This window comes from Oncorhynchus kisutch, linkage group LG27 (genome assembly GCF_002021735.2).
Source record: "Oncorhynchus kisutch isolate 150728-3 linkage group LG27, Okis_V2, whole genome shotgun sequence".
Classification (NCBI taxonomy): domain Eukaryota; kingdom Metazoa; phylum Chordata; class Actinopteri; order Salmoniformes; family Salmonidae; genus Oncorhynchus; species Oncorhynchus kisutch.
Window position 1 is genome coordinate 18,991,041 of NC_034200.2, and position 258,939 is coordinate 19,249,979.

The 258,939-nt window shown below is 43.2% G+C and overlaps 2 protein-coding genes and 1 long non-coding RNA gene across 7 annotated transcripts; 2 read left to right on the forward strand and 1 right to left on the reverse strand.

Moving 5' to 3' along the window:
• Nucleotides 1-34,060: 34,060 nt before the first annotated feature.
• LOC109871532 (dipeptidyl aminopeptidase-like protein 6) lies at nucleotides 34,061-148,753 on the forward strand. The gene is made up of 26 exons (XM_020462421.2): nucleotides 34,061-34,799; nucleotides 104,629-104,743; nucleotides 106,633-106,731; nucleotides 117,617-117,711; nucleotides 117,843-117,917; nucleotides 118,021-118,073; nucleotides 122,268-122,349; nucleotides 126,666-126,786; nucleotides 135,230-135,384; nucleotides 135,639-135,736; nucleotides 135,895-136,021; nucleotides 136,241-136,279; nucleotides 136,468-136,575; nucleotides 136,865-136,956; nucleotides 137,141-137,188; nucleotides 137,316-137,428; nucleotides 139,796-139,843; nucleotides 140,032-140,130; nucleotides 142,074-142,143; nucleotides 142,340-142,534; nucleotides 143,447-143,501; nucleotides 144,527-144,626; nucleotides 144,761-144,819; nucleotides 144,910-144,982; nucleotides 145,181-145,254; nucleotides 145,367-148,753. The coding sequence occupies exons 1-26, from the start codon at nucleotides 34,605-34,607 to the stop codon at nucleotides 145,514-145,516; spliced, it is 2,538 nt and encodes an 845-aa protein (XP_020318010.1). The 5' UTR covers nucleotides 34,061-34,604; the 3' UTR covers nucleotides 145,517-148,753.
• Nucleotides 51,213-52,988, forward strand: LOC116357809 (uncharacterized). Its single transcript, XR_004205799.1, has 2 exons — nucleotides 51,213-51,267; nucleotides 51,749-52,988. It is a non-coding gene; the product is annotated as an uncharacterized LOC116357809 (long non-coding RNA).
• A 1,485-nt stretch (nucleotides 148,754-150,238) lies between the features above and the next one.
• On the reverse strand, nucleotides 150,239-236,398 carry LOC109871732 (rho GTPase-activating protein 21). 5 transcript variants are annotated; one of them, XM_020462713.2, is made up of 24 exons: nucleotides 236,180-236,398; nucleotides 235,164-235,389; nucleotides 212,362-212,547; nucleotides 212,004-212,025; nucleotides 198,594-198,686; nucleotides 196,877-196,955; nucleotides 196,722-196,776; nucleotides 187,845-189,513; nucleotides 172,446-172,595; nucleotides 171,773-171,875; nucleotides 171,602-171,647; nucleotides 170,985-171,110; nucleotides 170,440-170,739; nucleotides 169,291-169,355; nucleotides 169,018-169,148; nucleotides 168,457-168,599; nucleotides 165,161-165,322; nucleotides 156,597-156,675; nucleotides 156,363-156,436; nucleotides 156,178-156,267; nucleotides 155,902-156,066; nucleotides 155,568-155,679; nucleotides 152,900-152,931; nucleotides 150,239-152,640 (listed from the first exon to the last, which is right to left on the reverse strand). In XM_020462713.2, the coding sequence occupies exons 2-24, from the start codon at nucleotides 235,230-235,232 to the stop codon at nucleotides 151,006-151,008; spliced, it is 5,586 nt and encodes a 1,861-aa protein (XP_020318302.1). In that variant the 5' UTR covers nucleotides 235,233-235,389; nucleotides 236,180-236,398; the 3' UTR covers nucleotides 150,239-151,005. The 5 variants fall into 5 exon arrangements, with proteins under 5 accessions (XP_020318302.1, XP_020318303.1, XP_031662439.1 ...); XM_020462714.2 differs by lacking the exon at nucleotides 236,180-236,398 and adding an exon at nucleotides 235,549-236,143; XM_020462715.2 differs by having other exon boundaries at nucleotides 151,006-152,637.
• Between the last annotated feature and the right edge of the window lie 22,541 nt (nucleotides 236,399-258,939).

The following is a 258,939-nucleotide window of genomic DNA, read 5'->3' on the forward strand; positions in this document are numbered from 1 at the left end:
GCTTTTGATGATCCTTCATTGGGGTCTGAGCAGATTATGTGTTGGGATTGCAAACGTAATGAAATGGTGGTCCGATAGTCTAGGATTATGAGGAAAACAGTAAGATCCACAACATTTATTCCACGGGACAAAACTAGGTCCAGAGTATGATTGTGGCAGTGAGTAGGTCTGGAGACATGTTGGACAACACCCACTGAGTCGATGATGACTCTGAAAGCCTTTTGTAGTGGGTCTGTGGACTTTTCCATGAGAATATTAAAGTCAACAAAAATGTGAATATTATCTGCCATGACTACAAGGTCTGATAGGAACTCAGGGAACTCAATGAGGTACACTGTATATGGCCCAGGAGGCCTGTAAACAGTAGCTATAAAAAGTGATTGAGTAGGCTGCATGGATTTCATGACTAGAAGCTCAAAAGACAAAAACTTTTTTTGTTGTTGTAAATTGACATTTGCTATCGTAAATGTTAGCAACACCTCCGCCTTTGCGGGATGCGTGGGGGATATGGTCACTAGTGTAACCAGGAGGTGAGGCCTCATTTAACACACTCAATTAATCAGGCTTAAGCCATGTTTCAGTCAAGATTATGATCAGTGATTAGTTCATTGACTATAACTGCCTTGGAAGTGAGGGATCTAACATTAAGTAGCCCTATTTTGAGAAGTGATATATCACAATCTCTTTCAATAATGTCAGGAATGGAGGAGGTCTTTATTCCAGTGAGATTGCTAAGGCGAACACAGCCATGTTTAGTTTTGCCCAACCTAGATCGAGGCACAGACACGGTCTCAATGGGGATAGCTGAGCTGAGCTAAAAAAATATTAACAAGGCCATCAATGACATCACCCCATTGTTTCCTATGTGAAGTCTCAGTGGCGCATTTGAAGATCAAGAAGGGTTTTAGCGTGTCACCATATTGCTACATGGAGGAGTTTTTGAAACATTGCATGCGCAGTTTGAGCTACTCTAGGAAGTTACGTTGCAGGCTAGCTCAGTGTTGATCTCCCTCTCGCTGAGTATCTTAAGTTAAAGTCCAACCAGGGTAATACAGGCTTCCATTAGCAACTAAATTATCCTTATCGTCTGTGTGTGATTTTAAAGTAATCGGTTCAAGGACATACATCTGGTGAAAGAGAAGCACGTATTGGTACCATGATTGTCTTCATAATTATTTTTTATATCCACGAATATTGATAGCGAAGATCAACATACTCCCATTGACTATAATGGCGGATCTTGCTTTCTGAAAACATGCCTGCAGATCATGGTGGAGAGTGCAGGCTGAAATCAGGGCTGAAAATATGTAAGTCCCTTTTAACCATAATCAGTTGCATATTCAGTACTAAAACCCATGAAGTGACACACAACACAGATGCCTCGACTGGCCACAAGAGTTAGAAAGAGTTTGAAATTTTGAAAGAGTCTACTTTCAAACTTGACTGCACTATTATATATGACAATATGAGTATTAAACATGTTCACAGATGCCTGTCAGCTCACCCTAGACCCAAACACCACAAACCCAAACCTGTTGATGTCTGAGGGGAACAGGAAGGTGACATGGGTGGCAGAATAGGGGCATTATGAAGACCATCAAGACAGATTTGACTATCATCCCCAAGTTCTCTGCAGAGAAAGCTTATCTAGGTCACGCTTTTACCAGGAGGTAGAGTGGCATAGTGGTAACTCTCATTGGTGTAGCGTACAATGGCATGAGTAGGAAGAGTGAGGGGTGGGACAGTAGGATTGAGTTAATAGGATGTCCTGCAGTTTGTCCTGCTCTGATAATGGTTATTACTTTTACCATGCTGAACTCCCTCGGAGCCCCATCCCTGGCTGTAACTGACAATTAACCTGTCAGTCTATGTTGTTCATTTTGTTTGAATTGTTTACGTGTTCGCTATGCGGGGGAAATGGTCAAACAAGCGGAACTACGTGGCTAAGAGCTGTTGTAATAGGGATTATTATCATAGGAACACACTTTTGGAGTGAAGGCAATCCCACGCTGTGTTAGCTAGGTTTTTCGTGTCTTCAGGTGTAGTTCGTAACAGATGAAGCGTGTATGTTAGGATGGTAACGTTATAATAATTAAGGATGAAGCATGAATTCATGCCAGGAATTAGAAGTGTGAAGTTTTGGATTTCCTCGCTTCTGTAATAATCAGCCAATGAGGTATTTTTCCTTTATTCATGTGTTTAATCTGATACTGTTATATCTCCGGCTAAACTGTTTTTATGTATGTAAGCACTTCAGAGTTATATCAAGCTAACAAGTCACTCAAAAGACAAGAAAGTTGTAAGAGTGTGCTTATCTGTATTTTCATTTACTTTATAGTGCTCACAGAAGGTGATAATTCTAACTAAAACTACAGAATAAAACTGTCAGTTAAAATCAAGTAATAGTTGTGCTCGTGGTTACTGGAGGGAGCTACACTGGCTGTGTTTCCCACAGAGTTGGTTTGTATCTGGACTGGCCAGCTGATACTTTGTCCTTTTATAGTGTGTCCTTTTATAGTGGTGAACTAACTCACATAAAAACATACTACACCACATTCACTGAACCCCTCTATCCTGGGTTTAGGATTTATAAAGACTCTTATTTTTCATTGTGTCATCTGGAGTAAGTCATGAGGCCTCACCTGCAAACAATATGTTGTTTATATACTATATACATACTGTCTAGCGAACATACTCTTCTATGTCATGTGAATGCACAACTCTATGTGCGTTGCGCATAGAGAATATCCCCTCACACAGGACTGATTTCCTCCAAGTTGACTCTCTCCCTGCAACCACAATGGTAACATTTTCACTATATTCTACTGCACTACGTTAGACCAGAGTCCTACGGACCCTGATCAAAAGTAGTGAACTACATAGAGAATAGGGTGTCATTTTGGACACGTACTCTCTCCGTTTGACCACAAGGTGTCCTCAGTCCCTCGCAGAAACAGATTTACAGTTGAATTTGAATGGCGTTGGTGCAAAGTATGTGGTACATTTTCACAACGCTTTGTACAGAACTCAAAACCAATCATCAAAAAGGAAGTTGTTTCCAAACTCTAAGCATATTTTCGATTGACTAAGATTATGTAAATCAACTTCTAGAAATGTCTATTTTAACTTTTGGAAAATACTCATATTAGTGGATCAAAATTGTAGAAATATACAGTGGGGCAAAAAAGTATTTAGTCAGCCACCAATTGTGCAAGTTCTCCCACTTAAAAAGATGAGAGAGGCCTGTAATTTTCATCATAGGTACACTTTATCTCTGACAGACAAAATAAGAAAAAAAAATCCAGATAAATCACATTGTAGTATTTTTTATGAATTTATTTGCAAATTATGGTGGAAAATAAGTATTTGGTCACCTACAAACAAGCACGATTTCTGGCTCTCACAGACCTCTGTCCTCCACTCGTTACCTGTATTAATGGCACCCGTTTGAACTTGTTATCAGTATAAAAGACACCTGTCCACAACCTCAAATAGTCACACTCCAAACTCCACTATGGCCAAGACCAAAGAGCTGTCAAAGGTCACCAGAAACAAAATTGTAAACCTGTACCAGGCTGGGAAGACTGAATCTGCAATAGGTAAGCAGCTTGGTTTGAAGAAATCAACTGTGGGAGCAATTATTAGGAAATGGAAGACATACAAGACCACTGATAATCTCCCTCGATCTGGGGCTCCGGTGAGCAAAAATCCCAGAACCACACGGGTGGACCTAGTGAATGACCTGCAGAGAGCTGGGACCAAAGTAACAAAGCCTACCATCAGTAACACACTATGCCGCCAGGGACTCAAATCCTGCAGTGCCAGACGTGTCCCCCTGCTTAAGCCAGTACATGTCCAGGCCCGTCTGAAGTTTGCTAGAGAGCATTTGGATGATCCAGAAGAAGATTGGGAAAATGTTATATGGTCAGATGAAACCAAAATAGAACTTTTTGGTAAAAACTCAACTCGTTGTGTTTGGAGGACAAAGAATGCTGAGTTGCATCCAAAGAACACCATACCTACTGTGAAGCATGGGGGTGGAAACATCATGCTTTGGGGCTGTTTTCTGCAAAGGGACCAGGACGACTGATCCGTCTAAAGGAAAGAATGAATGGGGCCATGTATCGTGAGATTTTGAGTGAAAACCTCCTTCCATCCGCAAGGGCATTGAAGATGAAACGTGGCTGGGTCTTTCAGCATGACAATGATCCCAAACACACCGTCCGGGCAACGAAGGAGTGGCTTCGTAAGAAGCATTTCAAGGTCCTGGAGTGGCTTAGCCAGTCTCCAGATCTCAACCCCATAGAAAATATTTGGAGGGAGTTGAAAGTCCGTGTTGCCCAGCAACAGCCCCAAAACATCACTGCTCTATAGGAGATCTGCATGGAGGACTGGGCCAAAATACCAGCAACAGTGTGTGAAAACCTTGTGAAGACTTACAGAAAACGTTTGACCTCTGTCATTGCCAACAAAGGGTATATAACAAAGTATTGAGATAAACTTTTCTTATTGACCAAATACTTATTTTCCACCATAATTTGCAAATAAATTCATTAAAAATCCTACAATGTAGGATAGTACAATGTCTGTCATAGTTGAAGTGTATCTATGATGAAAATTACAGGCCTCTCATCTTTTTAAGTGGGAGAACTTGCACAATTGGTGGCTGACTAAATACTTTTTTGCCCCACTGTATCAAAATTGATAAGTAGATGCAAAAATGTAATTTGGACCTGTGGTGCCAGGCCTTTATCCGAAAGCTCTTAATTGATAATAACTTAATCTCATAGATTTTAAACTGGCTTGTCTGCTACAGATTTTTATAACTGCGTGATGAACATTTGTTTGTAAAGTATAATCATATAAGGTGTGATATATGTTGTATTATAGCAATCTTGTGACTAGCAATCCCGGATCCGGGAGCATAATCATAGCCTCAAACGAATTAGCATAACGCAGCGGACATAAATACCCCTAGAAAATGTTCCTATTCATGAAAATCAAATGAAATATATTGAGACACAGCTTAGCCTTTTGTTAATCACGCTGTCATCTCAGATTTTCAAAATATGCGTTACAGCCAACGCTAGACAAGCATTTGTGTACGTTTATCATGGCATAATGCTATGCTAGGCTCTGCTGGCAGCAGGCAACATTTTCACGAAAATGAGAAAAGCAATCAAAATAAATCATTTACCTTTGAAGAACTTCGGATGTTTTCACTCAGGAGACTCCCAGTTAGATAGCAAATGTTCCTTTTTTCCAAAAATATTATTTTTGTAGGCGAAATAGCTTTGTTCATCATGCTTGGCTAAGAAATCGACCGGAAAATGCTATCACTACAACGCCAAACTTTTTTCCAAATTAGCTCCATAATATCGACAGAAACATGGCAAACGTTGTTTAGAATCAATCCTCAAGGTGTTTTTTAACATATATATTCGATAATATATCCGTCGAGGCAATTGGTTTCTCATAAGAAGCGATTGGAAAACTGGCTACCTCAGTATTTTACGCAAGATTTTCCGCGGGAGACATCATGTGACCACTTGCTAAATGTGGTCCCTTATGGCTATTCTTCAACAGAAATGTGTAAAAAGACGTCACAATGCTGTAGACACCTTGGGGAATCCGTAGAAAATGTAAGCTCATTCGTAGCTCATTCACAGTCATATAAGGAGTCATTGGCATGAGGTGGTTTTAAAAAATGCGGCACTTCCTGATTGAATTTTTATCTGGGTTTCGCCTGTAACATCAGTTCTGTTGCACTCACAGACAATATCTTTGCAGTTTTAGAAACGTCAGTGTTTTCTATCCAAAGCTGGCAATTATATGCATAGTCGAGCATCTTTTCGTGACAAAATATCTTGTTTAAAACGGAAACGTTTTTTATCCAAAAATTTAAATATCGCCCCCTAGTCGTAAAAGGATTTATGCTGTGTGTCCTCCCACTCGGGAAACCATCCAGTTTGTTAGGCTAAAGATTCAATAACTTCACAGGGTGGATGAAGTGCACATGGTTGATGCTCCTTTCCAGTAAATATGGAGGGTGTAACAGGATTCGTCCTCCTCTGATGAGGAGTATGAGAGATCGGACCAATATGCAGCGTGGTACGTGTTTGTAATGTTTTAATGAACAGAAGGCTACCCAAGTATGATTCTCAATCAGAGACAACTAACGACACCTGCCTCTGATTGAGAACCATACCAGGCCAAACGCAAAAATACAACACAGAAAAACAAACATAGACTGCCCACCCCAACTCACGCCCTGACCATACTAAAACAAAGACAAAACAAAGGAACTAAGGTCAGAACGTGACAGAGGGTCTTATTCTTGTCACATGATGATCGATGCTTGGCTGCCGTTTCACAAAGAAAAAAATATTGCTCTTATCCATAATAATCTGACAATGTAGCTGTTGGCTAGAGCTCACGTGCCAAGGCCAGAGTGGACACATTTGCTAATAATGAGGCAGTTATGAATCCATGAGTAGAGTTGAAAATACGAAGGAAAACCATTTGACTTGTATTTTTCATTCAGTACATTTCCTTCCGTATATGGGTATTTAACCTCACACGTTATTTTATGTACAAGACATCATCACACTCATACTTTTTTCTGCAATAAGTCAGTTTGATGGAAACAGCTCTGGTGGGAAAGAATTTAGAATATTCTCCTGAAAATCTTTGCAAATTGGATGGAAACATAGCTAGTGATCTAAACACAATACTCCACAATGTCAACGTGGAATTATTATTTCAGTAATGGGTACAAATTAATTAAAATCTGAACTGTCTTGAGTCAGTGGTAGCCTAGTGGTTAGAGCGTTGGACTAGTAACTGGAAGGTTGCAAGTTCAAATCCCCGAGCTGACAAGGTACAAATCTGTTGTTCTGCCCCTCAACTGACTTGCCTAGTTAAATAAAGGTAAAATAAAAAAGTATTCAACCTGTTATGTAAAGCATAAATAAATTCAGGAATTAATGTGCTTTGCGTCACAACTTCTACCGAAGTCAGTTCCTCTCTTTGTTTGGTTGACGCCATCGCTGATTCATTTTGTCTTGTTTTCCCACACACCTGGTTTTCATTCCCTCATTACGTGTTGTGTATTTAACCCTCTGTTCCCCCCATGTCTTTGTGCGGAATTGTTTGTTGTAAGTGCTTCTGCACATTGTTGTCTGGTGCGCGACGGATTTTGTAGCCATACGTTGTTATTCTGGATGCCAGTGTTTTTGGTATATTAAACTGCTCCGGTTATTACCCAGTTTTGCTCTCCTGCGTCTGACTTCTCTGCCACCAGTTACGCACCCCTTACACTTAGTCACATAATAAGTTGCATTGACTCACTCTTGTGTGCAATAATAATGTTTAACATGATTTTTAAATGACTACCTCATCTCAGTACCCCACACATACAAATATCTGTAAGGTCCCGCAGTCGAGCAGTGAATTTAACACAGATTCAACCACAAAGACCAAGGAGGTTTTCCAATGCCTAGCAAAGAAGAGCACCTATTTGTAGATGGTAAAACCAAAAAGGAGCAGACACCTAATTGAGCATGATGAAGATAATAATTGCTTTTTGGATGGTGTATCAATACACCCAGTCACTACAAAGATACAGGCATCCTTCCTAACTCTGATGCCGAAGTGGAAGGAAACTGCTCAAATCAAATCAAATGTTATTGGTCACATACACATATTTAGCAGATGTTATTGCAGGTGTAGCGAAATGCTTGTGTTCCTAGCTCCAACAATGCAATAGTATCTAACAATTCACAACAATACACACAAATCTAAAAGTAAAAGAATGTAATTAAGAAATATATAAATATTTGGACAAGCAATGGTGGAGTGGCATTGACTAAAATACAGTAGAATACACTACATACGGTGCCTTCGGAAAGTATTCAGACCCCTTGACATTTTTCACATTTTGTTACGTTACAGCTTTATTCTAAAATGATTCAATTGTTTTCCCCCCTCATCAATCTACACAAAACACCCCATAATGATAATGCAAAAACATATTTGTTTTCTTCTAATTTATAAAAACATAAAACAAAACGGATATATCACATTTACATAAATTCAGATCTGTTTCTCAGTACTTTTTTCAAGCACCTTTGTCAGCGATTACATCATCGAGTCTTCTTGGGTATGACGCTACAAGCTTGGCACACCTGTATTTGGGGAGTTTCTCTCATTCTTCTCTGCATATCCTCTCAAGCTCTATCAGGTTGGATGTTGTCTGTAGACCCTGCCACATACGTCTCGTGTCTGAGTCGTTGAATTGCGACTCCACTTTGTCTCTGTACTGACATTTTGCCTGTTTGATTGTCTTATGGAGAGAATAACTACACTTTTTGTATTCAACCATATTCCCACTCCCCTTGCCGTGGTTAAATGCGGTGGTTTGCGCTTTCAGTTTTGCGCGAATACTGCCATCTATCCACAGTTTTTGGTTTGGTTTGGTTTTAATAGTCACAGTGGGAACAACATCTCATATTCACTTCCTGATGAACTCAGTCACCGTGTCCATGTATACATCAGTGTTATTCTCAGAGGCAACCTGGAACATATCCCAGTCTGCGTGATCAAAACAATCTTGAAGAATGGATTCCGATTGGTCAGATCAGCGTTGAATAGACCTTAGCACGGATACTTCCTGTTTGAGTTTCTGCCTATAGGAAGGGAGGAGCAGAATGGAGTCATGATCTGATTTGCTGAAGGCCTTTTTGAAGTACGTGTACTACAGGCAATGTGTTGATAGAACTTCGGAAGCATTTTCCTCAAATTTGCTTTGTTAAAAACCACAGCTACAATAAATTCAACATCAGGATATGTGGTTTCCAGTTTGCACAAAGTCCAGTATAGTTCCTTGAGGGAAGTCGTGGTATCAGCTTGAGGGGGAATGTACATGGCTTTTACTATAACCAAAGATAATCTTGAAAGAGTTCCCACATGTGGTGAGCACTTGTTGGCTCTGTGGTCCGACTCATACCAAACCATCTCAATTTGGTTGAGGTCGGGGGATTTTGGAGGCCAGTTCATCTGATGCAGCACTCCATCACTCTCCTTCTTGGTAAAATAACGTGTTGGGTGTGTTGGGTCATTGTCTTGTTGAAAAACAAATGGTAGTCCCACTAAGCACAAACCAGGTGGGATGGCGTATCACTTCAGAATGCTGTGGAAATCATGCTGGTTAAGTGAATTCTAAATAAATCAGAGACAGTGTCACCAGCAAAGCACCCCTCCTCCATGCTTTATGGTGGGGAATACACATGCAGAGATCATCCGTTCACCCACAAAAATCTCAAATTTGGACTCCAGACCTAATGTCTGTAATGTCCATTGCTCATGTTTCTTGGCCCATGCAAGTCTCTTCTTATTAATGGTGTCCTTTAATAGTGGTTTCTTTGCAGCAATTCAATGTAATTTCTGATGCTGGTAACTCTAAGGAACTTATCCTCTTCAGCAGAGGTAACTCTGGGTCTTCCATTCCTGTGGCGGTCCTCATGAGAGCCAGTTTAATTATAGCTCTTGTTTTTGCGACTGCACTTGAAGAAATGTTCAAAGTTCTTAAAATGTTCCGTATTGACTGACCTTCATGTCTTAAAGTAATGATGGACTGTCGTTTCTCTTAGCTTATTTGAGCTGTTCTTGCCATAATATGGACTTGGTCTTTTACCAAATAGGGCTATCTTTTGTGTTATTTCATAGTTTTGATGTCTTCACTATTATTCTACCATGTAGAAAATAGCAAAAATAAAGAAAAACCCTTGAATGAGTAGGTGTTCTAAAACGTTTGACCGGTAGTGTATGTTCCCATAATCACACCATAAGTAGTTAATCATGAAACATACACCTCTGCCTTTCTTTTTCCCCGAGAGTTCCTTACTCCTATTCACACAATGTGTGGAAAACCCAGCTGGCTGTATGGATGGGGACAGTATATCCGGAGAGAGACATGATTCTGTGAAACATGAGTATGTTACAGTCCCTGATTTCTCTCTGGAAGGAGTTCCTCGGCCTGAGATCGTCTACTTCATTGTCCAGGGACTGAATATTACCGAGTAATATCCTCGGAAGCGGTGGATGGTGTCCACGCCTCCTGAGTGGGACTAGATGTCCATTCCGACTACCTCTTCTCCGGTGGCGGCGTCTTGGAGCACGGTCTGGGATAAGTTCAATTGCCCTGGGGGGTACGAACAAAGGATCCAATTTGGGAAAGTTGTATTTCTGGTCGTAATGCTGGTGAGTTACCGCTGCTCTGATATCCAAAAGTTATTTCCGGCTGTATGTAACAACACAAAAACAAAATACTGCGAAGTTGCTCAGGAACTAGAAGCAGAGCTGCCATGTCTGTCGGCTCCATCTTATGTTACAGAGTTTAATGGCTGTGAGAAAACTGAGGATGGATCAGCAACGTTGTAGTTACTGCGCAATACTAACCTAAATGACAGAGTGAAAAGAAGGAAGCCTGTACAGAATAAAAAATAGTCCAAAACATGCATCCTGTTTGCAATAAGGCACTAAAATAAAACTGGAAAAAAATGTGCCAAAGAAATTAACTTTATATCCTAAATACAATGCGTTATGTTTGGGGGAAATTCACCACAACAAATCTCTGAGTACCATTCTTAATATTTTCAAGTATGGTGGTGACTGCATCATGTTATGGGTATGCCTGTCATTGGCAAGGACTATGGAGTTTTGGGCGGGGGATAAAAAATAAATGGAATAGAGCTAAGCACGGGCAAAATCCTAGAGGAAAACCTGGTTGTCTTGCTTTCCAACAGACACTGGAATACAAGTTCAACTTTCAGCAGGACAATAAGCCAGAACACAAGGCCAAATATACTCTGGAATTGCTTACCAAGAAGACATGGAATGTTCCTGGGTGGCCTAGTTACAGTTTTGACTTAAATCAGCTTGAAAATCTATGGCAAGACTTTAAAATGACTGTCTAGCAACAACCAACTTAACAGAGCTTGAAGAATGTGCAAGTATTTTACAATCCAGGTGTACAAAGCACTTAGAGACCTACTCAGAATGACTCACATCTGTAATCGCTGCCAAAGGGGGTTCTAACATGTATTGATGTAACCGATGTGAAATGGCTAGCTAGTTAGCGGGGTGTGCGATAATAGCGTTTCAATCGGTGACGTCACTCGCTCTGAGACCTTGAAGTAGTTGTTCCAAATGCTCTGCAAGGGCCGTGGCTTTTGTGGAGCGATGGGTAACGATGCTTCGAGGGTGGCTGTTGTCTATGTGTGCAGAGAGTCCCTGGTTCGAGCCCAGGTAGGGGCGAGGAGAGGGACAGAAGCTATACTGTTACATTGACAAAAGCTTCATGTCACGACTTCATGTCACCTCTCCCTGTTCGGGCGGCGCTTGGCGGTTGTCGTTGCCGGTCTACTAGCTGCCACCGATTCTTTTTCCTTTTCTTTTGGTTATGTCTGTTTTTTGTTTCACCTGTGTTCTATTTGGTTTATTAGGGGGGTATTTAAATCTTGCTATTTCCTCTGGGTTTTGTGCGGGATTGTTTCGTTTGCTGTTAGTTAGTTTTGGGTTGCGTTTTCTTGGGTTCTGTTTAACAGGTGGGTTTCCCCTGGACTGTGTTTGAGTGGGTTTTGAGGCTACGGTTGTAGTCCGGTTTCCTGTTATTTGGACTTAAATAAACGCCCCTTTCGGAACTTGCTTTCTCCTGCGTCTGACTCCACACCCACATCTCATTGGGGAGAATCTGACAGAATCCCATACAGAAAATATGGAGTCAGTAGGAGCGGACGCGCACACCTCGTCCATGGAAGAGCGTGTTCTACAGCATTTAGCGGTACTAAACCTTTTGGGGACCGCCATGGATCAGGTATTGGCGAGAATGGAGAGATGGGATAGGAGCGGCCTCCCTACCCCTTCTTCAGCCACTCTCCAGCTTGCACCACCACCTTCTTTGGTGGTGTCCGGCCCCAGCGGGATTCGGCTCGCGCTCCCGAGGCAGTACGATGGGACAGGTGCCGGGTGCAAGGGGTTCCTGCTCCAGCTGGAGCTTAACCTGGCGACCATTCACCCGACTCCCTTGGGAGAGGAGAGTGTCAACGTCCTCGTTTCCTGCCTTTCGGGTAAAGCCCTGGAGTGGGCAAACGCGGTCTGGGAGGGCCCACACTTGGCGAGGGACCATTACCCAGAGTTCACCAACATTTCCGGGCTGTGTTGGATCACCCACCGGAGGGCAGAGTGGCGGGTGAACGGCTGTTTCATTTAAGGCAGGAGACGAGGAGCGCACACGATTTCGCACTGGAGTTCCGGACTCTGGCCGCCGGCACGGGCTAGTCTGTCGAGACACCACCCTCACGCTGGACCAGCTAATCGACATTTCCATCAAGCTGGACAACTTGCTGGCGGATCGCGGGCGTCCAGATCGGGTCCTGTTCGCTGCACCCCCCAGCACTCCTGCTCCGACACCCATGGAGTTAGGGGGTGCTGCAGCTAGGGCAACCGGAGGAGGAGCCTCCTCCTGCACCAGTTGTGGTCGGAGAGGACACACTGCTGACCGGTGCTGGAGGAGCTCATCTGGGAGTTGAGAGGGCAGGCAGAGCACTACTCGAACACCTCAGGTGAGTCAGCACCCTGCTCACCCAGAGCCCCCTGTTGGTCATATGTATGTGTTGATTTCCTTTCCTGAGTTTTCCCCTCATTCCCAGCATAAGGCGCTAGTCGATTCAGGCGCAGCAAGGAGTTTTATGGACCGCGGGTTCACGCTTAAGTTAGGGATTCCCTTGGTCCAGATGGACCAACCCTTCCCCGTGCACACCCTAGATAGTCGACCGTTAGGGTCAGGGCTGATCAGGGGGGTCATGAGGAAGAGATTCGATTTTAGATTAGATTAGTCTCTTCCTCATTGATTCTCCTGCGTTTACAGTGGTGCTGGGTATTCCCTGGTTGGCTTATCACAATCCTAAAATTTTGTGGAAACAGGGGGCTCTTAAGGGGTGGTCAGAGGAGTGCTCAGGAAGGTGTGTGGGAGTTTCCATCGGTGCGACAATGTTGGAGAGTCCAGACCAAGTCTCCACCGTGCGCATTCCCCCCGAATATGCCGATTTGGCAATCGCCTTCTGTAAAAAGAGAGCAACCCAATTACCACCTCATCGACAAGGGGATTGTGCGGTAATCCTCCAGGTAAACGCCGCACTTCTTGGAGTCACATATATCCCCTGTCGCAGGAGGAGACGGTGGCTATGGAAACATATGTCACCGAATCTCTGGGACAGGGGTACATTCGGCCCTCCACGTCACCTGCCTCCTCAAGTTTCTTTTTTTTTGAAGAAGGAGGGAGGTCTGCGTCTGTGCATTGACTATAGAGGTCTAAATTCCATCACAGTGGGGTTCAGTTACCCGCTACTTCTCATCGCCACGGCGGTGAGGTCATTCCACGGCGCACACTTCTTCACAAAACTGGATCTCAGTAGCGCGTATAACTTAGTGCAAATCCGGGAGGGAGATGAGTGGAAGACCGCGTTTAGTACCAGATCTGGCCATTATGAGTACCTCGTCATGCCGTATGGGTTGAAAAATGCTCCAGACGTTTTCCAATCCTTTGTTGAAGAGATTGTCAGGGACATGCATTCATAGTGGAGGTGGACGCGTCCGAGGCTGGTGTTGGAGCCGTGCTATCACAGCGCTCGGGCACGCCCCCGAACCTTCGCCCCTGCGCTTTCTTTTCGAGGAAGCTCAGTCCGGTGGAGCGAAACTATGATGTGGGGGACCGGGAGTTGCAGGCTGTGGTAAAAGCTCTGAAGGTGTGGAAACATTGGCTTATGGGGGCGAAACACTCTTTTCTCATCTGAACTGACCACCGTAATCTGGAGTACATCCGAGCAGCGAGGAGACTGAATCCTCATCAGGCAAGGTGTTTTTCACCAGATTTCGTTTCACCCTCCCTTACTGACCAGGTTCCCGTAACGCTAAGGCCAACGCACTGTCCCGTTTCTATCTAGCGGTCCATCGATCCCACCCCCATACTTCCGGCCTCTTGTCTGGTGGCACCTGTGGTATGGGAGGTGGACACAGACATCGAGCGGGTGTCTCGTTTAGAACCTCCTCCACCACAGTGTCCAGCTGGTCGGAGGTACGTCCCACTTGGTGTTCGTGATAGATTGATCAGGTGGGCCCACACGCTACCCTCCTCTGGTCATCCGGGGATCGAGAGGACAGTGCGGGCTCTTAGGGGGAAGTACTGGTGGTCCACCTTGGCTAAGGATGTGAGGGTTTATGTTTCCTCCTGTTCGGTGTGCGCCCAGTGTAAGGCTCCTAGACACCTGCCTAGAGGGAAGTTACAGCCCCTCCCCGTTCCACAGCGGCCTTGGTCACATCTGTCTGTGGACTTTCTTACCAATCTTCCCCCGTCACAGGGGAACACTACGATCCTGGTCGTTGTGGATCGGTTCTCTAAGTCCTGCCGTCTCCTCCCTTTGCCCGGTCTCCCTTCGGCCCTACAGACTTTTTTACATAAGCCTCAAGGGGTTGACTCATATTTTTCCATTGACTGCAATGTCTTGACATTAGTGTCAATTGGTTGACACAATTTTTCCCATTGACTGCAGATTAATTGACATAAGCATCAATCTTATGATAATTTTCTTTTCGCATTGCAATGTATTGACATGAGTCATATTTTTCCATTGAATGCAATGAATTGACATTAACTTCAACCATGTGACACTTTTGTTTTCCAATGGAATTCAATGTATTGGCATACTGTAAGCATCAATTGTTGACACTCATCTTTTTCCATTGGCACCGCAAAGCTTATGGCTTATGACTTTTAGCAAAATCATGACAGGATGACGTTTTTCTATGATATTATATTGCAGACTCTTCAGAATATCTCTCAACAGGTAATCAGCATTGTTTATCACAAGTGTGAGAGATTCCACCTTTAGATCCTCTGTGTTCTGATTGTTCTATCCTTGTCTTGAGTTCTTATTGTTCTATCCTTGTCTTGAGTTTTGTGAGAATTGCCTCACACATCTTCTCATTGTCAGCCTTTGACCACCTCACTGTCTTATCAATCATTTTGTCCTCATGAGCTTGTCAGTAGGAGCTTGTCAGTGTGTAAATGAAATGCAGGTGGTTTGGCCCTGATAGGCAGGACAGGAGCAATAACCTTCTTCTTCTCTTTGGCGGAGAACGGCCTCTTTAAACACATCATGTATCACAGTGGAAAATAACTTTAGCTGACATTACAGTATGTATCAGTATTTATGAGAGGCTGTGAAAACCCAAACAAGTTACTGCCTTTCCAGGGACAAAATAAAAACCCCATCCATGAAATCAGAACTTGAGCTTCTCTCACTTTTCATTTTTAATTCGACTGACTATTTGGTCAGTTTTTTAAATGATTGTAATGGCTCTCGTCAAAAGGAGTGGACCAAGTGCAGCGTGGAAAGTGTTCATGATTTTTATTTTCAAAAAAACACTCAAACAAAATAACAGAAGTGAAAACGAAAGCGCACAGTTCTGTCAGGAAAAAACACTAAACAGAAAACAAGATCCCACAAAACCCAAAAGGAAAATGACAACTTATATATGATCCCCAATCAGAGACAATGATAGACAGCTGCCTCTGATTGGGAACCACACATGACCAAAAACAAGAAAAAATATAGACTTTCCCACCCGAGTCACACCCTGACCTAACCAAACATAGAGAATAATAAGGACCTCTAAGGTCAGGGCGTGACAATGATGGTTTGAATGAATGTTGTTGTGTATTTAGATTAGGACCCAAACTCCATAAGACGTCTAAAGACACACGTGTAACTGGAAAGCTAGCTGCGATGACCACACATATCCATTGTTGACATTTGATGTTCACGTGCACTGACTGTTAACAACTCAGCAACTTGATCTGATATGCAAGTAAAGCGCAGCAATCAGTCAAGTTCTGACTGATTCATACATAAACTAGCATTGTTTTATCACGCCACGCTTCTGTCCTCTTAGGCTGGGTGGATGGGAGGAGGGCAGGGAAGTGGAGAGCAGGGATGCCATATTCTATGATGCAGAAGTCAGGCAGCATACATATTGCGTGTGCTTAATCACAACTTAACCAGGGAGTTGATTGAATTGATCAATTTCTTGGTAATGTATACACCAGTGGAGACTCTTCAGAGGAGGAAGGTGAGGACCATCCTCCTCAGTGAATTTCATAAAAATGATAATGTTTTAACATTTAAAAGTTATAATTTAAAAGGACAGCTAGCTTCCGTCTTCCTCTAGGTACATTGACTTCAATACAAAACCTAGGAGGCTCATGGTTCTCACCCCCTTCCATAGACTTACACAGTAATTATGACAACTTCCGGAGGACGTCCTCCAGCCTTGCAGCATGAACTGACATGTTGTCCACCCAATCAAAGGATCAGATAATTAAACTAGTACTGAAACTACAGCTAGCTAGCACTGCAGTGTGTAACATGTGGTAAGTAGTTAAAGACAATAGCTGAACAGTTTTGAACAAATTAATTTCTTCCAAAATAAAAGAGAAGCAAGAGAGAAATATGGTGACAACGATGTAGGCTGTGTGTGGTGGCTTGGCTTGGAAAGTTTTTTTTGCCCGGTCACATACAGCGAAGGGAAGACAAGGAATACAACGTTGCAGTTATGAGAGTGAACTCTGTTTTACGTGTGATCAGGGGTGTATTCATTCCCCCGATTCTGTTGAAAAACGTTTCTTAAACAGAAGCAAACGCAACAAAATGGGGATAAACATACCTGAATTTGTCCAATAGAAACTCTCGTTTGCAACTGTTGGACTACTCAAATCAAATCAAATCAAATTTATTTCAAATCAAATTTATTTATATAGCCCTTCGTACATCAGGTGATATCTCAAAGTGCTGTACAGAAACCCAGCCTAAAACCCCAAACAGCAAGCAATGCAGGTGTAGAAGCACGGTGGCTAGGAAAAACTCCCTAGAAAGGCCAATACCTAGGAAGAAACCTAGAGAGGAACCAGGCTATGTGGGGTGGCCAGTCCTCTTCTGGCTGTGCCGGGTGGAGATTATAACAGAACATGGCCAAGATGTTCAAATGTTCATAAATGACCAGCATGGTCTAATAATAATAAGGCAGAACAGTTGAAACTAGAGCAGCAGCACAGTCAGGTGGAAGTTGAAACTGGAGCAGCAGCATGGCCAGGTGGACTGGGGACAGCAAGGAGTCATCATGTCAGGTAGTCCTGGGGCATGGTCCTAGGGCTCAGGTCCTCCGAGAGAGAGAAAGAAAGAGAGAAGGAGAGAATTAGAGAACGCACACTTAGATTCACACAGGACACCGAATAGGACAGGAGAAGTACTCCAGATATAACAAACTGACCCCAGCCCCCCGACACATAAACTACTGCAGCATAAATACTGGAGGCTGAGACAGGACTAATGATTACACCCTATATCAGCTAGATGCAGGCAAGACTGTACAAGGTGTTGTTACACCTCAAATTTGTCTCTCGACCTGTGTGCACCTATGTTGTAAACTTTCATCATAGGCTAGGCTGTAGAAACCTCATGATGGGTACAGGAAAAATGTGAGTATCATGTAGTAGCCTAAATCTATCAATGTTACATTGAACTGGGTGAATAGAATATGAATGAGAGTCATCCAATATGCTGTAAAGAAATAAGGCCATGGTCATGAAAAACAAATTGGCACTGACCGCCAATGGTACACACTCATGCAACTTGTTGCACGTAGAGTATGTGCGTCCACATGCATGTCCACACAGGACTCACACATTCTCGCACTGCTAAAGCCACATACCCATTCATGCACACAAATGCATGGCATGTCTTACTGATGTGTAATCAGCGTAATGCATATCAACTTGTGAACATGTGTGCCCATTTCCATTTTATTTTAACCCCTCTCCTACTTTTCTGGGAAAGTCCTTAGAGTAAGGGGTGGCTTGTAAGGGGACAGACTGGAGTGACGGAGCGTTTGAGTGTGTGGGTGAGACTGTGAGTAAGTGAGAGAGGAGGAGAGAGATGAGAAGCGTTTGGAGCAGCAGTCTGTGCGGAGGAATTCCAGCCACCCCTCCTTGTAGAAGAGACGATGGAATGTATGTGAGAGTAGGTGTGTGTGACTGATTCCCCCTGCAAGGGGAGAGTCTTTCTAGCCAGGCTGCAGTACCCCAGGTCTCACTCTCCCCTCCTGAAGTGGACTTCTAAAACACCCCTGCCTTCTCCCCAACTTCAGAGGAGAAGGTGTGACTGGGACTGTGAAGCCAGACGTCGTGTGTGTCGAAGTCGTGTTTGTCTGTGTTAGTGAGACTTTGTGTGAGATTGAAAGACACAACGCTCCACTGTCACCATGTCTGTTCTCATAGCCACTGGCCAGATGAAGATAGACACCACTAGCTCCTCCAGAAAGGTAAGCATGGCCTTGTTAGTATGCATGTTGTGGTGCTGTCTGGGACATGTCTGTCTGTCTTATCAGGGACTGAAATGACTGACTGCCACATTTCTATAAGAGCAACAGGACAGCAAGGGACAGAGGGTATTTACGACTCTCTTTCTGGTGCTTTTGGTGAACATGTACTGCTGTTTCATTTAATGTATAATTTCTGTTTTGCCTTTATAAGAGCAAGTACAATCTCAGTGATGTTCTGGTTTCTACAAATGCATCTGGCCACATTATAAAAAGTTGCGTGGATTGAGCTAAGCATTGGTATGTGAATCATGCGCTGAGGAAAGGAACAAAAGAGCAACATCTTGACTCGTACGTGAATAGAATAGATACAGCATTTTTTTTTATTTATCTGAGGGCTCTTTTGGATTTTTTACTAGATAACTACAGTAGAGTTACAGTAGAGCAGGTGCCAAATCTATCTTGGCGTATACAGTTATACATTAGTTGTGGGATAACTCTGGAATAATTGATTGAATTCTGCACTATGATTAGACACACAGATTTCAGAAATCTATAGTGCCTTTAGAAAGTATTCACACCCCTTCACACCCCGGCCAAACCCGGACGACGCTGGGCCAATTGTGCGCCGCCGATGGGATACCTAATCACGGCCGGATGTGATTCAGGGACTTTAGTGACGCCTCTTGCGCTAAGATGCAGTGCCTTAGATCGCTGCGCTACTCGGGTGTCACGCCCTGGCCATAGAGAGGCTTTTTATTCTCTATTTTGGTTAGGCCAGGGTGTGACTAGGGTGGGCATTCTATGTCCTTTTTTCTATGTTTTGTATTTCTTGGCCTGGTATGGTTCTCAATCAGGGACAGCTGTCTATCGTTGTGTCTGATTGAGAACCATACTTAGGTACCATTTCCCCCCACCTGTTTTGTGGGAAGTTAACCTTCAGCCAGCCGTGACAGAACTTCCCACCACCAACGGACCAAGCAGCATGGTAAGGTCAACTCCTGGATATGGGAGGACGTTCTGGACGGCAAGGTAGTCTACACATGGGAGAAGATCCTGGCGGGAAGGGATCGCCTTCCATGGGAACAGGTGGAGGCAGCTAGGAGAGCAGAGGCAGCCGGAGAGAGGAACCAGCGGTATGTGGGAACACGGCTTGCAAGGAAGTCCAACTTTTTTTGGGGGGGGGGCACACGGGGAGTGTGGCAGAGTCAGGAAGCAGACCTGAGCCAACTCCCTGTGCTTACCGTGGTGAGCATGGGACTGGTCAGGCCTCGTGCTATGGGGTGATGCGCACGGTACCGAGGCGAAGTATTCACAGGCCGGTAGGCTCGGGGCCAGCGTCCCGCATTTGCCGGGGGGAAGCTGGCATCCAGCAAGAATGGGTGGGGCCAGCTCTGCGCTCGAGACCGCCAGTGCGCCTCCACGGCCCTGTGTATCCGGTGCCTCCACTACGCACCAGGCCTCCGGTGGCAGCCCCATGCACCAGGCTGTCTCTCCGTCTCCTCCTTCCAGGTGCTCCCGCCTGTCCGGAGCTGCCAGAGCCTCCCGCCTGTCCGGAGCTGCCAGAGCCTCCCGCCTGTCCGGAGCTGCCAGGGCCTCCCGCCAGTCCGGAGCTGCCAGAGCCGCCCGCCTGTCCGGAGCTGCCAGAGCTGCAGCCCCTCAGTCCAGAGGCGCCCCTCAGTCCAGTGGTGCCCTCTACGAGGGTCCCCGCTCCACCCGAGCCGCTGCCGTAAGAAGGCCCACCCGGACCCTCCCCTTTAGAGTCAGGTTTTACGGTGGTCCAGTCCTTCAGCCAGCCGTGACATCGGGAGCCCATCAACACATGCCATAATGTCAAAGTGGAATTATGTTTTTAGACATTATTACAAATGAATTAAAAATGAATAGCTGAAATGTCTTGAGTCAATAAGTATTCAACCCTTGTATTATGGCAAGCCTAAATATGTTCAGGAGTAAAAATGTGCCTAACAGTCACATACTGTAAGTTGCATGGACTAAAAGACTACCCCATCTCTGTACTCCACACGTACAATTATATCTAAGGTCCCTCAGTCGAGCAATAAATATTCCAAGACAAGCTTTGCAATAAGGCACTAAAGTACTGCAACTGTTGCAAAGAAATTAACTTTTTGTCCTGAATACAAAGTGTTATGTTTGGGGCAAATGTTACGCGCATCCTTGTCATCTGCAATGACTAGGGAGTTTTTGAGGATAAAAAGAAACAGTATAGAGCTAAGCACAGGCCAAATCCTAGAGGAAAACATGGTTCAGTCTGCTTTCCAACAGACACTGGGAGACAAAATTCACCTTTCAGCAATAACCTAAAACGCAAGGCCAAATATACACTAGAGTTGCTTACCAAGACAACATTGAATGTTACTGAGTGGCCTAGTTACAGTTTTTACTTAAATCGGATTGAAAATCTATGGCAACACTAGAAAATGGCTGTCTAGTAATGATCAACAACCAACTTGACAGAGCTTGAATACTTGTGCAAATATTGTACAATCCAGGTGTGCAAAACTCTTAGAGACTACTACTCGGAATGACTCACATCTGTAATCGCTGCCAAATGCGATTCTAACATGTATTGACTAAGGGGGTTGAATACTTATCTAATCAAGATATTTTCCCTTATTTCTTCTACTTTGACATTACAGTACATTTTTTGTACATCGTTGACAACAAATTACAATTAAATCAATTTTAATCCAACTTTGTAACACTACAAAATGTGGAAAAAGTCCGTGTGTGAATACTTTCTGAAGACACTGTATGTATTCAACAGAGGATAAGGTTGAACATCACCAACATATCCTATTTGACATGGGGAAACATTGAGCAAGGCACTTAACTCCAATTTGGTCCAGGGGAACTGTACTACTATGACTGACCCTGTAAAACAACACATTTCAATACACCTAAACTGTGTATGTGACAATAAAACAATTTTTAAAATTATTTATTTTCTTTTTTTGGGTCTTAGACCAATAACACCTGATCTGACTTTTCCCCCATGTGGGAGAAGAAGAATTTATGGTACTGTAACTAAATGTTATAGGCATTTCCATAGGAATAGAATCTAGGATGTTTTTTGGGGGGTTGCACCAGGGGTCTTCAAACTGTTTTTGCCCAGGGACCCCCTCCCAGGCAAACATCATATGTTTGGAAAAACGTTTTTTTCTCACACGTGTTGTCTTATCAGGTGAATGATAATGACAAGGAGAAATAATCAACATTTTTAGTTGAATAGATTTGGTTTATAGTTTTTTATTATTTTGACCTTCCTACGTTATAATTGGAAGAGGAAGTGTAAACTCTAATATAGCCTATTACCTACAAAGGTAATTCCAATGTCCAAGTCAAGAAAACTTACCAGCAGCCAGCGGCACTTGCCGCACTGGCAACCTATTCGCGGGTGCTTTTTAAAACCCTCATTCAGATACCCCAGTGAGTGTCATTGGCTCCAATGAGTGTTATTGGCTCAATATTAGGAGTTGAGAAATAAAGTTGACATTCTCTAGGGGGCTGCAGACCCCTGGTTGAATACCCCTGGGTTACAGCATTAAATGCATTACATGGCGAGAAGCATCCAATCTATTTCACCCTAAACTCATTTCTATTACACAATGACATGCATGACTCCTTAACCAACACCAGTTCATAACCACCACACTCCATGGCAAAGTTAACACCAGAGAGTCTGACAACTTTGTGTCTGTGACGTTGAGCTGATCCATGCTGCTTCCCAGCCTCTCAGGCTTTGTCAGAACATACAGATGCAGAGACATATGGAGGTGTAAATTATACAGGGGAGTTTGTGTGGCTGACTGTACCGCAGGCAGATACACGCTACCAAAACCAAGCAGTAAAGAAATGCACAACCACAGCTGAAGTGTGAGGTGCAGAACGGGAGGTGCTGTGCTGACAGTGTCACTCACAGGAGAGAAGCTCAGCATATGACATGGGTGCGCTTGTATTCTCTGTTACAAGAGTACACTTCAATTTGTTCCTCAATTCTCAGAGTACTTTTACCATTTTCTATCATGGGGTAGGATTTCTTGGAGTTAGGGTGTGACCATTGTGTACTTATTCTTGTTTGGTAACAGCAAACTGTCTAACAAGTTTACATGTGGTCTTTTATCATCTTCCTCATCATCATCATCATCTGGTGCAGTCAAACCTAGTAGCTGCAGGCATTTCAGTGTGTGTAGTCTGCTCCACATCATCCTGCATTAAAACTCCATTTCCTCAGCCTCTTATCTTCTGTCATTTCAATTTTGACTGCGAGTCTGTGTGGCTTCCCATCTCCTGGAATGTACTGGATATTAACAGTTATTTGGCATCCAAAAGTAGAGTTTATATGGCAGATATTTCAGGACTGGTGTCAACCCTTTCAGAGAGCAATAGCCTATGCATTTCTGCATGAATATTGATTTTCACATCCTATATGAACTTAAAACAGGTTCATGTTTACTGACATGCTAGCATGGACATGAACTGTAGAAACATCCACAGGTGTGGACAGTCTCACTTGCAATATACTACATGGATCAGTCTCACTTGAAATGTACTGCATGTATTAGTCTCACTTGACATGTACTGCTTGTATTAGTCTCACTTGACATGTACTGCATGTATTAGGTTTCAGTTGGTTTTAAATACATGAATAAGAATGGAATTAGCATTGCAAGTTCAACTAACTGAACCAGCATCTGTGATCTGTGGGGCAGTTTGCTTTGATACAACATGCCACAGCAATAATAAAGAGCATTAACTTGCAACACATTGTAATTGCATTCACCAACATTACATCAGGCTGAAATGAGCCAAGTGTTGTAATGGGGAGTTGAAGTATAATTGAATGATAAGGAACGGATTCCACTTTCAGAATCCTATTAAGTTTAGCTTCAGTGAGGTATAATTGTATTTTGATACACAGTGAGGAAGACATAATTATGTTGCCAACCTTCAAACAGGCGACAGTTCTGGTCTCTAACCGACTATATCGTCTTTATAGCTGTAATGCTGATGGAAAAGAGGAAATGCATTACGAACATGTTGCAACTCGCAAGTCTTTGCTGTTCTAAGATGTTGTAGTTTCTTTTTGTCTGCAGTAAAAATCAATTGGAACTGTATATTTTCGTGAAATATTTTTTTAAATTTTGAAATGAAAGTAAGACTGTGTTGTGTGGCATTGTTACAATCCAATAGCATTATCTATGGTCATTTAGGATATGGGTTTATAGCGATTTGAATTAATCAAACAGTAATAGCTGCTAGGATAGGAGAAGTCTTGGGGGGAGGTATTGTTTCATGAAGTCACGCCTCACCCTATCTTGAGATAGTGTAGTCCCATCACGACCCTGGTTGTGTGATAAGTATACTCATTGACTTCCTCAGCATCAGGGGAAATTATTAGTGCCCTTGCCAATGCCGGAGAAAATGGCCCCACATTTTGATTAGCATGACATTAACTAAAGCCATCTTATTACATGCGTGTAGAAGAGTAAAGGCTTTCAACATCCTCCGCCGGAGGGAAGAAATTAGATATTACTATCGACTCAGCATTGATTGATCCGTTTACTCTGCCTGCCAATTAATGTGTATGTCATTTTTTTTTACTGCAGCCCATAAGGCTGTAAACTGAAGAATATCTATTACTAACACAAGATAATCTTGTAAAATGAGAAGCACCCTACAGTAACTAATGTAGTTGTAAGGGAAATATGTTCACTGACATCCTGTCCATTTCATTTGACTCGCTTTCTTTTCCCCTGATCTGACACCCATCCATAGATGTTTATTCGAGATAAGATGGTAAACCCTCAGTCAATACAGGTATGTGTGTCAAATGATCTAGGGACTGAGCCCCCCAAGCTCCAGTAACACAGTTCCTCCTGGGGCCCTGATGGTATAACTCTACATTCAGTCAGTATGGCTATATGTGAACGGATGACAATGGGGCCCCAGAGCTGAGTAAGGTAGAAGCTGAGGTAGGAGCTGAGCCCTCTGGCAATGAGTCCTCTGGGAAGCCCAAAGCAGCCAGGCAGGCAGTTCAGAACAAGGCCTGACACAAGGTGATGGAGATTACAGAACATCCATCAGAAAGGTTGGAAAACATGTCAAGTGAGCAGAACCTATCGCCCAGGGGTATACAGGAAGAGGCCTAGTAAAAGCATTATGAACAAGAGAGAGTAACAAATGATGACAGGCAGGCAAAACAAGACCTGGAAAAGGAGATGTGTGTTTCAAGAGCTGAATTCCAAGTACCAGTATGTTCAATCTGCCACTGTGAAAACAACTGAAAAGTAAGGTCTATCTCAATTCAACCCATTGTTAGTGTGTGAGTTTTAGAGAGTAGAAACCTTGACTATCAAAATGTAAGTAATAATATTGTAGCCACATTTGGATTTTTACCAACCAAAGTATTTTTTATATTTTTTATCTATGACATTTATAAACATTTATGGTTGAAAATGACCCTTGCCATCCAATTACCTTCATTACCTTCAACTCTTTGAAGCATTGAAATCAATTTAATATAGATACATTTGTAGTAAAGGGGGAGGGATGCATTTTTATGAAATCCATGAATCACGGAGCCTACAGCAGCTCTGTAGGGAATGATATGAAAAGGACTCAATGAAAAAGGAAAATGTATTGTAACCCCCTCATTGTTCAGTTAGAATCTACAATATTTTTCAACTACAATTTGTAATAAGGATGGAGCATGTCATTACTCTTGTCTCTCTGCATAAACAAGATGCAAAAAGAATCAGGAGGATAGTTTTTAATCCACTGCAATTGATTTCTGTTGTAGCCTATTGTCAAAGGACAGTAACGCTTGATGGCGTCGGCGGCATGGTCTATTTAGCGTCATAGTAGTGCTGCTTTGAAGTTACTTGTGTGTTCAGCAGATGACCCATTTCTCAGAAATCCACCGTAGCATCAGTTTGGAGGTCTGAGCTGTCACAGTGAGGGGGGCCAGCCAGGGTACTCTCATTTGGGAATTCAAATCAAATCAAATTTATTTATATAGCCCTTCGTACATCAGCTGATATCTCAAAGTGCTGTACAGAAACCCAGCCTAAAACCCCAAACAGCAAGCAATGCAGGTGTAGAAGCACGGTGGCTAGGAAAAACTCCCTAGAAAGGCCAAAACCTAGGAAGAAACCTAGAGAGGAACCAGGCTATGTGGGGTGGCCAGTCCTCTTCTGGCTGTGCCGGGTGGAGATTATAACAGAACATGGCCAAGATGTTCAAATGTTCATAAATGACCAGCATGGTCGTATAATAATAAGGCAGAACAGTTGAAACTGGAGCAGCAGCACAGTCAGATGGACTGGGGACAGCAAGGAGTCATCATGTCAGGTAGTCCTCGGGCATGGTCCTAGGGCTCAGGTCCTCCGAGAGAGAGAAAAAAAAGAGAGAATTAGAGAGAGCATATGTGGGGTGGCCAGTCCTCTTCTGGCTGTGCCGGGTGGAGATTAAAACAGAACATGGCCAAGATGTTCAAATGTTCATAAATGATCAGCATGTTTGAATAATAAGAAGGCAGAACAGTTGAAACTGGAGCAGCAGCACGGCCAGGTGGACTGGGGACAGCAAGGAGTCATCATGTCAGGTAATCCTGGGGCATGGTCCTAGGGCTCAGGTCCTCCGAGAGAGAGAAGGAGAGAATTAGAGAACGCACACTTAGATTCACATAGGACACCGAATAGGACAGGAGAAGTACTCCAGATATAACACACTGACCCTAGCCCCCCGACACATAAACTACTGCAGCATAAATACTGGAGGCTGAGACAGGAGGGGTCAGGAGACACTGTGGACCCATCCGAGGACACCCCCGGACAGGGCCAAACAGGAAGGATATAACCCCACCCACTTTGCCAAAGCACAGCCCCCACACCACTAGAGGGATATTTTCAACCACCAACTTACCATCCTGAGACAGGGCCGAGTATAGCCCACAAAGATCTCCGCCATGGCACAACCCAAGGGGGGGCGCCAACCCAGACAGGATGACCACATCAGTGAATCAACCCACTCAGGTGACGCACCCCTTCCAGGGACGAATTGAATCTGTGACACTCAGACAGTGACTGTGGAGGCTCTCAACTTTCCACAAGTGCCTGTCCCAACTGACCACTGTCACATACATGCAAAAACTTCACACATTTAACAGCACAGACATGCCTGAGTATTATTTAAATCTCCATCTTCTCAGGTTACACTGCTGACTAGTAAAAGGCCATTGGGGCAGGTGGGGAAAGGTATATGATGGTGAAGATTATCTGGTCTAGCTGTGCTTTTGGGTCACAATAATTACTCAAAGCCATTTATGCAATGTAAACTGACAGAGCACTTTCGCAGTTGGTGTCTATAGCTAGGTTTCCATCCAATTGGCACAGATTTTCAACTAAATATTCTAAAATCTGCATAAAAACAATATGTGCATTTTCCCACCAGATCCATCAAATTGACTTTTTGAAATAAAATGCTGTGCATGATGACGTAGTGCACATAAAAATCACTTTTGTAGTTAAATTCCCACATACAGAATAAAAATACAATTTAAATAGGTTTCCATTGCATTTTCAATTCTTCTGATGGTTTTGTCACAAAATATTTTTGCGTTATATAGAGATTGGCTAGAGTGCATATGCACTCTAGCCAACAGCTCATGATAGAGTGCAGATATAGCCTACTACATGATGAGATTATTATGGACAAAAGAGCAAGATTATTTTTCTTTGTCAAATGGCAGTGAAGCATCGATCATAAGACCTTAGATAATTACATCAAGCTCATCACCATGCACTTTCACCATCCTGTGAAGTTCATCATAATTTATTTAATCTGTAGCCTAATAAACTGCATGCTTTCTTGAGTCATAGTGCGAGGACCAGCCAACAGATCATCCTGTGACTCCAAGTGTACTTCCATATTGCCTTGGGAAAGTATTCAGAATTTTTCCATTTTTTGTTATGTTACAGCCTTATTCTAAAATGGATTAAATTAAAAGAATGCACAGCAATCTACACACAATACCCCATTATGACAAAATTAAAATGTTTTTTTAGACATTTTTGCAAATGTATTAAAAATTCCAAACAGAAATACATGATTTACATAAGTATTCAGAACCTTTGCTATGAGACTAGAAATTTGAGTTTTCCAAAAGGCACCTAAAGACTCTCAGACCATGAGAAACAAGATTCTCTGGTCTAATGAAACCAAGATTTAACTCTTTGGCCAAAATGACAAGCGTCAAGTCTGGAAGAAACCTGGCACCATCGCTATGGTGAAGCAAGGTGGTGGAAGCATCATGCTGTGGTGATGTTTTTCAGCGGCAGGGAGTGGGAGACTAGTCAGGATCGAGGCAAAGATGAATGGAGCAAAGTATAGAGAGATCCTTGATGAAAACCTGCTCCAGAGTACTCAGGACCTCAGACTGGGGAGAAGGTTCACCTTCCAACAGGACAACGACCCTAAGCACATAGCCAAGACAACGCCGGAATGGCTTCGGGACAAGTCTCTGAATGTCGGGCCTCCCGAGTGGCGCAGCGGTCAAAGGCACTGATCAGTGCTAGAGGCGTCACTATGGATCCAGGTTCAATCCCAGGCCGTGAACGGGAGACCCGTGAGAAGGCACACAATTGGCCCAGCTTCGTCCAGGTTAGAGGAGGGTTTGGCCTGCTGGGATGTCCTTGTCCCATCGTGTTCTAGTGACTCCTTTTGGTGGCCGGGCACATGCACACTGGCTTTGGTCGTCAGCTGTACGGTGTTTCCTCAGACACACTGTTGCGGCTGGCTTTAGGGTTAAGCGAGCAGTGAGTCAAAAAGCAGTGTGGCTTGGCGTGTTTCGGGGGACACATGGCTCTCGACCTTTGCCTCTCCCGAGCACACGGGTGTTGCAGCGATGGGACAAGACTGTAACTACCAATTGGATATCACGAAAAGGGGTAAAAGGTGAAGCATGGTATCTGAATGTCCTTGAGTGGCCCAGCCAGAGCCCGAATTTGAACCCGATCGAACATCTCTGGAGAGACCTGAAAATAGCTGTGCAGCAACGCTCCCCATCCAACCTGCAGAGAAGAATGGGAGAAACTCCCCAGATACAGGTGTGTCAAGCTTGTAGCGTCATACCCAAGAAGACTCAATGCTGTAATTGCTGCCAAAGGTGCTTCAACAAAGTACTGCGTAAAGGGTCTGAATACTTATGTAAATGTGATAGTTCAGTTTTTTATTCGTAAGAAATTTGCAAACCTTTCTAAAAACCTATTTTTGCTTTGTTATTATGGGGTATTGTGTGTAGATTGATGAGGGGGGAAATCAATTTAACCAATTTTAGAATAAGGCTGTAAAGTAACAAAATGTGGAAAAAGTCCAGGGTTCTGAATACTTTCCGAAGGCACTGTATATCAATATTTGCTCATAAAGGTGTTTCCACCGTCATTTCGCACATAATTAATTTGACAAAAACACAAAAAGACCCCACCTTGTCCAGCATATTTGGTTTTGTCTACATTTGGAAAGTTTACTAACAAATATGCAGTTTCAATCAGGCCTGTTGTGACATTTTTATCCAACATGTACTTTATTAACATAAAATTATGTTATTGTTTTCTCACAAAAATGTTGCGTTATATAGCAAGTGTGCCTGCCCACTCTAGTATTGGCACGTGCGCTCTAGCCAACAGCGCTATCTGCCTACATTTGATTATTATGGACATACTATTATTTAAAAACGTCAAATGGCAGCCTAGCATCGATTATCATGTCACCAGAATAAGACCCTCAATATTTATTTGAAAGGACCATCAAAATCAAATTAAATCAAATTATATTGGTCACATACAGTACACATATTTAGCAGATGTTATTTTGGGTGTAGCGAAATGCTTGTGTTCCTAGCTCTAACAGTGCAGTAGTATCTAACAGTGCAGTAGTATCTAAAAACATTTCACAACAATGAACATAAATATACAAGTAAAAGAATGCAATATGAGATGAGAAACGCAGTATGTAAACATTATTTAAATATTATTAAAGAGACTAGTGTTCCATTATTAAAGTGGCCAGAGATTCAAAGTCTATATATATCGTGTAGCAGCCTCTAAGGGCAGGGTATCGTAACCCGGTGGAAGCCCGGTTAGTGGTGGCTATTTAACAGTCTGATGGCCTTGAGATAGAAGCTGTTTTTCAGTCTCTCTGTCCCAGCTTTGATGCAGCTGTACTGACCTCGCCTTTTAGATGATAGTGGGGTGAACAGGTCGTGGCTAGGGTGGTTGATGTCCTTAATAATCTTGTAGTCCTTCCTGTGACATCGGGTGCTACAGGTGTCCTGGAGGGACACCTATATTTATATAGCCATTCTTACATCAGCTGATATATCAAAGTGCTGTACAGAAACCCAGCCTAAAACCCCAAACAGCAAGCAATGCAGGTGTAGAAGCATGGTGGCTAGGAAAAACTCCCTAGAAAGGCCAAAACCTAGGAAGAAACCTAGATAGGAACCAGGATATGAGGGGTGGCCAGTACCTCTTCTGGCTGTGCCGGGTGGAGATTATACAGTGCCTTGCGAAAGTATTCGGCCCCCTTGAACTTTGCGACCTTTTGCCACATTTCAGGCTTCAAACATAAAGATATAAAACTGTATTTTTTTGTGAAGAATCAACAACAAGTGGGACACAATCATGAAGTGGAACGACATTTATTGGATATTTCAAACTTTTTTAACAAATCAAAAACTGAAAAATTGGCCGTGCAAAATTATTCAGCCCCCTTAAGTTAATACTTTGTAGCGCCACCTTTTGCTGCGATTACAGCTGTAAGTCGCTTGGGGTATGTCTCTATCAGTTTTGCACATCGAGAGACTCACATTTTTTCCCATTCTTCCTTGCAAAACAGCTCGAGCTCAGTGAGGTTGGATGAAGAGCATTTGTGAACAGCAGTTTTCAGTTCTTTCCACAGATTCTCGATTGGATTCAGGTCTGGACTTTGACTTGGCCATTCTAACACCTGGATATGTTTATTTTTGAACCATTCCATTGTAGATTTTGCTTTATGTTTTGGATCATTGTCTTGTTGGAAGACAAATCTCCGTCCCAGTCTCAGGTGTTTTGCAGACTCCATCAGGTTTTCTTCCAGAATGGTCCTGTATCTGGCTCCATCCATCTTCCCATCAATTTTAACCATCTTCCCTGTCCCTGCTGAAGAAAAGCAGGCCCAAACCATGATGCTGCCACCACCATGTTTGACAGTGGGGATGGTGTATTCAGGGTGATGAGCTGTGTTGCTTTTACACCAAACATAACGTTTTGCATTGTTGCCAAAAAGTTCAATTTTGGTTTCATCTGACCAGAGCACCTTCTTCCACATGTTTGGTGTGTCTCCCAGGTGGCTTGTGGCAAACTTTAAACGACACTTTTTATGGATATCTTTAAGAAATGGCTTTCTTCTTGCCACTCTTCCATAAAGGCCAGATTTGTGCAATATACGACTGATTGTTGTTCTATGGACAGAGTCTCCCACCTCAGCTGTAGATCTCTGCAGTTCATCCAGAGTGATCATGGGCCTCTTGGCTGCATCTCTGATCAGTCTTCTCCTTGTATGAGCTGAAAGTTTAGAGGGACGGCCAGGTCTTGGTAGATTTGCAGCGGTCTGATACTCCCTCCATTTCAATATTATCGCTTGCACAGTGCTCCTTGGGATGTTTAAAGCTTGGGAAATCTTTTTGTATCCAAATCCGGCTTTAAACTTCTTCACAACAGTATCTCGGACCTGCCTGGTGTGTTCCTTGTTCTTCATGATGCTCTCTGCGCTTTTAACGGACCTCTGAGACTATCACAGTGCAGGTGCATTTATACGGAGACTTGATTACACACAGGTGGATTGTATTTATCATCATTAGTCATTTAGGTCAACATTGGATCATTCAGAGATCCTCACTGAACTTCTGGAGAGAGTTTGCTGCACTGAAAGTAAAGGGGCTGAATAATTTTGCACGCCCAATTTTTCAGTTTTTGATTTGTTAAAAAAGTTTGAAATATCCAATAAATGTCGTTCCACTTCATGATTGTGTCCCACTTGTTGTTGATTCTTCACAAAAAAATACAGTTTTATATCTTTATGTTTGAAGCCTGAAATGTGGCAAAAGGTCGCAAAGTTCAAGGGGGCCGAATACTTTCGCAAGGCACTGTAACAGAACATGGCCAAGATGTTCAAATGTTCATAAATTACCAGCATGGTCAAATAACAGTAATCACAGTGAACAGGTCAGGGTTCCATAGCCGCAGGCAGAACAGTTGAAACTGGAGCAGCAGCACGGCCAGGTGGACTGGAGACAACAAGGAGTCATCATGCCAGGTAGTCCTGAGGCATGGTCCCAGGGCCATGTATGCTCTCTCTGAGAGAGAGAGAAAGAAAGAAAGAGAGAATTAGAGAGAGCATACTTAAATTCAAACAGGACACTGGATAAGACAGGAGAAATACTCCAGATATAACAGACTGACCCTAGCTCCCCGACACATAAACTACTGCAGCATAAATACTGGAGGCTGAGACAGGAGGGGTCAGGAGACACTGTGGCCCTGATACCCCTGGACAGGGCAAAACAGGCAGGATATAGCCCCACTCACTTTGCCAAAGCACAGCCCCCACACCACTACAGGGATATCTTCAAACACCAACTTACCATCCTGAGACAAGGCCGAGTATAGCCCACAAAGATCACCGCCACGGCACAACCCAAGGGAGGACGCCAACCCAGACAGGAAGAACACATCAATGACTCAACCCACTCAAGTGACGCACCCATCCTAGGGACGGCATGGAAGAGCACCAGTAAGCCAGTGACTGATAATCGGGTTAGAGGCAGAGAATCCCCGTGGAGAGAGGGGAACTGGCCAGGCAGCAGAGACAGCAAGGGCGGTTCGTTGCTCCAGTGCCTTTCCGTTCACCTTCACACTCCTGGGCCAGACTACACTCAATCATAGGACCTACTGAAGAGATGAGTCTTCAATAAAGACTTAAAGGTTGAAAGTCGTATTCCTGGTCATAATGCTGGTGAGTAACCACTGCTCTGATATCCAAAAGTTATTTCCGGCTGTATGTAAAAACACCCCAAACAATTCTGGGATGATAATGTAAGAAATAAAAAAATACAAATACAAATACTACAAAGTTGCTCAGGAGCTAGAAGCAGAGTTGCCATGACTCAAAGTTTATTTTGATGTGATGGTTATTAGGTGATACCAATATTTGTTTCCATCACCATTTATCACATAATTAATTTTACCAACACAAAAAGATCCCACCATGTCAAACAAACAAATGATCTGCTGCCATTTATACAATTGTACTGAAACGTCCTGTTTTCTTCACAGCTGTCATGTTTTTATGTATATATCAGTGGCTGGTGGGAGGAGCTATAGGAGGATGGCTCATTGTAATGGCTGGAATGGAATAGAACACATCAAACATATTGAAACCACATGTTTGACTCCGTTCCACTTAAGTGATTACAATGGGCTCGTCCCCCTTTAGCTCCTCCCACCAGCCTTCTCTGATATGTACACTACATGACCAGAAGTATGCGGACATCTGCTCGTCGAACATCTCATTCCAAAATCATTGGTATTAATATGGAGTTGGTCCCCCATTTGCTGCTATAACAGCCTCCACTCTTCTGGGAAGGCTTTCCATTAGATGTTAGAACATAGCTGCAGGGACTTCCTTTCAGACACAAGAGCATTAGTGAGGTCGGACACTGATATTGGCGATTAGGCCTTGCTCGCAGTCGGCATTCCAATTCATCCCAAAGGTGTTCGCTAGGTTCCTGTGCTGAGGTTGCTTCCAGAGGCAGTTTGGAACTCGGTAGTGAGTGTTGAAACCGAGGACAGATGATTTTATACACCTGTCAGCAAAGGGTGTGGCTGGAATAGCCAAATCCACTAATTTGAAGGGGTGTCCACATACTTTTGTATATATAGTGTCTATATGCAATATAAATCTATCCTACTGTATGGCTTTACTCGCATAAAAACTGTGGATGGAAACGTGGTTTACGGTGCTGTCCATGCATGGAGCTGAAATCCCGCACAGTGCATTCCCAGGGGACATAAGGTTCAAAGGATGAATAAATGCTTTTTGTATCTCGATTCAAGAGGAATGTGTTGAATTTGTGTTTGAGGTTGGCTGCCAAGGTCTTCTAGATACAAATATGGAAAAGAAGCTCAAAAGACTTGAAGAAAAGACTGAATGTAGTAAAGGGGGTCGGTAAACTATAACTGTCATAAAAAAGTCGTCATTCTTCTGAATACAAGTGTCTTTTCTCATTGAGCCGCAGAGAGGCACTCGAACTCCGTCCTGGACTAACAGGGACTGGAACGACCAGAATAACGACCAGAATAATCACATACTGCTTGTTTTTTGCACTTTTTTGAGACCGGACAATTAAAAAAAAACTTTAATGCAATATTGGATTAAATTAAATCTGCTCTGCCCCTCCATGAATGTGTATTATATGCAGTAGGCTATCGTGTGCAGTGTGTTTTTGAGATTGTGCACAGCCTTACCTCACTTCTCATGCAGAACGCGTCCTCGGACGCGCCACGTCCTTCACACACACACCAGGTCTGTCTAACCACCAAAGCTGTTAGCTGTTGAGGCTATCAGCCTATTTAGTAACTTTGATTGGGTACAATTTCTGAATCTGTATTTAAAATCAGATAGGATACCCATAGGGACGGGCTACTACGTCGCTGTGAGGACGCATCAACAAACCGAAGAGGGGAACCAACGTGCTCTGAATACAGACACCCAACTATTGACACCTAATGTAGCCTTGCTCACCGCTCCTTTAGGACAAAGCCAACAGCTAATCGATCAGAGGACTTGCTGTTTAGCCTATAGGCCTCTCTGTTTTCTAATTAAAACAGGAAAAGGTTTTCAGTTTTAACACGTTATTTTATCGGGATTATTCACCTGTTGTCTTTGAACAATCTCCGCTTTATTCCAGAGGGAGACATTGGCCATCCGCCATCGGCTCTCTCCGAAGCGCACAGAAAAGAAGCAGTAGCCTACACATACAAGCAAGTCCCCAAAGACGAGAGCTGTCTCTTGCTTTGACATGCTGTAGTGGTTTTGTCTGGACTGGACTTATGGCTTCGCTGTATCAGAGATTCACCGGTAAGATTAATACAAATAACTCTTTCCCGCACCCACCTGAGGCCAGCCACCTACTCGGCGGACAGGTCGCGGATGAGGAGAACAACACAGGGAAGACCTCTCAGCCCGTCGCCGACGGCAGAGCCCATGTTCCCTACCGAAAGAAAAATGCGAGCGAGGACGAGCATGTAAGACCTTGTTCTACTAACCCTCTACTTTAAACTATTGGTGTATTGATTTTCTAATTGAAAGCACCACCTGATTAATTGTTGACAACTTCAACTGATTGCATAGCCCCTGTCTGCTTTATATTTTTCGCCCCATCATTTGAGTGTACACTATCATGCTGCTGCAATTATGTTCTTGGTTCACTCTTGCCTAAATGGTTTTGCAACTGAAACAGGGTGTGCTACCCCCGTGATTTTCAGATCAGCAGGCTATGAATTGCAGTATGATTTCAGAGCGTCAGATGCTCCCTCAGTCGAGGCGTGGTTTCTATTGAAGAAACTTATTGTATCTGGATGGTTGGCCTTGTGTAGTGTCTGAATAGGCCGTCGCTCTCTGTGTTGTGGTACTTGCCCACTGTAACTGGTTAAAGTTGTATGTAACGGCATTTGAATACTCCCACTGTAACTGGTTAAAGTTGTATGTAACGGCATTTGAATACTCCTTCACAGCTCCCTGGTCTGTTGGTTGACAACTTGAAATTAATTCAAATTCAACGTTTGATATGTAGGTTATATGCTAATTAAACCCGATGTAGTAATAACGATTTGTCCCTCTTTTGCAATCTAAGTATCTCATCGAAGTCGGCAAGCTTTCCCGGGTTCTCGTTTTGCGAGGATTTTAATGTTAAATGTGGAGATCCAACAGATGAGTGTATTCTGTAGCCCATGTTGATGATAATTAGGCATAGGTCTACGCCTGATGTAGTCTGGTTTTACATTTGAATCATAATTAGTCTTCATTTTTGCGACGAGGCTCAAGGCACTGTTACTTTCTATGGCCCTGTCCATGGTGCTGAAATTGGACATGAAGGCATTCCCTGCTTTTGTTAAAGAATTGGCCTTCTATTATAAATACAAATATTTAGTTCTTAATCGTCACGGTCGTTTTTGAACACTTCATGTTTTGTGTTGCTGTTAAAAAAAACACTCAGCACAGGCGAGTCTAGTTTTGGTTGAAATTTAGTTTGAGTTGTCAACTAACATAAATTCAACGTGAAAACAACAAGAAATGTCACCATGTCATTGGATTTAGGTTTTAAAAAATATGAAATTCCCTTACATTGATGAGTTTTGAGTGTTAACCTCTCATATATTTTCTCTCGGTAGAGATAGCGACCGCAACAAGGCTATATAGAGCCTGTCAATGTGAGGATGTCCCCGCTGCATTATTGATGTTTGTTGTGATGACAATCAGGCGATAAAGGGAGGAACGACCGACACGTTCTCTGTCACTGATACTGTTCTGTCGCGCTCAACACAGCACAACACAACGGCACTGTCATAGTGTGTCATGTTCCCCAATTCCCGACCACAATTGCCACATGTATTGTATATCACATTACAGTATTAGTATCTTTCAATTTCATGATTTAACATGGTGGTGTATATTCGTTTTTTATTCTCTAGGGTTATTTCCAATACTTTCAAAAACAGATGGCTATGTTTCCTGTATCACCTTCAGCACACCTTCAGTCCTGATATTCTCCAAGCAGAAGTGGAGTATGAAATTAGCATTTGCCTAATGAGTTGAGGAGTTCACAGTTTTTGGGGTGACATCTTGTTTTCTTGAACTCAGTGGGAATTAATAGGCATGTGTGTGTGAGTGCAATTCTTTTATTATTAATAAATAATAAAGGGGTCAATGTAAATAGTCCAGGTGGCCATTTGATTAACTGTTCAGCAGTCTTATGACTTGGGGGTAGAAGCTGTTCAGAAGCCTTTTGGTCCCAGATTTGGCGCTCCAGTATCGCTTGCCGCGCGGAAGCCGAGCAAATAGTCTATGCCTTGGTGGTCTCTGACAATTTTTTGGGCCTTCCTCTGATACAGCCTCTGAGGTCCTGGATGGCAGGTGAGTTCAGCCCCAGTGATATACTGTGCCGTAAGCACTACCCTCTGTAGCGCCTTGCGGTCGGAATCCAAGCAGTTGCCATAACGGGCAGTGAAGATGCTCTCAATGGTGCAGCCGTAGACCTTTTTGAGGATGTGAGGGCTCATGCCAAATATTTCCAGCCTCCTGGGGGGGGAAGAGGCGTTGTCGTGCCCTCTTCTCTACTATGTTGGTGTGTTTGGACCATGATAGGTCATTAGAGATGTGGACTCCGAGGAACTTGATGCTCTCGACCTGCTCCACTACAGCCCTGTCGATGTTAATGGGGGCCTGTTCGGCCCTCCGATTCCTGTAGTCCACAATAAGCCCCTTTGCCTTGCCCACATTGAGGGAGAGGTTGTTGTCCTGGCACCGCACTGCCAGGTCTCGGACCGCCTCCCAGTAGGCTGTCTCATCGTTGTCGGTGATCAGGCCTACCACTGTCGTGTCATTGACAAACTTAATGATGGTGTTGGAATCGTGCACGTTGTTGCAGAGAGAGATGTTCAGTACCAGGGTCCTTAGCTTAGTGATGAGCTTGGAGGGCAGTATGGTGTTGAACGCTGAGCTGTAGTCAATGAACAGCATTCTAACGTAGGTGTCCAGGTGGGAAATGGCAGTGTGGAGTTTGATAGAGATTGCATCATCTGTGGATCTGTTGGGGTGGTTTGCGAATTGGAGTGAGTCTCAGGGGTCTGGAGTGCTGGAGTTGATGTGAGCCATGACTAGCCTTTTCAAAGCATTTCACGGCTACAAATGTGAGTGCTACGGGGCGGCAATCATTTAGACAGGTTACCTTGGCATTCTTGGGCACATGGACTATGGTGGTTTGCTTGAAACATGTAGATATTACAGACTGGATCAGGGAGAGGTTAAAAATTTCAATGAAGACACTTGCCAGCTAGTTATCGCATGCTCACCATGTAGCCTATATATGTTAACCCGATTATGTGGCATAGTACTATGGTATTATAGAGTCACCGGAGGGGATATCAGCCAGACTTCTTTCTCTTTCTCATTACCCTCTACTGCTAATGGCAGTCGGGGCTGAAATACAATAAAATGACTGTCATTAATCATCGCATGGCTGCTGCAGCCTAAAATAGGGCGACATTTAAAGGATAGTGACCTGTGGAGCAGGCTCCCTTTGTGAGCAGTAGCCATATTGACTTTCCCGGGGTGCCCAGCCAGCCAACAGAGGAGAACTCAAGCACATCCTATTGTTAAGTCCCTCCATCCCCTGACAAAGAAAGGTGACACACGAGTGTGCACTGTGCAGGAGAACTTGGTATCTAATGACTGAGCAGGAGATCGATTCATACATGTTTACTTACCTTTGAGTTCCTTATATTTTCATTGAATTTAATTACCTTTATAGGCTACCTAGGACATCAGTAAGCTTGGATTTTCATTGCTGTGGGGCACTGGGGAGTGGTGAGCTATGTGAATTGCTGTGTGAATGTTTATACACTTTTGTTTACTGACAATAAAGCTAACATTCAATGAGACACATTTCTGCCACTTTTCTACAGAATTCATTAAAGCTCACAAATTCCATGTGGCAATTAGGTCTGTAATTACTATTGTGTACTGAAACACTTACATCCCTGCTGAACTATAATGGGCAATTCATCACAATAGACTCAAGGGATAATTTCCTGAAAGTGTGATCTGATCCGCTTTGCTATTCAGCAACAGCCTTAGGAAGTTTATCACCTTGTATTCTTCACATTTCAATTGAAGGCTGAACATAATGTTGAAATGTAAAACCGGGTTTTTATATAGCACAGCAGTTTTATTTTCAACCAATTATCAAAAGAGTTCGTCTCTCCCTTGGTCGATGACGATAACCACTCAAGTGTGTCCTGAAACAGAGAAGAAAGACAGAAGTATCATACTCTCTGTCTGGGGAGCCTGCTGGGTAAGATTAGGTGTGAAACAGCATGGGTAGATGGCTACAAAGATTGTCTCCAGGGACTAACATGTTATCTTATTCTCCCTGACTATTCTCTCTCTCTCTCTCGTTGATATGAGTGTTGTTTTTTTGCTTATTTCTCAGTGTACAACATTTCAGATAAATATTGCAAGTTATTTATCCCAAAACAAAGCTCATTTCAACTCTGCTGTTTTTCCCAAAACATTACATAAGAATGACTCATAAAGATTCAATTTAGAACAATATCATACATTATTTTATTTGATCAAAAGAATAGCCAGTGAAATCTGATCAAACATGAAGCCCCCTTCCTAGTAGGCACATTATTCTGTTATCATGTACTCACTTTATCTGGTACTGATTTGGCATGGGAGTTCAAAGGGCATGATTGAAGTGGGAGATGTTTCATTGAGATGGGTACTGTTACTCTGGTTGGTAGACAAGGGCAGCCTCATCTAGCACCATCTGTCTGTTAGTCCGAGAATAGAATAAACTCCTGCTAGTCTGTTCTGTTCTGGACCCACTCCTGCCCGTCCAGACAATTTTGGTCTGGAGAGTAGCTACTATAAGCACACACTCTAGATTTGTGCAGTTAGCCCTGAGTCAAGCTTGGCCTAAATCACTGGCATCACTCCAGTGTTGGGGGGGGGGGGGGGGGGACAAAGTTTGGAAGAAAAACCAAATAGGAGTGAGATTCTCTTAAAAGGATGGCATTTGTCAAATAATGCTTTTCTCGGAGTGGCTTGAGTCTGGGTCAAGGAGAGCTGCCACAGAGCTTACTAAGAGCAGTCAAATGGAGGAAAAAAGAACAGTGATAGCAAATATTCTCTTTCCTCCCATAGTCCATATTAATAGCTGTGGCAATGCAATTAACAACATCCTGCTATTATGCCCCGGGATATGGCTGCATCATTAGGCCTTCCACGTGCTTTACTGCTGTTCGGGACGCTTTGCCACTTACATGTAGATGCTAGTCTGATAGCAGACAATGAGTCAGATAGTGGATGGTTTGTGTAGCCCAGAGCCATCTTTATACAGTATGTCTCTGGTGTATCCATCCATCCAGGCCATGCCCATTCTCCCTGTTGTAAAGAACAGAGAGTGTACTTAGCAGCCTGCCACCCATAGAAATAGAATGAGTAATTCTCTTTTATGCTAATATAATTTCATGTCTATGCGGCCACCGAGGCCATCTTCTCCTCACCACACCACAGACTCCTCAGCTAGGACCTCCTGCTCTGTGTTGCCATGGTTTCAAAGATGAAGAGGGTGAGGCATAATCTCTCCTCACTCACTCTTGCTTCCTGGGTGCCATTTGTTTGCCATCTGGAGATGACGCAGCATACACATGATGCCCCTACCAACGACATGCCACTCACTCAAACCATGGCGACTGACATGATGCATTTGCCTAGAATGGCAGTTGGATTGCTTCCCCTAAACAAACAGGTTTAGATTAAAGCCCAAAACGGGGCCTATTATGTATTATCTGGAGGCGGCGTATGAATATGATCCTTTTCACCTCTCCTAAGTGCTCTGTCTGTTAACGTGGACGCTCTTTCTGTCACTGGGTATCTATCGACCTGTTTCCTGAACCTGCTGCCCCGCCCCCAGGGGCCTCTCAACAGGCCTTACATCCCCTCTGCTCTGCCGTGCCTCCGCCCCTCCGAGGTCTGTCTGTCTGTCGCACCGTGCCATCTATCATCCCCCGTCACGCTGCCACGCCCCTCTACATTCTTGTCTGTCAATAGCACATCAACGTGGCCCTACTGTAGCACAGTTGCGCTGCCTTATCCCAGATCTGTCTGTGCTGTCTTGCCAACACCTATGTCATTGTCCAAAATATGTTCCATTATCGTGACAAAGGTAGAGCTGCCTACCTCCCAGCAATCACATTTGTCTCCTTGAAAGTTGTGGGAACGTATGTTTTTGGTTTCACATTGGTTATGGGAATGAAACTATACGTTTCCTGACTGGTAAATCTGAACCCTTTTCAAACGTTCTGAGAACAGAAGTGAACATTTTGCCTGTTCTGGGAATGTTTATTTTTTAGGTTGCAGGGAGGTTTTAAGAACGTTTTACTCTGGTTCCTTGAAAGTTTTTCTGGGAGGTTTTATTAACGCTCTGAGAACAGAAATTCTAGGTTATTTAGAGTTTTTTTTATAGCTTCATTAAAACTTTCACAATACGATTTTTAATAACACTGCTAGCTTATTTTGGGGTAACCTTTTTGAGCCCCAAGCACAGATAGGACATATGGAAATTCATTCCCTTAGACATTAATCATGTAAACACATTTATTTTTTATTGTGTCATGGCAGCAGTGAGATCTGAATCTATGAGCTTGTGTTTTCTATCCATGGAAATAATCCACTGCAGCACCAGGATGGAGGTAGAATACCATGTTTGTTTTTTTACGGATACAAAGCTGTTCATTTTAGTCTATTCAAACAGGCCCCATTTCAAATGAAACAAGCAGTCATTAAGATCAGGTCAGGCTGAATAATGCCAGAGTAGTATCCTTCATAGGAAGTGCCTACATTATTACGTATATTATTTGTCAATTGTGGGAATTAATTCATGTACAGTATATACTGTGTATATAATGTATCGGCCAGTCACTCCAATCTTAATTCTATTATATATTATATATATATATACTGTATAACACAGCATTGTTGAATACCTGTTTCTGGTTGGCTAGAAAGGCATTCTAGAATGGACAGTTGGAAAAGATATCGGGACAGGTGGAAAAGATATCGGGGCACCTTGCAATCATGATGCAACAAAAATAATGCTCAATATATGGCGCATTGAACAGTCAGCCCTGTGCAGAAATGTTTTTCAACAGAATTGGCGCAATGAATACACCCCTGATCACACACGTACATAGTTCACTTTTATAGCAGCCACATACAAACAGCTTGTTGAATATATAATTCCTTCTCGCATCTATTTACGAGCTCTCTTCCTCTCACCTTTTCCCTTTCGCTTGTGGACTTCAGTGCACAACACCTTAGCTGTCTGTGACCAGGCCAAACCTTCATATCATGACCACTAACCACTACACACAGCCACACAACCTACATCGTTGTCAGGTAAAAGTCAACATAGCCACTAGAACTGACACGTTAAACCCGGTACAATCATGAACTACAGTGTACAGTCAGCAGCAAGCAGAATAGCAGTCACACCAGTGGGCCCCGGTGGCAATAAGTGAATAAAACCAAAAGCTTACCATGACTTGGAAGAGTTCCAGTGTTAGATAGCCATAGCCAGCTACCTCCCCTTCCTTCCCCTTCCTCTCTGTTTGAGCAGTGTTTGAATAGTCTTGACTAGCTAGCTGCATTTGATGCTAGCTAAACAAAATATCTCTCTCTCTCTCTCTCTCTCTCTGTCTTCTCTTTAATTTTGGAAGAAATTAATTCGTTCAAAACTGTTCAACTATTGTCTTTCTCTTTGAGTAAACTACTCACCACCTTTTATGCACTGCAGCACTAGCTAGCTGTAGCTTATGCTTTCAGGATTAGGTTCATTCTCTGATCCTTTGATTGGGTGGACAACATGTCAAGAGCTCTGATAGGTTGGAGGACGTCCTCTGGAAGTTGTCATAATGACTGTGTAAGTCTATGGAAGGGGATGAGAACCATCAGGATACACAATGGTACTACCCTACATAGTGCTGCTGAGGTTACTGTAGACCTTCATTGCAAAACAGTGTGTTTTAATTAATTATTTGGTGACGTGAATATATTTAGTATAGTTTTAACCTCTTCCTCCTCTTGAGGAGCCTCCACTGGCCTGCACATGCAGACCGTACAAAGTTACAGAAAGCTAAACCAACAACCACACAAACCAAAGTAGGATATATTGTAAATGCTAACATTTATTTGTTTTTGCAATGACATATTTATTTTGGAGCATCTCATGACCCAACGTGGTGAGTGAGGAACATTAATTTCTCTGGTCCCTACTGTTGCAGTCATGAGGCAAGGGGTGCTATGCTGTCAAATCCTCCCACATGTATCTAGTCTGACCTGCAGTTTTCAGCAACTGGTATTTTGAATTTAGTTGTCATATTGGCAGCTTTGCTAGCAACAAACTATTTAGATAGCTTCTCGGCTAGTGTTTGACCAGTGTGGACTGTCCTGATGAGAAGGCTAACTTTTCTAGCTATGCCACGCAAAATCGGGCATTATCAGCTCATTGTTATGGATGTTACTAAATTAATGTCAATGGAAAGCAGCTACTTTGCTGTTATTCTGTCTGCAGAGGTTGTGACTGTGTTAGCCGTAGCTACTGTAGCTGGTTAGCTAGCAAGCGAGGGATAAGAACGTTACCAACGAGCATGGCAAGGGAACACAAAGAAAGAACGACTGGGTCAATAACAAATATTGAACTAATCGAATGAACGGCTGGGTTGTGTCTCTAACAAACAAAAGATGAGAAAGTATGAATTTGCTTTTAAAAATTAAATAAATTAATCAATTTATTTCTACTGGTAAATGTGTGCTTTAGTACGCAAAAGTGGTATAAACGCCTCCGTTTCAACTCAGTTTTTCACAATTCCTGACATTTAATCCAAATAAAATTCCCTGTCTTAGGTCAGTTACGATCACCACTTTATTTTAAGAATGTGAAATATCAGAATAATAGTAGAGAGAATGATTTATTTCAGCTTTTATTTCTTTCATCACATTCCCAGTGGGTCAGAAGTTTACATACACTCAATTTGTATTTGGCAGCATTGCCTTCAAACGTTTCAGGTAGCCTTCCACAAGCTTCCCACAATAAGTTGGGTGAATTTTGGTCCATTCCTCCTGACAGAGCCGGTGTAACTGAGTCAGGTTTGTAAGGCCTTCTTGCTCGCACACGCTTTTTCAGTATTGCTCACACATTTTCTATAGGATTGAGGTCAGGGCGATGTGATGGCCACTCCAATACCTTGACTTTGTTGTCCTTTTGCCAGAACTTTGGAAGTATGCTTGGGGTCATTGTCCATTTGGACGATCCATTTGCCAACAAGCTTTAACTTCCTGACTGATGTCTTGAGATGTTGCTTCAATATATCCACATAATTTCCCTTTCTCATGATGCCATCTAGTTTGTGAAGTGCACCAGTCCCTCCTGCAGCAAAGCACCCCCACAACATGATGCTGCCATCCCTGTGCTTCACGGTTGGGATGGTGTTCTTCGGCTTGCAAGCCTTCCCTTTTCCCTCCAAACTTAACGATGGCCATTATGGCCAAACAGTTCTATTTTTGTTTCATCAGACCAGAGGACATTTCCTCAAAAAGTATGATCTTTGTCCCTATGTGCAGTTGCAAAATGTAGTCTGGCTTTTTTATGGCGATTTTGGAGCAATGGCTTCTTCCTTGCTGAGCGGCCTTTTAGATTATGTTGATTTAGGACTCGTTTTACTCTGGATATAGATACTTTTGTACCTGTTTCCTCCAGCATCTTCACAAGGTCCTTTGCTGTTGTTCTGGGATTGATTTGCACTTTTCGCACCAAAGTACGTTCATCTCTAGGAGACAGAACGCGTCTCCTTCTTGAGCAGCATGACGGCTGCATGGTGTTTATACTTGTGTACTATTGTTTGTACAGATGAACGTGGTACCTTCAGGCGTTTGGAAATTGCTCCCAAGGACGAACCAAACTTGTGGAGGTCTACAATTTTTTTCTGATTTCTTTTGATTTTCCCATTATGTCAAGCAAAGAGGCTCTGAGTTTGAAGGTAGGCCTTGAAATACATCCACCTCCAATTTACTCAAATTATGTCAATTAGCCCATCAGAAGCTTCTAAAGCCATGACATAATTTTCTGGAATTTTCCACGCTGTTTAAAGGCACAGTCAACTTAGTGTATGTAAACTTCTGACCCACTGGAATTGTGATACAGGGAATTATAAGTGAAATAATCTGTCTGTAACCAATTGTTGGAAAATTACTTGTGTCATGCACAAAGTAGATGTCCTAACCAACTTGTCCGACATATGCTGAGCACTTGTTGTCTGCTTTTCCTTCACTCTGCGGTCCTTCTCATTCAACACCATCTCATTTGGGTTGAGATCGGGTGATTGTGGAGGCCAGGTCATCTGATGCAATACTCCATCATTCTCCTTGCTCAAATAACCCTTACACAGCCTGGAAGTGTGTTTTGGGTCATTGTCCTGTTGAAAAACACATTTTAGTTCCATTAACCACAAACCAGATGGAATGGGGTATCGCTACAGAATGCTGTGGTAGCCATGCTGGTTACTTGTGCCTTAAAGTCAAAATAAATCTCAGACAGTGTCAAAAGCAAAGCACCCCCACACCATCACACCTCATCCTCCATGCTTCACGGTGGGAACCACTCATGTGAAGATCATCTGTTTATCTACTCTGCGTCTCACAAAGACACGGCGGCTGGAACCAAAAATCTCAAATTTGGACTCATCAGACCAAAGGACAGATTTCCACCGGTCTAATGTCCATTGCTTGTGTTTCTTGGCCCAATAAAGTCTCTCCTTACTGGTGTCCTTTAGTAGTGGTTTCTTTGCAGCAATTCAACCATGAAGGCTTGATTCACGCAGTCTCCTCTGAACAATGTTGAGATGTGTTCTGTGAAGCATTTATTTGGGCTGCAATCTGAGGTGCAGTTAACTCTAATGAACCTATCCTCTGAAGCAGTGGTAACTCTGGGTCTTCCTTTCCTGTGGCGGTCCTCATGAGAGCCAGTTTCATCATTGTGTTTGATGGTTTTTGCGACTGCAGAAGAATCTAAAATATAATATATATTTTGATTTGTTTAATACTTCTTTGGTTATTACATGATTCCATATGTGTTATTGAATAGTTTTGATGTCGTCACTATTATTCTACATCGTAGAAAATAGTATAAATAAAGAAACCCCTAGAATGAGTAGGTGTGTCCAACCTTTACTGGTACTGTATATTCAGTCTACACCTTTTATCCAAAAGCTCACATAATGGGACCGCAGAATGCTGAAGAGCGTAGAGTGTAAAAATCGCCTGTCCTCGTTTGCAACACGCACTACCAAGTTCCAAACTGCCTCTGGAAGCAACCTCAGCAGAGAACTAGGCCCCTTAGTTCCAGTGAAGGGAAATCTTAACGCTACAGCATACAATGACATTCTAGACAATTCTGTGCTTCCAACTTTGTGGCAACAGTTTGGGGAAGGCCCTTTCCTGTTTCAGCATGACAATGCACATGTGCACAAAGCAGTAAGAAAATCAGCTGAACTTCATTCTTCCATTGACGGCCTGAAATCCTCCCTGAATGATCTCCTTTTGAGAAGAACTGAGGGATGCATTAGCACCGTTGAAGATACCGTCACCCGACATGAGCAGGTGAACAAACAGCTGCAGAAGGACAATGCCTATCTCAAAAACAAGGTGGACCGGAACCAGAGCAGTACCTCAGTATCTCTACTTGCACATTCATCTTCTGCACATCTATCACTCCCGTGTTTAATTGCTATTTTGTAATTACTTCGCCACCATGGCCTATTTATTGCCTTACCTCCCTTATCTTACCTCATTTGCACACACATTATATAGACCTACTTTTCTACTGTATTATTGATTGTATGTTTGTTTTACTCCATGTGTAGCTCGGTGTTGTTGTATGTGTCGAACTGCTTTGCTTTATCTTGGCCAGGTTGCAGTTGTAAATGAGAAAGTGTTCTCATCTATCCTACCTGGTTAAATAAAGGTGAAATACATGTTTTAAAATGTAGCAATATTCGTGTGGTAGGATTGAAGGAGGACAGTGAAAGGGCCGAGATCACGTCTGTTTTTTCACTGAGTGGATCACTGATGACCTGGGCATAATCAACTTCATCAAGCAGCTGGAAATCGAATGCACCCACAGAACCTTAACACCAAAACCCACACCAGATGAGCCCCCACTGGCCGTCCTGATCAGGTTCCTCCGGTTTCCAGGACAGGGAGAAGATACTGTGACTTGCAAGAGCTAAATGGGATGGCACCATCGATGGCAAGAGGGTCAGCCTTATCCCGGAAGTGAGCGCAGATCTCGCCAGACGTCGCAAGTAGTTCAAGCCAGCCACCAAAGCCCCAAAGAAGAACATCACCTGGCTACCTCATTCAGCCTGCGCGGATGAAAGTTCAGTACAAAGGCCAAAGTTATCTCTTCCACACACCTGGAGAAGTGTTCACTTTTCTCAAAGAACTGAGCGTTTGATTCACGAAGGTCTATCCATGGGATTTGACACAGCTTATTGCATTTTTTTTGTTTGTTTGTGCCTACCTGGGACTGAACTGCTGAATTTGGAATTTGGATCTGTTTACCCCGCAATTCGGCCGCTACAGGTGATTGAGACATTTTCAACAAACAGTTATTTTTCCCGTGGTGAGTTCTATTATATTTACAGGAGTATATATTTAGGTTTTGACAATATCCACTGGGCGAAGCAAATTAGCAGGCTTAGGCCCATTGCTTTTTCCCTCATTTATGTTTCTTCTCTTCTCCTGAAAAGAGACTCAAGCAGCCCTGGTTGTTGAGAGTACATTTTTCAGCCATAAATGTCTATTCACAGCATTTGTTTTCTATGTAGAGAGCTTGTAGGCTTTGGTTTTAGTTTATGCCAAAGTTTAGCTAGTAAGAGTAAGATGGAAAGCGAGCAACAACGTATCTCTACAAGTGTTCTCGTGTTTGATTGTTGGGATTGTGGTTTTAGTCCAACAATCAGTTTGAGAGGTGTTTATCTTTTTTTCCATGTTAAATGCCATTTCTTTCTTATGAGACACATAGGTCACTTCAAGCTTATGTTGAAAGGTTACCTGATTATTTAAATATGAGTGATTACCATTCAGTTATATATTTGAAACCCAACTCATGCTCACAAAATGCCCAACCCACGAAAATACGTCACATTCAACATAGAATGTCTTAACAGGCCGGTTAAGAGGAGTCTATACATACCTTAAGAAATTAAAGGCTGACATTGTGTTCTTGCAAGAAACACATCTTACTGTCAGTGAACACATGAAATTAAAGAGGGAACGGGTAGGACAAGTTTTTGTGTCCTCTTTAATCTCTAAAGCAAAAGGAACTGACATTTTGATAAGTAGACACATCCCATTTTGTATCAGCAACACCATCTCTGATCCCTTAGGCAGGTTTGTTTTGTTGCAGGGGCATGCATTCGGAGTCTTGGAGCCTATTGAATATTTAAGCTCCTAACCTCGATGACCATATGTTTGTTCAGAATGTCTTCCTTCAGTAGCTCAAGCACCACCAGGATGGCTACTGGTGGGAGGAGATTTAAATATTTGTTTAGTTCCAGTTCTTGATTGGTCCTCTGATAAACCCTCCCCTCTTACCAGAGCCGTCAAGCTCACCATGTCATTCATGAAGGATCTCAATTTACTAGACGTCTGGAGACAGATGCACCCACAGGATAGGGACTACTCTTTTTATTCACATCCACCCAACACTCACACATGCATAGATAACTTTTTACTATCAACCCAACTGTTTCATAGAGTGTTATAAACTGCTTTGAGCCCTGAATGTTGACAGCCATGGTATATCAGACCGTATACCACGGGAATGACAAATCACATATGTTTACTTCTTTAATTACTTTGTTTAACAGTTTATAATTGCAATAAGGCACCTTGGGGATTTGTGATATATGGCCAATATACGACGGCTAAGGGCTGTGTCCAGGCACTCCGCAATGCATCATTCATAAGAACAGCCCTTATCTGTCGTATATTGGCCATCTACCACATCCCCTCGGGCCTTATTGCTTAATTGGATTCCAATTATCTCCCCAGAAGTGCCTACTGACCATTCTCCTCTGTTATTGTCAATCTCCATTCCTACCAAGGTAAATGGAGCATAAAGATGGAGACTAAATTCTGCATTTCTGAAGAAACCTGAATTTTTGCATTCATCAAAGAGCAGATCAATATTTTTACTTTGACAAACAAACCCTTTGCTCTTGACAGTTTCCTTCTTTGAGACACATTGAAAGCCTATACAAATCATTGCCTATACTTAAGGGTTGAAGAAAAAACACAGTGCTGAACTGAATGTCCTTGAATCTGAAACCTCTGAGCTAGAGAAAACCTACCAAAAAGACAGACTAAAGACCTATACGGGCATTTGGTAAATAAAAAACGCAAATATAATACTCTGAACACATATCAAGCTAAGAGGGCCATTACTAAATCAAAATAGCATTACTACGAACTTGGAGGGAAAGCACACAAAGTATTGGCATGGCAACTGAAAGCAGAGGAAAGTAAGAGGACAATTAATGCTATAGAAACTCTTACTAATGAGATATCTTTCAACCCTACTGAAATTAATGATGCTTTTAAGAAATACTACGAGGACCTCTATACTTCCGAATCAAGAGTTGATCTATCAGAGATGGACTCTTTTCTCTCCTTCTCAACCTCCCATGCCTGTCAGAGGAAGCCAGAGAGCGCCTGAGTGAACAAGTTTCAGTTCCTGAATTGTTGGAAGCCATTAAATCTTTACCTTCTAATAAATCTCCTGGGGAGGATGGCTTCCCCCCAGAGTTCTATAATGAATTTAAAACTTCTTAGGGCTAGGCGTCCCGCTAGTGCAATTCAAATAAATAATCATAAATAATATTGATTTTAAAAATGTATGTACATATAAGTGTCTTATATCGGCTGAAAGCTTAAATTCTTGTTTATCTAACTGCACTGTCCGATTTATAGTAGCTATTACAGCGAAAACATGCCATGCGATATTTTGAGGACGGCGCCCCACCTCAAAATATTTTTCCACTGGCACAGGTTTCAAACGTTCACAAATAACAATGAAATATTCACTTACTTTTTGAAAATCTTCCTCTGATTTGTCATCCAAAGGGTCCCAGCTATAACATGTAGAGTCGTTTTGTTAGATAAAATCTTTCTTTATATCCCAAAAAGTCAGTTAACTTGCCGCCATCGATTTGAGTAATCCACTCATACAACGTGTTTCAACAAGTCGAAATATGTTTTTATTTACTCCTCAGATACCCTAAAATGTAATCAAACTATAACATTTCTTACGGAAATAATATTTCTTACGTAATAATATTTCTTACGTATGTTCAATAGGAAACCGATTTTAGCAGGTGTGTCCTGTCTTCATGTAGTGCGCAAACATGAATTTCCAAGACTGTGTCCCTGTACTAAAATGGATATTTCTTATTCGTTTCTGAAGTTACAAGCCCGACACCTTGAACATATACTGCTCACACCCTTTGGAAGCCATAGGAATTGCATCCAGGGAGCTCATTTTCAATATGACCTTTTACTTGCTTTTCTAAGATGATGGTCTCTCTCTCTCTCCCCAAAAAATCTGGTTGGTTTTTCTTTGGATTTTTCCTACCATATCTATTGTGTTAAATTCTCCTACATTATTTAAAAATGTCTACAAACTTCAAAGTGTTTTCTTTCCAAATGTACCAATTATATGCATATCCTGGATTCAGGGCATGAGCAACAGGCAGTTTACTTTGGGCACGTCATTCAGGCGGAAATTGAGAAAACAGCCCCGAGAAGCGGGGAGAACAACTGCTTTCCAGAGTCTTTCTCTCAAACAGTGATTACAGTAATTCACAACAAAGGTTAAAAATTCACCAAAGTGCGCCTCCTATAGACCAATCTCTCTCCTTAATACAAATTCTAAACTTGTCACCAAGATGCTATCTAAGAGACTGGAGGCATGCCTCCCCCTGCTGGTCAACCCAGATCAGACTGGCTTCATGATTAATAGATTGTCCTCCAATAATCTCAGAAGGTTCTTTGATATAATTCACCTTGCTAACAAAAACAAAATACCTAGTGTCGCAGTCTCTCAATGCCAAAAAGGCCTTTGATAGGGTCAAATGGCCATATCTCTTTCGCGTTTTGGAAAAGTTCAGTTTAGGCACCGTGTTTGTAAACTTGATACGATTACTCTACAAATCTCCTAAAGCTAGGATTGCTACCAATGGGCTTACTGTCCCCTCTTTCCCTCTCTATAGGGGGAACAGACAAAGGTTGCCCTTTTAGCCCCCACCTCTTTGCCTTCGCCATCAAACCGTTAGCTGAGGCCATTAGAACATGCCCTGACACACTGTAAGTGTATTTCACAAAATTCTAAATCCCATAAAATGCATCATTGTGGACCTCATTGTGGACCTCCCTGAAGCAAATTTGTTCCTTGTGAGGAGAGGGACCTATGTACCGAATGTCATGCTTTTAGATTAAACGGAGTGAGGGGCTTGACCTTTCAAATATATCAATATCTGGCCAATCAGTGTAATTTTATAAATGCCAGAATATCTATGGCAAGACACATCATTCACCCAAGTTTCGTTATAATCGGGCTAGTGTTAACGTACAGAGACAGATCCACAGTCCCCTCCCCGATTTCATTGTGGGGGTTCAAAAATGTTTTGTGATAGATTCTGTAAATGTCCATATTCTGGAATCAAAGTATGTTTGTTCACAACATTATATGCATGTATACTTAGCGCTACCACTAGGGGGAGACATTCGAACTGTTAGCTGCAGGCACACGCCTCATACGTTGGAAGAAGAGAAGCAGGAAGAGAAGCCCAATATTCATTGTGTTTTCAGGTTTGTAACATTTACAATCTTTCTTTCGTTTTTGAAATCTAGAGATAATATGTTTATCTAAGCTGTGATGGGTTTTCTCGTTATTTTGATCATTTAAGTGTTTTGATTGAGTGAAAACCTTTTTTTAGTAAAGATTTGTATATCTAACCCAAGATAGACCACAGTCTGTCGTATGCAATGGGAACAAATGAATCATAGTGGGCAGAACAAGGAAGGAGATCCTAGTTAGCTAAAGTTAACTAAACAAACACTAACTAGATGGTAACTACCAGATAGCTAGGTAGCTACATATATAGTTGAGCTAGCTTTAGCTATGTTATGAAAACATTGAGAAAATTGGAATTGAATGTACTTGAGAATGTGTGAAAGTGTTTACCATAATATATTTGGTATGACGTTTTAATTTTCAGCTTTCTTTAGCAATGTCACTGCATTGTAGAATACTTTATTCTTATTTCTGTTCTATACTTATATTTTTCAGAGGAAGTAATGTATCTGCTGCATCCAGGGATGGAGGTGAAGATCTTGAGGGAGGCTGCAGAAACAAACTTTTAAACGAAAGGTAACTTCTAGGCATAGGAAAAAACATATGGATGTTTTTGTTTTCCATTGTATTTTTAATAACATGTAGAAAATACACTTTATGGCACTGTCAAGAAGCATTATGACCATCATAATCATATAAGCCAGATAGGCCTATCACACACAGCACATGCCCTTGTGTCAGTCATCAGTCACAAAGAGGGTGTCTTATCCTGCTCCTAAAATCTGCTCCTGCATTCATCCCAGTCATCAGCAATAGAGGTAGGTACATGTCTGACAGCAATGGGTGTGCAATTTCAATGATAATTTAATATGGTAGATTTTAGAAAATGTTATATAACATAAGCATAACGTTTACAAGTAGGCTAGGGTGTAATGGAATAGTTTGCCTTGTTTTGTGGGTTTTGACACTCTTATGTAGGTGTCATAACCAGCCATAAAAATATCACAATATGTCACAACTAAATATGTGTCAATGCCAGTGTTATGACCATATTATGGCAGGATATGACATTATGACATGGTTATGACTGTTTCATAAGTATTACCGAAACGTTATGCTGAAGTACTGAAACTCCCACATGTTGTTTCTTAACGTTTCATTAAGTTTTTGAGGACATTCCCAATGTCAAACCAGTTGCACAACTTTCATAGAACATTACCAACATTTGAATGAAATGTAACCGTGTTTGAACTTTTAGGAAACGTTCTGTTAAAGTAATGATATACCAAGAAAATAAATATTGTATTTTTGTCAAGTTCCATAAATGTGCTGAGAATGTTCCAAAGCCAAGCAGCTGTCCTGCACCATTCCCAGAAAGTTATGGGAAGGTTGTTTGCTAAATAACCTTAGGACAACCACGATCTCACCAAGCTCTAAGAAACACATGGTTCTCAAAGGGTTATGTGCTAGCTGGGATGTGTCTGTCCTCACTCTACTAAGCAGACTGGTCTTCAGCAGACTGGTCTTCAGCAGACTGGTCTTCAGCAGACTGGTCTTCAGCAGACTGGTCTTCAGCAGACTGGTCTTCAGCAGACTGGTCTTCAGCAGACTGCTGTTACACAGTGTTTGCATAAGAACATGGCCAATAATTGCCTTTTGAGGAAAGCATGCTGGTAACTGATAATAACATCTGCTAACCATGTGTATGTGACCAATAAAGTTGGATTTGATTTGATTTTCGTCATTCATTTTTGTTGTTGTTGTATTGCACATTTAGCATGCCTTTCTACACAACATGTCCTTAGCATGGCCTTATTCTCCTCTCCTCATATTCTTATTGACTCAAACACAGATGACTGTTAGCAGAAGTTACAGTCAGAGAGTTATATGATGATATATTCAGTGTCATCAGTGTTATTAAACCTTTGTCGCTTTAGAACTTTCTCTCTCTCTCATTCTCTCTCTCGGTCAGACAGTGCAGGTTTCTGGATAAATAGAACTATCTTTATTTACTTCTCCTGCCTGTTCCCATTTCTTGTGCTCTTGAACTCAAATCTCAGGAAGAGTTTCAGGAAGTTTAGACAACATGGCTAACAGTTCAGTTGTCTGGAAGATGTCTCCCTTTAGAGTAGTATTAGTGCAAGTATTATTTGTAAAGGTTTTGCTAGCTGATGATCAAAGATGTCAGAAGAATGAAACCATAGGGGCCTGAAACTATGCAGGAAGAAACTACAGGGGCCTGATGTTTTGTACTAAACATTGTTTGCTTTGTACCAATGCAAAGTCTTTCCCAATGTTTACTGTGCCTCTTGTTCTAACGCTTACGTGTTAAACTCTCTATAACATTTCAGATGCAAACTTTTCAGTACAGTACTATGCAAAGCTTTGTTCATAGATGTTTTTATTGTCTTACTTTGAAAGTAGTAAGGTGTGAAATGCTTTAACCTAATGTAATCATTTCTTCAGGATGAGCGAAACAAAGGCATGGCAGGTCATGCAGTTGCCTCTCCATTCCATGCAATACATAGACTTGGCCACTAGAGGCTCTCATGTTCCAGCCAATATCAGCAGCTAGACAGACTGGCAAGACGGGTAAGGAAGGAGGCATGAGATCAATATGGATGGGAGCACACAAGCCAATAAATATGCAGAATGGAGGAGGTAGTCATGGCTAACAATGCAGTTAGGGGTAAGGCAAAGACTGACAACCAATCAATCACCTATAAATAATGTGCTTATATTCATGAGATCCAAAACGCCTGCTGGTGTGATGCTCATTTCTACTGCCGCGGGGGAGAGACAGACCCGTCTGACACAGCCAGCCAGAGCCAAAACGAGATTCACAATGTCATATCACAGTAGGGGAAAGCAGAACAGGCTTTATACAGTCACAGAGCCCAAACACTCACAGACTGACAGCTGCATTAAGAAAACTGATGGATGACATTGACCACCAGTCTCAGTTGTGTGTGTGTGTGTGTGTGTGTGTGTGTGTGTGTGTGCCTGCAGAGAGAATGATTTAACATTTAATTAGAGGACCAGTAGGGAGGAAATGGTGACATTCTAGAATCTATTTTCTCTCTAATGAGTTCTCTGAGACAGATTCACAGTTATTTGACTTGTATAAATAAAGATCAGACACAAATTTGCCAACTGCCAAGTTCAAAGTACTGCAAATTAATTAAATGTGGGAGAGTACAGTTTTTATACAGCAGGGGCCAAAATGTTACTTACTGCTTCTCTCTTCCAAGATATATGGGTCTCAAACGTGTCATTTATTCCATCTGTAGTAATTTTGGCTAGGGCCCCTGGGGATCTGGTCGAAAGTAATGTACTATGAAGGGAGTCGGGTAACATTTGAGACACACTCAGGGAGACAGACAGGAGAGCTAGTTAGTTGAACAGTAGTAGTTAGTCTCAGCAAGCAGCATTAGAATCCAGAGTCCAGCCATGGGGATTTGTCCCTAATGGCACCCTATTCCCTGTATAGTACACTACTTTTGACCAGATCCCTATGGTTCCTAGTCAAAAGTAAGGCACTGAATAGGGAATAGCCTGTTTTTTTCTGGGATGTGACCAGGCAGGCAGCAGTAATCTCTTGTGTCACACTGGCAAGTTCTCTTATCGACCCTGCCATGATAGTGCCACAGCTCTGGGACTACACACACACAGAGGGCAGAGATGCTAAAGGAATACTGCCACATAGAAGCAACAGGTCACCATTCAAAAGTTTTGGGTCACCTAGAAATGTCCTTGTTCTTGAAAGAAAAGCACATTTTTTGTCCATTAAAATATCGAAAAATGTATCAGAAATACAGTGTAGACGTTGTTAATGTTGTAAATGTATATTGTAGCTGGAAACGGCAGATTTTTTATGGAATATCTACAACCGTTGTACAGAGGCCCGTTATCACTCCTGTGTTCCAATAGCATGTTGTGTTAGCTAATCCAAGTTTATCATTTTAAAAGGATAGTTGATCATTAGAAAACACTTTTGCAATTATGTTAGCACAGCTGAAAACTGTCTTCCTGATTAAAGAAGCAATAAAACTGGCTTTCTTTAGACTAGTTGAGTATCTGGAGCATCAGCATTTGTGGGTTTGATTACAGGCTCAAAATGGCTAGAATGTCAGGCTATTCTTGTTCTGAGGAATTAATGAAATTAAGGCTATTCCATGCGAGAAATTGCCAAGAAAATGAAGATCTCGTCCAACGCTGTGTTCTACCCCCTTCACAGAACAGCACAAACTGGCTCTAACCAGAATAGAAAGAGGAGTGGGAGGCCCCGGTACAGAACTGAGCAAGAGGACAAGTACATTAGAGTGTCTAGGTTGAGAAACAGACACCTCACAAGTCCTCAACTGGCAGGTTCATTAAATAGTACCTGCAAAACACCAGTCTCAACGTCAACAATGAAGAGGCGACTCCTGGATACTGGCCTTCTAGGCAGCGTTACAAAAAATATATCTCAGACTGGCCAGTAAAAAATAAAAGATTAAGACGGACAAAAGAACACAGACACTGGACAGAGGAACTCTGCCTAGAAGGCCAGCATCCTGGAGTTGCCTCTTCACTGTTGACGTTGAGACTGGGGTTTTGTTGTTTCTATTTAATGAAGCTGCCAGTTAAGGACTTGTGAGGCATCTGTTCCAGAGCCCATTCCAGACCCCGATGCAGACACAGGAGGCAGATGGTTGGAGTCTTACAATAGTTATTCATCCACAATGAGTAGGCAAGAGAATGGTTGTCGACAGGCAAAAGGTCAAAACCAGATCAGAGTACAGGAGGTACAGAGTGGCAGACAGACTCGTGGTCAAGGCAGGCAGAATGATCAGGCAGGAGGGTACAAAGTCCATAAACAGACAAGGGTCAAAACTGGGAGGACTAGAAAAAAGAGAATTGCAAAATGCAGGAGAACGGGAAAACCGCTGGTTGACTTGGAACATACAAGACGTACTGGCACAGAGAGACAGGAAACACAGCGATAAATACACTGGCACAGAGAGACAGAAAACACATGGATAAATACACTGGGGAAAACAAATTGAACTGGCACAAAGAGACAGGAAACACAGGGATAAATACACTGCGGAAAACAAATTGAACTGGCACAGAGAGACAGGAAACACTGGGATAAATACACTGGCACAGAGAGACAGGAAACACAGGGATAAATACACTGGCACAGAGAGACAGGAAACACAGGGATAAATACACTGCGGAAAACAAGCGACACCTGTAGGGGGTGGAGACAATAACGAGGACAGGTGAAACAGATCGGGGTGTGACAGGTAGTGTATGTGAATTGTAAATTATTTTGATTGTAATGTCGTTTTTGTTATTTGTCGGACCCCATTAAGAGTAGCTGTCGCCATTGATCCTAATTAATCAAATCAAAATCTAACTTTCAATGCTCATGTAGAAAATACAGTTCCTGATTATATTTTGTGCACTGTATTTAAAGCACAATGGTATATAATCCAACACAATACACTGCACACATTCTCTGTATTTTCGGGCCAGATTTACAAATTTAACTGCATTTCACTTTGTTTCCCTCGTAAGTAACTGTGTATAGAAACAGTGGCACTGCATGTTACTCATAGTTGGATAAAATACTAATATTTCTGAGTCTACTGGGTGGAATGAAGAGCTCTCTCTCTCTCTCCGCTCCTGTCTCCTCTCCTCTCCTCTCACCACATACGCTCTTCTCTGTCTCCTTTGTACCTTGCTGGGTCATGAAGTAGACTTTCAGGTTGCATCCCCACAGTTTTGTGTCTGCATTAAAGCCTTACAGGGAGGACAAACTAGAACTACAAGTAGTATCAATACTGCCATATAAGGGGGAAATGGTTGTGCTGCATACCTGAACAAGATAAGTCAGATTTGACTCTGTCTCCATCTGTTGGTAAAACTCAGAAATGGATAGACCTTTCTCCTTTTTCTGTCTCTCTCTCTCTCATGGTGCTGGAGAGTGAGCTCTTTCTATGCGTAACCATACATAAGCATGTTTTGTCAGGGCTCTTTTGTATGTGGGCCATTTAGCTGCATGTAGCCTACATGTACAGTTGAAGTCGGAAGTTTACATACACCTTAGCCAAATACATTTAAACACAGTTTCTCAATTCCTGACATTTAATCCTAGTAAAGATTCCCTGTCTTAGGTCAGTAAGGATCACCACTTTATTTTAAGAATGTGAAATGTCAGAATAATAGTAGAGAGAATGATTTATTTCAGCTTTTATTTATTTTATCACATTCCCAGTGGGTCAGAAGTTTACATACAATCAATTCAGTTTTATTAGCATTGTTTAACTTCGGACAAACGTTTTGGGTAGCCTTCCACAAGCTTCCCACAATAAGTTGGGTGAATTTTGGCCCATTCCTCCTGACAGAGCAGGTGTAACCGAGTCAGGTTTGTAGGCCTCCTTGCTCGCACATGCTTTTTCAGTTCTGCCCACACATTTTATATAGGATTGAGGTCAGGGCTTTGTGATGGCCACTCCAATACCTTGCCTTTGTTGTCCTTTTGCCAGAACTTTGGAAGTATGCTTGGGATCATTTTCCATTTGGACGACCCATTTGCGACCAAGCTTTAACTTCCTGACTGATGTCTTGAGATGTTGCTTCAATATATCCACATAATTTCCCATCCTCATGATGCCATCTAGTTTGTGAAGTGCATCAGTCCCTCCTGCAGCAAAGCACCCCCACAACATGATGCTGCCACATCCGTGCTTCATGGTTGGGATGGTGTTCTTCGGCTTGCAAGCTTCCCCCTTTTTCCTCCAAACATAAAGATGGTCATTATGGCCAAACAGTTCTATTTTTGTTTCATCAGACCAGAGGACATTTCTCCAAAAAGTATGATCTTTGTCCCCATGTGCAGTTGCAAACCGTAGTCTGGCTTTTATATGGCGGTTTTGGAGCAGTGGCGTCTTTCTTGCTGAGTGGCCTTTTAGGTTATGTCGATATAGGACTCGTTTTACTGTGGATATATATACTTTTGTACCTGTTTCCTCCAGCATCTTCACAAGGTCCTTTGCTGTTGTTCTGGGATTGATTTGCACATTTCGCACCAAAGTACGTTCATCTCTAGGAGACAGAACGCATCTCCTTCCTGAGCGGTATGACGGCTGCATGGTGTTTATACTTGCGTACTATTGTTTGTACAGATGAATGTGGTACCTTCCGGCATTTGGAAATTGCTCCCAAGGATGAACCAGACTTGTGGAGGTCTACAATTTTTTTTCTGATGTCTTGGCTGATTTCTTTGGATTTTCCCATCATGTAAAGCAAAGAGACACTGAGTTTGAAGGTAGGCCTTGAAATACATCCGCTGGTATACCTCCAATTGACTTAAATGATGTCAATTAGCCTATCAGAAGCTTCTAAAGCCATGACATCATTTTCTGGAATTTTCCAAGCTGTTTAAAGGCACTTAGTGTATGTAAAACGTCTGACCCACTGGAATTGTGATAAGTGAACAATTGTTGGAAAAATGGCTTGTGTCTTGCACAAAGTAGATATCCTAACCGACTTGACAAAACTATAGTTTGTTAACAAGAAATTTGTGGAGTGGTTGAAAAACGAGTTTTAATTACTCCCACGTAAGTGTATGTAAACTTCCGACTTCAACTGTACATCCTCCTTGTGGTTGCTCTGTTTTATCTTCAGCCCCTGTTCTCCCTCTCAGGCAGCAGCAGAGCTTCATGTAGTCATAGACCCCACAACTCGTAGGACAGCAGAGCAGATTGCTTTTCCCTGCACATTGAAAGTGGTGAGAGAGATATAGAGTAGATAATGAATGCCCCGTGTTAGGGCAGGGTTGGTGGGGAGAGATGGAACTCGGAACTAAGAACTGTGATTTCCTATTCTGGAATCCACAGAGTGAGGCCCACTGAGACACGAAACAGATCTGAAATGATTGATGTTCATCCTGCGCTCCAGATTGGATGTCAAATCATGGGAATGCAGTAACTCTATTGCCGGATGTGTCAATCTGAATCTCCCCAGCTCGCACTCATACTGAATGGCACTATGGTCAATTTCCATACAAAAATAAGTCTGTGTTGATAGCATGGGACCAGATTACATTTTTTTAACCTATTTGGTTCCAATGATGTGTCGAACTGGCTTGTGACCAAGGCACAACTCCAACACCATTAAGTTTGCAGACGACACAACAGTGGTAGGCCTGATCACCGACAACGTCAAGACAGCCTATAGGGAGGAGGTCAGAGACCTGGCCCGGTGGTGCCAGAATAACAACCTATCCCTCAATGTAACCAAGACTAAGGAGATGATTGTGGACTACAGGAAAAGGAGGACCGAGCACACCCCCATTCTCATCGACGGGCCTGTAGTGGAGCAGGTTGAGAGTTTCAAGTTCCTTGGTGTCCACATCAACAACAAACTAACATGGTCCAAGCACACCAAGACAGTGGTAAAGAGGGCACGACAAAGCCTATTCCCCCTCAGGAATCTAAAAAGATTTGTCATGGGTCCTGAGATCCTCAAAAGGTTCTACAGCTGCAACATCGAGAGCATGGTTGCATCACTGCCTGATACGGCAATTGCTCGGCCTCCGACCGCAAGGCACTACAGAGGGTAGTGTGTACGGCCCAGTACATCACTGGGGCTAAGCTGCCTGTCATCCAGGACCTCTACACCAGGCGGTGTCAGATGAAGGCCCTAAAACTTGTCAAAGACCCCAGCCACTCCAGTCATAGATTGTTGCATGGCAAGTGGTACCAGAGTGCCAAGTCTAGGACAAAAAGGCTTCTCAACAGTTTTTACCCTCAAGCCATAAGACTCCCGAACAGGTAATCAAATGGCTACCCTGACTATTTGCATTGTGTCCCCCCCCACCCCTCTTTTATGCAATTGGGCCGACCAACCAGTGCTCCTGCACATTGGCTAACCAGGCTATCTGCATTGTGCCATCACCCAACACCCGCCAACCCCTTTTTACGCTACTTGCTACTCTCTGTTCATCATATATGGATAGTCACTTTAACCATATCTACATGTACATACTACCTCAATCAGCCTGACTAACCAGTGTCTGTATGTAGCCTTGCTACTCTTATAGCCTCACTACTTTGCTCACTATTTGCTCGGGTGCACAGGTGTGCAGCTCCCCGCCAGAAGAAATATCAGGCTGAGACGCACGAAATTGAACTCCACTCAACTTTCTAGAGTTTTCCCCATTAACACTATCAATGTTTCCCTTTACCGTGGGGATTGTGATCAAATCAATGCAATATTAGCCACTTTCAATGCATCATACCAAAACAAAACAAACTATGCAAGACATGTTGTTGTAGTCAGAGAGCATCAGAGTAGGATTCTATTGGATTGACAGGCACAACTCAGGCCCGGACTCCACAGACCTGTGCACCATAACCAATCAGAGCTGCAGTAGGCCTATATGCAAATAGTCCATTGCCATATATTGATTTGTGCCGTTCACTTTGAACTGGACTGTATTTACAATGTGAATGGTGGGGATTATTGTCACGATATTCGTTGGAAGCATACTCGGACCAACGTGCAGCGTGATCTGGGTTCCACATTTTGTATTTTAAAATAAGTGAACCACACAACAAAACAATAAGGAATATCGTGATTGGGAATCATACAAAATCACCAACATAGAAAAACAAAACTAGAACCTCACATAGAAATAATAAACTAGACTAAACCCCAGTCACGCCCTGACCTACTCTACAAAAGAAAATAAGGGCTCTCTATGGTCAGGACATGACTGTAAACCCCCCGCTCAGCTCGCAGATCCACCATCTTTGGTGGCGGTTCTGGTGCGGGCCGAAGAACCTGCTCATGGTCCCAGGCTGAACACTGTGCCTGGACTGGACCTCGATGCCTTGGAAGGCTCCTGCCATGGAGCTGGACTGGACACCGGCCCTGGCCTGGACATCGGTGCAGAGGAGGGCTCCTGCCATGGAGCTGGATTGGACGCCGTGTCTGGACTGGGCATCGGCGCAGAGGAGGGCTCCTGCCATGGAGCTGGACTGCTGCACCGATGTCCAGGCATCTGCACCGATGTCCAGGCCAGGGCCTGTGTCCAGTCCCGCTCCATGACAGTCCCGCTCCACGTCACGTTTCGCCTTCCTTGGCATCTAGGTCCAGTCCAGGCACAGTGTTCAGCCTGGGTCCTTGGCTGGATACGAGGGATGAGTGGGTTCTTCGTCCCGCACCAGAGCCGCCCCCGATGCTGGCGGATCCGCGGGATGAGCGGGTACTTCGCCCCGCACCAGAGCCGCCACCGACACTCCCCCTAACCCTCCCTTTTGGTTTCAGGTTTTGCGGCCGGAGTCCGCACCTTTGGGGGAGGGTGTACTGTCACGTCCTGACCATAGAGAGCCCATATTTTCTATGGTGGAGCAGGTCAGGGCGTGACTGGGGGGGTTAGTCTAGTTTATTATTTCTATGTGGGGTTCTAGATTTGTTTTTCTATGTTGGTGATTTTGTATGATTCCCAATTAGAGGCAGCTGGTAATCGTTGTCTCTAATTGGGGATCATATTTAGATAGCCTTTTTTCCACCTGTGTTTTGTGGGATATTGTTTATGTGTAGTTGCATGTTAGCACTCCGTTGTCGTCACGTTTTGTTTATTGTTTTGTTGTGTGGTTCACTTTCTTTAAATAAATAAAATGTGGATCCCAGATCATGCTGCACGTTGGTTTGAGTATGCTTCCAACGATTGTGGCAACTATATCCCTTGTTTTGAGATCAAAGCACAAGCTGCATGTATTCACGTGTGCACATTTGTTCATATTCTTGGCTATTTAGTGAGTTATTAGCCCAGTTATAGCTAATGGCGTCCCTCAAGAGCACAAAACGTCTACATTTCTAGGCATCTTTGAAAGTCCGGTAAAGAGCTTTTTTTATGTCTTAAAAAAGTGGCGGTGTTGCATTTGGAGGCAGGCTTGAGTAAGCTAAGCAGCCAATAGGCAGAGGCGCCGACAGAGATGGCTGCCTCACTTCGCGTTCCTAGGAAACTATGCAGTATTTAGTTTTTTTTATGTGTTATTTCTTACATTGTTACCCCAGGTAATCTTAGGTTTTATTACATACAGTCGGGAGGAACTTTTGGATATAAGAGCAACATCAACTCACCATCATTACGACCGGGAATATGACTTTCCCGAAGCGGATCCTCTGTTTTGCCCACCACCCAGGACAATGAATCGGATCCCAGCCGACGAACCAAAACAACGACGCCGTAGAAGGGGTAGACGGAGCGGTCTTCGGGTCAGGCTCAGTAGACAGGCACATTGCGCACTGCTCCCGAGCATACTACTCACCAATGTCCAGTCTCTTGACAACAAGGTAGACGAAATCCGTGCCAGGGTAGCCTTCCAGAAAGACATCAGAGACTGCAACGTTCTTTTTTTCATGGAAACATGGCTCACTCGAGACATGCTATCGGAGTCGGTACAGCCAGCTGGTTTCTTCACGCATCGCGCCGACAGAAACAAGCATCTCTCTGATAAGAAGAAGGGCGGTGTGATTTAACAAGATGTGGTGAGATCATAATAACATACAGGAACTCAAGTCCTTCTGTTCACCTGACTTAGAATTCCTCACAATCAAATACCGACCGCAATATCTACCTAGAGAATTCTCTTCGAGTATAATCACAGCCGCATATATCCCCCCCCAAGCAGGCACATCGATGGCCCTGTACGAACTTCATTTGACTCTATGTAAACTGGAAACCACATATCCTGAGGCTGCATTTATTGTAGCTGGAGATTTTAACAAGGCTAATCTGAAAACAAGGCTCACCATATCGATTGTGCAACCAGGGCTGGAAAAACCCTAGATCATTGTTATTCTAACTTCCGCGACGCATATAAGGCCCTCCCCCGCCCTCCTATCGGAAAAGCTGACCACGACTCCATTTTGTTGCTCCCTGCCTATAGACAGAAACTAAAACAGGAAGCTCCCGCGCTCAGGTCTATTCAACGCTGGTCCGACCAATTGGATTCCACGCTTCAAGATTGCTTCGATCACGTGGACTGGGATATGTTCCACATTGCGGCGAACAACAACATGTATACGCTGATTCAGATAGCGGGTTTATTAGCAAGTGTATCGGCGATGTCGTACCCACAGCGTCTATTAAAACATTCCCAAACCAGAAACCGTGGATTGATGGCAGCATTCGGGCAAAACTGAAAGCGTGAACCACTGCTTTTAATCAGGGCAAGGTGACAGGAAACATGACCGAATACAAACAGTGTAGCTATTCCCTCTGCAAGGCAATCAAATAAGCTAGAGTCGCAATTCAACGGCTCAGACACGAGAGGTATGTGGGCTACAGGGTCTACAGTCAATCACAGACTATAAAAGGAAAACCAGCCCCATCGCGGACCAGGATGTTTTGCTCCCAGATAGACTAAACAACTTCTTTGCTCACTTTGAGGACACTACAGTGCCACTGACACGGCCCGCTACCAAAACCTGCGGGCTCTCCTTCATTGCAGCCGACGTGAGCAAAACATTTAAACGTGTTAACCCTCGCAAGGCTGCAGGCCCAGACGGCATCCCCAGCCCAGCTGGCTGGTGTGTTTACGGACATATTCAATCAATCCTTATCCCAGTCTGCTGTCCCCACATGCTTCAAGAGGGCCACCATTGTTCCTGTTCCCAAGAAAGCTAAGGTAACTGAGCTAAACGACTACCGCCCCGTAGCACTCACTTCCTTCATCATGAAGTGCTTTGAGAGACTATATCACCTCCATCCTACCTGACACCCTAGACCCACTCCAATTTGCTTACCGCCCCAACAGGTCCACAGATGATGCAATCGCAATCACACTCCACACTGCCCTAACCCATCTGGACAAGAGGAATACCTATGTGAGAATGCTGCTCATCGACTACAGCTCAGTATTTAACACCATAGTACCCTCCAAACTCGTCATCAAGCTCGAGACCCTGGGTCTCGACCCCGCCTTGTGCAACTGGGTCCTGGACTTCCAGACAGGCCGCCCCCAGGTGGTGAGGGTAGGTAACAACATCTCCACCCCGCTGATCCTCAACACTGGGACCCCACTAGGGTGCGTTCTCAGCCCTCTCCTGTACTCCCTGTTCACCAACCACTGCCTGGCCATGCACGCCTCCAACTCAATCATCAAGTTTGCAGACGACACTACAGTGGTAGGCTTGATTACCAACAACGACAAGACGGCCTACAGGGAGGAGGTGAGGGCCCTCGGAGTGTGGTGTCAGGAAAATAACCTCACACTCAACTTCAACAAAACAAAGGAGATGATCGTGAACTTCAGGAAACAGCAGAGGGAGCACCCCCGCTATCCACATCAACGGGAAAGTAGTGGAGAGGGTAGAAAGTTTTAAGTTCCTTGGCGTACAAATCACGGACAAACTGAAATGGTCCACCCACACAGACAGTGTGGTGAAGAAGGCGCAGCAGTGCCTCTTCAACCTCAGGAGGCTGAAAGAATGTGGCTTGTCACCAAAAACACTCACAAACTTGTACAGATGCACAATCGAGAGCATCCTGTCGGGCTGTATCACCGCCTGGTACGGCAACTGCTCTGCCCATAACCGTAAGGCTCTCCAGAGGGTAGTGAGGTCTGCACAACGCATCACCGGGGGCAAACTACCTGCCCTCCAGGACACCTACACCACCGATGTCACAGGAAGGCCAAAAAGATCACCAAGGACAACAACCACCCGAGCCACTGCCTGTTCACCCCGCTATCATCCGGAAGGCGAGGTCAGTACAGGTGCATCAAAGCAGGGACCGAGAGACTGAAAAACAGCTTCTATCTCAAGGTCATCAGACTGTTAGACAGCCATCACTAACATTGAGTGGCTGCTGCCAACATACTGACTCAACTCCAGCCACTTTAATAATGGGAAAATTGATGTAATAAATGTATCACTAGCCACTTTAAACAATGCTACTTCATATAATGTTTACATATCCTACATTACTCATCTCATATGTATATACTGTACTCTATAACATCCACTGCATCCATGCCGTTTTATACCCTCACTCATTCATATATTTTTTATGTACATATTCTTATTCCTTCCTTTACACTTGTGTGTGTATAAGGTAGTTGTTGTGAAATTGTTAGGTTAGATTACTCATTGGATATTACTGCGTTGTCGGAACTAGAAATGCACAAGCATTTCGCTACACTCGCATTAACATCTGCTAACCATGTGTATGTGACAGATAACATTTGATTTGTTTTGGTAGCATACTTTGTCTGATTCTCTGTAATAATGGTATGGAAATAATAATGAATGTATTTTGTAAAGTGGATTCTTGCATCAAACAACACAATGTTCAGTCACCTCCTTGTTTAAAGGACAAGTGGATAATGTCAAGCCCGGTATGTTTTTTTTCAAAAGTCTCATGGAAAGTAGGCCTACATTGAACACAACACATTGGCTGCTACTGTAGGCTGAATGATAAAACAGCTATTTCCATGTTAAAATGTTATGGGATGCATTTTCTCCATTGTTTTTGATGGTAGTCCACTCTGATAGTCCTACATTATGATCAAATAGCCACAGTAGCCTACTTGGCCACTGTTATAACTGGAACTTAAAGCAGGTACAGCCTCATTGTTCACAGTAAACTCGCACCGGAAGCGGCACAGAATTTTCACAATGTTTCAGTTTGCGCTCAGCAGACCTGAAATTTGCTAAGTGCCAAAAGAATTAGAGGGAACATTGGTTGTGAACAACTGGCAAGTTAGTGTGTGGGTAATGGAGCGGTGCTTGGACCAGAGGACAGTCGAGTCTCAGTGTGAAACAACTCTTTATTGAGTAGAGCCGTTTCACTACTCTAATTTGAAGCGAACAGTTCTATCATGTCTGGATGAATCCTTACTTCACTAAATGCTACACTCATAAAGACTAAAGTAACATATCAGAACATGTCAGACTCTTACAATGGGAAAGTTACATTTTTATTCGTACTGATATCAATTACAGCGTTGTGTTGGTAGTCCGTGGTGATTGAGAAGACTACTAGTTCTATTCTAACTTGTACAGTACCAATGCATTTCTATTAAACCCAAACACACAAACAGCCACCACTGAGCCTAGCTAAACCTAGCTCAGTATGGACCATTGTTTAATTGCATTCATAAACGGTGAGCCAGAGACGGCCGACCCCGGAGTTGGGGTGAATTCCCCCTGGTAGATGAAAAGGAGAGGGACACGTAAGCAGAAAGGATAAAAATCCCGCCCACAGAGGGTATAGAGCAGCTGTAAAGTGGCTGGGTTGTTGCTGTGTGGTATGGAGTGTTATGCTGATCTTGGCTGAATGGGGAGAGTGAGATAATGGCCCTGGTAAGTGACTTAGTGCTGATTGTTGTGAAAGAGATGATGCTGAGCTGAGAGCCTGCATGGCTGCTGGGCTGGCCGGCTGGCTATGTCCCATAGACTCCCATAGTGTTGTGTTTCAGCATTGTGTGTGTGTGTGTGTGTGTGTGTGTGTGTGTGTGTGTGTGTGTGTGTGTGTGTGTGTGTGTGTGTGTGTGTGTGTGTGTGTGTGTGTGTGTGTGTGTGTGTGTGTGTGTGTGTGTGTGTGTGTGTGTGTGTGTGTGTGTGTGTGTGTGTGTGTGTGTGTGTGTGAATGGCCATTCGTAGCCGTCAGACAGCTAGTTCTATCTTATACTGTAGAGTCCCTCTGTATACTGACCTGACCTGCTTTAGTTTGATAGGATGGGTGTCACATTCTAGCCGCTGTTGGCTAGCTCAACAGGGGGTCCTTACACTTGAGAAATGAGGGCTGTGTCTTGCTGAGCTAAGCTGGACTGTATACAAACATACTCTCTAGCACACACGCACACTCTTATGCACACACACACACACACACACTCAGTTTGTTAATGTGAGGCTTGGGGATTTTATGCTGAATCGCTGAGTGTATGAAGGCTCTCACCATGATGGGCTAAGGTGTGTCTCCACTATGGACAGATCTTGACTCAGCTTCACTCAGCCAGTCCATATAACTCTGCTCAGTTTCTGGCTCATGCTAACAGCCCTTCCTAACACTTGGAATGAAAACTCGCAAGTTATCCAGAGTGGAAAGAGTGTGGAAGGTGAGTTTGGCCCCTATACTTGTACATTTGTTCTTGGTGTGAATTTATAGCTTTGACAACTTTGATGTTCCTAGATTTTTATTTCTCTGATATTTAGGGCTTTGTAGATGGATTTGTATGGATTGGGGAACATAATGATGGCCTGATTTTGTGTTAGCTTGACATATTACCAAGATTGTTAGTATATTGGTTGAAGCATGGGTGTTATGACTTGCTATTAACTGTCTCAGATAGCTGAGACATTTGTCAGCGTGATCTATCCTTTTCCCTCAGTCAAACCTTTCAGGTGTTTGTTGTCGCATTCTCACTTTGAAGATATATGGTTCTCCAACAAATGAGCTTTGGTGCACTTCTCTATATTTTATTGCACATAAAATAAATGGAATGTAAACAATGGTGCTGCACATTCCAGAAACAAGTTGCACAGTAATTAAAAACAATGCTTCCCCAGCCGAGATAATAGGGGCTGGGTATTTACTGTTGTAGCAACACAGATGGCCTTATTGCTGAAATTCAAAGCTAGGTGGACACAAAGGTATTGTACGGAGAAGCTAACATAAAAGGAGTCGTTATGTTGTCCTAATAATCTTCTTAGCCTCAAAAAGAAAAACAGTACTAAGAACAATTCTTACCTGATGTTTACCATTAGAAAAAACGTGTTTTTATTTGAAGAAGGCCCTGCCATGTAAGCTAGAAGAGACCGTGTGGGGACATTTCAGAGCCCCCCAGCCTTCTCACAAATATAGTTTTACAGTTTTGAAATACCCCAAAGGACACTTAGAGCGAAGGATCCATTAAGTGGGTAGGGATGTACAGTGTATCATAATGGACCTTGTCCATGGGTAGAAGTTGTGGTAAACAATCACGTTTCTGCAATGTGCTTCTCTTAGATAATACCTTAACATTACTCCAAACAGTTGCAAAACATTCCTAGCGTCTCAATTGGACAGATTGAGCAAACAGAGAGGGACCTAACTGAATCTGTCCAATAGCAACTCTGGTTTTTGTTGCAAACCAGAATATTTGGAGTAATGATTAGAGAGTAATGATTAGAGAGTAATGATTAGAGAGTAATGATTAGAGAGTAATGATTAGAGAGTAACGATTAGAGAGTAACGATTAGAGAGTAATGATTAGAGAGTAATGATTAGAGAGTAATGATTACAGAGTAATGATTACAGAGTAATGATTACAGAGTAATGATTACAGAGTAATGATTAGAGAGTAATGATTACACCCCAGCTCAAAGTATGTAGTAAAGCTTTATATTTTATGTTTATTATGACTCCAAGTGAATTAGACCTTCTCATCCTTTGTAAAAAACATTTTGTTTTTTTCAACCATTGGAAATCCTCTCATGCATATCCTAATACATTTACAATGCTTAGTCTAATGCATTCGCCTGATTAATATTGTATTACTATTCCAATGAAGGTCTCTTGGTGCTAAGAGCTGCTCCATATTTTGCCAGAGTGCATGGACCTCATATTGCCTCATTTGTGATTCAACTGTACCTGACCAAACTGTAAAACGATTGGCTGCTCCTCGACATAGACTTCCAGTCCTGAGCAGATACGAATGTCAGCAGGCGATTGGCCAAAATAGGCTGACAAGGTGCGGTGTTTGACTAGGTGCTATGAGGTCTCATGTATGGAGACTATATCCTCTGTCATTTTGATCACCTCGTGTTAATATAGCTCTGTGCTGATACTGATCTGTTGGTATTTCCAGTGCAACATCCCAGGGTTTTGTCACCTCTGTTGCTTTGATTTTTGTGATAGGACTGAACATTTCATATGTATATGTCCAAGCTCCTGAGAGATTTGGCTTTGCCACGATGCTGTGTGTCTCATTGATGTTCACAAGTGGGATTGTCTTTGTTCTGTGAAACATTATTTGCGTCATGTTTGTGTGTTTGGGGGTGTTTTCGTTAGGTCTGTAGAGAAGAGGTAATGTTACTACTGAATGCAGGAGCGCAACTTTCACTGGGGACGGGGACAGGCCCCACATTCCAAAATTGCGTTTTTGTCCACCACAGTTTTATCATTGGAAAATGATACAAAACTATTCAATGGTGTGCTTTAGGACCATGCAGACGCCTCAGAGCAGTCGGGTTTGGAGTGTTTATCCGACCGGATAAAAAAATTATATATATATATTTATAATTGTTTTATATATTTGTACCCTCCACTTCTAAAACCAAAGTTGCTGACTGAATGAGAGAGAGCTGAGTACGAATGTGAGTGAGGCTCTCAAAACTTCACACAGAGATAACACTTTTTTTTTAAAGGATTCAATCTGACATAATACTTAGTCTACACCGTTGAATTTGCCTACACCGGATTCTCCTTTATGCCCAACCCTATGTGAGGTTCTATGGTTATCCTTGACCATGCTCCTTCCTCTCGTTGAACAGTAATTACGGAGGACATTTTGTATGGATATATTCTTCGTCGTGCCCTTGACTCTGCCCCAGGATATATTTAGCTTCATTCCGCTCACATACAGACACCAACCAGGCTCTGTTAACTTGTATTTTACGATTGATCAAGAACTTTCTGCTCCTTGAGTCTCACCTGGATTTCATCTTATTCCTGAAGTGCTGCACGTTCTTTTAGCCTGTTCCGAGATCTGTTTGTGCTGTTTTGCCAACTCCTATTGTCATTGTCAGGTTTGGAATACTACGTTTGACAGGCAATGTTTTTCTGCTGTAGATAATATATTATATCCTTGACCTGCCACTGCAAAGCCCCCTGTTACTATTCATTCATATTTTATTGCTGTTGTTGTGCTCACTCCATGCTAGATTACCATGGTAACTACTTGCCAATAAATAGCTTTGATTTTAAAGGTCCTTTGGCTTCATTCGTGTTTTACGGCTCTATTGTAAGCAGTTGATGGGGAGGAATAAAGTTGATGAGGCCCATAAGTCTGGTTTATGTCACTATAACAGCAGATGGGTTAATGGCCCTTTAATGAGTGCTGAGTCATGATGAAGAGAGTGTGTGGATCAGAGGTGGATTTAGTGAGGTGAATGTTGCAGGTCGTTTTACCTTTGCTGACCGACACGATTCCCTATTCTACCTGAAAGACAAACATACTGTATGTGTTCTACACAGTACATTTCTATCTGACCGTTTTGTAACGTTGCACCATGCTGAACAGGCCCCAGGTGTCTTTGGAATTCTTGGTGTTTTGCTTCTGAAACACTTGTTCATGTTATTTGGAAAACCTCTTTTGGCTTTCAATGGACTCAACATAAAAGCTACAGTGATTTAGTGATGTTTCTTCTGTCATGATTTGAGTTTAAGAGTTCGATTGCCTTCGATTTGATTGAACTGTTTTGGTTAATGCCCTTACTACCCATTTGGACAAAACAACAACTGTTTGATTACGTTGCAGTACATTGCTAAGAGGTCCTCTTGGGTCTTTTTCCCCTTGTAACTAAACTATTCCACTAAAGTTTATTTCATGAAATATTCATAACTGAGATGGAAGAGATGGCACATTTCTCTGACTGCTCCTGGCTTTCCCCACGCTAGGTGAGGATAGGAGAGAAGCACGAGACGAAGGAGCCATCGGTGGAGTCATAACATAAGTAAACAAAACCAGTGAGAGATTATGCAGTCGGGCTCCAAGCCTGTGTTGGTTTATTATGGGGACTAGAGACTACACATGGGTGAGCAGAGCCCTCTGTAACAGTGTAAAGCTGCAATCATCTGACCAAAATGTTTCACTCCACAACTGAACACACACAAAGCTTTGTAAAAGTTGCTTTGTACCTAAAGGCACTCTCACATCAAACTCTCATATAGGCCTACTGTACAAAAAGTTTAAAAAAGTACACACAAGGTGACAAAAAATCTACTCAATGAAATGACACTTGGATATTAGCACTGTGCGTGTGTGTGTTTGCATGTATGTGTGCATTTTGCGTGCGTGTTTGTGTGTGTCAGTACATACTTGTGTGTGCACGTACTGTGCGTGTGTGTGCGGCGTGTACTGTATACACACGTAAGTGAGTGTGTGTGCATGTGCATATGAGTGTATGAGAGACAGACATTTGTGGCAGATTAATGATTTCCCTGCGAAATGCCCCTGATGGTAAAAATGAGATAATGAGCTTGATGAAGGAGCCATAGACTTGTTAATTACCTTTCTGTAATTACTGAGCGGTAAGAAAGGCACCTACTCAAACTCTCTTTTCGAAACTTCTCTCCCTCTCATTATTACATGACAGATGGAACTGCATGTTTTTACAGCACTGAATGGACGACCTTTTAGAATACAGATTAACTGTGATGAACTATGCCAATCCCCCCCCCCCATCCTCCCCCATCTCGCTCGTTTAACGTTCTCTCTCAGACCTTCAAATCAAATCAAACTTTATTTGTCAACATGTGCTGAATACAACAAGTGTAGAACTTACAGTGAAATGCTTACTTACAAGCCCTTCACCAACAGTGCAGTTCAAGAAAGAGTTAAGAAAATATTTACCAAATAAACTAAAGTAAAAAATATTAAAAAGTAATACAATAAAATAACAATAATGAGGCTATATACAGGGGGTACCGGTATACCCCTGCCAAGGTGTAGAACAGAAGAGCTGTGGATGGGATATGAAGCTGCTCCAGCGCTTTCACTCTGCTAATATGCACATGGCAAATTGGAATGGAGGGGCAGTTCAGGAAGGTGTTGCTTGCTGCCAATTGTAAAGTGAAGGTGCGCGGTGTGAAAATCCAAACAGCCAGGGAAGGTCGGGCGAGGGGGCGGTCAGTGACGGCCAGATGGAGTGACGCCACAGGGCATAGGGAACGTGACAGACTGTCAACTATGCCTGGATTTGTCAGACAGTTGACCTAGTCTGGTGGTTACCGTGGGAACAGGTTGTTTTTTCCTGCAGCCACAGCATCGGAACCTTGAGACGCTTCACAACTACCTCATTGATCCACAGGGTCTAATTCGGGGGATGCTTGAAGGCACACTCTGTGTGTTACATGAGTGGGCTGCAGTTGCGCATTGAGTTGGTGAGTTCTTTATACAGCAATTATTTTGTCCATGAGCATGAGTACACACATCCACGCACACACACCTTTAACATACAAGCCAAAAGGTCTAATCTGTCCTTTAAGATAGACCTCAACGTTGTTTCGGCCACAGAAAGTGCATAGTGTGTTTGGCCATAGATGGTTTAAAGGGGTTGTTGTCTGCAACCTGGATTGTAGAAGACAGGTCAAATCAAATGAACTTACCGTGAAATTCTTACTTACAAGCCCTTAACCAGCAATGCAGTACAAGAAATAGAGTTAAGAAAATATTTACTAAATAAAATAAAGTAAAAAATATATAATAAAATAAAAAGTAACACAATAAAGTAACAATAACGAGGCTGAGTCAATGTGGAGGCTATATACAGGGGGTTCCGGTACTGAGTCAATGTGGAGGCTATATACAGGGGGTTCCGGTACTGAGTCAATGTGGAGGCTATATACAGGGGGTTCCGGTACTGAGTCAATGTGGAGGCTATATACAGGGGGTTCCGGTACTGAGTCAATGTGGAGGCTATATACAGGGGGTTCCGGTACTGAGTCAACGTGGAGGCTATATACAGGGGGTTCCGGTATTGAGTCAATGTGGAGGCTATATACAGGGGGTTCCGGTACTGAGTCAATGTGGAGGCTATATACAGGGGGTTCCGGTACTGAGTCAATGTGGAGGCTATATACAGGGGGTTCCGGTATTGAGTCAATGTGGAGGCTATATACAGGGGGTTCCGGTACTGAGTCAATGTGGAGGCTATATACAGGGGGTTCCGGTACTGAGTCAATGTGGAGGCTATATACAGGGGGTTACGGTACTGAGTCAATGTGGAGGCTATATACAGGGGGTTCCGGTACTGAGTCAATGTGGAGGCTATATACAGGGGGTTCCGGTACTGAGTCAGTGTGGAGGCTATATACAGGGGGTTCCGGTATTGAGTCAATGTGGAGGCTATATACAGGGGGTACCGGTACCGAGTCAATATGGAGGCTATATACAGGGGGTACCGGTACCATGTCAATGTGGAGGCTATATACAGGGGTACCGGTACCAAGTCAATGTGGAGGCTATATACAGGGGTACCGGTACCGAGTCAATGTGGAGGCTATATACAGGGGGTACCGGTACCGAGTCAATGTGTGGGGGTACAGGTCAGTGTGCGGGGGTACAGATACCCTTTGGACTGTGATGTCAGTGGAGTGAGGAGAGCAGATGATGATAATGACCAGCTATCACACCGCTGGCATGGCCTTTATCTCCTCTCCCCCGCACACTCCTTGCTCTGTCTGTCTCTTTAATGACCCTGTACAGCTGGTCATCAGTTACCATGGTGACATGGCTCTTTATGTAACATCAGTCTAGACAGGTTTGTCCCTATCAACACTAGGAAAGTTAAGACCAGACAGTACAGTACAGGGACTATGTAAAATGTGGCTTTATTCTCTGGAAGTAACCACCATCTCCATCAGTTCACGTGACAGACAGGAATTTAGAGACACATTACTAATCATTAATGACCATCCAATCCTTAAGTGTTTAGATCACCCATTTTAGTCAGATCATCTCATTTGAATCAAGATGTCATGCATGAGGTGAATGCATTTCTATTGTAAATGTGAAGTGGAAACAATTTCAACCAGGGACTCTTACTGTAATCCTGCTATTTATGGGATTTTACCATAGTATGTCTCAGTTTCTGCATCAATAGCTGAACTGCCTGTGTCAGGAATAAGTGGTAACGTATCTCCACTATGTAGATTGGCTCATTAAATGATCATACGTTTGTTAAAGGCTGCTGACCAACATGCAAGTGTGTGGCTTCCCTTGGTGAGCACTGGACGGAGCTAGCACACATGATGGGGTAGCACTGTGGACTGACTGATCATGGACTGACATGCTGGGGTAGCACTGTGGACTGACTGATCATGGACTGACATGCTGGGGTAGCACTGTGGACTGACTAATCATGGACTGACATGCTGGGGTAGCACTGTGAACTGACTGATCGTGGACTGACATGCTGGGGTAGCACTGTGGACTGACTGATCGTGGACTGACATGCTGGGGTAGCACTGTGGACTGACTGATCGTGGACTGAAATGCAGGGGTAGCACTGTGGACTGACTGATCGTGGACTGGCATGCTGGGGTAGCACTGTGGACTGACTGATCATGGACTGACATGCTGGGGTAGCACTGTGGATTGACTGATCATGGACTGACATGCTGGGGTAGCACTGTAGACTGACTGACTGACATGCTGGTCAACACAATATGAAGGTTCTAGTGTTAGGACCACCGCAATAATTGTGTTCTTGGACGAAGAGGAAACATAATAGGAATAAATCAACCAAAATGTAGCTCCAGACAGCCATTGTGTATGCATGCTTAGATGCCTAATGCTATTTTCATTTTCAAACGGCTAGAAAAGTCTCCCCTGACCCATCATTGTTAGATTTCTCCAATTAAATGTGATTGTCTGTTCTGTTGTTGCTCCCCCCCTGTCTGCTGGAGGATGAAGATAGATGTTGCCAGGCACCTACCTAGGCTGTGATAATCAATCCCTCCACCCGTCACTGTGTCTGAGGCTCCGTTGTCGTTTGGCTCGGCCTGTCTGTTGTTGTCTAGCCCACTCCACTGTATCGGCAATGTTTTGTTTTGAATTCAGTGTTTATGGTCCAAATGCAACCACATCCCTCTGTCCGTAGAGCAACGTGGTTCCAGATAAATAATGATGAGGAAACGGAATATTTAGGATCCACTTGCTTTATCTTTTAGCAGTGTTTCAGTGCCTCAGTGAATGATTAGAGGGCATGTATTAATGGAAGTAACGGAAAACAGGGTGAAGAGAGAGACGTTTTAAGTCTTAGTCACCTTGCATTGTGTCACTGCAGTATTCTGAATTCCTCCCTAATTATGAGATTTATTCATTTTGATCTATTTACCATTTTGTACATTGGTTAATTAAGCAACAACCTGTTTGAAATAGTTTATGCTGCATAGTGCATGCTACGGATGTCAAACAGATTATGAGTATAGCTGTTTGGTTATGACAAGCTATGATTGATTTGAGGAGCTATAGAAGGAGCTAGCTCCACAACATACCTTGCACTGATCTGCTGAAATCTTCCACTGCTGCCAGTGAAGCGGTGCGTTTGCTGTCCATTTCATGTGGTGCAGAAATCTGTCAATTAAGCTGTCCATCTCATGTGGTGCTGAAATCTGTCAATGGGAGCTGTCCACAGTTTCCAATTTTTTGGTTCTGAAAACTGCTGTCCATCACTGATTGTTCATGGTGGGGCTGAAATGTTGAAGTACCTCTCCTGTCATCTTACCTTTGGTGTCACTGAAGTATGGCCCCGCATCAGTTTAATAGAAATAAGCAGGCATGCAGGCTGTACTACCGGGATCTCCCTTTAGAGATATCTAAAGTGAGTGAGATGCAGGCAGCCCAGTACAAACAGAGTGTCTGATGGGAAGGAACGGAAACTATTTATACTGCATGTAGGAGTACTACTATACAGCAGTGTTTCTCCAGGGGCTGCATGGCCACACGGAGCCCCTTGCACTGTTGGTTAAGGGCTTACACTGTTGGTTAAGGGCCTGCACTGTTGGTTAAGGGCTTACACTGTTGGTTAAGGGCTTGCACTGTTGGTTAAGGGCTTGCACTGTTGGTTAAGGGCTTACACTGTTGGTTAAGGGCTTGCACTGTTGGTTAAGGGCTTACACTGTTGGTTAAGGGCTTGCACTGTTGGTTAAGGGCTTGCACTGTTGGTTAAGGGCTTGCACTGTTGGTTAAGGGCTTACACTGTTGGTTAAGGGCTTGCACTGTTGGTTAAGGGCTTGCACTGTTGGTTAAGGGCTTACACTGTTGGTTAAGGGCTTGCACTGTTGGTTAAGGGCTTGCACTGTTGGTTAAGTGCTTGTAAGTAAGCGTTTCTACACTTCTTGTATTCGGCACATGTGACAAATAAAGTTTGATTTGATTTGAAGAATGCTCTGTAGAATGGTGATATTAATTATGTGTATTTATTGTGAGTGCTTCATAAATGTGGTCATGTATGGCTCAGTTGGACCGTATATTCTTTATGTTAGTTTTTACTCTGTGTTCGCTCCCGTGTGCTGGTAAGAGCACAGACAAGACAGAGGATTGTGGTCGAGGTGGTTTAATGACTCTGAAGATTCACAGTACAGGCACAGAACAGCACAGCACATTGTATGTAATACATTGGCTAGGGCACTTTAAGGCTTTGATTGACAGTTTGCATCACCAGGGTTGGAATTCATGTGCCACCCATATGTAAATCTGATAAATGGAATATATATAAATAAATGATACTCGTTAAATTAGATTTCCATGTATGCTTTATAAAACAATATTTCTCTTTAGGAGACGGGAGGAGGTGCCTACTCTGCTTAGTAATTAGTACAAACATCATTACGATGATTCAGCTTGTTCTCTGAGGTCTTGAAGAGTAAACACATGTTTATAGATTGGTTTGAGAGGTGTAATCCATTCAAGACCCATTGCCGTTGTCTGCATAGCTCATAAATAATGAGGAGAAGTAATAACGTTCCCAAAACTAAGCCCCATTTGTTAGACCGGTCACCGTCGACTACTCTCTGACCTCTGAATGGGGGCATCAAAAGAGGGACCACCAGATTACTGAATCATTATCAAAAATACCTTTTGTCAATGGTCAGCATCACAAACATTAATCTTGGCTAATCAGAATGCAGCAGTAACCCCACTGGAGGCCATATTAATTAGACTAAATGACCTGTATAAATGTTTGTTGTTATCGCTTTGTAGTTGAGGTTTCAGCTCTCCTTCAGTATCTCTCTCAAGAGGTGAGGATATGTGTTCCCTCAACCTGCAAATAAATTAGATTCTTATCAATGAAATCAGTACACAGTATTATTTACCAGACCACCGGACTACATGATTAGTAGTTTATAAAGTTAGGAAAAGTCCAATCTTTTAAACTTCTTGAAATTCTCACTAAATTCTGTAGCACCAGTGGCTCATAATCTGTGGATCTAAATGGATGCATGAACAACTGGAACCACTTTAAATGGATAAAGAACAACCTGCAAAGCATGATAATAAAAGGCTCATAACCAAGGTCATTTAAGGCCTCATATTCTCATTCTTAAAACTTGAACCAACTTCACCAACAATGCAGACCCGTGATTCAGTGCTGGCGATAGGGCTGGGGTGCTGGCTGCTCAAAGTGAGCTGAATACGTAGTGACACATTAGGTCTCAGAGCAGAAGGCTCCTCAGTCCTCACAGCTCATTGGGGAGGAGGTGAGGGCTGGGCTGGCAGACTTCTAAAATTAGGCTCTGTGGTTGAATGACAGAACTGTGTGCTTCCATGAGTACTATGGGGAAAACAACACGAAGCAACAGACACTGGCCCTGCACACAATGGCAGCACAGGGACCACAAGACAGTATAGAGGGCAAAACGTGGTTCAACATTCATTAGCCTAAGACTTGCGAAGAGTTAGGAGGGAGGAGTGGATAAGGAACAGAGCCAACATTAATTAACAATGTCAATGTGATAAAAAATTAACGATTGTCTCATTAGTTGGGCTTAATTGTTTTACAGAAAATAAATTTAAGATTGTAAGAGAGAGGCAAAATTAGAAAGATTTTAAGGAAGTGCAGCGATGGTGTTTATGAATCCTGTATTTTTTGTGTCTGTAATTCTCGCTTTTCTTTCCAACCCTATTTGCATAGTTGCATCATTCAGAGAACACCTCAGTTGCACAGTGTAGATGACTCTTAAGTTCAATTAAAAATATTGAATTATTCATATAAAGTAAGACAAAAATCAGCAAAACAAGACCTAAAATAAATCTTTATTTTTCTCTTCTAACCATTTCACTTTTACCCTCATCATCAATCTACCATATAATTACTGCAGGGGGATATTGGAAATACTATTTTTTATTTACCCTCTAAGTTTCATCAGTCACATTCAGTAGCAGCATCCCTGGTCCAGAAGTGATCAGAGAACAGGTGTGATGCTGATGATGATGATAATGATACACAAGAGGAAGGAGGCAAAGCTGAATTGCTCGACCGCTCACCAAATGTCAATCTCTCATCACTGAAGCTATTCTATTGTATGCAGTCAGGTGCAGTGATGATTGGTTTACTGAATTATACTCATTTTCTCCTTCATTGCTGTAAAGACAAGAAAGGGTGTCATCTGTGAAGACTGGTGTGTATTTGAGCTCTCTGTCTCTCTCTCTCTATGTCTCTCTCTCTCTATGTCTCTCTCTCTCTATGTCTCTCTCTCTCTCTCTCTCTCTCTCTCTCTCTCTCTCTCTCTCTCTCTCTCTCTCTCTCTCTCTCTCTCTCTCTCTCTCTCTCTCTCTCTCCATTGAAATTGAAAGCGCGGTACGGTTCGCAGCACTCCGCACCTGTCTGTTTGGGCTTGACAGCTGTGATCTCACTGCTGTAGTTAGTTATCATGACTTCTCCCAAGGAGCCAAATGCGCCGGTGAAAGTGACTCAAAAGCAAGAAGAGCAGGTATGGCTTTTATTCTAGCGTATGGGTTATTCATAAGTCATAGACTAATATGCTAATATACTATTTCAAATATGTTTTAAGAAAAGAAACTGCACCGTTTATTCAAGACACGGTCAGGATAGGCTACAGATGTTTGCTCTGGCAGTGAGGGCTTGGGTCCGATCCTTTTCACTGCTCACTGACAGTTTATAGCCTAATAGATTTCTCATGCAGACATCAGAATATTTTAAAGCTTTACTCTGTTTTTTCTCACAGTAGGCTGCCGCTGCATATTGAGTTTTATAAAGTCCTATGGGAATCGTTTTTGAAGCTTTCATAATTTATGTTTAAAAAAATGACAATAAAGAAACACAATCCTACCCAACCTGATGTAAATATATTGCTGCTCACTGATGTCTATGTTCACGTATTTGCATGGATGGAACATTGTAGACCATACATTCCTAACTTTAGGGGTTTTGTAAATCATAGTCAAGCTAAACATCTGTTTTAATATTCGGTCGTATTTTAATGTAGAAAAATATGAGGAACTGGAAATAGATGAGTAGCCAATACAGAGAAATATATGAGTAGTCAGTTCAGAGAAATATATGAGTAGTCAATACAGAGAAATGTATGAGTAGTCAGTACAGAGAAATGTATGAGTAGTCAATACAGAGAAATGTATGAGTAGTCAATACAGAGAAATGTATGAGTAGTCAGTACAGAGAAATGTATGAATAGTCAATACAGAGAAATGTATGAATAGTCAATACAGAGAAATGTATGAGTAGTCAATACAGAGAAATGTATGAGTAGTCAATACAGAGACATGTATGAGTAGTCAGTACAGATAAATGTATGAGTAGTCAATACAGAGAAATGTATGAGTAGTCAATACAGAGAAATGTATGAGTGAGAATTCTGTATATTATATACTTGGACTTGTCAAGGCTAATAAAGAACCATCATCGATGTGTTGCTTTTAGACAACATGATACCAGAGTAACAGTGCTTCAGGACCAATGGCAATCATTCTGTGTGTTTGTGCATGTGTGTGCGCTCACCACGTGTGTATGTGTGTGACCTTAACAACTGCAGTGATTCTGATTTTAGCCCAGACCTCTGTATAGTTTTGAATGTATATTTCTGTAGTGTCTGCACGGATCATTTGTTCCTGTGTGGGATTAACATGACATTGTGTTTGTGTACTGAGTAGGTTCAACAGAACATCACATGAACATAATCACATTTCAATATGACGGGATGAAATGATGAAGTGTCTGTCTGTCTGCAGATTCAGCTACAGTTCTTCCATTTCCAATATCCCCTATAGATAGTGTTGTATTCACTTCTCAAAATTCTGGTGAGTTTCTGTATCTCAGATGTTGTTGGAAGATAAATATCTGAATTGTTTAACACAATTCACTTGGTTTCCCTGTAGCTGCCGGTATGCAAAATTGGAAGTCAAAGGAACATCTTGCTAATAGTCTTTCGATTTTTGCTGGATCATTCAAAGGTGACTCAGTGTGGGGAGTCTCTGGATGTATCTATCTCTTCAGAGGTTGAACCCAACACTTGCTGAACATTCCAGTAATCAAGACCCAGGAGAAAGGTCAAACTTCTCCTGTTCTAATGAATTCTCCAGGCTGGCATGGTATTGGCTGTTTGCATTCTCAATTGGAATACTCAATTGTTGGACTTCTGAATATCATAGAATAATGTAATCACTAATGTTTCTCCATTCGTCTGTGTAACTGAGGACTTTGGTGGACAGCTCCCGTGTGCTGGTAAGAGCACAGACAAGACAGAGGATTGCTGTCGAGGTGGTTTAATGACTCTGAAGATTCACAGTACAGGCACGGAACAGCACAGCACATTGTGTGTAGTACATGGGCCAGGGCACATTAAGGCTTTGATTGACAGCTTGTGATAACTAAGAGTGTGTGTGTGGTCTGCAAGTAAAGAGACAAAGATACAATAGTGAATGACAGATATATACATAATACAATATCTAATTCACTATACTAGAAGCAATATTCATGTAATAATAACATGGCTATAATGGCTTAATGCTATACTTAAGCAATAAGGCACGCGAGGCAGTGCTGTATCATGAATACAGTCACAAGTAAATGGCGTTGTTCTGTCAACCCATTTACTGGGGACTGTATTCATGATACAGCACTGCCTCGTGTGCCTTATTTGCTTCTATAAAACTGTTACCAACATATTAAAATAACAATGAAAATATGTGACTCATTCCCATTTAATTTTGATACGTCAATTCATACAATTTCATTCTTCCAACTCAGTCACGTGAAATATTGACCCTGGAATGACAGTACACTAGCTGCATTTTCACGTGTTTGAGCTTTCTTTCTACTGGCATTGATTTGGATATGTCCATGATAGTGACATTGAAGCGTTGTTTTGACTGGCTCAGAAAAAGTTGTCTCGTCTGGGCACCATTCACTCTATGCATGGTACAAAATTCTAAATTGAAATATCAGGACAGGCAGACAGTACCGAATGAAATGCTCGGCTAGAAGCAAGGGGAAATCATGTGCAAGTTTAGATAAATACAAGAGATGATTTGGACTGCAACATAAACATGATATTCCTATGGAGAATTGTTGAAGGATGATCATTTTCAGATGGAACTGTTAGTAGGCATAGGTGTGTCTGTGATAGCCAACACAGTACAGATGGAACGTTCCTAGTACAATCAGCATCCAGAATCCAAACAACCAGTTTTATAAAAGACAATACAGCGCCATACAACGTGACTACACTAATTAGAGAGCAAAGGGGTGCCGCTGCACGTACAGTATACTGCAACGCATAGCACCTGTCACGCCCCGACCTTAGAGATCCTTTTCATTCTCTATTTTGGTTAGGTCAGGGTGTGACTAGGGTGGCAATCTAGTTTTCCTATTTCTTTGTTTGGCCTGGTATGGTTTCCAATCAGAGGCAACTGTCTATCGTTGTCTCTGATTGGGGATCATACTTAGGCAGCCTTTTTCCCACCTTAGTTTGTGGGATCTTGATTTTGTATAGTTGCTGTGTAGTTGCTGTATAGTTGCTGCCCCTGTGTAGCCTGCAGAACGTTACGTTACTTCTGTATTTTGTTGTTTTTCGGTGTTCATTTGAATAAAAGTAAGATGTTCGTCCACCACGCTGCACCTTGGCCTCTTCATTCCGACGATGAACGTAGCAGCACCGCAATCTTCAGTACAGGGCTTCAACTGTACAATGAACTTGAATATTTCTAAACAGCAAAATCCAATGTAATAACCGCATAAACAATATAGCGTACATCTATATAATTACAGGTCATATAAACAAAGTACTAGGGGACATAAACATGTGAAAGATATGAAGAGATGTACTTACATATCAACAAGGACAGACACTGGCCTTCTTCATAGCCTTTTGTACAGTCTGTATCTTTGCTCAGCTATATAAATAACATTGCTGTTTTTTTTTGTATCTCTCTCAACTTCTAAAAACTCTTTGTTGGCTATGGACAGTACTGTAAGTTTGAATAATTTAAAAGTAAACTCAATAAGAGCAGATTCTTGGAGGCAGTGGCTGAGGTAAGGGTGTTAGACGAGAGACACATCTCAATGCTTCATGGTCCACTGGCTAGCCTGCACTCTTATCAGCTATCGGTGCTTCACAGCTAACCGGCAATATTCCCATGAATACTAAATAGTACCTAGCTAGATAACACTGGTGCTAGGCGCATTTGGTTTCTGAAATCATATCAGAGAATGAGCAATTCTGGAGACCAAGAAGAAGTAAGGTCAACTTGTCTAAGCCCTTTCTTTTGGCCACACACACATTTGCTTTTCTCATCTTATACACTAGAGGCATGGAACGTATTGCATAGAACGTATTTATACCTTTCTCTCCTCTGAAACTGTGCTACTTCGTCTTGGCAGGGTGGTTACATTACCCTGGAATTCAAACAACAACCTCTCTTGTTTTTGGATGGAAACATTGGTAATTGTTGTGTTGTGCCGCAGAATTCATTCTTATTAATGGACATCGTCCTGGTCTATGCCAGACTTTTAGCCTTGTTTCTATGGTGACGCTGGTTAACTTCTCCCTCTAGCCAAAAGGGGAAAGCTGCCTGTCTCGGTGCCTTCAGTTACTCTGCTCGTTTGCTTGTCTGTTGGTCTGTACAGGTGGCTGGTCAAGGACAACCTTCTCAATAGATAATAAACACTATGTTGTCCTGTAAGAATAGATTTAATTCCTCAGTGTTTGGGAATGGATGCAATACATTCACTCACATGAACAATATATGATTATAGTAGGGTGTCCTTTTAGTGCTTGATTATGTTACCCTTAAAGGCCCAGTGCAGTCACTGATTTTTCCATTGTATTATATGTAGTTTCACACTATAAGATTGGAATAATACTGTGAAATTGTTACAATGATGATAATGCCCTTTTAGTGTAAGAGCTGTTTGAAAAGAGCCTGAGATTTCAGCCTGTTTTGGTGGGATGGAGTTTTGGCCTTCCACGGTGACCACAATGCAAATGAGTTAATAGACCAATAAGGAAAGTTCCAAACCTTTCTACCAATAACAGCTCATTTCCCCTCCCCACTCAGACCACTCCCAGACAGTCCTAGCACAAATCTTTCTTGAGAAATTGATCTTAGCTAAGAAGCAATTTTTTGTTTCATTTTGACCATTTTAATTTAAAATAATCACAGTAGGGTACTTCATTGTTACCCCGAAATAATTTGATATTGATATAAAAACGGCCGTAGAACCACTCAGCTTCACTGTTCACTAATTGGACCCTCAAGGTTCTGTCTCATACACTCTTAAGCTTTTGAGTATCAACTTCATGCCATCTATCAGTCAGTTTGTTTTGATGTTGGGAAGAATGTAGTCTTGTCTGATACAGGTTTCACAGGGGCCTTCGTTTGACAAAGAATAGTGAATGTAGTTACTGAGGCAACGTTAACCCTGAAGACAATGTAACGCTGCCAGCCCTTAAGGTTTTCAGTCAACTCTTTGAAGACTAGTCTCTCTTTTCTCAAAGATCATTATTCACCTTTCGAATTTCACTCACATTCAAATGTGCATAGAATATTTTCCCCATGTTTGGTCCCACACATGTAGATCTGCTCCAAAAGGACCAAACAACACACTGATGCATAGCCAAGATCCTAACGCAATTCATAGTCATCTCTTTGCTCTTTACAGTTCCCTATGTGTAAATCATTACGTGTGATATGAAATGACTCTTTGGTTTAGATGATAAAAATACCTTTTAATCCAAGTCGAGGCGCCAATCTGACGCCTCACTTTCTTAAGCTCTAAGATTTCCCTTTCTAAAGCTGCACTTTTATAAGACTATAATAAGTGTCTCCCAACCTTGTTCATTGTTACCTCTTCTCAATTAGTTCAAGGTGATGCCTTATAATGCCCCCCCCCCCCCCCCCCCCACACACGCTCATTGAGAAGTGTGTTGCTTCCTACGTTTGCACAGATTAATTACCCAGAGGACTTATTTATTGATCTTTGAATATGAGGCATGCTGTATTGATGCACTCTGGCCCCCATGGCGGTCTCAGTCATATCCGTAAAGCATATCTCATACTCATAAACCAGGCATATCTGGTTATGATACATTCCACAGAGAGCATACTACATTCCTCTCCATCTATGTTTGTTGTGCCCCAAACTGAGCAATTAGCTTTAGAAAGGTCATCCAGGAAATCAATCAACTTTTGATTATGCCCAAACAGACCAAATGCGTATTACACAGTCACCTCTGAGCAAACATATTTTTTTCGTCAGGTGCTTTCTCTGGGATCAAGTTTCAATTGGAAATGAATTCAAACAGTTGAAAATGCATAAACCAACTATCTTTCGTCTTGTCGCCTTGACAGGTTCTGCTGCTTGCATTACTCTGAAAATAATGCGTTTCCAGAATGACTGGTTTCTGTGTGTTTGGGAAGTGCTTTTCTGTTGTTGAGAAGTCCAAAATGAGAGGTATCTAGATGTTTGTGTTTGCAGTCAGTGCATGGTACTTTATGGTACATCTGTGGAGATATAGACATACAGTTTGCTGCAGTGAGGGTGTGGGTTCACTTTTCTGTCAGTAACACAAGCTGAAAGACCTCCTGCAGTCAATCTTATAGATGATACACACACTGTCCCTTTTTTCTCAAGGTCAAATATAACTTTACTGTCTGTAACTGAAGAGGAAGTGCACACACACACACACACACACACACACACACACACACACACACACACACACACACACACACACACACACACACACACACACACACACACACACACACACACACACACACACACACACACACACACACACACACACACACACACACACACGCGAAGCAAAGGACCTATTCATATTATTTTTCACTGGGGACAGGGGGACCTAACCCCCCCACATTCTGAAATTGCATTTCTGTCCCCCGCAGTTTTATCATTGCACTGTGATACCTAAAGTGGCATAAGTGTGCTTTAGGACCATGCGGACGCCTCAGAGCGGTCGGGTAGGCTGTTTGGTGGTTTCAGTCGGCTGGATTTAGGACCATGCGGATGGACACCACAGAGTGTGCGAACAGAGACAACTGTTGTCTGTGTGTGTTGTACTTTTTCTCCAAGTTGTAAAAGCAAGTAGATAAAAAACGAGCTACTGTATATTTGACTGATGTAGCTGGCAAGGTAACTGCTGTTTGACTTAACTGAAAACATATATTTATTCCCAGTGCTGAGCTAGTAGTGTAACTGACATAAACAGCTCTAAAGACTTCACTGTCATGGTGCACAGTAGAGGTCGACTGATTCATCGGCATGGTCGATTAATTAGGGCCAATTTCAAGTTTTCATAACAATCGATAATCTGCCTTTTTGGACGCTGATTATGGCCGATGACATTGCAATCCACGAGGAGACTGCGTGGCAGGCTGACCACCTGTTACGTGAATGCAGCATCACGCATTCACGAAAAAAGCCCAATCGTTGCAATAATGTACCTAACCTTAAACATCAATGCCTTTCTTAAAATCAATACACAAGTATATTTTTTTAACCTGCATATGTAGTTCAAATAAATGTATGTTAGCAGGCAATATTAACTTGGGGAATTGTGTCACTTCTCTTGCGTTCAGTGCAAGCAGGGTAAGGGTATATGCAGCAGTTTGGGCCGCTTGGCTCGTTGCGAACTGTTGAAAGGCCATTTATTCCTAACAAAGACCGTAATTACTTTGCCAGAATTTTACATAATTATGACATAACATTGAAGGTTGTGCAATGTAACAGTAATATTTAGTCTTACGGATGCCACCCATTCGATAAAATACAGAACGGTTCTGTATTTCACTGAAAGAATAAACGTTTTATTTTCGAAATTGTAGTTTCCGGATTTGACCATATTAATGACCAAAGGCTCGTATTTCTGTGTGTTTATTATATTATAATTAAGAATATGATTTGATATTTGAAAGAGCAGTCTGACTGAGCTGTGGTAGGCTCGTTAGCATTCATTCAAACAGCAGCTCTTAGCAATGCCTGAAGCACAGCGCTGTTTATGACTTCAAGCCTATCAACTCCCGAGATTAGGCTAGCAATACTAAAGTGCCTATAAGAACATCCAATAGTCAAAGGTATATGAAATACAAATTGTATAGAGAGAAATAGTCGTATAATTCCTATAATAACTACAACCTAAAACATCTTTACTGGGAATATTGAAGACTCATGTTAAAAGGAACCACCAGCTTTCATATGTTCTCATGTTCTGAGCAAAGAACTTAAACGTTAGCTTTTTTACATGGCACATATTGCACTTTTATTTTCTTCTCCAACACTGTGTTTTTGGATTATTAAAACCAAATTGAACATGTTTCATTATTTATTTGAGACTAAATTGATTTCATTTATGTATTATATTAAGTTCAAATAAAATTGTTCATTGTTCATTCAGTATTGTTGGAATTGTCATTTATTACAAATATATATATAAAAATTGGCCGATTAATCGGTATCGGCATAGAAAAATCATAATTGATCAACCTCTAGTGCACAGTCAGTACACAACACTATGCTCATCATGTCTTAGCAGGACCAGATGGTGACAGGGGTCCCAGCAGGGTCAGACAGCCAGGGATGACCAGTCTATGGAGCTCAGGTGATTTTTTCAGTATATTATAACAATCAGTGAATGGATAGAAAGTTCCATCGTGAGTTGATGGGTAGGCTGCAGTCTGGGATCTGGGAATAATGGTCATTTAAATTATTGAACCATTGATTCTATTCTTGGACAATATTATGTATAAATGTACACCAAGGTAATTCTTTGTCATGCCTCGTCTGGGCAGGATCAGATGGTGACAGGGTCTCAGCAGGGTCAGGCAGCCAGGGAAGTGAAAAGGGGTTGGGGTGAAGTTTTGCAGATGCAACACTTTATTCTCTCTGTACAGCAAACACTGGACAAGACAGAAGCATCAAATATTGAAACTATTTTAAGGCAGTCTGACAAACCTCTACATCTGATTTTCAAAATGTATCAAGGGTTGATAGAGGATTTTCCTAATGACACAAAACATGTAAAAACAAAAATGCGAGGAAGACCTGGGTGACGCTATTGAGGATGATGAATGTATACAGATGTGTTTGAATGCCCAGCCATTTTCATATAATCTCAGACATAAATTACTGCAGTTTAAGACTACTCATAGAATGTACTATATGCCAGTGAAACTGAATATCATACACTCAGAAATGTAATTCCTCTGCTGTTGTAAAACATGAAAGAGGCCATATTTCAATATGTAATGCTCTTGTGAAGGCTGTCTGAATTCTGGCAAAGAGTATGTTATTTTATCTCAGCATGTTTACAGATTCTCCTTTCTCCCTGTTTTTGTTTGCTTGGAAATGTTGATACTGGAGTCTGTTATCAGAAGAAACGGTGTAACCTGGCATTTATAGTGGCTAAGAAATGCATTTCCATTAATTGGAAGGTTGGTTATCCTCCCACAATGTCACAATAGATGGCAGAAATGTCAAGTTATGTATTACTCGATTTGATTTATAAGAAGATTAATGGTAAACTGAGCTACTTTCATAAGGCCTGGATGCCTTATATGGAATATTGTAAGACAAAATGAGTCTGATTTGAAAACAGGCCCATGTCAGGGGAGATACCTATTTAGGCAGTCCATAGCTACTGGGTTGTGCAGTTCTGTCCCTGAGGGTCTGTCATACTGTTGGTTGTCTCTCTGGCCTTGGCCTAACATACCTGAAACCAATAATGAATGTTTGACTAAGATCCTAAAAGCTGTGTGGGGTGTGATGGGTTGGGGCGCAGCAGGGCGGTGGACCCCTAGGGGCAGGATGGGGAGATCCAGCTATAATGTGTGCAAGTAAAAAGATATCTAGAGTACTATTAGGCCTCTGTAATTATTGGGACAGTGAAGCATTATATATATTTTTTGGGAATCAAACAATGACTATGAAGTTCTACTGCCAACTGTCAGCTTTCATTCGATGTGTATTTTCATCCATAACGGGTGAACCGTTTTGTACATAGTCCCCCCCCCATTTTAGGGGAACAAGTTCACTTATATATGTATTAAAGTAGTACAAAGTTAAGTATTTGGTCCCACATTCATAGCACGCAATGATTACATCAAGCTTGTGACTCTACAAGTTTGTTGGGTGCATTTGCATTTTGCTTTGGTTGTGTTTCAGATGATTTTGTGCCCAAAATAAATGGTGGATTGCCATTACAGTAACAGGGGAGGTTAGCATTTTTTGGGGAGTATGATATTTGTGCGCCTATAATTTCTCGCTAGTCATTATTAACGATTCATTCAAGATGATCCATAATCATATTTGCAGTCAAATTCAATAAATTCTGTAGAAATGCAGGAAATTAGTTGTAGATGCCCAGAAAATTCTGTGGGAGGACCCCCAGATCCCCTGCCATTTTATGTCCTCCCCACTTCTAAAACAAAAGTTGCGCTGTAATATTTTATGTTGCTATGTTCTGATTACTTTTCTGTGCAGCATTGTCAGTGATGGATTCATACAGTTTACAAGAATATCACAACTCAGGATATGACCCAGATGCAGACACAGGAGGCGGATAGTACAGTTCTCAATCATGTATTATAACACGGAGCAAGGGCAGGTCGAGGGCAGGCAGAAGTTCGTAATCTGGTCACAGAGTCAGACAGGTACAGGATGGCAGGCAGGCTCGGGGTCAGGGCAGGCAGAAGTTCGTAATCTGGTCACAGAGTCAGACAGGTACAGGATGGCAGGCAGGCTCGGGGTCAGGGCAGGCAGAAGTTCGTAATCACGTCAGAGTCAGACAGGTACAGGATGGCAGGCAGGCTCGGGGTCAGGGCAGGCAGAGGTTCGCAATCAGGTCAGAGTCAGACAGGTACAGGATGGCAGGCAGGCTCGGGGTCAGGGCAGGCAGAGGTTCGCAATCAGGTCAGAGTCAGACAGGTACAGGATGGCAGGCAGGCTCGGGGTCAGGGCAAGCAGAATGGTCAGAACCGGGAAAACTAGGAAACAAACAAACACAGGAAAACGGGAAAACACCCTGGTAAGAGCTGACAAGACAAGACTACCTGGCAACAGACAAACAAAGAAAACAGTGTTAGCAGTTGATGTTATTCTTTAATAACAAAGAACCCAAAGCAAATCAGGGGGACGAAAATAGGTTTATTCGAAGAGGACATATCATACGGTGAGGCAGATGGTCATTCTCCCCTGTCATCAGTGATTCTCTCCTGTGGTTCTCTCCACAGAACAAAGGGACAGAATGTGGTTTTATAACCCAGGCCTAGCTTCTGGTTGACCAATTAGAAGTCCTTGCTGTACAACTGAGCCAATGGCCAAATAACAAGTGTCCTATTTCAGGCTCACTGTACAGACAAATTCCTCCCATGTCTCTGACCCATTGATAAATAATTCTCTATTACAGAAAAAACACGTTAATTCTAGTCCTCTCATTCTCTGCAATGTGTATTTATCCTCAACATATTCTTACAACAGGTATAAATGCTCAGGGGATAATGGGGAAGATGGGCGACACCTGGAGGGGGGTGGAGACAAGCACAAAGACAGGTGAAACCGATCAGGATGTGACAAAGAATTTTTCCCATTTCCCATTACAATGTAGGAGGAGGTTACCACAGCAATCACTGTAGCAGAACAGAACATTCTCTAGGTGAAGATAGATATTAAATAATGAATTCCAAAAGAAAAATCACAGAAAGGAATAAAAGGCTGAGGTATGAATAATTGAATAGGTTTTGGCTGGAGTCTAATGGAGGACAACACAAAGCACTTGTTTTTTACCATTGTGTTGAAATAGAATGGTATGAGTCACTTCAGTGAACCCCCTTCAGTGAACCTTAGCACATTTTCTCTTCTGAAGTGTACAGTATGTGTACCGGTACTTTTCTTAAGCTATCAAATGTGTTATGCCATGGCAGAGTACAGTACTCTATATTGAATGGAGTGGGTACATGTTGATTTGTAGGCCTACCCATCTTTCACCATAAATGTTAAACCCTCCCATCACAGTTGACCCCTTTATCATAATGTCCACAGCAGGTATCTGATTCAAAGAGCCATTGGTGCCCATTATCCTCAGACAATAGACTTAATTTGTCCTATTCAGACCTCGATTGACTGCAGGAGGACAGAAGGGTCCAAGTTTCCGAATAGAGCAGCGGGCGGTGGCACACTAGCCTCAGACAGGTGCCCTCGTTCAAACACTACTAAATACCCTGCTGGGCTGGCATGCATTCTTTATCTCACTAGTTAATGCCCATGAAATTCTTGATGATGGTGTTTCAGGGGAGAAGTTAACCCCAGTCAGTCAGTGCCCAGCCACTCACAGGGCAGGGCTTGACCCCCCTTGACCCCTATCAGGTTATGGCTATGTGACATTTGAATGATAGATCATGTGACAGGTGTCAGACGAATACCAGGCGAATCTATCTTGAACTGCATGGTCACCTGTTCAAGTGTGTACTGTATTTCTGGTCACCTGTTCAAGTGTGTACTGTATTTCTGGTCACCTGTTCAAGTGTGTACTGTATTTCTGGTCACCTGTTCAAGTGTGTACTGTATTTCTGGTCACCTGTTCAAGTGTGTACTGTATTTCTGGTCACCTGTTCAAGTGTGTACTGTATTTCTGGTCACCTGTTCAAGTGTGTACTGTTTTTCTGGTCACCTGTTCAAGTGTGTACTGTATTTCTGGTGACCTGTTCAAGTGTGTACTGTATTTCTGGTCACCTGTTCAAGTGTGTACTGTATTTCTGGTCACCTGTTCAAGTGTGCACTCCTGTATTTCTCATCACTTGTTCAAGTGTGTATTCCTTTATTTCAGACCCTTGACTCTCCACTCACCAATCATTTTCATGAACCCCATATGTATCTGCTCCCTATCCACCTGTCAGTAATGGCACCCCCACTCTTTTTCTGCTCTTCAGACTTCCAGGGCTGCATTCCAAACACGTAAAAGAAAAACCCTCTCCCCTCAGCCCTCAAATTAAGTGGTGATGTATGATGAGTTGACACTTGCAGGGCGAGGGAAGAATTAATTAATTTTAAATGGACCGCCCTTGCCCGGAAATGTGTCACTAATTCGTCCCAAGGTTGTGTTTTCAGTCATCGTGAAACCACCGGTAGCTGTTGTGTGTGCTTTATATATGCTACAGTCAATTGTGATTGCATTTCATATCTTGGCAAGAAGACAACACATGTAAGTGTGATGTCAGGGAAAGTTGTATGCTCTAGCTAACGTTTCCAAAAGCTAACCAAAGAAAAACATAATTACTTTGATGATATGTGTTTGTGCCATCAAGTGTGTTAGCAGCACAATTTCTAACTTATTTACATTCGTTTTTACTTACACTTGTATGTTGACTTCTTCTTATTGACGTTGGTTCTAAGTTTTGGCTGACTTTTCTTAGCGGATGTACAATCATTCCAAATTGAATTATGGGACGTTTCAGGCCCCGGAGTGAACAGAATTGTACACTTGCACACTCAATCACAAACAAGGGCTGAGGGGCTTACGTTGACAACTTCCCTTGCTTGGCTAATTGTTTGGACCGATGGCAATGATGGCCGTGGCGAGGGTGTGTCTTTTACGTGTTTAAAACAGCCCAGGACTCTCTTGGTTACCGTGGAAACCGGGTGCTCAGAGATGCGGAAAGATCCATTTTGACACTTCAGCAAAGAGAGCGGAGAAAGCAGGGAGACAGCTAGAGAGACATAGGGACATCGAGATGGAGAGAGAAATGTCCCATCCATACACAGACGAAAAGCCATCAATTTTACCATGCCATCAACTTTTTACCGCCTTTATATCTGAAAGGTATTTCCCGTAACAACACCTGTGCTTTTACTCACGAACCGAGGTAGTCATAAATGCGGTATTATGTCCCGCTAACGCCTCAGTGTTAAATCTCGCCTTTCATCTTACCGGCTTTGGCACGCATTAAATTGTCATGACGTTGGCCTGGGGGTAGGTTTATGACAGTCATAAATACCTCTTCCCCCCTTTTTTATCTCTCTACCCTACTGATGTTACATTTGCAAAACCCTTGGTTAACATAGAGATTCTGGGAACATCAGAAGGTGGGGGGAAATTAACTATATTCTGGTAATGCGACCAATTGAACATATGCGTTGGTACTTAATGAATATGATGTCAGTTCGGTTGTCATCTGAGACATAAACTCTAAAGTGGAAAGTCTACACATCAGAGTTATCGGATTCACATGGAATTTTTGTTCAATTTAAATGTTTGAATATTAAATTATTCTTGATGGGATGAAATGTGATTTTAGCTTCTAAAATGTGAGATTTGAATTTTCATAAGATTGAGCAGAGCCCTATCAGTGGCTCGCTCCTGTGAAGGGACATGGGCTATAAAACTTTTCAAACACGCCCTCCTCTCCCTTCCTATATAAACCCTTGACGACAATATAACCTCCAGTTCCGAGGACGTGAGGACGATGGTCCGATGTCAGAATGGTTCAGATAATAACTACAGAACGAAGCCAACATCAGCGTGAGCTTTGGTTGCGAATGTTATGAACTTTGAACTCTTATTCACTACCTCCTAGCCGTTGAGTTAGCAACAGCCGCTGCAAACAAGGGTTAAGAGGGAACAGACAGAGTATCCTGTCTACCACACAAATACGTTACTACAACGTATTCAATTTACCAGCAGAGACATTCTTCAAAGGACAAAGAACTCAGTTGGACAACACGGCCTTCCATCTACCACCAACCTACCGAAGCGCAGCTCAGAGTAAATATTTATTGCATTTTCCTTTTCCAAATGGGCGGTAATTTAGAATGCATAAGATACTGTATTTACGATAGCACAGCTTCGCCCTTTTTCCCTCAGTCTTCCTGCTCTTTCACTTTCACCCAGTCCCTTTTCTTTTCTGTAACAAGCTGTCATATCTGTTCCGCCCGCTAGGGACGTTTTCCTTTATGCCGTAATTTGTAATCAAGTTATGATTTAATTCTGTGTATGTGTAATTCTGTGTGATTAGTTAGATATTTAGTAAATAAATAATTAAACCAAATTTTGTATTGCTGATTCAACATGTTAGCCAGGGTTCATGCAGACTAAGAATTTACAACTTTCAGATGAGACTGAATTAAGATGACGATTAATATTGACTGCTATTGATGTAAAATATTACTAGGTCTTTAAGAGTTTATTCGGAAGATAACAGCTCTATAAATATTATTTTGTGGTGCCCCGACTCTCTAGTTAATTACATTTACATGATTAGCTCAATCAGGTAATATTAATTACGGAGAAATGATTTTATAGAATAGCATGTCATATCACTTAATCCGGCATAGCCAAAGACACGGCAAAATCATGAACATTCTATTGTTGTCCAACATCAAAATTGTCTTTGTCAATCACAAAACTTTAAATAAATGCTTTTAATGCATTTTTTATCTTCATGTCAGTGTATGTAGTCCTGTCCTTGAGCTGTTCTTGTCCATTGTCACTGAAATGCTTTAGCATTTAGCCTGGGGGAACACACACTGGCATTTAGCCTGGGGGAACACACACAGATCTGCCATTTCACTTTTTTCTTACTTCAACAGGTAAATATTTAAAGGCCCTTATATTTAGCTAATAAATAATGGGTTAATATGCATACGTTTCTAACTTCAAACAGCTAGTAGTCTGTCTTCAACCACAATAACTGGTGGGAAGTTCAAAAGGAGAGAAAGCATGTGATGCTGTGATCACATTGGCTGGTGATGATTCATTCTCCTGCAGTTGCAAAAGGCCTAATATTTAGCCAACAAATGATGGGTTAATATGAATGAGCTTCTTCAGCTACACATAACCTCTCTTTTCCAGATGAGCCCGTGCGCAACTATGCAAGCCACTTCACTTATTCCTGTTCTCCTGCAGTTGCAAAAGCTATAGGCTGCAGTATCTGCTTGGATGTTTATGTTGAGCATATTTGACAGATTAGTACTATTTAGATAACTGTCTGCTGCTACTTTTAAACTTCAGTTGGCGAGGAAGTTTTCTATCTAGCAGGCTATCAATGTACATGGTATTGAATCAAAGCGGAGAGAGTGGAGGAAAAAAATATGAAACGTGGATTAAGAAAAGCGTTCTCACGATACTCAAGTTGTGATGGAAAAATATGATTTATATTTTATTCTTTAATATTCCATTATATTCTAACTATGTGTTGACTGTGATCAGGGCAGGGGAATGTACGTGTCAAAATAACAATTTATTGATTTAATGTGCATGGCATAGCCTATAAACTGCACAGACAATGTAGCCTATAAACTGCACAGACAAGTAACACAATTCAACTCAATATATGCTATTCTACTCTTTTGAAAATACAAAGGCTACGATGCCTGCCGCATGTGGCAATGGCTACAGTCCATTACAGATTACAAAGGAAGGTGCCTCTCTACCAGACAAACTCAATGCATTTTATGCACACTTAGATGAAAACAACACCAAGCCATGCAAGAGGACACAGAGGTCTGGGTGTTCATGCTCTCCGAGGTCGATGTGTGTCGTGGAAATTCTTACACAGGGACACTCAAAGTCAATCTTAAATAAATCCTCCTTTATTTGTCAGCACTGGAGAGGTTCCAACCAACTCAATGCGCCATAGTACACATGTCAATCAAGCCTGGGCAGTCCCAGCAGTTGTCTTATGTACGGCTATACACAGACAAGTTATATTTGCATGATTTAGCATAATTAATTCATCACTACCGGTGGCTCGCACATGACTGACCAATAGCTCACGAGGTTTTTTCTCTCTCCAAGTTGAGACATTGAAACTGAGATACCTCGGTTGTTCCCATAGCAATATTCTGGGCGTACTGCCAAGTTGAGGAACAGTGATATTGAGAATTCCTCCATACACGATCAGTCAGTCACCTGCATGAACCTTTCTAATTGGTTATTAGAAAGTAGCATTGATTTGATACTTTGTAGCATTTATTTAATACATAAACATAACATTTCCCTCACATGAGTAAGGTTTTTATTCAGGTCAACACTTGCAAGGCGGCGGGGCCGGCCTGTATTCCAGGGCATGTTCTCAGAGCATACGCAGAACAGTTGACAGGCATATTCATGGTCATTTGCAACCTCTCCCAGTCTGTAATCCCCACGTCTCAAGCTGACCACCATCATTCCTGTTCCCAAGAACTCTAAGGCTTCGTGCCACAATGACTACCGCCCTGTAGCACTCACATCTGTAATCATGAAGCTTTGAGAGGCTGGTTATGGCACACATCAATTCCATCAACCCAGACACCCTAGACCCACTCCAATTTGCATACCGCCCCAACAGATCCATAGACAACGCAATCTTAATTGCACTCTGCACTGCCATCACCCACCTAGATAAGAGAAATACCTTTGTGAGAATGCTGTTCATTGACTACAGCTCAGTGTTCAATACCACAGTCCCCTCTGAGCTTGTCACCAAGTTAGGGACTCTGGGACTGAACACCTCCCTCTGCAACTGGATCCTGGACTTCTTGACCGGCTGACCCCAGGTGGTGAGGGTAGGCAACATCACCTCTGCCACGTTGACCCTCAACACTGGGGCCCCTCAGGGGTGTGTGCTTAGTCCCCTCCTTTACTCCCTGTTCACCCACGACTGCGTGGCCATGCACGACTACAACACCATTATCAAGTTTGCTGACGACACGACGGTGGTAGATCTGATCACCCATGATGATGAGACAGTCTACAGGGAGGAAAAAGCTATACAACTCCACCATTGAGAGCATCTTGACTGGCTGCATCACTGCTTGAAATGGCAACTGCACCGCCCTCGATCACATGGCGCTACATATGATGGTGCGGACATCTCAGTATATCACTGGGGCCAAGCTACCTTGCCATCCAGGACCTCTATATCAGGCGGTGTGAAAGGAACGTCCGAAACATTGTCAAATGCCCCAGCCATCCAAGCCATAGACTGATCTCTCTGCGGTACCGGAGTAACAAGTCTGACACCAACAGGCTGCTGAACAGTTTCTATCCCTAAGCTTTAAGACTGCTAAATAACTGACAAAATGGCTGCATGGACTATCTGCATCTGACCCTTTTATTTTACTTAAATGCACAGTTACAGGAATCTACACACATGCACACATTCCCACACACACACACACTCACACAGACTTAAATTGGCTCACACACACAAAACTCACACACATTCATACTGACTCTACATACACACATACACTCACGTACAATCTACATACACACACACTCACATACAATCAGCACGCACAAACACACACGCACACGCAGACACGCACACTCATGTGCAATCCTCATATATGCTGCTGCTGCTCCATTTATCATATCCTGATACCTAGTCACCTTACCCCTATACAGGTCTACCTCTACCACCCCAGTATCCATGCACATTGTAAATATGTTATTGGCACTGACCCTGGAACTGCCCCTGTATATACAGTTGAAGTCGGAAGTTTACATACACCTTAGCCAAATACATTTAAACTAAATTTGTCACAATTCCTGACATTTAATCCTAGTAGAAATGCCATGTCTTAGGTCAGTTAGGATCACCACTTTATTTAAGAATGTGAAATGTCAGAATAATAGTAGAGAGAATAATTTCTTTCAGCTTTTATTTCTTTCATCACATTCCCAGTGGATCAGAAGTTTACATACACTCAATTAGTATTTGGTAGCATTGCCTTTAAATTGTTTAACTTGGGTCAAACGTTTTGGGTAGCCTTCCACAAGCTTCCCACAATAAGTTGGGTGAATTTTGGCCCATTCCTCCTGACAGAGCTGGTGTAACTGAGTCAGGTTTATAGGCCTCTTTGCTCGCACACGCTTTTTCAGCTCTGCCCACAAATTTTCTACAGGATTGTGGTCAGGGCTTTATGATGACCACTCCAATACCTTGACTTTGTTGTCCACAACTTTGGAAGTATGCTTGGGGTCATTGTCCATTTGGAAAACTCATTTGCGACCAAGCAAATTAACTGACTGATGTCTTGAGATGTTGCTTCACTGTATCCTCGTAATTTTCCTTTCTCATGATGCCATCAATTTTGTGAAGTGCGGCCAGGCCCTCCTGCAGAAAAGCACCCCCACAACATGATGTTTCCACCCCGTGCTTCACGGTTGGGATGATGTTCTTCAGCTTGCAGGCCTCCCCTTTTCCCTCCAAACATAACGATGGTCATTATGGCCAAACAGTTATATTTTTGTTTCATCAGACCAGAGGGCATTTCTCCAAAAAGTACAATCTTTGCCCCCATGTGCAGTTGCAAACCATAGTCAGACTTTTATATGGCGGTTTTGGAGCAGTGGCTTCTTCTTTGCTAAGCGGCCTTTCAGGTTATGTTGATATAGGACTCGTTTTACTGTGGATATATATACTTTTGTACCTGTTTCCTCCAGCATCTTCACAAGGTCCTTTGCTGTTGTTCTGGGATTTATTTCCGCATTCATCTCTAGGAGACAGAACGCGTTTCCTTCCTGAGTGGTCTGACGGCTGCGTGGTCCCATGGTGTTAATACTTGCGCACTATTGTTTGTACAGATGAACGTGGTACCTTCAGGCATTTGGAAATTGCATTCCCATGATCTCAAGCAAAGAGGCACTTAGTTTGAAGGTAGGCCTTGAAATACATCCACAGGTACACCTCCAATTGACTCAAATGATGTCAATTAGCCTATCAGAAGCTTCTAAAGACATGACATAATTTTCTGGAATTTTCCAAGCTGTTTAAAGGCACAGTCAACATAGTGTATGCAAACTTCTGAACCACTGGAATTGTGATACAGTGAATTATAAGTGAAATAATCTGGCTGTAAACAATTGTTGGAAAAATCACTTGTGTCATGCACAAAGTAGATGTCCTAACCAACTTTCCAAAACTATAGTTTGTTAACAATACATTTGTGGAGTGGTTGAAAAAAAAAGTTTTAATGACTCCAACCTAAGTGTATGTAAAATTCCGACTTCAACTATAGCTAGCTTACTTTCTCTTGTTCTCCTTATTTCTATTTCTCGTGTGTTTTTGTTCTACTTTATTCTACTTTATTTATTTGATTTTATAGTACTACGGATATTGATTACTGCATTGTTTGGAAAGCGCTTGCAAGAAAGGCATTACACTGTTCTTGTACACGTGACAATATGAACCTGAAACATACCGTCAATTCTGTCTGAATTAGGCAAGAGACGGAGATACAGAGTGAGGTGGATACACAATCTTATACTTTAGCACACACACCTGAAAATAGAATGAAGAATGGCAAAGTGATGGAAAGAAGATCTGTTGTTTTCCCTCTTGTGACTTTCCACTCTTTTTGATTGAGAGAGAGAGAGAGAAACAGAGAGCGAGTGATGGACTACGCTGGCGTGCTTTGTTTTGGTGTGGTGTATGTCTGCTAAAAACAGCAGGGGTGAAAATGGCTCTGGTCCTCATTTATTGATGGAGCCTCTTATTGTTGTCAAACCCAGTGTGTGCTGGCTAATACACGAGGACTGCCTAATGGATGAGAAATCCCATGCCATGCCCAAAGAAGCTCACTCAAGAGTTCTGCACTATCTCTTGCATTCAAAGGAAGTATTCTTGACTCTTTGTGGGCTCAACCCCCCTTTTGGTGAGGGTGCATGAGTGAAAGCCAGTTTTTGTAATGTAGCGCTGGAGCATATAGCTTGTTGGCAGATAGGACAGAAAGAACATTTGTAGGAGTTTTTTCTGGCCACTGTCTGTTTTCCTGTAGTGAGATGGTTATTGGTGCCAATGGAGGTCTTTGTAGGCCTACATCGTTTTTATCAACTTCAGTAGAGTTAGTATTTGTTTGCTCAAATTCGTCCCTTTGTTGAGTTGCTGAAGAACACTTTTAATGAATTTATGCAGATCAGACTACATGTTTTATACATGGCAAAGTCTTTTTTTGTTGACATCAGTTCGACTCATTCAGTGCATTAAAGGAGTATGAACACGCAACACATCATTTGTATTCAGGACCAGTACTGTGTCTGCAGCCTGCATACACCAACAACCTGGTACGTTTTGTGTGGAGGCAGTGTGCCTAAATTCACATATTGTCACAGCAGTGTTTGTTCTATTGTTGCTAGAGGATGAGATATGGATGGTAATGACTAGCAGTAACCAGGTAGGTGTTTCAGATGACAACAGCAGCTGGCAGGTGTTGGTAAAACGGTGAACTGAGGACCTGTTGGCTGACACACAGGTTGCTACAAGAACTGAGAAATACAGACAAACAAATGGAAGAGAAATATATAGAAGATAAAGAGTCGCTCTTGTTAAAAGGTGATTTAGTGTTGGCAGCATGTATAAAGATACTTGCATATTTCCATCAGGAAGTAAGGTGTAGGATGTTTCTGAAATATTCCCAATTTTGTTTACTTCTCCGGGGCTCATACTGGCCCGCCTTGGACTCGTGTTGAACAGCCCTGCTGTGAGCATGTTGATGAGGTAAAAAGAAGGAGTAGACTGGAGAGGAGGAGAAGGGAGCAGGAGACTAGAGAGGAGGAGAAGGGAGCAGGAGACTAGAGAGGAGGAGAAGGGAGCGGGAGACTAGAGAGGAGTAGAAGGGAGCAGGAGACTAGAGAGGAGGAGAAGGGAGCAGGAGACTAGAGAGGAGGCAAAAGGGCAAAAAAGCCTACAGACTGGAGAGATTGAATATTCACACGGGCTATTTAGACTGGCATCAAGATGGCTAGTATGGTTCTGCTGAGCAAAGATTTTCCCAGCTCCTCGGTTAGAATAGAATGTAATTGGATATCCCTCCAGCCACAGAGGTCAATTTAACGTTGGTTAAATGTAATTTCATTGAAATGACGTGGATCCAATGTTGATTCAACCAGTGTGTGCCCAGTGGGATGTTACTTCTGCTGTAGGTTCTATTATCACTGAGCCATAACATTTTAAATATGAGTCATTTAGCAGATGCTCTTATCCTGAGCGACTTACCGGAGAAATTAGGGTTACATGCCTTGCTCAAGGGCACATCGACAGATTGTTCACTAAATTGGCTCAGGGACTCGAACTAGCAACCTTTCGGTAACTGGCCCAACGCTCTTAAAGCTAGGCTACGAGTCACCTCTAAATCCTGGTGTACACTACACAATACATTGATATTGAAGACAAAATCCCCATGCCATTGCCTACTCGGGGCGAGCGGCCGTCACCGATGCTCGTTTAATGTGAGCGAGTCAGAGACGCACTCTGAGGGCTACCGATCCCATATTTGAGCAGACCCAGGCATCCCGATATTTTCAAACATGTTTGATTGATCGGCACGAAATAGACAATGCTCTCGTAGTGTGCAACGTCAAGTTTTGAGAACGGTGATCAGCAAAAAACAAAGACAGCTCGCCAGAGAAGAAGCCAGTGAGACGACATTGTTTCGCTTCACCCAGAATGTGTAGACTCTCAAGAAGGAGCGATGACTACTACCAGTATGTGTTTGTACTTGCCTTTAACCAAAGCCAAAGTGTCAAATCATAACAGCTCAGAAGTTCCCAAGCAATGTTATTCAATTCAAAATGTTGGCTAGATATTTGAACTCTGTATGACAGGTGTGAATGTCTGACTGAAAACGTTTGAGGCTGCTGTGAGTCACAGCTTATTCTAGCTGCATTAACAATCTAATCACAATGTTTTTTTGCGACCAAGTAAAGAATCTTGTAGTGTGTGCCACATCGTTTAGTGTGCACGACGGCGCACCACAGCGTTGGCAAGACAAAAAACTACAGTAAAGACAGTCATTTAATGTGAGAGGCTCAGCGATGTTAGGATCAGTGATGCCAGGCTCTCAAAGGTTGTCTTCGAAGTGTGCAAAAGTCTTTGAGTGTTCAAAATGGACGATTGACTGGTTGTAATAAATTCTCACCTGAACCTTTGCAGTGTACTGGAGATATCTATGGGCCTTGATCTGTACATTTGATCTGCAGACCATACTATTCATTTGTTTATTCCTTGCGGAGGTCAGAGGGCAGCAGACAGTGATTTCCTGATGAATCCACAGTTGGAGCATTTCCATTAGGAGGTGATAACACAGGCAGATTCATTTCCTCTATCTCAGTCTCCAGCCTTATCTCACTATCAGTTTAATATGTGGGAGATGCCTCCGCAGAAACAATAATATAAGAAACTGCAGCTGTTACACACATGCAAACACACCTACACACTAGGGTTGCCACAATACCAGTATCGCGATACTCAGAAGTATCGTGGCAAGGAAACAAAACATGGAGCAGATTTAAAGGGCAACTCCACCACTTTTCAACCTCATTTTCATTATCTCCAGCACAATACCATTGTCAACATATGTGAGATTTCGCATTTCTAAGTTTTATAGAAAAAAAATATTTAGTTAAAAAGTTCTACCCGATGACATCATTAAAAGTTCAAACATTTTTTTAAACGGTGATTTTCAAACTGTATGACATTCACAGTGACGCACGCGGGGGAGCAAGATCACTGATCCTAACATCGCTGAGCCTCTCACATTAAATGACTGTCTTTACTGTAGTTTTTTGTCTTGCCAACGCTGTGGTGCGCCGTCGTGCACACTAAACGATGTGGCACACACTACAAGATTCTTTACTTGGTCGCAAAAAAACATTGTGATTAGATTGTTAATGCAGCTAGAATAAGCTGTGACTCACAGCAGCCTCAAACGTTTTCAGTCAGACATTCACACCTGTCATACAGAGTTCAAATATCTAGCCAACATTTTGAATTGAATAACATTGCTTGGGAACTTCTGAGCTGTTATGATTTGACACTTTGGCTTTGGTTAAAGGCAAGTACAAACACATACTGGTAGTAGTCATCGCTCCTTCTTGAGAGTCTACACATTCTGGGTGAAGCGAAACAACGCAAAACTTGACGTTGCACACTACGAGAGCATTGTCTATTTCGTGCCGATCAATCAAACATGTTTGAAAATATCGGGATGCCTGGGTCTGCTCAAATACGGGATCGGTTGGGCGAGAAACTTGTTGCAGGGTTTGAAAATCACTGTCAGTGTTTTGTGGGAAGCTACTCTGAAAATAGTTTACCAAGCTATCAATTACTTCACACTGGAAGAAGTTAAGATCCAATTAAGCTACCCTGAAGAAAAATATTGTTTACTTACCTAAAGTTACTTAGAAAATGTTTTCACTACATGTGCACTTCATAAAAAAATATCATATCTTAATCTGAAATGTCATAGATGACAAATTGCAATAACAGATCGGTCTGTAGTCAGATGTTGACAGAAGTGTAAAGCTCATTCCTTCGGTGATAAACACGAATCCGACCATCACCCCTGGTGAGACAAAACCGCGACTCGTCAGTGAAGAGCACTTTTTGCCAGTCCTGTCTGGTCCAGCGACGGTGGGTTTGTGCCCATAGGCGACGTTGTTGCCGGTGATGTCTGGTGTGGACCTGCCTTACAACAGGCCTACAAGCCCTCAGTCCAGCCTCTCTCAGCCTATTGAGAAACAGTCTGAGCACTGATGGAGGGATTGTGCATTCCTGGTGTAACTCGGGCAGTTGTTGTTGCCATCCTGTCAGTAGAAAGGTCTCTTTAGTGTCCTAAGTTTTCATAACTGTGACCTTAATTGCCTACCATCTGTAAGCTGTTAGTGTCTTAACGACCGTTCTACAGGTGCTTGTTCATTAATTGTTTATGGTTCATTGAACAAGCATGGGAAACAGTGTTTAAACCCTTTACAATGAAGATCTGTGAAGTTATTTGGGTTTTTACGAATTATCTTTGAAAGACATGGTCCTGAAAAAGGGATGTTTCTTTTTTTGCTGAGTTTATGTTTACACTGGTTTTGTGGAGAGGCTGAATATGACGTTGACAAATGGCAGAATTGCCTTTTAATTTCTTGAGCAAAACAGTCCTAATGTTGTAAAAAACATCCTTATGATGTCACTCAGAATCACATTTGTATATTTTGCAAGCTATAGCACACAATATTTTACATAAAGGTTTTAAGAACCATAGAGTTTGGTCTGCTTTGTGTTATTTTTTTCTGCCAAGGTAAATCTGGTATCGTAGTATCTCGATGCTTCTACCATGACAACCCTAACACACACACACACACACATGCATGAGTCACTACCACCACCATGGCCTCATACAGAAAGATACAGAGCAACACTGATCCATATTGATGCAGATCTGTTGATTGCATTGTTCCTAATTAAGCTTGATCTCTATCTGCCCACAGTGACACGCTATGCTCCAGCCACTGCTCAGAGCTCAGTGGAGAGGAGAGAGACACAGACCTTAACGATGAGACGCTGTACAGGGTCCAAGAGTACTGGCTCTCTGCATCAATACATCAAGACTACTTCCAGATCTCTGTGATATCTGTACTTTAGCCAACTCTGTTGTCATGCCTTGATAGTCAGAGGAATTAGTTAAAACACTTTCAGAACTGGAACTAGGCTAGAATCAGCCTTGGATAATAACAGATATAGTAGCAATCCAACAGATAGTCTGATTCACCTATAGGCCACTCACACTTGTCTCATGAACCAATCTCCATGTAGCTTTACCACAACTATCAATGAATAGGGTGTGTAATATCATGCTGGGCTTTTTACATGTGCAAATGAGATGGTGTAACCGTGCGGTGAATTATCTGCCTCAGCCTTACACCATAGGGGTTATAGTTAAGTGTTGTATGTCACTTGGATTTGACTGTATGTGTTTAGAGTAATAGGGTTTCATATATAGGCCATCTAGCCTCTGTTTGGCGTTGCCTGTAGGAGAGGAAAGGCGTATTACGGTAAAGGTGTTGCAGAAGCCTGGGGTGAAATACTTTGAGAATGTGCTCAGGTTATCTGGATCTCCCGATGCGGTACACGCTAACATAAGGAACTGTCTTCAGCTTATTCTTGTTTTTTCCTGTCATTTCCACCTTCAGAGTTTATTCTGTCACTTAGATTCCCACTAGTTTCTTTCAACAGCTGTGTGGCTGAGAGCCTATCACAGGAGTACTGCAGTAGTAACACAAGTAGTCAGTGCCTCCCCTCCCTTTCTCCCAATTGACCCCTATTAACTTTAATGTGTGTGTGTTTGTGTTGCAGGAGCTGGTGGGCAGTGCACCTCCACAGAGGAACTGGAAGGGGATAGTCATCGCCCTGCTGGTCATCTGCATCATCTTGTCTCTGATCGTCACCGCTGTCATCGTGCTCACCCCAAGTACGTAACACATAAAGCTGCATACACTTTAACACTCAGCTACTGAACACTACAAACACCACACCATATCCTACAGATGTAGGATCTTAATTTGAGCCAGTTTGCTACAGTAGGAAAATAACACTGTAGCAACAGGAAATGTGAATTATTATGTGGATTATAATTAATTGACATTTTGTAGGGGCTGGCACATTATTCATAATAAAAGTCTGACATTTCAAAGTGGAAATGACAAACTTCAGAAGTCTTTTTAAACCTACAGTGCAAGTTAATCATTTTCTGCATCACAGGAACGTTTTCCTGCAACAGGGTGATCAAATTAAGATTTTTAATCTGTAATAACACAAACACACTCAGCTATATTATAATAGAAACACACTTAGAAACACCCATTACAATCGGCTAGATTACACCACACACACCATCAAATACGTAACACTGCAGACACATTATCACTTCCCAAACAAATGTTGTATAATTCCGTCTCCCAGAAACTGTTTCGCTAAAAAGCTGCAGGATGGGTCTGGAGAAATATAACCACTCAAATTCATAGACCGAGCTATGCAAGGACTGACCATCCATGATATCAACATGATAGTTTTGACCATGTTTTCAGGCTATGCAATGTTTGTTCATTGTAATAAACAAGCTTATATTTTGGGTTCTGGTGGGGTACGACAGTTGAACTAATTTAAGCTCACGAGACATTTATCAGTTATATTCTTCAGGAATCAACGGGTACATATCGTGAATTTATAAGTCTCAAAATAGATGTAGCAACTTCAGATTGCCCCTTTAAATCAAGACATACTTATACCGGAGTCAGGCCGCCAAATTAAAACTTCTACTTAGATTGAGAGGGATTACAATTGGCCTTGCTAGCAGACAGCCCAGTGGGTCATTTAATTTCATAAGCCCATTCATTCATAGACAGCCAGGAGTAGAGAAGTTGATGGTAATGTGTCAGCTTGGAGATTGCGTATTGGTTTTTCAGAGAGACGAGGTGAGGTCATCCTCTCGCAAGGTAATGGGGATTTAATGTATAACGCCATTCAGTGTCGTTTAATGGAAATTATTATGCAGTAATAGCTCTAGTCATTTGTATAATTGGCAGTGCATCAGAGCTGCTGTTTTCCACATGTTGGGAATGAATCCCTCTCCATAGTCATTTACCAAAGATGAGGAGAACGTGTAAATGTATAGACTTGCAAAGGCACTGACTGTATTGGCTCCCAGACTGTGGGCATATGGGGTTGAAAGGCACACACACCACCATCTCTATATAATTCAACCTTTTACCTCTGTTGTCCACCCTGTCTGGTCTGCAGTTTTGCTGTCAACTGCAGAAGGGATTGTGTAGCTGGGGGTAGAGGGAGTTATGGCTGCTTGAAAAACTGTCCAGGCTGCAGTGAATCGATGCTGGTGGATCAATAGAGAGTTACCCTGGGCCAAGTGTCTATTTCTCCTTTGTAACCTCTCCGTAATTGCTGCGTCTGTGAGTTGGGAACTGCTGCTGGAAGTCCTACAATCTCCAGAGACAGAAAATACACGTGATAGTCTGACTCTGCCAGACGTTTCCTGGTCTGGTTTTATGACCGCTCAGGCAACTTGTGGCAGGAGAAGTAAAATATAAAAGTTTTTTGGAAATGGAAAATGCACTTCCCTGCAGCTGAAGGCTGCTCAAGTCACAAAGGAAGACTGTAAACGTATTACTATGTCAGAGTACTGTCTGACTGACAGCAACCAGATAATAAAGATGGCCAGATCCCTTTTTTAGTTACAGGTAAGTCATGTGAATGAGAATTGAACCTTAACATTATCATATTGCTGTAACTCATTAATTATGTCTTCTTCCATTGTTTTGTTCTCTTGATATATTCCACTGGTAGTTGCAGATGATAGCCTTGCCCTCAAGAAGAAAGTCACCATTGAGGACGTCTTCGGAGGAGATTTTCATGTGCACGACCCCGACGCTACATGGCTCAGCGGTGAGTTGCTATAGTTACACCCTGCCCTCTCATCCTCCACAAGAAACTGAACCTCACTCAGAAACAATGTACCCTCTAACCTGCGTTCGTGCGCGGTTGGCCAGCTCCCCTCGGACTGCCACGAAGAAGAAATATCAGCCCACGCAGAGAAGCACGAGATTGAACTTCAGTCAACTTTCTAGAGTTTTCCCCTTTAGTTAACACTATCAACGTTTCTCTCAACTGTGGGAATTGTGATCCAGTCAATGCAATATTAGCCACTTTCAATGCAACATATCGAAACAAAACATTTGTTTCACTTTGTAGGCAAAGCTAACTGTGCAAGGGATTTTCTTGTAGGCAGAGCGCATTGGATTAGGATTCTATTGCATTGACAGGCATGACTCATGCCCGTACTCTACACAGACTGGTGCGCCATAACCAATCAGAGCTGCAGTAGACCAACATGCAAATAGCCATTACCATATATGGATCTGTGCCATTCACTTTGAACTGGACTGTGTTTACAGTATGAGCGGTTGTGAGTAGAACCACTTGTTTTGAGATCAAATCGAAAGCTGCATGTAGCCACCTAAGCACATTTGATCATATTCTTTGCTAGTTAGTGAGTTATTAGCCCAGTTATAGCTAATTTCTTGTCAACAATGGGGGAGTGGTTTCTTCCTACAAGAGTACAAAATATGTGCATTTCTAGCCATCTTTGAAAATAGCTTTTTTCTCTCTTAAAGGGGCAGTGTTGTATTTTGAGACGGTCTTGAATAAACTAAGTAGACCGTAGGCAGAGGGTAGCATAATTGATCTATTCTCTGTAATAATGGTATGGGAACAATAATGCATTTTATTTTGTAAAGTGGTTTCTTGCATCAAACAACCCATTTTCAGTCAGCTCCTTGTCTGATTAACAAGTGGATAAACAGGTTCATATCAAGCCCTGCGTGTTTTTCCCCCCAAAAGTCTCATGGAATGTAGGCCACACATTTGCTGCTACTGTAGGCTAAATGATAGAACAGCTATTTCCATGTTGAAATGTTATCTGGTGCATTTTCTCCATTGTTTTTGATGGTAGGCCACTCTGGTAGTCCTACTTTATGATCAAATAGCTACAGTAGCCTACTTGGCCACTTTCAAAACTGTAACGTAAAGTGGGTACAGCCTCAGTGTAAACAGAAGTTGCACAGAATTTTCACAACATTCAAGTTTGCGATCAGCAGACCTGGAATTTGCTTACTGATGAAAAAATCCACCAACCAGTCTGCACGTTTGAAAGTTTGAAGGCCATATTGTAGCTAAAACGATTGAAGACTTGTAGCGACCGGAATTTGTTCCATTCAAGTCTATGGCACCTGAAATACAGTTGGATTTATGCAAATATGGTTGAAAAGTATACGTAGAATAACCATTTTCTTTCAAGCAAAAATAGTCTACCAGTGCCAGTCTGCGCATTTTAAAGTAATTTTGGTTTTGGTAGCTTTAATGGTTCAAGATAAGTGGTGAATTCAAACACTACCCATTCAAACCTATGGAGCTTTTATGTACATTTAGAATGGTTATAGTTCAAAAAGTATAAATGGTATAAAAGAAGCTATATACAAGTACACCATTCCAGACCGGTCTGCATGTTTCAATGTTTCAATGGAGTTTCCAGCTTAAAAGGTTGAAGACTAGTTACATGGCAAGGTTTCCCCATTCAGGTCTATGGCCTTTGAAATGCATTGTGATTTATGCAAATATCAAATCAAATGTTATTTGTCACATACACATGGTTAGCAGATGTTAATGCGAGTGTAGCGAAATGCTTGTGCTTCTAGTTCCGACAATGCAGTAATAACCAACGAGTAATCTAACCTAACAATTCCACTACAATATGGTTGTAGTGTGAAAAGCATTAGTAGTATCAAAAAGTGTTTTCTAGTACACTGCCTGCATGTTTTTAGTGTTTTTACAGTTTTGAGTCTACAGGTGGCAGTGGAAAGAAAATAAGAAGGATGAACAGTTTGTAAAGTTGTACTTTGCTTTCAGCAAGCACATTTATGGGTTATACAGACAGACATAGACAGAGCCATGTAATTAATCCAATGGAAATATGGAATGTGTCTCTCCACGGTGAGTAAATCCCATAGACATTGATTCTGTATGTCATTTTCTGGTAAATCCTTCATAATAAGTGTCCAGTTTATGCCGTCACGCACCACACAGTACTGTAGCTATAATGTATGCAGAGCATGTACAGGACAGGTATGGCCCAAATTAAACAGATGTAGGGCGGGTCTGAGATGGCCATTTTACGTTTGACCAAGCTGCAGAACACACGACAATATATCATAAAGCTACTGATCGCCCTCTAGTGTTAGAGATTCAAATGATTTTTGTTTTTTCATTGACTCCAGGAAGCACAAAAGCAGAGCCAGTTTTTTTCAACATACTGTTACAAACTGATATATAAACAACGTAGCTACTTACGCAGCAGTAACATAGTGTGTCTTCTTCACTGGAAAGTAACCTTTCCACAACAACATATATCAACATAATTACTCAATCTGGATTTTTATTGCATTTTATTTTTAATTTTATTTCACCTTTATTTAACCAGGTAGGCTAGTTGAGAACAAGTTCTCATTTACAACTGCGACCTGGCCAAGATAAAGCAAAGCAGTGCGACACAAACAACAACACAGAGTTACACATGGAATAAACAAGCGTACAGTCAACAACACAATAGAAAAAAAGAAAGTCTATATACAGTGTGTGCAAATGGCATGAGGTGGTAAGGCAATGAATAGGCCATAGTAGCGGAGTAATTACAATTTAGCAAATTCATACTGGAGTGATAGATGAGCAGATGATGATGTGCAAGTAGAGACACTGGTGTTGAAAAGAGCAGAAAAGTAAATAAAAACAATATGGGGATGAGGTAGGTAGATTGGGTGGGCTATTTACAGATGGACTATGTACAGCTGCAGCGATCGGTTAGCTGCTCAGATAGCTGATGTTTAAAGTTAGTGAGGGGAATATAAGTCTCCAGCTTCAGCAATTTTTGCAATTCCTTCCAGTCACTGGCAGCAGAGAACTGGAAGGAACGGCGGCCAAAGGGAGTGTTGGCTTTGGGGATGACCAGTGAGATATACTGTACCTGCTGGAGCGTGTGCTACAGGTTGGTGTTGTTATCGTGACCAGTGAGCTGAGATAAGGCAGAGCTTTACCTAGCATAGACTTATAGATGACCTGGAGCCAGTGGGTCTGGCGACTAATATGTAGCGAGGGCCAGCCAACTAGAGCATACAGGTCTCAGTGGTGGGTGATATAAGGAAGACCACGTCATAAAAATGGAGCTCTATAGGAGAAAGCTCTGCCTCCAGCTGTTTGCTTAGAAATTCTAGGGACAATTAGGAGGTCTGCATCTTGTGACCGTAGCATACATGTAGGTATGTACGGCAGGACCAAATCGGAAAGATAGGTAGGAGGAAGCCCATGTAATGCTTTGTAGGTTAGCAGAAAAACCTTGAAATCAGCCCTAGCTTTAACAGGAAGCCAGTGTAGGGAGCACTGGAGTAATATGATCAAATATTTTGGTTCTTGTCAGGATTCTAGCAGCCGTATTCAGCACTAACTAAAGTTTATTTAGTGCTTTATCCGGGTAGCCGGAAAGTAGAACATTGCAGTAGTCTAACCTAGAAGTAACATAAGCATGGATTCATTTTTCTGCATCATTTTTGGACAGAAAATTTCTGATTTTTGCAATGTTACGTAGGTGGAAAAAAGCTGTCCTTGAAACAGTCTTGATATGTTCGTCAAAAGAGAGTTCAGGGTCCAGAGTAACGCCGAGGTCCTTCACAGTTTTATTTGAGACGACTGTACAACCATCAAGATTAATTGTCAGATTCAACAGAAGATCTCTTTGTTTCTTGGGACCTAGAACTAGCATCTATGTTTTGTCCGTGTTTAAAAGTAGAACGTTTGCAGCCATCCACATCCTTATGTCTGAAACACAGGCTTCCAGCGAGGGCAATTTTGGGGCTTCACCATGTTTAATTGAAATGTACAGCTGTGTCATCCGCATAGCAGTGAAAGTTAACATTATGTTTTCGAATGACATCCCCAAGAGGTAAAATACGGAACCTTGAGGAACACCGAAATTTACAATTGATTTGTCAGAGGACAAACCATCCACAGAGGCAAACTGATATCTTTCTGACAGATAAGATCTAAACCAGGCCAGAACTTGTCCATGTAGACCAATTTGGGTTTCCAATCTCTCCAAAAGATTGTGGTGATCGATGGTATCAAAAGCAGCACTAAGGTCTAGGAGCACGAGCACAGATGCAAAGCCTCGGTCTGACGCCATTAAAAGGTAATTTACCACCTTCACAAGTGCAGTCTCAGTGCTATGATGGGGTCTAAAACCAGACTGAAGCATTTCGTATACATTGTTTGTCTTCAGGAAGGCAGTGAGTTGCAGCACAACAGCTTTTTTTTTTTTAAATGAGAGGAATGGGAGTTTCGATAAAGGCCGATAGTTTTTCAAATATTTTCTGGGTCAAGGTTTTTGCTTTTTCAAGAGAGGCTTTATTACTGCCACTTTCAGTGATTTTGGTACACATCCGGTGGATAGAGAGCCGTTTATTATGTTCAACATAGGAGGGCCAAGCACAGGAAGCAGCTCTTTCAGTAGTTTAGTTGGTATAGGGTCCAGCATGCAGCTTGAAGGTTTAGAGGGCATGATTATTTAGATATATAGTACTAAAACAGGTCCTGGCAGAGTTGTGCAGACTCAGGACAACTGAGCTTTGGAGGGATATGCAAATTTAATGAGGAGTCCGTAATTTGCTTTCTAATGATCATGATCTTTTCCTCAAAGAAGTTCATGAGTTTATTACTGCTAAAGTGAAAGTCATCCTCTCTTGGGGAATGCTGCTTTTTAGTTAGCTTTGCGACAGTATCAAAAATAAATTTTGGATTGTTCTTATTTTCCTCAAGTTGTAAAAATAGGATGATCAAGCAGCAGTGAGGGCTCTTCGATACTGCACGGTACTGTCTTTCCAAGCTAGTCGGAAGACTTCCAGTTTGGTGTGGCGCCATTTCCGTTCCAATATTCTGGGAGCTTGCTTCAAAAGCTTGGGTATTTTCTGTATACCAGGGAGCTAGTTTCTTATGACAAATATTTTTAGGTTTTAGGGGTCCGGCTGCATCTAGGGTATTGTGCAAGGTTAAATTGAGTTCCTCAGTTAGGTGGTTAACTGATTTTTGTCCTCTCACGTCCTTGGGTAGGCAGAGGGAGTCTGGAAGGGCATCAATGAATCTTTCTGGTTGTCTGAGAATTTATAGCACGACTTTTGATGATCCTTGGTTGTGTTCTGAGGAGATTATTTGTTGCGATTGCAAACGTAATAAAATGGTGGTCTGATAGTTAAGGATTATGAGGAAAACAGTAAGATCCACAACATTTATTCCACGGGACAAAACTAGGTCCAGAGTATGACTGTGGCCGTGAGTAGGTCCGGAGACATGTTGGACAAAACCCACTGAGTCGATGATGGCTCCGAAAGCCTTTTGGAGTGGGTCTGTGGAATTTTCCATATGAATATTAAAGTCACCCAAAATTTGAATATTATCTGCTAAGGTCCGATAGGAATTCAGGGAACTCAGTGAGGAACGCTGTATATGGCCCAGGAGGCCTGTAAACAGTAGCTATAAAAAGTGATTGAGTAGGCTGCATAGATTTTATGACTAGAAGTTCAAAAGACGAAAACGTCTGGGCTTTTTTTGTTAATTGAAATTTGCTACCGTAAATGTTAGCAACACCTCCGCCTTTGCGGGATGCGCGAGGGATATGGTCACTAGTGTAACCAGGTTTCACGATTATTTTTAGAAACGGACAAAGGCATTTATTAATTGTGAAACTTAACAAAAACAATAAAAGAACAATGAACGTTGACTACAGCGGTGCTACATACACTGTAAACGTTTTGTGCTCTTGATGGACGCAATTAGCTATAACTGGGCTAATAACTCACTAAATAGCCAAGAATATGAACAAATGTGCACACGTGAATACATGCAGCTTGTGCTTTGATCTCAAAACAAGGGATATAGTTGCCACAATCGTTGGAAGCATACTCAAACCAACGTGCAGCATGATCTGGGATCCACATTTTATTTATTTAAAGAAAGTGAACCACACAACAAAACAATAAACAAAACGTGACGACAACGGAGTGCTAACATGCAACTACACATAAACAATATCCCACAATACACAGGTGGAAAAAAGGCTATCTAAATATGATCCCCAATTAGAGACAACGATTACCAGCTGCCTCTAATTGGGAATCATACAAAATCACCAACATAGAAAAACAAATCTAGAACCCCACATAGAAATAATAAACTAGACTAACCCCCCCAGTCACGTCCTGACCTACTCTACCATAGAAAATATGGGCTCTCTATGGTCAGGACGTGACAGTACACCCTCCCCCAAAGGTGCGGACTCCGGCCGCAAAACCTGAAACCAAAAGGGAGGGTTAGGGGGAGTGTCGGTGGCGGCTCTGGTGCGGGGCGAAGTACCCGCTCATCCCGCGGATCCGCCAGCATCGGGGGCGGCTCTGGTGCGGGACGAAGAACCCACTCATCCCTCGTATCCAGCCAAGGACCCAGGCTGAACACTGTTCCTGGACTGGACCTAGATGCCAAGGAAGGCGAAACGTGACGTGGAGCGGGACTGTCATGGAGCGGGACTGGACACAGGCCCTGGCCTGGACATCGGTGCAGAGGAAGACTCCTGCCATGGAGAGGGCGTCCAGTCCAGCTCCATGGCAGGAGCCCTCCTCTGCGCCGATGCCCAGTCCAGACACGGCGTCCAATCCAGCTCCATGGCAGGAGCCCTCCTCTGCACCGATGTCCTGGCCAGGGCCGGTGTCCAGTCCAGCTCCATGGCAGGAGCCTTCCAAGGCATCGAGGTCCAGTCCAGGCACAGTGTTCAGCCTGGGACCATGAGCAGGTTCTTCGGCCCGCACCAGAACCGCCACCAAAGATGGTGGATCTGCGAGCTGAGCGGGTTCTTCGTCCCGCACCAGAACCGCCCCCGATGCTGGAGGATCCGGAGTGGGGGGGGGTTTACAGTCATGTCCTGACCATAGAGAGCCCTTATTTTCTTTTGTAGAGTAGGTCAGGGCGTGACTGGGGTTTAGTCTAGTTTATTATTTCTATGTGAGGTTCTAGTTTTGTTTTTCTATGTTGGTGATTTTGTATGATTCCCAATTAGAGGCAGCTGGTAATCGTTGTCTCTAATTGGGGATCCTATTTAGGTAGCTTTTTTCCACCTGTGTTTGTGGGATATTGTTTATGTGTAGTTGCATGTTAGCAGTCCATTGTCGTCATGTTTAGTTTATTCCTTATTGTTTTGTTGTGTGGTTCACTTATTTTAAAATACAAAATGTGGAACCCAGATCACGCTGCACGTTGGTCCGAGTATGCTTCCAACGAATATCGTGACAATAATCCCCACCATTCACATTGTAAATACAGTCCAGTTCAAAGTGAACGGCACAAATCAATATATGGCAATGGACTATTTGCATATAGGCCTACTGCAGCTCTGATTGGTTATGGTGCACAGGTCTGTGGAGTCCGGGCCTGAGTTGTGCCTGTCAATCCAATAGAATCCTACTCTGATGCTCTCTGACTACAACAACATGTCTTGCATAGTTTGTTTTGTTTTGGTATGATGCATTGAAAGTGGCTAATATTGCATTGATTTGATCACAATCCCCACGGTAAAGGGAAACATTGATAGTGTTAATGGGGAAAACTCTAGAAAGTTGAGTGGAGTTCAATTTCGTGCGTCTCTCCGCACGCAGCCTGATATTTCTTCTGGCGGGGAGCTCTATTTTGAGATGTGAGGTATCACAATCTCTTTCAATAATGTCAGGAATGGAGGAGGTCTTTATTCTAGTGAGATTGCTAAGGCAAACACCGCCATGTTTAGTTTTGTCCAACCTAGGTCGAGGCACAGACACTGTCTCAATGGGGATAGCTGAGATGACTACACTGACTGTGCTAGTGGCAGACTCCACTAAGCTGGCAGACTGGCTAACAGCCTGCTGCCTGGCCTGCACCCTATTTCATTGTGGAGCTAGAGGAGTTAGAGCCCTGTCTATGTTCGTAGATAAGATGAGAGCACCCCTCCAGATAGGATGGAGTCCATCACTCCTCACCAGGCCCGGCTTGGTCCTGTTTGTGGGTGAGTCCCAGAAAGATGGACTATTATCTACAAATTCTATCTTTTGGGAGGGGCAGAAAACAGTTTTCAACCAGCGATTGAGTTGTGAGACTGCTGTAGAGCTCATCACTCCCCCTAACTGTGAGGGGTCCAGAGACAATTACTCGATGCTGACACATCTTTCTAGCTGATTTACACTCTGAAGCTATGTTGCGCTTGGTGACCTCTGACTGTTTCATCCTAACATCGTTGGTGCCGATGTGGATAACAATATCCCTATACTCTCTACACTCTCCAGTTTTAGCTTTAGCCAGCACCATCTTCAGATTAGCCTTAACCTCGGTAGCCCTGCCCCCTGGTAAACAGTGTATGATCGCTGGATGATTCATTTTAAGTCGAATACTGCTAGTAATGGAGTTTCCAATGACTAGGGTTTTCAATTTGTTAGAGCTAATGGTGGGAAGCTTCGGCGTCTCAGACCCCGTAACGGGAGGAGTAGAGACAAGAGAAGGCTCGGCCTCAGACTCCGACTCGCTGCTTAATGGGGAAAACTGGTTGAAAGTTTCTGTCGGCTGAATGAGCGACACCGGTTGAGCATTCCTACAGCATTTCCCTCCAGAAGCCATGAAAAAGTTGTCCGGCTGCAGGGACCATGCGAGGGGATTTATACTAACGTTACTATCTGTACTTACTGGTGACACAGACACTGTTTCATCCTTTCCTACACTGAAATTACCCTTGCCTAACGATTGCATCTGAAGCTGGGCTTGCAGCACAGCTATCCTTGCCGTAAGACGATCGTTCTCCTGTATATTATGAGTACAGCGACTGTAATTAGAAGGCATCATGTTAATGTTACTACTTCGGCTGTTGGATGTCCTGACGAACCATGTCCAGATGAAGCGTCCAGAGTGGAAAAGTTGAAAGAAGTTGAGAAATGCTTATTGAAATGTTCAATTATCATGGATTTATCGGTGGTGACTGTGTTACCTAGCCTCAGTGCAGTGGGCTAGACAAGAGGTGGTGCTCTTGTTCTCTATGGACTTTACAGTGAAACTGAATTTATCATTTAAATCATAGCAGAATATTTTGGCCTAATCACCCCGTTATGACGTTGGCAACATGCTGTCCAGTGTTTTTCCTTGCAAACAGCCAAATAATATGTAGGGAATGGTGGCTGCAGAGATGTTCAACAGCAGGCATAAGGGCATTTCCCTCAGCAGATGGATCATTATAATTCACCTCACCAGCAGAAGCACACACACAGTATTGTACAACTAACCTTGTGAGGGGACATAATTCAGTCCCATTCAAAATCTTATTTTCCCTAACCCTCACCCTTACCCTTACCTTAACCCTGACCCTAACCTTAACCCAAAAACCTAACCTTAACTCTAACCCTAATCCTTAAACTAACCGTAGCTCCTAACCCTAACCCTTAAACTAACCGTAGCTCCTAACCCTTAAACTAACCGTAGCTCCTAACCCTAAACCTAATTATATCCCCAACACTCATTCTAACCTTAAACCGAAACCCCCTAGAAATAGCAGTTGACCTTGTTTTTTGTTTGATTTCTATTCTTGTGGGGACTACTGGTTAAACAAGTCCCCCCCCCCACACACACACACACCTCAAAGCTTGTCCTTTGTCTAAACCACATTGGAATGTTCTCTGCTCTCATTACTTTTAATTGATTGATTAATTACAGCAATTTAATGAATCGCTTTTGTTTAAAGTTGTTATGCACTACTTTACAGAAGTCAGCTGACTTGTCAGGCCTTGTGGAGTGGCAGGATACTCATACTGTACACTTTCCATTATACCTAATGCATCCATTATTGTGTTTTGAGAGATGAACTGTCATGACTGAACAAATATTTTGACTTTGGAGCAGGAAAACATTTTCAAAACAGAATACGTAAACGTAGAGTTTATTTATCGTAAAAACACACCACCACCATAAAAAAAACGCCATTATCTCCAGCAATATGAAATCCTGCCAGTATCACTAGCATCAGCACCATTGTGTTATTGTTGTAGCGGATAGTAAGCAAGGAAGATGAGATGGCTATTCAATCATCCTTTATTTGAAGGGTAAAAACATTGGAGATAGCAGCACGGAGGCCTTTTCTCTCGTCTCCTCTTCTCTTGGGAGGGGGGTTTATCCGAACAGGACACAGTGACACTGAAGTGGCTCAGGTCTAGAGGACAACACTACCCTTTTCATAGTACTCAGCAAAGCGGAGCCAAGCTCTACTGTGCTGGCGTAGTTATGCATCCACCATAGAAAAACATTTCTGAGCCAGCACAATACGGTTTGGGTCGTAACAATAGTGGGAAAATGGTCTACCACCATCACACCCTACAACTACTGTATATTATACTGCATAGGGAACAGGATTGCCAGCAGGGCCAGCTCCAATAGGCCCTCTGTACCTCCTGAAAACAATCTACCCCCAGTCCAGGGTGGAAGGCTGGCCCCTCAAAGCCCTCTGTGCCTCCTGAAAACAATCTACCCCCAGTCCAGGGTGGAAGTCTGGCCCCTCAAAACCCTCTGTGGCAGGAGGTTAGAATCCCTGATCCATCACTATCTGTGCTGTTTGAAACAGCCGGCTACATATTCCAATATGTAATTCTCTCTCTTCTGTGCTGTTTATTATTTCCAGACAATGTACTGCTGTATCGAACACAAGAAGGGGATGTGGTCAAACTCAACGTCGAAACAGAGGAGAGGGTCATTTTGGTGGAGAACAGGAAGTTTGTGAGTATAAGGTTATATTTATTCCCAAAACTGTATGAGAAGGTGATATGGTATTTAAATACAGTATGTACAGTATGACGCTCATTTGTAATAAACTTGACTCAAAATGTCCTCACTTCTCTCTTTTCCAGGAAATGTATAAAGCCACCAAGTACCAAATATCTCCAGACCTGGAACATGTGTTGTTGGCCTACAACGTGGCCCCAGTGAGTAGAAAGGACCACACTTCTCCTTTTCCTTTTGTCTCCGTTTCAGAGTTTATATTCTGTCTTCTGAGGTTGGAAGCTGAAGCTGTGTTTGTCTCTGCAGATCTACCAGCACTCCTACATGGCATTCTACATCATCTGTAGTCTCATCACCCCGTAAGTCTGCACATCTGTCTGTCTGTCTGTCTGTCTGTCTCTCTGTCTGTCTGTATATGTATGTATGTCTCTCTCTCTGTCTGTGTATGTCTGTCTCTCTGTCTGTCTGTCTGTCTCTCTGTCTGTGTATGTATGTCTGTCTGTCTCTGTCTGTATATGTCTGTCTCTGTCTGTCTGTCTGTCTGTCTGTCTGTCTGTCTGTCTGTCTGTCTGTCTGTCTGTCTGTCTGTATATATCTCTCTGTCTGTCTGTGTATGTATGTCTCTCTCTCTGTCTGTCTGTATATGTATGTCTCTCTCTCTCTGTCTGTCTGTATATGTATGTATGTCTCTGTCTGTCTGTCTGTCTGTCTGTCTGTCTGTCTGTCTGTCTGTCTGTCTGTCTGTCTGTCTGTCTGTCTGTCTGTCTGTCTGTCTGTCTGTCTGTCTGTCTGTCTGTCTGTCTGTCTGTCTGTCTGTCTGTCTGTCTGTCTGTCTGTATATGTCTCTCTGTCTCTCTGTCTGTCTGTATATGTATGTCTCTCTGTCTGTCTGTGTATGTATGTCTCTCTGTCTGTCTGTGTATGTCTGTCTCTCTATCTGTCTGTCTCTGTCTGTCTATCTGTCTCTATCTGTCTCTGTCTGTCTGTGTCTCTCTGTCTGTCTCTCTATCTGTCTGTGTATGTATGTCTCTCTGTCTATCTGTATATGTCTGTCTGTCTGTGTATGTATATATGTCTCTCTGTGTCTGTCTGTCTGTCTGTATATGTATGTCTCTCTGTCTCTGTCTGTATATGTCTCTCTGTCTGTCTGTGTATGTATGTCTCTCTGTCTGTCTGTGTATGTCTGTCTCTCTATCTGTCTGTGTATGTATGTCTCTCTGTCTGTCTGTCTGTCTGTGTATGTATGTATGTATGTCTGTCTGTCTCTGTCTGTATATGTCTCTCTGTCTGTCTGTCTCTGTCTGTCTGTATATGTATGTCTCTCTGTCTGTCTGTCTGTATATGTATGTCTGTCTCTGTCTGTCTGTCTCTGTCTGTCTGTGTATGTATGTCTCTCTGTCTGTCTGTGTATGTCTGTCTCTCTATCTGTCTGTGTATGTATGTCTCTCTGTCTATCTGTATATGTCTGTCTGTCTGTGTATGTATATATGTCTCTCTGTGTCTGTCTGTCTGTGTATGTATGTCTCTCTGTCTCTGTCTGTATATGTCTCTCTGTCTGTCTGTATATGTATGTCTGTCTCTGTCTGTCTGTGTATGTCTCTCTGTCTGTCTGTATATGTATGTCTCTCTGTCTCTCTGTCTGTCTGTATATGTATGTCTCTCTCTCTGTCTGTCTCTAAATGTATGTCACTCTATCTGTCTGTATATGTCTCTCTGTCTGTCTGTGTATGTATGTCTCTGTCTGTCTCTCTGTCTGTGTATGTCTGTCTGTCTGTCTCTGTCTGTATATGTCTCTCTGTCTATCTGTGTATGTATGTCTCTCTGTCTGTCTGTATATGTATGTCTATGTCTGTCTGTCTGTCTCTCTGTCTGTGTATGTCTGTCTGTCTGTATATGTATGTCTGTCTCTGTCTGTCTGTGTATGTCTCTCTGTCTGTCTGTATATGTATGTCTCTCTGTCTCTCTGTCTGTCTGTATATGTATGTCTCTCTCTCTGTCTGTCTCTAAATGTATGTCACTCTATCTGTCTGTATATGTCTCTCTGTCTGTCTGTGTATGTATGTCTCTCTGTCTCTGTCTGTCTCTCTGTCTGTGTATGTCTGTCTGTCTGTCTCTGTCTGTATATGTCTCTCTGTCTATCTGTGTATGTATGTCTCTCTGTCTGTCTGTATATGTATGTCTATGTCTCTCTGTCTGTGTATGTCTGTCTGTCTGTATATGTATGTCTGTCTCTGTCTGTCTGTCTGTATATGTATGTCTCTCTGTCTCTCTGTCTGTCTGTATATGTATGTCTCTCTCTCTGTCTGTCTCTAAATGTATGTCACTCTATCTGTCTGTATATGTATGTCTCTCTGTCTGTCTGTATATGTATGTATGTATGTCTCTGTCTGTCTGTCTGTCTGTGTATGTATGTCTCTCTGTCTGTCTGTGTATGTATGTCTGTCTGTCTGTATATGTCTCTCTGTCTGTCTGTGTATATATGTCTCTCTGTCTGTCTGTATATGTCTGTCTGCATATTTCTGTCTGTCTGTGTATGTCTGTCTGTCTCTCTCTCTGTCTGTGTATGTATGTCTGTCTGTCTCTGTCTCTGTCTGTATATGTCTCTCTGTCTGTCTGTGTATCTATGTTTCTCTGTATGTCTGTATATGTATGTCTCTCTGTCTCTGTCTGTCTCTCTGTCTGTGTATGTATGTCTGTCTGTCTCTGTCTATCTGTGTATGTATGTCTCTCTGTCTGTCTGTGTATGTATATATGTCTCTCTGTGTCTGTCTGTCTATGTCTGTATATATCTCTCTGTCTGTCTGTCTGTCTGTGTATGTATGTCTCTCTGTCTGTCTGTCTGTGTATGCATGTCTCTCTCTGTCTGTATATCTCTCTCTCTCTCTCTGTCTGTCTGTATATGTATGTTTCTCTCTCTGTCTGTCTGTCTGTATATGTCTGTCTGTCTGTCTGTCTGTCTGTCTGTCTGTCTGTCTGTCTGTCTGTCTGTCTGTCTGTCTGTCTGTCTGTCTGTCTGTCTGTCTGTCTGTCTGTCTGTCTGTCTGTCTGTCTGTCTGTCTGTCTGTATATGTATGTCTCCCTGTCTGTCTGTATATGTAGGTCTCTCTGTCTGTCTGTCTCTATCTGTCTCTGTCTGTCTGTGTATGTATGTCTCTCTGTCTGTCTGTGTATGTCTGTCTGTCTGTCTCTCTATCTGTGTATGTATGTATGTATGTATGTATGTATGTCTGTCTGTCTCTGTATGTATGTCTCTCTGTCTGTCTGTTTAGGCAGGGGCGGCAGTGTAGCCTAGTGGTTAGAGCATTGGACTAGTAACCGAAAGGTTGCAAGTTCAAATCCCCGAGCTGACAAGGTACAAAATCTGTCGTTCTGCCCTTGAACAGGCAGTTAACCCACTGTTCCTAGGCCGTCATTGAAAATAAGAATTTGTTCTTAACTGACTTGCCTAGTAAAATAAAGGTTAAAAAAAAAATGTATGTGTCTGTCTGTCTGTCTGTCTCTGTGTATGTCTGTCTCTCTGTCTGTCTGTGTATATATGTCTGTCTGTATATGTATGTCTCTCTGTCTGTCTCTGTGTATGTATGTCTGTCTCTCTGTCTGTGTATGTATGTCTCTCTGTCTGTCTGTATATGTCTCTCTGTCTGTCTCTCTGTCTGTGTATGTATGTCCGTCTGTATAGGTATCTGTCTGTATGTCTGCCTCTCTGTCTATCTGTCTGTCTGTATATGTCTGTCTGTGTCTGTCTGTCTCTGTCTGTATGTCTCTCTCTGTCTGTCTGTCTCCATCTCCCTCTCTATCCCTCTCTCTCTCTCTATCCCTGTCTCTCTCTCAGTCTTTCTCTTTCTGTCTGTCTTTTTCTCTTTCTCTGACTGACTGACTGACTCACATCTTCTTTGTCTGAGTATTAAATGAAACAGGAAATTGCTGACTGTTCTTTGTGACAGCTTGACTTTCTACCAAAGATGATGGATAAATGAAGATAGTTCAATCAGGCCATTTACCATTGAAAAAAAAGCTCTACTTAACTGGCTGTGTCTCCCATAGAAACCAATGCAATAGCAGCTGGGTCTGGCCTTAGTTCATTGACTTTCATTGAAACATAAAAAAAGTGTGGTGTCTTGACTTGCTTACTGGTTGAACGCGGCATGTGTGTAATTACAACCTGTTAGCAAGTCGGAAGTTTCCTAGTTTCGACGAGCACGTGAACGCGGCATTAACAAGTGCTTAGCATCAGCAAAGTCAAATCCATGCACTCGTGCTGCCATCTGGTGGATATATTTAAAACACCATCCCTAACATCAGCCAAGGTAAAGGCCACTTGTTATGTACTAGCTCTGTCTGGTCTGCTTTTTGTTCCATATTTATACTCAGTCTTAAAGTTAAGCAAACATTTGCTAAATGTGTCTCTGAATGATCGATAGTACCATGACAGAAGCAACCTAGATAGCTCACTGGAAGATTCCATGTATTTTTGTACACAGTCTGAGACACGCGCCCTGAAACAAACAAAGACACACACACACACCGTGACAGTGTGTGTTGTATCTCCACAGGGAAACGTGGAGTCTGAATCCTCCTGAGGTACGGAACTCCCTCCTGCAGTATGCTGGATGGGGACCCAAGGGCCAACAGTTGGTAAGAGACCCCACACACCGGTCTACTCACCTGCCTACATGCTCACTGTCTCACTGAAAAAGACACACACCCGTATACCTCCATTACCGATATGCTCCAGCCTTGAACTCGAAACAAATTATTATTCCAACTTTTTTAAGGCCTGACAAAGGGAGAGTTGACAGACACCGTGATACGCCCCTTTGTGCGTTCCCTTTCTACAGAGCACCACTCCGGAGACGATGATGTCAAAACTGTCGCTGCGGTTAAAACAGGAAGCAGTCATTGTTGTTATTGAGTCGAAGGAGATACGTTTTTCGAAAAAATAGAAGTGTACCTCCTTGTTGTTTTCCCTGGTTGGTACACTGCAGGTTCTCATTCACCTCACAACAGCACTTTATATTGGAGGACTACTTACAGAATAACAGTAGTGGGCTGTATTCCCTTGTGTTTCACCACCGACTATTACCTTTTACTGCAACTCGGTTGGTTGTTACCTTAGAGCTCTTATCATATAATTTGCCTAAATTAGTCGACCAACAAATTTAAAAAGGGAACAATATAAACACTTCAAGCTAGTAAAATATGAGATCTTGCCTGCCAAGGGAGAAGGCAGGCCCATTTGCATATGGTTATAGATGACCCGATTGGTTTCTTTTTGTTTTGATGTCTACAGTAGCTGCGTGTTTGGTTTATTGAAGAGCTAGAGCTGTGAACTGTCTGAGCGGATGTTTTTTCTCTCAGCTTGAGCCAATGATACCAGGGTCGTTCCACCAATTCGGTGCCTTTTGAAAAGTGTATCTTGGTCCCACATTTTTTTTCTCCACCTAATTTTAACATTCTGTCATAAAGAGCACAATTTTCAACTTCATAAAAAACGAGTTATTCCGAAAAAATGTAATACAGTAAGTAAGTGCCTATTCGTGTAGGTGCCAAATAAAGTAACAGGGTTGACCATAACAGGGTTGACCATAATAGGGTTGACCATAACAGGGTTGACCCTAACAGGGTTGACCATAACAGGGTTGACCCTAACAGGGTTGACCATAACAGGGTTGACCCTAACAGGGTTGACCCTAACAGGGTTGACCATAACAGGGTTGACCATAACAGGGTTGACGATTTCATCTTAAATCTGCCATAAATCCCAATGTAACAGGGAGAATGGAAGTTTGTTTTGTGCAACAGAGATTGGCAATTACTGTAAATGCAAGCATCACAATGTTTGGGAAATTGTTATTTAAAACATTTATCGCCTTTCTATCTCTGGATAACAGGGTTTACCAGAACATTTCCCCAAAACGTAGAACCAGCTCACCTGCTTTTACACTATGATTTGACTATTAAATGGATTGGTTACATCATATCAAAACGAGGGATCGGTTCAAGTATCAGGGATGACCTTAACATGAGGGACAGACATAAATTAATCACAAATCACATGAAATAATTACTATAACCACTAAATAGTGGGGCAAAGTGGGTTAAATTCTTCCTAGAAGTCACAGAGTGTGCACATAGGAACATGTTAATATCTTCCTAGAAGTCACAGAGGGTGCACATAGGAACATGTCAAAATGCTTCATTTTAGCAAGTCTTTACTCATACAAAAAAAATCTGATTTATTGAATTCTCCATGGGATCTTTATTCAAGGGCACTTCATTTAGTTTAACAGGCCTTTACGATTACTACTTAAAATATCAAAGAGACACAGAAGTCACCCACCAGTTATTGATACACCAGTTATTCTTCTCCCATTTGTGGACGTAATGATTTTGCATAATAAAAACTGTCAGAATGATCAGAATCATCCATTATACAGAATTACATCAAAGTGTGTGCGTGCGTGCGTGCGTGTGTGCGTGCGTGTACTGGAGCATCATGTGTGTGATCTGTGGAACCAGGAGACAGAGAAGCACCCTACTGTGATCATTAAGCCATGGGCAATTACTCTATCATGACAGAGCAATCAACTAGCTGGGTCCACACACACACACAAACAAACACACACACATACTGTACCCACAGGAAGGCTTTCACATGCTCCACAGGTTTCTTTTGATGGTTCTACTTTCATCTCTTTTTACCTTTTGAAATCTTTTTATTATCTTCTCTACTTTCATTTTATTTTTAAAATTTTGTTTCTACCTTTGTTCCCAATCTTTTTCTTTTCATCTTATCCCTTATTGATATAATGAATGGTAACTGATTGAATGGGTCGTAAGTCAAGAGATACATTCCACCTACACGCTGGAAAATGTCCCGTTTTAATTCCCCGTCCACATCAACCCTTGACTTTTAAACAAATACCAAGAATATGAAAGAGAATCATCATCCCTCTCCCTGTGACTTAAGACCATGGAAAAGAATAACGGAGAGTCTGATCTGTGTACTTCAAAGACACATTGTGTCCCTCTCCCACCAACGCATGGTAAAGCTGCAGGAGAGGAGAGTGGATTGACGGTGGATTGGTGGTGGTGCCACACACTCATCCACCCAACAGTAGTCTCTTCTTAAAGGAGAAGTTTTATTTTTCTCAACCAAATCTCAATTTTTGATGGAAATGGCATGTTACAGACACCTTTTTTGTGATTTCACATTTTGGGAAGAAACTTACCCCAAACAGCAAATCACTTCCTCATCCTAGTTGTGTATATGGGGGCCCTGGAAAAACAAAGGCTCCATAAACTTGTACACATGAAATGATCATTCCAAACTTTATCCGCAACGTTACAGTATATTCCCTTTTGTGTGACTGGATGCGTCTCAATACACCACATCCGCCTAAGTCACACTTCCTCATCTGTGGTGAAAGGTGACACAGCTAGAGCGTGTTTGTCAGACCATGAGACATTCCATCTGTGGTGAAAGGTGACAGAGCTAGAGCGTGTTTGTCAGACCATGAGACATCCCATCTGTGGTGAAAGGTGACAGAGCTAGAGCTGTGTTTGTCAGACCATGAGACATCCCATCTGTGGTGAAAGGTGACAGAGCTAGAGCTGTGTTTGTCAGACCATGAGACATCCCATCTGTGGTGAAAGGTGACAGAGCTAGAGCGGTGTTTGTCAGACCATGAGACATCCCATCTGTGGTGAAAGGTGACAGAGCTAGAGCTGTGTTTGTCAGACCATGAGACATCCCATCTGTGGTGAAAGGTGACAGAGCTAGAGCGGTGTTTGTCAGACCATGAGACATCCCATCTGTGGTGAAAGGTGACAGAGCTAGAGCTGTGTTTGTCAGACCATGAGACATCCCATCTGTGGTGAAAGGTGACAGAGCTAGAGCTGTGTTTGTCAGACCATGAGACATCCCATCTGTGGTGAAAGGTGACAGAGCTAGAGCGGTGTTTGTCAGACCATGAGACATCCCATCTGTGGTGAAAGGTGACAGAGCTAGAGCGTGTTTGTCAGACCATGAGACATCCCATCTGTGGTGAAAGGTGACAGAGCTAGAGCGTGTTTGTCAGACCATGAGACATTCCGAAAATCGGTCTTCTCACAAAATCGGTTTGGCCTACAGACTATTATTATTATTATTATTACACCTCTATGGAAAGATGAGACTCTCCCGTACAATACTTGTCGGTTCTTTTGCCCTAGGAAGCCCACAGGCATCACAACGTCCCCCTGTATCAGTTTTTATTTTTAAATGACTGGAAGTACAGTATATATGGAGACTGTTAGTACCAAAAATAAGAGGTTAAATAAATGCAAAAAATGATTACAAAAGTGTTTCCCTACCTTTCTTCTATCTCTCAGAGAATAGGACAGACACCTCAGAACATTTTTTTAAAGACTCTCTGTTGTTCCAATCCGTTATCCACTGCGTTTGTCTGGGCTGATAGCAGTAACCCCCCCCCCCCTCCCAAATGTCATCTAATAGTTTTTATATGTATTTTTTGATACTTCAAGGGGTCTTAAAATTCTAAATCAAATGGTGAAATTATCCTTGGTATGACCTTCTATAAACACTTGCATATGTTGTAGCTTAGTAGAATGCCCCCTCCCTCCCACAGCTTAGACAGGGCTTAGACTCGTACGGGACTCTTCTGTGCATGGTGTGTGTAAGTGGATATGTCTACAGGCTGGAGGATGAATGTTCTTTTTTAGGACTGAGTGTCTGTCACACTGTGATGAAGATTACCCAGGAGGAGTGTCAGTCAAAGTGGTTTTTATTGTGTGGAAAGGTACAATCTAGTAATTACAAGGCAGCCATAGTGTCAAGCAGAGAAGACAACATTTGAAACACGTCAAGAGGCAAAAGCAAAATCACTGAAATGCACAAAACTGTTATTTTGGAGATACCATACCCAGCATCATGTCCTTTCTTTCCCCAGATCTTTATCTTTGAGAACAACATCTACTACAGAGCGACAGTGGAGAGCAGAACCATTCGCCTGGTGTCCACAGGGAAGGAGCGAGTCATCTTCAATGGCCTGAGTGACTGGCTGTATGAAGGTAGGCGAACTACAAATGCACCTTCACTACTGCATACAGCTGAGCTATTCTAACAGAACTACAAATACCAGCAGGACAGAGAACGCTTGTTAGTTACACCCCAGGATTGCAGCAGTATCAAAACATAGGGCATGGAATCACAAATAAACTCCACCTATTCTGTACATTGTTTTAAAAGAATAAGCAAGCCAATACAATCATAACAAAAAATAGAGACAATTTTATTGTAGTTTTTTAAGATGAGTTTTCCCCTCTCCTCAGAGACAAAGGCTATCTATGGCTAGTGTTTGTAAGTAATTACATAAAGAGAAACATCTGGTTGTATTTCACTGTCTCCCTGTCCCCAGAGCTCTCCACGCTTGTCTCTGTGTCTCTGTGTTTAGGCAATGTTCATTAATTCATGTCTGCATCGCTGCAATCTCACTCTGCAACTGGTTGCCATCCACACTACTACTGTACCGCCATTTGTAATGTGGTTGTTTGTAATGTGGTCATTTGGAAAATGTTCTGCTCAATACGGTCTTAATTTCTCCATTTTTTTCCTCATTGATTTGTTTTGTTGGATGATGGTTTTACTTTCAATGTCACCCCTTATATCACTGGATTACTACATAGAGTTTATAATAGCAGCCTTAGGCTCAAGGTGACAGTGGTACCTCTTCGCTCTCTAGTGGTCACTGTAATTCAACCACAGGGCATTCTGGATCCCAAATCCATTTTTTGAGAGGAGTATAAACCCATTATAACACACTTATATCCCCATCGGCCAGTCTGGCACTATGTAGGCCTACAGTAGCCGTTTTTGATAGTGTGCAGCTGGAAACCAGTCTTTCACAAGACTGGTGTACAGTATCAAGCAGGATTAGCCATCAACTGTCTAATTAGTGGTTACGCACTAAGCTCTCATAAAACCTATTGGCTTTCATATTTGATTAGATTTCTAGATTGTAAACTCACAGTTAAGCTTACCTAATGCTATAATCCATTGTGTAGGCCTAAGCGCGATATTAGATATGCATGTTATTTATAGTGCGAATAGACAGCCACATAGTTGCATAATATTTGTCTGCACTAGGTTTATGGAATGACTCCTGAACTGCAGGACCTGATCTCAGAGCAGCATCATCAGACTGGTGTGAGTGTGTGTGTGTGTGTGTGTGTGCGCCCCTCTCCCTATCTTATCAGAGCAGAATGCTTGGTGTGAGGGTGATATAGTAGTGAGACAGGATAGGATTGTCATGCAGAGCAGAGAGAGGGCCACACAAAGCCGACCGCACTAGACAAGCGCAGGATGTGGGTCTCTTCACAACACCCCCAGCGCTGATTTATCACTGTAGTGACAGGAAACGAGAAGTTGTCTGTATGTCTTTGGGGTTTATGTAATGCAATAGGAAGGGTGTTATTGAGCGGTGATGATCTGGCAACGTGTGCAGTGGATTGGAGCAACAGTTCCTGTGATGGAGAATTCCGACCCGAGTTAAACACGTAAACGGACGTAATTCCCTTTTTATGCACTTTTCGCTCTATTTGTATTCTGACTAATGTTAACCAGACATGGAAGCAAACTGAAAATCATATCAACATGTCATGTATTGCGGCCCCTTTTCCACAGTGAAGAAGGCTATAAATACCTGTGCCGCTATTCAGAATATTTATTGTGTGCCCTCATCATTTGTGTAGATGAAATGTGGAGACCCAAACTACAGGCTTCTGTAGGGCCGAACCTGCCAAGTTCATGTATAGGCTTTAGAATGTTTGAATTATATGCCCGGGATTGTCACATTTATATTTGACAGTTTGTATCATGTTAAATATGAACCACCATTGGGAGCCACCGTCAGTAATACCCACATAAATTTATAACTGTCACTTTAGTGTTAGTTTCCTTACATTTTGCATCATTCCATTAGCCAGCAGAATAGTCCCTGCATCCCACTGCTGGCCTGCCTCTAAAGCTAAGCAGGGTTGGCTCTGGTTGGTCCCTAGATGGGAGAATAGATACTGCTGGATGTGGTGTTGGAGGGCCAGTAGGAGGCAACCTTTCCTCTGGTCAATTTTATTTATTTATCCCAGGGCAGTTATTGGGGACATTGCACTGTGTAGGATGTTGCCTTTTGGATCGGACGTTAAACGGGTGTCCTGAGTCTCAGTGGTCAATAAAGATCCCATGGCACTCGTCTTAAGAGTAGTAGTGTCCTGGCTAAATTCTCAATCTGGCCCTCTTAGAACCATGGCCACCTAATCATCCCCAGCTTCCAATTGGTTCATTCATCCCCCCTCCAGAACTATTCCCCAGATTGTTGCTGTAAATGAGAATGTGTTCTCAGTCAACTTACCTCGTAAAATAACAAATATATAAAAAACATTGTCAGTTTAACTTTCTTTCCTCGGTCACGTTTGTGCGGTTGTTCCTGATGATCGCAAGCAATAGTGGATCATATTAGGCTAACTTATTACAAGTTGTGCAATCATTTGGGAGTATTTGAATCATTATGGAACACTAGACCGTACGTAGCAGTTTAAACCCGGAGGCTGGCGCACGGTTCACAACGGCTGGACTGTACATTGTCATCACACAGTTCCATGATTAGTGAGGTTGGTTAGGGGAGATTTATAGGATTTATGTTGAACCCCTATTTTCCTCACCTTCCAATATTTCATGGATTGAACTATTGAATATGGCAACTTTCAGGATGAATCAAACAATTGTATTTTTGATTCACCAATATGTTTAGTGTGTAAAGGCTCTCCAAACCTGTTTAAAAAATATATATATTCATAAATACTTTCTTAACCCTAAATAATATGCAAGATCAGAGTAGTTTTTTTAATTGTAACTAAAAGTACACCAAATTGGCTTTAGATAAATGTACTGTAAAACCTATTGATTGAAAACTCCAGGACAAAATATGTTGGCCAGCAAATGGGAGGGTTCCAGCGGTTAAATTCAATTTATCCAGCATGCGCCTGCAAAGCTCATTACGCACCTGCATAAGTTAACTTTGAATACCAACTACTGAAAAGTGTGTAGGAAAGGTGTGCGTAGGAAAGGTGTGCGTAGGAAAGGTAAAGGTGTGCGTAGGAAAGGTGTGCGTAGGAAAGGTGTGCGTAGGAAAGGTGTGCGTAGGAAAGGTGTGCGTAGGAAAGGTAAAGGTGTGTGTAGGAAAGGTGTGCGTAGGAAAGGTAAAGGTGTGCATAGGAAAGGTGTGCGTAGGAAAGGTAAAGGTGTAGGTAGGAAAGGTGTGCGTAGGAAGGTGTACATTTCCTAAGTCTGAATCAGGCCTGTTATGCATATTGCTGTATTTTTACAACCAGTACATAAGCACTTCAGTCATGTTGTGTGAAATAACCACCACAGAGAGATACCTCAGGTGTTACTGCATCTCTGGGAGGTAGATTAGGGTTGTGGCTGGAGTTGGAGCTAGGGTTAGGGTTGTGGCTGGAGTTGGAGCTAGGGTTAGGGTTGTGGCTGGAGTTGGAGCTAGAGTTAGGTTTGTGGCTGGAGTTGGAGCTAGGGTTAGGTTTGTGGCTGGAGTTGGAGCTAGGGTTAGGGTTGTGGCTGGAGTTGGAGCTAGGGTTAGGGTTGTGGCTGGAGTTGGAGCTAGGGTTAGGTTTGTGGCTGGAGTTGGAGCTAGGGTTAGGGTTGTGGCTGGAGTTGGAGCTAGGGTTAGGTTTGTGGCTGGAGTTGGAGCTAGGGTTAGGGTTGTGGCTGGAGCTGGAGCTAGGGTTAGCATTGTGGCTAGAGCTAAGGTTAGGGTTGTGGCTGGAGTTAGGGTTAGCATTGTGGCTGGGGCTGGAGCTAGGGTTACGGTTATGGCTGGAGCTAGGGTTAGGATAGTCTGTCCATCCGTCTGTGTGTCTCCCTGAGGGCTGTGGGGCATTGTCCTCTTGCTGTCTCCATGACTACACTGAGACTGATATAAGTGAATTTCCTCACTGACCTCGGAACTCCTTCACCAAAGCCCTGCCAGTTTAGTTCCAGCAGTATTTCCTCCCATTGATTCTCTTTGAAGACCTTCAGTGGGTTAGCACACAGAGCACAGATCTTTCAGATAACTTATTCATCAGGGTTGGGGTCAATTCAGAATTTTGAAAGGAAATTGCATTCAAACCATACATTGTTATTGAATTTGAATTGGCCACACCCCACTGGAAGCAACATTTGAATTGAATTTGAATTGAAGTAGAATATAATTCAATCAATTCAAACCAATTGAAATGAGACATGAAGCATGAAAATCTCATTCATTTGACAAGTCTTTTATCTTAACGATATGCCACTTAATGCAAATAATACATATACCATTTCAAACATTAGCATGAATTTAACTAAAGACACCCAACAGAATTTTTCTTTGTAATGAGATGTTAGATTGTTCCCTTCCATACGATACTGTTTGATCTAATGCAATCTGGGAAATGTATTTAATTATTATTATAGACAACCCACAACATGATCTTAGACTATTTCAATACCACTGGAATTATATAAAATTGTTTTAGGATAATCCGATTTAAAAATGAAATGTTTCAAACTTATGCTACATGGTATTGGTAGCCATACATGTCAAAGTAAACTTTTCTATGGTGATGCGTAGATTAAATAAGCCATTTGAATATCATAGAATTTCATTGAATTCAACTATCCTTTAAAGATGGAATCCTTAATGGTGAAACAGCCACGTCCATTTGCAATATTACAACAACAAAGAAGTTGCTGCAAACAACGAACACTCGGTCTCCGATCATGGCAAAATCTGAACACTACCAACAAAAGGAGCTGTTTTCATTTTTTTCTGCCTTGTTGTCTTCTGTCTCTTTTTTCTCTTTAGTTAATTATCTTGGTTGTTGGTGCATTGGGGGGCAATGGAATGGAACTAATTATATTTTTTATATAATTTTTTTATGCGGCTGTTTTTCCTCCCCATTGTGTATTTCATATTCAAATTCTGCTTTCTATGGGGTGTGGCCAATTCAAATTCAAATCAAATTAAATAATTTTATTGGAATTAAAGAGAATTAAAAGTCACAATGCAATTCAGAATTGACCCCAACCCTGCTATTCATACCCTGTAATTATCCATATGGTATTTTATACAGCAGTCTTCTATGCAGCAATAGAAATTGTTGGATGTCTGCTGTCATACTGTACTGAAGATTGTGTTGACCACTGTTCTTGAATGCGGTCAATGAGTTATTTCATAATCCGTATCTCATTCTTACAGAGGGGATCGATGACTCAACATGGTTGTTCAATGTCCAATATACCCATCAACCCCCACTCTCCCACTCTCCCACTCACAATCTCTGTATGCTGGTCTTCATCATCCTTTGTAGACCATCCTCATTTTCTGTCAACTGAATCAGAAAACTCACAGCCAAGGTCTTTGGAGTTGAGTCATTATTGTGTTTGTCTCAGGGAATGGTTGCTGCCTGTTTGTACTATTTTTCTCATAGGAGGCCTTCCTGGGAGGTCTATGTTGCCACCTGGTGGGCATTGGTGGATTATATTTGACTTTGTCCATTCATTTCCGTAATTACTTGTCTTGTCCTTTTCCTTACCTCTGTTTTCAAATGACCTTTTGACATGTGCTCTTCACACCTGATGAATGATAAAGAAAGACATGACAAAGACATATGTTTACACACAACATAATCTCCTCCAGAAAATACGTTTTTTGCCATAACAATATCCTATAAAAGGAAAAACCAGAGTGTTATATTCTACTGATTGAAGTTAGATAATATCATAAGCAGTCTTCCATCATAAGGGAACTCTATGGCTAATTATGAATAGATATAAACCACAGCACATCTAATACATCAGCATCTGTTTACACAGTGTTATTGTATTGGATACCCTTTATCAGCACACACAGCTAATGAAGTTACTTTGGGACAGGATGACATGTACAGTACAGTGTATCAGTAAACAACAGACTATTAGCTTTACTATTATTAACCAGTCCCTCCAGGATTTTGCCACATTTGTTTTGTGATTTCTGCGGCCAAGAATTCTTGATTTTGCGTAATTTATTCTGAAATTCTGCGAAACATTTTGAAATGTTTTTTTTTCTTCACGTTCATTTCATATAAAGCAATAAAAGTAATGTGCTCAGTTTTAGAACGATTTTAAGCAGAATACATCTCTCGCTCTCTCTCTTTGAGTATTAAATGAAACAGGAAATTGCGGAATGTTCTCGGTGACAGTTTGACTTTCTACCAAAGATGATGGATTAATAAAGATATTTCAGTCAGGTCATTTACCATTGAAACATCACTCACCTTGATTCTTTCAGCCCTTGAAATTGTTTCACACGGTCTTCTGCCATCGTCTTCACACGTGAATACACTGACAGGCCAGGGAGAAATAACTTTGTTGACATGTGGTTGGATCGGGCCCTTTTCCACGTTAAAAGTGCTGTAATTCGTCAAAATTACGAACCCGCTTTTGATCGGACAATTTTATGCGGTAAAGTGCAGGGATTGGTGAAAATTGCGAGCTCTCACATAATATCGCTGTTCGCTGTTTGGTTGATTTTGCATTGAATTATGCGATCGCAGAATCGCTGAATCCTGGAGGGACTGATTAACCCAATGACGATCTTTTAAACTTAGATGATTTTATTAGTCACATGCACAGGGTCACAGATGTATTTGCAGGGTTCAGTGAAATTCTTAAGCTCCGAGCTCCAACATTGCAGGTCAAAGAGAAGTGACTGAGGGGGGTGAGGGCAGGGTAAATGTCCGTTCAGTGATGGAAGCTGGGAGAACAGGCTGTGGCTCGGGGTGGCTGAGGCCCTTGATGATTTTCTTGGCCTTCCTACGACACCTTGTGTTGTACGTGTACTAGAGGGCAGGCAGTGTGCACCCAATGGTGCGTTCGGCTGAGCGTACCACCCTCTGTAGAGCCTTGCAGTCAGCGGCAGTGGAGTTGCCGTACCAGGCTGTGATACAGCCCGACAGTATGCTCTCGATGGTGCTCCTGTAGAACAGGCTGAATTTGTTCAGTCTTCTGAGGTTGAAGAGTCGCTGTCATGCCTTCTTCACCACGGTGTCTGTATGGTTTGACCATTTCAAATCAAAATCTAATTTGTCACATGCGCCGAATACAACAGGTTGTGAAATGCTTACTTACTGTTCGAGAAATAGAGTTAAGAAAATATTTACTAAAAAACCTCAAGTAAAAAAAGAAAAGTTTTTTAAAGTAACGATAAAATAACAATAACGAGGCTAAATACAGGGGGTACTGGTACCGAGTCAATGTGAGGGGGTCCAGGTTAGTCGAGGTAATTTGTACATGTAGGTATTGGTAAAGTGACTATGAGAGTGCAGGAGGGGACTGAGAACGCTCCCTTGTGGGGCCCATGTGTTGAGGATCAGTGTGGATGAGATAATTTTGCCTACCTTCACCCCCTGGGAGTGAGCCATCAGTCCAGGACCTAGCTATTTAGGGAGGAGTTCAGTCCCAGAGCCCTGAGCTTTGTTGTGACCTTAGAGGACACTATGATATTGAATTCAGAGCTGTTGTCAATGAACAGCATTGACTACATATACAGTGCCCTCCGAAATTATTGGGACAGTGAAGCATTTTAAAAATCTTTTGGCTCTATACTCCAAAAGTTTGGATTTGAAATGAAACACTGACTATGAGGTTAAAGTGCAGATGGTCAGCTTTCATTTTGGGGTATTTTCATCCATATCGGGTGAACTGTTTAGAAATTACAACACTTTTTGTGGATAGTCCCACCATTTTAGGGCACCAAAAGTAAGTTCAAGTTCAAGTAATAAAACGTGAACTATTTCGTTCCATATTCATATCACACAATGACTATATCAAGCTTGTGACTCTACAAATTTGTTGGATGCATTTGCTGTTTGTTTTGGTTGTGTTTCAGATTATTTTGTGCCCAAAAGAAATAAATGGTGAATAATGTATTGTGTCATTTTGGAGTCACTTTTATTGTAAATAGGAATATAATATGTTTTTAACACTTCCACATGAATGTGGATGCTACCATAATTACGGATAATCCACGATTCATTCTGGATTATCTGTAATCATGGTAGCATCCACATTCATGTACAAGTGTTTAGAAATGTATTATTTACAATGAAAGTGACTCCAAACTGACACAATACATTATTTACCATTCATTTCTATTGGACGGCACATTTCAGTTGAAGGCATTCAGTTGTACAACTGACTAGGTAACACCCTGTCCTTTATGGATGAAAATACCCTCAAATGAAAGCTGACAGTCTGCACTTTAACCTCATAGTCAGTGTTTAATTTCAAATCAAACCTTTGAAGTATAGAGTCAAAAGAAGAAAAAATGCTTCACTGTCCCAATAATTACAGAGGGCCGATTGTCTTGAATGATAAATGGACATTGTTTGTGATACAGTAGTTAATTGTTTATTGGTGTGTATGCTGTTACAGAGGAGATACTGCAGACCCACATAGCCCATTGGTGGTCTCCAGACGGTCTCAGACTGGCCTATGCCACCATCAACGACACCCTGGTGCGCAAGATGGAGGTCCCCATCTTCACTGGCGCCCTGTATCCAACAGGGCTGGAGTGTCACTACCCTAAGGTACCGTAGGTCCTAGATACAGTCTCTTCAATATTCTCGGTCCTTTCTGCTCTACACCGCCTTGACTTTTCTGGGTTAGTGGTTTTGAATGAGTACGTAGTGTTGTTGTGCAGAACGTTCAGAAAAGGGATAAACTCTTATAGAGTTGTATGGATCTGACAGTCAACTTCACGCAGACAGAAATTGTCAATATAGATACTATATAACCCACGGAATGATATGATCTCTGGCATAAGCTGTCTCTGCCCCTGCAGGCTGGGGAGGACAACCCTGTAGTACACCTGTCTGTGGTGAGTCTGAACGGACCCCTTCACACGGTGGAGATGAAGAAGCCAGATGACCCCAGGATAGGGTGAGGGTCTCACTGACTGACTGACACTGTGACACAAGGTTAAAGGTCATATTTACTACCCCGTAGGGAATAGCAGAGATGCAAACGTGTCACCTTTCAGGTAATCCTGCAGAGAAAAATTGTAAGTAAGTTGTAACACATTCCATTCTTTCTTTTAGAAGAGAATATTACATCACAATGGTAAAGTGGGCCACCAGCACCAAGCTGGCAGTCAACTGGCTGAACAGAGCTCAGAACAACTCCATACTGACACTGTGTGAGGCCACCACAGGAGTGTGCACCAAGGTGAAACACGCGCCTGCACACACACACACACACACACACACACCGCCACCCTCTCTTACATTAAGCCCTACTTCTTTCTTGCCTCCTCAGTCACAATCCAAGTTGTCCTTACTTTCCGTCCTCTCCATTCAAATAAAATACTGCAGTATGTAACTCGAGAAAAAGCACGGTGGACATGCATGCAGTATTCATTTTGTAACCGCCCTGTTATTTTTCTAGAAACACGAGGATGAAAGTGAGGGCTGGCTACACAGACAGGTAAGTGATAAGAACACTAAGAGCATAACATGTATCACAACACACATTTTTTTTAAACGATCCAGTGAAATACATACATTACAGGAGGAGGGGGTAGGAAGGACAGAGGTGCAGTTTAACAGTTGAGCTGTCTCAATATACTCCCTCACTCACACACACACACCTACTTCTTTCTCTTCCTGTTGCAGAATGAGGAGCCACTCTTCTCCCATGACGGATACAAGTTCTTCTTCACCAGAGCTATTCCTCAGGGTGGAAGGGGAAAGTTCTTCCATATCTCCATGTCCACCTCCCAGGTAAAACACCTCAGTCTGTTCTCTTCTCTTAAACTGTAGCCGCATTATAGAGCAGCGCACTGGACAGCCCACAATGCACCTTTTAAAAGCATTTCACCTGACGTCTTCAGAGAACGCACTCATGGTAAACGCAGCGCAAGGCAAGTTCAATGCGCTGCCCTATAATGCACCTTGGATTGAATCCCGGCCTCTGTGTGCCCAGCCTGGTCTGTATGAGCTGTTATAGATAACCAACTCTTCTATCCAGAGTTGTAGTTGTCATGCAATGTGATGTATTGTTCCATTCCAGCCCAACACCAGCACAGACACTCTGCAGTCCCTGACATCAGGCGACTGGGACGTGACTCAGATACTGGCCTACAGCCAAGAAAGGCAGCTCATGTAAGCCTTTCCGACCCATACATTACAGCAACCAAATAGTACCATTATGATTTCCAATTGAACATATGATTTCCTATTGCTTATAGTTGATCAAATGTTACAAGGGGTATTTGACTTACCTTACCGTCTTGTTCAGGTAATGGTCATTAAACTCCAAATTGATCTTCATCACAATGTTTTACAGATACTTTTTGAGCACAGAGGATGATCCAAAACGACGACACCTCTACAGGTATAATTACATTTTGGGATTTAGCTCTCTAATGGTTATTCTATGTGAGATCACTATTTAGGTGTCTTTTTAAATCTAATAGCGTATAATGCTAATAGCGTGGTTTACTGTATCTATCCTGTGTCAGTGCGGACACCAATGGCCCATTTAATCGCTGCTGTCTGTCGTGTGAGTTCAAGTGTGGCTATGTGGATGGCTCCTTCAGCCACAACATGCAGTACTTCCTGCTCAACTGTAAAGGTGAGTGCTCCTGACCTTGAATCCTGAACACTAAGCAGCATATGTTGCACTTAACTGAATCAGTATATTTTTGTGATATACAAATACATTGAAGTCTTTCACTATGCTGACAGGGTTTTAGTGGGTGTTTAGTGTCAGTGTAGATTTTAAAATCTACACTGACACTAAACATGCTCAGTCAAAATATTTTGCTGTGGCAAAAGGTTGTATTGAATGTGACAGCAGTCGGCACTAACCAGTGTTTCTATTTGCCAGTCAGACAACTCAAGCCCCTTGCCAAATGTGAATCGCCAGCCTGCACCCTAAAAAGTGTTCCTACTGTGTATCAAACTACAGTAGTTGGCATAGAGCCCTGCTTCCTGTGTGTCAGACAGGGTCTATCTATAGAATGAGAGTAGGGCCCATGGCCTTGTTTAAGTCTGTGTTCTCATTTCCTCTGAGAATATTCATCATCCTTATTTCTCCTACTAGTGCGGTTGCCATGACAGCTGATTTGTTTAGAGGGCCGGCTCCAGAGAGGAAAAAGAGCAACCATATTTCGTTAATTAGCTCTTGTGAGAGGAGACCAGCCCTGGTCTAACTGTCTGGGGTAATAATAACAGCCGGGTATTCATTCAGCTGCTCCCCAAGGTGCTACAGACAGACAGTGGCTTCTCAGTAATGACAAATGGCTGGCTGAGAGGTGTTATTTCTAGACTTGCATTACGAAAGATGGTAAGAGAAACAGAGTGCTCATTCCACCAATTCAATATTTAAAAAACATTCTGTTATAAAGAGCACATGTTCAACTTCAGAAAAACAAGTTTTCCCATCTCAACAGGTTAAATAAAAATTACAACAGTAAGTGCCTAAGTGGCAAATAAAGTATCTGGGTTGACTGTGCCTGGGTTGACTGTATCTGGGTTGACTGTATCAGGGTTGACTGTATCAGGGTTGACTGTATCTGGGTTGACTGTATCAGGGTTGACTGTATCTGGGTTGACTGTATCAGGGTTGACTGTATCTGGGTTGACTGTATCAGGGTTGACTGTATCAGAGTTGCCTGTATCTGGGTTGACTGTATCTGGGTTGACTGTATCTGGGTTGACTGTATCAGGGTTGACTGTATCAGGGTTGACTGTGTCTGAGTTGACTGTATCAGGGTTGACTGTATCTGGGTTGACTGTATCTGGGTTGACTGTATCAGGGTTGACTGTATCTGGGTTGACTGTATCAGGGTTGACTGTATCAGGGTTGACTGTATCTGGGTTGACTGTATCTGGGTTGACTGTATCAGAGTTGACTGTATCTGGGTTGACTGTATCAGGGTTGACTGTATCAGGGTTGACTGTATCTGGGTTGACTATTTCAGAGTTGACTGTATCAGAGTTGACTGTATCTGGGTTGACTGTATCAGAGTTGCCTGTATCTGGGTTGACTGTATCTGGGTTGACTGTATCTGGGTTGACTGTGCCTGGGTTGACTGTATCTGGGTTGACTGTATCAGGGTTGACTGTATCAGGGTTGACTGTACCTGGGTTGACTGTATCAGAGTTGCCTGTATCTGGGTTGACTGTATCTGGGTTGACTGTGCCTGGGTTGACTGTGCCTGGGTTGACTGTATCTGGGTTGACTGTATCAGGGTTGACTGTATCTGGGTTGACTGTAAGTGCAACAGGGAGTGGCAATTAAAGCTTCTTTAAAAAATGAATTGTTCAAACATTTGTAGCCTGTCTATCTGTGCTCGACCCGCTCAGTTTTCTACCACAAAACACCAGAAAATGGCCAAAAAGAGTAGAACCAGTTAGCCGGCTTTTACACTATGATTAGACTATTCGATGTTTAATGTTTCTTTTAAAAAACATATTTAAATGAGAGTTCAGTTCATGTAACAGGGTTGACCTTATAATTAAAATAATCACTAATCACATTCAATAAATATGAATCTCCAGAAATGACTTTAAATGACAATGATGGTGACATCTTGGAGAAATATTGAGGTTAAGTGGAATAAAGTCTTAGAAGTAACAGAGGGTGCATTTTGGGCAGTTTAGCAAGTCTTTAATCATATTTAAAAAATCAGATTATTTAAAAATTCTCCATGGGGTCTTTATTAAACGACATTTCATTTAATTTAATAGGCTGTTAAATGCAATATTGTGGCACAATATACAAAATTTACACAAAACGTACCTTCGTGGAATAAACCAGAGGCATTTTTGAATGAGCTCTGATTTGAAGTGAAATGCTACAGAAAAAAGGGTTTGAGTGTTTTGTTTGCTTCTCCATTTGAGGCCATTCATCTGAACCTTAAAATGCTTCATCCTATAATAACCGACAACCTCCACCCCTTTCTCTCTCTCCCTCTCCACATGTATCCCTATCCAGGCCCTGATGTACCCAGTGTTGCCATCTACAGTACCAAAGACATACAGAGTGAGTGTCATGAGGCCTGACCCTGGCCTGTACCATAAAGAGCACTGAAGCTGAGGGGCCTTTTATTCAGCATAGTGTCTTTTATATCTCACATCATTCAATGGGAAATGTGTTAGATGCTTCATGAAGCTGCCACTCAGACAGTACTGTAAGTGAACAATACGACTGTTTCTTCCATGTCACTGCAGAGGTCCTGGACCTGGAGACTAACGAGGGAGTGAATAACACGTACCACAGCATGCAGATGCCCAAAGTGGAGTACGAGACCATCACCATAGACGATTACAGTAGGTATCATGCCTTGCATGAATCTGCTGGTAGTGGTAGCTAATCAACTAGGTTCAATGTTAGCTAGCTAATATTAGGCTCTAACTAGCAAAGCAAACGGCTCTGAGATATGAATAATAACATCATACACGTAATGTTAGCTAGCGAGCCAGCCAGCTAACCTCAGCTAGCTAGCTAACCGTACACATTAGCTTGAAACGAAAGCACTTTCTGTCAAAATTAGAAACGTGTGATATCTGAACATTTTGCTAGCTAGACTATCTTACCCGTATGCATCATCATGCATGATGGACACGTCTCCATGTCACGGATGCCATGCCATGGTTGCTCTTAGTTTTAAGGAGAGAGGTGTTTTCTCCATCTCTTTAGCTATCAACACTTATGCAGCTCCTACTACACAATACATTTTTAAAAAGCTGCATTTAACAGGATTACCAACACATACTGACCAGCTCAAATAGACAGAAGCCTCTATATAGCAGACCAATCTGAACTCTTCTCTCGGCATGTCCAGCCCACTCATTATCTCAGCCAATCATGGTTAGTGGGAAGGTTTCTCACTTTTTCTGTGGCTTAACCAACTAGGTTCACAATTTAACAATTTTTTCATATTTACAGATATTTAAGGCACATGAAAGTTCACATGTTCCAGAAGGCATTTCTGCCCAAAAATGCATTTTGAAAAAAAAAGTTGCTGTTCAAATGGCTCTCCTGTGAAGTGGTGACCCGCGACATACGCCTAGTTTCCTGAAACGAGTCACATATATATTTTGATGTTTAACCGTTTTTTGGTTACTACATGATTCCATATGTGTTATTTCATAGTTGTGATGTCTTCACTGTTATTCAACAATGTAGAAAATATTAAAAAGAAAGAGAAACCCTTGAATGAGTAGGTGTGTCCAAACTTTTGATTGGTACTGTATAAAACACAGGATAATCACATTTTTGACTGCACTGGGCCCTTAAGAAGAACAACATGCACAAATCATTCACTAAATACCCTAAACCTCAACTAAATCTTGTAATAAATAATGTGGAAATTGAGCAAGTTGAGGTGACCAAACTGCTTGGAGTTACCCTGGATTGTAAACTGTCATGGTCAAAACATATTGATACAACAGTAGCTAAGATCGGGAGAAGACTGTACATGATAAGGAGCTGCTCTACCTTATTGACAGCACTGTCAACAAGGCAGGTCCTACAGGCCTTAGTTTTGTCGCACCTGGACTACTGTTCTGTCGCGTGGTCTGGTGCCACCAAAAAGGACTTCGGAAAATTGCAATTGGCACAGAAAAGGGCAGCACGGCTGGTCCTTGGATGTACGCAGAGAGCTAATATTAATAATATGCATGTCAATCTCTCCTGGCTCAAAGTGGAGGAGAGATTAACTTAATCACTGCTTTTATTTATGAGAGGTGTTGACATGTTGAATGCACCGAGCTGTCTGTCTAACTACTGGCACACAGATCGGACACACATGCATACCCCACAAGACATGCCACAAGAGGTCTCTTCACAGTCCCCAAGCCCAGAACAGACTATGGAAGGCGCACAGTACTACATAGAGCCATGGCTACATGGAACTCTATTCCATATCAAGTAACTCATGCAAGTAGTAAAATTAGATTTAAAAAACAGATTTAAAAAAACCTATGGGACAGTGGGGACTGTGAATCAACACAAACATAGGCACAGACACATGTATACACACACACACACACACGATAACATACGTACACATGGATTTTGTACTCTATATACAGTATGTGGTTGTGGTGGAGTAGGGGCCTGAGGGCACACAGTCTGTGAATGTATTGTAATGTTTTTTAATTGTATAACTGCCTTCATTTTGCTGGACCCCAGGAAGAGTAGCTGCTGCCTTGGCAACAGCTAATGGGGATCCATAATACATTCAAATACACAGTCTTGTTTCTTGCAGCTCTGACAATGCAGATCCTGAAGCCAGCTGGTTTCATAGACACAGCTCACTACCCCCTACTGCTACTAGTGTAAGTATGGCAATAACTACCCACACACACGTTTTTCTAGATATAAACATAATATCTATGAATCACACCACCCCCAGTAGGGATTACATTAGGAATTATAGCACATTCCGTTTTGACATTGGACTCATGACTTTGGACCCTGTCACAGAGAGCTATAATGGGGTCATTGGTTCAGCCTGTCATCTGTTTCCCTCAGAGACGGAACACCTGGCGGACAGATGGTGACAGAGCAGTTCCGTGTGGACTGGGCCACGGTGCTGGTGAGCAGTTACAGCACCATTGTGATCCGCTTCGATGGCCACGGGTCCGGGTTCCAGGGCACCAAGCTCCTCCACCACATTAGGAGGAAACTGGGTGTGATCGAGGAGAGGGACCAGATGGAGGCCCTCAGGTGAGAGACAGACACCTGGACAGTAGAATCTTCCTTGAGAGTTCAAATCAATGGTCCTACTTTATGATAATATACTAATACCATGTTACGTCTTACAGTATTTATACTGAACAAAAATATAAACGCAACATGTAATGTGTTGGTCCCATGTTTCATGACCTGAAATAAAAGATCACAGAAATATCTATTCTCTCAAATTCTGTGCACAAATTTGTTTACATCCCTGTCGGTGAGCATTTCTCCTTTGCCAATAATCCAGCCACCTGACAGGTGTGGCATATCAAGATGCTCATTAAATAGCATGATCATTACACAAATGCACCTTGTGCTGGGGGCAATAAAAGGTCATTCTAAAATGTGCCGTTTTGTCACACAACACAATACCATAGATGTCTCAAGTTGAGGGAGCGTGCAATTGGTATGCTGACATAAGGAATGTCCACCGGAGTTGTTGCCAGATAATTTAATGTTAATTTCTCTACCATAAGCCTCCAATGTAATTTTTGAGAATTTGGCAGTACGCCCAACTGGCCTCACAACCACAGACCACATGTAACCATGCCAGCCCAGGATCTCCACATCCGGCTTCTTCACCTGCGGAATTGTCTGAGGGGAGGGGGGTTATTTCTGTCTGTAATAAAATAGTATTTCTGTCTGTAATAAAGCACTTTTGTAGGGAAAAACGTATTCTGATCCCAAGTGGGTGGGCTGTAACTCAGTAAAACATTAAATTGTTGCATGTTGCATTTATATTTTTGTTCAGTATATATGCAGGTACAGTTGAATTATAGTGGGAAAACATTATTATGATGTTTTTGTTTCAGGACGTTCGTTACTGTGTTTGTTGGAAATGTAATACCTATTTTGACCTTCCAACCAAAGCATTGATTGTTTTTTTCTTCTTTATTCCAGACTGATATCCAAAGAAATGTACATCGACAAAAGTCGAATGGGAGTATATGGAAAGGTAAGGACAATCAATGCTTGAAGAAAACAAGCTTAGCTACTTATTAAAAAAAACGTAATTGGGTTCCCTTTACTTCCCTTCTTGTCAATTCTTGTACTGTATTTGAGCTGAAGAAAGAGTAGCTCAGTTGGTAGAGCATGGTGCTTGTCACGCCAGGGTGGTGGGTTCGATTTGCATAAAAGCGTCTTACACATCTGGGACATCATGTCTCGCTCCATCCACCAACGCCACGTTGCACCACAGACTGTCCAGGAGTTGGCGGATGCTTTTGTCCAGTTCTGGGAGGAGATCCCTCAGGAGACCATCCGTCACCTCATCAGGAGCATGCCCAGGCGTTGTAGGGAGGTCATACAGGCACGTGGAGGCCACATACACTATACAGCCTCATTTTGACTTGTTTTAAGGACATTACATCAAAGTTGGATCAGCCTGTAGTGTGGTTTTCCACTTTAATTTTGAGTGTGACTCCAAATCCAGACCTCCATGGGTTGATACATTTGATTTCCATTGATCATTTTTGTGTGATTTTGTTGTCAGCACATTCAACTATGTAAAGAAAAAAGTATTTAATAAGAATATTTCATTCATTCAGATCTAGGATGTGTTATTTCAGTGTATATTCAGAGTGGACGAGGGCTTTCACTCCATCTGGAAAATAGAGCAGAAGCTCACCCTCTCATATCTAGGGGGGGTACATGCCAAATGGCACTCTATTGTAGTGGCCTACTTTTAACCAGAAGTAATGCACTGTAAAAGGAATAGTGTGCCATTTGAGACACACTACTACTACACTACGGTCCAGCAACAACACAGAGCGGACAACATAAACAATTCAATAGGTTTCAGTTTGGCACTCAGTCCTCCTTTGTCTATAGAACGTTTGAGTGTGTATGCAGTTTGTACTTAAATTGGGAAGAAACTACCTTTGGAGGGGTGTATCTGGAGTCTCTAGCCTTGATGTGTCATCAATGTCTTTCTGTACTGTTGGTTCAGTAAACTTGATACTGTAACATATCTATCCATAGGTTTACGGAGGGTATTTGGCCACAATGCTTTTAAGTTCTGATGACTCCCTGCTTAAATGTGGAGCCGCCGTCTCGCCCATCACAGATTTTGAGTTATACGGTATAACGTGATTATTTTCTTTAGCAACACAATTTCTTACTGCACAAATCATTTATCCCCACAAACTACAAATTGTTCTATGAACAGTGCCTTATAACATGATATTATGTGTGTGTTATTTCTTTATTCTCCAGCTTCAGCATTTTCAGAGAGGTACCTTGGATCACCAAAGACAGACTCTCGAATATACTCGGTAAAGACAACAGTTCACACACTGTATTTACACTAGTCAGTCAATGTGTAAGATGCTATGTATTTCATGGTGACATTCTCTTTCCTTCAGATGGCCAGTTTAGCACATCGGGCAGGTCGTCTCATGGACAGGAAGTACATGATTATCCATCCAACCGCTGATGGTACAGTCATTACTTTAAACACTATCAATACGTTAGCCTGGTCCCAAACCTGTTTTTGTTGCCTATCAAACTCCTATTTGGGCATCGGCTAAGTTACTGTCAAAGTAATTTTAATTGATTGAGCCTGATTGTTGTTGAAGTACTGTAACTGAATATAAACATCTTGCACATCCTGTTACCTGCTCTCCCTCCCTACAGAGAAAGTCCATTTCCAGCACTCTGCAAAATTCATCAACCATTTAATCAACGAGAAGGCAAATTACTCTTTACAGGTAGGCATGACAGTTTAGCTTTACGACATGTTTAGGACATTGCAATGAAGGCGTAATGAGCAGGGTGTCAAATATTGTGTTACCTACATTATTTTCTGTTTTTGTACTGTAGATCTACCCAGACGAGGGACACTTCCTGCATAGCGATGGCACTCGGCAACACCTGAGCCAATCACTGGTCAACTTCTTTGAGGAGTGTTTCCGACTGCAAGATTTACCGAGCGAGGAAGAGAAGGACAAGGAGGATGAGGGCGATGGTTAAACCAGCTGACACATGGTTAACGCTCTAGCCAGTTACTACAGCACAATATGCAACAAATCTTTCTCAACTCATTACCCATAGCCTGGTTCCAGATCTGTTTGTGCCGTCTTGCCAACTCAGCTGGTCAGCTAATGATCATTTAGAGTTGGCATTGGTGAAACAGATCTAGGATCAGGCTAACCTACTCCATCCTCTGTATAATTTGGGCTTCTCTTTAGGGCACAGTACCTGCATGTACCAATAACCTCACACCTCACCCTTTTCCTCTTCTTCATCACTTCTGGTTGGCTGACAACTGGACTGGCCAGCAGACATCAAATTGTGCTGCTGTTTTTATCCTCTTAGTTGTAATGGCAAAATGTAGATGTTCTCCTAAATAGAAATACTCAAAGGTAACTACTATTCATGTGTAATTACATAATTCTGACATGCAAAAATTTGGTATATTTGAAAAGATGACATCTGGGAGATGATCAGAAGATAGGAGTTACATAGTTCAGAATACACAAGATCAAGCACACACAAAATAATTTTTATTTTATTTTGAAATAATCTTTCATTGATAAGCTATAAGTGAATTATTGATGCCAAGAGCTAGAAACACATATGATGGCTTCCACAACATGTGAACAATATCAGGGGAAAAAATGGGATTGATAGACCTAACAACTAGAAATGGCAGATGTTTTAGTAAGTGGTGTCAGGTGTGGTCACAGAACGTTTCCAAGTGTCCCTAAACCTCTCCAAAGCGGCATATGTCTGTAAATTAGATAATTCCAGTGCTATTACATATTTGGAATCCCTTAATGCGATTTGTTCAGTATAAAACACACTTTATACCATATCAACCTCACTCAAACATTGTGATGGTGTTATTCAAGTGTCCTTTCAACCTCTTCAGTGTCCAAATGTGGTAATTGCACTGTTTTTGCACACTGGATGTGCCCAAAAGTTAATGTTCACTATAAAAACGAAATGTCTACAACACCAACCTCTCTCAAACATTTGCGGGGTGTCGGGACATACAGGGGATATCCAATGTGTTTTCATCATATTTTTCATGCGCAAATATAGTGACTCAATGTTGCCATTAAGTCATATGTCATCAGATACATTTGGCAATAGGCTAGATGTGTTCCTACCAACCTAGAGATTAATGTCATACCCCCATTTAGCTATAGCTCAAACACAGACCCAATCGAAGTTTACCTTTGCTGTTTGGTGAAAACGTTGTGTAAAATCAACGGGGGTGGTGATCAATAACTGTAGGTCACATGCAGACTAATAAGACATCCTCATGATATGTGGTATCCTGGTTTACGGTGTGAATCAACGTATTCCATGTTGATTTCGTTTATGCCTCACAAGGCTAACCGGAAGGTAGGTAGCAGACATCTTGAAACGAGGTCATCGGCTCGGCCTGCCCTTATGTCCATATATGGCAGTAACTCACCAAAGCTTCTAAGGCACAGATCAACAGCAAAGATACTCCGCTTTCCGCAGACACCCTGCTTTTGCAAATAGGGGCTACCGTTCTCATACCAGACTGAACTGAAAAATGAAATAGGGTCCCCAAATAATGGGTACTTTACATTTAAGAGGTTAACACCGGAATCACGGAAACAATCAGAACCGTTCTGGTGGTTGGTGAATTATGTAATTTGACGATGGTACCAAAAACAGGTACCACCCCTGTCCTCCATCTTTACTGCATTGGAATTGATTAGCCATAACATTCGTAGGGGAACTTTTGTGCTAAAGACGTGTGTGGGGGAGAGGAGATGCAACCCACAGGCGGTGGGTTAGCAGTGCTCTAAGTTCCTTTTCTGGACCAAATAAACTGGTCACTGAAGGAGACCAGTAAACCCATCTGTGGATATCAGATGCTGTAGTGAACCACCCCAACGGCATCCATGTAGGGATCCAGCACAAAATATCCCATATTCCCTTCCCAAATATCATGGCTAATCAATTCCAATGCAGTAAAGATGGAGGGAACATACAGGAGCTACCCATTGTTGGTACCATCATTATAAATGACAATTCACCAACAACTTTCTGAGGATTGTATCCATGATACTAAAACAGCAGTAGCATTTATTTCTCTTAATTGGGGTTTGTAATGTTCAGTATGGCTTTGAATTGATGTACGGTGGTTACATTTGGACGTCCTTTCCAAATGAGGACACAATGTTTGAGACTACATGTTTGTTAAACTATTTTGACCTCTTTTGGGATTATTACATTCAGTAGGACATTTATTTTCATTTGGAATGGAGCTCTAGTGTTGTGTTAGTCACTGTGCCTTACTACTAGGGGTTAACCAAGGTATTCATGTCAGGGACTATAAACCCTTCAATGGAGACAGAACTTTTCATTTTTCATGTAAGATTGGTCAAAGCCAACAACTGCAGGCACATGTGGAGCTCTATAGTTATATATAAACAAATATTGTACAACATGACACGTAATGACTTCAGTTGAATCGTTACAATCTGACCAGTCCGTATGTAGGAACATGTGATTTTATAACACCCATTATATATGTACTATAACACAGTAATGTTGTGCTTGTATAAATAGACACCTGAACATGTTCTGGCTGTTGTAACTACAAAGGTTCTTGAGGCACATTCAGTGTATCTTTTCTAATTTGGCAAGTTACAATGTTTGGTTATTTGTTAAACAGCTTGAATGTCCGTCGAGATGTCATTTCTGTTAGTATTGTCAGTGAAAGTTTCTAGTCAGCTGATGTACAAAATGTATAAATCTTACATTGTTGAAAAGTCCTGAACTATGTGTGTGCGACTTGTACATAAAGCATTTTCAAATTTATCCGAGTACATTTTGTTCTTGGTGGCTTTGCTTGGACACACTGCCCTCCAGTGGTCAAAAGGGGCACAACTAAAGGACGTTAACTCCTACCAGATACAAGCAACATCAGTTATGGTAGGACACCATGCAAGAAACAGACCAATGCTCTTTAATAGGAACTAACTAGGGAGTGCAGGAGATTCTGAAACACCAGCCGTGCCCTTTTAGCCATTGATAAGATTTATTTCCAGTGTTTTAGGAGCCCGTGGCCCCTCCACTCAGAGAGTGAACAGGGTATATTGATACAAATGGTCCAGCAGTTCAATGAAGCCTCTTCATATGCAGGGAGGGATCTCTCCCAAGATAACCACTAGACTTAACACCCACACATACCATCAGGCTCCAATCAGCAACATCTCACAATACTGTACTTTTAACCTTACAAAAAAATTCAATTTGATGGAAATGAAACAAAAAAGCAGCTAAAACATGGCATTTATATACACATTTAAGTTACTCTTTTTTTTTTACAGAAATATTTAAAATTCAAGTTGTGTTAAAATCCAAAATGCAAAAAAAAAGAAGGAAAAAGAAAAGTATAAAACATGTTAAGACCAGAGTGGAATGCCTAAGGAATGGAATGCCTAAGGAATGGAAGCCCAGCGTTCTTCTCCGTGTAAGACAGAACCTGTAGAATGACAGTGTTAGTCAACAATAAAAATGGCATTCGTAGTAACATCTTTATGCATCTCAACAAAGACGATATTGCACCCTTTACAGTTCATTGAGGCACTTTCTATTGCGAAGAAACATGATTTCAGATTTGATTATTCAATTTCTTCTCCCTCTCGATAATTTCGCAGCAGTCTGATGTCAGTAACTGACTGAAGCATGAAACCACAAGCATATCAACAAATACACAGCATATTGCAATAGAGGGAAGTAGTTGTTTACTGCTCCTTTTCTATCACTTAAAAGGGTGGAATAAAAAGTAATTCTCGTTCATGACGTCGTTAGTCCAGTGTCTTCTTGTCACAATGCACCTTGAGGCCACTTGACCGCGGCAATAGAGCACATATGGCAGTCCAAAACACAGGCTACCCCGAAAATAAAAGCTCCCTTCAAGTAGAGAGAGAGGAGAGGAGAGGAGAGGAGAGGAGAGGAGAGGAGAGGAGAGGAGAGGAGAGGAGAGGAGAGGAGGAGAGGAGAGGAGAGGAGAGGAGAGGAGAGGAGAGGAGAGGAGAGGAGAGGAGAGGAGAGGAGAGGAGAGAGAGGAGAGGAGAGGAGAGGAGAGGAGAGGAGAGGAGAGGAGGAGAGGAGGGAGAGGAGAGGAGAGGAGAGGAGGAGAGAGGAGAGGAGAGGAGAGGAGAGGAGAGGAGAGGAGAGGAGAGGAGAGGAGAGGAGAGGAGAGGAGAGGAGAGGAGAGGAGAGGAGAGGAGAGAGAGGAGAAGGAGAGGAGAGGAGAGGAGAGGAGAGGAGAGGAGAGGAGAGGAGAGGAGAGGAGAGGAGAGGGAGGAGAGGAGAGGAGAGGAGAGGAGAGGAAGGAGAGGAGAGGAGAGGAGAGGAGAGGAGAGGAGAGGAGAGGAGAGGAGAGGAGAGGAGGAGAGGAGAGGAGAGGAGAGGAGAGGAGAGGAGAGGAGAGGAGAGGAGAGGAGAGGAGAGGAGAGGAGAGGAGAGGAGAGGAGAGGAGAGGAGAGGAGAGGAGAGGAGAGGAGAGGAGAGGAGAGAGGAGAGGAGAGGAGAGGAGAGGAGAGGAGAGGAGAGGAGAGGAGAGGAGAGGAGAGGAGAGGAGAGGAGAGGAGAGGAGAGGAGAGGAGAGGAGAGGGAGGAGAGGAGAGGAGGAGGAGAGGGGAGAGGAGAGGAGAGGAGAGGAGAGGAGAGGAGAGGAGAGGAGAGGAGAGGAGAGGAGAGGAGAGGAGAGGAGAGGAGAGGAGAGGAGAGGAGAGGAGAGGAGAGGAGAGGAGAGGAGGGAGAGAGGGGAGAGAGAGAGAGGAAGGGGGCATATGTACAATTTCAAATGAGAACACAAGCAACTAAAGCTTCAGTCAGTATTACAGCAAGCACGTTGTACATTCTTCATTTGGTTACTGAAGGACTCACTTTTAACCAACAGACCCTCTTACAACAAACACAGCTCCACTGCAATACTTTTACAAACGTTCCCTGTACCTCCTAATCATCCTACTAGTCAGTTACTGTATCTTAAAGCCACTTAGCTAACCTTTTCACAATCTTTAAACGCCAGCCATGTTTAAACTTCCTTACACCAATCAACCTTCAGACTCATCAGTTCATCCATGAGCAAGAGGCCCGAGTCACTACCTTCAGCAAAACAGGAATTTCTGTTAGGAGTGACGATTTCTCTACCCCAACGCCCATCCCAAACTCTTTCATTTGTCATGAAAATGGAGAAAATATACCTACATCAATTGAATGTTTTGTTCCATGCCGTGTTGTGTTGAGTAACACAAACCACCCCTGTGAAGTAAACATTCTAAGAGTACAAACATACACATCACCAAACAGACTCTTCGTACACACACACACTCAGAAGTCACTTCACAGTACCTGAACATGCTCACCGGTCAATTACAAAATAAATCACCCACATCCATGGGGTCTCAGACACAGACGATCAAACACATACACATCTCACAGACAGACGACACCCCCTCTCACAGGTACTGGTAGAAGCGAGAGTGGACCACCTGGGCACCAGAGAGTTTGTGTGGGTGTGCAGTGGCCGACAGGCTCAGGCTTTTATTCTGGGGGCCTGCGTCTCCGTTCAGTAGCGTAGCTGGAGCCGGGCGTGGTGAGAGGGGTTCTGAGAGGGACGACGACAGAGCCTCCTGGGCCTGGTTGGGGTCGGGGCTGCAGAAGAGGAGCGGCGCGCCCTGGTGTTCAGTGAAGTCCAGGCTGACCTCGGGGTTGGAGGTGCGGTGGCGCTCGCGGGCAATCCACTCCCGGATGGAGAAGTCCTGGGAAGAACACTTTGGCTTCAGCCGGTCCACGGCCGACAGCTCCGCCCGCGAGCCCCCACCCATCCCGCCCTCCTGCCAGTTCCCCATCACAGACAGTTCAGCAAAGTCCCTCTGGCCTCCCATGGTGTGTCTGCGTCTGATGTTCTTCTTCTTTTCCCTGCGTCCCTCTGGAGAGCGGCTCCGCTGGGTACCCACCCCGAACATGTCGTCTACGGACGTCAGCAGACGGAACTTCAGCCGGTCTGTAATTTTGAGACGCCACGCAGGCTCAGCCCCCACCTCCAACTCGCTGCGGGAGGAGGAGCTAAGGCTGTCAGTGGAACGCACCTTAACTGCCCCCGGAACACAAGACAGCCTAGTGGAGTCCTTGTCGCTCCGCCCTCCGTCCAATGAGGACTCGCTGTCAGTCTTCTGCCGCGCTGCTGACTTCTTCCTGGAGAGAGTGTCACATTCAATGAGTCTGTGGGAGGGGAGGGGCCTGGGGGCATCCGACACATCTGATTGGCAGATCTTCTCCACCGGCCCTGCTTCCTTCCCGCCCCCAACAAACACTGATAGGTCACTCTCACTATCCGTCTCCATGGGCCGGCCCTCACTAATCAGCTCACTACGCTCATCATCAGCGTCGTCTCCTCCCCTGCTCTCGGCCACCGAGCAAACCTCTGGACTGAGCGTGCTCAGATCGGCCCCTGTCAGGAAAGTCATGGAGGAGGTGGTGGAGTAGTCTGAGGTGATGGAGCTGACCTCTGCCCCTAGGCCGCTGGCTCCAGTCTCTGGCCCCAAGCCCCCCGCCCTGCCATGTCTCACCCTGGGACCTCTGACAGATGCCTGGGAGCTGGTGCTGTCCATGGTGCCCAGGTCTGAGACCTCGTCGTAGTTGGAGGGAGGGTCCGACAGGGAAGACTGGTGTGCTACCTGGCTGCGGTAGCCAAGTCTGGGGGACCGGGACGGTGAGGCATAAGGGGAGCAGGTGGAGGATGTACGGAAGCTGGGGGTGTGTTTGGGAGAGGGCTGAGACATGAGGCTGTCTGAACGGGACTCTTTCCCGTTGGTTTGGAACCTGTCCCCAGGCTGTACCCCTCTCTCGCTGACGTCCTCGACATCCCTCTCCTCCTCCTCTTTTGTCTGGCTCTCTGGGGACCAGGCAGGGTGGAGGGCCTGGTGGCTCGGCTCTGGCTCCTCCTTCTTATCAAACACGGCATCCAGGTCGTCGTCAGAGCTGCTGGGCTGAGTCTTGTCCTTGGGCTTTTTACGCTTGCGGCTGACAAAGAAAGAAGAGAGCAGCATCTCCCTGCTACACTGCTCCTTCCCAGACCCCCACAAGCCCTGCTGGGACAGAGTACCAGGACGTCGTATTACATTAAAACACATAATTGTTCTTAAATGAGGAATTTCGCCAAGTCTGCTCTGAAACGGCATGGTCAATTGCTAATCACTCCGGATAAGACCATCTGCTAAATGTCTCAAATGTAAACGGTAGAACATTCCAGTGAGCAGGACAAGGCCATTTAGATCTCTTTACTTAGAGTGAAGGTAATTAACATCAAATAGGAAGCAAGAGACAGCCAGACACCCCAGTGCCACATACCTTTGATTTGGAGGAGTCACTACACGTTGAATCTGTGAGAGAGGAGAGGGGCATTAGTAACATCCTTTAAGACACATATAATCTGAACAACAAGTATCAAGGGAGAGCGACTGTAGGGAGATCACAGGGTAGAGAGAAGAAGAGACAGAAACCTGCACCATGAGGGGGCAGTAGATTCAACAGACAGTGGAGATATTTGTAGCCCACAGAGATGGACGAAGGAAACGTTGAAGAAAGACTCCGCCCATGAGTGGAAGAAGAGGAGGCCAGTAATGGAGGGATGAGAGGAAGAAGATGAAACCCGGCAGTGCGCATTAGGACAGGAAGCAGCTCATGCTCATAACAGGATGTACCCAATGGGACGACATCAACACATCACGGACCACAGGTTACGTCAGTCACAGTACATAGACAGCCAATAGCAACGGGGCATTCTATCCCAACTGAGAGGTATCAATCACAGAGAAAGGGATGACAAGTCTTCACAACCAGAGTTAAGGGGACAGAGCAGTGTTAAGTCAGTAGTTCCACCCATGCAAGTTAGCCACAGAATGGACAGGTTGTGCAATATGTCCAGAGCTCGGTTTTACAATCCCTGTAGCACTCTCAAACATTTTAGTCAATTGAATATGACTGATGACCATAAACACTACAAAACAAGGACAGTACAAAAACCCTATCAAAGAAAATGTAAAAGAAACCATTTCCTACCGCATCAATACTACCACTATCAAGTCACAATAGTGTGGAGGGTATGACTTAAGTGTGTGCGCTTAATTTCGAGTTGTGTGTGTCCAAGTTGGGGTCAATTTCATTTAAATTCTTGTCAGCTGAATTGAACATGGAATATCTCCATATAGGAAATGTTATTTACCTCAATCAACTGGAATTTAGGTGGAATTGACTCAAACTGGTGCGTATATCAGTGTGCTACGCAAGGCTTTTGATGGGGGAGGTGGGTATTTGATAGATGTGGATGGTTGAGGCATTGGGGTAGAAGTATGTAGCCGTGAAAGACAAGGAGGTAGCTAGGTGGCAGTGTTTGGCTGTAGTTGGTGTTTCTGATGCTGAAAGAACAGTGGTTCATTGATAAGACTGGGGGTGAATCTCAGAAGTCTTCGCTAGATTTTGTTTGCGTCCTCGCCCACAAAACGACAGAGGGAAGCAAGGAGAGATCTCCTCAAACCTTGTCCTCCAATGCTGTCCTTGCTTCCATCTGACGTTTTGAGGAGACGGGGAGAAAGCGTACAAGAAAATATGTTAGAGATTCACCCCTATGGTGTCTATCTCAAACGTGACAGGAGGGCAGAAAGAGGCTGAAGGGACTGAAGGGACTAATGCCATCAGAGCCACTTTGCTTACCACCTCACTGATATCTATCTAACCACCCTAGTCTGTGTATATGGTGAGTGTGTGGGTCTAACGAGGTGCTGATCTCTCCTAGATGTCATTTTAGTGTGTTTGACAACAGCCAGCTCAGCCCAACACCACTACAACACTACAACCCCCCGCAACCCCACTCGGACGCCATGACAGTAATGCCACATGAGCGGGCGGTTGTGAAACCGTGGTTTGACCGTACCATGCTACTTGTCCTCGCGATCAGCTTTAGAGACAAGAGACAGCAGAAAGGCTTTCAGTAGAAAGTACAGCAGGCACTGCTCTGTATGTAACCTTCAGGTTATTAGGTATTTAGATTTTTGGGGGAAATATGAAAAACGTGCACACCGACAGGAAATGACAAAACATCGACTTCTCTTTCTTTCCGTTTTTCTTTTTTTTTTTCTCCTCTCCTTCATGTTTCACCCCCAATTTAACAGAGCTGAGGGTTTCTGCAGACTAGGCAGCTACACTGGTGACAACACTCATCGTCCTTCTTCCTACAGTCCCAGCTGTCCACCACTGACATTACAGAGTCCACCAGTGACATCAGCGAGTGATAGACGCCGCCCACTTGGCCTGTGTCAGATTGGGTCAATGTGTGAGTGCTGGACAGGGACAAGGGAGAAAAAAACACACTACACACAAACCAAGGGTAGGGGTCAGAAGGGTTAACACTTCCACTTTGTTGTTTTGTTTGTTTGTTGTTTTGGGGGGAAAGAACATGCCGGGTTTATGTGGGAGGAGGGGAGGAAGAAAAGAACTGAAAGAAAAGGAGTCGTCATCTCAAGATAAGGAGGAAAACACGGGGAGGAAAACAACGAGCAAAGAAAAAAAGGAAACATAAGAAAGCATAAGATGGAACTGGGAAAGAAATATAAAAATAAAAAATAATAATGACATAACAAAACAGACCTTTATCCAAAACAAAAGGCTTAACAGCATTTGCCAACTATTTCTTTTTAGCAATTCCCAATTGGGTAACCCAAAATCCTTCCATCAAAAATGACTAAAATAGCTTGCCTTTACAAAAGCATGACACTTTTCAGTAGACTTGCTTAACTTTAGCATTTGATCATCTGATGGAAAGCAAACAAGAAGCCTCTTACTTTAGGACTAACAAACACATACATCTCTAAACATACACATTTCCTGGAGCACTTTCCCTGAAGATCATTAGTATACTTTGTTTTACACTTTAGTAAATCTGGTACATGTAGTCAAACTAACAGGAGTGCTGGATTACATCCTCTCCAGGTGTGGTATCAATGAACTACAGCTGAGTTACCTGAGACTTCCCCAGGCGAGGAGGTGGTTGTGGTCCGGCCGATGTTGGACAGCAGGTGGTCGATGTTGGGCACAGGCTGAGACTGCACTGTACTCTCTTGTTCCACTGAGGTCTAGAGGAGAGAGAGAGATTCAACGAAGGAGATGAATGGAGATCGTGTTGAAGTAGAGGAGGAAAGAGGGATGGAGAGAGAACCTCAAACAACACTTCAGGAAACCTGCAAGACCAACAAACATCAACTATATTACACAACGCACATTTAACATTCTGTGCCATTACCAGCTGAGAGTAATGAGATTTATGTTTAGAAGTGAGAGAGCGAGCTGCTACGTACAACAGGGTCATCGTCCCCCTCAGTGAAGAACCAGTCGTACTGCTGAATGAGGTTCTCCACTATCTTGCACTGGTCTGGCATGTGGTTGACCATGTTGGTCATGTTGTCCTCCGAGGTTCTGACCAGGGTTGGACCAAACACGATGGCCAAGTTACGAGGCTCCATCTGGGGGGGAGAGATGAGCAAAAGTGGCTTCCAGTCCAGTCCATATACACTAGGCCGCTACATTAAAAAGGCTCCATTTCTAAATACTTTTAAACCCTCACGCGGACATACCTTATTTTTCTCACAGTTTTCAGAGACCAACTTGAGGTGTCCAGAGAGAAATTTGAGGGTTTCATAGTGGTGATCAGGCAATTCAAGAATCTGTGAAGAGGACCAACTTTCAATGCTAGAATGCAACAATTCAAACATTCAAATGCTACAGAACATAAACCCTCATAGCATGAGCTGTAACTTACCAGCCTCTTGAGTTCTTTTAACCTCTCCACTGAGTCTTCTGTTCGATTGGCTTCAATAAAATCTGCATATTTTTCTGGAAAAGGAATATAATAATCACTTAGTATCTCTAGTGACCAAGACCAAACATGGAGCAATAAGGCATACTATAAATAAATACGTGATTTATTAACAACTTCCTTAACACATTTTCTCTTCTTTACAGACATGCATTTACACTGTGTTCAGTGACTCACCATTTGTGAAAAGGGGCTCTGGAAGTTTCCGGAAGAAGGATTTCAGTAAACTACTGATCACGTTGAGGTCCCTCCATTTCTGTCAGGGAGAACAAGAGAGAAAAAGCATTAAAGACATTGTGAAGTATGGGAGAGATACAGTGCCTTCAGAAACCCATAGACTTTTTCCATATTTTTTTGTGTTATAGCCTGAATTAAAAAATATATATATAATTAAATTCTATTTTTTTTATGTCACTGGCCTACACACAAATACCTCATAATGTCAAAGTGGAATTATGTTTTTAGAAATTTGTACAAATTATTTCAAAATGAAATGTCTTGAGTCAATAATTATACAACTTATTTGTTATGGCAAGCCTAATTAAGCTTGTGTGTAAAAATGTGCTTAAGTCACATAAGTTGCCTGGACTCACTATGTGCAATAATAGAGTTTAACATAACTGTTAATGACTACCTCATCTCTTTACACCAAACATACAATTATCTGCTCCCGAGTGGCGCAGCGGTCTAAGGCTCTGCATCTCAGTGCTTGAGGCGTCACTACAGACACAACCTGAATTTGAACCAGGGTATCACAGCCGGACGTGATTGGGCGGTGCACAATTGGCCCAGCGTCATCCGGGTTGGCCGGTGTAGGCCGTCATTGTAAATAAGAATTTAAATAAAGGGTAAATAAAATAAAAAATCTGTAAGATCCTCAGCCGAGCAGGGAATTTCAAACACAGAGGATATGGCATTAAAAAATAACGGTAGGAGGTAGTTGAGGTAATACAGTATATATGTGCAGTTTCTTTTGTTACGTTAAAGCCTTATTCTGAAATTGATTACATTTTTCCCCCCCTCATCAATCTACACACAGTACCCCATAACGACAAAGCAAAAATGTGGGGGAATAACAAAAAAACTTTTTACATAAGTATTCAGACCCTTTACTCAGTACTTTGTTGAAGCACCTTTGGCAGCAATTACAGCCTCGAGTCTTCTTGGGTATGACGCTACAAGCATGGCACACCTGTATTTGGGGAGTTTCTCCCATTCTCTCTGCAGATACTCTCAAGCTCTGTCAGGTTGGATGGGGTGTGTTGCTGCATAGCTATTTTCAGGTCTCTCAAGAGATGTTTCATTCAAGTCAGGGCTCTGGCTGGGCCACTCAAGGGCATTCAGGTCCCAAAGCCACCCCTGTGTTGTCTTGGCTATGTGCTTAGGGTCCTTGTCCTGTTTCAAGGTGAACATTCACCAAAGTCTGAGACCCTGAGTGCTCTGGAGTGCTCTAGTCTCCCAGTCCCTGCCCCACCGCATGATGCTGCCACCACCATGCTTCACCGCATGATGCTGCCACCACCATGCTTCACCGTAGGGATGTTGCCAGGTTTCCTGCAGACGTGACGCTTGTGATTCAGGCCAAGGAGTTTAATCTTGGTTTTATCAGACCAGTCTCGTTTCTCATGGTCCTTTAGATGCTTTTTGGAAAACTCCAAGCGGGTTGTCATGTGCCTTTTAATAAGGAGTGGCTTCCATCTGGCCACTCTACCATAAAGGCCTGATTGTTGGAGTGTTGAAGAGATTGTTGTTCTCTGGAAGGTTCTCACATCTCCACAGAGGAACTCCGGAGCTCTGTCAGAGTGAACATCGGGTTCTTGGTCACTTCCCTGACCAAGGCCCTTCTCCCCCCTTTGCTCAGTTTGTCCGGGCAGCCAGCTCTAGGAAGAGTCTTCGTGGTTCCAAACTTCTTTAATTTAAGAATGATGGAGGACACTGTTCTTGGGGTTCTTCAATGCTGCAGACATGTTTTGGTACCCTTCCCAAGATCTGTGCACTACGGACAATTCCTTTGACCTCATGGCTTGGTTTTATTCTGACATGCACTGTCAACTGTGAGACCGTATTTAGACCGGTGTGTGCCTTTCCAAATCAATTGAATTTACTACAGGTGAACTTCAATCAAGATGTATAAACATCAAGGATGTTCAATGGAAACAGGATGCACCTGACCTCAATTTCGAGTTTCAAAGCAAAGGGTCTGAATACTTACGCAAATAAGGTATGTGTTTTATTTTTAATACATTTGCAAAAATCTCTAAAACCCTGTTTTCGCTTCATCATTATGGGGTATTGTGTAGATTGATGAGCAAAAAAAAAGATTGAATCCATTTTAGAATAAGGCTGTAACGTAACAAAATGTGGAAAAAGTCAATGGGTCTGAATATTCAGTATAAACAGAATAGCAGCAGCATATGTGAAGTGTGAAAGTGTATGTGTGAGTATGTGTGTGTGGGGACTCAATATCCATGTGTGTGTGTGTGTGTGTGTGTGTGTGTGTGTGTGTGAAAATCAAATCAAATGTATTTGTCACATACACATGGTTAGCAGATGTTAATGCGAGTGTACGGAAATGCTTGTGCTTCTAGTTCCGACAATGCAGTAATAACCAACGAGTAATCTAACCTAACAATTCCAAAACTACTACCTTATACACACACAAGTGTAAAGCGATAAAGAATATGTACATAAAGATATATGAATGAGTGATGGTAAAGAACGGCATAGGCAAGATGCAGTAGATGGTATCGAGTACAGTATATACATATGAGATGAGTAATGTAGGGTATGTAAACATATAAAAGTGGCATAGTTTAAAGTGGCTAGTGATACATGTATTACATAGAGATGCAGTAGACGATAGAGTACAGTATATACATATACGATGAATAATGTAGGGTATGTAAACATATAAAAGTGGCATAGTTTAAAGTGGCTAGTGATACATGTATTACATAGAGATGCAGTAGACGATAGAGTACAGTATATACATATACGATGAATAATGTAGGGTATGTAAACATTATATTAAGTAGCATTGTTTAAAGTGGCTAGTGATATATTTTACATCAATTCCCATTAAAGTGGTTGGAGTGGAGTCAGTGTGTTGGCAGCAGCCACTCAATGTTAGTGATGGCTGTTTAACAATCTGATGGCCTTGAGATAGAAGCTGTTTTTCTGTCTCTCGGTCCCTGCTTTGATGCACCTGTACTGACCTCGCCTTCTGGATGATAGCGGGGTGAACAGGCAGTGGCTCGGGTGGTTGTTGTCCTTGATGATATTTATGGCCTTCCTGTGACATCGGGTGGTGTAGGTGTCCTGGAGGGCAGGTAGTTTGCCCCCGGTGATGCGTTGTGCAGACCTCACTACCCTCTGGAGACCCTTACGGTTGTGGGCGGAGCAGTTGCCGTACCAAGCGGTGATACAGCCCGAAAGGATGCTCTCGATTGTGCATCTGTAGAAGTTTGTGAGTGCTTTTGGTGACAAGCCAAATTTCTTCAGCTTCCTGAGGTTGAAAAGGTGCTGCTGCGCCTTCTTCACAACGCTGTCTGTGTGGGTGGACCAATTCAGTTTGTCTGTGATGTGTACGCCGAGGAACTTAAAACTTACTACCCTCTCCACTACTGTCCCATCTATGTGGATAGGGGGGTGCTCCCTCTGCTGTTTCCTGAAGTCCACAATCATCTCCTTAATTTTGTTGACGTTGAGTGTGTGGTTATTTTCCTGACACCACACTCCGAGGGCCCTCACCTCCCTGTAGGCCGGCTCAGAACGCACCCTTGTGGGGCCCCAGTGTTGAGGATCAGCGGGGTGGAGATGTTACCTACCCTCACCACCTGGGGGCAGCCCATCAGGAAGTCCAATACCCAGTTGCACAGGGCGGGGTCGAGACCCAGGGTCTCGAGCTTGATGACGAGTTTGGAGGGTACTATGGTGTTAAATCCTGAGCTGTAGTCGATGAACAGCATTCTCACATAGGTATTCCTCTTGTCCAGATGGGTTAGGGCAGTGTGCAGTGTGGTTGAGATTGCATCGTCTGTGGACCTATTTGGGAAGTAAGCAAATTGGAGTGGGTCTCGGGTGTCAGGTAGGGTGGAGGTGATATGGTCCTTGACTAGTCTCTCAAAGCACTTCATGATGACGGAAGTGAGTGCTACGGGGCGGTAGTCGTTTAGCTCAGTTACCTTAGCTTTCTTGGGAACAGGGACAATGGTGGCCCTCTTGAAGCATGTGGGAACAGCAGACTGGGTTAAGGATTGAGTGAATATGTCCGTAAACACACCGGCCAGCTGGTCTGCGCATGCTCTGAGGACGCGGCTGGAAGTCAGTGCAAAACAATTAAGATAAATAAATAAATAATATAAAAAGGGATCAATGTAAACTGTCCGGATAGCCGTCTGATTAACTGTTCCGGTGCCATTTGATCCCAGACTTCACGCTCCGGTACCGCTTGCAGAGAGAACAGTGACTTGGGTGGCTGGAGTCCTTGACAATTTTTAGGGCCTTTCTCTGACAACACCTGGTAGGTCCTGGATGGCAGGGAGTTTGGCCCCAATGGGGCGGCAGGGTAACCTAGTGGTTAGAGCGTTGGACTAGTAACCGGAAGGCTGCAAGTTCAAATCCCTGAGCTGACAAGGTACAAATCTGTCGTTCTGCCCCTGAACAGGCAGTTAACTCACTGTTCCTAGGCCGTCATTGAAAATAAGAATTTGTTCTTAACTGACTTGCCTAGTAAAATAAAGGTAAAATAAAAAATTTAAAATGATGCACTGGGCCGTATACACTACCCTCTGTAGCCCCTTGTGGTCGGATGCCGAGCAGTTGCCATACCAAGCGGCGATGCAGCCAGTCAAGATACTCTCAATGGTGCAGCAATGTAACTTTTTGAAGGCCTCAGGGCCCATGCCAAATCTTTTCAGCTTCCTGAGGGGGAAGAAGCATTGTCGTGCCCTCTTCACGACTGTTGGTGTGTTTGGACCATGATAGGTCCTTAGTGATGTGGACACCAAGGAACTTGAAGATTTCAACCCGCTCCACTACAGTCCCGTTGAGATGAATGGGGCAGTGTTCGGCCCTCCGTTTCCTGTAGTCTTTGATACATTTTTCTTGCCCACGTTAAGGGAAAGGTTTTTGTCCTGGCATCAGACTGCCAGGTCTCTGACCTCTTCCCTATAAGCCTCCTCGTCGTCGTCGGTGATCAGATCTTCCACCGACGAGTCGTCTGCAAACTTGGTGTTGGATTTGCGTGCGGCATGCAGTCATGGGTGAACAGGAGGGGACTGAGCACGCACCCTTGAGGGGCACCGTGTTGAGAGTCAGCGTAGCGGATGTGTTATTGCCCATCAGGAAGTCCAGGATCAAAGGTTGTAGAGGGAGGTATTCAGTAACAGGACCCTTAGCTTAGTGATGAGCTTGGAGGGCACTTTGGTGTTGAACGCTGAGCTGTAGTCAATGAACAACATTCTCACATAGGTGGTCCTTTTGTCCAGGTGGGAAAGGGCAGTGTGATGTAAAATAGAGAATAGAGGACGACCGATTAAATCGTCATGGCCGATTAATTAGGGACGATTTTTTTTAAATTGCATTTTTGGATGCCGATTACATTGCAATCCATGAGGAGACTGCGTGGCAGTGTTATGACCACCTGTTACGCGAGTGCAGCATCAAAAGGACCAGGTGGCTGCAAGGAGCCAAGGTATGTTGCTAGCTAGCATTAAACTTATCTTATGAAAAATCTTAACATAAACACTAGTTAACTACACATGGTTGATGATATTACTAGTTCAACTAGCTTGTCCTGCGCGTTGCATATTATCAATGCGGTGCCTGTTAATTTATCATCGATTCACAGCCTACTTCAACTTTGCCAAACGGGTGATGATTTAACAAAAGCACATTCGCGAAAAAAGCACAATCGCTGCACCAATGTACCTAACCATAAACATCAATGCATTTCTAAAAAAATCAATACACAAGTATATATTTTTTAAACCTGCATAATTTGTTAATATATTGCCTGCTAACATGAATTTATTTTAACTACGTAAATTGTGTCACTTCTCTTGCGTTCAGTGCCAGCAGAGTCAGGCTCGTTGCGAACAGTGTGAAGACTATTTCTTCCTAACAAAGACCGGAATTAATTTGCCAGAATTGTACATAATTATGACATAACATTGAAGGTCGTGCAATGTAACAGCAATATTTAGACTTAGGGTTGCCACCCGTTCGATAAAATACGGAACAATTCCGTATTTCACTGAAAGAATAAACGTTTTGTTTTCGAAATAACAATTTCCAGATTTGAACATATTAACAACATATTTGCTCATATTTCTATGTGTTTATTATATTATAATTAAGTCTATAATTGATATTTGATAGAGCAGTCTGACTGGGCGGTTGTAGGCAGCAGCAGGCTCGCAAGCATTCATTCAAACAGCACTTTCATGCCAGCAGCTCTTAGCAATGCTTGAAACACAGCGCTGTTTATGACTTCAAGCCTACTGTATCAACTTCCGAGATTAGGCTGGCAATACAATGCAATAGTGCCTATAAGAACATCCAATAGTCAAAGGTATATGAAATACAAATGGTAGAGAGAAAGTCCTATAATTCCTATAATAACTACAACCTAAAACTTCTTAACTAGGAATATTTAAGACTCATGTTACAAGGAACAACCAGCTTTCATATATTCTCATGTTCTGAGCAAGGAACTGAAGTTGTTGTTTTTTTACATGGCACATGTTGCACTTTTACTTTCTTCTTTACACCGTTTTTGCTTTATTTAAACCCAATTGAACATGTTTCGTTATTTGAGACTAAATGGATTTTTTAGTATTATTTTAAGTTTAAATAAAAAAAGTGTTCATTGTTCATTCAGTATTGTTGTAATTGTCATGATGATGGTGTTTATGTGAGCCATGACCAGCCTTTCATTGCTACAGATGTTAGTCCTACGGGGCAGTAGTCATTTAGACAGGCTACCATGGCGCTCTTGGGCACAGGGACTATGGCGGTTTGCCCTAAACTTAGGTATTACAGACTAGGTCAGAGACAGGATTGAAAATGTCAGTGAAGACACTTGCCAGCTGGTAAACACATGCTCAGAGTATGCGTCCTGGTAATACGTCTGGCCCAGCGGTCTTGAATGTTACCCTGCTTAAAAGGCCATACTCTTATCGACTACAGAGAGCGTGGCGATACAGTCGTCCGGAACAGCTGGTGCTCTCATGCATGGTTCAGTGTTGCTTGCCTCAAAGCGAGCAAAGAAGGCATTTTGCTAATCTGGTAGGCTCGTGTCACTGGGAAGCTCTTGGCTGTGCTTTCCTTTGATATCTGTGATTGTTTGCAAAGCCTGCCACATCTGACGAGCTTCAAGAGCGGTTGTAGTAGGATTCGATCTTAGTCCTGTACTGACATTTTGCCTGTTTTTGAATTATTTTACCTTTATTTAACTAGGCAAGTCAGTTAAGAACAAATTTGAGCCTTTAGCTCAGTACGATTGTTGCCTGTAAGCCATTGCTTCTGGTTGGGATATTTACTTATAGTCACTATGGGGACAATGTTGTCAATGCACTTATTAATGAAGCTGGTGACGGATGTGAACTCCTCAATGCCATCGGATGAATCCAGTCTGTGCAAGCGAAACAGTCCTGTAGCTTAGCATCCGCTTCATCTGACCACTTCCGCAGTGAGCACGTCACTGGTATTTCCTGTATGAGTATTTGTTTGTAAGTAGAAATCAGGAAGATAGTGTTATGTTCCGATTTGCCAAATGGAGGGAGAGCTTTGTATGCGTCTGTGTGTGTGTGGAGTAAAGGTAATTTAAAGTTGTTTTTCCATCTAGTTGTAAAGGTGGTAGAAATGAGGCAAAACTGATTGAGTTGTCCTGCATTAAAATGACCGGCCACTAGGAGCGCCGCCCCTGGATGAGCATTTTCTTGTTTGCTTAGCGCCAGCATCGGTTTGTGGTGGTAAATAGAGACCCACGAAAAATAGATTCAAACTCAGTGTGTTATGTTTAGAGCAAATTCAATACAACACATTACTGAGTTCCACTCTCCATATTTTCAAAGCATAGAGGTGGCTACATCATGTTATGGGTATGCTTGTAATAATTAAAGACCAGGGATTTTTTCAGGATCAAAAATAAAAGGAATGGAGCTAAGCACAAGCATAATCCTAGAGGAAAACCTGGTTTAGTCTGCCTTCCATCAGACACTGGGAGATTAATTCACCTTTCAGCAGGACAATAACCTAAAGCACAAGGCCAAATCCACACTTGCGTTATTTACCAAGTGAATGTTCCTGAGTGGCCAATGTACTCGAAAATCTGTGGCAAGAACTGAAAATGGTTGTCTAGCAATGATCAGCAACCAATTTGACAGAGCCTGAATAAATGTGAAAATAATAAATGGTCACATGTTGCACAATCCAGGTGTGGGAAGCTCTTAAAGACTTACCCAAAAAGAGTCACAGGTGTAATCACTGCCAAAGGTGCTTCTACAAAGTAGTCACTTAGGGGTATGAATACTTATGTAAATTAAATATCGGTATTTCATTTTCAATACATTTTCTAAAAACATGTTTTCACTGTCAATATGGGGTAGTGTGTGTAGATGGGTGAGTAAAAAAATGTATATATCAATGTTGAATTCAGGCTGTAACAAAATGTGGAATAAGTCCAGGGGTATGAACACTTTCTGAAGACACTGTATGCATGCGTGTCTGTCACTCACGTCTTCTTGGATGTCGATGTCACTCATCAGTCCTTTACTGTCCAGCTCCTCCTGCATGCTGGAGATGGCAGCGTTGTTTCCTGGTACTCTGTAGATCCCAGTGTACTCTAGCCCTCTTTCCTCTACCAGCTTACAGCACACATCCACGATGAGGGGAACAAACTACACAACACAAACAAAGTCTTTAGCATTATACATATTGTATAAACTAAGAAACAGACATCACTTTCATATACACAAAGCAGAACTTATACCTAACACATTAAAGGGAAATTTAACCGCTGCTCGTTCAGTGTATATGTCTGTCCATTAATATGTCATAAAAATATATAACTTCCTCACTACAAGCAAATACGAGCGTTTCTGCTTCTCAACGGTAGAAACGGGACATTTCCATTTCCTGGTTCAAGCAAACCGTAACATCCAGAATTCATCGCGATTTCAGGACGTAGTACCGCCCCTGTCAAGGTGGATCCAGTTTAACCATTTATTATTCTTTGCGTCGACAACAACTGTAAAGTAGTTAAATGTTGGCTAATCACCGACTAGTGTGTATCCTACAGACTAATCCGGCTGAGGATGACCTTGACGCCAGCTTTAGTAGTACAGATCCTGTAGACCCATTGGATGGAAGCTCAACATCATTGGACTTGGAAGAGGAAAATACCACATGGGGCTGGCAAGAGCCAAAGTGTATAGTCTGAGTCCAAGGTCATGGAGCTCGAACTTCTGACACACCAGCTGCCATTGCCAAACACAGGACAAGGTTCACAAGCTGAAACACATTCAGGACCCAGGAACATTCAGTAAACACAACATCCATATTCAGATAGACTGATGTTGTAGTATAATATATAATGCCTAGTATGCTCACAACTGCATGTTGTGAGCAAAATTCCTAGACACCGTGCTTCTACACCTGCATTGCTTGCTGTTTGGGGTTTTAGGCTGGGTTTCTGTACAGCACATTGATATATCAGCTGATGTAAGAAGGGCCATAAAAAATATATATATATTTGATGCAGGGAGCTGGTGTATCATTTCAACTAATTTGTTGGCAAATAAATATATTTCATTAAAATAGTAGATGTAGCAAAAAAGTAGACATGGCTTGTATTTAAGACTGTTTATTTGCTCTGGAGATCAAGCTGAGTTTACACAGTAGTATGCAGGTATAAAAATATTCTAGTAACGCCTATAATAAATTCTACAGTTCCACTACTTGCATATGGTGCGTTGGGGGTACAGTGAGGTGTTCATAGTCACTCCCCCCCCAAAAAAATTGGTAGACTACCAAGCTGTATCGTCTGTAAGAGAATGGCAAAAACGCTATTAGACTTTCATCGGCAATCGTTGTACGGTTGTATTCCTACTGTAGCAGCACGATGCAGATCATCAACAGTTGGGCCCCTCAGGGGTGTGTCCTAAGTCCCCTCCTGTACTCCCTGTTCACCCACGACTGCATGGCAAAACACGACTCCAACAGCATCATTAAGTTTGCAGACGACAACAGTGGTAGGCCTGATCACAGACAGCAATGAGACAGCCTATAGGGAGGTCGTCAGAGACATGGCAGTGTGGTGTCAGGACAACAACCTCTCCCTCAATGTGAGCAAGACAAAGGAGCTGATTGTGGACTACAGGAAAAGGCGAGCCGAACAGGCCCCCATTAACATTGACGGGGCTGTAGTGGAGCGGGTCGAGAGTTAAGTTCCTTGGTGTCCACATCACCAACAAACTTTCATTGTCCAAACATACCAAGACAATCGTGAAGAGGGCATGAAAACATCTTTCCCCTCAGGAGAGTGAAAAGATTTGTCATGGGTCCCCAAATCCTCAAAAAGTTCTACAGCTGCACCATCGAGAGCATCCTGGCTGGTTGCATCATCGCCTGGTATGGCAACTGCTCGGCATCTGACCGCAAGGTAATACAAAAGGAATTGCGTACGGCCCAGTACAACAGCTTCAACAGCTTCTATGCTCAAGCCATAAGACGGCTGAACAATTAGTCAAATGGCCTCCCGGACTATTTACATTGACACTCACAGAAACGTTAGATTAGCTACCTACAACACACAGGTATATTTACTCAAAGACTAAAGCCAAGGTCATTCCTTTACTCTTCATTATCACAACATTTATCCAGTTTTGTTCCAAATGAGGTGCACTGAGGCTAGGTTAGCTAGCTAGCTATAACATTAGGCTACAGTACTTTTGGGGTATAGCAAACAAAGCTAGCTAACTCAACATGGATTGTAGTGGTACTAGCAAGCCCCGTTATGGCGGAATCAATAACAAAGTTACACTGTACTGAACAACACTGCCTCATGTAAAAAGAGAGCTCATATTGCTAGCTAGCTACAGAAAGCAAAACCACTTACTCGTTTGGCATTTGCTCTCCTAGTCCAGCTGGACAAGGCTGCCGCCCCCAGTTGATCATGGAGGTTCTGAAGAACATCTCCAGCACCCCTCTATCCATATGTGCGTCAAATCCTTGATGGTCCGTCACACACACGAGCCATGAGGTCTGCAGTGACTCTCTCTAGTAAGAACTGTCTGCGATCTAATTTGTTGCAGCACAGACATTCCTCTGTCGGCATGGCTGGACGGCAACCGCTTAGGCACCACCGGTCAGAGTCTGACCGAGGCTTCCCATCGCTGCTTGCTGGTCATGCAATTGTTATTGTTGGTGCCTCAACTCCTATTCACTGTATTCTGGCTGAAATTAATAGGGCTGTGTGCCCCTATGTAAAATAACATAAAAAACGGTTTCGCCGTCCAGCACTTCTTGGAAAGACAAAATCATCAGAAGCAGAACACAATTTGACAAGGAAGTAGGACTCCCGTCAGGCTGTAGTCTTTACAAAGCCGGGGAAAATGAGTCAACCTAGATATCCTGCTATGTTGAGGCAGATAAGAACATTGTTGAAACAAGTCCAATGGCTCTATTGAACAAGGACAACCATTTCTACTCGCAGCTAGCGTGACTGTGCAAATCAGAGAAACAAAGGCCACAATAACTGCTACAAAATATGACTCTGTTCATTTTTAGATCGGAAAGCAGGCCTCTTGGCGCAAAAAAAGAAGAAGAGAAGTGCACTATGGTGCATAATTATGTCTGAAACACCCCTTATGTAGGGAGACTGGAAAAACAACCCAAATAGTGTCTAGAGGAAGTTTCTCTTAAAGATCACACTACTCAACCATCAAAGGGGAAAAAAACACATAATTCATTCAACATCATCATTTCCATGTTTCTCTCACATGTAAACACAAACTCCCTCGCTCTCCCTTACCCTGTTGGTCTGTGCAGGTGGGCAGTCATCAAGGCGCACCCCAAAGGTTACCCCAGCAGTGCTCTTCTTCTCAAAGGGTTTCCTCATGATGCCGGGGATGCCCCTCCTCCAGGCAGCCTTATCCCGTGGAGGACTTGATTCATCTGACAGAACACACACACAAAGCAGCCATCTGATTGATAATCCACACTACAGATACACACTCAAACCACACTAGCTGCTGGAAGGTCAACAGCTGCTTGTGCAGACAGTCAAAGATAAACATTTTCAATAACATACTGTATTTCCACATGTAATCCTACCCTATTTATTGTCTCCTGTTCTTGTGTGATGTGCAACTTTCCTGTGTAGTATAGCTAGAAACTTCATCATGTCCTGCTTTTCAGCTGTGTGTTAAGGACACAACATGTCTACATGTGGTGAATGTAATCCCTTGCTTTAAAGCAGAGATCCATAAAAGGTGAAACAGGTCACTGGTCACCCCAGGCACATTACTTATTGTTTTACTAAATGAGGCGTTCATTGTTTCCAGTAACTTCTTTCTTGTAATAATGACCTTACCTCTCTCTCCTGTTTTGGGTGAGTGGGGGCTCTGGCCCTTGCCCTCTCCCTTCACCCCCAGGAGGGTGTGTCTGATACTGAGGGACTGCCGGGAGGTTTTGGGGGAGGGCTCAGTCTTGCTGCTGGGGGCACTGGATCAAACACAAAAAAGGTCATATTATCGTACATTCAATTATACAATATGTGAATTTAAGGACTTGTGCATAAGTGGGTGTAAAATGATGTTGCATTGTGGGTCAAATAAAGATGGTGGGTGTGTGTGTTGCTGCATACCTCATCATGGTGTTGTACTCTCTGATCTTTCTGCTGATCAGGTCCTGGCTGGTTATACCAGCATTCTGAAACATATAATGGACAACAAACTATAAGTTTTCACATAACTGGAACACAAGGTAAGGAATTAATGATTTTGGAAATTAAAAATCATGGATGTTAATTAACCCAAACTTTTTTTAATGGCTGAGCTGTAACCTCACATAACCTTTGGACTACCAGCACATTCAGATTTCTCAAGTATATGTTGTCTTATCAAATATATATATATATTTTTTTATAGTTCTAAGTGAATAGGATTTAGTAGTTAACCACACTGAATCCTGTTTGAGCTATTTAGGAAGTCATGGGTTCTCCCCATTAATGAAAGACTCTGTGGGAGACTGAGACCACAGACAAAGACCGAAGGCTAACTGAGAGGGAGCAAACAGCTGAACAAGCAAGCACACTGTTAGCTCATTTCACAGCCGACAGACAAGTTAACATTAAGCCAAGAAAAAAAAACACATTCTTGTTAGGGTCCAGCAGGAGATGTTTGTGTTTTTTTGTATCCTAGTGATCCTACATACAGTAAGCATGAGAAATCAAACGTTAAAATGGTTTGATACTATAAATAGGCTCTAGTAGAGATTCTAAAACAGGACAGTGAGTGTCTTATTTGTGGGGTAAACACCAAACGCAACTGAGACAAACTTCATTGCCATAAACCCAAGGAGAAGAATGTTTAACAAAAGCGAGTCTCTCATCCCAAAAGCTATTGCTTCCACTAGTGACCAAGGACAGTGAGAATGACTAGTGTAAATGAAATAGAAGATGTGTAGCCTGAGCCCCGATGCAGACGAGGCTATTCACAAGTGATGGCTTTAAAATAGCACACTGGCATTTGACACATCTGCCTTGCAGTTAAGGTAGGACCTGACAAAAATGTGGGTAGTAAAATTCTAGCTACTGTATGCAAGTCCCTTTGGATAAAAACATGGGCTTAGCAAAGAATAATCAAATGTGGGTTAGACCTATTACTATAAAATCAAATCACCGTTTATTAGTTGTGTACAGTTTTGCAGATGATATCGCAGGCACAGCGAAATGCTTATAATCATATGATGAGCTTGGTAACACAGTACTGCAGTGTTGCCAGGCAGAACCCACCTCATCATCCAGATTACTATTCTCCTGGATGACTCGGATCCATGACAGCATGTCATCCCTGCCCTCAGCCTGGAACAGATACTCGCAGTCTGACGTAGTCAGACGCAGCACGTTCTTCCGTTTCGTGTCGCTGTAGGAGATGTCAATCAGGCAGGCCTTGACACTGATTGGCTGTGGGTCGTCGTCGGACTGGGAGTGGGAGGAAGCGTGGGAGACGCCGTCCTTCTTGTCCTTGTAAAGCGTGAGGCCGTGGCCTCGCAGCACGGCGTACATCTGCTTCCACGACCTCGAACCCCCACGCTAGAGAAAGAAAGAAAAGAAACGGAGAGAGAGAGAGAGCGAAATGTTGAGTTAAGGACCTGCATGAAGATGTAAAGAGTTAGCACAGTGTGGGCAGGTGTGCGTGATAACCTTTTCACACCATTGTGGATATTTTTGTTTCACATTGTCCTTTCCAGCAACTATGGTGGATACATAACCAGACCAGCGAAGTAGAGCTCCATGTGATTTTGCAGTTGGACAAGGGTAGAAGTGTGAAAATATACCTTGCTCTTCTCAGTGTTGATCTGCCTGAAGTTGAGCCAGCCTTCTTTAGAAGAGTCACTGAATACATCTGAAGAGGAGTCCCTTCTGGAACCGGAGTCATCAGATGACTTGTGTCCATCCAGAGCCTACACACACACGTAATCAACAGGAAGAGAGCCTGTGGTCTTAAAGAAAATAGCTCAAATCCCCAGGGAGTCCTTTTCTACTGGTATTTGGGGAGCATCAAAGCCTGTCTGACTAGTGTAGCAAAATCACACAGACAGGTGAGTTCATTATGGCTGAAGAAATCAAGATGATTCAGGCAAAGCCAGGAAACCATACAACACATCCTGTCAATGTGATTAGGAAACCTTTCAAAAGCACGGGGAAAGTACAGACTGTTTTCAAACCAGTTGCATTAAAGTAGCAGCATGTCCCACCGTTAGGCACTCTGATTAGGGATAGATATTACCGGCTTTTTGCCCACATATGTTGGGTAGCCATTATACTGGCTGTATAAACACAGCCAACATGGCTTAGTTAAACCTTTATAGAACTGCTATAACCCATTTAAAGTTGTTATAAAGATAACCAGCATGGTGTGGTTAATAAAGCCTGTATTGAGCGGTTTCCTCACCTTCCTCAGGCCTCTCAGACTGGGCATGTGTTTACTGTTTGACCGGCTAGAGACAGAGGAGAAGGGAGACAAATAACGGATATTAGAAGGATGAACCAAAACCATTGCAGAACAGTATCAAGTAGAAAATGAGACCAAATTCCACATCTCCAAATTTAAAAAGGGACTCACCCTCTGCCTTCCTCTCTGTAGTTATCCAGACCCTCGTCGCAGGATTTGGACCGCTCTTGTTTGGTCTCGGCATCAGAATCCAGAATAGCATTTCTGAGAGACTCTTGAGACCGGGACAAACAATGACAGTGTTTTTTAGAGCGTGTAGACAGAGTGATGTGGCATAGCTGAGTGTTATTGGTGAGGTTCAGTGGTGGTGTTCTCTGAGGTGTTCGCTTTAGGGCTCAATATCACAGGGCAGAATTGTGTTAATATCAAATGCAGAGCCAATTATACTCTGAAGTGATTTAGCACTGATGGAGAAGACATCCTAGCTGCTTTCAAGCCTGTATAAAGAACTGGGTCAATGTCATGCTTCCTCAGAAAACTCCAGCACCGAGTTCTGTCACATCTATTATGTGGCACATCTATTATGTGGCAGAAACATCAAGACAGTAACAACGCAATGGATGCGGCTGAAAAGGCACTGTAGTATTCCCTATATAGCGCACTACTTTCGACCAGGGCCTATGGGGATTGGGGATCTGGTCAACAGTAGTGCACTGCATACGTAGTGTTTCAGATGCCACCAATGACTAAAACAACAACAGCATTGACAACACAGCAACTGACCGTACTGTATTTGCACCTTAACCATGACAACCAGGAGCCCCGCCCCCAGAGTGCCTCTTACCTTGGTCATGTGACAGCTGTCGGCGCATGAGAGGGTACGGGGAGGAGCTTGGGCTAGGGGGGGCTGTAGTTATGGCTGGAGCGACAGATATCACGGCGGAAGCAGGAATGGACGTGGCCTCATGGTCAACACTAGGGCTAGCCGGCTCATCTGCAACAACACAAGCTTAGGTATTACATGATGGATAAATATATGTTATGAAGCACTTCATTAGTCATCATGTTCCTCCATCTCACCATGATCTTCCTCATCATCACAATGGATAAAATGTACCTAAACTTCTGATTATGGTGCAACAAATTTGTTTAAAACAACAATTCAGCTTCCTGAGATACTCCAGTTACATATCATCAACAAGTAGACCACTGCAGCATTATGAAGAGTCCCAAAGACACTTATGGCACTAGAACAACACGGCTCCTAGGAATGAGGACGTCTCTCTCCCCCTCCCTTTCTGACATGGCCTGTTTTTTAAAAGAAAAGTGTGAAAGTTGTTAACTGCTGAGTAGAGCAGCATCTCCAACGCCGCCCAACCCGGGCCCGCCGAGCCCAAAACAGCTCAGAGTGCAAAGCTGCTCTCTGCCTGCAGCCGTGGGGCTTGTGGAGCTAAATATAAAAAGCCACTGCCCTAGTTCCTTCAAACATCCCAGGCTGCGCCCATCTCTCATCTCAACCAGGGCCAAGGAACACCGCCAATGTAGCCCCATAGGCATCCATCACCAATATAAGCCTATCCCATAGGCATCCATCACCAATATAAGCCTATCCCATAGGCATCCATCACCAATATAAGCCTATCCCATAGGCATCCATCACCAATATAGGCCTATCCCATAGGCATCCATCACCAATATAGGCCTATCCCATAGGCATCCATCACCAATATAGGCCTATCCCATAGGCATCCATCACCAACATAGGCCTATCCCATAGGCAGATTCACCCTCGATGTGGACACAAACACACCGTCAAAATAAATCTTTAAATCTAATATTCACCCAATACAGCTATACAACATGGGCCAAATGTACAACAACCCCATTGATGCCGTCTACTTCAAAGAGCTGCCGTTATACAAGCTACAAAAAGATACCACCAACCACCCAACTTTTTGAGACGCAAATTAACTGCATACAAGAAACTGGACTTCTTATAGGTTACACACCACCCCTTCCCCCGTCTGAAGAACTCAACACACCGTCTGGTTCCTCCAGCGTCAGGTAGCGGCGCTCACACTCCTGGCAGGCCCTGCACCAGCCCCCTTTGTCCAGCCAAGCCCAGGGCCCCAGCCCCATGGCCAGCCTGTCCACCAGCAGCATGCTTCCCAGGGAGGGATTACCAGTCCTGGGGGATGACCCTCACCACACCTAGCCTGGCCATAATTGAACTGGCACAGGACCGGAGCTCCTCACTCAGAAAAAACAACATTCCAGCTTCTCTGTTAGTGCTGGACCCAATCCACGAGTCCTGAAGTTCCTTGCAAAGTTCAAAAGGTGAAACTTTGCCAGATAAATCCTCAACGAGGTATCGTATTTTAAAACTCTCAAAACAATTAAATGGAACTTAAATTCATGTTTCTAAAATATTCAAAACCAAAAACTAAAATCCAGCAGGCGATGGGTGATCTTATTCCAGTAACACCAGTCATTTTTTAGATTCCAATAAAACCTTGACATGGACACTTATCAGTGGTTAGATCCAAGAGGGTAAGGAAAGAATGTGACCTGGACCAGAGCTAAAGAAAGCTAAAGACGACTAGTGACCAACCGGCTCTGCCACTCTCTGCCACTACCGGGTGGGCCATGGGAATGGAATCTGACCTCACATGACAAGAGCTGAGAGCCCCTACCGTACAGACAGTGGCCTGCCTGCCTGACCTTTCAAACGGGTCATTGATGGGAGCCTGAGGGGCTGGTCAGGCCTGGTCAATCAGACCTCTGTTCTCTGGATCACATCATGGGCACCAGGCCCAGAGTGGTGGTGCTGTGGCTGCCCCAACACCCTCCCTCCTAACTGTAACTGCCTGCTTTGTCTGCACCTGGCTTGGCCCTGCCTGCCTGATTCACTACCAGCAGTGGTGATATGGACGGACCATGACAGACAGACATGTAACTGCTACATGACACAGAAATAGATTTCTAACTGGTTAAATAAAGACCATCATCACGGGAGATAATGTAAGTAAGGCAGTCTGGTAACAAGATGTCGGTGCGCGTCTATTGCCGATTCCAGCTCGACTTTGCTTTATGACTATTTTTGTGTTAATTATTACTTTGTTAGCTCAGAATGTTTGTGCAATAATTTCCTACGAACGACAAACACTCGGATAATCAATCGGAAGCTACACACACTCAGCTTACCAGGTCTGGAATAGTACATGGGCTCCTGTTGCTCCTTGACCTAAGGCAACGCCAGCAAAGAAGAAAGGGGGACTCAAAGCTAGGCTGAAAAGACAGGTTACACGGCCTCCTCTTCCTAGTATGGAAAATAAACTTTGTGAACTCAGAGCATGGCTTTTATCGCAGAGGGTCATCAGGAAATGCTGTGTCTTGTTTTTCCTCAAATGTAGTTTACGGACAACACACTCGACTCTACAATTCAACCAAAAGGCTTTTCCATATTCCCGAAAGGGTCGAACGGCGGCTTCTGGTAAGATTTGGGGGGAGCGGAATCTTTCCTCAAACAATTTCTGGTGTACAGTAGATGAAAACATTGCGAGCTCCTGTTCACCTGACCAGGAGGTGCTAAAATTACAAACCCACTATATGCCAAGGGAATTCATGTGTGTTATCATCACAGCTGTGTACATACACTACCACAAGCAAACAACGGCGGCACTTAGCGAACTTTACAAGATCATTAGCCAGCAGTCACGGGTGACTTTAACCAAGCCCATCTAAAACATATATTTTTTTTAATGTACACTCCTGGTCAAAAGTTTTTGACCAGGACAGGGTCAACCAGGTAGGATATAACCCCACCCACTTTGCCAAAGCACAGCCCCCACACCACTAGAGGGATATCTTTAACCACCAACTTACTATCCTGAGACAAGGCCGAGTTTTGCCCACGAAGAGCTCCCCCACGGCACGAACACGGGGAGCAACCCGGACAGGAAGATCACGTCAGTGACTCCAACCCACTCAAGTGACGCACCCCTTCTAGGGACGGCATGGAAGAAGACCAGTAAGCCAGTGACTCAGCCCCCGCAATAGGGTTTGAGGCGGAGAATCCCAGTGGAGAGAGGGGAACCGGCCAGGTAGAGACGGACAAGGGCGGTTCGTTGCTCCAGTGCCATTCCGTTTACCTTCACACTCCTAGGCCAGACTACACTCAATCATAGGACCTACTGAAGAGACGAGTCTTCAATAAAGACTTAAAGGTTGAGACCGAGTCTGTATCTCTCACATGGGTAGGCAGACCATTCCAGAAAAATGGAGCTCTAAAGGAGAAAGCCCTGCCTCCAGTTATTAGCTAATAAATTCTAGGGACAGTAAGGAGACCTGCTTCTTGTGACTGTAGCGTACGTATGTACGGCAGGACCAAATCGGAAAGATAGGTAGGAGCAAGCTCAGGTGTAATGCTTTGTAGGTTATCAGTAAAACCTTGAAATCAGCCCTAGCCTTAACAGGAAGTCAATGTAGAGAGGCTAGCACTGGAGTAATATGATACTTATTTGGGGGTTATAGTCAAGATTCTAGCAGCCGCGTTTAGCATTGACTGAAGTTTATTTAGTGCTTTATCCAAGTAGCCGGAAAGTAGAGCATTGCAGTAGTCTAATCTAGAAGTGACACAAAGCATGGATACATTTTTCTGCATCATTTCTGGACAGAAAGTTTCTGATTTTTGCAATGTTACGTTGATGGAAAAAAGCTGTCCTTAAAACAGTCTTGATATGTTTGTCAAAAAAGAGGTCAAGGTCCAGAGTAACGCCGAGGCCCTTCAGTTTTTTTTGAGACGACTGTATAACCAAGATTAATTGTCAGATTTAACAGAAGATCTCTTTGTTTCTTGGGACCTAGGATTAGCATCTCTGTTTTGTCCGAGTTTAAATGTAGAAAATTGAATGCCTTCGAGCCAATCAGTTGTGTTGTGTCAAGGTAGTGGGGGTATACAGAAGATTTGGTAAAAGACCAAGTCCATATTATGGCAAGAACTGCTCAAATAAGCAAAGAGAAACGACAGTCCATCAATTACTTTAAGACATGAAGGTCAGTAAATAAGGACGTTTTAAAGAACTTTGAAAGTTTCTTCAAGTGCAGTTGCAAAAACGATCAAGAGCTATGATGAAACTGGCTCTCATGAGGACCTCTGCTGCAGAGGATAAGTTCATTGTAGTTACAAGTCTCAGAAATTGCAGCCCAAATAAATACTACACATTTCATAGTTTTGATGTCTTCACTGTTATACTACAATGTAGAAAATAGTAAAAAATAAAGAAAAACCCTTGAATGAGTAGGTGTCCAAACCTTTGACTGGTACGGTATGTGCAAACGCTGGACTGGCGCCAAAGTCAACACGGACTCATCCTTCATACAGAAATAACACTATTACTGTCTGGGCCTATTATGTTAGTGGGCTTATTTAGTTAGTTGACGCAGATAGATCATTCAGGCCATGTACGTCATTCATGATGAGAATGTTAGCTAGCTAGCTAAATTAGAACGTGATTAGAACCAGTTCGGCAAGCCATTTACTGCATTAACATTTCAATCCTCAGGGCATTACATTTACAGTTGAAATATATAGCCAATACATTTTGTATTGAATAACAGTGTAATTTACATTATGGTTTAAGTAAGAAAACATTTTCGTAATGAACAGCTAGCGTGTGCTTGTCGTAACAGGCAGTACATTCTGATAACAAGCCAGAGAAAAGATATAGGAATCCCACTGGGCAATGGAGGAACATATAACTCCTCACCCAGCAGACTGTCGACCAATCGCGTTCACATGGTCACGCTGTGTCACGTAGTTGCTGAGCCAATCGTCATTTAATCCCTTCTCAAAGTCGGGGTGTATTGAGAAACCTGCCTATCTTCCTCGAAATTACGCAACGTCCCGATTCCAAAGCTCTACGATAGTAAAGAGAACAAGTTCATTAGCTCACATCTCTGAAAATATTTGCAATGTTGTATATCTTGTTGACGAAATTCATGCCAATGTTGGTATTTTGAGCTAGCGCCCGATTGACTCCCATACACTCCATGAAGGAGAGCTATCCTTGTCCCAGAATGTACCGCGCGGTCCATTGACTACACATGGGAAACATACACAATGGCCGTTAATACGATTCCAATGGAGTTTCCCATCTCTAAAAAGTATCTTTGAACAACCTCTCATTGCAAGTTTGCTATAAAGCGTTTCTTTACATGACCTTTGTTGTAAAGCAGTGTAGTGAATCTACTCAACACACAGTGACTGTTTCTGAGTGGCAGGGTTACAGTTTTGACTTGAATCTACTTGAAAATCTAAGGCAAGACTTAAAAATGGTTGAAAATAAAAATTCTGAATAGAACCTAGGGCAAATATTGTACATCCAGGTGTGCAAAACTCTTAGAGACTTAACCAGGAAGACTCACAGCTGTGATCAATGTAAAATGTGATTCTTACATGTATTGACTCAGGGGTGTGAATACTTATGTCAGGTACACTGGACCCACTCCAATTTGCCTACCGCTCCAAAGATCCACACAAGATGCTATTTCCATCGCTATTCACAAAGCTGTGACAAATCTGGAAAAGAGGAACACCTATGTGAGAATGCAGTTCATGGACTTCAGTTCAGAGTTCAAAACTAATGTTCCCGCCCCGCGAGACACCAAGCTCAGAGCCCTGGGTCTGGGCACCACCCTCTACAACTGGATCCTGGACTTCCTGACAGGCAGGCCACAGGTTGCGAGGATTGGCAACAACGCCTTCTCCACACAGACTCTTAACACAGGGGCCCACCAGGGGTGTGTCCTCAGCCCTCTGCTGTACTCCCGGTTCAACCACGACTGTGGCTTTGCACGACACCAACTCCACTACATTTGCGACACTATGGTTGTAGGCCTGATAAGCAACAACGAGTCAGCCTATAGGGAGGAGGTAAGTGAACTATGTCATGACAACCTCTCCCTCAATGTCAGCAAAACAAAGGAGTTGATTGTTGAATACAGGAAGCAGAGAAGGGAACATGGCCCGATCCACATCAACAGGACAGAAGCATCCACATTGAGGACTTGTCATGGACCAACACCACCACTCGTGTCAAGAGGGTGCAACAGTGTCTATACTTCCTAAGGTGGCTGAAGAAATTTGTCACGCTGTCTCTCCGAATACTTTCGCTGCGCCACTTGGAGCATCCTGACCGGTTGCACCACAGCCTGGTACGGACCTCCAGCGGGTGGTGAAGACAGCTCAGTACATCACTGGAACCGGGCTCCCACCCATCCAGTACATCTACTTAACACGGTGCCTGAGGAAGGGCACGCAACATCATCAAGAACCCAACACACAAGCTTCTCTCTCCCTTACCGTCGGGTAGACGGTATCGGAGCATGAGGTCTGATAGAAACGGTCTCTGAGCCGGTTGGTATCTACAAGCCATCAGACTGCTGAACACCCTAGCACAAATGCACACACACACAACTGCTGCTACCAGACTCTTATTATACCGCTCAATTTATACACGTGCCCCCAATACACATGTAAATATTGGGAATTTAAATTGTGCATTCCTGCATTATACTTATGCTACATTTATTTATCTATTCTACTGCCATTTACTTTTTGTTCATATTCTTCTCTTTTTTATTTCTTATCGTTGTTGCATTGTTGCTTACCTGCATTGCTTACCTGCAAGTAAGCTTATAGTTGGACGATGTATACCATGTGTATCCTGTACATATGACTAATAAAACTTGACTAGTGCTGTGTAGAGGGGCTTTCACAAGAAATGTGAGACAACATTACATTGTCTCTAAAGGCCGAATTCAAGAGCAGACTTGAATCATTTTAACAATGCATTCAGTAAGTTTCATAACACAAGTGCCAGTGGCGGCTGGTGGGAGGAGCTATAGAAGGACGGACTCATTGTCACGGCTGGAATGGAATCAATTGAACGGAGTCAAACGTGGTTTCCATATGTTTGATACCGTTCCATTAATTCCATTCCAGCCATTACAATGAACATGTCCTCCTATAGCTCCTCCCACTAGCAGCCACTGTTCAGCACCATTCTACAGCATTGCCCGAGACCTTTGAGGTGAATGTCTAACGACTCCAGCTTACATCACACTGTCACACTTGTGTTAGCACGTAACATAATAATACTACTAATAATAATATTAGTCCAACACACCTTTCCTACGCACTTCTCGGTAGTTTGTATTCGGACTAACCTTATGCAGGTGTGTAATGGGCTTTGCAGTCTTGGTTCCCTGAATACAGTCTTATCATGACTGGCACACACAGGCCTCACACACTGCATTTGCACAGGCAGCCCAATTCTGATCTTTTCCCACAAATTGGTCTTTTGACCAATCCGATCTGCAAACGATCTGATAGTGTAAAAAATATCAGTATTGGGCTGCCTGTGTAAACGCGGCCTCAGTAAAACAACAGGCCCTGGCATTAAGCATGACAGAGTTGATTTACAGTGAAAATCATGGTTTTATCTTGTTTAAGAAACACTATTGCTAAATCCACATTGCCATCAATAGGAATGTCTGTATGAACACTACTAGGGTAAAGGCTCAAGGCTACAACTGTTCCATTCCATCCAAATTGTACTGCTCACTAAAGGCATTGGTAAAACAATATTCTTAAGGCTACAACTGTTCCATCGCAAAATGTCTCAGATGTCTAAAGCTCAAATTAGATAATAAAAAAAGTGGAAGTTACTGCCCCCTTATACCACACACTGGACAGTGTGGTTTCTTCTCATACGGGTTCGGCACTAGGACAAAACTCTAGCCGACTTCGGTCCCATGGGCCATACTAAAAATGTACATGCCCATTCTCTGCTACTTCGCTCTGCTCCAATTCCATAGAACACCTCTGCAGAACGCATCTACAGGGATGATTCCCACCCGAGTTAAGCGTGCGTAAATGGAACGTGCAATGAGCCCCAAAAGTATTGGGCCAGTGACAAAATGTTTTGTTGTTTTGAGTCTGTACTCCAGCACTATACAATTACTATGAGGTTAAAGGGCAGTCTGATACCTTTAAATTGAGGGTATTTTCATCCATATCGGGTGAACCTTTTAGAATTTACAGCACCTTTGTGCATAGTCCCCCCCCCCCCCCATTTTAGTATCGGGACAGATTCACTTCCATGTGTATTAAAGGCGTAAAAAGTTTAGTATATTGTCCCATATTCATAGCAAGCAATGACTACATTAAGTTACAGATGAATAAATATCATAACCTCTCAACATCAACAAAAGGAGCTGATTGTGGACTTCAGGAAACAGCAGAGGGAGCACGACCCTATCCACATCGACGGTACCGCAGTGGAGAAGGTGGAAATCTTCAAGTTCCTCGGCGTACACATCACTGACGATGTGAAATGGTCCACCCACAAAGACAGTGTGGTGAAGAAGACGCAACAGCGCCTCTTCAACCTCAGGAGGCTGAAGAAATGTATCTTGGCCCCTAAGACCCACAAACTTTTACAGATGCACAATTAAGAGCATCCTGTCGGGCTGTATCTCTGCCTGGTACGGCAACTGCACCGCATCACAGTAGGCAAACTACCTGCCCTCCAGGACACCTACAACACCCAATGTCACAGGATGGCTAAAAAGATCATCAAGGACATCAACCACCCGAGCCATGGCCTGTTCATCCCGCTATCATCCAGAAGGCGAGGTCAGTACAGGTGCATCACAAATAGAACTGAAAGATAGAAGCATTTTTTCAATCTCAATGTAATCAGACTTAAATAGCCATCACTAGCCGGCTTCCATACGGTTATGCAACCCTGCACCTTAGAGGCTGCTTCCCTATATACATAGACTTGGAATCGCTGGCCACTTTAATAATGGAACACTAGTCGCTTTACTCACATTTGTGAATTCATCAAAAAAAAAAGAAGTGTCCCTTGTTCAGGACCATGTCTTTCAAAGATGACTAGTAAAAATCCAAATTACTTCAGAGCTTCATTGTAAAGGGTTTAAACACTGTTTCCCATGCTTGTTCAATGAACCATAAACAATGAATTAACATGCACCTGTGGAATGGTCGTTAAGGCACTAACAGCTTACAGACGATAGGCAATTAAGGTTACAGTTATGAATACTGTCCTAAGTTGAGAGGCCTTTCTACTGACTTTGAAAAACGCCAAAAGAAAGATTCCCAGGGTCCCTGCTCATCTGTGTGAACGTGCCTTAGGCATGCTGCAAGGAGGCATGAGGACTGCATATGTGGCCAGGGCAATAAATTGCAATGTCCGTACTGTGAGACGACTAAGACAGTGCTACAGGGAGACAGGATGGACAGCTGATCGTCCTCGCAGTGGCAGACCACGTGTAACACCTGCACAGGATCAGTACATCCGAACATCACACCTGCGGGACAGTTACAGGATGGCAACAATAACTGCCCGAGTTACACCAGGAATGCACAATCCCTCAATCAGTGTTCAGACTGTACGCAATAGGCTGAGAGAGGCTGGACTGAGGGCTTGTAGGCCTGTTGTAAGGCAGGTCCTCACCAGACATCACAGGCAAAAACTTTGCCTATAGGCACAAACCCACCATCGCTGGACCAGACAGGACTGGTAAAAAGTGCTCTTCACTGACGAGTCGTGGTTTTGTCTCACCAGGAGTGATGGTCGGATTCACGTTTATCGTCGAAGGAATGAGCATTACACCGAGGCCTGTACTCTGGAGCGGGATCGATTTGGAGGTGGAGGGTCCATCATCGTCTGCGGCAGTGTGTCACAGCATCATCGGACTGACCTTGTTGTCATTGCAGGCAATCTCAACACTGTGCGTTACAGGGAAGACATCCTCCTCCTTCATGTGGTACCCTTCCTGCAGATTCATCCTGACATGACCCTCCAGCATAACAATGCCACCAGCCATTCTGCTCGTTCTGTGCGTGATTTCTTGCAAGACAGGAATGTAATTGTTCTGCTATGGCCAGCAAAGAGCCCGGGTCTCAATCCAATTGTGCACGTCTGGGACCTGTTGGATCGGAGGGTGAGGGCTAGGGCCAGTCGCCCCAGAAATGTCTGGGAACCTGCAGGTGCCTTGGTGGAAGAGTGGGGTAACCATCTCACAGCAAGAACTGAAAAATCAGGTGCAGTCCATGAGGAGGAGATGCACTGCAGTACTTAATGCAGCTGGTGGCCACACCAGATTCTGACAGTTACTTTTGATTTTGACCCCCCCCCTTCGTTCAGGGACAGATTACATTTCTGTTAGTCACATGTCTGTGGAACTTGTTCAGTTTGTATCTCAGTTGTTGAATCTTTTTATTTTCATACAAAGATTTACACATGTTAAATTTGCTGAAAATAAACTCAGTTGACAGTGGGAGGATGTTTCATTTATATACTGTATATACTGTATTCTATTCTACTGTATTTTAGTCAATGCCACTGTATTTTAGTCAATGCCATCTAAAATGTATATATTTCTTAATTCCATAATTTTACTTTTAGATGTGTGCATTGTGAATTGTTTTTAGATTCTACTGCACTGTTAGATATTACTGCACTGTTGGAGCTAGGAATTTTGCTACACCAGCAATAACATCTGCTAAATATGTTTGTGTAAACAATCAAATTTGATTTGATTTGAATGAGGTCACGCAAAACTGCCAGTTCCAAGCAGCAAAATCACCTTTACCTTTCCCGATAAAAATATCAGCATTCTCAAGAGCTAGGTAAATGAGTAATCCTTTTGGAGAAGGGGATTGTAAATGCACATTATTTTAGATGATTTTTCCTTATGAACCCTGGAGACAAACATGAAACCAAACTGAAAATCGTATCAAAATGACATGTATGGTGGCCCCTTTTCCACAGTGAAGTAGGCTATAAACAGCTGTGCCGTTATCGAGAATTTTTATTGTGTTCCCTCATAATTTACGTGAATGCAATTTAGAGAGCCGAGTAGAGCTCTAAGCTGACCTTTTTTACAAGGAGTACATGTGCGCCTAAGTTGAAAAATGTAGGTGCACAATGAAAAATATTTGGAGGTATTAAAGCTAGGTCACTTAATTTTTCAATGCGCACTGGTGTCCCTAAATAAACATGCGTACAGAAAAATATTTAGGCAAGTAAATGCGAGTAAAATGGTCGCACTGTAAAGCCCTGCCAAGCTATAGGATTCCGTAGGGCTGAAACTGCTGAGTTGAATATTTTTATTATATACCTAGGCTTTTCATCTTTTTATTTTACAATTTGTATCATGTTAAATATTAGCCACTATCGGGAGCCAACGTCATTAATATCTACATACATTTATAACTCACTTCTCTTGAATTTGTAGCTTACATTTTTGCATCATTCCATTCCGTTGACCTTTCTTTCCTCGGTCACGTCTATGTCGTTGTTCCTGAGGGTTGTTGGCATTAGTGGATCAGATTAGACTAACATTGTGCAATAATTTGGGACATGAATCCTATTTGAATCATTATGGAACTCTGACCACACAGCAGGTTAAACCTGGAGCCTGACACCATGGTTCACGACGACTGGACCGTTGTCATACAGCCCCATGATTAGTGAGGATTAGGGGAGATTTATAGGACCATTGTTCAACCCTTATTTAAAAAAATGTTCCACCTTCCAATATTTCATGGCTTGAACTTGAATATGACAAATTTCAGGATGAATGAATCAACTTGAATTGAATAATCAATATATTTGGTGCGTAAAGGCTCTCCAAACCATTCCCCCCCCCCTACTAACCCTAAAATACGCTTAAATAATCTACAAAATGAGTTTACAAAAAAAATCTACCAGTTGGTGCAGAAATGGAGATGAATATGTATTTATTTAGATGGGTTTCTTTCATTGATCCATATATTCTGAACCCGTTCTTTCGATATATTCTAGTCTGTCAACAAAATTATAATTAGAAGGTACACCGTATTTATAGGGATGGCTTAAGATAAATGTACTGAAACCACACAAGAAAATCTGTTGGTCAACAAGTGGAAGGTTTTTCAGCGGTTCAACTTTTCACAGAAATGTGTTATAGAGCCGTCCTTCTCATCGAAAGCAAGTCTACGAAGCAGTAGATCTATTCTATGCTTACCGTTCTTACCTTAGGTGTTTGCCTTTTGTGCTTCAAACAGCTGAAAATACATGATTTCTGGTTATGGAAAATATATTTCACAGCGATTTAGATGGTACAATGATTCTCTACACTATACTAACTTGCTTGTTTTGTCAAAGAAATTACGCAAACTATTCAAATTTTAGCCACCCGGAAAAGGCAGAGGAAATGCATCTTTAAATGTATTCAGTGCACGTAAGGGAACCACGCCTGCAAAGACCGTTACGCACCTGCATAAGAGAAGTCTGAATACCAACTCCTGAGAAGTGCATAGGAAAGGGGTACACAAGACAAAAATCAGGCCCAATATTCTTCAGTGTCCTTCCAAGGACCATATCACCTCCACCCTACCTGACACCCTAGACCCGCTCCAATTTGCTTACCGCCCAAATAGGTCCACAGACGATGCAATCTCAACCACACTGCCCTAACCCATCTGGACATGAGGAATACCTATGTGAGAATGCTGTTCATCGACTACAGCTCGGCATTTAACAACATAGTCCCCTCCAAGCTTGTCATCAAGCTCGAGACCCTGGGTCTCGACCCCGCCCTGTGCAACTGGGTACTGGACTTCCTGACGGGCCGCCCCCAGGTGGTGAGGGTAGGCAACAACATCTCCACCCCGCTGATCCTCAACACTGGGGCCCCACAAGGGTGCGTTCTGAGCCCTCTCCCTGTACTCCCTGTTCACCCACGACTGCGTGGCCACGCACGCCTCCAACTCAATCAAGTTTGCGGACGACAACAGTGGTAGGCTTGATTACCAACAATGACGAGACGGCCTACAGGGAGGAGGTGAGGGCCCTCGGAGTGTAGTGTCAGGAAAATAACCTCACACTCAACTTCAACAAAACAAAGGAGATGATCGTGAACTTCAGGAAACAGCAGAAGGAACACACCCCTATCCACATTGATGGAACAGTAGTGGAGAGGGTAGTAAGTTTTAAGTTCCTCGGCGTACACATCACAGACAAACTGAATTGGTCCTCCCACACAGACAGCATCGTGAAGAAGGCGCAGCAGCGCCTCTTCAACCTCAGGAGACTGAAGAAATTCGGCTTGTCACCAAAAGCACACAAACTTCTACAGATGCACAATCGAGAGCATCCTGTCGGGCTGTATCACCACCTGGTACGGCAACTGCACCACCCACAACCGTAAGGCTCTCCAGAGGGTAGTGAGGTCTGCACAACGCATCACCAGGGGCAAACTACCTGCCCTCCAGGACACCTACACCACCCGATGTCACAGGAAGGCCATAAAGATCATCAAGGACAACAACCACCCGAGCCACTGCCTGTTCACCCCGCTATCATCCAGAAGGCGAGGTCAGTACACTACATGTATATACTGTACTCTATATCATCTACTGCATCTTTATGTAATACATGTATCACTAACCACTTTAACTATGCCACTTTGTTTACATACTCATCTCATATGTATATACTGCACTCAATACCATCTACTGTATCTTGCCTATGCCGCTCTGTACCATCACTCACTCATATCTTTATGCACATATTCTTTATCCCCTTACACTCGTGTCTATAAGGTAGTAGTTTTGGAATTGTTAGCTAGATTACTTGGTTATTACTGCATTGTGGGAACTAGAAGCACAAGCATTTCGCTACACTCGCATTAACATCTGCTAACCATGTGTATGTGACAAATAAAATTTGATTTGATTTGAACACTAAGTGGATCAGCCAACATGCTACCTTACTGATCAAAATGGCCCTGTAAAATATGTTTAAGTAATTTTAGTTATGGTACATCCTGACCCAACTCTTCAATTAGGTAATAATAAATCCATGTCCTGGTTGTCCACATGATTGAAGAAAATAACTTAACTGACTCCTAAAACAAAGTAACATGCATATTGCAGGTTGTGAGCTCGGTGTAAGGACAGGATAGTCAGAACAGGCTACATTTTTAACCGACTGTCCCTTTAAGGAAATTAAGTCTACTTCAGCTGTTTGTGCTGAGAGAAAAGCTTTTTCAGCAAAATGGAGATAAAAGGAAAATGCACAAACATGAAAAAGAATCCTTTTACTCTGACTTTAGTGGGAGTGACATTTAGAGAGCACTTCTTATGGGGAAAAATGTTCCTATCACCATCAACATCATGGTTGACCATTATTCTACTCATAGGGATGGGGAACAGACACTTTTGGGGAAGACGAAATCCTGTGAACAGCCTGAGTTCACACAACCCGAAAAGGGTGTTTAACCCAAAAATTGCTGGGAGCATATTTAGAGAGTGTGACTTTTTAAAATGATTATTACAGAAAATGACATCCTACAGACTAATGGAGAAGTGTAATCCCTCACCCACATACCGTCCCACTCTAGTGCAGCTAAACTAAGCTAAACCACAAGCGACACTCCTGCATGCCACCAAAGCTCTTACTGTACATCCAGCCAAGGAGATTGATTTGGTGGTAAACATCATGTATGTCATGGAAAAACACTATAAAACCACATTGCTAAATCTTAAAGATTTTCAGATGGCAAAAAGATGCTCTAGTCTGCTAATCTAGACTAGAACGACATCCCCTTCCATGTTCCTTTCCCTCCCAGTCTGTACATCGGGACCTACCCAGCAAACCGGGAACATTCCCAGAACATTAGCTAAGATTCCCATGAAGTTATAGTTAGGGTTTTAACGAACATTAGAATGAGAACATAATTTTTTTATATTTTTTTTTAATATTTCAAGAAATGTTTTAAATTAAACATCCATGGAATGTTCTAACATTCACTAAAATGTTGTGCACACAACACCTGTAACAGCCACCACAGAAGATTCCCCAAAACAAGCATGGCACTTGCAATGCCAGGATAGTGGGTTCGATTCCCAGGATCACCCAGGCGTAAAATGTATGCACGCTTGAAATTTGTGTGCGCAACGATATGGGACAGTTCTTGCAACATCAGGCATATAGTATAATGTTGTGCACGAGAACATCTGCCACAACCTAACAAATGTTCTGAGAACTTTCACAGAGCCATAGCATCTTATTCCCTATACACATGTTGAAGCACAGTAGTGTACCAAATAGGGAATGGGAAGCAATTTGGGATGCAACCGTGAAGTTAGTGCTCTGTTTCTTACCGATGAAGGGGATGGAGTCGAGGGATTCGTCCAGGTTGCTGGAGGAGCAGGTCTGGTGCTTTTCCTGCTTCTCACTCAGCCGCCGCATGTGCATCTCCCGCCGCGCATCGTTGGGCAGCCAGCACACCGCACCCGCTGCCGGTTCCGAGCTGTCGTCCTCGTTCACCGCCAGGATGTAGGAAGGGTGGCGTAGGGGACTGGGATTCTTCCCCGACCCAGGAGGCTTCTCCCTGAGCACCACGCCTGACTCGGAGGCTGAGGGGCCACGCCCGTTGACTTGGGGCTCTGGGCGAGGGTGCTGGTAAGAGGTTTTGAAAATTCCTGGCTTCTGCGGTCTCTGATGGGGAGCGGAGAGGGAAGAGGACCTACGGCCAACCACCGCTGCCACCTGTCTCCCTGGCACCTCCCCTGGTTGCTGCATAGTCTCTGCCGGCCCCCTACTCTGGCTCACATGGTTCACACCTTTGACACCAGCTCTTTCATCAGTGTTGGATTGCTCCAAGCTTAGATTCTTCCCCAGATGAGAGGGTCTGTCTTTGAGCATGTTAGGGGCACTGTGAGGCTGGTGCTGCTCTGGTCCTTTAGTGTGGAGGGCAGGGTTAGTCATTGGCCCCACCCGGAGACTGTCCCTGCCGTATCCTGCAGGAGGTCGATGATGGGCAGCCTGTTTGGAGAGGCTCTGCCTGCTTGGGCATGTACCCTGGTCCGCCCTGCTACCGTAGCCCCGTCTGTCCACCATGGGACGGCCCAGATCGACAGGGTCCACATAGTCAGAGGAGCGGACCCGGGCCTTGTGGGTAAACTCATCCTGGGACACGCTACGAGGGGGCCAGTTCCTGGGGTGGACCCCCCGCTCCGCCACACTCATACGGTCCTGGGAAGAGCTGCGAGGGGGCATGTGGTGGAAAGGGGGCGGGGGTCCGTGGTAGGCACGGTCGTGGGAGGTGCTCCTGCGTCGGAGACCCTTGGGGTCCGGCCCCCAGCCCCCTCGGGGGATGTAGTGGGTGGAGTTGAAGGTGTTCTGACTGGCGGCTCGCAGGCTGTCTAGTCTCTCCTGGATGGTCCGGCTGCCGTATGCATGGATACCCTTGTTGTCGATGTACTCCCTGTACGTCTGGTACGTCCGCCAGTCGATGTTTTGGTGAGAGCCGGGGTTGGGGGAGTTTGAGTTGGGTGGGTAGTGGGGTGGTGGGGCGCCATAATTGAGGCGGCTTGCACCAGAGGGGTAGATGTCTGTTTTCCGTGGCACGGGGTAGTGGGACACAGACCCAGGTCGCCCTCTGATGACGCCAGTGTCAGAGGGCCCTACCAGGCCGTACTCTACTCTATGAGCTGGTCCCATATGGCCCAGTTCTGGAGGAACTACCACAGTCCTCACGCTGTTGTTGCGCATGCATGCCACAGTCTGGGATTTGGAGTACGGGTGTGCAGGAGGAGGGGACGGGGGCATGGGGATCTCTATGCGGTACCCCAGGTCGGGTGGTGGTGCCCCCACATGCCCCCGGCATGCTCCCTGTACCCCCACCGGGGAGGGGGTCTCTGTAGCCTGGGCCATCCCCGGGGGCTTACAGTCTACTCTGGGGTAACATATGGGGGGAGGTTCGGGGATGTGACGGGCAATTCCACTGTAGGCACTGCGGCCTCGGAGGTACGCATCCTGGGAGTAGGCCTGGAGCGAGAAAGAAGAGAGAAAAGGGTGAGATACAACAACGGTGTCCTCTGGTTCAATTCCTAACCATGCCCCCTTGGCCCTAACCATGCCCCCTTGGCCCTAACATGGCCCTAACCATGCCTCCTTGGCCCTAACCTTGGCCCTAACCATGCCCCCTTGGCCCTAACCTTGGCCCTAACCATGCCCCCTTGGCCCTAACCATGCCCCTAACCATGCCCCCTTGGCCCTAACCATTCCCCCTTGGCCCTAACCATTCCCCCTTGGCCCTAACCATTCCCCCTTGGCCCTAACCATTCCCCCTTGGCCCTAACCATTCCCCCTTGGCCCTAACCATTCCCCCTTGGCCCTAACCATTCCCCCTTGGCCCTAACCATTCCCCCTTGGCCCTAACCATTCCCCCTTGGCCCTAACCATTCCCCCTTGGCCCTAACCATTCCCCCTTGGCCCTAACCATTCCCCCTTGGCCCTAACCATTCCCCCTTGGCCCTAACCATTTCCCCTTGGCCCTAACCATTTCCCCTTGGCCCTAACCATTTCCCCTTGGCCCTAACCATTTCCCCTTGGCCCTAACCATTTCCCCTTGGCCCTACCCCTTTAATGTTTGCAGATTTGTAAACTACTCCACAATGCTTATATCTAGACTTGACCCTTCAGATCTGAAAACAGAGTTCGGGCAAATGGGAAGGGAGCAAAATAGGATGAGCACGTGTGTCATATTCAACATTGCATCTCTAAACGATGGTAAAGAACTGTGGTAGTGAACGTTGAATAATGCTAGGTGACGTGTGTGTGACTAGGAAAGGCAGGCGGACAGGGAGCAGCATGTTGCAGTGTGAGAGTGTGGAGGCGTGTAGCAAGTCAGGAGAGTCACTAGCGCTCATCTGCTCGCTCCATATTTAGAAGGCTAGTTCTCTGGGTACCGCTCACTACGCAACGAGAGCATGCTGTGCTGCCGCACTGTGCACACACCCACATAGAAGACTGGAAACACATTCCAAGGTGGATTTAAGCAATGAACACTTGTGGGTTAAAGTAATGAACACCTGTATTGTACACACAGGGGGGAAACGCAGCAAAAAAATAGCATGACATCCACTGTCAAAATAATTGGCAAAACGGTCTTAAGCAAATGATCCAATGATGAAATAATTTTTTCAAGGAACTTGATACTAATTTCTGTTATCGTGTCAGATCAAACAGAAACAGTCCTATTCTGTCCAACCCTACTGAGTAGCCAGCCAGCGGGAACAGCTAGCCGGTTGACCTGTGATTGAATGGAGTGGACAAGAAGCAACAGATGTGTTGGAAGAAAGAAGGAAAGAGAGACTGGCATGCAAGACCTAACAGTGACACACAGGAAGGTGGCCTATCTGTTTGGTTTAGCCACCTTCTGGCTGACAGCACTGGCACTGTTCGAGCGAGGTCTGAGACTTACAGAAAAAGAGGGGGGCAGAGGAAGCCCAGCACCTACAACGGTCCTCGCCACACTAAACCTAACCTCCGCTCTCATGTTCTCAATCCGTCCTTCAGCGGCATGCCGGCAGACGACGATCACACATGCATAGATTCCATAGTGGTAGATTCCGTACGGCTGGCTGAGCAGCCTTCGTCCATTTATCAAACGCCATTTCATATGCATTTCCTGTTTGCCTTGCAACTAGCAAGCACACAAAAAATAACACGTCACAATTGGTTGGACTTTAAACCCAACCTGGTGTCGTATTACGATTCTTACGTAACGCTATGCAAGCTTTTACTGTATCTACAATCAGTTCTATAAACGCTCGCCCCTCCCTTCAACAATAGCTAGAGCGCTAGTGGAACGTTCCGGGGCCAAGGCCTTTATCACTGGCTTCGTCCGAAATGGCACTCTAGTCCCCTTTTGACTAAAGTCATAGCACCCTATTCCCTATATTGTGATCTACTTTTGATCAATACTACTGCACTATATAGGGAATAGGGTGCCATTAAGGACGTAGGCAGGAATAGATGGCTTGCAGGATCAGAAAGGGGTGAGGCTCCAAGGTGCCAGCTCTGTCTGCCGCCTCATCTAACAGGTACTGCGGGCACGGTGAATCACTGCCTACCTGCCGGTAACTAAGGGCTACATAGCAACAATTAGCCTACTAACATGGCAATCGAATAAATGACACAGCTATGCAAGAACAGTACATTACATCAAAACGAAAACACGACAAAGGAAAAAGGAGACGGGGAAACAACAACATGCAGAGTGATTGTCATCCTCCCTGCTGTTGCTTACCAGATCAGTGGTCTCCAGTGAATACGGCTGCCGTTACAGCAGGAGAGAAAACGTGAGCAGTGAGAGGCGGCAACCATGGGAGAGAAGAAGAATGGGGAAAAGGCTAGCAAGCAGAGAAAATAACACGCATCATAAAAAAAGAAGAGAGAACAGATCGCCGCTGGAGAAAGAAGTGTTCGTCTGGAACGCCGACGCCAGGGCTCGAGTCGAAGCGCAAAAAATCCATCATAGCGGCGGCATCGAGAGAGAGAGGAAAAAGGGAGCCAACGTCGGCCGTGGCAGGACTGTCATATTAGCGACGCCACCTGCGTGAGCCAGTCTGTCCTGGGCGAGGTGTAGGTGTCAGGAGAAGAGGAAGCCTGCTGCCTTCCACAGCTCTGGGAGTTCTCCATCTCTCTGTTGCTCCCTCCATCTGACTGCAGCAGCCAGGTGACACCACTCAATGAATGAACTGCTGCCTCCACTCTCTGTCCCTGCCTCTCTCTCACTCCCTTTGGTATCGCTCACATGACAGAAGCAGTTGCTGTACTATACATTCAGCTCAGATGCTACTGCTGCCCCTCCCCTTCTGCTCCCTCTCACTCTCCCTCCCTCTCCTCCTCTCAGCAGCATCAACCTGTTCACAACACAGAGGCAGTCAGCTGACTACAGCTGGTTTGATGATATATTGCTTCAGGACTTCCCTCATTCCTTCCCCGGCTCCCTCACTCAGAGACGCTCTCTCATGCTAAGCCAATGATGTTACTACTGTTGACATGTAACACTGTAACTTGTTTCCAGGCAGCCTGTGTGTGTATGAGGGTCTCTCCTTCAGGCTATAATGTCAGTCACCCAGCGAGCCGCGGTGCTAATCTTCCAGCTCCGGCTGACAGCCCCAGTCTGGACGGCTACATCAGGAGCTCGTCTGGTAGCCAAGCACCGTGGACCGGTGTCCGCTAGCTAGCAACAGATGTGCAACACAGTTCAGGAAAGGGGAGGAGGGAGGGAGAAGATACGCGGGGGATGGGAAGAGGGAGAGGGCTGAGCCGATGGGGGTGGAGAAAAGGAAAGAGGGTAGCGGGGGAGAGGAAGCAAAGGGAATAGGGATGTTTACAAGCTCTGCTTTTTTAGGATGACGCATCCCAGCTTGAAGGCATCAGGCACTGAAGCGTTAACAGGTTTTCTGTGAAACATCTTAACAGGCCAGTTCACCCATTGTATGAACCAACACCCCCCCCCCCCCCCCCCGCCGTGTGAGTACTACTCTTTCTGTTACTCGTACACATTCTGTTCATTACGCAGAGAACTGAGCAAGCACCTCTAGTTGCCAGTAGCTAGTGCGCATGAAAAGTTAATGATGAGAGTGGAGGCACAACCAGGTTACTAGCTTAGAGGCAATGTAATTTAGGCTTCCTTCAACTGCACTCAAATCACAGATACACAGGGAGAAATGTAAGGCGGCAGGAAGCCTAGTGTTTGGAGCGTTGGCCCAGTAACCGTAGGTTGCTAGATCGAATCCCTGAGCTGACATGCTAATATTCTGTCGTTCTGCCCCTGAACAAGAGAGTTAAACTCACTGTTCCTAGGCCATCATTGTAAATAAGAGTTTGTTCTGAACTGACTAGCCTAGTAAAATAAAAAACATTTAAAAGAAAAGGCAAGACTAGTCTGCACTGCAGGAACAGCTAGAGAGAGAGAGGGGAAGTAAGGTGAAGATGAGAGAACATCCATGAGACTGCCTGCCAAGAGCACACTCCCACAATGGCACTAGGTAGCTTCATTTCATTTCCCACAGTCACTGCATCAGAAAAATGTGATAATGCAAATTTGCTAACCGAGTCAGCTCTTAATAATAACCTGAAAGGCCCCTGGCATCAACTGATCTCCATTTGACATCAGCCTATTTCTGCCTGCCCCCTGTGCTAATTTAAAATAAAATGGCAGCACAACGCAAGCTGAACCTCACAGCCTCTCTGCTCAGCCCTGGTGGCACAAAGATCAAGCTCAACTATTTATATCTGACACAGATTTTTCGCTCAATGCCCCCATGGCCAATAACTTCGTAATCTCTCTCAAGCTAATCTGTGCTACGAGAGACAGGGAGTGGCCACAGCCTTCGGTAAGGTAAACATTCCAACACAAGCCGGTGTTAATAGGCTCAGCATTTATATAATAGAGGTGGATTCATTGAGCTGATGGGAATTTTGTGCTACAGTTGACAATAGGCTAGGTGTGACCGGGCAACTAGGGTGGCACCTGTGTTAACACAGCCTGGCTTTCTCAACAGCACTGTACAGAGATGGTATGCATTAACATGAACTGGCACCACCTTAATTATTGCGTGTGGAGTTCAGAGTTAGTAAGAGAACTCATCTTTACATTTGTCCAATATACACTGAACTAAAATATAAATTAAACATGTAAAGTTCTGGTCCCATGTTTCATGAGCTGAAATAATAGATTTAAAAACAGCCTGGTCATTACACAGGTGCACCTTGTGTTGACAATTAAAGGCCACTAAAATGTGCAGTTGTCGTAACATAACACAATGCCACAGATGTCTGAAGTTGAAGGCGCGTGCAATTGGCTTGCTGACTGCAGGAATATCCACCAGAGCTGTTGCCAGAGAATTGAATGTTCAGTCGCTCTACCATAATCTGCCTCCAACATCGTTTTAAAGAAAATTTGGCAGTACGTTGGCCTCAAAACTGAAGACCACGTGTATGGTGTCATGTGGGCGAGAACAGAGTGCCCCATGGTGGCGGTGGGGTTATGGTATGAGCAAGCATAAGCTATGGACAACAAACACAATTGCATTTTATCGATGGCAATTTGAATGCACAAACACTGTGACAAGATCCTGAGGCCCATGTTTTTAAGGTACCTGTGATTAACAGATGCATATCTGCATTCCCATTCATGTCAAGTCCATAGATTAGGGCCTAATAAATGTATTTCAATTGACTGATATGAACTGTAACTCAGTAAAAATCCAATTGTTGCATGTTGCATTTTTATTTCTGTTCAGTGTAATTTTAGGAGTAAACATTTGCTTAACATGTCGCATAATAAGTTGCATGAACTCACTGTGTGCAATAAGTGTTTACATAATTTTTAAATGACTAACCCATCTCTGTACCCCACACATACAGATAATTGTAACGGTCCTTCAGTCGAGCAGTCAATTTCAACCACAAAGAGCAATAATGTTTTCCAATGCCTCGCAATGTCGGCCACGTACAATTTTTTTTAAAGCAGACATTGAATATCCATTTGAGCATCCACCAGACAAGTGTGGCATATCAAGAGGCTGATTAAAGAGCATGATCAGTACACAGGTACACCTTGTGCTGGGGAAAATTACAGGCCACTCTAAAATGCGCAGTTGTCACAACACAATGCCAAAGATGTTTTGAGGGAGCCTGCAATTGGCATGCTGACTCTGCAGGAATGTCTACCAGAGCTGATGCCAGAGAATGGAAGGTTAATTATTCTGCTTTAAGCCGCTTCCAACATCATTTTAGAGAATTTAGCAGTACGTCCAACCGGCCTCAACCACAGACCAGACCACATGTAACCCCTCCAGCCCAGGACCTCCACATCCGGCTTCTTCACCTGCGGAATCGTCTGAGACCAGCCACCCGGACAGCTGATGAAACTGTGGGTTTGCTATAGAATTTCTGCAGAAACTGTCTCAGGGAAGCTCATCTGCATGCTCGTCGTCTTCCCCTGACTGCCGTTTTGATGGATTAATTGACTTCAGTCGGCAAATGCTCACCTTCAATGGCCACTGGCAAGCTGGAGAAGTGTGCCCATCATGGAAGAATCCGTTTCAACTGTACCGGGCAGACGGCAGACAGCATGTAATGGCATCTTGTGGGCAAGCAGTTTGCTGATATCAACGTTGTGAACAGAGTGGACCATGGGGTTATGGTATGGGCAGGCATTGGGACAATGAACACAATTGCATTTTATCAATGGAAATGTTAATGCATAGAGATACTGTGATTAGATCCTGAGGCCCATTTTCGTTCCATTCATCCACTGTGAGGCATCTGTTGCTCAAACTAGACACTAATGTACTTGTCTTCTTGCTCAGTTGTGCACTGGGACCCCGCACTCTTTCTATTTTGGTTAGTGCCAGTTTGCGCTGTTCTGTGAAAGGAGTAGTCTGAGGCAAGATAATGAGATGTTTCTAACTTATTGAGGGGATAAATTATTTAGGATGTAAGTGGCTGGGTACTGGCCTAAATACATGCATAAACTACAGCATGCTACAGACTGGGCCTTGGTTGCTTCCTGCCGGTGTCCGGGTCTCTCACCCACTATGTCCTGCAACAGAGCTCCGCATCAGACATGCTCGTGACAGGCAGACCCCAGGTTGGCTCCTTCACAGTTAGGCTTGGGCGGTATCCAGATTGTCATACCAACCTTGTGCCATATTGGGATAATCGGTAATACCCGGCACTAAACACAAGTGGCGCTGTTTTCAAACCCCACTAACCCTTTGTAATGCGAACATTAGCAATGCTACAAGTGCGCGCGCGAGTGTAAGTGCGTTCACGTGGTGTGTTTGTTTAGTATGTGTGTGAGTGATTGAGTGTGTTTATTTATGACTTTGTTGTTTGCATTTCTCAAAGTGACCCTTCCAGTTCCCAGAATGAGGCCAGCCCTGCAGCAGAGAAGAAGTAGCAGCACTTGGAGGGGACAGGGTGTGGTGGCCTGGTTAGGAGGCCCAGATAGAGCACTCTGAAGGGAGAGGGTTTCACCCTCCCCTCTGGAGCAGTACTGCGGTCCCCGCACACACACCCTTCACAGAGAAACTAGAGCAGCTTTCTAAGCCTTGATCACATAAATAGCGACTAAGTTGATGTAGAAGTGGAAATAGGGTCTACTTCTGTTTTACAGTGGGCAAATTTAGGAAGAGATTAAATCAACGGAGTAATGATCTTTAAAAACTAACCAGCTGCAGTATGTCTTCATCTCTTGGCATCACGCAGAGTTTAAGAAAGGCATCACTGTAAAATAACAGATAAAGTCAAACATTGTAAACTTCAACAGACCAGCAGGAAATCAGTCACTGACAACAATGGGAAATATTCATATTTGAGTGCTCACCTGTTTTGGATCAAGGCTATGACCTGAGAGTACGTTTTCCCAATGATACTTTCTTCATTTACCTTTACTATCCGGTCTCCTGTTGACAATAAGAAAGCGTTTAAAAGATGAGATATGTAACTTTTTGGGCGACGCAACCAAATTCTCATAGAAAAGTGAGGGATAGATCGGTCACTCATTGTAAGCAAGTCTAAGAAGCGGTTGATCTGTTCTGTGCTCTAGTTCTATGCTTCCCATTCTGAAGATTTGTTTTTGCATCTTTTACTTTTGGGTTTGTCTACAAGTTTCAAACAGCTGAAAATACAATATTTTTAGTTTAATGAAAAAATACTATTTCACACTGATTTAGATTCTCTACACATTCCATTGCTTGTTTTGTTATAAACTTAAATTAGGTGAACTATATGAATTTTAGCAATCAGGAAATGGCGGAGCGATTTCTGCATATTGCACCTTTAATGTTAGACTGGTAGCTAATATGTGAAATGGTGTTAATGGCAGGTATGTGTGAGAGTGTGTGCGCGCTTCTCTGTTTGAAAACCCATTGGAGGAAAAGGTCAGAGGGGAGGGACCTCTGGCTTTCTTATCCAATGGTTTTTGAGAAGGAGACAGAGACAGGACGCGAGGAGTACACAATTGAGATCTTCCCTATGTGTCTTTGAAGAGATGAACCTGTGCTGGTAGGTAGTAAGAGGCAGCTTCCCTGCTAGGCTGACGGTCAGAATAGCAGAGGAAACCGCTTTGATCAGCCACCCGATATGTGTTTACAGTAACTGAGTGCCTGAGGCAGCTGAGCTCTGTGCCTCTACTAACCCGCCACAAAAAGGAAACACAGAAAACTACACCCAGTATACTACATTCAGGTGAAAACAAATCATTATGTACAGCCCTATATATTTATTTATTTTGATCTCTTTTAGTCCCCATTTGGACTAATCTTCCAAGAGTCCTTAAACATACATAAATATGCACAGTGTATAAAACATACGGAACACATTCCTAATATTCCCTCAGAACAGTCTCAATTCGTCAGGGCATGGACCACAAGGTGTGGAAAGCGTTCCAGAAGTATGCTGACCCATGTTGACTGCAATGCATCCTACAGTTGTGGCATGTGGCTGGATGTACTTAGGGTGAGGAACCATTCTAGATACGCACAGGAAACGGTTGAACGTTAAAAAAAACAGCAGCATTGCAGTTCTTGACATTCAAACCAATGCGCCTGGCACCTACTACCCTACCCCGTTCAAAGGCACTTACGTCTTGCCCGTTCACCCTCTGAATGGCACACATGCACAATCCATGTCTCAATCGTCTCAATGCTTAAACATAAACCTTCAACCAGTCTCCTCTCCTTCACCTACACTGATTGAAGTGGATTTAACAGGTGACATCAGTAAGGGAATCACAGCTTTCAACTAGATTCAGCTGGTCAGTCTGTCATGGAAAGAGCAGGTGTTCTTTGTGTTTTCTACACTCAATGTATATATATGCCATTTAGCTGAGGCTTTTATCCAACAGTATAATGTCCAATGTGTCACTAGGTCTTCTGTTACCATAACGAATACAGTAAGGTTTAAGATAAGGTGCAGCATGGTCATAACTCCAATATGATATAATACTTTGTATGATGCCGCTTGTCCATACATACACATACACACACACACACACACAGGCAGAGCTCCCGTCTGTTACTTTTGGAGATGTGGTCAGTTACCTGTGCAGAGTCCAGCTCCGTCGGCAGGACCACCCACCTTCACTTGCTTCACAAAGATGGTGTCCATTGGCTCCAGCCTGTTCCGTTGTCTCCCTGACAACAAAGACAAGGTGTCATCGTCAATGCCTTCCTCTGGAGGTCACCTGGTAGTGCCATACCATCTCTGCTCATAACAGTCAATCAATTCATGCTACGTACAGTATTTGCCCACTCAAAATTATTTATATTTTCTTCATTAGTCCACTGTCGACAGTCCCAAAATGTTAGTTGATAGTTTGAGTGGATTTTATATTTTAGTACTATAGGATTTTATATTTTAGTACTATAGGATATCATAAAGAGGGGTTCTTCGACCCTGTTCCTAGAGAGCAGCTACCCTCCTGTAGGTTTTCGCTTCAACACCAGTTGTAACTAACCTGGTTCAGTTTATCAACCAGCTAATTATTACAATCAGGTGCACTAGATTAGGGTTGGAGCGAAAACCTACAGGATGGTAGCTGCTCTCCAGGAACAAGGTTGGAGAGCCCAGTCATAAAGAGACTAGAAGGGTAGTCAGATTAGTTTCCCTTTAGAATGGCACATTGCTGACCTCAGATTACCTTAGCAGACCTACAATACCCTATACTAAGAGCAGAGGACACAGGCTAGACTGCTCCACCTACAACTCTCAGTTCAACACGACCCAGACTGGGACGCACTCTGAATGTGAAGCAGCCAGGACAACAGGACAATGGCTACCAGACACAACCATAAATTGTTTCGAAGAGATTTCCTGAGGAGCACGCGAGAGAGAGAGAGAGAGAGAGAGCGCGCGCGCGAGAGAGAGAGAGATGGATGATTAAGAGCACGACAGAAAGCGTGAGAGAAAGCTAGAGATGGAGAAAGAGATGAGAGTGAGCGAGCACAAGCAAAAGGGAGAGACAGAGAAAGTGATTTAGAGAGCAAGAGAGAACAAGAGACTGTCACAAGATTCAGTGGCAGAGAGAAGAACAGTGGGGTTTCTCTCTGTCACATTGGCTGTCCACAATACAACAGGTCTGAATGAGAATTCAAAGTAGGAAAAAGCCTCCTAATACAGTAGCAGAGCTCGTGGAGATTTGGGAAAGGGAAATGAATAGTCTGAGTTTAGTAGCAGAACCTGTTTGCTCATGCTGCTCCTGTCTCCTAGCAGCTGCATGGCTGCAGAGGAGAGGAAAGCAAATGAGAGGAGAGGGGATGGGAGGGAGAGGAAAGAGTGAGCTCAGCTGCACAACTCCCACTCCTTCCCTATAAACAGAAGAACAGCTCCAGGCTCACTGAGAGTCCAAATGAATATGAATGTGGTGAGTATCTATATGGAAGTCTTAATGGTAATCATGATATAACACTGGTAAGCACCGAATGTGGCAGCAAGATCATTTGCCATACTGGTTTTTCAATAAAGAAAAAGCGCATAGCCGTGTGAGTGAGTGAGAGCGCATAGCCGTGTGAGTGAGTGAGAGCGCATAGCCGTGTGAGTGAGTGAGAGCGCATAGCCGTGTGAGTGAGTGAGAGAGCATAGCCGTGTGAGTGAGTGAGAGCGCATAGCCGTGTGAGTGAGTGAGAGCGCATAGCCGTGTGAGTGAGTGAGAGAGCATAGCCGTGTGAGTGAGTGAGAGCGCATAGCCGTGTGAGTGAGTGAGAGCGCATAGCCGTGTGAGTGAGTGAGAGCGCATAGCCGTGTGAGTGCATAGCCGTGTGAGTGAGTGAGAGCGCATAGCCGTGTGAGCGCATAGCCGTGTGAGTGAGTGAGAGCGCATAGCCGTGTGAGTGAGTGAGAGAGCATAGCCGTGTGAGTGAGTGAGAGCGCATAGCCGTGTGAGTGAGTGAGAGCGCATAGCCGTGTGAGTGAGTGAGAGCGCATAGCCGTGTGAGTGAGTGAGAGCGCATAGCCGTGTGAGTGAGTGAGAGCGCATAGCCGTGTGAGTGAGTGAGAGCGCATAGCCGTGTGAGTGAGTGAGAGCGCATAGCCGTGTGAGTGAGTGAGAGCGCATAGCCGTGTGAGTGAGTGAGAGCGCATAGCCGTGTGAGTGAGTGAGAGCGCATAGCCGTGTGAGTGAGTGAGAGCGCATAGCCGTGTGAGTGAGTGAGAGCGCATAGCCGTGTGAGTGAGTGAGAGCGCATAGCCGTGTGAGTGAGTGAGAGCGCATAGCCGTGTGAGTGAGTGAGAGCGCATAGCCGTGTGAGTGAGTGAGAGCGCATAGCCGTGTGAGTGAGTGAGAGCGCATAGCCGTGTGAGTGAGTGAGAGCGCATAGCCGTGTGAGTGAGTGAGAGCGCATAGCCGTGTGAGTGAGTGAGAGCGCATAGCCGTGTGAGTGAGTGAGAGCGCATAGCCGTGTGAGTGAGTGAGAGCGCATAGCCGTGTGAGTGAGTGAGAGCGCATAGCCGTGTGAGTGAGTGAGAGCGCATAGCCGTGTGAGTGAGTGAGAGCGCATAGCCGTGTGAGTGAGTGAGAGCGCATAGCCGTGTGAGTGAGTGAGAGCGCATAGCCGTGTGAGTGAGTGAGAGCGCATAGCCGTGTGAGTGAGTGAGAGCGCATAGCCGTGTGAGTGAGTGAGAGCGCATAGCCGTGTGAGTGAGTGAGAGCGCATAGCCGTGTGAGTGAGTGAGAGCGCATAGCCGTGTGCATAGCCGTGTGAGTGAGTGAGAGCGCATAGCCGTGTGAGTGAGTGAGAGCGCATAGCCGTGTGAGTGAGTGAGAGCGCATAGCCGTGTGAGTGAGTGAGAGCGCATAGCCGTGTGAGTGAGTGAGAGCGCATAGCCGTGTGAGTGAGTGAGAGCGCATAGCCGTGTGAGTGAGTGAGAGCGCATAGCCGTGTGAGTGAGTGAGAGCGCATAGCCGTGTGAGTGAGTGAGAGCGCATAGCCGTGTGAGTGAGTGAGAGCGCATAGCCGTGTGAGTGAGTGAGAGCGCATAGCCGTGTGAGTGAGTGAGAGCGCATAGCCGTGTGAGTGAGTGAGAGCGCATAGCCGTGTGAGTGAGTGAGAGCGCATAGCCGTGTGAGTGAGTGAGAGCGCATAGCCGTGTGAGTGAGTGAGAGCGCATAGCCGTGTGAGTGAGTGAGAGCGCATAGCCGTGTGAGTGAGTGAGAGCGCATAGCCGTGTGAGTGAGTGAGAGCGCATAGCCGTGTGAGTGAGTGAGAGCGCATAGCCGTGTGAGTGAGTGAGAGCGCATAGCCGTGTGAGTGAGTGAGAGCGCATAGCCGTGTGAGTGAGTGAGAGCGCATAGCCGTGTGAGTGAGTGAAGAGCGCATAGCCGTGTGAGTGAGTGAGAGCGCATAGCCGTGTGAGTGAGTGAGAGCGCATAGCCGTGTGAGTGAGTGAGAGCGCATAGCCGTGTGAGTGAGTGAGAGCGCATAGCCGTGTGAGTGAGTGAGAGCGCATAGCCGTGTGGAGTGAGTGAGAGCGCATAGCCGTGTGAGTGAGTGAGAGCGCATAGCCGTGTGAGTGAGTGAGAGCGCATAGCCGTGTGAGTGAGTGAGAGCGCATAGCCGTGTGAGTGAGTGAGAGCGCATAGCCGTGTGAGTGAGTGAGAGCGCATAGCCGTGTGAGTGAGTGAGAGCGCATAGCCGTGTGATGAGTGAGAGCGCATAGCCGTGTGAGTGAGTGAGAGCGCATAGCCGTGTGAGTGAGTGAGAGCGCATAGCCGTGTGAGTGAGTGAGAGCGCATAGCCGTGTGAGTGAGTGAGAGCGCATAGCCGTGTGAGTGAGTGAGAGCGCATAGCCGTGTGAGTGAGTGAGAGCGCATAGCCGTGTGAGCGCATAGCCGTGTGAGCGCATAGCCGTGTGAGTGAGTGAGAGCGCATAGCCGTGTGAGCGCATAGCCGTGTGAGTGAGTGAGAGCGCATAGCCGTGTGAGTGAGTGAGAGCGCATAGCCGTGTGAGTGAGTGAGAGCGCATAGCCGTGTGAGTGAGTGAGAGCGCATAGCCGTGTGAGTGAGTGAGAGCGCATAGCCGTGTGAGTGAGTGAGAGCGCATAGCCGTGTGAGTGAGTGAGAGCGCATAGCCGTGTGAGTGAGTGAGAGCGCATAGCCGTGTGAGCGCATAGCCGTGTGAGTGAGTGAGAGCGCATAGCCGTGTGAGCGCATAGCCGTGTGAGCGCATAGCCGTGTGAGTGAGTGAGAGCGCATAGCCGTGTGAGTGAGTGAGAGCGCATAACCGTGTGAGTGAGTGAGAGCGCATAGCCGTGTGAGTGAGTGAGAGCGCATAGCCGTGTGAGCGCATAGCCGTGTGAGCGCATAGCCGTGTGAGTGAGTGAGAGCGCATAGCCGTGTGAGTGAGTGAGAGCGCATAGCCGTGTGAGTGAGTGAGAGCGCATAGCCGTGTGAGTGAGTGAGAGCGCATAGCCGTGTGAGTGAGTGAGAGCGCATAACCGTGTGAGTGAGTGAGAGCGCATAGCCGTGTGAGCGCATAGCCGTGTGAGTGAGTGAGAGCGCATAGCCGTGTGAGCGCATAGCCGTGTGAGCGCATAGCCGTGTGAGTGAGTGAGAGAGCATAGCCGTGTGAGTGAGTGAGAGCGCATAGCCGTGTGAGTGAGTGAGAGCGCATAGCCGTGTGAGTGAGTGAGAGCGCATAGCCGTGTGAGTGAGTGAGAGCGCATAGCCGTGTGAGTGAGTGAGAGCGCATAGCCGTGTGAGTGAGTGAGAGCGCATAGCCGTGTGAGTGAGTGAGAGCGCATAGCCGTGTGAGTGAGTGAGAGCGCATAGCCGTGTGAGTGAGTGAGAGCGCATAGCCGTGTGAGTGAGTGCGCATAGCCGTGTGAGTGAGTGAGAGCGCATAGCCGTGTGAGTGAGTGAGAGCGCATAGCCGTGTGAGTGAGTGAGAGCGCATAGCCGTGTGAGTGAGTGAGAGCGCATAGCCGTGTGAGCGCATAGCCGTGTGAGTGAGTGAGAGCGCATAGCCGTGTGAGCGCATAGCCGTGTGAGTGAGTGAGAGCGCATAGCCGTGTGAGTGAGTGAGAGCGCATAGCCATGTGAGCGCATAGCCGTGTGAGTGAGTGAGAGCGCATAGCCGTGTGAGCGCATAGCCGTGTGAGCGCATAGCCGTGTGAGTGAGTGAGAGAGCATAGCCGTGTGAGTGAGTGAGAGAGCATAGCCGTGTGAGTGAGTGAGAGCGCATAGCCGTGTGAGTGAGTGAGAGCGCATAGCCGTGTGAGTGAGTGAGAGCGCATAGCCGTGTGAGTGAGTGAGAGCGCATAGCCGTGTGAGTGAGTGAGAGCGCATAGCCGTGTGAGTGAGTGAGTGCGCATAGCCGTGTGAGTGAGTGAGAGCGCATAGCCGTGTGAGTGAGTGAGAGCGCATAGCCGTGTGAGTGAGTGAGAGCGCATAGCCGTGTGAGCGCATAGCCGTGTGAGTGAGTGAGAGCGCATAGCCGTGTGAGCGCATAGCCGTGTGAGTGAGTGAGAGCGCATAGCCGTGTGAGTGAGTGAGAGAGCATAGCCGTGTGAGTGAGTGAGAGAGCATAGCCGTGTGAGTGAGTGAGAGCGCATAGCCGTGTGAGTGAGTGAGAGCGCATAGCCGTGTGAGTGAGTGAGAGCGCATAGCCGTGTGAGTGAGCGCATAGCCGTGTGAGTGAGCGCATAGCCGTGTGAGTGAGTGAGAGCGCATAGCCGTGTGAGTGAGTGAGAGCGCATAGCCGTGTGAGTGAGTGAGAGCGCATAGCCGTGTGAGTGAGTGAGAGCGCATAGCCGTGTGAGTGAGTGAGAGCGCATAGCCGTGTGAGTGAGTGAGAGAGCGCATAGCCGTGTGAGTGAGTGAGAGAGCGCATAGCCGTGTGAGTGAGTGAGAGAGCGCATAGCCGTGTGAGTGAGTGAGAGAGCGAGAGAGCCAAGTGATTGAGTGAGAAATATAAGAGTGTGGGTGTTTGATAGACCTCGAGTGCCCACTCTCTGCATGCTCTTTCTCCCTCCGTTGGTATGAGAGATTGAGAGGGACCCTCAGGCATCGAGAGACGACAGATCTGTTAACAGGTGGCTGCTAAAGTTGCTCACCTTAGAACTGAGCCACTGAACCTTTCTTAGAAGAGCTATGCAAGACAAGGCTAGCATGCTACACATGCAGCACATCACCTGGCCAGTATGTTCAAACAAACCCATTGTTTCTCCCAAGTACACTAATGTGTCATGTAAAGCTACAACAACATCTTTGTTAGGGAAGGTAAAAGGGGCTACCTAGTCAGTTGTACAACCATGCATTCAACCAAAATATTCCACATTTAACCCAACCTCTCTGAAACCGAGAGGCGCGGGTGGCTCCCTCTTGTGGAGAGTGGTAGAACCACAGCATAATGTCCCAACACTACTGCTGCTTCATAATAAATAATCCAGTGATTTGATAACTAGTCCTGACTCAATGACTGTTGCTGCAACCATTCTTGTTATTCCTCAACAATAGGATGAGCGCAGTCAGTCCCCAGACAGCGTAAATCATTTGGAGTGAGGAGCCAGTTGAAATCTTGACCGTAGGCCTTTCCTTTTCATTTCCTCTACATACTGAAGTTGTTCCCAGTAGGGAATCATGGAACAGTAAGCCAAATAAAATAGAAAGGCCAGCAGAGGGCGCCCCAGAGACGTGTGATCCCCCAGTCAATCAGGTGTGGGAGACTCACTGGGCTTCCAATGATTTAACACTGTGCCAGGTTCACAATGGTAGGAATTATCATGAAGCCTTTGGCCGTGTTCGAGAGCATCAAAACCGTGAAGTATTGTGGGTAAATTGTGATTGAATGATCTACAAATAATATTAGGTAGTTATTTATGATGCATGCAAGGTGATTTGTAGATAAGTCTGCAAGGCTGCAATGTCGAACGCACCCTTAGTTTACCACATGAGGTGGCTGAAACAAAGGGAATCCCTCTCATTCACAATGGCTGTCCTGGGATAACCCAGAGTCAGCAAACTAGTCTACACACACATTTGGGAATATAATACGACACCTATACTGAACATTATACAGGAATATGACAGAGATTGAAGAGAACCAACATGACCCAGGGGTCACGTAAGAAATATCTTGCTGCGTTTTATAAATGCAGATCTAAATTGCTTCTCGTTGTAATTTCAGCTCAGCATCAGACACATTTTGTGCTTCAGTTGCACTTCTCCACTTGGACACGAATTCACAAACTGCCATTCTATCAACAGACAGCACTCTAACTGATGTGAAGCTACTTTTTCCTCTGGTACTTTTCTCTAGTAAAATGCATGATTAACATGATTAAGTAATACATTAGGAAATGTAGATGGCCAAAACAATTCTATGATAAACAGAAATGATGGCCATAACGTTGCACTTCTGCTGTCATTTGATGGAAATTAAGCAATTTTCTGCCAAATGTGATGCTCCAATGTATTTTCAGTGAAGGAAAACTACACTACACGACCAAAAGTATGTGGACATCTGCACATCGAACATCTCATTCCAAAATTAATATGGTTGATCCCCCGTTGCTGCTATAACAGCTTCTCCACTCTTCTGGGAAGGCTTTCCACTAGATGTTGGAACATTGTTGCGGGGACTTGCTTCCATTCAGTCACAAGCACATTAGTGAGGTTGGGCACTGATGTTGGGCGATTAGGACTGGCTCTCAGTCGGCATTCCAATTCATCCCAAAGGTGTTGGATGGAGTTGAGGTCAGGGCAGGTGGGTGAAGTTCTTCCACGTCGATCTCGACAAACAATATCTGTATGGACCTCGCTTTGTGCACGGGTTTATTTTCATGCTGAATCAGACTGTGGCCAAAGTTGGAAGCACAGAATCTTCTAGAATGTCATTATATGCTGTAGCATTAAGATTTCCCTTCACTGGAACTAAGGGGCCTAGCCCAAACCACTATGCATTCAGGCAGGTAGCATTCTCCTGGCATCCGCCAATCCCAGAATCGTTCGTCGGGAATGCCAGATGGTGAAGCATGATTAATCACTCCAGTTAACGCTTTTCCACTGCTCCAGAGTCCAATGGCGGCAAGCTTTACACCACTCCAGCCGATGCTACGCATTGTGCGTGGTGATCTTAGGCTTGTGTGGGGCTCGGACATGGAAACCCATTACATGAAGCTCCCGACGAACAGCTCTTGTGCTGACGATACTTCAAGAGGCCGTATGGAACTCGTACTGAGTGTTGCACCCAAGGACAGAAATTTTACAACCTTCAGCACTCGGAGGTCCCAATCTGTGAGCTTGTTTGGCCTACCACTATTTCGCAGCTGAGCCGTTGTTGCTGCTAGACATTTCCACTTCACAATAACAGCACTTCAGTTGACCGGGGCAGCTCTAGCAGGGTACAAATTTGACAAACTCACCTGATGGGAAGGTGGCATTCGATGACGGTGCCACGTTGAAAGTCACAGCCTTCGGCCTTCCGAGAGGCGCAGCGGTGTAAGAAACGGCATCGCAGTGTTGCGGTGTCACTACTGTCTGGGGTTCAATCCCAGGCTGTTTCACAACCGGCCGCGACCGGGAGTCCCACAGGGCGGTGCACAATTGGCCCAGCGTCGTTCGGGTTAGGGAGGGTTTGGCCGGGGGCTTTCCTTGGCTCATCACACTCTAGCGACTCCTTGTGGCGGGCCAGTACAAAGGTGACTTCGGTCGTCAGTTGAACGGTGTTTCCTACAACACATTGGTGCAGCTGGCTTCCGGGTTAAGCGAGTGGGTGTTAAGAAGCAGCAGGGCTTGGCAGGTCATGTTTCGGTGGACGCATGACTCGTCCTTCACCTCTCCCGAGCCCGATGGGGAGTTGCAGCGATGAGACAAGTTTGTAAATGGATCACAATTGGATATTACGAAGTTAGGGAGAAAATAAAATAAATACAAATATCACTGAGCTAATCAGTAAGGCCATTCTATTGCCAATGTTTGTCTATGGAAATTGCATGGCTGTATGCTCAATTTTATACACTTGCCAGCAACAGGTGTGGCTGAAATAGCCAAATCCACAAATTTGATGGGATGTTCACATACTTTTGTATATAGTGTATAGTTGCATCCCCCTGATAACTCAATTGAGGCAAAAAAACAACAACTTTACTTTCAATATAAACTCAGCAAAAAAAGAAACGTCCCTTTTTCAGAACCTTATCTTTCAAAGATAATTCATAAAAATCCACGTCACAGAGCTTCATCGTAAAGGCTTTAAACACTGTTTCCCATGCTTCAATGAACCATCAACAATTAATGAACGTGCACCTGTGGAACGGTCGTTAAGACACTAACAGCTTACAGATGGTAGGCAAATAAGGTCACAGTTATGAAAACGTAGGACACTAAAGAGGCCTTTCTACTGACTCTGGAAAAACACCAAAAGAAAGATGCCCTGGGTTATCTGCGTGAACGTGCCTTAGGCATGCTGCAAGGAGGCATGAGGACTGCAGATGTGGCCAGGGCAATAAATTGCAATGTCCGTACTGCGAGACGACTAAGACAGAGCTACAGGGAGACAGGGTGGACAGCTGATCATCCTCACAGTGGCAGACCACGTGTAACACCTGCACAAGATCGGTACATCCGAACATCACACCTGCGGGACAGTTACAGGATGACAACAACAACTGCCCGAGTTACACCAGGAACGCACAATCCCTCCATCAGTGCTCAGACTGTCCGCAATAGGCTGAGAGAGGCTGGACTGAGGGCTTGTAGGCCTGTTGTAAAGCAGGTCCTCACCAGACATCACCGTCAACAACGTTGCCTATGGGCACAACCCCACCATCGCTGGACCAGACAGGACTGGCAAAAAGTGATCTTCAGTGACGAGTCGCGGTTTTGTCTCACCAGGGTTGATGGTCGGAAGGAGGAATCAGCATTACACTGAGGCGTGTACTCTGGAGAGGGATCGATTTGGATGACATCAGCAATAACAACTTGAAACAAGCACACTGACGAACGCAAACCGAAAGTATTAATTTAAGATATGCGTTTTTAACATAACCTAGTTTATAGCTTTCCTGTAGTGGTAGCACAGCCAAGCCAAGGCAGTTTGAGCTGGTGGGAGCATCTCAGGTTGTGTTTTCACAACTCAGGGTCACAGCACAGCCAGCCAATTAGGTCTCTATGTCTGTACTCTGTCACTCTTTCCAGTGTCCAGCATTATGAAATGCATGGCCTGGATTACTTCACATTTTCCCCTGACCTGCCTGACTGAGGGCCAGACAGAGTGAGACCAAGTCATGGAAGCTATTACGGTCTCGCTCTCTGGACAATCTCACTGACTGTCAAAGATATGATTGAATTTTTCCTTCACAGTATTTTCAAAACATTACATCTTCCCATTTCATTGAATCCTTCAGAGGAGAATTTAGACATTCACCCTCTTTCTTTGGTGAATGTCTTCTCTACATTCCCCCCTAGCATATTTCCACTGATACATTTTATTTATATTTTTTACCTTAGTTTATAACACACACAGATAAAATCTGCTTTCAAATGTCTAATTGTACATACACTGTTTCTTTGCTGGACATAGGCCTGCAACTTGAGCAATAGCGTAGGCTAAGTCAAAATAAATCTCTGATATTTAGCTCTAGTTGGACAGGTCCCAGCAACAGCAAACCCCCCCTATGCTCAATGAAAGCCCACTCAGACTAAACACAGTTTAAACACACAAACAACCCACAGGGAGATCCCAAACACACTCCTACCATAGCGGTGTTAGGAGGCGGCGAGACACAGTGGAACAGCAGACCATAGAGGCCAAACTGTTTGCTCAGAATGTGGGCATGATTCCTGTTATTCAACGGGAGTAGTGTGCTACAAAAACAAAAACCGTCACGCTGACATTGTTGTGAATTGAAAGGGGTCAATGGTTACAATCTTTCTTCAACAGGACTAGGGCTGTTACGGTGACTGTATTACAGCCACACCGGCAGTAACGAGTCATGGTGGCAGTCAAATTCCACATGACCATTTAGTCATGGTAATTATGCTTCTCCAAGCTTTGATGCTGCTCATTAGTAGCCTACAGAACTTGCCAACTGCCTGGTACTCAGCATTCTACTGTCCCTCTAATCACTCTGACATCAATGTGAATGTAATCAAAATAGCTTATCTTTATAACAGGAGTATAGCCTACCTAGCAGGCTTGAAAATTAACCACAGGAAAAGCGTCCTCCATTCGCTATTTAAGTGTATAGATGACATGTATTTTTTTCCCTTGCCTGTTTCGATACAGGTGCATGATAATGGTCCATTCTAAATTTTAAAAAAATCACACTTTTAGTATATGTAAAGACCAGATTAAATCAAGAATAGTCTGATGGGTGACAATAATTAGCCAATCACTTGTGAATGATGCACAGCACAAGGCAAGAAACAGTGAATGCCTTTTTCCCCCCAACTTTTTCAAATCAGCCTCGCACCTCATGTAGCCTAGCCCATAGGCATATATGTTTGATGAAGTGGCAAATAACTTGTTAAAATGAAGCACATGAATCTACTTTAGAAGGGGTGTAGAGCCTAACTAGAATGCATAAGCAGCGGGTGAGTTTCAAGTTTGGGGAAGAAAATTTACCATAAAAATGCGCCTTCATAATAAAAGCATTTGCGCTTCTAGCCTACGGCCGTGTGCGCACTGCTGCGCTTATAATGTGAAGAAATTGTCTAATAGTTCATCAACTTTTTAAGCTAAAGGTTTTGATCCGTTGCGTCAGCCTCATTACTTAAAGGTTATTGGACGCTAGGGGTTGTATTAATTTGGGATATATCGCATCCCACAACTGTCCCAGAGTATGGGTGGAATATTTCTTTCTTGCAAAGAATAGGTCAACTTTTGTACTATGGGGGATAGTAGATTGACATAGGCTAGTGCTGTTGCTGTTTGTTAGGCCTACTCATCTTGTTGGCTGCCGAAAAGTAAACATTGAAGATATTGGAAGAACTTTCCACATGTGCCTCGGAATTGGATAAGGTCGCAGTTGCGTCCCCGATGTGTCTGTCTTCACTTGTAGCCGTTGAGAAAGACCTGATCTCGTGACGGAGAGCCATGTGAGTGAGCGGTGCTTCGGAGCGCGCAGCCGGGAGAAGGGAATTATAATTATTATATTCAGCCCAAGGGCACAACGGCCATTTGCCACAATTCTTTTTAGGAGGCATTACGGCAACACAAAGGGGATGCCACCGGAAAATTCGAGACACTATCAAGTGCTTGTCAAAATGTGAATGGGAGCGTGATGGTGACACTCTCCCAAAAAGTCATTAGACTTTTTTCAAGTCATCATTAGTCGCATTATGCAGCTTTAGAATGTATTTAAAAAAATAAACATATAGATCAACGTTTGTATCACAACTAAAGTTACATAAATAACTAAATTAAGCAGAAAGGAGTACCTGTTTCTTTGTTAACCGCCAACACAGAAGTGTTCACTCCCTCAAATCATTTGGAGAAATGATACTTTCTATTTTATTCAGCTATATTCAATTGTATTCTTCATACTATGAAATAATTCCACAGAATTCTAAGCAAATCTTCTCTGCTAAATTAACTTGTGTACGCCAGAGCCATATGGCATAGCCAGATCAGGGCCTAACATAAGGACAAGTCAAGAGTATGCTATTCTGTTCTTCTGAAATACACTACATTTTCTTCATATCATGCTACCTTAGACCTGTAAAATAAATCCTGGATTTATTGTGACGGTGTAGGCTATATTACATGGATTTATTGTGACGGTGTAGGCTATATTACATGGATTTATTGTGACGGTGTAGGCTATATTACATGGATTTATTGTGACGGTGTAGGCTATATTACATGGATTTATTGTGACGGTGTAGGCTATATTACATGGATTTATTGTGACGGTGTAGGCTATATTACATGGATTTATTAGACTTTTTAAAATGTAGATGCTCCAAAAGGCCTGCATCAGTGGCATGTAGGCTATGCGTGGAAGACAGATGCTAAATTATGTATTTATGTTCATTAACGGTCATTTACTGTTAGACCGGCAGTTATTTGCTTGACAATCACCGGCTGACAAAATGTAATGACCGCCACAGCTCTAAACAGGACTAGTGTCCTAAAACCACAAAACACCCATGCACAAGGGCACACATACACCTACAAACACACAAGTGAAAAATGCCAAAAACTAAAAACAAGGGCTTTGGGCAACGTTTTGTAGTGATGTGAAAGGGTTGACACTGACAACAAAGTGCAGTTAGAAGGATAAAGTTCAAGGGTTAGTTGAGGACAGTAACCGGTGGTGCTGCTGACCAAACTGTTTCAGGCAGGCCTCTACAAAGGTCACCCTAACACGACAGCTACATTGTGCCATGTGCATAACAAGGAAGTAAAAGAGCTAAATCAACATATGGAAAAATCAAACTAAGTGGGAGGCAGAGTGACTGACTATGCAGTAGTGAAGGACAGACAGGGGGAGGAAGGAACGTTCAGCTTACCTCTGCGTCCATGCTCTTCCTCCTAAATAAAAAAATGAATATCAACATGAGTTTTGATGCCCTTACAGATGCAGCATTGGTCTGTAATGTCCGATATCCCAACAGTTATGATATATCCTTTGGTACGGATAAAATCTGCCATTATGTTATTTGCCACCAGCAATGATGAAGATATCATAGTTCAATGAGCTCAGGGAGTTGTTTAAAGGAATCAACTGATTTTACACAAATTGTATTCGGGGCATTACTCTCATTTTGTTGCAACTCCTGCCACAACAACATCATACAAAGTGCTACAGTAAATGTCAATGAACTGAATGGAAGAGCTTTGGAATGTTCATGTGACTGTGGTGCTTACTGGGAAGGGGTAAGGGTGCACTGCAGACTCTGGTGGGTAGACAATGAAGTGGCGCAGGGTGAAGCCGAAGCCCTGAGAAGTGCGCCGCAGATGGATAGTCTTGGGACCCGGCCACGAGAAGGGCTCCTCCTCTCCCTGCAGGTTGAACAGGCCTGCAGGGGAATCACCCCACTCTGGCACGTCATTCTGGGGGGGGATGAGAGCGAGGGAGGGAGTGAGAGAAGGGGAGGGGAAGAAAGCAAGGAATGGCGGGTGGGAGACAGAAGAGAGAGAGGGAGGCAATTATTATACCGTACACAACTGTATGACAGATTGAAATAAGATCTACTGCGGGTGACAGCTCAAATTCTACTGAGAAAGGCAAGAATTGTGAGAAAGTAATAAAGTTCAAAGAAACAAAAATCTATGCTTGTGGTATGAATGCATTTATTCGTTTTGAAAACTAAATCATGAGTCTGGCAACGACTGAGTGTATTCTGTAGCCTGCTGCCTAATGGATCATAAGCAACAGTAATAATAAAGCTAAATCCACATCATGTGACTCGTGATCAGAAACATGGGATCTAGAGGAAATTCACAAATGTCTCCAACAGTGCAGCAAACAACAAAAAATAAATATCAGAACGACCAATATATATATAAATATATATATTTTTTTAACCTTTATTTAACTAGGCAAGTCAGTTAAGAACAAAATCTTATTTTCAATGACGGCCTAGGAACAGTGGGTTGACTGTCTGTTCAGGGGCAGAACGACAGATTTGTACCTTGTCAGCTCGGGGATTTGAACTTGCAACAGTGAATTAGGACACCGGATGCTTATAAGAAATACCGCTTTGCCCTCAGACGAACCATCAAAACAGGCAAAGTGTCAAAACAGGACAAAGATTGAATCCTACTATACCGGCTCTGACGCTCATTGGATGTGGCAGGGCTTGCAAACTATTACGGAGTCCAAAGGGAAATGTATCCGCGACCCGCCTAGTGACGCGAGCCTACCAGACTAGCTAAATGCCTTTTATGCTTGCGTCGGGGCAAGCAACACTTTAGCATGCATCAGAGCATCAGCTATTCGGGATGACAGTGATCACGCTTTCCATAGAGAATGTGAGCAAGACCTTAAAACAGACGGATTACCAGGGCGTGTACTCAGAGCATGAGCGAAACAAATGGCAAGTCTCTTCACTGACATTTTCAACCTCTCCCTGACCCGAGTTTGTAATACCTACATGTTTCAAGCAGACCACTACAGTCCCTGTGCCCAAGAATGCGAAGGTAAACTGCCTAAATAACTACCGCCCCCTGTAGAACTCACGTCGGTAGCCATGAAGTGCTTTGAAAGGCTGGTCTTGGCTCACATCAACACCATCATCCCAGAAACCCTAGACCCACTCCAATTCGCATAACGCCCCAACAAATCCACAGATGACACAATCTCAATCGCACTCCACACTGCCCTTTCCCACCTGGACAAAAGGAAAACCTGTGAGAGAATGCTGTTCATTGACTACAGCTCAGCATTCAACACCATAGTGCCCACAAAGCTCATCACTAAGCTAAGGACCCTGGGACTAAACCCCTCCCCCTGCAACTGCATCCTGGACATCCTGACGGGCCAGCACCAGGTGGTAAGGGTAGGCAACAACTCATCTGCCACGCTGATCCTCAACACAGGGCCCCTCAAGGGTGCGTGCTTAGTCCCCTCCTGTACTCCCTGTTCACCTACGACTGCATGGCCAAGCATGATTCCAACACCATCATTAAGTTTGCTGACAACACAACAGTGGTAGGCCTGATCACCGACAACGATGAGACAGCCTATAGGGAGGTAAGAGACCTGGCAGTGTGGTGCCAGGACAACAACCGCTCCCTCAATGTGAGCAAGACAAAGGAGATGATCTTTGCCTGCTGAAAAAGGAGGGCCGAACAGGCCCCCATTAACATTGACGGGGCTGTTGTGGAGCTTGTCGAGAGTTTCAAGTTCCTTGGAGCCAAATGGCCAGCAGCATACCACCCTGCATCCTACTGCTGGCTTACCTCTGAAGCTAAGCAGTGTTGGACCTGGTCAGTCCAAGGATGGGAGACCAGATGCTGCTGGAAGTGGTGTTGGAGGGCCCAGTAGGAGGCAATATTTCCTCTGGTCCCCAAATAAATTGCCCCTGGGCAGTGGTTGGGGACTTTGCCTTGTGTAGGATGCCGTCTTTCGAGTGGGACGTTAACCGGGTGTCTTGACTCTCTGTGGTCACTAAAGATCCCATTGCACTTATCGTAAGAGTAGGGGTGTTAAACTCTGGTGTCCTGGATAAATTCCCATTTGCATGCTGACCAGTTGCATCATCGCCTGGTATGGCATCTGACCGTACGGCGCTACAGAGGGTAGTGCGTACTAGAGGTCAACCGATTCCGGCTATAGCCGTGTTTTTGGGAGCCGATTTCTGATTTCTTTTTTTTTTTATGAAAAAAATATTTATATATATTCTATACCTTTTATTTAACTAGGCAAGTCAGTTAAGAACACATTCTTATTTGCAATGACTGTCTAGGAACTGTGGGTTAACTGCCTTGTTCAGGGGCAGAACAACAGATTTTCACCTTGTCAGCTCAGGGGTTTCAATCTTGCAACAGCACAGTTAACTAGTCCAACGCTCTAACCATTGCACTCCACGAGTAGCCTGCCTGTTACGCAAATGCAGTAGAAGCCAAGGTAAATTGCTAGCTAGCATTAAATGTATCTTATAAAAAACAATCAATCATAATCACTAGTTATAACTACTAATCCAGTTTAGCAGGCAATATTAACCAGGTGAAATGGTGTCATTTCTCTTACGTTCATTGCACACAGAGTCAGGGTATATGCAACAGTTTGGGCTGCCTGGCTCATTGCGAACTAATTTGCCAGAATTTTACGTAATTATGACATACATTGAAGGTTGTGCAATGTAACAAGAATATTTAGACTTAGGAATGCCACCCGTTAGATAAAATACCGAATGGTTCCGTATTTCACTGAAATAATAAACGTTTTGTTTTCGAAATGATAGTTTCCGGATTCGATCATATTAATGACCAAAGGCTCGGATTTCTGTGTGTTATAATTAAGTCTGATTTGATAGAGCAGTCTGACTGAGCAGCAGCAGGCCCGTAATCATTCATTCAAACAGAACTTTAGTGCGTTTTGCCAGCAGCTCTTCGCAAGCACAGCGCTGTTTATGACTTCAAGCCTATCAGCCTAATGGCTGGTGCAACCAATGTGAAATAGCTAGCTAGTTAGCTGGGTGTGCACTAATACTGTTTAAAACGTCACTCGCTTTTAGATTTGGAGTAGTTATTCCCCTTGCGCTGCAAGGGCCGCAGCTTTTGTGGAGCGATGGGTAACGATGCTTCGAGTGTGGCTGTTGTCGATGTGTTCCTGGTTCGAGCCCAGGTAGGGGCAAGGAGAGGGACGGAAGCTATACTGTTACCCTGGCAATACTATAGTGCCTATAAGAACATCCAATAGTCAAAGGTACATGAAATACAAATGGTAGAGAGAGAAATAGTCCTATAAATACTATATTAACTACAACCTAAAATCTCTTACCTTGGAATATTGAAGTCTCATGTTAAAAGGAACCACCAACTTTCATATGCTCTCGTGTTCTGAGCAAGGAACTTAAACGTTAGCTTTTTTACATGGCACATATTTTACATGGCACACATTTTTTACATGGCACATCTTACTTTCTTCTCCAACACTTTGTTTTGGCATTATTTAAACCAAATTGAACAGGTTTCATTATTTAATTTAGTGGACCAGCCAGAGCCCGGACTTGAACCTGATCGAACATCTCTGGAGAGACCTGGACATAGCTGTGCAGCGACACTCCCTATCCAACCTGACAGAGCTTGAGATGACCTGCAGAGAAGAATGGGAAAATCTCCCCAAATACATACCCAAGAAGACTCAAGGCTGCAAGACTCACTGCCAAAGGTGCTTCAACAAAGTACTGAGTAAAGGGTCTGAATACTTATGTAAATGTGATTTTATTTTCAAAATTATACATTTGTAAAAATGTTACTGTCACATACACATGGTTAGCAGATGTTATTGCAAGTGCAGCGAAATGCTTGTGTGTAGGTTGAGAACGATTTTATATATCAATTTCAGAATAAAGTTGTAAAGTAACAAAATGTTGGGGAAAACAAGTTCTGAATACATTCTGAATGCACTGTATGTAATTAAAAGTCTAATTTGGCTACATGTTCAGGTGCCTCCCTCATGTCAGCATCTGTCTGGAGAGAACAGACTGTAGCCAATACACATAGGCTAACATCTACACTTTGACAAGTAGGCAAATTATGTACATTTAATTACACATGTTTTTAACAGAATAGCTACTGTTATTTGGTTTTCAAATCAATTTGTCTATTTTGGTTAATGGCCTTGGTGCCCTGGCAGATGGCCTTGGTGCCCTAGCAGATGGCCTTGGTGCCCTAGCAGATGGCCTTGGTGGACTGGCCACCTCTTGAAGGCCAAACGGCCTTTCCCCTAAAATCATGAAATTCCAGGCCTGCTACTCAGTTTGCTGCATGTGGATTGGATTCTCTGCTGTTACCAAGAAAAGCTGGACTTTGAAAGAAGCTTATCACTTAGGTAGATAGCTAACTAGCTTCTAAATTAGACAAGCAAATGCACAACTGCAGAGGATTTAGCACATGTTAGACAGTTAACTTAATAGTTAAGATAACTAGCTGGCAAACATTTACTTACGAATTCCAAACTGTAACTAGATCAGCAGTCGCGTGCTTGCTGCAAAACTGTGAGTGACTCTAGGCTCCGGTCTCTCGCTTGTAAACAAACACCACGTGACTGGGGACTACGGGTAAGCTTCATAATGAAAAATTATGTGACAGGAGACATGAAGAACAATCTTCTTTATCTCCTAAAGCATTGCCCAAGCATTGCTCAACTTGACTGTAGGTGTTTACTTAAAGTTGCTACAAATATTTATGAAAACTTTAAAATAAACAGTTCATTCTATTTACAGTATTGAAAAAAAACATTGAAAAAACATCCCGTGGCCATTTCCAAATATTCCGGGATACCTCCCAAGCCTAATGTGGTCAAGAAGAGATTGAATTAAAAATGGATTTACCCAGCTTTTTTGTGGTCAACAAAACAGAAGTTCAACAGAACAGAGGAACATCAGGGGCTCAACCTTATCATGGCGGAATGAGCCAAAGGCAGAAGGGCTGCTGTCTAAATAGAGCTTCAGGTGCAACTGCGTGACACCTGAGTGAGTTTGGTTTGGTGGGAACTAACTGGCCAAACAGGTTTCTGACTGTGTCTGCGCCAGCTCTGACTGTTGTTCCACAGCTCCAGCACTACTTCCTTGTTTGTGTGTACATGTGGAGGTGCGTTTGTCCTACATTCATTCCTATACATTCCACTTCAAATCCATAGAATGTTTGAGAATAATTAGGCTATGCAGTATGTGGGTTCTGCTAGAAGTTAAGCCTAGCTATGCTGATCTGCCCCTACCTGTTACTAACTATATGTAGGCTATTCAGTAACAGCCATCTTCTCTAAATTTATACAGAGCTCTTTTTTGAAAAATTAAAACCTAATAAATGAAAATAGTCCTGAAAGGGCAGGCTTCAAATGCCTCACCCCTTGGGGCATGCCAACCCCAGTTCACCAGATCTAATTTAGCAGTGAATCTCATTCCAGCAATATCCAGACCTCTGATGTTGCTGGGGGTTGTTGGCCCTCCTTAGTCCAGATAGACACATGCCTTGCAGGGCTATCATTGCCCCTCACATAGTTAATGCTGTGATGACAGACCCGGCCAATAAATTCCAGCCAAACATTCCCTGACCGCCCGACCGGCACACGCCCTCCTTCCTCTGAGCTGAGCCAAAAAGCTGAAGCTAGACAACGAAGCAGGGGCACGGTCTCTCCAGTTAAACACTGATACTTATAACTGGGGTTAGCAATATGGTTGCAATGCAAACCTAATGGGGAGGATCAATAAGGAGGTGATGCCTCTATTGCCTCTGGTTATTGAGACAAAGGAGAACACGTGAGTTACTACTAGGGATACACAATATATCGATGAACATATCGGAATAGGATGATATTAGCTAAAAATGCCAGCATCGGGATGTCTAGTTTAACGCCGATGTGCAAAGCCGATGTCAAAGCTGACGTGCATACCTATATAATGTAATGCTGACGTAATGACGCCACGTAAAATGTTGCGCTACACGTGCAACACAGCATTCCTAAACTAGCCCACAATGTCTGCTGTGTGGATCGAGCAGTCAACAAGTCAAGCAGCCATTTGAGAGAGTAAGAACATTTCAGCAAGACAACTCAAAAGGCGAAATCCACTAACACCAAGATAATGGAATTCATTGCCCTTGACAATCAACCATTCTGTCGTGGATGACGTTGGCTTTCACGACTGGTCGAGCACCTCAAGCCCCGATGCACACTACCAAGTACACACTATTTTTCAGATGGTGCCCTACCGGAGTTACACAGTATTGTTGAAACTCACATCCATGAGCTACTTGCTATGGGCGTCACTGCTATTAGCTTCACGACTGACATTTGGACCAGCGATGTCAGCCCCATGAGCATACAGAGTCTGACAGCACAGTGGGTCAATGAGGATGTCGTACTGAGGAAAGCCGTAACGCATGCTCAAAAACGTGCTGGTTCTCATATCGCTGCTGTCATTTCGAATGGCATTCGAGAACATGAACACACACCTACCTCCATTCAAACAACTGACTCGAGAAATCAGCTCATCAAACTGCGTCTGCAGCAGATGTGATACCATCTGTCATGGCATTGAAACACCTGCTCAACAAAACTGCTGACACAGACCGTGGGGTTAACTTGGAAAAGTACTGCGAAAAAGCGATTCGGAGGCATTCTCTCTGAGCCTCTTTACTGTGTCGCCACTAGGGTTGCACATTTTGGGGAATATTCAGGAGGTGGAAACTTTGTGGGAATTAATGAGAATTTATGCAAATTAATATTAATACCATTTAAATGTAGATGTTTTTTGCATTTGATATATTTACCATATCATATGGAGAAAGAAAAACTTTTTACCTTATCATATGTTGACAATTTCAAATGATTAAATCCTTCCAATAGAAATTTAAAAAAATAATTTAGTTAGGAATTTAACTTTAAATTAGTTGACTCTTCACATGGGATGATTTCACTGAACAACAAAAGGGAATATTGAATGATCCCCAATGATCCATCGCATCTCCCAAAAACGTTTTCAACATACATCTGTAAAATGATAGTCTAGAAACTAAAGCTTTGGATGTCTTCCTCTCAGGATTCCATGTCTTGTCCCTGGACATCCTCAATGTTCACCTCTTGAACATCAGACTCTGAGGCCTCATCTTTGCGGTCACTTTCCAACCTTGCTGAGGATGGCTCGTTGTCAGGCTCAAAAAGCGTCAAATTTGCTCAGATGGTCACCAATTTTTCAACCCTTGTATCGGTCAGCCTGTTGCGTGTTTTGGTGTGCGTGTTCCCAAACAAGGATCAGTTGCGCTCTGAGGTGACTGATGTTGGTGGGATTTGGAGGATGATGAGGCAACAGGGGAAATATTGCATCTCCATCCCAAAGCCCTTGCTTGGAAGTGGACTTCACCAGACTGCCAAGAACCTTGCCCTCATCCATGTCACGGTGGTGAGACACGGTAGTGCCTTGTTGATCTCTGCACCAGACAGGATGCTCTTGCCAGCATACTTGGGGTCCAACATGTACGCTGTGGCGTGTATGGGCTTCAGGCAGAAGTCTTCACCACGCTTTTTGATGTATTTCAGAACTGCAGTTTCCTCTGCTTGGAGCAACAGTGAAGTGGGCAGGGCAGTACGGATTTCTTCTCTTACATCTGCAAGCAGAGTCTGAACATCAGACAGGATGGCATTGTCTCCCTCAATCCATGCAATGGCTACTGCTATAGGTTTCAGGAGTCTTAGGCTGCTTACCACACTCTCCCAAAATACATCTACCAGGAGGACCCTCTCGATGGGGCTGTCCATATCGGCAGACTGTGATTCCCGGGCTTAACTTCCCACTGAAAATGTCCGACACTTTGCAACACTAGTCGCCACCATGCTCATTGCTAGGTACAAGGACCGCTACTTCGATGCAGACAAGACACAGGGTTTACGTGAAATGTTAGACACAGCTGGACACAGTGACAGTGCGCACAGAGGAAGAGACGCCAAGGAAAGACAGAGCTGAAACGTCACTTCTTGACATGAATGATGAAATCCTGGTTGAGAATGAAACTGAACAAATGAACAATGAAACAGCATACCAAGTAAGTAAGTTTTGATGATGTTTTACTGGTAATGGGGACATACGTAAATGCCAACAAAATAACTTTTTGTTCAGTGTGTGTTTCAAGTATTTAAAAGTACTAAAATGCTTAAGCAAAAAAAAAAGAAGATATATCTTATCGGATTTTTTGGCAAAGAAATGATCAGATATTGGTATCAGACAGAAATGTCATATCAATGCAACCCTAGTTACTACCAGTTCAGCAAAAACACTAACTTCATGTTTCACACATTACAACACTACAAATTACAACACAAATCCATTCTGGATAAATGATCACACACACATCAGTCTATGAATCACTACCAGAATGCCAGTGTTTAGTATTTGCATTGGGTGTGGCAGCGTGGAGTGTGTGAAGCACTGAACTCAAAGCTCTTGTTCATTTCATATCAGACTGTGGAATGGAGAGCAGAGCATCAGAAGTCATACATCAGCTTCATAACAGCCTCAGGGCTTATGACCTCAGTGGAATCCCAGCCGGTACTATGGTGCCCACTTACTGAATATGAGCTGCCAAAGCATATTTGGGAGGGAAAAAAATGGCTCTTCGGTTACATAGCATAACTAAACATGACTTGGAATGTGCTTTAAAACATTATCTGGCTTAGTTATCGAACAATGCTTTACTTGTATTGGCATATTAGCTAGCATGCTTTAGAGTGTTTACACATGTGTATGGTCATTTGTGAGGTTCAGAAGCTACAGCCCTTCCGTCCCAGTCACACACACACGCACCTCGACACTAAGCTAAGCCTGGAAAACACCTCCAGGGCCTCCATTTTCAAACAGCTAGTATTTTCTTCAAACAAAGGAGGGATAAAGACATTTCACTCGTTAGTCTTTCACAAGTACGCAAAAACACAGACGCATGGCCTCTATATTTACAGGCTCATCCAGCCATGACACACACTGCACAGACCACATGACATCAGGCCTAAATACATCAAACACTATCCTCTTAACCAGGAAAAAGTTAAGCTCTCTGTGGGCTGACAAATCTGACACCACATCCAGAGTAAATGGAGCACTTCACTGTGTAGGCCTCAGATAATGAAGCAGAGCAGAGGGCCTCCTGTGTGCGTGTGCCTAGGATGTTTTATCTTGTAATGCTTAAGTATCATGGAGTTACCCACTTACAGTGCCTAGCAAAAGTATTCATTCCCCTTGGCATTTTTCCTATTTTGTTGCATTACAACCTGTAATTTAAATTGATCTGGATTTCATGTAATGGACATACACAAAATAGTCCAAATTGGTGAAGTGAAATGGGAAAAAATAACTAAATAAAAAAAAACAGAAGTGGTGCGTGCATATGTATTCACCACCTTTGCTATGAAGCCCCTAAATAAGAAGTCGCATAATAAGTTAAATAAAGTACACCTGTGTGCAATCTAAGTGTCACATGATACGTCACATGAACTCATGATATATACACCTGTTCTGAAAGGCCCCATTGTTTGCAACACCACTAAGCAAGGGGCACCACCAAGCAAGCGGCACCATGACGACCAAGGAGCTCTCCAAACAGGTCAGGGACAAAGTTGTGGAGAAGTACAGATCAGGGGTGGGCGATTAAAAAAAAAAATCTACAACTTTGAACATCCCACAGAGCACCATTAAATCCATTATTCAAAAATGGAAAGAATATGGCACAACAACAAACCTGCCAAGAGAGGGCCGCCCGCCAAAACTCACGTACCAGGGAAGGACGGCATTCTTCAGAGAGGCAACAAAGAGACAAAAGACAACCCTGAAGGAGCTGCAAAGCTCCACAGCGGAGATTGGAGGATCTGTCCATAGGACCACTTTAAGAAATACACTCCACAGAGCTGGGCTTTACGGAAGAGTGCCCAGAAAAAAAGCCATTGCTTAAAGAAAAAAATACGCAAACACGTTTGGTGTTCGCCAAGAGGCATGAGGGATACTCCCCAAACATATGGAAGAAGGAATTGAGCTTTTTGGCTATCAAGGAAAACGCTATGTTTGGCGTAAACCCAACACCTCTCATCACTCCGAGAACACCATCCCCACAGTGAAACATGGTAGCAGCATCATGCTGTGGTTATGTTTCTCCATCGGCAGGGACTGGGAAACTGGTCCGAATTGAAAGAATTATTTAATTTAATTCCTAGGCAACAAAATATAAATAATGCCAAGGGGGGGTGAATACTTTTGCAAGCCACTGTACCTTATACGTTATGTAGCCAAATAAGTAATACCATTTTACAGGCCCTGTAATATTTTGGTAGCAGGGCATTTGACAAAAATGTGAAACTTTTCCATCCTGTGATTTGATTAGGGCAGTATCGGACATTAATTAAGGTAATTAAGGTAGTATCTGTGGCTGTGCAGCCCCTTCAGATATTCTGGGAGCGTCACTCATGCTTCCACTCCCTGGCTGAAGGTTGGCCGGCACAGACTATAAAGTGCCTTCAGAAAGTATTCAGACCCCTTGACTTTTTCCACATTTTGTTACGCTACAGCCTTATTCTAAATTTTTTTTTTTTTGCTAATTTATTCAAATAAAAAAACTGAAATATCACATCTACATAAGTAGTCAGACCCTTTTTTCAGTACTTTGTTGAAACACATTTGGAAGCGATTACAGCATTGAGTCTTCTTGGGTATGACACTACAAGCTTGGCACACCTGTAGATCCTCTCAAGCTGTCAGGTTGGATGGGGAGCGTTGCTGCACAGCTATTTTCATGTCTCTCCAGAGATGTTCGATTGGGTTCATGTTCAGGATACTCAAGGACATTCTGAGACTTGTCCCGAAGCCACTCCAGCATTGTCTTGGCTCTGTACTTACGGTCGTTGTCCTGTTGAAAGGTTAACCTTCACCCCAGTCTTAAGTCCTGAGTGCTCTGGAGCAGGATATCAAAAATCTCTCTGTACTTTGCTCCGTTCATCTTGGCCTCAACCCTGACTAGTCTCCCAGTCTTTGCAGCTGAAAAACATCCCCACAGCATGATGCTGCCACCAGCATGCTTCACGGTAAGGATGGTGCCAGGGCAAAGAGTTCAATCTTGGTTTCATCAGACCAGAGAATCTTGTTTCTCATGGTCAAAGAGTCTTTAGGTCCAAGTGGGCTGTCATGTGCTTTTTACTGAGGGGCTTCCGTCTGGCCACTATACCATAAAGGCCTGATTGTGGAGTGCTGCAGAGATTGTTGTCCTTCTAGAAGGTTCTACCCTCTCCACAGAGGAACTTTGGAGTTCTGTCAGTGACCATCGGGTTCTTGGTTACCTCTCTGACCAAGGCCTTTCACCCCCGATTGCTCAGTTTGGCCGGGCGGACAGATTTAGGAAGAGCCTTGGTGGTTCCAAACTTCTTCCATTTAAGAATGATGGAGGCCACTGTGTTCTTGGGAACCTTCAATGCTGCAGAAATGTTTTGGTACCCTTCCCCAGATCTGTGCCTCAACACAATCCTGTCTCGGAGCTCTTCGGACAATTCCTTTGACCTCATGGCTTGGCTTTTGCACGGTCAACTGTGGGATCTTATATAGGCAGGTGTACCTTTCCAAATCATGTCCAATCAATTTAATTTACCACAGGTGGACTCCAATCAAGTTGTCAAAACATCTCAAGGATGATAAATGGAAACAGGATGCACCTGAGCTCAATTTTGAGTCTGATAGCAAAGGGTCTGAATAATTATGTAAATAAAGTATTGCTGTTTATTTTTTATAAATGTGCAAAACATACAGTAGAACAGTATGTACGTAAACACCCAAACTCATCACGCTCAAGACATTACACTGCCCTAGGGCTGGGCGATATGGGCTAAAAACCACGTCTCTGTTTGTTTTTTTCTTCAAACTAATGGCCGATTCACAGTATGCATCGGAATTTATTTTCTCTATATAAGCTTTGTTTCACAATTAAAAAGGTCAACACTGAATTTCAAACAGTCAGGAATAATCAAATGAATTCAGGGCTTGTAAAATGATACCTAAGCTAAATATATAAGTGTTCCACAACCACAAGACAACACCAATAATTTAATTATTTTATCAAAATAGTTTAACCTGTTTATTGCAATCACTGATATTCCGTTCAAGTTGCTGAAAATGCCCTTTGTTACAAATGTAACCAGAAACATGCATAATTGACATCCACTAATAATGACCAAATTCTGACAGCAGGCATTATAAAACATTAACACAATCTCTCGAGCACTAGCCCGCCTGCTAGTGAGTAGCCAGCTAATCGTTACATTTAAAGTCTAGCCAACTTGGATCTATTCACTAATGAGGTAGAACAGTGGAACTCTTCTGTCCGTCTCTGTTTGAACATAGCCTGTTGAGATGTTGAAATCAAGTGGCCTGCCTGGATAAGATGCTTATTTCTCAGAATGAGAACGAGTTGCCAATTCATTAAATAATTGTATTTTTATGCTCATTTCCCATTTATAGAAGACAGACTAGAGAGCTAGCACATATGTCTGTGGCTAAAATGCTGCTCGTGGTACCGTAATGCCATGTGACAGAAACAGTAAACATTTTCCACAGTCATGCTCCTTGATACTCTTGTCTTAGTAGGGTATGCTCTGTTCTACATTTTGGAAGTTGAGACATAGAGTATTGTTACAAAAAAGGTTAAGTTCTCCAATCTAAAAGTGAGTGGCAGGGGCTTGGTGTCTGTGTGCGAATCGGAAGGTGCACTGTGCACACAGCACAGGAGCCAAGGAGGCGTAACCAAAAAGACTCAAGACTCAAAAACAGCAAAAAAATGTTTGAAATGCTTGAGGTTTACATTGCGCTAAAACATGCATTCAAATTAATCTAATTAGAGTTCAAATAAAATAAAAAAGTAACAAAATAACAAGGCTATATACAGGGGGCACCGGTACCGAGTCAAAGTGCAGGGGTTCAGGTTAGTCGAGGTAATTTATACTTGTAGGGAGGGGTAGAGTCACTATGCATAGATAACACTGCTGCTACTCACTGTTGTTTAAAACAAAGCGGGGAGATCAATGTAAATAGTCCAGGTGGCTATTTACATTGCGCCACTCGGGACCAGTCTAAAGGCACTGCACCTCAGTGCTAGAGACGTCACTACAGACCCTGGTTCGATCCGGACGCGATTGGGAGTCCCATAGGGCGGCGCACAATTGGCCCAGCATTGTCCGAGTTAGGGTTTGGCCGGGATATGCCGTCATTGTAAAATAAGAATTTGTTCTTAACTGACTTGCCTAGTTAATAAAAGGTTAAATAATTAAAAAATTAAAAATACAATATGATTCATTGTTCAGCAGTCGTAGGGCTTGGGGGTAGAAGCTGTTAAGGAGCCTTTTGGAGCGAGACTGGAGTCTAACAATTTTTTGGGACTTCCTCTGACACTGCCTAGTATATAAACTCATTAAAAAAAGAAACGTCACCTTTTCAGGATCCGGTCTTTCAAAGATAATTCATAAAAATCCAAATAACTTCACAGAGCTTCATTGTAAAGGGTTTAAACACCGTTTCCCATGCTTGTTCAATGAACCATAAACAATTAATGAACATGCACCTGTGGAACGGTCGTTAAGACACTAACATCTTACAGATGGTAGGCAATTAAGGTCAAAGTTATGAAAACTTAAGACACTAAAGAGGCCTTACTACTGACTCTGAAAAACACCAAAAGAAAGATGCCCAGGGTCCCTGCTCATCTGCGTGAACGTGCCTTAGGCATGCTGCAAGGAGGCATGAGGACTGCAGATGTGGCCAGGGCAATAAATTGCAATGTCCGTACTGTGAGACCGCTAAGACAGCGCTATAGGGAGACAAGACGGACGGACGCAGTGGTAGACCACGTGTAAAACCTGCACAGAACCAGTACATCCGAACATCATACCTGCGGGACAGGTACAGGATGGTAACAACAACTGCCCGAGTTACACCAGGAACGCACAATCCCTCCATCAGTGCTCAGACTAACCGCAATAGGCTGAGAGAGGCTGGACTGAGGGCTTGTAAGGCTGTTGTAAGGCAGATCCTCACCAGACGTCACCGGCAACAACGTCGCCAATAGGCACAAACACACCGTCGCTGGACCAGACAGGACTGGCAAAAAGTGCTCTTTACTGCAGAGTCACGGTTTTGTCTCACCAGGAGTGATGGTCTGACTTGCATTTATCATCGAAGAAATGAGCATTACACAGAGGCCTGTACTCTGAAGCGGGATCGATTTGGAGGGGGAGTGTCCGTCATGCGCGGTGTTGCACAGCATCATCGGACTGAGCTTGTTGTCAATGCAGGCAATCTCAACAATATGCGTTATAGGGAAAACATCCTCCTCCCTCATGTGGTACCCTTCCTGCAGGCTCATCCTGATATGACCCTCCAGCATGACAATGCCACCAGCCATACTGCTCATTCTGTGCATGATTTCCTGCAAGACTTGAATGTTAGTGTTCTGCCATGGCCAGCAAAGAGCCCGGATCTAAATCCAATTGAGCACGTCTGGGACCTGTTGGATCGGAGGGTAAGGGCTTGGGCTATTCCCCCCAGAAATGTCCAGGAACTTGCAGGTGCCTTGGTGGAAGAGTGGGGTAACATCTCACAGCAAGAACTGGCAAATCTGGTGCAGTCCATGAGGAGATGCACTGCAGTACTTAATGCAGCTAGGGCCACACCAGATACTGACGGTTATTTTGATTTTGACCTCCCCCCTTTGTTCAGGAACATATTATTCAATTTCTGTAAGTCACATGTCTGTGGAACTTGTTCAGTTTGTCTCAGTTGTTGAATCTTTTGCTGAGTTTAGGTCCTGGATGGCAGGAAGCTTGGCCCCAGTGATGTACTGGGCCGTACACTGTCATGCCTTGCGGTCGGATGCTGAGCAGTTGCCATACCAGGTTAGGATGCTCTTGATGGTGCCGCTGTAGAACTTTTTGAGGATCTGGGGACCCATGCCAAATATTTTCAGTCTCCTGGGGGGAAAAAGGTGTTGTCGTGCCCTCTTCATAACTGTCTGTGTGTTTGGATCATGATAGTTTGTTGGTGATGTGGACACCAAGGAACTTGAAACTCTTGACCCGCTCCACTACAGCCCCATCAATGAGAATGGGGGCCTGTTTGGCCCTCCCTTTCCTGTAGTCCACGATCAGCTCCTTTGTCTTGATCATGTTGAGGGAGAGGTTGTTGTCCTGGCACCACACTGCCAGGACTCCGACCTCCTCCCTATAGTCGGTCTCATCGTTGTCAGTGATCAGGCCAACCACTTGTGTCATCAGCAAACTTAATGGTGGTGTTGGAGTCATGCTTAGCCACACAGTCGTGGGTGAACAGGGAGTACAGGAGGGGACCAAGCGCACACCCCTGAGGGGCCGCAGTGTTGAGGATAAGCGTGGCAGATGTGTTGTTGCCTACCTTTACCACCCGGGGGCAGCCCATCAGGAAGTCCAGGATCCAGTTACAGAGGGAGGTGTTTGTCCCAGGGTCCTTCAATTAGTGATGAGCTTTGTGGGCACTATGGTGTTGAACGCTGAGCTGTAGTCAATGAACAGCATTCTCGCATAGGTTTTCCTTTTGGCCAGGTTGGAAAGGTCAGTGTGGAGTGTGATTGAGATTGTGTCATCTGTGGATCTGTTGGGGCGTTATGCGAATTGGAGTGGGTCTAGGGTTTCTGGGATGATGGTGTTGATGTGAGCCAAGACCAGCCTTTCAAAGCACTTAATGGCTACCAACGTGAGCGCTACGGGGCGGTAGTCATTTAGGGGAAAGTGGAAAGGTCCTACAACTGAATGCCGCCTGAATCGTACAACTAAATGCCTCATTTAACCCAACCCCTCTGAATCAGAGGTTCGGGGGGCTGCCTTAATCGACATCCACGTCTTCGGCACCCGGGGAACAGTGTGTTAACTGCCTTGCTCAGGGGCAGAACGAGAGATATTTACCTTGTCAACTTGGGGATTCGATCCAGTAAGCGAAACGCTCAAACCACTAGGTTACCTTCGCTTTCTTGGGCACAGGGCCTTTGGTGGTCTGCTTGTAACTTGTTGGTATTACAGACTCAGACAGTGAGAGGTTGAAAATGTCAGTGCAGACACTTGCCAGTTGGTCCACGAATGCTCCGAGTACACGTCCTGGTAATCCGTCGGGCCCCGCAGCCTTATGAATGTTTACCTGTTTAAAAGGTCTTTCTCACATCGGCTATGGAGAGCGTGATCACATAGTCGTCTGGAACAGCTGGTGCTCTCATTTATGCTTCAGTGTTGCTTGCCTCAAAGCGAGCATATGTTGCACGGTACACCGTTACCACAGTAATATCATGGTACCAAAACGTCATGACACTTATTATACCAACATTTTAGAATACAGTTGTACCGTTTCACATGATACTACTACCTCTTTTCAGCCCTACTGATCTAAATAAACATTTTATAACAGGCACCAGCAGGTTATCAAGTCAGTTTTGTTTATAAATGCAGTTGAATTGAAGCAAGAGCCACTAGTCCCTTGTATGCGCAGGTCCAGTAATATACACTTCACTTTCATGCGTATGTCACGTGTGGCAGCTGTAATCAGTCAGCCACATCCCCTAACAGCTCTCACCTGCTTCTCTTCATCCCACTCTTCATGCGCATCTATTCCTGTGTCAGTTTTATACTTTAGCTGTGATGCAGACCCTAATGAGTCTTCTGTTGTAACAAATGTACACTATTAACAATGGAGCAGCACGCAGAGCAAGCAATGTTGATACATTATATCATTTAATCACCTGTTATAGCCAAGAGCACAGTCCATTCAGAGTATACTTTGCAAGTTCACCATCATGCAGCTTCAGTGTCAGAGGGGAAAAGGAGCACCGCTTCACAACAGGCATACTTGCAGTTTTACAGCAAAGAAAACTGTCTCTAGCCTAAACGGGTTTTTTTTAAAGTTTTTTTTAGTTTTTTAATCACCCATATTACCAGATGCCTTTTTTCTTTCTATGGGGAGTCGCACGCATTTCATATAATTTCACAAACCATGTTGCTGGCCGTTTCAAACTAATCTCAGGTTGCTATCGTTGTTCAGTCATGTTTCCTAGCTAGCTAACAACCTGGTAACTTGATAGTAGGTTTAGGCAAATTTGATTGGCACAGGAAGAAAGGAAACGGGTCTACTACTCATGAGATGTGCATCAAAGGTAGGATTCATATAGTTCTTAACTAATTTAAAAAATCTATTTCATTCTGGTGCTCCTTAAATTCTGTTTGGTGTCTAACGTTTTAAAAGTTGGGAGCAGTGTGTGTGTGTGTAAGTTTGTGGGAGAGAGAGTGGGGTGTGTGTGTTTACGAGGGAGAGGGAGACCGTGTGTGTGTCTGTGTTAACTGATGAGTAAAGGTTTCATGGAGTGTTTTCTCCTTACTGACACAATGACATGTATATTCCTTACTCCCATTCCTCAGGCCAAAACACAGGTAGGTCTTTGCAAATATGAGCAAATCAGCCAGTCTATTCTGTATTCTATTATACACTGAACAGTGTGAAGTTAAATTCAATATGTTGTATTGAGTAGAATTGTGAATTTCAGTGACAGGTTTCGAACAATTCGAAATGGGGAACATGCGTGCGGGGCGAACAGGACGCTAGGCCACTGATTTTTTTAACAACTCAGTATCGTAATACTTGGCCTAGTACTGTATCTTTAGTAAAAATGTTGGTATCGTGACCACATTAACAACTAATTCATTCTAAATATATCGCCCAGCCCTACGCTGGCCATCTGGCTTTGTAATGTGATGGGAGTTTAATTGAAAAATATAAAATTTTCCAGTGACCATCAATGAACTCATTCAGTTCATTGAAACATTACAATCTGATTGACTAGTTTTATTAGGCGTTAACGATGTGCATCTGTCCCTTTCACGACGATTCGATGCGTATCTAGATACAAGGGCTCCGATGCGATACAGGAACGATACGTTTTAGTTTGAAACGATTCGGTGCGATTCAGTTGATTAGAATAAAGAATCTATAAGATTTGATATGCTAACATTTGTCGCATACACATTAATTTTCCATTTTAACCTCTTAATAAGGAAAGTTGGCTGATGACACTTTTTTCAATTTCCGCCTAAAATGACATACCCAAATCTAACTGCCTGTAGCTCAGGAACTGAATCAAGTGTATGCATATTTTTGATAACATTTGAAAGGAAACACTTTGAAGTTTGTGGAACTGTGAAATGAATGTAGATGAATATAACACATTAGATCTGGTAAAAGATAATACAAAGAAAAAAACATGCGTTTTAATGTATAATTTTTTTCCCCATCTTTGAAATGCAAGATACAGGCCATTATATCACATAGTCTAGGTGCAATTTAGATTTGTGTGCAGTGTATGTTCAGTTTTAGACTGATCCAATGAACCATTGCATTACTGTTCACAATGTTGTATCAAGTCTGCGCAAATGTGCCAAATTGGTAAATTGATACATTTAAGTACATAACTATAGAGAAGATACAAAAATTATATGTGAATTATGGATAATTAGCTTCCCTACAGAAAATACACTAACCTTCACACATCTAGATGGGGGGGCTGACACAGCAGGGGTTCAAACTGTCGAACCCAGTTCCTACATTTGAATGTAAAAATGTATTTTATCAAACAAAACTATGATTACTGAATATAAGTACATTATTTACCTTCAGAGGTGAATGTATCAAACCAGATGCCATGATAAACGTTTTTGTTGCTGTGCACTCTCCTCAAACAATAGCATGGTATTTTTCACTAATAGCTACTGTAAATTGGACAGTGCAGTTAGATTAACAAGAATTTAAACTTTCTGCCCATAAAAATACATATCTATGTCCTGGGAAATGTTCTTGTTACTTACAACATCATGCTAATCACATTAGCGCAAGTTAGCTCAACCGGACACCGATCTTAAATTTAAATCTGCTGCTGAGGCGCTTTGAGCTGGGCCTCTCTGAGCTGGATCTGTCTGAGCTGACTTCTCTATGTGTGTGTATGTGTAAATTATGTATACAGTATGTCTTGTGTATGTAGGCACCTGAGCTGAGCCATAAAGGAAATTGGGCATCTACCAACCCACTATCAGTTAGTTTGCTTTACTTTTTTACTAACTTTTTAAAATTTGAATGCTGAAGGTGATGCATAGATGAGTCAGATCAGGAACAGGCCTACTTCTCATTGGTCAGCGCACGAAGCTGTGCACAGCCAGCATTTTTACTAGGCTACTGATATTGTCTGGGGTTGTTTGGTATGTAAAATTACTTGTAGATCAATGACTGTTAACCTAATTACATGCTTAGTTAGACAAGGAGGATGCAGTTGTCACAAAAGATTAAAGGTATTTTCGGGAGGGTGGAAAGTAATTTGATCAACAACAACAAAAATAGTAAACCAGTGATTCATAACTTTTGTACCGATTTTCTGACAAATGCATGCTACATTTGGATCTGTTTGGAATCCTCCAGACCGATGAACTCATATCTTAAACATTTGAACCGGGACTGACGTGGTGAATCATTACTTCCCTATTAGGAGTGCCATCAAAAGGAAAACAGAACTTTTGTTTAAATCGACAAGAAAGCAGAACACTACACAGTGTTAAACTACACATTTTACAGTGTCCAGCCTTTACACAGTGTAATGGAGAAATGAAACTGGATAAAATAGCCTAAGCTAACCCTAACCCACCTCTATAATTTACCAGAGACTGAGCATAACAGACAACCCAAAGCCTACAGGAAGAAAGCAGAGTCCTCTATCCAATTTCCGATATCCATCAGAGCCATATAATGCTCTGTAAATGGCTGCTAAACAAGTTAAGTCCTGGGCTTTAATGAGGTACAGATCACAGGAGTGGAGAGGGGGGTCTGTCTAATAGAGCCTTTATAGGCTAGGGCTCCTCAGAGAAAAACAATCCATTCACTAGTGGCACACTAACTGTGGATAATAACTACACTGGATGCATCACTATAGTATGTTTCATCTGCTCTAGCGACAAAGCAGTTAAACACTCCAATATCAGTGATTGGTCAAAATGACTCATGATAAAATGGGTTTTACTAGGTTTACCCAAATCCAGATAGCTGATGTTCTGAAAGAGCTGCAAAATCTGGACCCCTACAAATCTGCCGGGCTAAACAATCTGGACCCTCTCTTTCTAAAAATATCTGCCGAAATTGTTGCAACCCCTATTACTAGCCTGTTCAACCTCTCTTTCGTATCGTCTGAGATTCCCAAAGATTGGAAAGCTGCCACGGTCATCCCCCTCTTCAAAGGGGGTGACACTCTAGACCCAAACTGCTTCAGACCTATATCTATCCTACCCTGTCTTTCTAAGGTCTTCGAAAGCCAAGTTAACAAACAGATTACTGACCATTTCGAATCCCACCATACCTTCTCTGCTATGCAATTTGGTTTCAGAGCTGGTCATGGGTGCACCTCAGCCACGCTCAAGGTTCTAAACGACATCATAACCGCCATCGATAAGAGACATTACTGTGCAGCCGTATTCATCGACCTGGCCAAGGCTTTCGACTGTCAATCACAACATTCTTATTGGCAGACTCGACAGCCTTGGTTTCTCAAATGATTGCCTCGCTTGGTTTACCAACTACTTCTCTGATAGAGTTCAGTGTGTCAAATCGGAGGGACTGTTGTCCGGTCCTCTGACAGTCTCTATAGGTGTGCCACAGGGTTCAATTCTCGGGCCGACTCTCTTTTCTGTATTCATCAATGATGTTTCTCTTGCTGCTGGTGATTCTCTGATCCACCTCTACGCAGACAACACCATTCTGTATACTTCTGGCCCCTCCTTGGACACTGTGTTAACTAACCTCCAGACGCGCTTCAATGCCATACAACTCTCCTTCCATGGCCTCCAACTGCTCTTAAACACAAATAAAACTAAATGCATGCTATTCAATCGATCACTGCCCGCACCTGCCCGCCCGTCCAGCATCACTACTCTGGACGTCTCTGACTTAGAATACGTGGACAACTACAAATACCTGGGTGTCTGGTTAGACTGTAAACTCTCCTTCCAGACTCACATTAAGCATCTCCAATCCAAAATTAAATCTAGAATCGGCTTCCTATATCGCAACAAAGCATCCTTCACTCATGCTGCCAAACATACCCTCGTAAAACTGACCATCCAAACCGATCCTCGACTTCGGTGATGTGATCTATAAAATAGCCTCCAACACTCTACTCAACAAACTGGATGCAGTCTATCACAGTGCCATCCGTTTTGTCACCAAAGCCCCATACACTACCCACCATTGCGACCTGTACGCTCTCGTTGGTTGGCCCTCGCTTCATACTCGTCGCCAAATCCACTGGCTACAGGTTATCTACAAGTTTCTGCTAGGTAAAGACCCGCCTTATCTCAGCTCACTGGTCACCATAGCAGCACCCACTCGTAGCACACGCTCCAGCAGATATATCTCACTGGTCACCCCCAAAGCCAATTCCTGCTTTGGTCGTCTTTCCTTCCAGTTCTCTGCGGCCCATGACTGGAACGAATTGCAAAAAACTCTGAAGCTGGAGACTCACATCTCCCTCACTAGCTTTAAGCACCAGCTGTCAGAGCAGCTTACAGATCACTGCACCTGTACATAGCCCATCTGTAAACAGCCCATCTATCTACCTACCTCATTCCCATACTGGTATTTATTTATTTTGCTTTGCACCCCAGTATCTCTACCTGCACATTCATCTTCTGCCAATCTACCATTCCAGTGTTTAATTGCTATTTTGTAATTACTTCACCACCATGGCCTATTTATTTCCTTAACTTACCTCATTTGCACTCACTGTATATAGACTTTTTGTTTTTTTTGTTCTACTGTATTATTGACTGTATGTTTTGTTTATTCCATGTGTAACTCTGTGTTGTTGTATGTGTCGAATCGCTACGCTTTATCTTGGCCAGGTCACAGTTGCAAATGAGAACTTGTTCTCAACTAGCCTACCTGGTTAAATAAAGGTGATTTTTCTTTTAAATAAAAAAATAAAAATGGACATACACTAGGCTTAAGTGAGCTGAGGTTGATGGAACAGGCTGCCCTTAACTGGGTTGAGAACTAAGCTTAGGTTAGGCCTACTCCTATTGTGTCAAAATCTAAGTTAGTGGAATATTTGTAAGGGAGCATATTTTGAAGCTGGCATCTTTTCTTCTAGCCATGGTAGCCAAAATAATGGGCAACTGGGCATTTTTATTCATGACCCTAAGCATGATGGGATGATAATTGCTTAATTAACTCAGGAACATCTGCTTTCAACATACTTTGTATCCCCATAATTTACTCAAGTGTTTCCTTTATTTTGGCAGTTACCTGTAGCTTAACCTACATCTAATTGATTATCTCCGGGACCCCAATTTCCATGAGAAGAACTTTGTGTCACCCAAAAACAACCTTTAAGGTGGTAAAATGTTGGAATTTTGGGCATGAATTTGAGTGGGGCTTATGTACCTTGCACAAAGAGGGTCTGGTCAGTCTCTCCTCTTCATCGAATGGACCTTTCCAACGTGACGCCATCATTTCACTCCACACAAGAGGTGACAATCCTTTAGTGCACACATCGAAAGCTATAGATCCCAGCAAATAGACAGCAGTCGAGTCCTCCAAGTAACGTTAGGGTTCGTCTCTCCAGTTCACACCGTAATCCATGTTCCCGTATCTGGTCCAAATTGTTGAGCTGAATGTGAAACAAGTTTATTTGAACGAATTGCATTAGTGACTGCTATATTGAAATACACAACACAATTTATATTCCAATGTTAGCTAACATTGATAAGCATAGTTTAAATTTGAAAATTATAACTAAGGTTAGTGCAAAAAAATTGCTTGCTATTACCTTTCTAATAATATTTACCAAAACTACCGTATGAATGATCAGCTAGCTTATTACCAGCAAGCCAAGCAACAAGTAGGCAAAGCAGATCGATGCGACTCGCTCGCGGACTAACGTTGGTAACTAACTCGTGAGGCAAAACTTGCCACCCTGTTTTTCTTGTGTTCGGAACGAGAGAGCTAACGGAGACGTCTTTCACTGGTCACCGTACTATAAGTTATGTTATTTTCTTTTCAGATAAAGTAAAACAGGTCCAGTGGAGAACACACAGGCATGCCGTTACGGTGGTCGCCGATTATTTTCCTGCCCTGGCTAAACTCCGTTAAATGAAGTTGGATCCGATCAATACAAAGAAGCCAACGTTTTCCTCAACAACAAACAACTTCGTTGTGGGGTGGGAGGACGTTAAAATTACAGATGACACGATACAGCAAGAGTTTTCAGAAGTGTAGTTAGGTAGCTACATCTAACACTACAAAACAAACGCCTGGAACCTGTTTAGCTAGCTGGCTATTCTTCAGAAGTTTGTAGTTGGCATTAAAAACAATATCCGTGCAATGTGACCAAGTTAGCTAACGTTCGTAGGTAGCCAGCTAACGTTAGCATGCTATTTAATGGGCTAAAGTAAACCTACCTGTTTTGAAAAGCGACGTTACGGACTGTGTTAAAACGTATTTATTTCCCATAGAAATTACTCAAATAAAATTATGGCCCCGTGTCAGTTTCAGTCATATTTCCATATCCTAACGAAATACAGTCACAGATGTATCCCATACGAACTCCAGGGAGACACGCGGCTGCTGGAAGTTGGAATTTTGTTCAAGCCTTCCAGAATGCCAAAGACCATCCTCTTTTCGCCAGCGCCACTCCCGGCAAGGCTTCTTCTTTGGTATTATGACAGTCCGCAAACAAATGTCATAGGGGCATGTCGCCTACTACTGTATTGGCTGTGTATCAGCCTATTATTCTGTAGTATGGCTTCATCACACTGTAAAATACATGGATTTTATTGATGTATTGCCCTACCAACTAACCCTGCACCCATTAAAACCTCACCACTATTCCGCTACTTTTGCCCCATCTGATCCTACTCCAGGCCAGCAGACTGGGAGGATGGGACACTATAATTCAAAACATCTTGTAACTATTCTGCAGTAAAATCTCGTACACCCAAGCAGTGGCGGTTCTAGCTTGTATGGCTCCCTGGGAGCACAAAACAAATAAAATATTATTCAGACATTTGGAACAACACAAATACATAATCATAACATTTAAAACTATATACATATAAAATATTTACAAAAGTAACTAATAAATATCTAAAATAAGTAACAAAGACAAATAGAAATACATTTGTGTTGATTTGGCACTCGAGCATCAATACATTACCCATCCCCCAACACTGTCAACCAAGAGTCAAGACTAAACCAATTCACCTTGGTGGTGTGCGGAATGGTTTTATATTGTTATTAACGATTTTGCACAAACCAGAAAAAAATGCAAAGATATGTCTGTGAAACTATATATTCATGATTTTGCACAAACCAGAAAAAAATGCAACGATATGCCTGTGAAACTATATATTCACAGTATTATGAATTAATTGTGGTGTATTTGGTAGCATTACATAGTGTGACTGATTTGACTAATTGCATTAGTACTGTGCAAAGTTAGAGGTGCGCTATTTGATCGATTCCCCCGCTCCCCCTACCTCGGGCTTCCAGTGGGGAGACCTGAGGTCAACCTACCTCCGCCCCCCTCTACATCTCATACTTCTGAGTGGGAGTCCTTCCCAGAGAGTATCCTGCCTAGCTCACAAACTAAAATCAGGGTGCCCACTCCGACAAGGTTAATTGACCCACAGTCCCACACAGTGACATGATATCATTGACGTGACGTGCAAATGAGCGATAGAGAACCGATCGCGCAAATCAAATTGTATTGGTCACATACACATGGTTAACAGATGTTAATGTGAGTGTAGTGAAATGCTGTGCTTCAAGTTCCTACAGTGCCGTAATATCTAACAAGTAATCTAACAATTCCCCAACAACTACCTAATACACACAAATCTAAAGGTGTGAATGAGAATATGTACATATAAGTATATGAATGAGCGACGGCCCAGCGGCATAGGCAATGTGCAGTAGATGGTATAAAATACAGTACATACATGTGATATGAGTAATGTAAGATATGTAAACATTATCAAAGTGGCATTATTTAAAGTGGCATTGTTTAAAGTGACTAGTGATCCATTTATTAAAGTGTCCAGTGATTGGGACTCAATGTGGGCAGCAGCCTCGCTGAGTTAGTGATTGCTGTTTAGCAGTCTTATGGCCTTGAGATAGAAACTGTTTCTCAATCTCTCGGTCACAGCTTTGATACACCTGTACTGACCTCGCCTTCTGGATGATAGCGGGGTGAACAGGCAGTGGCTCGGGTGATTGTTGTCCTTGATGATCTTTTTGGCCTTCCTGTGATATCGGGTGCTGTAGGTGTCATGGAGGGCAGGTAGTTTGCCCCCGGTGATGTGTTGTGCAGACCGCAGCACCCTCTGGAGAGCCTTACGGTTGAGAGCGCAGTTTCCGTACCAGGCGGTAATACAGCCTGACAGGATGCTCTTGATTGTGCATCTGTAATATCTTCAGCCTCCTGAGGTTGAAGAGGCGCTGTTGCGCCTTCTTCACCACACTGTCTATGTGGGTGGACCATTTCAGTTTGTCTGATGTGTACGCCCAGCACTTAAAACTTTCCACTATCTCCACTGCTGTCCCTTCAATGTGGATAGGGGGGGGCTCCCTCTGCTGTTTCCTGAAGTCCACAATCATCTAATTCGTTGTGTTGACGTTGAGTGAGAGGGTGTTTTCCTGACACCTCACTCCGAGTGCCCTCTCCTCCTCCCTGTAGGCTGTCTTGTCGTTGATGGTGATCAAGCCCACTACTGTTGTCGTCTGCAAACCTGATGATTGGTGTCACCATTCCGATTTTTTTTATGCGGGCGCCCGTGCCACCCCCTGCAAGATGCCGCCATGGGCGGCTTCCCATGTTGCCTACACCTAAATCTGCCACTGCACCCAAGTACTCTGCAGCTGCCACCACAACATCTATCCTCTGTGATTTATGTTCCATTCCTGCGGTACAATTAACAACCATGGCCATGAACGCAAAAAAACAACCTTACTGAAGCACGTTATTCCTTTCACTCTCTGTTCACCTCGGCCTACTCACAAGGATCTTCTTAGGATCCCTCACCCTGGACCCACCTACCGCTACCACTCTCTTCACTGCCTCAGCATATGGCACCTTCTGCACTACTCTGATCCTGGCAACGTCAACCCGCCTTTCTCTGACAGGACACCTCTAATCTCCGGCACCATGGGTACCCCTACAGTTTACACACACAACTTTTTCCACCAATACTACAAATTCCTTTGTCTGATGTCCTCCTGCACACTTCTCATATCTAGGAATCGCCCTCCTACACACTGCTGCCACATGACCATAAGCTTGACACCTAAAACACCATAATGGGTTCTGGACAAAAGCGTTCACGGCTCCCGGCCAATCACAATCATCGTAGCAACTTCTGATTTAAAATTCGACCAATCATATGACTCCTTATAAAGCCGCAAGAGGTGGTGTTTTTGTTATTCCACTAGCTAGGTTACCATCAAATTGGCTACAGATTTTAATGCAAATATTAACAAATCTGAATAAAGAAAATATGTGAATTTTCCCACCAGTGGTGTGTTTCCACCAAATAGAGATAAAAGTCCGTGTGTGATGATGTAGTGCACACAATGTACTTTTTCACTTACGTGTTCCAAATAAAAATCAACGCTACCGATAGTTTTGCCACAAAAACTGTTGCGTCAAATAGCAAATGTGCCTACTCTGGTCTTGGCACGTGCTCTCTAGCCAACAGCTCGCAGATCCAGTGTGGGTAGGCTGTGTGGGTAAACTAGTCTGCATTATCCGATTATTATGGATAAGAGTGAGAATATTTTTATTTGTCAAATGGCAGTCAAGCGTCATGTCACCAGAATAAGAACCCTCAATATTTTTTGGAAACAAGCATCAAGATCACAGTGCACTTTCACCACCCTGTGAAGTATATTATAACTTATTCCATATGTAGACTAATAAACTGCATGGTTTCCGGAGTCATCGTAGAAGAACCACACACCATATCTTAATGTGACTCCAGTTAAACTTCCATATGATGGTTATTATATAAATATTTGCCCATAAAGGCCATTTCTTGCTAAATAAATTCTACTGACACAAAAGAATCCCACCATGTCGAACAAACACATTATCTGTCTGCATTTATAAAATTGTGTACCGAAACTTCCTGTTTCCATCACATCTTGATTTTTTTAATGAATAAAAACTGTGGATGGAAACGTGGTTAATAAACCGTCAGTTTCGGTAGATTTTATAAATGCCGACAGATCATTTGTTCGTTCGACATGGTGGGATTTTTTTGTGTCTGTAAAATTTGTTTCCCACCGGTGGGAAAATGTGCATATTGTCTTTATGCAGATTTTAGAATATAGGCATGAAAATCTATCACCAATTGGATGGAAACCTAGCTAATGAGGCAGAAACCTTTTGGACTTTTTCACTTTTGGGGCACTCAAAGTGATAAAACTCAGAGGACTAAAATAGTTCTGAAATGCTCGGGCATCCCCTGAAAAATCTGAATAAAAAAAAGTATTAACACATTTTTTTTTATAGAAATATTTTTTCACAAAAGTTGTGCCCTGGGCCTTTACTAATACTGGTGGACCAACATTTTTTTTCAGCATCTCTGCTTTGGCAAAAAAGGTAGTTGTATAATTAAGAACAATATCTTGCAGGATTCTATAGCTGGAATTGTAATATCACCGTCCCTTTTTCTGCAATTGTCATTCTAATGGGATCCAGAAAGTACCAAACCCGGTCCTCAAACATTTACATCAAAAGGCGCAAAGCTTTGGGCAAAGACACAAAACATCCACATCAAATAAAATATTTTTCTTGATCAAATAAAATGGAAAAACAACCACTTGTTATGCAGTATTAATTTACCATCCTTACAAACCACTTAATGTAAATGTACATTCCTGTATTGTACATAGGCTGGTCATCTAGGTTTGTACCTGTATACTTTCCATCACCATGAAGAAAAACAATGCACAGTACAGTAGTTGAATACATTGAGACATGAATTGGTTTGTGATGATGTGATGATGTGGCTCATTTGGTAGACCATTGCAATGCTATGGTTGTGGGTTCGATTCCTACGGGGGGACCAATATGAAAATGTATGTCTGTTTGTATCTATCTCTGTCACACAAACACCTATACAAACACTCATACACCTATACAACAACTGCTTGGTTAGATTACAATAGTCACATGGTGGCTGGTTCAGCAGGGTTGAGAAGGGGTTGGCATGTGGATGACAGGGCCTGTGGAATGTTTGTTCCCACTGTATATGAGCGATAGAGTTCCCACCATCCAGGTGCTAGTTTAACCTTTAATACTTAGATATGTTTAGGGGGGAATTAGAATGACATGGTCTGTGTTATAATTTGTCACATTTTACACACTCTCACACTCACACACTTGCACGCACACACAAACCTGAAAGGAGGGACATAAAAGTGTTGTTTTTCTCAGGGCCCAGACAAATGTCCCTTTCATTCCTTCCCAACAGAAGGGTGAGGAAAAAAACTATTTAATCCATTTTGAATTCAGGCTGTAACACAAGAAAATGTGGAATAAGTCAAGAGGTATGAATATTTTCTTTGTAAATACTGATTTCACAAATGTATAATTTTTACAGTTCTTTATTACAAATGTAGTTATTTGTTACATTTGACTGTGTAAAACCTAGTTGTACTACTTATTAATCTGAGAGTGAGTCGGCTATATATCATTTTGCAAAAAAACTTGATTATGTGTCTCTCTGAAATGAAACCATCAAGTGATAGATTTTAAGTGAATGTCTGTCATTCGACAACCCCATGCCATCAGTAGATGGTGAAGAAATACACCAGTCTTTAATTATTTATTTAAACAATAAAGAGAATTTACCAACATTTCCGAAAATGGATATATAGCGTTTTGGAAAGAAACTCTTCATACTGTATGCACATATCGCAAATCCGTCTCAACCAAGTTTTTCAGTCAATGTTATCTTGGTATGCATGTGCAGCAATGTGGTAGATTGCAGATACATCTTTACTATTCCTACCCATGCATAACTGCTTCCTTTCTCTGTTCTCTCTTACAAAAAATAATATCCTAATCGTGGAGTTGAGTCAACATGCTTATTTCCTTCCTCTCCTCTACTGGAGTCTCAGAGTACATCCATCAAATACTCCATAACTTTCTCCAGATGTTTATCAAAGTCGTGGGGAGTGGAGGACATTGCCTCATAGCTCTCATTCTCTGTATGTAGGAGTGAGTTCTACCAGACCAGGGTCATATTCATTAGACACCAAACAGAACGAAACAAAGAAGGACTACACAAACGTATCCAATAATAAATGCTCCTTATTCGTTTACCAATGCGAAACATTTTTCTATGGTGTGCCCTAATGAATTCAACCCTGAATTGGACAGTCACAACTTTTTAATTGATTGTCTGAGTCTGTCCATTAGGGAAGCTTGATTGTCCCTTCTCAGAATTGATTCAGAAACGTTCCTCTTAGCACAGTAATTGTGTGCCTATTATGGGGACCTCTACATTGGGAAAGATTCTCTTTGAAACTAATGAAAACAGTCCGTGCTTACCATAAGCAGACATCCTTAGAACAAGCATATGAATACAGCTGTGTCCATTAGTAGTCTATACAGAAACATTAATAAAATGCCAAAATACTGTTACAAAATGTACAGAATTAAAGCAAATGGCACTTCTAATAGTGGAAGATACCGAAGAAGTTATTGGAAGTTATTATATGAGCCTCTTTAAGTCCTGTGCAGTTCTGTTCTTTGCATCATAGAATAGGTTTCCATATTAAAAGGACATACACTCTCTCATTTCTAGTCTTGCCGTCATCTAATAATGCACCTAATGTGTCATGAACTAGTTGGCCTATGCCATCGAATGCCATAAATGACTGTATGACAAGAATGGCTGCCATTGCATTTGTTGCATTGATGGATTACATGGAAATGTGTTCAATATCATGCCCCTCACAATCAACCCCCCAACACACATGAACATACACACACACACATGTGTTATGAATAGAGGGGCCACACAATAGAGCCACACAATGCAGCTTCCCCTTCATCGCAAGCTGAATGACTTAAACCACCTGGGGTTTGGGGTTTTAGGCTGGGTTTCTGTACAGCACTTTGAGGTATCAGCTGATGTAAGAATAGCTATATGCTGTAAATACATTTGATTTGATTTGACCTGTGTCACTAGTGGTGTTCAGGGTCAGATGGGTTTCTGTGTTACCCTGGGTCACACTTTGGTTGTCCCCTTTTTAACTGTGGGTTCAGACTGCTCAGTGCAACTGGGGCTACACACACAAACACACACTCTCTTGTGCGCATGCTCACACACATAGTATTTATTTTTTAGAGCACTCTTATTTGTTTTGTTCGAGTGAGATACCAGTGAGCTCTCAGCTTGGTGTATTTTTGACTTTGAGTGTTGACAGGCCATTGTAGACACAGGCAAGACAATGAAGACTCTCCTTAAACAGGTGGAGGCCTTTAGGCCCAAGAGGATCAAAGCAGCAGGGTGAGTCCTGGCATAGAAACACTAACACCATAACATACCAGGTGACCCACGCCAAGTCACTCAATTTCCTGTTTACAGTCTAGACAGAAAGGAAGGAATAAAGTTTCAGTGTACTACATGTTGAAATATTGAAGATGTTTCAATAATATGCTTGTGTTGAGTGTGCCTCCTGTTTTTCTTTTTGAGTTTGCTGGTGAAGAGAGTGCCAAACAGTTCAGGTTGTCTCCCAGATTGAATGTAGCAGTTCTATACATTTTTCTTTTATGTTTTCATTATTATATGTTAGCTTCAATAAGCCTTGGCATAGATTCTACAAGGGTCTTGAACTCTATTGGAGGGATGCAAAGTCATTCTTCCATGAGAAATTCCATAATTTGGGTTGAAATCTGGTGACCGAGACATGCACACACCCTTATTCTCCTTTGAGACCCATGTTTCCTTTATTTTGGCAGTTACCTGTAAAGAGGGCTTGCAGTTGCATCACAAATCACCTAGCAACTGCACCAGGCGCCATGTTGGAAGACAAAACTCAGTCTGTTGGGTGCCCTCCAATCGTCCACACAGCTGATTGCGTTTCGCTGCCACCGGAAACTTTGGGAAGATTGACCATTATTTAGTTGGACCCAGAAAACGGAGGAAGTGGGAGAACCTATTCCAGTAAGTACATTTATTTTGAAAGTGATCAAAAACTATGTACACTGAACAAAAATATAAATGCAACATGTAGTGTTGGTTCCATGTTTCATGAGCTGAAATAAAAAATCCTAGAAATGTTCCATATGCACAAAAAGCTTATTTCTCTCAAATATTTTTGCACAAATGTGTTTATATCCCTGTTAGTGAGCATTTCTCCTTTGCCAAGATAATCCATTCACCTGACAGGTGTGGCATATCAAGAAACTGATTGCATTACCATTACACAGGTGCACCTTGTGGTGGGGACAATAAAAGACCACTCTAAAATGTGCAGTTTTGTCACACAACACAATGCCACAAGTTTTGAGGGAGCGTGCAGTTGGCACGCTGACTGCAGGAATATCCACCAGAGCTGTTGACAGAGAATGTAATGTTAATTTATGTACCATAAGCTGCCTCCAACATCGTTTTAGAGAATTTGGCAATATGTCCAAAGCGACCTCACAATCACAGACCACATGTAACCACCCCAGCCCGAGGAGTATTTCTGTCTGTAATAAATCCCTTTTGTGGGCCTGGCTCCCCAGTGAATTCATATTTCTATTGCCCATTGAATTGAAACAAATTCTGCTTTTCTAATAAAAGGGAATTGCACTGTTTTGGGAGGAGATGTGCTTCACTGCCATTGTTCATCTGATTTTCAGGATTTACTCAACTTAAATTCATCCATGATATAGAACAGGTTATGAGACATTGTAATTAGATAACCAGCTCTGTAATTTACTGTATACAAACACATAAATCTATATGCCTTTTAGCAGGCACTTTTATCCCAAACAACTTAATTTTTTTAACATATGGGTGGTCCCGGGAATAGAACCCACTACCCTGCCATTGCAAGCACCATGCTCTACCAACTGAGCTACAGAGAACCAGTTAATGCATGGCTTTTCATTCATAGAAAATAAAGTGTCTTTATGTATGCTTTTTGTACTTTACTTTGGTCACTACAGAGCTGCTCACCAGATTGAAAACCCACTGTTGTCATCATGTATCAAGCTGTTGATACATTCAAATCCGAAAGTCCTACCTTATTCAACCAAAATAATCGTGTGATGATAGCATACCATAGTATACCATAGCATATTTCATATACCTGGGCGACTATTACATGACAACACAACTCTAAAATTGTTGTCATCATTTTCTGTCCTTTCCCAGTTTCTTGGTCATAAACACCTGGTCTTCCTGGAAGCTTTATATGGTTCTGGTTGTTTCACCTTGTGGTGGAGAAATGGGTCAAACAACTGCCTCAGCAGACTTTGACCTGGTAAATGCACTGAAAAACTAGGCCAGCAGCAGAAAGAATAGAGATACTCAAAGGACCAAAAGAGAGCAAGTTGTGTGTGAACTGCTGGGTCCATAGCATACAACTGACATATGATTCCACAGTGTTTAAGCAGCGGGACAAGCAGTGTTATAAAAACCAAAAGGTTTTGTCTGTTTACCTGCTAGTGAACTCTCTTATAGTGTTTGATAAGTGATTGCCTCTCCATATACAATGTTACAGCAGACAATTGAGACATTCAAGATTACTATCAATATCAACCTATTCCAGATGTATATATTCTTGTTTATGTCATGTTACTTACACCTCTAAAATAGAGCTGGCCCTGCATGCCCATAAAATGTAAGTACTGTATCTCCTCTTGCCACCACAGCCCCTCGCAGAACCGTTGGAAGTAGAACTGGCAGCCGTTGGTGGAAAGGAGACTGAATCAGGTTTTCCTCTAGAACTTGCCTGTGCTTAGCTCCATACCTTCTCTTTTTTATGCTGAAAAAAATGCCCTAAACTATTAGAAACAGTGGCGATTTTAGCATGTAAGTTTTGGTGGGGATTTATTTTTTAGATGCATGCAAGCAAAGCCCCTACACAACACAACACTAAACAATACATTAATTTGGATTATAATGGTGACAAACGATGCCCACAAACTAGAGCCTACATAAAGCTGTCCCAACAGCAGAGTCCCAACAGCAGAGTCCCAACAGCAGTCCCAACACCTTGCAAAACAGTTCGAGCTCAGTGAGGTTGGATGGAGAGCATTTGTGAACAGCAGTTTTCAGTTCTTTCCACAGATTCTCGATTGGATTCAGGTCTGGACTTTGACTTGGCCATTCATTCTATCACCTGGATATGTTTATTTTTGAACCATTCCATTGTAGATTTTGCTTTATGTTTTGGATCATTGTCTTGTTGGAAGACAAATCTCCGTACCAGTCTCAGGTCTTTTGCAGACTCCATCAGGTTTTCTTCCAGAATGGTCCTGTATTTGGCTCCATCCATCTTCCCATCAAACTTTAACCATCTTCCCTGTCCCTGCTGAAGAAAAGCAGGCCCAAACCATGATGCTGCCACACCATGTTTGACAGTGGGGATGGTGTGTTCAGGGTGATGAGCTGTGTTGCTTTTACGCCAAACATAACGTTTTGCATTGTTGCCAAAAAGTTCAATTTTGGTTTCATCTGACCAGAGCACCTTCTTCCACATGTTTGGTGTGTCTCCCAGGTGGCTTGTGGCAAACTTTAAACAACACTTTTTATGGATATCTTTAAGAAATGGCTTTCTTCTTGCCACTCTTCCATAAAGGCCAGATTTGTGCAATATACGACTGATTGTTGTCCTATGGACAGAGTCTCCCACCTCAGCTGTAGATCTCTGCAGTTCATCCAGAGTGATCATGGGCCTCTTGGCTGCATCTCTGATCAGTCTTCTCCTTGTATGAGCTGAAAGTTTAGAGGGACGGCCAGGTCTTGGTAGATTTGCAGTGGTCTGATACTCCTTCCATTTCAATATTATCGCTTGCACAGTGCTCCTTGGGATGTTTAAAGCTTGGGAAATCTTTTTGTATCCAAATCCGGCTTTAAACTTCTTCACAACAGTATCTCGGACCTGCCTGGTGTGTTCCTTGTTCTTCATGATGCTCTCTGCGCTTTTAACGGACCTCTGAGACTATCACAGTGCAGGTGCATTTATACGGAGACTTGATTACACACAGGTGGATTGTATTTATCATCATTAGTCATTTAGGTCAACATTGGATCATTCAGAGATCCTCAATGAACTTCTGGAGAGAGTTTGCTGCACTGAAAGTAAAGGGGCTGAATAATTTTGCACGCCCAATTTTTCAGTTTTTGATTTGTTAAAAAAGTTTGAAATGTCCAATAAATGCCGAATACTTTCCCAAAGGCACTGTATATATATATTTTTTTACATTGTTTGCAAACTGATATGTGACATGTATTAACGCCAAAATAACATGCAAAACAGTCAGAAAAATAAATAATTCTTATAATTCTGCCTCTGATTGGGAACCATACCAGGCCAACATAGAAATAATAAACTAGAAAACCCCCCAGTCACGCCCTGACCTACTCCACCATAGAAAATAAAGGCTTTCTATGGTCAGGACGTGACACTAGGCTTGCCATAACAAAGGGGTTGAATACTTATTGGCATTTCAGCTTTTCATTTTTTATTAATTTGTGCAAATTTCGAAAAACAGAATTCCATTTTGACATTAAGAGGTATTGTGTGTAGGCCAGTGAAGATCAGCAATTAGAAGAGTAATAGTTTACACACACATGAAGGTGCCCATAAGCAATCATTTCTGATTAAAAACACAAATACGATATAGCATTTTGGAAATAAAGTCTTCACATGGGGGCGACTCCATAACCACATGAAATGCAGGTAACTGACAAAATAAAGGAAACACCAACGTGAAGTGTCATAATAGGGCGTTAGACCACCACGAGCCAGAACAGCTTCAATGCACGTGCTTGAAACTCTATTGGAGGGATGCAACAGCATTCTTCCAAAAATAAATAGAATCGTTAGGGGTTTTGTTGATGGTGGTGGAAAAGCTGTCTCAGGCGCTACTTCAAAATCTCCCGTAAGTGTTCAATTGGGTTGAGATCTGGTGACAGATGGCCATGGAATATGGTCTACACCATTTTCATGCTCATCAAACCATTCAGTATCCACTCGTGCCCTGTGGATGGGAGCATTGTCATCCTATGGGGCATAGCCATGGTAGCCAAAGTAAGGCCTGCCCAGAATTTTTATACATGACTCTAAGCATGATGGAATGTTAGTTGCTTAATTAACTCAGGAACCACGCCTATCTCTCATTTACTCAAGTGTTTCCATTATTTTGGCAGTTACCTGTAATTATGCACATCATATATTGAGTGTCAGAAAAATATCAATGTTAAAACAATGTTACACAAACACATTTCGGACAATGGTAAGCATTAAAAAAAAGTACATGCCTATGCCCACACAAAGGCACTATGAAGTCTAACATGGCATGGAACATATGGATTTAGAGGTAGAATACAGTACTACTCAATAAGTGTTTTCCCTAGACAAAGTGATCCATTATGAAAAAGTTTTGTTTTCTTCTAGTTGCAGAGGAACGGAACATTCCTGATATTGCAAAAAGTCTATCAGAGGCATGCCTCCCACTGTTGACCTATTGCCCTATGCAGGGCCAGCCAGCCAATACCAGACATCACATGTTGCAGAAGAAATAAGGTGGCCAATCATATTGGACAAAACAAGGGCTTTCTACTCAGTCGTCCAGGGGCATGATCCAACTCTTCCTAATTATTAATGCTAGCGGTGTGTGACTTATTACTTTATATTGGTGATTACACAAGGCATGTCTAAATAATGCCTTGCTTATCTGACTAAAAAGTCTGTGTCTTCTCTCTCTCTGTGGCTCTCTGTCTGCTTGCATTGTCTGCAATTTAGCATGGATGTGTATTTGAGGAACTTTTGACGCAAATATGGACTAAAGTATTCTCAAGACTCAAGAGAAGACAATAGACATCCCAATCCTAAACATCCTGCCTGAAAACAAACATATCTACATACAGTGGTAGTGCTGTACTGTACTTTAATTGTGAAGAATGCAGTCAAGCAGAAATTAAGCCATGCTGAGTTGATGCTTTGTCTGTCTTTCTGGGGCTCAGTAGTTCCATTAACTTCTTCAAGACAGTAATCTTACTAATTTTACTAATCTTAATCCTCAATCCAGATTCCAGACAGTGTAAACTATATGGGTAGAAACTGGAATCTCTCGCTAGTATCTACAATACATCAGTGGTAGATATTGTGTCAACTTTCCCTAGGCCTCAATTACTTAACAATCCACAGTTTTACTCTATGTACAATAGAAGAAAGAAACAATAAACCACATAGTAACTGTAAATGACTTCACACACAGTCCTAGCATGATCTGTGTATAAAAGCAACAGAGAAATGAGTTAAACTCACCATCCCATATCTGAGCCACGCCTCTCTAAAGGCTGTGTCAGTGTGTGTGTCTGATTTATGTCAGCAGCGTCTCCCTCGCTGACCTATGATCCCATTAATGGCAAGACAGACAGACAGACAGACAGACAGACAGACAGACAGACAGACAGACAGACAGACAGACAGACAGACAGACAGACAGACAGACAGACAGACAGACAGACAGACAGACAGACAGACAGACAGACAGACAGACAGACAGACAGACAGACAGACAGACAGACAGACAGACAGACAGACAGACAGACAGACAGAGAGGCACTGCAGAATAGTGACAAACTAAGCCAATGTCTTGTTCTCCCAAGACAATGAGCAATGATGCTATGTTTCTAGTATGACATCAGCAGCTATTTAAGCAAACAAACGTTGTATGTCGCAAATATAATATACAGTATATACTTTAATGGGTGGAAGGAGAATTGGTAGCAGCAGTTTGCCAGAAATAGTGATAAATTCTAGTCCTGACAGAAGAGGAAAATGTGGTCATAGCTTTGTCACATGTCCAGGTTGTGGATTAAATCTAATCAAGGCCATAACTAACCACGGTCTTTGAGTTCAGCTCCAAAATTTGGGGAGGCTGAATGTGGGGAAGACTGCCACCTTTTGGTTGTTTAGAGATACTGCCCAACTCTTTTTCAGTTCAGAATAACAACTACTACTGAGAAGCGCCACGATCATATCAACTGCTTTCAAGACACATCATTTACTTTTTAAGTGAGAACAGGTCATAGAACCGGTCATAGTAGGGGTGCTGCAGCACCCTGATAAGTAAAAAAACAACATATATTAAACAAATAATTTAAATAAATCAATACAAATGATTTGCCAAGTCAGTGAACTAGGCCTTTATTACTCCTGTACTGGTGTAGAAAAACTCTCGTCAGCAGCCCCCCCCCCAGCCCCCCCGCCACCCCATTGACAGCACCCCAACCCAAAACATCTTCGGTATGTGGATGTGTAAGGCTCATAACTACATCTGCTCACAGCTTGTCTGGTATGTGTTATATTTCCTGTGTACAGCAGTGCTACTCACCTTTCCCGTCAGGAAACAGAGGTCTTCTGCTCCAATGGTTTGGAGATCCTCTGTTGACTGGTCATTCTACAAGAAAGGGAAAGAAAAACAAACATTTGGATTTGGTCAAGTGTGGTGTAAGAGCTCACAGTAATACAACATTAATTACAATAATATTATGGATATTTACATTTTTTTAAACTGATAGAACATAAACTGTGTACAACAGCCCTGTAGGCCTAAATGCTTTATACTGTATATGCCAGCTGGAAATGACTACAGGCATGACCAGGCACACATAGACCGGAGAAAGAAGCACTACAATCTCAAACCATGACACTTTTATCTGGGAGTCTTATGACTGAATGCATCATAAAGGCTTATTTTCTACATCGTGAAGCTTCCTGTCCACTTGTCCAGCATCAAATAAGAACAAGTTGGTTATTTAAGTCCTTACCACATTGAGGCAGATGAAGTTGACACTAATGGGCAGTGTGGGCAGTGTGGGCAGTGCGGGCAGTGTGGGCAGTGCGGGCAGTGTGGGCAGTGCGGGCAGTGCGGGCAGTGCGGGCAGTGTGGGCAGTGTGGTGGGAGTTGCAGCTCAGTGCTTTAATACTCTCCACCAGGTTGGCACAGAACTGATACCCGGCTTTCAGCACACATAGCACGACGATGTCATGGTCGCCCAAGTACCCATGATGATACGGGCAAGACACTCTGTCCTGCAACACAAGTATGTCAAAGATGAGAGGGTGTTACTCAATCCAAGCTCTCTCCAAGATGCCCTCCATCTCTCTATCTGTTTATCTGTCGGTGGGCTATCAGGATTGTATCTTCACACTCACTGATAATATCCTGATAAGAAATGTTCCTTTGTTCTGTTTGACCACTGAGGACTACAGATGTATGATCTTTTAAACCACAAAATGCTGCATTGCAGGAAAATTCTCCTGCAACAGGGTGATCAAATTAAGATCCTACATCTGTATGAAGGACTGGGCGACTGAAAGTCTTGTAGTTTCCCTATGTCAGTGCTCACATATTTACCAACTCAATTGGTAAATAGGCCTTCTGCATTTATGCTAAATATTTGACCTGTCCATGATGATGCCATATGGGATGCAAAAACCCTCTAGATCCCCAGAGTAGTGTTTTGGATAGTTAAACAGCTCTAAACTGTAACCTGGCCAGTCATGATCTTGGAGGGAAAATATAATAGTCATTCAAATATTTGCATGCAGTTTAAGTGGCAAGTGAAGTACATACCAGGCATCTTACAGGCATGTGTAATAATTATGTAACAAGCAACCAAAGTCATTTTGTTTGTTTGTAGTAGGTTGTTTTTTTCTAGTAGGCACATTTATATGTAACATATTTAAGAGCAAGTATCCACGTCAAAGTGGTCACTAATTCAGGGTACATCCCATAGCCAAGTATGCTTTCTTTTCCAAACAATGTTATTGTATTTACCACAATTCCTCCACTTTTCTGGAACCCAAATTGGTTTTTATTTTAATTTAATTTGAGCTTTATTTATACAGGTTTTTCTTATTGAGATAACATCTCTTTTCCAAGAGAGACCTGGTCCAATAGCAACAGGGGGAGCAACATTTCAGACAAAACAACTTACATACACTAACACAACATTAAACAAAACTATTAACACATCTTCAGTACAACAAAAACATGTTACTGTAACGGCGTTCTTCGTTTGTCGAAAGAGAGTCGGACCGAAATGCAGCGTGGTGGTTACTCATGATCTTTAATGAAGGAAAAGTGACGATACATGAAATAACGAAATAAATACAAAAAACAACAAACGGAAAGTGAAACTTATTACAGCCTATCTGGTGATACTACACAGAGACAGGAACAATCACCCACGAAAGACAAAGCGAAACTCAGGCTACCTAAATACGGTTCCCAATCAGAGGCAACGAGAATCACCTGACTGCTGATTGAGAACCGCCTCAGGCAGCCAAGCCTATACAACACCCCTAATCAGCTGCGATCCCAAATACTCGAAACCCCAATACGAAATACAATAACATAAAACCCTGTCACACCCTGGCCTGACCAAATATATAACGAAAACACAAAATACAATGACCAAGTCGTGACAGTTACGTTAAAAACACGAAAGTCTTGACTAAAAACAGCTGTCCTAAAGACAATTACACTCATCTATGATATGTACACCGATCAAGTGTTTAAACTCCACCAACAAAACTGGTTCATCAAATTTTAAAATGTTCAGGAGACAATTCCAGGACCATGGAGCAAAGTAACTAAAGCTATTTCTACCATGACCTGTTCTAATTCTTGGTACTGTTAGAAGCAAATGAGAATGGGATCGTAATTGATATTTATTTACCAACCCGACTAAAAAAGAACGGAGATAAAATGGCATTTTACCCAATATGGCCTTATAAATCAGTGTATACCAGTGTTTAAGCCTACGCAAGGTCAGTGACGACCAGCCACCAGCGCTGTAGAGATCACAATGATGTGTTAGACGGTTTCAGAGAGGTAGTAGTCAGTTGGAGATCGTGGCAGGGAGCTACCTCAGCGGTGGTGCACGAAACTATTTTGTAATGGAAGAATCCCCTATACAACCGTTAGAGAAAGTCATAGGTGAATGGCTAAACTTGAAAAAAAAATCACTAAAGTAACATTATTATTCAAATGATGTTATAACGTTTGTCGAAATGGGTAGACCAAGGCGCGGCGTGATTTGGGTTCCTCATATATTATTTAAATGTGAACCAGCAACAAAACAATAAAGACAAACAAACAAACAAACAAACAAACAGCCTTGTAGGGCTCAAAAGCAACAATACAAAAACAAGATCCCACAAACCACAGGTGGGAAAAGGCTGCCTAAATATGATCCCCAATCAGAGACAATGACAGACAGCTGCCTCTGATTGGGAACCATACCAGGCCAACATAGAAATACAAAAACTAGACTACACATAGAAATAATAAACTAGAACACACCCCCAGTCACGCCCCGACCTACTCCACCATAGAAAATAAAGGCTTTCTATGGTTAGGACGTGACAGATGTATCAATAATCCATCCAATTGCTAGTATTTCAATCTTCAAGATCCCTATAAACACCCAGAGCAATATTATTGGTGTCTTTTTTTAGGCACTAACTCTGCCATGATTTTGGGCAAAGCCTATGGGAAAATTAATCTAGTTTTTGTAGGGTTTTGGATAAACACCAAAAATATGGTCCTTGTCTGGAGTCTGGAGATTTTATACATTTTGTTTTATGAGACATTCTTCGTCAGCTAATGTCACTTTTAAACATTTTTATTTGAAGCATTGATGTCATAAAACATGCACATAAAGCACACAAAGGCTTCATAATTCATAAAGGTCATGTTAAGTGACTGCTATTATCTCATAGAACAAAACGTATAAGATCTCCTAAGCCTGTGTCAGACCTCATTTTCAGTATTTATCCCAAAACCCTATTCTTTCTCCATTCATTTTCCCTATAGGAATGGCTGAACGAACCAATGGTAACTCATTTCCTGTTTTTAGGATTACAAACTGGCGTGCTCTGTACTGAGGGAAATGGACTAACATTGCCATCTTGCGGTATGAAAACAAACTTGCACAGAGCCCCTCATGTAGTGGTGAATGTACACCCATTCACCACAAGAGGGAACTCTGCTAGATAGATAATAAAGGGCAACACCACACACACACACACACACACACACACACACACATACACACACGCGCACGTGTAACCGATGTGAAATGGCTAGAGCGGGACGGAAGGTATACTGTTACACACGCACACACACACCAAACTGCAGTGCAGACCTCTGCTTCATGGTCCACAGGCCCCACACATGTACCAAACACTATTCTTCCATGATCCCTTTTAAACATTTCACCATATAAATCCACCTTTAATTTTATCCGTCTTTGTGATCACTCTAATGAGCCAAATTCTAAGATTCCAAGAACCCTCTCCCCTCCCATGAAACCGTACGGGATCCTTTTGTTCATTTTGTGTAGCAGCAGGAGATCCGTTGTGGAATAGCTCTGTCGCTCCACATTAGTGGCGTCTGCTGGGAGTTGTTTAGGAGGGTTGGACAAGGTGTCTGGGCCACCCTCCTGCGCCGTGCAGCGCGGAGTGGGCCCATCCACATCCACGGCAGCTGTAATTATTAAACAGGGGTGTAACAACAGCTGGAGAGCCAGATGTCAACAGAGAGAAACATTTGATTTCTATCAGACAGTTTAGTGTGTCACCTCTAAAGAATGGAGTAATTTAACACTAATCTAATATGGTGTTGCAGCCAGGGTTCCTGAAAATGATTTAAATGACTCAAAGCTTGTAGTCTGTATGAGTTCACTTTTTCTACTTCACAAACAACATAACACAAAAACACCAAAACAAAATGCCCACTATACAAAACTTTATCTTCAAAGTTCTGTCAAATGTCTCAGATGTTTATTTAACTTATAATAATAACATACAGTGCCTTCAGAAATGATTCACACCCCTTGACTTTTTCCACATTGTTGTGTTACAGTCTGAATTGAAAATGTATTACATTTTGTGTCACTGACCTACACACGGTACCCTATAATGTCAAAGTGGAATTATGTTTTTAGACATTTTTACAAATTAATCAAAAAATGAAAAGCTGAAATGTCTTGAGTCAATAAGTATTCACCCCCTATCGTTCTGGCAAGCCTAAATAAGTTCCGAAGGAAACATTTGCTCAACAGGTCACAGTTAGGGGCTCCCGAGTGGCACAGCGGTCTAAGGCACTGCATCTCAGTACTAGAGGCATCACTGCAGACCCTGGTTTGATTCCAGGCTGTATCACAGCAGGCCGTGATTGGGAATCTCATAAGGCGGCTCACAATTGGCCAAGCGTCGTCCGGGTTAGGGTTTGGCCGGTGTAGGCCGTCATTGTAAATAAGAATGTGTTCTTAACTGACTTGCCTACTTAAATAAAAGATAAATAATAAGTTGCATGGACTCACTGTGTGCAATAATAGTGTTTAACATGATTTTTGAATGACTACCTCATTTCTGTACCCCAAACATACAATTGTCTCTAAGGTTCCTCAGTTGAGCAGTACATTTCAAACACAGATTCAACCACAAAGATGAGGCACCTGGTAGATTAAAATAACAACAACAATGGCTGTCCAGCAATGATCAGCAACCAACTTTTTATTTTATTTTGCACTTTTTACCCCTTTTTCATGATACCCAATTGGTAGTTACAGTCTTGTCTCATCGCTGCAACTCCCGTACAGACTCGGGAGAGGCGAAGATTGAGAGCCATGCGTCCTTCGAAACATGACCCTGCCAAGCCGCGCTGCTTCTTGACACACAACTCGTTTAACCTGAAAGCCAGCCGCACCACTGTGTCGGAGGAAACACCGTCCAACTGGCGACTATGTCAGCGTGCATGCGCCTGGCACACCACAGGAGTCGTTAGAGTGCGATGGGACAAGGACACCCCAGCCGGCCAAATCCTCCCCTAACCCAGACGACGCTGGGCCAATTGTGCGCCACCTCATGGGTCTCCCGATCGCGGCCAGCTGTGACATAGCCTGGGATCAAACGCGGATCTGTAGTGACACCTCTAGCATTGTGATGCAGTGCCTTAGACCACTGCACCACTCGGGAGGCCCGATCAGCAACCAACTTGACAGAGCTTTAAGAATTTTCAAAAGAATAAATGTGCAAATATTGTACAATCCAGGTGTGCAAAGCTCTTAGAGATTTACCCAGAAAGACTCACAGCTGTAATCGCTGGCAAAGGTGATTCTAACATGTATTGACTCAGGAGTGTGAATACTTACGTACAAAAATATATTTCTGTATTTCCTTTTCAATATATTTGCAAACATTTCTAAAAACATGTTTGCACTTTGTCATGGGTATTGTGTGTAGATGGGTGAGAAAAATATAACTTCTGAATTCAGGCTGTAACACAACAAAATGTGGAATAAGTCAAGGGGTATGAATACTTTCTGAAGGCACTGCATCTAAAGGGATGTAACTAGACAGCTCAGTCCTCCAGTTTGTTATAGTATGATGCTTTCCAATTCATGGCTACACATTTTTCTTGCCGAAATTAAGCCTAGATTACAAAACTTTCTCTGATATTGATCACCAATATTTCCACTTCCCAACAGATATAATAGTGGAGATGGATGAATCCAAACTCCTAGAAACAATGAAATGATAGTGCATAGGTTACATTATCCCAAAATGGTGTCAGTTTGTCACAGGACAACAGCATATGTAATAGGTTCCTTTGTACTTTTGCATCTCCAACAGAGATGCTACATTTCTGGGTGTGTTACATGTATTCTGGCAGGAGTGTAGTAAGACCTATGAATTATCTTACATTGCAGTAGTTTATGTCTTAGGTTGTAGGAGCAGGTGTTAGCATTTTCACATATCTGTGACCAATGGTTCTCCTCAATTTCTTCATTTAGATCGGTTTCCCATTTTGTCCTTACAGGTTCTGAAACATCAGATAGAGTTTCAATCAACCGCTGATATAACTTGGCTGTCACGACTTCCGCCGAAGTTGGTCCCTCTCCTTGTCCGGGAGGTGTTCGGCGGTAGACATCACCAACCTTCTAGCCATCACTGATCTATTTTTTCATTCTCCATTGGTTTTGTCTGGTCTTCCATCACACCTGGTTCCAATCCCATCAATTACATGTTGTGTATTTAACCCTCTGTTCCCCCTCATGTCCTTGTGGGTGATTGTTTGTTGTAAGTGTATGTCTGTGTCTACTGGTGTGTGTCTACTGGTGTGTGTCTACTGGTGTGTGTCTACTGGTGTGTGTCTACTGGTGTGTGTCTACTGGTGTGTGTCTACTGGTGTGTGTCTACTGGTGTGTGTCTACTGGTGTGTGCCTACTGGTGTGTGTCTACTGGTGTGTGTCTACTGGTGTGTGTCTACTGGTGTGTGTCTACTGGTGTGTGCCTACTGGTGTGTGTCTACTGGTGTGTGTCTACTGGTGTGTGTCTACTGGTGTGTGTCTACTGGTGTGTGTCTACTGGTGTGTGTCTACTGGTGTGTGTCTACTGGTGTGTGTCGGGTTATGTTACCCATTGATTTGTACTGGTATGTTTTCTGGTGTTAATAAACTGCGCCGTTGGAAACAGTTATTTCTCTCCTGCGCCTGACTTCTCTGCCACCAGTTAAACACCCTTACATTGACAATCAACTTCTTTAGCGTAGCAGCATCTTTCAGTATTGTCTCTATGCTAGATGCATTAGGTGAATCCAGATTCTGCTGAAGGCGATTTAATTGAATAAGATGAGTTGAAAGAACTTAAAGAAATCGGCCTTGGATAATCCAAATCTTTCTTGTAATTGATTGAATGACAGTAGAGATCCATTATAGTACACATGTTTCAAATTCATGTTGGTACTTTGGAACCAGGACTTTAAACATTGGAGGTCAAGTGGGATTATTCCAAATAGGGGTGCGTGATGATCCATCTCATGAATTGATGAACATTTTCCCAAATACAAATGGAATTGAGAATTTTTTTTCTTCAACGCCTTGGACCCGAAGTAGTGAATATAGTGTATTTTGGATCATAAGGTATTACTTTGGTGGCTTTGATACTTCTCCATGAGTTCATGAGTTCACTTCTTATATCTGGAAGGAATGAGTTGTGACATTCATTGCAGGCCATTGTCATTGAATGACCTAAATGAAATGATAGGGTTGTTGGGGGCCATGACAATTTTGGGAGTGTCAGCAAGCTGTCAAGTATGGTGCTGTGAAATGGACTTCAGACTATGATCATGTCACAAACAGTATACCATAATATGAACATCAAGTGATGGGCAATGCTCTCCTTTTGTTTTCATCATTTTAATTTTGCCTGAGTTGAGAGGGATCAAGGTTTGGACACTGATCAAGTGTGTGTGGTCAAATCGTTTTGATGCCATCTCTGCTCTTAGAGAAAGAGTCCTGTTTCCTCTCAGCCCTGGGGCCAGTGAGCAGTCCGGCTCTGGCATTTCACCATCCCTCAGCAGTCAAGCCTAGTGTCTATCTATTCTACAGCCCTCTCTGCCTACTGTCCCTTTCTCCCACCATCACACACTATATTTAGGCAATTATGAATATGCAGCAGCTGTGAAAGTAATTCTGCCAGACATGCCACTGTCCAGCCAAATAATGTCTTCATTGGTAGTATAGAGGGTTTTACCCAACAACAACGTGGCCACTCCAGCTCCACTGTCTGTTTCATTCAAGGGTACGAGACAACAAGAGGAAGTGATTGAGTTCCTGGTTGACCTACTTACAGGAGATAACACCCTCCACATGCTAGTAAGCACACACACACACACATGCGCACGCACGTGCACACACACATGTCTTAAATGTCCCCTCTGTTTATTGGAAAGGGTCTCACAAGATTTGACTTGTGAGATGTTGCAGCCTTCCATCTGCCTGTCCTTATCCAATCAACCGTTTGTGGAGAGGAGAAATCCCTCACTATCTTCATAATGTCCACACCATAGTACTGGTATCCATAGCAGCACGGACATCAACATAGCCATGGTTTACAGTTCTATTTT

Coding starts and splice junctions, on each gene's coding strand:
- LOC109871532 (XM_020462421.2), top strand. CDS start 34,605: ATGGCTTCGCTGTATCAGAGATTCACCGGTAAGATTAATACAAATAAC. Junction 117,918..118,020: donor TGGCCTACAACGTGGCCCCA/GTGAGTAGAAAG, acceptor TTGTCTCTGCAG/ATCTACCAGCACTCCTACAT. Junction 136,957..137,140: donor AGCCAAGAAAGGCAGCTCAT/GTAAGCCTTTCC, acceptor AATGTTTTACAG/ATACTTTTTGAGCACAGAGG.
- LOC109871732 (XM_020462713.2), bottom strand. CDS start 235,232: ATGATGGCGTCACGTTGGAAAGGTCCATTCGATGAAGAGGAGAGACTG. Junction 170,740..170,984: donor TCAACACTGAGAAGAGCAAG/GTATATTTTCAC, acceptor TTCTTTCTCTAG/CGTGGGGGTTCGAGGTCGTG. Junction 152,932..155,567: donor CTCGCCTGGGGAAGTCTCAG/GTAACTCAGCTG, acceptor CCTCTCTCACAG/ATTCAACGTGTAGTGACTCC.